Source organism: Tursiops truncatus, chromosome 10 (assembly GCF_011762595.2).
Source record: "Tursiops truncatus isolate mTurTru1 chromosome 10, mTurTru1.mat.Y, whole genome shotgun sequence".
Classification (NCBI taxonomy): Eukaryota; Metazoa; Chordata; class Mammalia; order Artiodactyla; family Delphinidae; genus Tursiops; species Tursiops truncatus.
In genome coordinates, this window is record NC_047043.1 from 6,327,674 (window position 1) to 6,616,031 (window position 288,358).

Below are 288,358 nucleotides of genomic sequence, written 5' to 3' on the forward strand. Positions count from 1 at the left end.
ACAGATCTTAGATGCTGCCCCCAAAACCTTTTCTTCTTTCGTCCATTTCCTTTCTTTTGTGCAAATGAAATTTGTTCTTCATGCCCACCTAAGTGACTCTGGATTTCCTATTATAAGCGTGGACTTGAGAGAGAGCTGTGGAAGAGGAGAATTTTCGAGGCTAGGAGCTGTAGTCAGGAAAACCAGGGAAGGATGGAAACCCTCAGATTTGTAGGAAAGGGGGAATGTGGTACAGCAGGTGGTTGGAAGGTCGAAGGCATTGTGTTGTTTTCTTCACGTATTTCTCGGATTTCACCCTTGATCTGGACACTACTGGACCCATCATATAATTTAGTTACTTGACCAGACCGATTTGGGGTGTCCAGCTTAGGGCCGGTGTGCGTCCAGTTTTGATGCTATTGGAACAGAGACTATTGGCAGAGAAGCGGGGACAAGCATTTCACAGAGCCTCTGAGTCACCAGTATGGAACCTATAAAAGTCACCTGTTAGAGCCAAGGCTATAACTAAACCAACAGCACCAATCCTTTTGGGTTTTTCAGCTACTTTTTGAAATCACTGACCTGGAAGTTTATAGACTTCGGGTGCACTGGCCTCACGCTTCAGCGGCTGCATTTACTTGGTCAAGGAGGGCCATTCTGAGGAACCGCTCAGCTACACAGAAGGACGCTTCTTCGTGAGGTGCTTATTTTCAGATCTTTCTTTTTCATGGAAAACTCCAAGTTTGAAAACAGAAGAGATTATTTTACTGTAGTTTTTTTTTGATCATAAAAAATGAATTTAGTCCTGTTAAGACCATTATATTGCTATAAAGATAAAGATGTAGATAAAACTAGATCTGTAGCAAGTAGGGGCCTAACTGTGAAAGCTATCCAAGACCTATTAACCTGTTCACATACATATAAACCCAGACACTGCCCAGCTTTTCTGCAAAGCATTCAGATTATACAATTCCTCATTAAGGAAGGTTCAGGAACACTTGAAATAAGCATGCATAAGAAAAATCTCCTGGTGAGATAGAACCATTTATGTCTCACTCATGAAACCAATTTAATCTTTCTAATAGTCTATTTCTCTTCACTTGTTTCTCTCTTGTGCTGGCCTGAATTCCTGTCTTCGCTTCTTTCTCTTTATGGATTTTTTTTCCACTTCTCTTTTTCTTGGTTCTCATTAATTAAACAAGAGCTGTTAGGTAGCTACAGAACGCATGAAGTTCAATGCTAGCTTCACAATTCATATTCCGAAGACAGAAACAATAGCAATTTTTATAGGTGAATATTGTAAAGTAAAATGCTAAATTGATGCATTACACGAAGAGTGAGACAGACCGTAAATTGTATTCTAAGAATTCTTTCTCATTTCTCTCTATCTCTATATCTATCTATATATGCAGCTATACACATATAATATGTTGATAAACCTATGCAGGATGATAGCATTCAATAGGTAAGACTACCCAAGAGTTTTTCCCACTTGATGGTACTAGAATAAGCCCTTTTCTAAGGTAATCTATTTCCCTTCACGCTATTTAAAAATAAAGCAAGGTACGTTTTTACATTATGCACGCGGAGGCAATATTCGGCTGGATGCTTAAGATTCAGAAGGGATTTCTGTGATCCGCCCTGTCATTGCAGCTCCTGCCCTCTCCCTGCAGTACAAGAAAACACTGTTATTTACCCTGGGACACAGGTGACTGAACTTATAAAAATCACTACAAGACAAGATGTATTGAGGCCTGGCGTGGAATGACAAATTCTGGTGAGGTTCACCAAGAAGAGACATATTGATTCTTAAATGATTAATAAGGAGAATATAATTGTATTTCATTAAGATGGATGGGATTTCATTTAGTCTGTCTTCTCCCTTTTCCACTTCAGATGCGAGAGGAAATCAAGTCATCATCAATGGCATCTCGTGTTAGCCTGCCATGGCAACAAGCCCATTGATTGAGTCAAGGAACTTTCAGATGCACTGGCTGGTCTTTAATGGGTTGCTGAAAGCACAGATAACACGGCCAAGGGAGCCGACTCAGTCAAAGAAAGAATGGAAATTCACAGTCGGATTTCTCAATGGTTCCTAACAGACTTAAGCCCCCTTGTATATCTCAGACTAGGGCACAAAATGATATCTCTGTCCTCCATTTGGGAGGGAGGAGAATTTGCCCTGTAGCATAATCAAGTCTCTGGATTAGCAGGGCATTCTGCACTAGGATTTTACTCTAGTAAATTACACTGATACAATATTAACAGTTAAGCTATTTTGTAAGTGCTGGACATTTTTTTTTTTTTTTTTGGCCTAATCTCAATTATTTTTCTTAACCTCCCTCAGTGCTGTGTACTATCACCATTTTACTGATGAGACGGTTGAGGTTCAGACTGACTTCCATCTAAAAAGGATCAGATTCAGGTTTGAACTCATTACACTCTGATCCTGTTTTTAAAGTAACTCTTAGTTTTCTTACATAGGACTTTTTGTTTATTGAGAAAACAAGCTAAGGGCAGCAACATAGTGGTTAATGGGTGTACTCTGAAGCCAGACTCTCAGGGACAAAGGCCAGCTCCACCCTTAATAGCTATATAAACTGGTGAGTTATTTAACCTACTAAGCCTCAGTTTCCTCATCTCTATAATGGGGTTGTCGTATGTAAAGTGCTGTGAATGCACTGTCTCAACAGTGTATAGTAAGTGTGCGAGATGTACAGACACATGCCTGGGTTTGAGTTCTGCCCTTTTGCAATAGCAGATACCCAAGAGGACAACAAGGTCCCCTGTGACAGCACATTCCACACCTAGCTTTCCCTGATGCAAAGCAAGTTCTGGGACCAAGTTCAACTTCAGTGTGCAGAGGAAATATATTCTGTCCATTACAGGCAGGTGTTGAAAATATTTGCCAAACAGTAATTTAAACTGTTGGATTGCTTAACTACTGCAGGACTTGTTTTTGTCTTCTGTGAAAGAAAATTTAAAAATAGTAACCATCACAGCGTGTTGTGACCGACGTGTGAGAACACCTCAGCATAGGTCCTTGGAGATGTAAAGTATTTCACAAATGTTAGCATCGCCATCATTATTGCTGTTGTTGTTAAGGCAGCACAGTAATAATAGTAATAGAAAAACAGAACGATTTACCTAACCCCAATTTCTATTTAATACAAGAATTACTACATGGAGCCTCTGTGGTTTCCAATTGTCAAAGAATTAGCACATAATAAAATACACTGACTGTAACACTGAACTGAATATATTAGAAAAATTTGGTGATGCAGAGGATATTTGGAATTCCTCATTTATCACTGTGTGTCACATAATAAAAAGTGTAGGGGCTTCCCTGGTGGCGCGGTGGTTGAGAGTCCGCCTGCCGATGCAGGGGTCACGGGTTCGTGCCCCGGTCTGGGAAGATCCCACATGCCGCGGAGCGGCTGGGTCCGTGAGCCATGGCCGCTGAGCCTGCGCGTCCGGAGCCTGTGCTCCGCAACGGGAGAGGCCACAACAGTGAGAGGCCCGCGTACCGAAAAAAAAAAAAAAAAAAAAAAAAGTTTAACTTGGAGATATTCAATAGGTATAATAAGCTGACTAGGCCAGCTTATATTGGAAACACACAGTTCTTCAGATTCTCCTAAAGAACAGGGTAATAATAAATATAGGAGTTTGTTTTAAAAGGAATCATTAAGCAGCATAAAAATAGTACTACTATTATTTTAAAGATATAATAAAAGCATTTAAAATGAGACAAAAAGAATAAGAAGGCTTTTTACTAAGAGGCAAACTGAGGCAGTGAGGAGAAATGATTCTAGTTAGAGTTGAAGCCAAGGAACCCTTTGCAGCTCTATGCTCTAATCCCTATGGTTCAGTGTTTCGATTGTTCCCACATCTAAAGGTAGAATCTGTTGGTCTACAGGAGTGCATGTGATTCTGAATTTTGCTTTATTTACAAATAACTTTGGAGAAACCAGTCCCTCTTCCTGAGCCCCTGGGATGGTAGAGCAGTAAGAAGCAGAGTAGTGGGGTGTTCTAAAACCAGGACTCTGAGGACCAGAGGAAGGTGTATCTGGTTAGACATGAGAGTTCTGCAGCATTCATAGTAGCTAAGCATCCCTGCTGGTGTCCTAAGGAACTCCTGAGTCCCTCACTGCACCAGCAACGGTGCTCCAACCTCCCGAGAGGGAGTGAGTGACACCGAGTGTCTCATCAGAGAATGAAAGATGTGTCCGTGTTCAAGCATCTGGCAAAACAAAGACAAAAGAAGGAGTTCACTATTAGCTTACTTCCTATGTTTGAAAGAGGCCTTCACTCATCAAGTGAGATGAAGCTGCTCATCAAGGGAAATTCGTACCATCTTGAATTGCAAACTGGGGTCTGGAATCACATGAGGAAGGAACAGGCACGCCATCCCCAGTTTAGAACCCATTTGGGCAGCAGAATGAGGGTTATCGCAAACTTCAGGGCAAATTTATATTGGGCAAAAGAGAGTGCACTTTCTAATAAAAATAAAATAAAGCTTAAATGGCACAGGAGTCTCCTTAGATTTCAAATGGTTCCCATAAAGTAACAGTTTGATGATTTAAATGGAAATGAATCAGAACATACAGATTAAATTTCCTTGAAAAACCAATTGGCTTTTGCATACTTTTTATTAAATTTTCATTTCCCATATCAAAGTAGGCTCCAGAAAAAAAATTAAAAAGGAAGGAAGGGTAATGGAAACATGTATTCAGCTCTGAGCACGATGTTGTTTCATAATATTTTCAGTAAATAAGAGACATTGAAAAACAATTAAGCTGGTAGGAGTGCTTGCTGTGCAATATGGATTGGGAACTTTGTCCTTGAAAACAAGAAGAATCTGGAACACTATAGCAAAAATAAAACAACACTGGTTAAAATATAAAATTTCATCTATAATATTTTTAAAACATAAATGACTCTCCTAATTAAAGAAACATACTTTCGGGCTTCCCTGGTGGCGCAGTGGTTGAGAGTCCGCCTGCCGATGCAGGGGACACGGGTTCGTGCCCCAGTCCAGGAGGATCCCACATGCCGCGGAGCGGCTGGGCCCGTGAGCCATGGCCGCTGAGCCTGCGCGTCCGGAGCCTGTGCTCCGCAACAGGAGAGGCCACAACAGTGAGAGGCCCGCGTACCGCAATTAAAAAAAAAAAAAAAAAAAGAAACATACTTTCAAGAGATTCCCATATATATGTGCATCTTTGAATGCTATCTGCATAATAAGTTGAGATATAATTTCAATTTGAAACCAGATTTTGAGGCATAAATGGGTATAATGCTTACTAGAGGAATTTTCCTGATAAATTAATAATCATCAAAGGACCTTAAAAAAGAGAAGTTTATGAAAAGAAATAGAGGTGGGCTAACATCATCAATATTAAGAAAATATCAACTTAATTAAGGAGTAAGGAGCACTGTCTATTATCTTGCTTTATCCTCACGAAGATCACATTGTGTTATTTATTATTATCTTTGTTTCACAGAAATGGAAACCTAGGTTTATAGACATAAAGCAATTTGCCCAAGTTTGTAATTTAGCAGGGAGCAAACTGTCTAATTCCCATTTCATGTTATGACCCATCCACCATGCTGCCCCTCTTTCTTGATTTAGTTGCTCTGTTTGGGTAGATTACAAGCTCTAGTAGTTTCTTCGGAAAGGGGGCATGCCAGGTAAGTTATTGAGCTTCCATGCATGAAACTAACTTTTATTTGCCCTACACATGATGGATAGTTTTCCTGGGTACAGAATTCTAGGTTGGAAACTATTCTGCTTCAGAGTTTTGAAAGTGTGGTGTTTTGTTGTTTTCTAGTTTCTATATTGCCATCAAGACAATTGCAAGGCTATTCTGATTTCTGAATCTTTTCTGGGTGACTTTATTTTTTCCTCCTGGGAAGTTTTTGGTATTTTGTTTTACCCCATTACTACCACAATTTCATGGCAATCCACCAATTGTTTGTTCTTTTATATTCTTTGTCTTGGAGCCCTTGTAAACTTTTTTAACTAGAAACTTTGTGCCATTCACTTCTGGAAAACATTATTTAATTGCTATGCTGATAATTTTCTCCTTCCATTTTTTTCTGTTCTATATATTTGGAAGCTTTAGTTTTTGAGTTATTGGATTTCCTGAGCTGGTTCTCTAATATTCTTATCTTTTATTCTCCTATTTTTCCACCTTTTGTCTTTCTTTTATACTTTGTAGAAATTAACTCTCTTATAACTCTTTTATTGGATTTTTTTATTTTGACTAATTTTGTATGGACATGTAAAATTTGTGGGGCTCTTTAAAAATTTTTTTCCTTGTTGTCCCTTTTAAATAGTATTCTGTTCTGGTTTCCTACTTGCCATATGTGTATATATATATTTTTGTTTGTTTGTTTGTTTTGTTTGTTTTTTTGAATCTCTCTGGCAGCATTAACAATAGCTTTCAGGGAGAAGAATTTGTTCTGCTGTGCTGAGAGGGGTAGAGAATTCTAACAAAAGTTTGGCAGGAGAGTAGTATTTGGGGCTGGAATTGCTCTATAAGCAGCACTGAGTCATTTCTTCTTATTTTAGAACAATCTCTACCCTCATTTTCAGAGGTACTTGGTACCAAAACCCCATGAAACATTTGGATATTCTGTGTTGTAAATGTTATTAGTACTTGGCTTTCCTCTTTGCTGGCTTAAGATTCAGCTAAGTCAAATTACTCATCACCTCATCATCTGCTTTCCAGCTTCCATTTTTTCCCCTCTTGGTTCCCTCCTATTCTTCCTGTCCTTTCAAAAAATAATTCCTTGACTATAATTTTAGTGAGTTTTCATGAGGGAGCAAGATTAAATGTGCAAGTTCAATCACTCACCTTTAAGTGTAAGCCTGTGAATATGTCTTATTTCTTCTTACAGTTAAAATAATTCTTAAAGACAGAGAGAATGTCCCCTTTTTTTGTATCAATGTATCTGTCACAGCTTGAAACATAGAGACATGTACATAGTAAGTGCTCAATAAATGCTGAATGCATTAAGTGAAATTCTATAAATATTCAGAGTCTCAGTCTAAAATAGTTTGGCCAATGATAAAATTAAATTAATTAATTAAATGAGGTAAAATAAAGTTTCTCAAGATAATACATGTATCTCTTAAATACATGTTGTTTTGTATGAACAAAACACCTAGCATACTATTATACAAGAGGAAAATCCGATGAGGATGACAGATCATTGAAAATTCTCTATCCTCAAATAAATTGCCTCTTTCAAAACAATCAAGTTGTGTTTTTTTTTGCTTGTTTGTTTGTTTGGTTTGAGGTATTCGGGCCTCTTACTGTTGTGGCGTCTCCCGTTGCGGAGCACAGGCTCCGGACGCACAGGCTCAGCGGCCATGGCTCACGGGCCCAGCCGCTCCGCGGCCTGTGGGATCTTCCCAGACCGGGGCACGAACCCGTATCCCCTGCATCAGCAGGCGGACTCTCAACTACTGAGCCACCAGGGAAGCCCCCAAACAATCAAGTTTTTAAAATTAAATTAGTAATTACCAGGCTTTGTAACAGTTTAAATTAAAAAAAAGAATAGCCTTTAACATCCAATATTATACAATGAGATTCTTTATTTGTAGACCTCCCATGTGGATTAACATCTTGCATAGTAATTATCGATTTACACACTAGTTGCCCACTAATTTTTGAGCTTTTTAGATAAGCAACCAGCTCTGATTCATGTTTTTATTCCTATCACTTCATGTGCACCCATTTGCTGAAGGAAAAAATTGGTACATATGTGTCTTGTGATCACTAGTGTAATCCATTTCCATAGTACCTGGGTGATCTTTCACAGAGCTTAAGATATATTTAGTTCTGTAACAGAAACCACACAGAGAGGGACCCCAATATAGCACATTTAAGAGGACTGAATACATTTAAAAAGTCCCAATTCAAGAATAGTGTGGAGTAAGTTATGATAATCTTTCTATAATGACTTTCCTAGTTGCCTGGGATTAGGAAGGTCCACAATGATCAGCTCTCATGGTTTATTCTTGTTGCTGTTGAAATAAAAGTAGAACAAACAGCAAAGAAATTATTGATGTCATTTCAATGTCCTTGTGTTTTTACGACATCCTTCTAATCTATATAGAACAGTTGTACTATCTTTACATGTAAACTTTTAAAATACACAAAACTGTACTTTGAAATAAGCAATTTTTATCTCCTTAGAGATACTTTCATTGCTAAATCGATAAGTGAAAAAAGACAGGTAAGCACATAAGGTGTACCCTTAAAAAGACGTTCAGCCTAGTTTCTCTTTTCATTTTTTAAATATAGTTTTAGATGGAACTTATTTATTTTTATGTATGTTCACAAGATGCTTTAATGCTCAGTAAAACGATGACACTTTATCATTAGGATGCATCCAGTTTTCACTGAGAACAGTTAAAATCTTTAAAAACATATTATTCTTAAAATATAGGGCTTTCCCCTTTTATTATGTTTTTTAACAGCATTAGGAAAGTATAACATACAGGCTTCAAACAGGATAACTCTTTGATCTTAGAACCCCAAGACTGGCAAGAGTTAGAAACAAAATCCTTTTTTTGTTGTTGTTGTTTATCAGTTGCTGAAGATTTTCTAGATCACTTTTTCCCTTAGAAGTCTCACTATCTCCCCTGCCCCCGCAACCCCCCCACCGTCTTTATCACGAGTCTGGAATTACAAAGGTTTTTCCTTAACTGCAACTCAGTTTATTGAGGGTTATTAAATGCTAATCTGTGCTAACATTACAAAAACTGCAGAAAATTGTAAATCGGGAACTTCTTCTTGTAGAGTGCTGTCTTGCCCATTTCTATGTCCCCCAAACTGAGCACAGCACAGGACACAGAGGAAGTACTCACGTAAATATTTGTTAAATCAACAAATGAGTTTCTGACTTCAGGAGATTTGGAATCTAAGTAGGAAAACCAGCGAGGAATCCTCTAGAAAGTGAGTGCAGCCAAGAGGTACGGAATGTGCTGAGAAGACTTTCAGGAGACACAGACTCATGGCAGTCGAGTTAACCATTCCCAATCCCTTTGAGCATCAAAGGCACTTACAGAAAATATATTAGTTGAGGTATTTATCAAGCGTTCAAAGTCTACTCTTCAAAAAACAAGTAAACCACCTCCCCACCAAAACCTAGTATTTTATGTTAACTGCTTAAAGGTTATATTCAAAAGGCATCTCACTCAGAAACTGTTCTATGGGATGAAAAACACAAAACAAGACAAATCAATCAAATATGATATAGTCAGGGTCATCTCAGACACTGATCAAGCCCAACTTGACTCTAAACTCCTTAAAGGCAAAGATGGTGTCTATACTTCTTGTTCTTTTGTTCCAGCACACAGCCTGTCATCTGGTGGCCCCTCCATGATCTCAACTGAAATGAATGAATGAATGAAATCTTATTGTATGCATAATGCTGTGCTAGCTGTCCCAGTCCATTCAGGCTGCTGTCACAGAAAACCAGAAATTGGGTGGTTTATAAATGAAAGAAATTTATTTCTCACAATTCTGGAGGCTGGGAAGTCCATGGTCCAGGCACTGGCAGTTTCAGTGTCTGGTGAGGGCCCCCTTTCAGGTTCAGAGACAGCAGTCTTTTCCTTGTGTCATCACAGGGCAGAAGGGGCACAGGGTCTCTCTGGAGATCCTTTTGTAAGATCACTAGTCCCATTCATGAGGGCTCCACCCTCATGACCTAATCGCCTCCCAAAGACCCTCCCTCCTAATACCATTAGATAGGAGGTTAAGTTTCAACACATGAATTTGAGGGGGTACAAAAATATTCAGTCTATAGAACTAGGTGTTTATGTAGCTGTAAAGTATTTTTTACGATTAATTGTTCTTCTCTGAGAGTCCAAAATGAACTGAGGACCCACAGAAAACGGCGTGAAGTTGGACAGGGGAATATACAGCATTTAGGAGTTTTATAAACTCAATGCAAAATGACCCACAGAGTAAATAGTTACTAAAGCTTAAGCCTTCCCCCCACATCTCTTGTTCAAGTAATAATAAGCTATTTTCATAGCAGAGACAGAGATAAGTAATATGACCTGGTCCTCTTGTCGGGGTGTTATAATCCTATCCTTGGGCTGTTTTGTTCCAAACTCCCAGGCCAGAACTCTTTAGATGGGCCTTATTCTCAGGACCTTCTCCTCATGGGCACCAGGGCACACAGATGTTTTGCCATAATAAGGGATCGAATACTGTTCGACCAGCAAATGCATCCGCTGCTCTAACAGTAAAGGTGAAAAGTAGTGAGCATCTCACAGGGGCCCTGAAGAGCTAGGCACAGTGTATTTCCAGGACAAGAATCACAATCTGAAGTTGTCGATTACAATCCTTCTATGACCTGGACTACTCATGCCTTTAACGCTAAGTAACTTATGATTTGATGGCCATGTTTTAATTGCCTATAAAATTGTGCGGCTCCTTGTCTATGCCTCAGAGGGGCACAATGAAGAGTAATTATGTGCAAGCAAAGTTGCTGAATGGGCAGTGGAAATGGGAGTTTCAATTATTTTTTAACAACCTGTTTACCGATGCTCTGGTGTTGAGTATTTTTCGGGCTTATGACGTTCCTCATTGATGGCTTCAGGCAAGAAACCAACAGAAAATTGATGGAGAGGATCGACGATGCCCTGATACATGGGCAATATTCTCTTACTCAGGACTGTGATTACAACCTCTGAGCTTTTATGGAGTTTTTAAACACAGGTGCAGAGCTTTCTGCTTGTTTGAGCGAGGAAAGTACCCCATTTGGTTAAAAAAAAAAAAATACTGTTCTCATTGGAGGGAGAGTTCTTGGCTTGACATGGCCATGAGCCTTGCTCAAAAGGCACAGAAAATAACTATTAAGTCACAGCTTAGCCCGCTGAGCAGTCATGAGTCATGCAAATGGTTTGTCCATCAGCTAAGACAGGAGTGGGGTTTACCATGAAATAATGCAAATTATTCTGAACACTCAAGGAAAAAAACACTATTTTTTAAAAAGTTATTTAACACTCTAATAAAGAAAAAAAACACTATTTTTTTTTAAAAAATCGAAGACTGGTATATACATGCATCATTATTCCTAGAAATAATACACTTGATATTTGAAACGTGTATTTAGTTCCCGTCTATGAAATTTATAATACTTTACAAAGCCTCCTATATTTGTATTTGCTGCCCTAGTAAATTTGCCCGGTTATTTACAGGTATTTTAATTCTGTTTTCCAGATGGCAACATGGAGGACTTGAGTAAGCTTTTTGGGATCAGACTACACATGAAAGCTACTTGATTCCCAAATGAATGTTCACGTGAATAAATAAAACACACAAAACTAATGTTCTATTTTGGCAACATCCATAACAGTATTTTTCTCTTTGTCAGTAGTGAAATGCGTCAGTGGTCAAATCTGAGTTCATAGGAAACAGATGACTCTGTTTTTAGATAATATAAGTCCTTCCTCTTATTTTGGATTTTCTTTCCCCATCATGCATAACTTTGGGATATTTCGTGATGTCTTAGCAAAGCCTCTGCTTCGTTCTGATTTCGGGCGGGGGAGTTTTCTGCGCTGCCAGTGAGCCGGAAGTCTGAAATTAACCACATCACCCTGGTTCCAGACCTTTTCTCCAATGCTGGCTCTCCTACGTTTCTACTGTCAATCAAGAAGAAAACCATGACCCAGTTTGTTTCCTGGTCCTCTATTCCTTGAGGGTAAATGCATCCCTTAATCCTGCTTTGGAGCCCCCTCTCTCCGCACACACGCTTTCTCTTTTAGTCAATAATTCGTTTTATTGGTTACAATGCAACTACCTTATTTCAGGCTTTTCCACAGCCGAGCACAGCTGCTCGTGTTGGCTATTGATTCCATACGTTAGCTCAAAATTGTATAATAGTCTCTTCTAATAGTTGCCTTTGGCTTTTCCTCTCCCCACTCGGAAAAGTGCTCTCTGCTCCTGGCCTGGTGTGCCAGTAACTAGAAGTGGATCCTAATTATATCACCCATTCTTCACCAAGAAGCCCAAATAGCTGTCTCACGTTGGAATAGCTCACCATGCCTTTGGATTAAGTGGCTTCCTGCCACTCTGTGGAAAACACTTCAAGAGACCAATGCTAAATTTGTTGGTAGGAAGAAAATGTTGCAGGTATGGAAGGTTTAGCGACCTCCAACTACAAAAGAAATCTTACTAAATTAACGTGTGGGAATATGAGCTTATCTTCTCTCAGGTTATCCCCGTCTCCTCCCATTTTCTTCTCTCTTTCGACCTTGTTACTTCATTTATTACCGGGAGCTGCATTTTTAACTTGTGTTATGCATAGAATTTACACCCTCAAAGACAACTTGAATAGCACAGGGTAAGTTTCACCTTTGGAAGTTTTAGGGAAAGTAAAATTGCCGCACACAGCTGGAAAGCTTCAACAGTCCAGAGCTGAGGCTTTGCCTCAGAGTCTCTGGGCATCTGAGTGATCTAAAATCTCATAATCTGGGTCACAAAGAGCCTTAATGATGTTTCCTTTTAGTGCTCCAATAGCTTCTCATGTCATAGTGAGAAACAAAACAAAACAGCTCAATTCTTGCTCTTTGAACCAAGGATGCTGGAAGAGGAAGGCATGAAATCTACGGAGGTTCGGGAAGATCTGTTCCTCAGACTTGGAAACAAAGTTCTGATCTTTCATGACAACCTTTCAAGATTTATCTCAGTGAACAAAGCATATGCAACTCTTCTAGGCAGATCCCTGAGCACAAGTCCAACAGCTAAAAGAAGTGGAACAGAAATGGAATACAGTTTTGCAAGCAAATTTGGGAACATGGCAGACTTCCAAGAGTGGAGCAAAGTTTAAGCAACAAAGCCCCCAATCCCGGAACTCCTTTCAACGTCCTTCTGCCTCTCCCTTGGTATCTAACTCCAAGTCCTGTGGATATTCCTTTGCTATAAGCACCTTTCACATAGATGTCTGTTTCATCTCATATCTAGACTACTGAAAATTTTCCTACACATTCTCTGTTTCTAGTCTCATTCACCTTTCATTGATCTTACTGCTGAGTAGTCAGATTAATATTCTCAAGATATCCCATTGATTATGCCATTATTCTGCAAGGAAAACAAAGAAACAACTTTTTCCTTAGTGGCTATAGAAATTAGACTAGTATTGTGCATGTGTGCATGTGCGTGTGTGTGTGTGTGTGTGTGTGTGTGTGTGTATGGAGGTGGGTAGCCGGTTAAACAAATCACCCCGAAGAACCTGTGTCAAGTGCTCAATGTCTTTAAGTCTCAAATTTTACCTGAATCAGGCTAAGTGGGTCACAGTAGAAATCTCCAAATCTTTGGGGAATATCAATGCTCCCAGAAATAGTGCCTTGTTTATCCTGTAGCTGCATAGACTGCTCCCCTGCACTCTCCTCTCCTGCTCTGCACAAAATGCACAGACATAGCCTTGAAAACGAAACTCTCTCACTTGACTGCCAGAACTACACACATTGGCCCAGGGGACCTTTGGTCCACTCCACTGTTGCCATCGCTGTTCCCTTGACCACTCTACACAAACCTCCCCCCTGTCTGCTCATTAAGTCTCAGAATAGGAGGCTTGAGACATTGAACACTTGACACAGGCTGTTTGGGGTGATTTGTTTAACCGGCCTCTTATGTCCATCTCTCCCTCCCTCTCTCTCTCTCTCTCTCTCTCTCTCTCTCTCTCTCACACACACACACACACACACACACACACACGTACACTATACTAATTTCTATGGTCACTAATGAAAAAGTTGTTTGACTTTTTTTCAGAATAGTGATATGATGTCTGCTCATTTCATTTCTTCTACTTAAAAGATTTACTGTTACCCACCCATTTAAAAATAAATACTATCCTAATTACCAAATAGGATATTTTCTATCCTTTGACATTTGTTTTCTTGAGAATATTGACCAAACCGAAACGATGAACCAAACACTGTTAAGCGGACCAGCGTGCATGAGTTCCTGAGGCATCCGTGGACGCTCAGCCACTTGAATGCACCCAGAGTCTCAAAGGTTAACAGGGATTCGGTAATGAAAATGCACAAACTCTTCCTCATTTTAAGTCCCATGAACGGGTTCTTGCACTGCTGCCCCTCTGTGCTGCCAAAGCTCATTTTTACACTCCTAAGCACTCTTTCATTTTTCTTCGTCTCCTCTTTGGTCGTAAAGTGATCCATGAGCTCTATACTTGGCAGATGACGGATGTTTAATACAGATATCATGAAATATATTGAATAAAGGATAACTATGGTGATACTTGTAGGGATGCATTTTAAAGTTTATGGAATGTTTCCAATTTTGAGTGATCCACCTGCTTTTGAATGTGAAGTTAGAATTCTACCCACAAGGAAACTTTGCAGTTCAATGAAAAGGAAAGCTATTGTTGATGGGACCAGTATACACGAGTAGGTGGCTGTATGCGTGACAAATGTGTCAGGATTCTAGAAGCAGAAAAGCATCAAGGGCTCTTGTAAGATTTTTAGAAAAAGAAACCATCAGGATACATTTTCCTAAATAAGTGTTCAGTTAAAAAATGCTAATCTCGACCTTCCTAATCCATTATCCCCACTTCTAAAATACAATTTGCTTTGGTTTTATACAGGTTTTTCCATATGTCAGATAATTAAGGATCCTGCCTTTGCAATTTCAGAGAAATGTGAATTAAGCCTTTTATGAGACCATATGGGTACAGTTTGAGTCTACTGAGGAAGGAAATTGAACATGAAGCATTAACACCTTATCCTTGCTCTACCACACCTTCCAAGGGCTCGCATACGGAGAACACTTGTGATGGGGTGCCAGGTTTCTGTGCCGCTTTGTGTAGCCAGCTTACATTTAGGGCTCCTATTAACTTGAAAGAGAGCTCCAGGTGCATTCAAGCTCTGCTGAAGAAATGGAAATTTGGAAGTTTTGTTATTAGCTTAGGCCGTTTTCAACTCTCACGTGAATAAGAGATGGAGAAAAGTTACTAGAATCTATTTTTTCTTCTTATTTTTAATTAAAAAAATTTTTTTACAACTATTGTTTTTAGGAGTGATGTAAAACTGAACATAAAGGTAGGTGCTGAGACAAAGGTGTCAGGACTCTTCCTTTCTGTTTGGCAAAGTGACATGGGTCTCCCTCTTCTTCACCAAGGCAGGCTTCAATATGATGACTTTTAAAATACATGTTGATGTGGGTGTAAAACTTTAGGTATTTGGCCCTCAGGTAACAGGAATCCTTTGGCATTAAGGAGTAGAAAACTATTCTAACAAGCGAAAATGGAGAATTTGTTGGAACTCTACAGGAAGAGCTCACAGAATCCAAGGATAGGAGGTGGAACCAGAAACAGGGATGTTACAGGAACAACACAACTGCCAACACCTCTGATTTCTCAATGTGTGTTGGGCTCTTTTTGCTCCCTCCACGGGGGAGCTGTTTTCTTGAATGCATCTGCACACAGCATGCATGTCGCTGCTGTGGTACCAAGTTTACTAGGTCTCTTAGTTCAAGGGAGCAGAAAAAGACCACCTACTATTTCTTTGCCTCCAGTCCAACCTTATGCTCTGGGAGATAGAACTTGATTGGTCTAGTTCAAGGTTCAAGCCAAGTATGCAAGGATGGGAGAAGCAGGACCACATAGGACAAATCTGGCTACAGGAGCTTTTATTTTGCTTCCTTTCTTTTTTCTTTTAAAGGTTGCTGATGTCTGTTCCACGAGGCAACCAGTGTGGTCAAGACATTTGCATGTTGCCTAATCACAAATGCTGCGACAGGACCTGAAGACCACCGAGGTCCACGGAGGCACTAAGAAGGGGCTCCTCTCTCCTCCCGAAGGGCTTTCTTTTCTCTTATTTTTTATATATTCAAAAAAGATAGTATCCCTGTGTGCTGATATCTCTGCATTTCTAGCCTGCTAGTTTCCATTCATTTTTCAACTCCCGACACTCTTATCTCTCCCTTCTCTTTGTCAAGAGAAATAATACTGGACTTGAACAATGGTTCTCAAATGGGAGCCAGTGTCAGAATCCCCTGAAGGGCTGGTTAAAACCCATATTGCTGGTTCTCACACCCAGAGCTTCTGATTCAGTAGGTTTGGGCTAGGACCCGAGAACTTGCATTTCTAGCAAGTTCCCAGGCGATGCTTCTGCTGCTAGTCTGGGGACAGCACTTTGAGAACTGCTGGACTTTCCAGAGAGTGGAAAGGAGTTACTGCAATTCAATCCCCTCATTAAACCATCAAGGACTATACTTATTTCAGTCCATCACCAACAACTACTGGTTGGTAACATATTGTATTGTATTGTATTGTATTAAAGGCAGTAAGTCTATCTTATCTCCAGGAATAAGACATGTCTCCAGTCCTTGATGATCTAGCAAGAGAAATAGGACACAGCTACCTTTCCATGGTGGTATAGTTGGGCTACTCCTTTCACCGTCTTGGACAACATACTTTGTTAAATCAGTTATTTTTTTCACCTATAAGCAGGCATAACCATCGTATCTACTCGGAAGAGCTGTTGTGAGGATTCAAGGAGGCCATACGTACGTAAATTGGAAAGTGCTGTAAAATATTAAATGCTTGTTTTTCATGTGCTTGGAGCAACAGCTTTCGTAGCGTGTATGGCCCATGGATCTTCTCCCATGGACAGCTCGTAGCTCATCTCCCTGCCTCCCTGGCTGTTCGACCTTAGGGAATTTCTGACAATCCATTAGCATTGTCCAGAGTTGCTGCAGCCCTGAACTCTTACTATATTCACCCCTCGCCCCACTTCTCTAGACCTCTGAAGTCTTGCTCTGGCTTGAGCTGCTGAAGTTTTCTGCCATATGCTTATTCCATATCTTGTCTGGACTGCCGCTCTGCTTTCCTCTTTGAGCTTCTCTACACAGCAGCCAGAAAAATCCTTTTCTGGCACAAGGGAGGTCACAGGAGTCCTCTGCTCAAACCCATCCAATAGCCTTCCACTGCTGTTAGGTCTACAAGATCTCGCCTTGTTTCTCCAAACTTCATTCTTGACCACCCTTCTCCTTGCTCTGTGCCATCCCCGTGAATTTCCCTACTGTTGCTGGAACACAACAGTTATTTTCCTGACTCGGCTCTTTCCACTGCTTGGAAAATTCTTTCTCCATCTCTTGCCATAGCTGATTCATTCTCTGCCTTTGGGACTCAGTTCACTGGCATCTCCTTAGATGCTTCCTCTGTCATACCGTCATGTTTATTTCCTCTGGAGCCTCCTATCATCATTTTTATTTGCTTTCTCCCTTTGCTGACTTACGTTCTAGCTCCCCTGCTGGGCTTTAAGCACCCATGAAAGCAGCTATTCACTAATGAGTTCTTTCACTGTCCATGGCAGTCACTCAGTACGGAATGACGTGAGCAGAAGAGATGAAATGATGAGTATTCCTCTCAAGAAGGGACATCTAGATCGCTGTCAAGATGACCTCCTTGCTTCTGGTATTTTCTCTTCTTTAGGAAAACCAGCCGAAGAGGGTCAAATTTGCCATTTTTATCAAGTGCTGCTTTTATCATATTATTTTCTGTATAAAGAGCCTACTCAACTAATTCTCCCTCGACCCTGTCTTTCTTTTAAATATAGCATATTAAATCTAAACACCTACAGAAACTCCCACAGGTTTTTGGTGTGTGAGTTGAGGGTCAAGAGCTGACTTTGAGATTTTTAACTCTCTGTGCATGAGTTTGCATGTGAAAGTGGGTGATTATGCCATGGAGGCTATGAGAGACACGGTGGATTTAAAAAGCCCAATTGGTTTTTGGAGAGGTGACAATGGTTGTGACCTACTCTTCCTCTCCATGGCTGCTCCAGGGTTGAAAGTAGCAAATAATATCCATTTCAAGTTAAATAGACCCTTTGAGGGAGGCATCAACCTATTTTCATACTTGCCAAGGGTCTAAGCTCCATTATTGAAGGCAGTAACAGCAGGATGGATGAAGACTTGTACAACACGTACCATGGCAGCCTTCACTTATTGTAAAAGGTGAAGTCCATTTACACTCCTCATTTAGCTGAATAAGAATGAGTCATTTGCCTAATGGATAATTTTAACTCGATTTCCAATAAGTGGATTAAGTAATTGAAGCACTTCGGCACAAGGCAGAATATTTGTTATAGCATTTGGAAAAGAAACCAGAGCCAGATCTGTCAGCAATTTAAGATGGAAAATTCCTATTAGTCAACCTATCAATCAGGGTTCATTATTAAGCAACATTCTAATGGTTGGGCTGCAGCGCTGACACGACGCGGGCATTCGCAATGTTACACCAAGGTCGCAGGCTATCCTGATACAGGCCTCATGCTGTTAGTCCGCTTGGTTAAATAGAAGTTGATTTTATATTTAGCTGTACATGGAGGGTACAGATGAAACAAATCACTCCTATAAGTTCAACAAGATGAATAGGTGCTGTTGAAAGCTAGCAAGGAGCTGGATGCAAGATTAATATGCAGTCCCAAGTTCCACTTCCTACAACTTTTATCGATTGTGTGAAAAAATACTAAAATTCATGATTTCTTAGGTGGGTTAGATTGAAACTCTTGCATAGCTGTAGCAGATGTAATTTCTCTGAAATGTACCATTTGTCTACAGATACAGCTTTTCGTTCGGGACCACGTGCAATGAATTCCACGATGAGAGCAAAGTCTTTCTGATGGTGATTTCTGCCGCAAGTATACCAGGTTCCCAGGCTATAGCTTCTTTGAGCTCTTTGGTCTTTGCCAAACTGCCTTCTTGGGAGAATTTTCTAAATGTCCCCCACTGCTGTGGTCCAAATACCAGGACTTATTTGGTGTTTGTTTTTCCATTCCCACAGACCACAAAAGTGAATGTTCATGTATCTTAGCATTAAGATCTTTCTACTAACATCTGAATGGCATTCTAGCTAATTTGACACAGGGCTCCCCCCTCTTTCAGTAGGCTTGCGGGAAGAAAGAGGCCATTAAAGCCTGCCCTTAATTATTTCACTTTTATACTTTGGCCCTAGATTTTGGGTGAATGAAAGAGAGGATTGGATCAGGGTAGGTTCAGGGCACATAGTCCATTTCTGCTACTATTCAATAATTTTAGAAAATACATGGATACATTTCAACTAGTACACTTTGCTATTTTTCTTTCTCTCAAAATTTATTGTTGTAGTAAATACTTGAATTCAGTTATAATACTAAACTACTAATGTGGTGAGGGCTCATGGGTGAGGTCATTCTCCGCACTGTACTCTCTTCTATGTGTTGGACATGATGGCCAAACACAATCAGTGAGGATATTGGGAGATTGATTCTTCTCCCCTCATCTTTTTTATAATTTATGATATTTGAGTCACATGTATCAAAGCCTTCTCTATATCAGTAAATATACTGAGATATGATGAGCCCCTTGATTCTTCAGATGAATCAAGTTTTGCCACAAATTTGGGGTTTGATTCTCCTAAAATGTCTATGAAACTCGATCCTTAAACCATCCCTTTGGCACAGTTCAGCTAAGGTACAGACTTTTCCTGAAGTTTCAACTTTGTATAACAGTTTTATTGGAAGACCTGACTTCCAAAAAATATTGAGGTATGACAACTATAGGTACTATATATCCTATGGTCTAAGTTCACTAGTGACTTACTTCACATATGGTAGTATTCTTAAGCCTTCTAATTATACAGCACGTTTAGGTTTTCTCAGAGACCTAGATACCCATGCACATTTCAAAGCAAGTGATAATGAGTTCTGATAACGAGATGATACACTTTGAAATAAGAGGGAAAGAGACTTACTTAAAAAAATCAGTGGGTGGTACCTCAGCATCTCTTTTCCTCCTGCTCTTGGAGGGTGTTTAGTGCTTCTTTGAATGTCAGTCAGGGAAGGTATACGTATGAGAAACCGTCAGAGCTCCACAAGAGAAATGGCAGCAAAGACATTTAGCTACTTAGAGCAGTCTGGCGCTCTGAACATCAAGTTCCGAGCATGGCTGACCAGAACTGGGGGCTTATTTGCTCTCTGGAATAAATGGAGGGTGATGGAAGGGTACGCTGAATCTCCTCCAAAGACAGATACCTTCCTTTGGCCATGAGCAGTATGCCTTTGGAAGAGAGACATTTTCGGTAGCATTTTCCATCCCAATCTCTCTCCCCTCCTTTTCTGGTCTTCATACTGCAATTTAAAGAATGTCCCTTATGCTTTACCACTCTACTTTCCAAAAGCATTAAAGCTGATTTTCTCACTCATGTGTATTAAAAGTCTAAATATTTACTTTATTTGGTTGGGTTAATGGCCTCATAATTTCTTATTACTGAATATCATTATTTTAAAAATAATAATAGTGTAATAGTATTTCTTGTCATAAATTTTGAAACTTGAACGTGTGAACATGTTCTAACACATTCTCTTAAATGAGACCCTAAGTGAGGATGTAATTGTAGTTCAGCTGGCTGTCACTGAAAAACACTGCTTCCTCTTTACCCTCTACATTGAATTCTGCATTAAAATTAAATTACATTTGGGGAAGCTTTCCATTTGTCCACCTAGAGGTTTGAAAATCACCAGGTAGGGTACAAATCACTGAAAAGCTTGCTTATTTCCCATATTGTCTCCAGTGTGTATTACTGCAGAGTTCTAAATGCCTTGTTTAAATGGGCTACCATTTAAAAGGTTGAAAGACAAATTGTGTTGGTTTAGACATATATTTTGCTTCTATATTTCTAGAAGCAAAAAGGCACTCGTAGATACATAATAGGTGTGCTTTTGCTGTAGATACAAAACACAAATATAAAGGGCATGAGGTAAATCTTCCCCAGGAGAATTCTAATTTTCCCCCAATATATTCACGTACAAGGATCACATTGACTGCTGTCCAATGGCAGGGTCATCTTAATGTTGTTATTAAAAACACGTCACATCGTTAATCCACTAAGCTAAAATGACTGCTTTTAGTTGCTTATATATTTAAATGCTTATATTAAGGTTATGGCACAATGAATAAAATATTTTAGATGTATGTTAGTTACATGCAATATACCTGATTAATCCAGGACCTATCAGGACACTGAAAATATAAGCAAATATAAAGCATTCAATGGAAAATCTTGTGATGTATAAATTTTATGCTATGTCCAATTAAAGGGGAATCTATTACAAATGGAATTGTTTTATGTCCTTCTTCCCATGTTGCTTCCTTTTGCAATGCTTGGTATTAGAGGAACCATTGCAGAAAATGAAAAATAAATGTGGACACTTGTAAACCCAATGATGTTATTTTATAATTTCATGAGGATGGGTGTTGGCAAATCTGTCCTACTCTGTCTGACTCTGGGTTGGAGGACTGTGGTGCTAAGAATGCTAGTTTGAACCCCATTTAAAATTGCCTGATCGCGCACACACACACACACACACACACACACACAAAGAGAGTCCAGTGTAGAGAGATCAAACTTGAGCCCTTCTGCTACATAAAATTTAGCAGCCATTCAAAAAATAATTGCTTTATTTTAAAAGCTTGTTCTAACTAAACATTAGTCATACCCTCGCCCTTGACCTCTGCTTCCTGTGTTAAAAATCACCATCCTAAAAATCTTACTTTATGCATTTCATAATTACAAAAAGTTCCCTGAAGAATGCAATGTTTTATTGTATTGCTGTTTTTTGAAAAGGGAAGAATGTCTCCATATCTGTGTGTGTGTGTGTGTATTCATAAATTTATATGTGTGAGGGTACATGATTGTATTTCACAAAATTTTTGCAGTCATATTCCAAAAAGCACGAGGGAGATGAGAGAATATGGGTAATGCAGGGGAAAGAGGCTGGAGAAAGGAAAACAATAGGTACAGATTTCTACCAGTTCTCTCGGGCATCCAGAGCAGCTGCTTAATGATACATGTATCATTATATCCTGGAGTAGTTGCAGGGCAGAAACAGACTTGATTACACTACAGACAATTGTTTCACAATAATTCTGGGCTATTTTTCATCAGCTGTCTCCCCTCACAGCAAAACACGGGGTCATTTTTTTAAGGCACAAAACAAAACAAAACACCCTTCTACCACAAGAAGGTTGTCCGACAGCTAAAGGTTTTTAATAATTCATCATGCGAAACATTTTAGGCTCAATGCTAAATTTCTCAGCTATGACAACAAAGATGAGTGAAAAAAAAACAGAGCTTAACTTGATTTTAGAAAAACAATAGGTAAATTAAAAAAATTGCATGCTTACTTTTCATGATTGCATGTACATTTTTTTTTTTTTAATTACTTGGCTTTGTCTGACAGGCTTTGTCACTAGTAGGTGCAATCTTAAGGGTTTGTTTAGAGCAAATTGATTAAGAAGCTGATTTCTTTTTCAAAGATGCATGGAAAACCATCCCTGGTCATCATTTAAGTATTTTCACATATCAGCTGACTGCCATCATATCAAAGAACTTTTAAGTTTTATTTCTAAGGAAGATGGAGAATTTTTGTCAATATTTATGTCTTTCAAAGAGTAGCACTGGGTACCTCAGGACTTTATTTTTCCTTGAGATGATAAGAAGAATAATATCAATTGTTGTAAGGAGCTAGGTAGGTCTTAAGCAACTATTCAGACTACTAGGTATATATTAGCTTACTAATCCCCACAATCACTGTATGAGGTATGTACCCTCATAGAGGGACCTAAGTTGGGGACCTTTAATCAATTTTATGCATGACCCCCTTAGGTAGTCTGATGAGGCCCTTGAAGCCTTTCTCAAAATAATATGTTAAATGTATAAAACAAAATACATAGGATTACCAAGGAAATCAATTACATTGAAATAGTTAACAAAATATTTATAAATTATTTTATAGTTATATGTATGCTTCTTCATTAATGCATGCAATAAGAATATGGGGGAAGTCTAATAAATATAATTTCAAAGCAGTGATGAATGTAAGCAATATTTTATGATAATTTCAATAACTAATGGAATAGTCTCCCTCTGGTTTCTACTGGCGGCAAAGTCACAGTATTGCTAATACTATTGCCATTTGTTGCCTACTTTCATAATCGATGGGAATTCTAACTTTCGGTTAAAGAAGAGTGAAAATAAAAATGTAATTTTGTGAATGAACTTATATAAAATTAATTTTATCTTTTTTGAAAATCTGAATTCAAAATGTACTGCTTCTACCCTCTAAAATAAACTACCAAATGTGGCCCAGTTGGCAAAGTAGATGAGCCTTATCAATGGTTGCTGGAGAAGTGGAGAGGAGGGAGGAAAATCAACCAGAACAACTGGAAAATACAGCATGGTCTACAAGGACACATTTTCAGAAGCCATCATGAAGTCTCCTGCAAGATCTCAGTCTAATGAAAGATCATGTTCTGTCCTGATGGACAGCTGGGAATGGGCATGGTCAGGTCTAGTTATGAGGATACCAGAATTCAAATTAAAAACATGGCAGGGATGGATGTGGTGATGTGTTTCTTAGTTGTAATGATGGCAGAACTTCCTTTGATGTTGGATGCACCAACATCATTGGAGACACCCACTCCTTGTTCTTAAGAGCCCAGTCTACAAGGGGCAACAGACATGGAAACAGATTGGAATGGCATACACTGATGTCTGTTATTGTGAAAGGCACAGAGAGGTGCACTTAACATCAACAGGGCCATGAGGTATATACATATATTATTATATATACATAATTGAAAAAACAGCATTTCAAATGCATAAATGGGACCAACCATTTCAAGGTTTAACTGGGAAGTGGTGACTTCCATGTGGCTGTGAAAAAAAAATGCCTAGTAGGATTAGGGAGAACTAGGAGAGACTGAAATAGACACACCCATAGAAGTAGCCTGAGCTAGATTTTGAAGTGCTTTCTCATCATGCAAAGGCCTTTAGACATTCTTCTACAAAAAACAAAGACCTAAAAGAGATCTTTAAGCAGGAGAGTGAAATAATTAGATCTGCTTTATAGAAAGACTTGAGCAACTCTGAATTCAGGCACTTAGAAAAGTATGCCTCAGACATATTTCTTCCAATTTTTCAAGTCGAATTTGTTCTACTTTTCTTTGCCTGACGCCATCCTTTTTCTTTTCCTCCATTCAGGAAGCCAGCCACACACTGAATACCATGACAGAGGCAAAGTTCCTAGCAAGGCTCAGAGTAAGAAGGAGAGTCCTTGACCTGATTGAGAACAACGTGTTGGAAAGTAGGGAGAACTCTGAAGAAATCATCGTGTTTAATAGCCTATAGAACTATGTCCAAAGTCTTCAAAGCAGATTACTCTTTGACCTGCATATGACATATGTAATAACATCTTCCAGTATCTCCTTGAGTCTGTGTTTCTGGAATCTAGTCTGTGGGGTATCTGGATGACCACTCAGTACAGACAAAGTTCTTGATGAGACTTCTGCAGTAAGAGTGGTATGGATGCTTCATGTGATGGCTGGGAGAATTCTGAGTTGCCTAGAATGTTCATGGATTGGAGACCCTAGAGCACTTTAGGAGGGCATCACCTTTCACTTGACCGAGCCCTGACCAAGACATCAGGGAAAATGGTTTGGATGGGCAGCTTTAAGATGTGACCACATTCTTCTCAACTTGCAAGCATGAACGTTAAATCTCTACAGTCAAGGGGAAAAATAAACTTTATTAAAATATTCAGCAATAGGAAAGAAACCTCGTGAAGCTCCCTGACACATGTGGAGCTGAGGCTGGTCATGAGCCACTCTGAAGAAATCAGATCCCTCTTCTCTCATTTAATGGGTTTGATGAACCATCTTTAGCAAGTCTGCTTCCGTATCTCCTGATGTATTCTCATTTAGCATCCATGATGCTCACTGATACCTCTGAGCATCTCACAAGAGAAGGAAGATGTAGGATAGGTGCTTTGTGTTCTGTCTTTCTGTTCTTTGAAGTGGGGTCCCCACAGCACCAGCAATGAGGTGACTGCAGAGAAAATTCTCTCCCCAAGAGTTATAGCTTTTATAGCCTAACAGACTTGACACACCATACACACACACACACACACACACACACACACACACACACACGTAGACACGCAAGCACGCCTAGTAGGGTCGCCAGATTTAACGAATATATAAATACAGGGCACCTAGTCAGTTAGATTTGAACTTAAGATGAAGAGGAAATAATTTTTTATTTTAAGTGTGCCCCAAATGTTACATGGGCAGATTTCATGGATTTTGCAATAGGTAGGTGTGCCTATTTCACGCTGGGACTAATGTCTCAGCATTGTCTGGGAAAGGTGGTGAACCAGGAGACAGAAGGGGATTTTAAAATATGTTGGTGGGGGGCAGTGATCAATATTAGAAAAGATGGCTTTGTTTCCCAGTTCTGTCAGCCTATGACCTTTGGCAGGTGATTTAATCTTTCAAAGCCTCAGTTTCGTCATCTGTAAAATGGGGATAAGGACAGTAACAACAGCGAATGTTTTCTGAGCACTTAGTAAGTAGTAGGCATTATTCTAAAGGCTTTACATGTGTTGTCTTATTTTATCCTTACACCAGTGCCATGAGTAAGGTGGGTATAATTATTAGTATTACCCTCATTTTATATCTGGGAATCTAGGGCAGTGGGAGGCTAGGTAACTCATCTAAGAACAGAACTACTTACTAGGGGAGTTGGGATGGATTCAAGTTCAGGAAGAACGGTTAACTCTACAGTGCCGATAAATGAAGTGTGTATGGTGCCAATGCCAGTGGCAGGTGCCTAGTCAGAGCTTAATCCATGGTATTACCAACCTTATCGGAATAGCAGCTCTGCCTGGCCCCAGGAAATGCTATAAGACATGAGAAGATAACCCAAAAGGAAAATTAGAGATCCATTCCAGGAGAAGCAAGTGACCAAAATTTAAAACGCCATACGTGGGACTATACTCCCACCCCAGCATCTCTCATCAGCTAGGACAGAATGAAGCCAGAAATTTGGAGGTCTTGCTGGACTCCTTCTGACCTGAGAAGACCCTGAGTGATCATAGTCAGCTCTAGTCTGGATTTCGTCCACGGCAGTGAGACTAAAAGGCATGTACCATTGGCAGGACGTCAAGGGCCTGCCCTTCAGTGTTTTCAGTTTACATTTTTCTTCTTTGTTCATTTGTTTATTCAAAAGTATTTGTGGAGCTTCTTCTATGTTACCATGTTGAATGTTGAGTTGGTTTCTCAGAATACCAATAGAAACACAGCAGACCCCTGACCACAATCGCACAGTTTGTGGGGAGACAGATCTATCAAGATTGAATTTCAAGGCAAGGTGATACATGCAACAGCGGCAGAGGTGGCTCAGATTGCAGACCAAGCCTACTTAAGGTGGAGGAGAGGGTCGAGAGGAGAGGTATGAGAGCAGAAGAGGTTCCATAGAGGCAATGATGCTGGAGCTAGGACTTAAAGGGGAATGCTAGCAGCTGACATCTGCTGAATTCCTACTGTGTGCCAGGGACTACTGTAAGAGTTTTACCAGTGTTAACTCATTTGATATGAAAGACATTACTATTATTCTCATTTTACAGATGAGGAAAAACAGAACCAAGTTCAAGTAACTTGCCCCAAATTACACAACTATTATGCAGCTGAGCTAGGATTTGGTCCCAGGCTTCAGAATCTATGCCTTTCACCACTAGACTATTCTAGTTAAATAAAAGGCTTCCTGGTTAGAAATGAGGACTGGTACTACAGCCGAGGGCTAGCACATGAGCTAGCATATAGCTAGGTGTGAGGAGAGAGTTGGGGGTGTCTGGACATGAGCCTGGAGAGGTAGGCTGTGTAAGACGTTCTCTGCTGTGATGATTATTTGGATTTTAATCTGTAAACTGTGAGAAATCCCAGAAGTATCTGAAACAATGAATGAAAGAATCAGATCTCCATTTTAGAAAGATAGCTCTCTGAAATTGGAGGATACGCTGGTGGAGGGTTGTGTTGTAGGCAATTAGGGGATTTCTGCAGTGACCCAGTCCACACAGGGCAGGGTGGCTCCTGCCTGCCTGTGTAGTATTCCAGCAGTACACCTACCGCGCAAGGGGTCTTTCAGGAAGTGGATGTTACTTGAAAGGGATGTCAAGATGGATGGGAATGCATGTGTGTTTGTTGGCACTTGATCCAAGAATTCTACCTCCAGGTGCAATAAAGCAATTAATTGTAAGGCAAGATGATCCAAAAAATGCGTGTTATGGAGTTTTGTCCCAGTAAACTATAAACCCTATAATCCTTTCTAAATGTAACTGCAAATCTTCTTTGCTTTGCAATAAATATTTAATAATAGGGGATTGCCAAGGAAGGCTATATTTCAAAAAATCTTAATTGCTCTAAAGAAAGCATCTGCAGACACAGGTATTAACACACCTAATTGCTGCTAAAAAGCATTTATCAACTGATATGATCAAATAAAATGCAAGCAATAGCTTTTCTATCCTTTGGTTGGGAAGGGACAGAAGACTGACAGTTTTATTGCCTCTAATTCAGCTTTTTCATGTCTCCTACTCTTTTATTTCCAATTTATCTTTTATCAATAGGTAGCTGATGGAGTGCAACTCAAACCTCCATTTCATTAGTAGAGTGTATAATTTTCCTTTTTTTTCCTGTATTTTACTTTCAGATTTTCACTCTTCTCTATTGCACACGCATTCAGAGCTCACTTTTAAAGTCATAAGTAACCACTGATGCCTTGTCCTTAGTTCTATTTTCTGCTACTCAACTAATTTATTCAACAAATATGTATTTGTTGAGTACCTACTTTGGGCCAGGCACCAGTATAGTGCTTCAGTTAAGCACTATCTGTTGAGTGAGCCAAACAGATAAAGTCACTGCTGTCTGTAGACTTGGACTAGGGTGGAGAAACCTGATACTCAAGAGATCAAACATGGAAAAATACTGGAGCAAAGATCACACAGACAGACCATGTTAAAGGTTTTGGCTTTTATTCTAAGTCAAATGGAATCAAAATAGATGAAATAATCACTAAAACTAAAATTATTACCCTTTGATATTTCTCTTGATTTTACTCAACTAATTTAAAAAAATGAATGGTATGGAATTGATGACAGGTGCTTGAGAAGACATTGACAATGAACAGAAAGTCAAAAAAACCTCTCATTCTTGACTTAGCTTTTCTACCACCAATTCTAGTTTATTTAAAAATAGCTAGTGTTATTTTATTTGAAAGTAAATGTTATTGTTGGAACTTTCCCCCATCTATCCTCAATGAGAAATACCACACAAAAACTTAAATTTCATAAAAAAAAAAAACAAAAAAACAAAAAAAAAAAAACTTAAATTTCTGTTAACCCAGAAACAGCCACTAACTTGTTCACAGAAACAATCAATTTTTTTTCCAGAGAAACTATCATGATTCAAAGTTAATCTGTTCCAAGGAAAGGAACTGGAGTTGGTTACTGACATGCAATCATTCATTTCTTATTTTACCAACAGTAATTAAATTGCCCGGAACTGTTGTCATTTAACAGCCTATTAATTGACTAATGTGCCTCACTTGCATTCAGAGTATAGGTAAAATCCAGGGATTAAGCAAGAAGGAAAAAAGATTTTCAAACTCTGCCTGTCATCCTGCAAGGGGTACATTTACCTCATGTTGCAAAGTAATTGGTAAATGTGCAAGTGGCTTCTGGCTCAGAAGAGTGGGGCATGTCGATATGAAATTACAGGGCAACACGGAGCTCACAGCCTCCCTGAGAGCCAGGGGAGTTGGTCTCTGAACACCTTTCTCATGAGAAGAAGGACCCACCATCCTTTACCATCAACCGGATGCCTTATTCGTCTGTCTCTTCTTTTCTCATGAAAGATTTCGTTCACCCTTGCCAATTCACCAGGATGCTTTGGAAATGCATTATTTTGCATCCCTAGATGGGGTCATTCTTATTTTTCTAAAGCTCAGGTAGAACTTTTCCAGTTTTAGAAATTTAAACATAAATCGTTTATGGGAATCTTGTACCCTATTTTGAAGGTCTAGGCTGGGTGTATGTCAAAGCCCGAGGTTTCCTGAGATCTTTACATATTTGAATCTCCAGCATTCATGGGACAATGAAGGTGCCAAGAGAAGTTCGATGAATTGAATTGGGATAGGAAATAATTTCCTATAAATGAGGTCCAAAAGAAGTGACAAAATTGACATCCACAAGCATTATTAAAAGTTGCAGTTCTGAGATCTCAACATCTTAAATTGCTAGCAACCCAAAGGCAAGCATCTCTTTCACTCATAAAATTTTCTTCAAATGATCTTATTCCCAAACAACATTTCTATCAGATTACTCTCCAAGCACACTAAGAGTTCGTGTCTCCTTTGTGAAGCCAGAAAACTCCCCTTCTTGGACTTCAGGCAGCAAGTAACTTTTAAGATCACATCACCCTTGCCAGGAAACCTTTTGGGTAGGCTCGTTATAGTCAAGTAAGCATTTACCGTTCCTCCTATTTCAGTCGTGTGTTCTGCTGACCTTTCCTGAGGAATGTCTCCCCACAGGCAAATGCTGTTGCTGTTTAATGCCTCAGTCTACTCTCTGTAAAATGGAGATAATAATGTCTTCTAATTTACTGACACATAAGTAAGTTGGAAAATTACTTTGGCAGGAAACTGAAGGTATAAATGGGGTAGAATCAAGCAAGACGTCATTGTTCTTTCTACTTGGGATCCTTCATGACCCATTCTCTTTTGCTTCTCACTCATTGTAGATGACATTAAGTGGTCTCACTTTTATCTCCAATAGCACTGACGCCCAGAATATTTATTCTATGGTCTCCTGTTTCTGAACATTGGCATAAACAATGCAAATTTAAAATACTTATGTAATTATACAGCGTTTATAATGTATAAATAAAATACAAGGTATAAGATAAAGTTGTATGCTCTCAACCGAAAATTCAGAATTGGTTTGTTTACTCTTAGTTAATTGTCAGCCTCTAGTAGAAAGAGGCCTTCCTTTTAAGAGCATGGCTTGGGTGATACTGTAGGTATGAATTTGCATAACGTGAGATTATAAATGTATTTGTGCCCACTTAGGCTGATGTGTGACCTTTGGTAAGTCTGAACCTCAGTTTATCATCTGTGAAATGTCAGGGTTGGAACACGTGACCTCTAAGGAGTTCTTTTTCATGAGTCCATAAATTAAATACTGATTGTGTTAGTGGAATGGAGATTCAATTGGATTTGTGAATTTCTCTGAGATCAAGAAGAGCTCTGATCTAACTTTTCTGAAAAGGGTAAAATACATTTTGCCATTTTTTTGTGGATTCTAGGCAAAACATTCTAATATCCCTCACTTCCTCCAAACCAAACTAACCATAGGATTAACTTTCCCAGACTCTCCGTGTATGTATCCAACATGTTAACTTTTCTTTTTAAGGTTAAATTTGTGTGACAGGGTAATATTCCTAGTATATGTCTGTGAAAGGCTGGTAGAAGACAGAATAATGGCTAAATGGTCCGTCGTGGACCCTTTGAAAACATATTCTATCAGAAATCAAAACGATGATGTTTGAATATGTGTAGATTTCCTGTGACATGTCACTAGAGTTCTTAGTGACATCTTTCCCTTGAACAATACTTTTCAAGTACAGATCTTCAATCAACATCAATACTCCTATCTATAGTCTAATCTTTAATTAAAGAAAACTTTATTTACTACCTACTACTGTATATACAAGATGTTGTGTCAAAGCACTTCACATATTTTGTCTCTGCTCAAAGCTCAGAGTGGGCTGGGTCATTTCTCCGTGTTACTTCAAAGGTATCATGAAAGGTTCCAGTCACTAGATTTTGCTCTCCGAGGTATTGAATTCTAAGCCTTATTTGTGATTATGGAGTGAACAGCCTCATTTCATAATAAAGAGATGGCTGTCATCTGGGAAGGACTAAGGGACATTTCCTAATATGCTGGGTATTACACAGAATAGATTCATTCCTTTGCCAAAGGCCAAACAGCATTCAACACGGGAGAGTGTTGCCCGGCACAGCGCAATCCCAGTAAAAGCCATAAAGAAACGCATTCTGATATCCATGCTAATATCTGGACACTACTCTAAAAGTTGAATTCAAAGGACAGCACAGTGCATTTCAATAACAAATTGCTGATCTGAGAATCTTCTGGGAGAATCCATTGTGTATCATAAATTGATGGTTCAACTCACGCCTCTGCAGAAATCTGTAGACTGAATGGCCAGGCTGGTTGGCTTACAAATTGCAACATTATTTTTCCTAAATCCCCAACATTCATGATTTCATTTCAGTGAAACAGTAATTTAAACAATGACTAAATGTGTAAGAAAAAAATACATCGAAGCCATGGAACGATTTATTAATAATGGTAGGACATTTTCTGCAGTACTTTTAATGCATCACTTAGGACCGTATTGATTCAGTATCAAAGTTCTTGGAAACAAGCCTCTTACCAATATCTAAGATCCTGATGTTGTAATTGAACTAGAAAACGTAAGATTTCCACTGCTCCTGCTGAGAATTCTTCCCAATAAATGTATGTTTTCCACTGGGGCTAAAACCACTGCTACTTGTGTTTTTAATTTTTCCTCCTGTTTCTTTTTCTTATTATTCAGTTTTCTTTTTTCTCTCTTTTCCCAGAAAAACAGACATAGGAGACACTATTCCTCTAAGACAACTTGCACTTTAGGGGGCCATTTGAATGATAAACTTTGTTATAATTTATAGCCAGAAAATCGCCAGTGAGCAGTATGAAAGAACGGGGAAACGCATTAATGTTTAACTCTATTTGGTGGTTGAGTGAAAGTCTTAGCAGGAATGAGTTTTCACTATTTATCCCATTTTTTTTGCATGTCTTTCTGTAAAAGGTTTAAGAAATGTCTGTTTGCAGCTTCCTTGAGGAGCAGGATATCTACCTCTGAGCTTAATGAGTTCTTCATTAGGCATCAGCATCACAGCATCGTTTGCTGGGAGAACAAAGAACACTTAACTAGGATTATGGTTCTGATTCTCGGGCTCAGTAGATACACGGCCTTGGGTAAGATGTTTCATCTCGTTGGGCGTCTGAAAATGAAGGGACTGTGCAAGGTGATTTTTAAGGTCCCACCGCTGTGACATACCTTGGCTGGGTATTTTCAGAAGCTTGGGCAAAGTAACCAAGAGCTGCTTGAAGAAAACTGACTAGAACATTCAACATTAGGAGAAGTGAGCAATTTTCAGTGGAATAGAAGAATCGTTCCAATAAGAGGAGTGCTTAGGAAAAAGGGCTGGGAAGGAATCTGTCTCACTCTTGAGACTAGTTGGCTGTAGAACTAGTACCTCCTCATCAGGGTATTGGGACTACACATCCCAGTGTAGTGGATGCTGTGTTGTGCTACTCGGATTCCCCCTTCAGGACTGGGACGTTCATTCATTAAGAAACTGATGGTGTTGGCTTCTGATGTCTCATAGCCAAATCCTTCTCTTGGAATTATTTTTAGCTGAAGGGAGTTGCTTTAATCAAGGTTAGCCTCTCTCCCTGGGGATAGTCTGCTTCTAATGACTGTTCAGCGTAGGGAGGGTTCAAAGCCCTCCCAGCTCTCTTGCTTCAACTTGAGATGATTCTGAAGGACCACCCCAGCTCAGAGTGCGCCAGTTAGATGGTGCGACCTTGTGAGTTCTCTGCTGCAAATGCACCACAATTCACTTACTCTCTCTGCCAAATTTTGCTTCCCTCATTTCCTTTTGGATGGCGTACATGAGAACACTCCCCACTAAGCCTCCTACACCTAAATTTTCCTCTCAGAGTCTATTTTTGGGCAATCCATCCAAGATATCAAAAGATGGGAAATAAAAGCTTTAGTATTAAAGACTCATTGAGAAAGGGGTTGAGGTGAGAGACAGTGGGGTGACAAGCGAGGAAAGATAGGGCAAAGGAAAACTGGAAAATCACTGGATTCTACCAGTGTTGAGTTAGTGCAGATAAGATACTGGGATAAGGTACTTCCTCTGTCCAAGAGAGAAATAACCCACTGAGGCAGTTTTGGGGTCTACGTCGGAAGGTTTCTTCCATAGAAGTCAGTACGTGTTTTAGTGGAGGAGGCGTGAGACGAGAGGGATTGCCACTTTATTCTTCGCTGACAGTGCAGTCGTGGAACCAGCAGAGGGGCCCAGGGGTACTTCTGAAGAAGGGAGTCTGGAAGCACATGGCGTTTTGGAGGAAGAGTAAAATCCAAACCACCAGGGTACAGGCAAGAGCATTACAGAATCCCAGCAACAAGCATCACCTCCTGCCAAGAGTGCACTCAGGATTCCAAGGCAGAAAGTCATGGGTTCTGACAGAGATCTTCCACGAGAGAGAGAGGAGAGACAGAGAGAGAGAGAGAGAGAGAGGGAAGGAGAGGTGTGAGCAGAGACTAGTTATCCTGTGAATAGTGGGACAGAAGTGTTTCTTAAGGCAAAACTCAGGAGACATAATTAGACATTTCCTTTTCCAGTTTCCTTCTTGGGGAAGTTGCTGGAGGAGTTTGTTAAGAAAACAGATACTGGGCTTCCCTGGTGGCGCGGTGGTTGAGAATCTGCCTGCTAATGCAGGGGACACGGGTTCGAGTCCTGGTCTGGGAAGATCCCACATACCGCGGAACAACTAGGCCCGTGAGCCACAACTACTGAGCCTGTGCCTCTGGAGCCTGTGCTCCGCAACAAGAGAGGCCGCGATAGTGAGAGGCCCGCGCACCGCGATGAAGAGTGGTCCCCGCTTGCCACAACTAGAGAAAGCCCTCGCACAGAAACGAAGATCAACACAGCAAAAATAAATAAATTAATTAATAAACTCCTACCCCCAACATCTTCTTTAAAAAAAAAAAAAGAAAAAAAGAAAACAGATACTCAGGTAGCCAGCAACTTGGGAAGGGGAGTTGTACAGTGTTGCTTTGCGCTGTTCATTATTTCGTTAAACATACACTAATGACATCCACTAATAATAATTTAACTGATTATATCTTCTAAGTGTCTTCAAAGAAACATTGGCTCTTTTTTTTAGAATTGGGATTCACTTTCCTGTTTTTAAGATTTATTTTGTATTGAGGTAACACTGGTTTATAACATTATATGTATGTGTACATTATATTTCGACTTCTATATACACTATAGTGTGCTCGCCACCAAAAACTTTGTTACCATCCATCCACACAGCTGACTTCCTTTACCCATTTTGCTCTCCCCCCATCCCCTTCCCCTCTGGTAACCACTACTCATTTTTTTTTTTTATAGTAACACAGACACACACACACGCACACAAGATTTTCATCTTTCCTTCTCCTAATCATAGCACTAGATATTTTTCCTTCCAATTTATACCACTGCAGACACAAGAATGCTGGACCCCATATAGCATATCTATGTACTTGTGAGGAGTTTTAGGTACAGACTATGGAAACCAACTCTTATTAATATAAACAGAAAATAAATTTAAGATAACCCATAGAAATAATGGATTATTGGAGGTACATCAAGTGATCCCTAGAAATAATGAGTTATTGAAGAATTGGGTTCAGAAAATGGACAGGAATGCAGAGAGATTAGACACTTGGGACCACAGCTGAGGCCACCCTGCAGTTACACTCTGGTTGGGGTAAGCCTGCAAGCACTATGCCCTCATGGCTAGAAGCTGATGCTCCATGATTGGTCAGCACCTGTGCTGCTGGATGTTGCACCTGTGAATGGACTCACCTTGGGGGAGTTCCCTGCAAAGGGAACGGGGTTTCCATACTGGGCAGCCGATGTTCATCACAGTCAACCTACTTAGTAATCCAATCTCCAAATACATATTTCTTCTCACAATTATATCAAAACAATACCTCTCCCAATATAATGTCACTCCATGGGCAACTGAAAAGATCCCCTTCCCCTTCCCAAAGAGAGATCATTCAAATTCTCATTAGTATCTGCTTATGGCTCCAAGTTACGGCCTTCTGGGGCAAGGTCATTCCTTGCCTTAGCCTGCCATGATCCTGGTTAGATATTCTGAAGCCTATGGAACATGTTGTAAAGTTAGCCACAGCCAACGCTTTCTGTGTACAGCTGTGGGGAAGAGGAATGAAACAAAAAGGGAAATTGAGATATATAAAAGCACACATGCACAACAAAAAGAGAATTTGTGGATAAAAACTGCTGAACTTAACAGATTTCAGGCAATGAAGCATAGCTAGTATTTGGTCTTTTCCTTCTCCAAACCAATTTATACTCCCTTTGCCTCTACCTAGCACCTCATTTGATCAGGCTTCTTACCCAGTGTAGAAACCCAAATTTTGGTGACCCTCTCTATGTTCCAATATCTTTTGCTGCTGGGCAGGGTACTATGCTGAGACACATTTAAGACTCCTCTGATTCCATTTCCATGCACCTCTGCTCTGTACACAGGAATCCTAACTCTCCCTGGTCGTCAGTGTCAATAACAGAAAGAAGGCAACAATAAAACTACTATTACGTTTTAGCTGGTACTCCCATGAGTTTAAGGTGCCTGAGATGTCTGAGTAGCAGTCTTAGATTCTAACTTAATAAAAGCATTGTCTTGAATCAGTGGAAGAAGTTCTTGCCTTATCACTAAAACCCCTAAACCTGGAAGAGCTGAACTGAGAAATCCAAATGAAAAAAAAATTGTAAATGGGTAAATCTCCATGAGCGTGAACATCCACACTTCTATGCCTTGGATCCTGGAAACCTATATTCTACCTATGGAGAAATAGTACCACATATTGCTTTCTGTGTCAGCGTATATATTGCATTTTATAAGACCACATCCCAAACTGAGAAGGAGTTCTCTCCCTGCCGAGACTCTAAGTCCTATATAGAGCACACCACCATTCTATAAGGCCATCTGCAGCTGGTTGATGATGTGTTTTAAGACCCTGAATTCCATGGGCATCATCCCATTTCTTTGGTTCATTCTTTAACTGTAAAGTGAGTTTCTGCATGGAATTCTGTGTTCCATGATTGTGTACAAGGGCTCAGCACATTCATGGGCAATGTTATTTGCAGGGGGAAGACAAATTTAATTCCACAATGCCTACATTCCTGTAAGGACAAGTTATTACCCCCTTCATGAGAGAATGGGATCAAATAAAATCAATGTGCTACTGATGCCCTTGAGGTGTGATTAAAAAAGAGGGAGTTCTGGCTTTAATATGATTGTTGCTAATTGCACATTGGGTAACCATCTTGGTCAGGTTTATAATCCACATCACTGAGCCTATGCCTAGCCTCTAACAATGCCATGACGTCCCATTGTTCATGAGATAAACACTGGAGTGGTCAAGGAAGGAAGTTAACAAGGTGCTCATAGGGTAGCTTATCTTGCCCGCATGTTTATTAAAAGTCCCTTTACTTTAGGGGACTTTCTGTGATTACTTACAGGAGGTACAAATATTTTCAAACTCTGTGTCCATTCTGAGAGGTCCACTCACATATCATTACTCTTAGGTCCTTGGTGCAAATTCTCCCGTCTTGTTCTAGAACACCTGGTGAAAACATCAGTTATTGCCAATGCGTCAATTCAGAACCTTACCCCAGATAATCTCTCTCTGCAGGTAAAGTGGATGAGATGTAACCATTAAGGTTCTACTCAATATATGTCCTTCTCCACAGTCCTCTTGGACCACTTCTGAATGTGACCAAAATGCTACAGAAGAGAAGAGGAAGAGCTTACTACTCTTTTGCCATTATTATGTGGTTTCGCAAGAATTTGTGTATAGGAAATTTGATTTCAAGTTCCTTTTTTTAAAAAACATTGTGTGTCATGGGCTTTCATATTATGAGAATATTGATAAGACTTTGACTGCCTTTGCAAGTGTCTTACCCCTCATGGTTTGCTGAGGTTGTTTCCTACAGTCGATGCCCTGGGTACGTGAATGTAAGCAACAGAACACGACTATACTAAGCTAACCTGAAAACTAACTTGCTGGGACATTATTTAGTAGCTCACAGAAACAAGCAGAGGCCCATTAAAATGAGCAGAAACCAAGGAAAGCTTAGTGGTAGAAACAAAAGTGTTCTACCAAAGAAACGACCTTATAAGGGGGCTACCGTTGGCACTTACTCCACTGCTAGTTCTGGAGATTCCAGTTACCACCCACGCAAGTGTACCAGCACTTTCCCCACTACATGCTGATACGACTCATGGATTCTAATTCTCACTGCATCTGAGTATATTATATTCAAGCAAAGCTTTTGTTGGAAGCGTCCAATTGTTCTGTTCTATGTCATACACCTGCACCTTAACTCTCAGAGGTGAAGAAATGGAGTGTTTGGTCTCCTTTTTCATTTATATAAGAAAATATGATTTCCTTCCACAAATACTCTCACCATGGAGATTCCTCCAAAATAGGAATGAGTTTATAAGCTGGGAAGCCCAAAATGACAAAGGTCCACTACATGCACAAATGCCATTATAAAGGTAAGGGAGATTAGTTACATTACTTCCAAACTGACTGCAACAAGTGCTGCATTTTAGCAGTTAATCACTGAGTAGCTGGAGGTAATTTATTGTAACTTTGCTGCGAGTATGTCTACCTAATCATTGCAGTTAGGTACTCCCAGGTCCTGAATGTGCTCTGTGTTTTGCCACTGTCTACTTATATTAATTTGGCGAGTTTTTTAACCTTCCCGGACAGTATCAAGAGGGCTGGTGCCTGACAGTGCTGTCTGAATGTCTATCTTGATTAATCTTCCTCTTCTGACTCTGATTTGGGCTGGTTTATGGGCAAGTGTGGAAGGTTGTCTTCTTAACTCTGTACATGGTCCCCAGTGGGGTGAATGTAAGATCATTTTGTATGGGCTACTGACACCCTCACTTTAGAACCCCAAAATGAAGGTCTGTACCTCTAACATGTGGTTTTAACTTGACCTTCCATCATTCTTCCAAGACACAGGACTGCGGTGGAAACCTGCAGGTGGGGAGAGAGGGGATGATTTATTCAGTTGCTGGTCTGTCAAGATACGAGGGGAAGGAGGAAGCTCTGAAAGCAAATCCCTATAGTGGGAAACAGTAGGTGTCGTAAACATTCGATTTTACCAAGGGCTAAATGAGTGTTGTGGTTTTTTCCTTATTCTGAATTAAGTTTGTTCTGAAATAGAAATCCTTTTCTTTTTCCTTTCCCTTTCCTTCCATTCTCAGCTCTTGTCTAGGGACCCTATTTAGGATGAAAATAAATGGACCATTTCAGCATAAATGTCACTAACTCACTACAGGGTAGCTGTGAACGTGCATTTTGAAGGGTGGAGTCCTCTCTCAAAATACAGAGGACTAAACTATAAACCAAATAGACCTCTCAAAATCAATCAACAAAAGAGGCCTTCCAAAACTGGTCTCAGCCAAGCTTGAAACCTTATTTTCCTAAGTCGGTCCCAGGAACAGATACGTTTTCTCGGAAGATGAGCATCCTTCATGTCCAAATGATGCTCTCATTAGAAAACAGTTTATATGGGAAAAGCCAATAATTAGTTCCCCCCAAAAGTAAAATTTTAAAAAAGCAAACTGGAAATTGAAGTATGAGATGGAGCTGAATTAAGTGAGGTGCCGATTAATGTAACATATCTGTTATCTGCATTTTCAAGAGAGTTTAAAAAAATCCTTGGGTGCAATTAAAAAGAAAGCTTTGGGTAGAAGCATTCACGAACGAATAACATCAAATTATTTAACTGAGGAATTTTAAAGACAGTAGTAATGGTATAATCTGATTTTTATTTAAGATGGAAGGTTACACAAACATGAAAGCAAGGGGCCAAGATAATACTAATGGAAATATGCATAATGCTCTATAGTTTTCAAATATACATGATCACAGTCTATATTTAGTAATAGTTCTTGGAAACAATGACAGTTACACCAGATTTGCATTTATCCAGGCAGGAAATCTGGGGTGGACATAATCGAACTCTCAACTAGTCAATAGGTTACATTTAGAAATATATTCATTTAGAATCAACAGTCCTACCTGTAACTCTTAAGGAAAAAAAAAAAAAAGCTTGCAAATATACAGGAACCATTGAAGGCTTTCAGTATTGTGATAGTACAAACACGCAATCCAGGCTTTGAGAACCTGGCATTGATATTTACTTTCAAAAGTAGGAAAACATGGCATGAATTTCTTTATGAACAAGAGTTTGCTCTGCTACTAGTCCCAAACTTGGGACAAATCACCTTAATTTATAGGATTCCTAACATCGTTAACAGCTTCTATTGCTATACAAATCAGCCACAGTGGATTCTGCACCTCTCTTCAGGTCACAGACCCCACATGGAGAATGTAACACTCAAATGTGACATTACTCCCAGCATCATCTTCATTTGTAAATTAAACTTCCTCGCCCTCACAAATCAGAAATTGTAATTTCTTCACCAACACTATGTCTCTTTCCTCATTCCCTCAAATACACAAATACAGGGGATCCAAAATATTTTAAACTCAGTATTTTTAATGCTAGCATTGTTTCTTTATTAACAGAAAATCCACAGTATCTCCACTCTCTACAACTATACTGCCTTGCACATTTTTATTTCTCCTGTGGTTAAGCATTCCTTAGTGATAGTAAAATTCCTACTTCTGTTTTACTTTAAAATCAGTGAATACTTGAGCTAAAAAGAACCTGGAGTAATCAACTACCTCATCTTTCTGTACCCGGACATCCTTGACAGAGACACACAACCATAATACCATGTAACAACAGAGGCAGATATTGGAGTGACCTATCTATAAACCAAGAAACACCAAGGATTGATGGCCACTACCAGAAGCTAGGATAAGGCAGGGAAGGATTCCACCCAGAGTCTCAGAGGGAGCACAGCTCCGCTGACATCTTGATTTTGGATTTATAGCCTGTAGGGCTGTGAGTGAATAAATTTCTCTTGTTTTAGGTAGTTTGTTACAGCAGTCCTGGGAAACTAATACATCGTGCAATTCTCAGTTCAAGTTAGGTGCTCAATTAAAACTTGTTAAATGAATGTGTGAGTAAGTGAATGATGAATGAATGAGTGTAATTACACAATGTACCACAGTGGAGTTTATAAACACATGTATACCTGAATGAGTTCATGGATGAGGGGATGCTGAGCTACCTGTATAGGAGTAAAGCAGAGCTAAACTCAAGCCAGCTCTCAATTTGGTGGGTGGGTTAAAGTAAAAGTATTTTAACTTCCAGGGCAATCTCTCCTGACAATGAACAACAGTTTTTCAGGTACTTTCTCTATATTCAAATAAAACAAGTGGATTTTTAAACACTGGCTAAGAAAAATGTAATTATAAAATTAAATAATTTTTGGAATACCAAATAATATTCTCAATCTAATAAAAATAGAAATAAACATAAAATAAAGACAAATTTGTACTATTTCCTATTTGAGAAGATGAAAAACATCAGAGACACTTAACTGGCATCAGAGTGGCAAATGCTTTGTTATTATTATAATTTTACATTTGCCTGTGATAATTTATAAATGTTTCATCATATAAACCATTATGGAATTCTTTAGAATACTTATTTCCATTTTATAGGTAGTGCAACTAAGGCACTTTAATTTCTAAATTAGGAATTAAAAGTGTCGAAACTATGTCACATTTATCTTCTGACTTTAACCTTGGTACCACATTGAGAGACTTACTTGACAAAGAAGGATACTTCAGAATCATTGTATCTCCTTAAAGCACAATTTTAATTACTGGGTAAGCCTAATACATTTTTAGCACAAATAATTTCTGCTAGAGGAAGAAAAAATAAGATATGAAGATAAAAATATATTTGAAGAAATAAAAAGACAATTTATATTTTATGTACACATATATATATGAAGATGAGGATACAAAGATACTATATATAATATATTACATATATAAATATATTACACATATATTATATATTACACATATATATTATATATATAATATATATTATATATATAATATATATTACATATATAATATATATGTAATATATATAATATATATATAATATAATATATATATATACTTGCTTTAGAAAACAAGTTTCTGGAAAGGATGGCCTAGGTTTAAATGTATAACTCCTAAAATATACTGTCAGGGGTCAGGGGTGTTGAGCTTAATGAGTGCCACCTAGTAACGATAACCAGCATCCCAATGTTCATATTTTCTTATCTCTGTTCTCTTTGAACAACGAATGACTTATTGGCTATCAGTAAACACCTAGACACTTGAAGGTACAATATTATGTGTCTATTTTTCCATTGTTGCAATAAGCATAAGAAGCCTATTTCTTATAAATAAACTCTACAAATTTCCCGAGGGCAATAGAAACTCTACATCTTGTTTCCTTGCATGATGGCCTTTGAAAATAAGTTCCTCTATAAGGTAGTGTTACTTTGGCAATAGGTACAGGGACTAACTGAGCTTCTGGCACTGAAATTTCCTGAGAAATGGAAACCTCATGGATGTTTAGTTCGAGGTCACTGTCTGGGCTCTAAGAGAAGCTCATTCTTATTAATGTGCAAATAGAGGTACATTTTTGCTTGGAAACTATGAATTTTATATGGACGTAATAAGCAATCACCACTATTTCGTTACTGATAAAAAAAAAAAACCCCAAGCACCTGTTACACTCCTTGGAATGTTTAAAAACACCACCTACAGTAAGGAGCAGAGGGCAATATCTGATCAGATCGGTTTCCTTAAGGATGGTCCCCAAGGAAAGAACTTACCTTTAGTCTGTGTTCCCTGCCTAGAGTACCCTGTCTCTACTTGGCATCTCTCTCCTCTGCAAAATATCCTGACATTCTCAGCCCAAAGCAATCTCTCTCTTCTCACTGATACTTAAATCTTATGGAAAATCAGCAACATGTGTCCTACTATAACCCCTTGCTAGTCTTTTGATCTCATATGTAGCTTAACCTCACTCTGCCTATGCCTAGCCTTCCATAAGATGGAGGTATTAATGGTTGTCCTATCAACTAATTCTTTCATTCACTTATTCAGCCATGTTGTGATGATCAAATGCTCTAAGTGTTTTGGAAAAAATGCAAAATATTTTAGAAACATGAAGCAGTGGGTGAGTTCTCCCCAACTTCAACACTCTATTAGATGTAGCAGTGCAGCTGTTTATCTCTCTATATAGGTACATCAATAAAATTCTATTAATCTATCTAAATGTCTATCTATGCATATGTACTTATACATACGACTACCTTTTTTGGGGGGTGTGATCTCAATTTATTTTTAAATGGAAGAGAAAAAAAGGTGAGCATCATAGCTTTCGGTAAACGCGATTTTCATAAGCTAAACAATTACTTAAAAATGATAAGTTTACAAGTCTGAGAATTGTAGAGAATCAAATCTTTTTTCTCACATTTTAACATATTAGTATAACTTTAAAAAAATTTTAAATGTTATATTGGAGTATAGTTGATTTACAATGTTGTGTTAGTTTCAGGTATAGAGCAAAGTGATTCAGTTATACATATAGTGTTCTTTTTCAGATTCTTCTCCCATATAGTTTATTACAGAATATTGAGTAGCGTTCCCTATGCTATACACTAGGTCCTTGCTGATTATCTATTTTACATACAGCGGTGTGTAACATATGACTATATTGCTCTGTTTGCTGCACCTGCCCAGATCTCACAGATTATAAAGTTTCCATGGGCTGTGGCTTATATTTTTCTTATGTCCCTCAACATAGGTAGCACAGTTCTGGTTACAGAGCACACACTCAATAAAGTCCCATTTAAAGAATGTCATTTCTATGCCATCCAGGTCTTTCTTGAAAGCCACCTTTTTTGTGGTAGCTTCATGCAACTTGTTCTGTGACTGGTACCCTGCTGTGTTCAGAGTGACAGACCATCACGGTCACAGAACCCAAGGAATCTGAGGGCATAGTGGACTCCAACTGGTTTCAAATTTACCAGCTGCTTTGTCCTCATTTGTGTTTCACGTGTGGCAAAACTAATATCTTTTAAGTGTGCTGGGAGGCCATACAGGCTTAGGGAAAACATTCCCTACCGTGTTCCCTCTGCTGCCCTCTATGTGGAAGGCAAAGGCAGCAGTTTTACTATTGAAAGATGAGAATAACTTGCTCATTTGCTTGCCTGTGTGCAAGCACGGAGCAGTGTCCTTCCTTTGCACTGGAGGCCACTCCGCCATGGTGCTGGGCTCAGAGCAGAGGGGGTTAAAAGCTTTGGTTTTCCCTCATTCACCACTTAGAAGTACACAACGCAAGTCAACCATCATTTAATTTATTTTGCTTTGTTAGATGGTGGTGTTAATTAATTTTGCTTTGTGGCCTCACTTGCCTCTTGGTAACATCATTCTTTTTAATAGCAATGGAGCCTTGCATATGTCAAGCGGCCTACCCCCATCACAACGGGCTGCAACATAAAAACACATTAGAGTTTGGAGGCACCAAATGTAACTACTTTAGGAAAAAAATGTAATAGCTGCAATTATGTTTGTGCCTGCCTGTGAGCCGCCCTCCTCCTTTTTTTTTCTTTCTCTTTCCCAGTGTCCTTAATGGATTTTTGTTGTACAAAAATATCAGCATCTTTGTCAGACACTCAGTGGCCTCTGCCGTGGGGACAGTCAGCTGCTTATATCTGGGCTGACCCACTTGTTGCACTGCTGCACTCGCTGAGGCTTTCTGGGCTCAGACTTTCTGATTTGCGTCTACCTGATGAACCTGCTTCTTGAACCATTTTGTATGGTCTCCATCATTTCAAAGTTAGTTTTTTCTTTATTTGATTAAAACCTGCTTGTATCCCCAAACCACACGCCCACAGCCTAAGGTCAATATCAGGTTCATCAAAGGGACCCTAACAGGCTCTTGTGTTCCTAGCAAGTTATGAGTCCTCAGTTTGTCACTGAGAAGAGAAAGAGAAAGAATCATTGCTTCATATCTTAATCTCCCAAGGTTTCAAGCCATTCCCTAGCTTCACACAATCGGGCCTGGCTTTGTATTCCAGGGGGTCTCTAAAAGCTGAAAAGATTAAATTAGTAAAGGGAGTTATGTGCTCCTGGGCTATTGACTTGGTACCTTCAGAGTGACGGCTGTTATGGACTTCCTATTGGGTGTGGGTGAATTAGAAGAGTAGCTGTGATAACAAAGAAAGTGGAAGAAGCCTTGTTTTCCATTTTCAGGCATGAAATTAGGTAAATGAGGACGCACGAAATAAAGTTCGTGTGTGTGTGTGTGTGTGTGTGTGTGTGTGTGTGTGTGTGTGTGTGTATGTGTGTGAATTCAGTGCCTTTGATCTTGTATAAGGGTCTTGGCTTTAAGAGGTCATCTCTGGATTCCACAGACATACAGTATCATCAAGTGTTAACATAGGAGGCCACCTGTAAGACCTCAAGTCTATGAAAGCTATTTAAGTACGTGGAAACCGAGGTTGAGAAAGGAGAATCCTACAGGCTGACACAGCCATTGTGGGAAGACATAGCAGACAGACTGCAGAGAGTATGAATAGCTTTCGAGACAGACAGACCTAGGGAGCATTTACAGGATAGCTGAGTGACCTTGAGTAAGGTTCTCTGATGATCAGAGTCTGTATTTGCAAACCGAATCCCTTGCTTTGCGGGGCCCTTCTGAGGGTCAGAAATAATTCCTGGAAAAAGAAATACGGCAGTCAGTGTCCAAAATTTATCTAAATAATACCTGTGTAATCTCAGGTGCATTTAGTTTTGAAATGGAAATAAACATCAAACTCAAGTAGCAGTTTTAAAAATAACAAAAGTCTATTGCTACCAGTATTTTAAAGGAATTTCAAATATGCCTGATAAGAAATTTACATTTGGGGATATGTTTCTATGTATCAATACTTTGGATGAATTGCCCGAAGTCCCTTAAGATTCGCAAGGAAAATGGTTGAGAATTAGAACAAAATAAAGGACATGTAAAAGTGGTGAAAAAAAAGGCTTATGGAGGCTAGAAAGCCTTTTTTGCTGCTCTTGGCAGAAGGAACAAAGTGTAAGGAAAATCTTCAGTGCTAAGAAAAATGCAGACATGTATTAATGGTGATTAAAAATTGGTAAACATTACCAGCTTCTTCATAAATTCCTCTCCTAAAAATGTTATGTTTAATGGCTTTGGGTTCAAAAGGAAAAAAAAGAAATAATAAATCCTAAAGTAAGTTAAGGTAGGTATCATAACTCTAGGTTGTTCATTCATTCATTTACTGTGTATGTGTGAGTGTACGTGTGTATGTGTGTGTGTGTGTATATATATGTCTTATTGTGTGCCAGAATACTGGGAATGTAGGTTTGGTGACCAGGACAAACTTAGCCACTGCCTCTGGTTCTTCTAGCGTACCGGGAATGCCTTGATAAGTTTCATGAAAGGACTTAATGCATTTGGTGCCTACGTCCCTTGGGAATTTGGTAGAAATGGCCAAGGATGGAGGATACACCTGGGGGAGTGTATGGGTCAAGACTGACCCATAAGAAAGTTCAAGGCATGTTGGAGCAGTGGAATAGCAAGCTGATTGGATATGGAGGAGGTCTGTGCCCACGGGGGCTAAAAAGGGGCTAAAGTTATGAAGGTGGACGAATCTACTTAGGGTCTATTTGAGGTTCTTGCCTTTCATGTGAAGGGATTTTTGTGCTATTCTATACGTCATGGGAAGGTGGAAGCTGTTAAACACCTTGAGCAGTGGAATGAGATGATCAATGCAGCAATTTAGGAAGAATGATCTCGAGTCAGATGAAGTGTATGGTGGAGGGAAAACTGTTAGAGATAGTGAGATGCGGGGTGGGAGGTAGTAAGATGCAGGGTGGTTGTGTTAGGAAAATGTGTAGAAGATGCAGGGAGTCTCTCTGAAAGACTAGGCTGTTTGGGGAGCATAATAATAACAACTAGCAAGTAGTTGAGAGGCCGTCGGCTACAGTAGATAAGATGCTGGTCTTCATAATTAGACCGAAGTGAAGTCAAATCCCTGCTCTACCCTTTGCTTACTCTCTGAGGCCCCTTGACCCTCCCTGCCATCCGTGCCTGTGCATCCTTAGGGAAGGGATGGATGGATATTCTCAGTTGCGTCTTGTACTCAGCACAGTGCCCGTCACTGTGGGCAGCAAACCAGTGCTGGCTGTTACTATTTTACAGGTCTTCACCCTGTTCAAACTGTCACTTGTATCTTTTCATTTCATCATTAGGATATCCTTTTATTTTTTTCCTGACTTTTGAAAAAAGAAACTGAAGCAAAGAAGGGTTAAGTAGTTGCCAATGGGTAGGTGGGTGGAGGAGGGATGAATTGGGACTTTGGGATGGACACTATTATTTATAGAATGGATGGAAACTATTATTTATAGAATGGATAAACCAGGTTCTACTGTACAGCACAGGGAACTAACTATAGTCAACATCCTGTGATAAACCATAATGGAAAAGAATATAAACAAGAATGTATATATATGTATAACTGAATCACTCTGCTGTATACCCGAAAGTAATACAACATTGTAAATCAACTATATTGGAATAATAAAAAAAAGCGTTAACTAATTCATACAAATTCCTACACTTAGTAAGTACCAATATCCAGATTTAAACCTGGGTCTCCACAATTTTCCAGGACCCAACATTGCCTCTCTGTTTCAGACAAAAAACAACCAAAATAAGGTTTAAGGGTATCACTCAAAAGATAAAGAGAAAAATAACAAATCAAGGAAAAAACAAGTAAAATCCTGGTTTCATTGATAGTAGAAAAGAGTATCAAGGTAAAGGGAGTGCCAGAAGTGAATAATTTATGATGTTAGCATTCCGTACACAATCTAATCGCCCCGCCTGCCTGTCAGAACAAGCCTTGGAAGTGACTGATTTCATCCTGTCATCACTGGACTAGAGAGTCCTCAGTGACTCCCCACCACGTTAGGACAAAAGCCCAATCACCTTAACGTGCCTTTTGAAGTCTTCACCTTGGTCCTGGAGCACATTTATAACTATCTTCCAATCCATTCCTTGGAACATGGTTTGTACTGGACCATTTATTTCACCACTGAGATCTCCCCCAAATACATCTATATGCTTCCCCGTGGTGGTCTCTTTGCTGCTCTGAGTACACGGGAGCCTGTGACGTAGGTAAGGGAGGGCTATGGAACCTGGTTTCCGGGTTCTCACTTGGGCTCCGCACCACCTGGCTGTGGGACTGGAGCGAAGAAACCTAACCACCATGGACCTCTGTTTCCCCATCTATAGAATGAATGTAGAAACAATGTAACCTCTGAGTGTCATTTTGAGGATGAAAAGATAATTCATAGACAGCACTTGGAAGCATTCCAGTGTAGAGGGTCAACAAACATTTGCTTCTATTATTATCTTTGGTCTTCTTTCAAAGTCTAAGACAAAAATCCCTTCATTTGAAAGGATATCCTTGACAGCTCATCAACTTACCTGCACTTCTAAATTCCTCAAATTTCCCATAAGTTATTTGGCATTTATGTCTTGTGTGGTTATCTAGTGAAGGCAGTGTGTGTGTGTGTGTGTGTGTGTGTGTGTGTGTGTATGTGTGCATATTTTCTTGGATTGTAAACTACTTGAGAGTGGAATGTTTTCAAATCATTTTCTTCAATTCGTAGTGTATATACACTAAGTATATGTAGTTCTTTCCAGACAGTAGGCTCTCAATGAGTATTTACTGTTTGGGACACAAAAAAGGGTTCTGATGCATGGTCCCAGCAATATTACAAATGATTTCATCAGACAGAAGCAAAAGTAATAGGAAACTAACCCGGCCAATCTGAGGGAGGATATTCTTTAGTCAGTTAAAGGAGCATTTTCAGTTTGGCTCATGTTGACATGAATCTGTCATGTGAATGGCAGCACCGGGTCACATGAAGAGCAGGCTGGGTGGAGCAGGACAGACACTGCATTTGTGTGACAATCGCCTTGTCCTGAATACACTTTTGAAGTCACCTACTGCATATCTTTCTCTACTCATCTTTTTAATATCCTAAAGAAATCTATTCTTACTGATCAATTGGAATTAAAGAAGAGCACAGACATTTCAAATTAAATATCTTAATTAAATGCACATCTGAGAACCTTAATTTAATGTATTACCTAAAGCTCATGTGCTCAAGACATCTTAATTTATGCTGAGTGCAACTGTACCTCGTTCTTTCACTTCAGGCAGTAAATGGTGCAGGTGGCCTCTTATACTCCTTAATTGAGAGCAAAATTTCTATTATAAAACAATACTACACATGCAAACAGCCTCTATTTATTTTCAAGTATAAACTGTTTATTGTAGGCAGGTCATTAAGTCTTAATGACTTATTTTTTTAATATTTGAGGCACTCAAGCCAAGCGTTCATAAACAAACAGAAGAAGAGTACGCATTACGATTTTAGATTCTGGGATAATTAATAATGACTTAGTTTAATTGAGGTTAAAGTAACCTTAAGACTTCAGTAAAAGTTTTAAAAATCATGTTTTCTCTGAGAAAGAAAAAGTCTTTTACTGCCAGCCAGAAATATGGATAATAGAAACATATATCATAGGAAAACACATGCTAAATTCCATATTTTCTATTTTTTCTAAAGTTAGCTTTCTAGTAGCGCGCTAATTTTAAGAAGCTAAAAGAAAAAACCCTCTTCACATATAATTTTTTTAAATGCAGGAAGTTTGCTTCCTATTGGCTAAAACAAGACTTCTTCACCTCAAGCACATCGAGTAGCTTTTCCTTTAATGAGTGTGCATTTCCTTCCTTCCTTCCTTCCTTATTTCCTTACTTCCTACCTAGAGAATCATTAATTTTAGAAATAATTCAGTAAATTATATCGATATAATTTCTACTGCTTTGGCTCTAGGAAATTTTACTTTATTATTGCATGTAGTTAAATGAAATAGAGCTGGCTACCAAGGGAATTAAAGATTATGCCCAAGTATAATACAAGAAGTTGGATGATTTGGAAGAACATCTTGAAAACCAATCATGCCACCTTCATTAAGACAGTAAAACATTCTTTGGTGTCTTAATTTAGAGCAGCAGGAAACAAATAACAAGTGGAAAAATCCTCGGGTGTTTTCATAGAAAATGTGTTAAAATAACAAAACACCCTCAAGATTTAAAAAATATTTTAGATGCATGAGTTTTCACCTAATGAATGCCATATCTATCTGAGTTCACTGCAGATGTATGTTGTACTTGGTATAAAATGATATAGCATGCATAAGGTTTGAGAACTTGAAGGTATAGGGTAAAAGCGATACAGAATAACAATGTTTAAATCAAAACAAAGAACTGTTTTCCCTTATTTTAAATCTTATCTCTTTTTCTTCCAATGTCATGCCATACAAGTCATTTAGATTAGACTGGCTTACCTGATTTATATGCAGCTGTTGTGTTTATGGGAGACGGGGAATTTTTTTCCCAGCGTTACAATGAGCCTGTAAAAAGGATTATATTCTACTGGCAAGCTAAGAATGATGTTTAAACATGGCTTTCTCAGCATTTATCTCCGAGTGATCAAATTTGAGTGTCTCCTAGGAGTGAAATATTTGATTATGAAACTTTTGGTTTGCACTTCAAATGTCACTGCATAAACATTTCTCCCAGCCTACGTGAATAGCTAAATTGCCTCCAAAAGGTGCATGGTGACCCTGAAGATAATACTTATTACTAGAAGCCAAAATATCCCATGACGCAGAAACCCGGAAATGTCAACAGTGAATGGGGTGGGGTCATTGTGTGTCTCTCACTGACTACGCTGGGCTAGTTTCTGATGCCTATCTTTGAAGTCCCTTATTCAGTTTTACTTTCTGGAATATTTGTCACTCTTGCACCCCTCTATTCTATTTCCCTCAGGAAGAGTACAGACCAATGCTATCCAAAACAGAAAGCTAATACTCCTTGGAAATGACTGATGAATTGTATCTTAATAGGCCAGAAATAATCAGTGGGGCATGAAACATGCTGGGCTTTCTGGCAATGCCAATGCTAAAACAATCCTAGAGCAGCAGTCAGAATGAGGAATGCAGCCAAACTGACCAAGTTCTCTTTAGTGATCAGTTAAGTGATATTAGTCTCCATTTCTCAAATAAAAATCATTACCTATCATTTACCAACTCCCATCGCGGACAAGGTTGTTATTTTGTCTAGTGCAAAGCATCACACATTAAAAAAGAAAAAAAACCCTCTGCCACGAATGATGAATGTTTCCTGCATAAAAGAAGATACAGTTGTCTCCAGAAATGCTAAGATGTTTTCCGCGTAAGAGGGTTTGCTGGACTAATTTGTGGAATGATGAGGTCATTGGTCTTGGGCTTTTGCTCACTTTTTATTTCTCTTTTTTAATCTCATTCTCTTCATTTTCTTTATTACTAAGAGGGAGGCAAACGCACAAAAACCTGTTATCTATTATCCTTGTTCCAAATTTTGCTGGTTCTCAGTCCCTAGGGTTCAAAGTCAATATGTTTGGTAATGACTTTTTACAAAGAAAAAGGAAAAGGAACGGAGATTGGATTTCAAGTGTTATGATAAATGCATATCTGAACTTTCAGCTGAGTTTGGCTTAAAGAACTCAGCATCAATTGTGTAGGAAGGCATATCTTCTAAGAAACCGAAATCTGATAGAACACTAAATAAAACAGCATAATTTCTCCCTCTCTCCTTTCTCTCTCCCTCCCTCCCACCCTCTCGGTTCTCTCTGTTCTCTCTGCACACACACACACATACACACACACAGAGATGCTCATTCCTAATTCTGGTAAAAAGTCAGGGAGTCTCTGACTCACGTTGCAAACAGAACACCGTCAATAATGGACTTTGCTATCAGCTTGAACAGCCAGAGTTTATATTGCTCACATCTTTTTTCCCCATTCAGTTGACTTACCAATTGGCTTCAAATTAGCTTTATTGCTTGCATTTTGTTGGCTTTTCAGGGTGAAAATATATGAAGATGGGTGTTCTCTGTTAAAAAATATATGCCGTAATGTTTTGGAAACCCCACTGGAAAAAGAAATTCTAAATGCAAATTTAGAAACACACAATCCCAATATGACTTTCTTTTGTGTTTCACATAAACCCTGCGTAATATGGGGAGTAAACTGGTAGTACTTTTTAAAAAAGAAAAATAAAACAGAAGCTTTATAGAAGTGCCAATTTCACCAGTTCTTATTTGTAAATAAGTTAGCTTTTTGGCTTACATTGGAAAACTTAGGAGATATTGTTGTATTTTGAAATTAAAATGTTGATCTTCTTTTTCTCCCAAGAATTTTCCCCAGATATTTTATTCTTTCTTTTCTGAAGGACTGTGTGAAAAAAAACCTTCATGTGTGTATGTGTGCGTATGTGTATATGTGTGTGTGTGTGTGTGTGTGTGTGTGTGTGTGTGTGTGTGTGTGTATATGTAGTTATGTGCATCTGTGGGTTTTTTCCATTTGGAAACCAAGCTTCCTGATAGGTGGAACTGGCTTGGGTATAGCATCTTTAGTGCCTAAGCAAACCTGAAAAGTTCAGGATCACAGTGGAAATTCCCATAATGGTTGTGTTACATTTTTGACTCTCAAATCCAAAAAGCACAGTGCTTTCCAGGATCCTGTAGTTACAGGGACCCATGGAGTGGCTGGCCTAGCTCTTGAGGGGCATAATCCCTAGCAACCTGGTTGCCTGCTGCTTCCAGTGCTTTGGGAAATTCTTGAAGCATCTCACAACAGTTGAGATCTCTGGGGTTGTGAACTGGGGAGCAGAGGAAAGAGCGTGAGGAATGGCTGGCTTTCCAATGCTGGTTTTATTGCTCCAACAGGCTGGGCATTCCATGCTAGAGCAGAGGGTCTTTCCCCCAAAGCTGACACCTGACGGGGCTCTGCCTGTAAACTACACCATGCTTCCCACGCAGATGCTCAGCATCACAAGCTCTGAGAGTTCACAACATCTGTTCATCAGATCGTCCCACGCATCGGGTCGTTTCTGCTTTGATGGCAATATTTGGAGACCATCTAGGCACAGCTGGATGTGTGCCCTGACAAAGTAGTTCAGATCAGAGTAAAAAAAAAATCGTCTTAAACTTCTAGACGTATTTGAAAAGGGAAAGCAAAACACCATCTCAGCCAGGCATTCGCCAGATGTCTCTGCTCCAATCTGAAGGCAAACTAGAGCAGAGCTATGACACTAAAGGCCCTTAAGCTCCTGCTGTAGATTTGTTATTAATTAAAAATTCAGCAAGGGAAATCTCAGGTTCTTTAAAGGAATGCTTTGTCTATTTCCCCATATGAGGATGAACTCATAAATTCTATTTTATGATACTCATATCGATGGTTTGGGAGAACGAATTAATTGTTGGGGGAACAAAGCAGGTGAGTGAACATAGAAAAAAAGTCTTACCCAAAGAACAATTAAATGAGATAGGTCATATGATCAGGGCTGAATATACTCCTGATGATTCTCTGGGTTCCTTTCTTTCCGTATAAGGGGACGCAGAGAAAGTGCAACTTTCTCAAGGATTATTATTTAAGTCTACAAGTGGATTGAAAAGCTTAAAGTATGGAAATCAAAATTTGAATGATTATTAGGGAATTAAGAGTTCCTTCAGATAGCACTTATCATAATTGGAATTGCCTCCCGGTTCTAGTACCTGAAATTCTGGTAATATTCTTTTTTTTCCTTAATTCGGTTCAGGGATTTAAGGGACATTTTTCAATACTAGACATTTTTTTGTGTGATATAATGAAGGGAATTGAAAGACTCAAAACAACAATAAAATAAATCATTAATATTTACAATACAGTCACTACTACAGTTAAATGATGTTTCCCATTATTCATAAAGCTTCAGGATTATAACATGTTTTCCTTTGTCCAAGTTCGGTCCCCTTTTCAGTTTTGGTAAACTTTTTTACCGACTTAACCATGATAACTTAAACCCCAGGATGTCAAGTTACAGTTTTTCAGTATAAACAAGCTTTCTTTGGCGCCAGCTTAATTTTAGAAACCTAGCCTGTCCATGTCATAAAACCAAGGCAATCCATGCTTTCTCATATCACGCTTACAAAGTTGCATTAAAAATAGAATTTTACAAGTCAAATATCATATGATATCACTTATAATGTGAAATGTAAAATATGATACAAATGAACTTATTTAAACAGAAATAGACCCACAGACATAGAGAACAAATTTATGGTTACCAAAGGGGAAAGGGGGATAAATTGGGAATTTGGGATTAACAGTACACACTACTCTATGTAAAACAGATAAACAACAAGGACCTACTGTACAGCACAGGGAACTATATTCAATGTCTTGTAATAACCTGTAATGGAAGAAAATCTGAAAAGAATATATATATATATACACATTATATATATATATAACTGAATCACTTTGCTGTATACCTGAAACATTGTAAATCAACTATACTCCAATATAAAAAAATAGAATTTTACACACTGATGTCTTTACGAGGTATATGTGAATACTAATCTGTCTCTACTTGCAAATAGAGAAACTCAGAGTAATGAATGTACAACAGGATTCATGTAGAGGCTAATTCTTTCTATACATACTTATACATATCTGCTTTAGAGAAAGGAAACATATAAAAGAAGGTACAAGGTATGACATTATGTCACACGTTCTCACACTGAGAATGAGAGAGAGAGAGAGATCCTAGCATCAACATTAGAAATGGGCACCCAAGTAGCCATGGGGATAACAAGGGAGAAAGGGCAGGATTCAGTAACAAGTTGTACCAGGACCTGAAGGAGAAAAAAAGTGTTTACACATTCCAGCCTCTGAGAACGGAATAAAGCTGATACCACAGATAGAAAAGGCATATTTGGCAAAAGTGATGAATTGTGTTTTGAACTTTGGACCTGAAAGATGGGTAGTAAGAAGGAAAATTTCTTTTCCAGTAGCTTTGGTAGTAATTCCAAACAAAATGCCACTACTAACAGATAGAAATGTTGTACAGTCATTTATCAGAGAGTTGTCAAAATATGTAACATAGTCTCACCTTCATTGGTCCAGAATTCAGCTAACATATGTTGAAAATATCTCTTTCACCCCTATGTCCCAGTCTCACAGTTTCCTTCTCCTTAGGCAAATACTGTTAGGAATTTTGTTTTAATGTGTGCTTCTAGACATGACCGATACATATAGAAATAGTTACGTTGTCCCCTTTTTCACACTAATTGTAGCATGCTATAATCACAATTTTGTAGCTGGCTTTGTTCATTTCTACTTCTCTCTCTCTCTCTTACCCGCTCTCTTCCCTCACCTCTATATGTTTGTGGGTATGTGGTATATACTTTGCAGGCTACTCATAATCTTTTCTAGGTTAAGATATTATATTACCTCATCTCTAATGGAGAAATTTTAAAATTCCAGCATCAGTACAGAAAGTACATTTAATCCTCATCCACCACATACTGACTCTCTAATTACTCCATCTTGAATGATTACCCATAGGCTCAAGCAGAAAACACAGGACAGTGGTTGAGAATCTGGGCTCTAGAGCAGGTGAGCCGCAGTGGGGTGGCCTTGGAAGCATGCTGCTCAGACCCTCTCCCACAGAACCTCCTGCAAGGCATGCACGTAGCTGACAGGCCCCAGCTACAGTGCTTTTGGCATCTGCAGCCCATTTAAGCTCAGGCTATGCTTTCCCTGGGCAGCTCTCAGCCAATGACTAAGCACGGCAGCACACTGGAACCTGGCCATTCCATGAACCACCTTTGTCTGGAGCTCTAGTGGCCTGAATGTGACCTTCTCTCAATTATATCATAGTCTGAGATTCTTTCACAGGTATCAGGATGGTACCACTTTCTGAAGACTCTCCCCAGCTACTCCTGCTTCCTCTCTCTTTACCTTTCATAAGCGTCACCCCAAATAAATCTCTCACACTTTTGCTTTATATTGACATCTGCTTCCTAAAGGACCCAGATTGGCACATATGGTTTACATCAGGCTCTTACATGTCCTAGTTTTGTGACCATGATTTACCTAATTTCTCTCTTCCCTCACTAGTCCTTTTTAATTATTATAGAAGTAAAACATGCAAAATAATCAAATAATCAATCAAAAATCCTTGCCCATTTTGCCGGAGAACCTCCTCAATTAATTTCTTTAAAAAAGAATAATAAGAGGGCTTCCCTGGTGGCGCAGTGGTTGAGAGTCCGCCTGCCAATGCAGGGGATGCGGGTTCGTGCCCTGGTCCGGGAGGATCCCACGTGCCACGGGGCGGCTGGGCCGTGAGCCATGGCCACTGAGCCTGCGCGTCTGGAGCCTGTGCTCTGCAACGGGAGAGGCCACAACAATGAGAGGCCCGCGAACCGCAAAAAAAAAAAATAATAATAGTAAGAGATAAAATTCTGAGTTCTTATACTTTGGAAAAAAGTCTTTATTTTAATATTGCATTTGATTGTTAATTCACCTGGCTGTGGAGTTATGAAAAAAAAAATTCATTTTATTTTCCTAAAACTTTGAAGGCATTACTTTCCAGTAATTAGAGTCACTGGTCATTGGTCACTGTTGAAAAATCGAATGACAATGTGAAACCTAGTCCTCTGTAGGTAAATTATATTTACTTTTTAAAAGTTTTAAGAATTTTAAATATATATACTCTTGGTGTTTGAATATTTCACTGGAATATTTCAAGGCATAGACCTGTTTTGATTTATCCTGCTGGGTACTCAGAGAACTTTTTTTCTCTTAAGACTGATTCATAGCTGTCTTCAGATCTGGGAAATTTTCTTCTATTATTTCTTTGATTATTTCTATCACCTCAATGTCTATCTACTCTCTTTCTGGTAACTATTTTATAGGAATATTGAACTTCTTGACTGATAAATTTATGTCCATTTCTCTCACATTTTCACAGAATTATTTTTTAATTATTTCATGTCTTGCATATATCCTCAACTTCCTCTATTGACCTTTTTGCATATATATTTCTAACTTTTAAGAATTCTACCTAATTTTCCTTCTTTTTTTCACTGTAAGCTTTTGGGGCTTTATACATGTAATGATCTATCTTAATGTGTGATAGTGTGTTAGATGAGATAGTGAATATGTCTGGGCTGAAGTACTCTTTATTATTATTAATTGGGCCCATGTTTTCCTATCACTTTTGTTAAACTTCTTTCTTGGTTAATCTTTAAAATTCATAGCCTGTCAGAGTCTATTTAAAATTGAATATTCAACTCTTTTCCAGGCTGTACTAGAAGTACTCATTTAACTTGGATTTCATTTTCTGCTTAAGTTTACACTTCCTTCCCCCACCCCTGTAATTCCTGTGCATACAAATCTACTTACATTGTAATAACCTAAGATAAGGTTTCCTCAAAACACTTCATCCACTCAGTGCTTATTTTTCCATGAATGATTAATGATGACAATTTGTACAGAATCTTTTACTGAAAATCACACTAAATAATAACATTGCCAGTAAAACCCCATATCTCATTACAGTGGAGAGCAATACTTACAATAAATGCTGATACTTTAACCAGTTGTAAATCTTTAAAGTTGCATCTCTGAAGAAATGGAATAGTTAAAAGAAAGTATTGTAATAGATATGGGTGTGGACTACTATATTCTTATTCACAGTGGCAGTGTTAAGTAGTCATTAAAAGTTTTCTTTCTAGAGCCAGCAGACTGGGTTCAGATCCCAATTCAATGATATGCTCTTGGGAAAACTATTTAACTTTTCAGACCCTGTTTTCTCATAGTGTTGGCACAAGGACTTAAAAAATATGATGCATATGCAGCATCTAGTATAGACTCAGCATATTGTAAGATTTCAAAAATATTAGTTTTTATGATACACGAATCAACTGGCAATCTCTCAGAGGAAAATTATTGTATCTATTTCCTCCCAAAAGTGATCGCATATTTTTAGTTCTTGTTACCTCATTGCATTTTGTTTTTACCTCTAGAATAGCTCTTACTACACTCAAATTGTGTGTATAAAGTTATTTTTTGTGCTTCCCCAACTATGCTTTTAGATCCAGGAAGCCAGAAGTTGTCACTTTTATCCCCCAGTCTGACTAGTAGGAACACTGCATATTGTACCCATCAATGAACAAATGATAGCGGCACAGCACGATGGGGATATAGTTTGATCCCTAAGAAAAACAGGATCTCAAATTATATATATATATATATATATATATATATATATATATATAGTTTGATCTCTAAGAAAAATATGTTCTCAAATTATAAATTCATTTAAATGTTTAGGAGGTAGAATCTGTCTAACTTTCTATGAGGAAAAGGATACTTGTAAGTAACAAAGAAGCACTTCAAGAATAAGTAGGAAACTACTAGAGCTAATCAATGAATTTGGTAAAGTAGCAGGATACAAATTAATGCACAGAAATCTCTTGCATTCCTATACACTAATGATGAACAATCTGAAAGAGAAATTAAGGAAACACTCCCATTTACCATTGCAACAAAAAGAATAGAATACCTAGGAATAAACCTACCTAAGGAGACAAAAGACCTGTATGCAGAAAACTATAAGACACTGATGAAATAAATTAAAGATGATACAAACAGATGGAGAGATATACCATGTTCTTGGATTGGAAGAATCAACATTGTGAAGATGACTATACTACACAAAGCAATCTACACATTCAATGCAATCCCTATCAAATTACCAATGGCATTTTTCACTGAACTAGAACAAAAAAATTCACAATTTGTATGGAAACACAAAAGACCGGAGGAATCAGACTCCCTGACTTCAGACTATATTACAAACCTACAGTAATCAAGACAGTATGGTACTGGCACAAAAACAGAACTATAGATCAATGGAACAGGATAGAAAGCCCAGAGATAAACCCACACACATATGGTCACCTTATCTTTGATAAAGGAGGCAAGAATATATAATGGAGAAAAGACAACCTCTTCAATAAGTGGTGCTGGGAAAACTGGACAGCTACATGTAAAAGAATGAAATTAGAACACTCCCTAACACCACACAAAAAAATAAACTCAAAATGTATTTACGCCCTAAATGTAAGGCCAGACACTGTAAAACTCTTAGAGGAAAACATAGGCAGAACACTCTATGACATAAATCACAGCAAGATCCTTTTGACCCACCTCCTAGAGAAATGGAAATAAAAACAAAAATAAACAAATGGGACCTAATGAAACTTAAAAGCTTTTGCACAGCAAAGGGAACCATAAACAAGATGAAAAGACAACCCTCAGAATGAGAGAAAATATTTGCAAATGAAGCAACTGACAAAGGATTTATCTCCAAAATATATAAGCAGCTCATGCAGCTCAATATCAAAAAAACAAACAACCCAATCCAAAAATGGGCAGAAGACCTAAACAGACATTTCTCCAAAGAAGATATACAGATTGCCAACAAACACATGAAAGCATGCTCAACATCACTAATCATTAGAGAAATGCAAATCAAAACTACAATGAAATATCATCTCACACTGGTCAGAATGGCCATCATCAAAAAATCTAGAAACAATAAATGCTGGAGAGGGTGTGCAGAAAAGGGAACCCTCTTGCACTGTTGGTGGAATGTAAATTGATACAGCCACTATGAAGAACAGTATGGAGGTTCCTTAAAAAAGTAAAAATAGAACTACCATATGACCCAGCAATCCCACTACTGGGCATATACCTTGAGAAAACCATAATTCAAAAAGAGTCATGTACCATGATGTTCATTGCAGCGCTATTTACAATAGCCAGGACACGGAAGCAACCTAAATGTCCATCGACAGATGAACGGATAAGGAAGATGTGGCACATACAAACAATGGAATATTACTCAACCATAAAGAGAAATGAAATTGAGTTATTTGCAGTGAGGTGGATGTACCTAGAGGCTGTCATATAGAGTGAAGTAAGTCAGACAGAGAAAAACAAATACCGTATGCTAACACATGTATATGGAATCTAAAAGAAGAAAAGAAAAGGTTCTGAAGAACCTAGGGGCAGGACAGGAATAAAGACGCAGATGTAGAGAATGGACTTGAAGACATGGGGAGGGGGAAGGGGGAGCTGGGACGAGGTGAGAGAGTAGCATGGACATCTATACACTCCAAAATATAAAACAGATGGCTGGTGGGAAGCACACACATGGCACAGGCAGATCAGCTCGGTGCTTTGTGTCCACGTAGCACATAGAGGGGTGGGATAGGGAGGGTGGGAGGGAGACGCAAGAGGGAGGAGAAGTGGGAATATATGTATATGTATAGCTGGTACACTTTGTTATACAGCAGAAACTAACACACCATTATAAAACAATTATACGCCAATAAAGATGTTAAAAATATATAAAATAAATAAATAAAAACTACTTAAGGCTACCGCCTTTTCTGTGTAGAGGAAAAAAAATAAAAAAAGAGTAAGTAGGCTCTAATCATGAGTGACAAAATCAAAAGGAAAGATGCTCTCAGTGGACTGAGTACATGGGGTTGAGCCTGTCAAGGGTGTGAACACTCTTAGTTGGTAAACGGTATGTGCGCTAAGATTAATTTCTCTGAACATAAGAAAGGGAGTCATGCATAGAGTAAAGGGAAAGAGGTTAGGGAATGGTGTGCACAGGGAAGAGAAATTGAAGACCTTGCCCTTAACAGTAATTACTCCTGGAAGCTACTCTATCAGATGGTGAGACTCCTTCATGAAATAAGTATATCTTCACTCGGGAAATGGATCCATCCAACTGGCGCTTTCTGAAATGGAGCAGGTACACAGTGGCCACTAATAGTTCCCTTCCAACCCTGTGGCTAAGATTCTGAGCTGCCACAGGAAGTGCAAGCTCATCAGGTAAATCCAGTGGAGTCTTGGGTCGGACTTGCTAGTGTAACAGAAAGGAGGCTTAGGTCGGACAGTATATGAATGAAAGGTCTACAGACCTGCATGATTATAGATCTACACCTTCCTTGTCATGGGCTTGGTCCTTTTCTAGATCCATGAGAATCAGTTACCCCTATCTCTGGTCTTTAATATGTTTCAGATCCAAGATGCCCACTCTACTGCCATTCTGATGCTCTTCATCAAAAGAAAGGAAATGGAAAATTTAAAAGTGCAACCTAAATCCAACAATTTTAACATATCTTAATGGGTTTGGCAGAGGAGAAAGGTAAAACTCTGGACTAAATAGTTTAAAAAGTTTTGCATTTGTTTGAAGGCTCTCACAATAAGAGAAGATGAAAATTAACCTTTACTATGTGATTCTATCAATACTTTCCAAGTTTTAGTCTTTTGCTATTCTAAGTTCACTCTGATGCCGCTCTTGTTTACTAATTTGGCCAACAGTTAGAGTTCCTTGAGATTTAGAAATAGCCATATCTCAACTGATTCCCACTTCCTGCATCCAGGGTGGAATTGGCAAAGTTGCTGCTGCTCTTGGTGTGTGGAGCCTGAGGATGTCTCTGTGGGAGGCCAGGGAGGGTGTGAAGCTACAGGACTGGGACCTGAACTCAGCTGGAATGGCAAGGGAAGGAGCCTATTAGTGGATCACAAAGCTCTTTCCTTCCTTCTTGGCAGTTGTTGCTTGGAGCCAGCAGGTGTTTAATGCTGTTAAATTTATGAGTAGTGAAAGCTGTTGGATTTTCTAACATCTGGGTAACATAAATTATCAGAATGTTTTTTTTGCCCCATCATTGTTGGAAAGTGATTTTGAAATCTGTGGAAAGCCATTAAGTAACCTTTACTGGAATGTGTTTACTTCTGAGCATTTACCTCTGTGTCTGCAGGCTGTCCCTAGATGAGCTGACAGACCCTGGCTGAGCAGGAAGTGAGAGGGTCAGGAAAAGCTGAGCTGGGACAGTTTTCTCTTGAGATCCCTAGTAAGATGCAGAGTGCTTTTTTTGTTGTTGTTTTTGCTTCTTAAATTTTTATTGGAATACAGTTGATATACAATGTTGTGTTAGTTTCAGGTGTACAGCAAAGTGAATTAGTTATACATATACATATAGTGATGAAAGGGAAAAAGCTACAATCAAGAATACTCTACCCAGCAAGGTTCTCATTCAGATTTGACAGAGAAATCAAAAGCTTTACAGAGTGCTTTTCATTTATGTAGTTATAGTTTTCGTTTTGTATTTTTCTTGCTCAGAATTACCAATGAGCTAAGTACACATCCAATGGAATCAATGTGTCAATTACTTTCATTTTAAACTAAGTGTGATATTGAGAGTTGCTCCTTTATCCCCCTTTTCTTTATTCCTTCATCACAGTAAATAATACGTTTCTGACTTGTCAAGAGAATTTAAAAAGTAAAATAAAATAGGGGAAAAGGAATCGGCCTTTTCTTTACAGTAACAGTTTATCCATATAACATTATCCATCTATGTTGCTGTTACCCACCAGGTCTTCTGAATGCAAATGGGCATTTCTTAAATGTTTACCCACTGTTGATTTTAAGTGGGACTATCCATAAGAAGTTCACACTAGTATTCCCATGTTGTGAAGGGGACCTTTTGCGCGTGAAGTGTTTTGAGAGATTATTTTCCTACCCATATTTTACTTTCTAAAAGAAATTGCAGTAGTATATGTAATAATGGCTTAAAATACTGCTGTTTTTCATGTTTCACATTTCGATTTCATACTTATGACTGGATCTAATGGATTTTTAAAAAAAACAACAGAAAATATGGTAGCATATTTTCACATGATATACTGGAAAAAATAATGGATTTGGGAGAAGAGCTACTGGTACAAACCCAGTCTCCAGTGATTTCTTACTCTGTGACTGTGGGTAAATTACATCAAAATCCAGAATCACAGCTTTTCTTCTGTAGAGTAGGATTCGCAGTTGACACTGTAGATGACAGCCGAGAATGTACTGCATTCTGGCCCTATGGGTGAAGAGTAATACAGTTTGGGGACTTGATGTAAGGTGAGGGGAGAATCTGATTGCCAAAAAAGTTAGCCTTTCTCTTTCAGGGCGATAATTTTTCTGTAATGGGTATGTGACCTAATTCTTGTCAATGAGATACAATAAAACATTTTCTGTAAGTTTCTAAGAGAGTTCCAGTTCTTAAGAGAAAGTTACCAGCCAAGCTCTCTTCTCATTTGTATATAAATCTGGAAGCATGCTGCCCCAGGTGCTAACCTAGCCTTCTTGTGACCTTTGAAGGAAGACAGCCAGAAGACAAAGCTGAAATTAATCAAGATCAGACCTGAGTGTATCATAGAGAAAAGGAGATGGAGCCTTGATCAGGTCTCCCCTGAACTCCACTCCCACTTATAGCTCCATGAGCCAAATAAAATTAAGTATTGTTTACATGATAGTTTTAGGTGGGTTTATATTACTTGTAGCCAAAACCACCACAACTGATACAGGAACAATTCCATCTACCAATCAGGATTATTTAGAGGGCTAAATAAAGAATCCATGTGGAATAACCTTGTGGATTTTAAGTGCAACATTAAAAATGGTTTCCCTCTTTCACTTGTAGCTTCACCATCTCTTCCCAAAGGACACTGGAATCAAGAAGTTGTGATATTTAAGGAAATAAATTGATTGACAGACTAAGTTTCACTTTTATGTAGATAAGAGTATTAAAACACGTTATTGAGTTGTAAAATAGATTAATGTTTTAAGACTATTATTTATACTGTTATATGATATGTAATATATTATTATATGCTAATAGTAACATACCATACACTATCATGTATATATCATAAAATACACAGCCTTAGGACTATTGATCTATTGTATATATGCATATTTATATTATATATATGTGTGTATGTGTGTGGGTGTGTATATATGTCTTAAGGCATTACAGAGTAATGTCAAAAAATCCAATAAAATAGATACACCTGGGCTACTGTATATTATACTTTGTGGTTTCCAAGAAAGAATGCAATTTTTCCAAAAGTGTGTTTAAGTAATATTTTACCTTATTTTGAAACTTCAGTTCTTCCGGATTTTCCGTATCAACTACTTGGGAAAATGCGCTCTTTAAAAAATGTGTGTTTTTAGCACAACACTTGCTCAAATATGTAGAGATGTTTGCTCTGAACTGTACTCGCTTATGTGAATATTTTAGGATGTTTTCGTAAGAGGAAAACAAAACCCAAGGCTTTCAGATAGGATCTATAATAATGCTTCACAACTGAAGACAGTTTTCTTGGGGTTTTTTGCTCCTTTTAAAAAAGAAGAACAATAATGTGCCAGAGACCCCAAAGGGAAATATATTGTTAATGGAAAAAATTGCCTTCATTCACTCTTTCTATTTAAGGGAGCTCTTGCTGCCAGGTTATAATGAAAACATAAAGGTCTAATACAAAACTGATCGGGGGGAGGGAGGAAGGGGAAAGGAGCCCAGAAAATGCAGCCTCTAATCCAGATGTTAGCATTAGTGGGGGAGCTTTTGTGAAAGACAGCCAGCAATTTTTAACCTTTTCATCATCTCTGAGGTCCTCACTGCATGATCAAATGTAAACCAAAACCTTATTTTTCAAATTTCAGGATTTTTTTACATAATTTATTTGAACTGTATTTCTGATAAGAAAATCTCAAGTACAAACACGTTATTTATGAAGTTGATCTGATAGATCTAAAATTCTGGAAAAAGATAGAAACAAGTAACACCTAAAAACTATTTTGTTCAAATAGGAAAATCTCCTAAAACTCTGTCTTTTTATTATATCTTATTGAAATAAATGTTTTCTTGACTTGATAAAATTAAGCTAGGGATAAATCTTTAGAGTGTTTGAAAAAGGCTCATGTACAACTTAGGACATGATGGTTTCCTGATCCATTTGTGATGCGGAAGGGAGGGGCTTTTAAAAGGAAGAAAAAATTAACCTCAGAGAGAAATCCAGACAGACTTAATAACAAAATAAAATAATGCTTAGTGACAAATGCTAAGAGAACACACATCTCAAAAGAAGAAGTGAATAATCTTTTGAACCATCTGTCTTGGTCTTTTTCATAACCTTTGGGAATGCATTTTGGGGAAAGCAGTCATAAAACTACAGAGGATTGTAAATTCTTCTTATAATAACTGCCTTGCATAGTCTGTAATTCCATGTCTTTCTGGAAGGTTACGAAGCACGATGTGCATGTTTGCCCTTCCACACATGCCCGGTAAGGAGACAGTACCATCAGAAATATTGTTTATCCTCTGCTATTGATGGCCGCCATGCTTTCCTCAAACTTGGTGGTGTTTATATTGGCATTTTACCACATAATTTGTGACACGGCTTTGTTAATCCTAAATTCTTGATTGAAATTCCACATAAAGTAATATTACAAAATAGTCCTGAGTTTGTGATTTTCACAAATATATTAATGTGAAATTACCAAATCAAAATCTTTTTGGATTATGATATGGTTACGCGGTATATGTTGGTTTTAGAAATTTTGTCTCTGTTAGGATTCCCCATGAAATAGACTCTGAGCCGAGGCTTAGAGAGCAAGTAGTTGACTTGGGAACTGCAGGAAACCTCAGTAGGTAGGGGTCGATGAGGAGGGATGCAGAAAAGAGAACGCACTCAGTAAAGGACGTGGTGGGCGACTGGAGGTTATTTGGAGAGGAAACTCTGGAAATCGGTGTAAAACACATTCCTGAGAGTTACCTTACCCGAGGGCCGTGGGGTCGTACACCGACTGCTGCCAGTTCTTAGCTAAGGCTGCATTCGGAGGGCGCTGACTCCTGCCGGGCCAGCCTGCCGCGCATGCGCAGAGATGCACCAAGAAGAAGGCCGCGGCAGAGGTGATTAAGGTCATCTAGAGCTTATCAAACTAACATTAAAAATTTTAAAGTATATGGCAAAATCCAAATAAATGAGCAATGTACAGAAAATTAACAAGAGCTACTAATCTAAAAGCAGGATCACCAGTAATAATAATGAGTTCACATTTATTGCCTATATAATATATAGATAAAGGGATAGGGGATTTTTGTTTTCTTTACATTTTTCTGTATTTCTATATCTTAAAAACTTCACTGCGTATTCTTTTGGCATAAAAGTCACTTTAAATATTATGAAACTATCACACTAATTTTTATACACTATTTATTCGATTATTAGATTAGCTTCTTATAGCAAATATCTATAACATTGGTTCAGTTTAGACCATGAGAATATTGGAAGTATTCTCATGTTCCTGTTTTACAAAAAACTAAACGAAATAGCAAGCCACAGACGTACAAGTTCACCAAAGAATTGAATGGATAGAAGCTTCTTAAGGAATGAATCTATATGAGACAGAATTTCTTTCTATTTGAATCATTTATATATTGTATATATTTTGATTTTAAAATTCTATAACAATCACAGCTATCATACATTTGTTTTTGATTTGGATTTTGGATTTCTTTTGCACTGAAAATAAAGAAAATATTTAACCTATAGTTAGAAAATATACACAATCTGACTACAGAGAAAGAAGATTTCAATCTGCCATCATCATATTTTAGTGGTCTATGATATATTACATTTCAAAAGAAAGGTAATAAGAGAAATACTTAAGCTGTCTAGATTGAACGGTGAGAATACAGAATCTGTAATACCAGTCAGTAATATAATGTTTCATCATGTGTGGTAATCACAAGGAATTTGAACAAAGCATTGATGTTTAAGTTATATTCAGAAAATTCCTTTTTATTATCTGTTACCAATTTATAGAAAAATATAAAAACTTATGAAGCTAAGATTTTTGCCCACCTTATTTTCCTAAAACTAAAAATGTAAATCTTGTACAGTTCAAAAATTAATATCAGTTTCTATTACTACCACAATCTATACGTTTTTAGTAGCTTCAACAAAATACCAGATAAACTCTAAAACTAACATGTGTTTCACATAATTTATTTATTATCTAAATCACTACTACTAAAGCAAAGATAAATAAAATGTGTTCATTTCATTTTACATTTACAAAATAAATGGTTAAGAATTACTCAAAAGCAAAGGTAACAAAAGCAAAAATCAAAATGGTATGATATTGGCATAAAAACAGACACATAGATGATCAATGGAACAAAAGAGAGAGCCAAGAAATAAACCCAGAAATATATAGTCAATTATTGTATGACAAATGAACCAAGAATATATAGTGGGGAAAGGACAGTCTCTTCAATTAATGATGTTGGGAAAACTGGACAGTCATATGCAAAAGAATGAAACTGGACCACCATCTTACACCACACACAAAAATCAACTCAAAATGGGCTAAAGACTTGAACATAAGACCTGAAACCTTAAAACTCCTAGTGGAAAAGCAGTAAGCTCCTTGGACTTCAGTCTTGGCGATAATTTCTTTGGATTTGATACCAAAAGTGATAGCAACAAAAGCAAATATATATAAGTGGGACTACATCAAACTAAAAGGATTCTGCACAGCAAAGGAAACATCAACAAAATGAAAAGCCAATCTACTGAATGTGAGAAAACAGTTGCAAATCATATATCTGATAAGGGGTTAATATCCAAAACATATAAAGAACACATAAAACTCAATAGCAAAAACCCAAACAATCTGAAAAATGGGCAGAAGATCTGAATAGAGTTTTCCAAAAAAGATGTACAAATGGCTAATGGGTACATGAAAAGTTGCTCAACATCACTTATCATCAGAGAAATGCAAATCAAATCCACAATATCACCTCACACCTCTCATATTATAAAAAAGACAAGAGTGTTTGGCCAGGATGTGGAGAAAAGGGAACCGTGGTTCATGGTTGGTGGGAATTCAAATCAGTGCAGCTTCCACTATGGAAAACAGTATGGAGGTCCCTCAAAAAATTAAAAATAGAGCTACTATATGATCTAGCAATTTCACTTCTGTACATTTATCTGAAGAAAATGAAAATACTAACTTGAAAAGACATATGCACCCTATGTTCACTGCAGCACTGTTTAGAATACCCAAGATATGGAAATATGGAAACAACCTAAGCCTCCATAGATGGATGAATGGATAAAGCAAATGAGCTATATATTGTATATATAATTATATATATAACACATTTTATATATATATATATAATGGAATATTATTCAGCCATAAAAAGAAGGAAATCTTGCCACTTGAAACAACATGGATGGACCCTGAGGGCATTATGCCAAGTGAGGTAAGTCAGACAGAGAAAGACAAATACCATATGATCTCACACGTATGAGGAATCTGGGGGAAAAAAATGAACTCATAGACACAGAGAACAGATTGGTGGTTGCCAGAGGTGGCGGTGGAGGCTTAGGGAAGTGGGTAAAGGGGGTCAAAAGATACAAGCTTCCAGTTATAAAGTAAATAAGTCAGGTGAATGTAAGGTATAGCATGGTGGCTATCATTAATAATACTGTATCACATGTTTGAAAGCTTTTAAGAGAGTAGATCTTAAAAGTTCTCATCACAAGAAAAAAATTTTGTAACTGTATGTTGATGGATGTTAACTGGACTTATTGTAGTGATTGGAGATCTTATATAATATACACAAATATCATACCATTATGTTGTACATCTGAAGTTAATATGTTATGCCATTTATACTTCAGTAAAAAAGGAAAGATTTAAAGAGGAAAAAAAAAAACTTCTAAAAACATCTAGGCAAGAAAAGGAACATTTCTTAAGCAGTGGTTCTTGCCCCTGGTTATACACGAAAATCATTGGGTGACCCTTTAAAAAGTATTAGGGTTTGGGCTCCATCCTCATAGACCCTGATTTAATTATTTTAGGATGGAGCCTAGGCATTCCATTTTAAAAAATCTCCCCCAGTGATTTGAATGTGCAGCCAGGGTTGAGAACCACTACCCAAAGAAAGAAAAACCATAAACTTCCATAGACTTCTCCTCCAGAGAGCTGAAGAGCAGCAGAGGAAGACTGGCGGCCAAAGGATGAGGGTGGGGGGAGGAAAAGAATGATGTACTTATTCAAGAGGTCATTTGTAGGAAAGACCAGTATTCTCCTAAAAGCCAGTGCTCAGAAAGTGTTGCAATACAGTTTAGGGATACAATCCATCCAACCTAGGGATAGATTATGATAAAGAATTCAAGAATAAGAGTGTCAACATAAAAAGAGATGATAGAAAGCAATAGAAATGAGTTAAACCTAAAATAAAGTCTTGAGAACTGCCATTAATGTGGTTACAAAACAAACAAAAAATTCAAAAATAAGTCTCCAAAGAAAAATTAATACAGTGAAATAATAATAATTTAGATCTAAATCCCAGATTACATCAATCAAAATTTTGAAGTGGGAAGAGACAGTAGGACAGTAAAAGTCTGCAAGATTTCTTGTTTTCCACAGATAATTAATAGATAATTACACTCTTGACCTTGATAGAGATAAAAATATTTCAAGATGCTTTTAATAACAAAAGGATAATCACTAATAGAAAAAAATGTAATTATAACTTCCAAGCCACTAGAGAAATACAAGCTGAGCAAATAAAACTGATGAAGATATAGCAGAAAAAAAAAAGAATTACCTGTTGTTTTCCACAACATATTATACTGAATGCATTTTTTCCTGGGACTACTAGGGTTTCTGTCAATAATTTGGAAAGAAATAAAAATCATACTAACAGGATGCTGGTTATTAATAGCATGAAATAAGAGTTTAATCATTATACTGGCTCCTTCAAAATATTTTAGATAAGGTGACGCACTGTTAATGCCCATTTAAAAATAGCTGATTAAAGAGTTAAATACTAATTTGTATCCCTATAAATTTTTTTGTATAGTTTTTGAGATTCTGTTGTCCATGATCAAAGATGACAGTTAAGTCAACTATCCTTGGGGAAGCTGACTTCTATAATGTGACATATAAAGTTAAAACATATTTAAAAGTACTGATTTAAATTTTAATTTAAAGGGTAAAATCTAGAACTGATGAAGACCCGGAAAATGGATTCTGTATACATATATATGGAGAGAGACAATGTAAAATTCAATTTCTGGTACTTCTGAAATAAATTTTAAAATAAAGCCTATGTTTCGATTACCTTGTGACTAAAACTACTAGTTGCTACACTGATATCTGTTCTCTGATTTTCTCTGCTAAGAGGATCCTCAATTTTTTTCTGAGTAAATAGTCACCCAGTAGAAGGATGACATTTCGCAAGGTGTGCTCTTGTCGTTACATTTTAGCCAATGACATGTAAGGAGATACACTGTGTGCAGCTTTAGAAAGTATCTTTAAAGTAGGAAGATACGAAAGATGGCAGAAGAGTAAGACGCGGAGATCACCTTCCTCTCCACAGATACACCAGAAATACATCTACGCGTGGAACAACTCCTACAGAACACCTACTGAACGCTGGCAGAAGACCTCAGACCTCCCAAAAGGCAAGGAACCCCCCACGTACCTGGTTCGGGCAAAAGAAAAAACTAAACAGAGACAAAAGGATAGGGACGGGTCCTGCACCAGCGGGAGAGAGCTGTGAAGGAGGAAAAGTGTCCACACACTAGGAAGCCCCTTCGCGGGTGGAGACTTCGGGAGGCGGAGTGGGGGAGCTTGGGAACCGCGGAGGAGAGCACAGCAACAGGGGTGCGGAGGGCAAAGCGGAGAGATTCCAGCGCAGAGGATCGGGCCGACCGGCACTCACCAGCCGAGAGGCTTGTCTGCTCGCCCGCCGGCGCGGGCGGGACTGGGAGCTGAGGCTCCGGCTTTTGTCGGAGCGCTGGGAGAGGACTGAGGTTGGCGGCGTGAACACAGCCTGCAGGGCGTTGGTGCGCCGCGGCTGGCCGGGAGAGAGTCCGGGGAGGGGTCTGGACCTGCCGAAGAGGCAAGAGACTTTTACGTCCCTCTTTGTTTCCTGGTGCACGAGGAGAGGGGATTAAGAACGCTGCTTGAGAGAGCTCCAGGGACGGGCGCGAGCCGCGGCTAAGAGTGCGGAGCCCAGAGACGGACATGGGACGCTAAGGCCGCTGCTGCCGCCGCCAGGAGGCCTGTGTGCGAACACAGGTCACTAGCCACACGCCCTTCCGGGGAGCCTGTGCAGCCCGCCACTGCCAGGGTCCCGGGATCCAGGGACGGCTCCCCGGGAGAGCGCACGGCGCGCCTCAGGCTGCAGCGTCACGCCGGCCTCTGCCGCTGCAGGCCCGCCCCGCACTCCGTGACCCTCCCTACCCCCCGGCCTGGGTGAGCCAGAGCCTCCGAATCAGCGGCTCCTTTAACCTCGTCCTGTCTGAGCAAAGAACAGACGCCCTCCGGCGACCTACACGCACAGGCGGGGCCAAATCCAAAGCTGAGCCCCTGGGAACTGTCAGAACAAAGAAGAGAAAGGGAAATCTCTCCCAGCAGCCTCAGAAGCAGCGGATTACAGCTCCACAATCAACTTGATATACCCTGCATCTGTGGAATACCTGAATAGACAACGAATCATCCCAAATTAAGGAGCCCTGTGGATGAAAGGCTCTTGGTGCTGCAGCCAGGACTCAGTGCTGTGCCTCTGAGGTGGGAGAGCCAACTTCAGGACACTGGTCCACAAGAGGCCTCCCAGCTGCACATAATATCAAACAGCACAAATCTCCGAGAGATCTCCATCTCAACGCCAGCACCCAGCTTCACTCAACGACCAGCAACCTACAGTGCTGGACATCCTATGCCAAACAACTAGCAAGACAGGAACACAACCCCACCCATTAGCAGAGAGGCTGCCCAAAATCATAGTAAGTCTACAGACACCCCAAAACACGCCACCAGACGTGGACCTGCCCACCAGAAAGACAAGATCCAGCCTCATACACCAGAACACAGGCACTAGTACCCTCCACCAGGAAGCCTACACAACCCACTGAACCAACCTTAGCCACTGGGGACAGACACAAAAAACAACAGGAACTACGAACCTTCAGCCTGCAAAAAAGGAGACCCCAAACACAGTAAGATAAGCAAAATGAAAAGACAGAAAAACACACAGCAGATGAAGGAGCAAGATAAAAACCCACCAGACCTAACAAATGAAGAGGAAATAGGCAGTCTACCTGAAAAAGAATTCAGAATAATGATAGTAAGGTTGATCCGAAATCTTGGAGATAGAATGGACAATAGAATGGACAAATTGCAAGAATCAGTTAACAAGGACCTAGAAGAACTAAAGATGAAGCAAGCAACGATGAACAACACAATAAATGAAATTAAAAGTACTCTAGATGGGATCAATAGCAGAATAACTGAGGCAGAAGAACGGATAAGTGACCTGGAAGATAAAATAGTGGAAATAACTACTGCAGAGCAGAATAAAGAAAAAAGAAGGAAAAGAACTGAGGACAGTCTCAGAGACCTCTGGGACAACATTAAACGCACCAACATTCGAATTATAGGGGTTCCAGAAGAAGAAGAGAAAAAGAAAGGGACTGAGAAAATATTTGAAGAGATTATAGTTGAAAACTTCCCTAATATGGGAAAAGAAATCGTTAATCAAGTCCAGGAAGCACAGAGAGTCCCATACAGGATAAATCCAAGGAGAAATACGCCAAGACACATATTAATCAAATTGTCAAAAATTAAATACAAAGAAAACATATTAAAAGCAGCAAGGGAAAAACAACAAATAACACACAAGGGAATCCCCATAAGGTTAACAGCTGATCTTTCAGCAGAAACTCTGCAAGCCAGAAGGGAGTGGCAGGACATATTGAAAGTGTTGAAGGAGAAAAACCTGCAACCAAGATTACTCTACCCAGCAAGGATCTCATTCAGATTTGATGGAGAAATTAAAACCTTTACAGACAAGCAAAAGCTGAGAGAGTTCAGCACCACCAAACCAGCTCTACAACAACTGCTAAAGGAACTTCTCTAGGCAAGAAACACAAAAGAAGGAAAGGACCTACAATAACGAACCCAAAACAATTAAGAAAATGGGAATAGGAACACACATATCGATAATTACCTTAAATGTAAATGGACTAAATGCTCCCACCAAAAGACACAGATTGGCTGAATGGATACAAAAACAAGACCCATATATTTGCTGTCTACAAGAGACCCACTTCAGACCTAGAGACACATACAGACTGAAAGTAAGGGGATGGAAAAAGGTATTTCATGCAAATGGAAACCAAAAGAAAGCTGGAGTAGCAATTCTCATATCAGACAAAATAGACTTTAAAACAAAGACTATTAGAAGAGACAAAGAAGGACACTACATAATGATCAAGGGATCGATCCAAGAGGAAGATATAACAATTGTAAATATTTATGCACCCAACATAGGTGCACCTCAATACATAAGGCAAATACTGACAACCATAAAAGGGGAAATCGACAGTAACACATTCATAGTAGGGGACTTTAACACCCCACTTTCACCAATGGACAGATCATCCAAAATGAAAATAAATAAGGAAACACAAGCTTTAAATGATACATTAAACGAGATGGAGTTAATTGATATTTATAGGACATTCCATCCAAAAACAACAGAATACACATTTTTCTCAAGTGCTCATGGAACATTCTCCAGGATAGATCATATCTTGGGTCACAAATCAAGCCTTGGTAAATTTAAGAAAATTGAAATTGTATCAAGTATCTTTTCTGACCACAACGCCATGAGACTAGATATCAATTACAGGAAAAGATCTGTAAAAAATACAAACACATGGAGGCTAAACAATACACTACTTAATAATGAAGTGATCACTGAAGAAATCAAAGAGGAAATCAAAAAATACCTAGAAACAAATGACAATGGAGACACAACGACCCAAAACCTGTGGGATGCAGCAAAAGCAGTTCTAAGGGGGAAGTTTATAGCAATACAAGCCCACCTTAAGAAGCAGGAAACATCTCGAATAAACAACCTAACCTTGCACCTCAAGCAATTAGAGAAAGAAGAACAAGAAAACCCCAAAGCTAGCAGAAGGAAAGAAATCATAAAAATCAGATCAGAAATAAATGAAAAAGAAATGAAGGAAACAATAGCAAAGGTCAATAAAACTAAAAGCTGGTTCTTTGAGAAGATAAACAAAATAGATAAACCACTAGCCAGACTCATTAAGAAAAAAAGGGAGAAGACTCAAATCAATAGAATTAGAAATGAAAAAGGAGAGGTAACAACTGACACTGCAGAAATAAAAGAGATCATGAGAGATTACTACAAGCAACTCTATGCCAATAAAATGGACAATCTGGAAGAAATGGACAAATTCTTAGAAATGCACAACCTGCCAAGACTGAATCAGGAAGAAATAGAAAATATGAACAGACCAATCACAAGCACTGAAATTGAAACTGTGATTAAAAATCTTCCAACAAAGAAAAGCCCAGGACCAGATGGCTTCACAGGCGAATTCTATCAAACATTTAGAGAAGAGCTAACACCTATCCTTCTCAAACTCTTCCAAAATATAGCAGAGGGAGGAACACTCCCAAACTCCTTCTACGAGGCCACCATCACCTTGATACCAAAACCAGACAAGGATGTCACAAAGAAAGAAAACTACAGGCCAATATCACTGATGAACATAGATGCAAAAATCCTCAACAAAATACTAGCAAATAGAATCCAACAGCACATTAAAAGGATCATACACCATGATCAAGCGGGGTTTATTCCAGGAATGCAAGGATTTTTCAATATACGCAAATCTATCAATGTGATAAACCATATTAACAAACTGAAGGAGAAAAACCATATGATCATCTCAATAGATGCAGAGAAAGCTTTCGACAAAATTCAACACCCATTTATGATAAAAACCCTGCAGAAAGTAGGCATAGAGGGAACTTTCCTCAACATAATAAAGGCCATATATGACAAGCCCACAGCAAACATCATCCTCAATGGTGAAAAACTGAAAGCATTTCCACTAAGATCAGGAACAAGACAAGGTTGCCCACTCTCACCACTCTTATTCAACATAGTTTTGGAAGTTTTAGCCACAGCAATCAGAGAAGAAAAGGAAATAAAAGGAATCCAAATCGGAAAAGAAGAAGTAAAGCTGTCACTGTTTGCAGATGACATGATCCTATACATAGAGAACCCTAAAGATGCTACCAGAAAACTACTAGAGCTAATCAATGAATTTGGTAAAGTGGCAGGATACAAAATTAATGCACAGAAATCTCTGGCATTCCTATATACTAATGATGAAAAATCTGAAAGTGAAATCAAGAAAACACTCCCATTTACCATTGCAACAAAAAGAATAAAATATCTAGGAATAAACCTACCTAAGGAGACAAAAGATCTGTATGCAGAAAATTATAAGACACTGATGAAAGAAATTAAAGATGATACAAATAGATGGAGACATATACCATGTTCTTGGATTGGAAGAATCAACATTGTGAAAATGACTCTGCTACCCAAAGCAATCTATAGATTCAATGCAATCCCTATCAAACTACCACTGGCATTTTTCACAGAACTAGAACAAAAAATTTTGCAATTTGTATGGAAACACAAAAGACCCCGAATAGCCAAAGCAATCTTGAGAACGAAAGAAGGAACTGGAGGAATCAGGCTCCCAGACTTCAGACTATACTACAAAGCTACAGTTATCAAAACGGTATGGTACTGGCACAAAAACAGAAAGATAGATCAATGGAACAGGATAGAAAGCCCAGAGATAAACCCACGCACATATGGTCACCTTATCTTTGACAAAGGAGGCAGAAATGTACCGTGGAGAAAGGACAGCCTATTCAATAAGTGGTGCTGGGAAAACTGGACAGCTACATGTAAAAGTATGAAGTTAGATCACTCCCTAACACCATACACAAAAATAAGCTCTAAATGGATTAAAGACCTAAATGTAAGGCCAGAAACTATCAAACTCTTAGAGGAAAACATAGGCAGAACACTCTATGACATAAATCACAGCAAGATTCTTTCTGACCCACCTCCTAGAGTAATGGAAATAAAAACAAGAGTAAACAAATGGGACCTAATGAAACTTAAAAGCTTTTGCGCAGCAAAGGAAACCATAAAGAAGACCAAAAGACAACCCTCAGAATGGGAGAAAATATTTGCAAATGAAGCAACTGACAAAGGATTGATCTCCAAAATTTATAAGCAGCTCATGCAGCTTAATAACAAAAAAACAAACAACCCAATCCAAAAATGGGCAGAAGACCTAAATAGACATTTCTCCAAAGAAGATATACAGACTGCCAACAAACACATGAAAGAATGCTCAACATCACTAATCATGAGAGAAATGCAAATCAAAACTACAATGAGATATCATCTCACACCAGTCAGAATGGCTATCATCAAAAAATCTAGAAACAATAAATGCTGGAGAGGGTGTGGAGAAAAGGGAACCCTCTTACACTGTTGGTGGGAATGTAAATTGATACAGCCACTGTGGAGAACAGTATGGAGGTTCCTTAAAAAGCTACAAATAGAACTACCATATGACCCAGCAATCCCACTACTGGGCATATACCCTGAGAAAACCATAATTCAAAAAGAGTCATGTACCAAAATGTTCATTGCAGCTCTATTTACAATAGCCCAGAGATGGAAACAACCTAAGTGTCCATCGTCGGATGAATGGATAAAGAAGATGTGGCACATATATACAATGGAATATTACTCAGCCATAAAAAGAGACGAAATTGAGCTATTTGTAATGAGGTGGATAGACCTAGAGTCTGTCATACAGAGTGAAGTAAGTCAGAAAGAGAGAGACAAATACCGTATGCTAACACATATATATGGAATTTAAAAAAAAAAAAATGTCATGAAAAACCTAGGGGTGAAACAGGAATAAAGACACAGACTTACTAGAGAATGGACTTGAGGCTATGGGGAGGGGGAAGTGTAAACGGTGACAAAGCGATAAAGAGGCATGGACATATATACACTACCAAACGTAAGGTAGATAGGTAGTGGGAAGCAGCCGCATAGCACAGGGAGATCAGCTCGGTGCTTTGTGACCGCCTGGAGGGGTGGGATAGGGAGGGTGGGAGGGAGGGAGACGCAAGCGGGAAGAGATATGGGAATATATGTATATATATAACTGATTCATTTTGTTGTGAAGCTGAAACTAACATACCATTGTAAAGCAATTATACTCCAATAAAGATGTTAAAAGAAAAAAAAAAAAAAAAAAAAAAAAAGTAGGAAGATACATTCTTTGAACTCTCCTCATTCTTCCTAAGGGCTTGGTTAAAAAGATGTGACGCCCGGAGTCCAAGTAAACATCTTGGACTGTGAAGTGGAAGCCTCATGCTCAGGGGGGCAGAGACACAGGATAAACAGGCTTGCATTTTTGCAGGTCTTAGTGCCATCGTATTAGTCCTAGGCTGTCGACTGGCAGACATTTTTTCTATGAGAGAGAAACAAACTTCTTTCTTGTTTAAGATACTGGTTTTGTTTGATTTTCATTTGATGTAACCAAACCTAACCCTAAGTGACACACAGCTCCAGTGCTGTTCTGTCACTTCTTATCAGAAATTTTAAAGAAAAACTACTTTGACAGAAGAGCAACCACAATAGAAGATTTCACAAGGTCAAGATTTGGAGAAGTTACAAAATCATCTTTCATAAAGTAGATGTTATTTTTTATGGCATGGGAACAGCATTCTTGTCTAAAAAAGCTCCTGGTCAGAGATCATTTCTATGATTCATCTATGTAAATACCATGCATCTTATACTCTGCTTTAATTTTCACTCTACCCATCCATACTAGGATTCTTCTCTTTTTTGCAAATTTTCTTGGCCACATGATACCAATAGTGAGACTGAAAATTTTCCACAGTTTGATAGCCATCATCAGAAGCTTTTGGACTTGTAAACATTTCTTCAAACACATTTTGCAAATTGTCATCTTTTGAAATCCAATATACAAAGGCTACTTTTGAATATGAAATAATTATACAGTCATACGTGTATTTATTCTTGCCAATAAAGTTTAAAAGTATGACCATTTTCGCCACGAAATATGTTCTCCTCATTGATCTTTAGTCCTTCCTCTCCTAAATAAGAATTTGCCCACAAACCCTGTTTTTTATCTTTCTTGATGAGAAGCTCCTCATGCAATAGAAATATTCTTTCAGAAGAATTGAATAATCCAGTTGCCACTGCAGTTCTCTACCGTCTTGTTGTCTTATTGTCAAAATCAAAAACTACCAAATTTCTGACATCACAGTTATATCTGCTAGATAATAAATCTTACTTCAGTTTGAGTTGGAATTAAATGAAATTGCCAAGATCATCTTCCGCTTTAAACGCCAGCTGGTTGTTACTGTCCCCTACAGACAAGGCTCAAAGGCTTCTAGTCTGGAAAGATGCAGAAGGGTCTTCTTACAGTCAGCACCACTACAGTGGGAAAGTTGATCAAGAACAGGCTTGCCCTCTGCTCTCTTCCCCAGCGCATCTGGCAATATTTAGGTAATGGCTGTAGCAACCTTTTTTTTCTTTTTCTTTTGGCTCTGCATTCTGGTGTGCCTTTCTTATTAGCACTCTGATCCCCGCTTGGGGGATTTTCCATGGAGTGTACAGGTAGAGGAAGGTCATCCCTCGCATCTGCTTGTCTCTGTCTGTAGCCTTCCTTCTGCCAGACCTGCTGCTCCTCAAAGTGCTGGATGTAGGTCACTCTCCATGGATGATGTCACACAACCCCAGTCAACGACTGGTCCAGACCACAGAGGAGCCAGAACACGATGGCCCAGCCCTCCCCATCATTTCCTTGTTCTCATCTCTAGCAGCGAGGCGCCTGCAGAATTCCTTCAGAATCACTCTATTTTCTAAAGAGTCACCCATGCAATTTGAAACTGTTGAGGATTTTTAACAAACATCTGATCCAGAGGCCTTTAAACTGGGCTCTGAGGAACCATAGACGTTGTTACAGGGCCAGTGGAGGGAGAGGGAAAAGCTGAGTTCCTGGCCTCTGACGCCACTCCCTCCCTAAACTTCACTTCTAACTCTCATATTCTCATAAGCTTTTAGCAGAACAAAATGCTCCCTGGCCAACGAAACAGGTTGCAAACCACTAATTTGGTTCATATCACTGTCACAAAGGGAATTTAATGAAGTGGCATTTTTTCCAAGTTCACGTAACTCAATTGTGGCAGAAGTAAGGCTAGAGCTATCTGGTTGAGTAATACTTTTACTCTACCATTTGGACCCTTCTAAACAATGTATATATGCTCTAACTTAGCACCCACTGTGACTTAACCCAAAGCAAGAGAAAAAAACCTGATGAGAATTTCAGGCAGACTATGATGTTTTTGGTGAGAGAAGGATTTTGAGAGTACTGGGGTCTCTTGAGTCATACCCATTATTTATGAACAGTCCTGCTTTGATCATGTCAAGATGGTAATAAGCAGGCTGATTTTTCTCTCTACTTGTAAAACAATGAAGATAAGTACGGATATTGAAACACAAAACTAATACATTCTTGATACTTCTCTGTACAACGCATTTTACCAAACTTTGTATTTGATTGGATCAAATAATTCAGATATAGGCAGCGTGATCTTTAAATCAATACTTCAAATATATGTGTATATGTTTTAAAAGCAAATTACAATTTCTAAGTTAATTTATCCCATTGGGATCCTGATGCTTGAGTTTTCCAGTCATGTGACAGTATTCGTCCATGCTTTGTAACTCTGTCCCAGAGAAATTTTGGGTAAGCATTACTGGTCAGATATTGCATTAGCTGACAAGAGAACACAACTCTATTGGATTTGTAATATTTAAGAAGACATGTGTGAAGGGAGGGAGGGGGATTAGCACAATTGGTTTCAAGTTGAATTTTCAAAAAATTGGTAAAATTTTCATGTAAGTAACCTAAAATATTAGTATGAAATTTAAATCAAATAAACTAAGTATCGTTCTGTGGTATAGTTGTATCACAGTTTATTTAAACACTCACTCATCTGGGTAGTTTCCAATTTGGGGCTGTCACAAATAAAGCTGCTATAAACATCCATGTACAAGTTTCTGTATGAAAATAAGTTTTTTATTTCTCTGGGATAAATGCCCAGGAGTGCCATTGCTAGCTGTACGGTAAGACTTTTTGTAGTTTTGAAAAAACTACCAAACTACTTTTCAGAGTAACTGTACCATTCTACCAGTGACTGTACCATATCATTCCACCAGTTATGTATACTCATAATGTATGCTTATACTCATGAGTACTCGTGATGTATACTTATACTCATAATGTGTAATGTATATTCAGTGATGTATACTTGTCATGTATACTTATGTACACTCACCAGTTATGTGTACTCATAGATAGAAATCTCGTTTCTCTGCATACTCACCAGCATTTGATGTTATCACAGTTTTTTATTTGAAACATTCCAGCAGGTGTATACTGTTAAATATATTACAATTTGTCTTTTTATTTTCTTAGCAGGGTGTTTTGCAGAGTAAAAGTTTGTAAATTTGACAAAGTCCAGTTTATCACTTTGTTTCCTTTTATGTGTTGTGATTCCTTTAGCTCTTCTTTAAGGGTTGATCTACTGGTGTTAATTCCATTACTTTTCTTTCTACTGAGAATGTCTTCTGTTTGCCTGCATTTCTGAAGGACAGTTCTTTTCTTTCAGCACTTGAAAGATGATTTGATGCTTCTTTCTGGCTTCTGTAGTTTCAGATGAGAAATTCACTGTTGTGTGAACTAATGTTTCCTTATAAGTTAATGCGCCATTTCTCTCTGGCTGTTTCTTATTTTTTTCTTTCTTTTTAGTTTTCAGTTTAAGTAGTTAAAGTAGTTAATTATGTTGAGTCTTGGTATGACTTTTAAAAATTTATCTTATTCGGGGTACATTCAGCTTGAGTCTCTAGGATTATGTTTTTCACTAAATTTGGGAAGTTTCAGCTACTGTATCTTTCTTTTTAAAATTTATTTATTTACTTTAACATCATTATTGGAGTAAAATTCCTTTACAATGGTGTGTTAGTTTCTGCTTTATAGCAAAGTGAATCAGTTATACATATACATATGTTCCAATATCTCTTCCCTCTTGCGTCTCCCTCCCTCCCACCCTCCCTATCCCACCCCTCTAGGTGGTCACAAAGCACCGAGCTGATCTCCCTGTGCTATGCGGCTGCTTCCCACTAGTATATATGTCCATGCCTCTCTCTTGCTTTGTCACAGCTTCCCCTTCCCCCTCCCCATATCCTCAAGTCCATTCTCTAGTAGGTCTGTGTCTTTATTCCTGTCTTACCCCTAGGTTCTTCGTGACATTTTTTTCCCCTTAAATTCCATATATATGTGTTAGCATACGGTATTTGTCTTTCTCATTCGGACTTACTTCACTCTGTATGACAGACTCTAGGTCTATCCACCTCATTACAGATAGCTCAATTTCGTTTCTTTTTATGGCTGAGTAATATTCCATTGTATCTATGTGCCACATCTTCTTTACCCAGTCATCCGATGATGGACACTTAGGTTGTTTTCATGTCCTGGCTATTGTAAATAGAGCTGCAATGAACATTTTGGTACATGACTCTTTTTGATTTATGGTTTTCTCAGGGTATATGCCCAGCAGTGGGATTGCTGGGTCGTATGGTAGCTCTATTTTTAGTTTTTTAAGGAACCTCCATACTGTTCTCCATAGTGGCTGTACCAATTCACATTCCCACCAGCAGTGCAAGAGTGTTCCCTTTTCTCCACACCCTCTCCAGCATTTATTGTTTGTAGATTTTTTGATGATGGCCACTCTGGTGTGAGATGATATCTCACTGTAGTTTTGATTTGCATTCTCTAATGAATAATGATGTTGAGCATTCTTTTATGTGTTTGTCGGCAATCTGTATATCTTATTTGGAGAAATGTCATTTTAGGTCTACTGCCCATTTTTGGATTGGGTTGGTTTTTTTTTTTTTGATATTGAGCTGCATGAGCTGCTTGTAAATTTTGGAGATTAATCCTTTGTCAGTTGTTTCATTTGCAAATATTTTCTCCCATTCTGAGGGTTGTCTTTTCGTCTTGTTTATAGTTTCCTTTGCTGTGCAAAAGCTTTTAAGTTTCATTAGGTCTCATTTGTTTATTTATGTTTTTATTTCCATTTCTCTAGGAGGTGGGTCAAAAAGGATCTTTCTGTGATTTATGTCATAGAGTGTTCTGCCTATGTCTTTCTCTAAGAGTTTTATAGTGTCTGGCCTTATATGTAGGTCATTAATCCATTTTGAGTTTATTTTTGTGGATGGTATTAGGGAGTGTTCTAATTTCATACTTTTACATGTACCTGTCCAGTTTTCCCAGCACCACGTATTGAAGAGGCTGTCTTTTCTCCACTGTATATTCTTGCCTCCTTTATCAAAGATAAGGTGACCATATGTTCATGGGTTTATCTCTGGGCTTTCTATCCTGTTCCATTGATCTATATTTCTGTTTTTGTGCAGTACCATACTGTCTTGATTACTGTAGCTTTGTAGTATAGTCTGAAGTCAGGGAACCTGATTCCTCCAGCTCTGTTTTTCTTTATCAAGATTGCTTTGGTTATTTGGGGTCTTTTTTGTTTCCATAAAAATTGTGAAATTTTTTGTTCTAGATCTGTGAAAAATGCCATTGGCAGTTTGATAGGGATTGCATTGAATCTGTAGATTGCTTTGGGTGGTAGAGTCATTTTCACAGTGTTGATTCTTCCAATCCAAGAACATGGTATATCTCTCCATCTGTTTGTATCATCTTTAATTTCTTTCATCAGTGTCTTATAATTTTCTGCATACAGGTCTTTTGTCTCCTTAGGAAGGTTTATTCGTAGATATTTTATTCTTTTTCTTGCAATGGTAAATGGGAGTGTTCCCTTAATTTCTCTTTCAGATTTTTCATCATTAGTATATAGAAATGCCAGAGATTTCTGTGCATTAATTTTGTATCCTGCTACTTTACCAAATTCATTGATTAGCTCTAGTAGTTTTCTGGTAGCATCTTTAGGATTCCCTATGTAGAGTATCATGTCATCTGCAAACAGTGACAGCTTTACTTCTTCTTTTCCGATTTGGATTCCTTTTATTTCTTTTTCTTCTCTGATTGCTGTGGCTAAAAATTCCAAAATTATGTTGAATAATAGTGGTGAGAGTGGGCAACCTTGTCTTGTTCCTGATCTTAGTGGAAATGGTTTCAGTTCTTCACCATTGAGGAGGATGTTGGCTGTGGGTTTGTCATATATGGCCTTTATTATGTTGAGGAAAGTTCCCTCTATGCCTACTTTCTGGAGGGTTTTTGTCATAAATGGGTGTTGAATTTTGTCGAAAGCTTTCTCTGCATCTATTGAGATGATCATATGGTTTTTCTCCTTCAATTTGTTAATATGTATCACATTGATTGATTTGTGTATATTGAAGAATCCTTGCATTCCTGGGATAAACCCCACTTGATCATGGTGTATGATCCTTTTAATGTGCTGTTGGATTCTGTTTGCTAGTATTTTGTTGAGGATTTTTGCATCTATGTTCATCAGTGATATTGGCCTGTAGTTTTCTTTCTTTGTGACATCCTTGTCTGGTTTTGGTATCAGGGTGATGGTGGCCTCGTAGAATGAGTTTGGGAGTGTTCCTCCCTCTGCTATATTTTGGAAGAGTTTGAGAAGGATAGGGGTTAGCTCTTCTCTAAATGTTTGATAGAATTCGCCTTTGAAGCCATCTGGTCCTGGGCTTTTGTTTGTTGGAAGATTTTTAATCACAGTTTCAATTTCAGTGATTGTGATTGGTCTGTTCGTATTTCATATTTCTTCCTGGTTCAGTCTTGGAAGGTTGTGCATTTCTAGGAATTTGTCCATTTCTTCCAGGTTGTCCATTTTATTGGCATAGAGTTGCTTGTAGTAATCTCTCATGATCCTTTGTAGTTCTGCAGTGTCAGTTGTTACTTCTCCTTTTTCATTTCTAATTGTATTGAGTCATTTCCCTTTTTTTCCTTGATGAGTCTGGCTAATGGTTTATCAACTTTGTTTATCTTCTCAAATAACCAGCTTTTAGTTTTATTGATCTTTGCTACCGTTTCCTTCATTTCTTTTTCATTTATTTCTGATCTGATCTTTATGATTTCTTTCCTTCTGCTAACTGGGGTTTTTTGGTCCTTCTTTCTCTAATTGCTTTAGGTGTAAGGTTAGGTTGTTTATTTGAGATTTTTCTTGTTTCTTGAGGTAGGATTGTATTGCTATAAACTTCCCTCTTAGAACTGCTTTTGCTGAATCCCATAGGTTTTGGGTCATCGTGTTTTCCTTTTCATTTGTTTCTAGGTATTTTTTGATTTCCTCTTTGATTTTTTCAGTGATTTCTTGGTTATTTAGTAGTGTGTTGTTTAGCCTCCATGTGTTTGTGTTTTTTACAGTTTTTTTCCTTTTATTGATAGCTAGTCTCATAGCATTGTGGTCAGAAGAGAAACTTGATATGATTTCAGTTCTTAAATTTACCAAGGCTTGCTTTGTGAACCAAGATATGATTTATCCTGGAGAATGTTCCATGAGCACTTGAGAAGAAAGTGTATTCTGTTGTTTTTGGATGGAATGTCCTATAAATATCAATTAAGTCCATCTTGGGTAATGTATCATTTAAAGCCTGTGTTTCCTTATTTATTTTCGTTTTGGTTGATCTATCCATTGGTGAAAGTGGGGTGTTAAAGTCCCCTGCTGTTATTGTGTTACTGTCAATATCCCCTTTTATGGCTGTTAGCATTTGCCTTATGTATTGAGATGCTCCTATGTTGGGTGCATAAATATTTACAGTTGCTATATCTTCTTCTTGGATCAATCTCTTGATCATTATGTAGTGTCCTTCTTTGTCTCTTGTAATAGTCTTTATTTGAAGTCTATTTTGTCTGATATGAAAATTGCTACTCCAGCTTTCTTTTGATTTCCATTTGCATGGAATATCTTTTTCCATCCACTCACTTTCAGTCTGTATGTGTCCCTAGTCTGAAGTGGGTCTCTTGTAGACAGCATATATACGGGTCTTGTTTTTGTATCTATTCAGCCAGTTTATGTCTTTTGGTTGGAGCATTTAATGCATTTACATTTAAGGTATTTATCAATATGTATGTTCCTATTACCATTTTCTTAATTGTTTTGTGTTTGTTATTGTAGGTCTTTTCCTTCTCTTGTGTTTCCTGCCTAGAGAAGTTCCTTTAGCATTTGTTATAAAGCTGGCCTGGTGGTGCTGAACTCTCCTAGCTTTTGCTTGTCTGTAAAGGTTTCAATTTCTCCATCAAATCTGAATGAGATCCTTGCTGGGTAGAGTAATCTTGGATGCAGGTTTTTCTCCTTCATCACTTTAAATATGTCCTGCCACTCCCTTCTGGCTTGCAGAGTTTCTGGTGAAAGATCAGCTGTTAACCTTATGGGGATTCCCTTGTGTGTTATTTGTTGTTTTTCCGTTGCTGCTTTTAATATTTTTTCTTTGTATTAATTTTTGATAGTTTGATTAATATGTGTCTTAGTGTGTTTCTCCTTGGATTTATCCTGTATGGGACTCTCTGTGCTTCCTGGACTTGATTAACTATTTCCTTTCTCATATTAGGGAAGTTTTCAACTATAATCTCTTCAAATATTTTCTCAGTCCCTTTCTTTTTCTCTTCTTCTTCTGGGACCCCTATAATTCGAATGTTGGTGCATTTAATGTTGTCCCAGAGGTCTCTGAGACTGTCCTCAATTCTTTTCATTCTTTTTTCTTTATTCTGCCCTGCAGTTGTTATTTCTGCTATTTTATCTTCCAGGTCACTTATCCATTCTTCTGCCTCAGTTATTCTGCTATTGATCCCTTCTAGAGAATTTCTAATTTCATTTATTGTGTTGTTCATCACTGTTTGTTTGCTTTTTAGTTCTTCTAGGTCCTTGTTAAACGTTTCTTGTATTTTCTCCATTCTATTTCCAAGATTTTGCATCATGTTTACTATCATTATTCTGAATTCTTTTTCAGGTAGACTGCCTATTTCCTCTTCATTTGTTAGGTCTGGTCGGTTTTTGCCCTGCTCCTTCATCTGCTGTGTGTTTTTCTGTCTTCTCATTTTGCTTAACTTACTGTGATTGGGGTCTCCTTTTTGCAGGCTGCAAGTTTGTAGTTCCTGTTGTTTTTAGTGTCTGTCCCCAGTGGCTAAGGTTGGTTCAGTGGGTTGTGGTTGTGTAGGCTTCCTGGTGGAGAGGACTAGTGCCTGTGTTCTGGTGGATGAGGCTGGATCTTGTCTTTCTGGTGGGCAGGTCTAGGTCTGGTGGTGTGTTTGGGGTGTCTGTGGCCTTATTATGATTTTCGGCAGCCCATCTGTTAATGGATGGGGTTGTGTTCCTGTCTTGCTAGTTGTTTGGCATATGGTGTCCAGCACTGTAGCTTGCTGGTCATTGAGTGAGGCTGGGTCTTGGTGTTGAGATGGAGATCTCTGGGAGATTTTTGCCATTTGATATTACGTGGAGCTGGGAGGTCTCTTGTGGACCAGTGTCCTGAAGTTGGCTCTCCCACCTCAGAGGCATAGCCCTAACGCCTGGCTGGAGCACCAAGAGCCTTTCATCCACACGGCTCAGAATAAAAGGGAGAAACAAATAGAAAGAAAGAAATAAAATAGATAAAATAAAATAAAATAAAGTAAAATAAAATAAAGTTATTAAAATAAAAAATAATTATTAAGAAAAAATTAAAAAAAAACAAAGGACAGACAGAACACTAGGACAAATGGTAAAAGCAAAGCTATACAGACAAAATCACACACAGAAGCATACACATACACACTCACAAAAAGAGAAAAAGGGGCAAATATATATATATATATCGTTGCTCCCAAAGTCTACCTCCTCAATTTGGGATGATTCATTGTCTATTCAGGTATTCCACAGATGCAGGGTACATGAAGTTGATTGTGGAGATTTAATCTGCTGCTCCTGAGGCTGCTGGGAGAGGTTTCCCTTTCTCTTCTTTGTTCTCACAGCTCCCGGGGTTCAGCTTTGGATTTGGCCCCGCCTCTGCGTGTAGGTTGCTGGAGGGCGTCATCTCTACTCTACTACTGAGCCTACCCAGAAAGTTATTATTGCAATTATTCTATTTTCCAGTTATATAATTTCTATTTGGTTCATTTTTATAGCTTCCATTTCTTTACTAATGTTTTCTTTTTTTCATGTTTTCAAGAGAATTTGTAATTGTTGAAGTCTCTAGACGAGAGATGCTTTAAAATACTATCAGATAATTCCAACAACTGATTCATCTCAGTGTTGGCTGGTTGTCTTGTCTTTTCTCACTGAAGTGTTTTTTAAACAATTCTTGGTATAACGAGTGACTTTTCTGCATGTATCCTCAATGTTTTGCATATAATATTAGGAGACTCTTCATCCTTTTTAGATCTTCTTTTTCAGTCATCAGTAACTCTGAGCAGGTTTCACATGTAAGTCCTGGATTATTTTTATGAGCTGTAGTTCTGATGACAACTTAGTTTTTAGAGACTTTGCAATGCTATTCTGGTCAGTTTTATTGTTATGCTTTTCTGGGGTTCTTGATTGATCCTTGCAAGTACCACCTGCCTTTCACGTTGCCACTGTGTGGGAGGTTCAGGAAACAGTGGACCTTAGTCACTGCTGCTGTGGCAGATGCTGTCACCACTGCCCTGGGTGGGGCAGGAGCTCTGGGGGCGCTGACAGTGGCAGATCAGGCCTGCTACTGCCCAAGGTGTGGGGCTGACCTCACCGATGCTTCTCCTGAGACTCCACTGGGAAGAGAGAGGACGGATTCCTGCATAGGCTCTTCTGGTCCTGGTGCTGGGCAGGGGTGGACCTCCCTGTTAGGTCTTTGCTGGACTGCTCATTTGCCAGTCCTTTGGCCAGAAATAGTAGGCTTTACTTTTTTTTTTTTTTTTTTTAATGCCTTTTGGCAGTTCTAGGTTGCGGGCCTCTCCTCAATCCAGTCTTGCATATATGGGAGGGCAAAAGAAAATCCAGGAACTCAATTTGGCATCTTTCCTCCTGTCTTGAGATTCCTAGCCAGTCCAGCTTCTTTGTTCTGTCTTTTACAGTCATTTTAAGTTCACCTGTTCAATTATTTCTGGTGTATAAGGATGTATTTACAGGGGAGGCACAGGGAAAAATGAGCCAGGAACATCTTGTCCCACCATATATTTTCCAAATATTTTATCTATCATTTTTTCTTTCTTTTTTTTTCTTTCAGTAAGAGGGCTGGGCAAAACACCTAGACTACCTTCTTACTGAAATTGGATCTCTATATGGTACATTTAAACTGTTAACATGCTATGTAGAGATGTTTATTATTGGAGTACTAGTTATTAGTGATCTTTTTAAGTCTTTCTCCTAATTCATTCTCTACTGCTGCCCTCAGTTCATTTACTCCTATTTTCTTAATACCCACCCAAAGAACACACTAATTCTGCCTTTGAGCTTTTCTCATAGTTCCATGCCAATCACAGCTGCCCCTTGCACCCCCTCTCCATGCCCTTCCTTTCCACAAGTTCATTTCCTGGTTGACTGCTAAAGCTAAAAGTGTTTTCATTATCTCAGGGGGTTCTATTTTAACACAAGTTAGGATACATTCATCCAAAATGATAACTATGGTATTTCAGTGACCTGAAAAACAATTGGGAACATTTCAAAAGATAAACCAAGGGGTATAGATGATCTTATTTGCAAAACAGAAATAGAGACACAGACATAGAGAACAAACGTATGGACACCAAGGAGGGTGGTGGGATGAATTGGGAGATTGGGATTGACATATATACACTATTGATACTATGTATAAAATAGGTAACTAATGAAAATCTACTGTATAGCTCAGGGAGTACTACTCAGTGCTCTGTGGTGACCTAAATGGGAAGGAAATACAAAAAAAGAGGGGATATCTGTATACGTATAGCTGATTCATTCTGCTGTAGACTAGAAACTAACACAACATTGTAAAGCAACTATACCCCAATAAAAATTAAAAAGAGAAGGTAAACCAAGGGACAAATGAAATCACAGGTTAAAAGCACCACATAATTGTTATTAAGGCAATATGAGCGGATTCAACTTCACCTTTGCTTTTCTTTAATTCAATATTTGAGTGATCAGAGCCGGAGGGACCATTACAGACTATTATGCCAAATATTAAAGGTAATCTTTCAAAACTACCTGCCTTTGTCAGCTTTCCCTTATTGTATCAGAGGGGTTTCTGGATTAAATAATAGCAAATAATTTCAGATAAAATGTTTCTGCAACAGTTAATCATAAGAACTACTTCTTTACTACGTGATGCATTGGTCATTTGGAAAAAGAAAATTCTTGACTAATAGGTTGTTATGAAACTTTTATCTGCTTACTATTGATTACAAATATTACGAATATCCCAAACCGTTTTGTTTTAATTTTAAGAAACTCAATTTCTAATAATGGTGTCTTGTAACAGTCATGTATCAACCACTCTAATGTCTACATCAAGCTGTATTGTATTTTATTATATTAACTTCTCTCTACCACAACATCTGTTGGCTGGATGGATGGATCCTAGTCAGTAAACTTAGCTTTATTTTATCATAGATTTGATGCTTGAAATACTCAAGGAAAAGAATACTCTGAATTATCAATATTTCTTTGAGTTTTTACTTATGTCCAAGTTTTGTTTTCCTCAATATGTGTCAGAAGACTACTTTATTCTGATCTTCAGTTTTCCAGTCAACAGTAACTTGTGGATTTAAAACAATTGCTTAGACAAATTGAAGGCATAGGAGAGGACTTTAACAGCTTCTTAGAGTAAGTGGGGCATTAATAATTTAAATTCTTTGAGCCCTAAGCTGAGAGACATATGCGTTCTCTAACATGAAGAACACTGGACATGGCACCATTGCAAGTTTGTTTATTCTTTAAATTAATCAATAAGCAGTTGTCTTTGAATGACACTCTGCATCAGGTAATGTGAAGAACTATACATATTTTGGTGAATAAAATACACAGGGTCCTTACTCTCAGGGAGTTTAAAATGTATGAAAGCAGTAACGAAGAAGTGAATAAATAAGTGGATAACTGTAAATTGTAGTAAGTATAATGATGAAAACCAGTAAAAAGGAGTGATAGACAATATCTGACCGATAGTGAGGAGTGGAGAAAGGGAGGCTGAATTTAAATGGGAACTTTCCAGGACACCACTGGTCAGCAGAGTGGTGATGATGAGAACGAGCTAGGCGCGTTGGTCGGAAGGAATCCTTGCCATCGCGAAGTCCTCTAGTTTAGTCACAACTGTAGTCCTAGAGATAAGTATCTAGTGATATTTTTGCCTGTGAACTTGGATGAGTTTTACTTTTCATTTATTTTATAGCTGGGAGTTTGGACCTCTTATAACCCCCTTCGCCTATTTCACTCATCCCTGCCCCTCACTCTCCTCCCCTCTGGAAACCACCAGTTTGTTCTCTGTGAGTCTGTTTCTGTTTTGTTTGTTTGTTTTATTTTGTTTTTTAGATCCCACATACAAGTGAAATCGTACAGTATTTCACTCTGTGTCTGACTTATTTCACTTAGCATAATACCCTCTAGGTCCATCCATGTTGTCACAAATGGCAAGATGTCATTCTTTTTATGGCCGAGTAATATTCCATTGTATATACGTATCATCTTGATCCATTCATCTATCGATGGACATTTAGGGTGCTTTCATATCTTGGTTATTGTAAATAGTGCTGCAATGAACATAGGGATACGTATATCTTTTGAACTGGTGTTTTCATTTTCTTTGGATAAACACCCAGAAGCAGAATTGCTGGGTCATATGGGAGTTCTATTTTTAGTTCTCTAAGGAACCATTATACTGTTTTCCATAAGAGCTGCACCAATTTGCATTCCCACCAACAGTGCATGAGGGTTCCCTTTTCTATACATCCTCACCAATACTTGTTCTTTCTTGTCTGGGTGAGTTTTTATGCAAACTTAATCTCCATTATTTATTCACATTATGGGATGGTAGTTAAGATGGTAAAAGAATCCCTGTTTCCCAAGACCCATCTCTACTCAGGCTACTCATAGTTTGTTGAATGAGTTAGTGATTAACATGTATTGCATAAAACAGATTTGAAAACTATTATCTTAAATTATCCCATAAAACAACCCTCTTTTCTATGTCTCAAGAAACATATAATTACGTCAAATGCAGGATGGAGTCGCAGACCACCTGGTAGGCTCAGGAGTGAAAGCCTCCCTGAAGGTCCCCAATTTGAGTAAAACTGAAAAAAAGCAACTTCAGGTCTTCCCCTGAGCTGGGCAAGTGCTGGCCCCACCCCCGTATCAGTATTCTAAAGGGCATCTCTGCTTAGTTACTTCTTCCCATTTTTCCCTTCCCTAACTGGTGAGGAGTGGGAAAGATGAGAGAAAACTGGAAACGCTACAGAGAAAATTCCTCTGTCTTGTCTGTGTTTGTTTTTAAGGATCTAAGAAGAGTTGTTTATTTTCAGTCTGTTCAGTTTTTCACTTGTTGTGAGGATGGGAGTGACAACCTCCAAACTCTTTACACGTCGGAGTGAAACTGGAATTTTCAACGAACTTTTGAGAAAGTGTATCAGGAGCTAGCACTCTGTATAATGTGTCTACCCGGGCGTGACCTTGAGAGATAGTAAGCAGGATCATCTTGCCAATTTCTCTTTTCTGAAATATGGAATGCTTAATAGAAATTCTAGGAGTCTATGTGTAGTACATAAACTAAACAAAAGTAACTCAATATATGAATAATCAGTAGTTTTCAGGAGCTCTATTCTGTCAAATTATTGACTATTCTGTCAAAAATGCTGCCTGTGCTTCTTCACACCTCTACTGTTGCAGTTGGTAGCTGTCTTCTGAAAGGAATGGATCCCACCAAAGAGGTCTCAGAGTTCAAAGAACAAAAAGGAAAGTTTAGTTATACTGCCCTTCAGCAGTGACACTGACTGCGTTTCTTCTACCACTTCCCTAAATATAAACTCCAGATTGAAAATACAATTGATCCCTCAGCACCCTTTAATTTACTTTTCTTTGTTTTATATTCCCTGGCTTTTGGCAGCCTGACTCTGATTCTTTTGCAGGTTTGACCTGAGGTATTCATTGTCATTCTGTTTCTGATGCTTGGGAATTATTCTTCACACCTGGTGGTGGCACTTGTCTGGATTGCTGGCCCTGTCACCAATGACCATGATCCAAATCTGGTGATGACCAAAGTCTGCTGAACCTTTCTAACAAGACTATAAAGTCAAAAGTCTGCAATTACCTTTACAATTTATCCTTTCATAATATGACTATTGAATTCACAAATGACCAAAAGACTTACATTATGGATGACAGAATACAAACGCAAAATTGTAACAGGAAAGAAGAACCATAAAGATAAGATGAAATGTAACTGACATATATATGACATTCCATGTTTTGTTTATTTTGGATTTTTAAATATGATGCGTATAGGGTAGGGCAGAAATGGTGTAATATTAAAAATTATTAATTCATTAGTAAATTCAACTTAATCCAGCACATAACTACTGAAAAGACTATTTGGATAATAATAATAATAATGGAAGTACAGTGTATTGCCCAAAGAAGAACACAGCCTCTGTGTATAAAATGAACAGTGATAAAGTAGAATATCCCCAGAGGAATGTACACCACATGTTGATGTACCTGAAAAGCATATTACTTGATGAACAAAAACACAAACAAAAATATGTTTTACCATGGAGAAAAGAAATATTTTGAGGAATGGCAGCAGCAATCTTCATGCCCTTTGAAAGACCCTCATATGGAAGATAATATATGCCTGTTGCCTTTTGCTTGAGGGTACAACTTGGAAACACTTATGGAAATCATAAGGAAGAATTCAGGACAGTCCAGACTGGAGTGGATGGTCACACAGGAACTGAACTCCCACCCCTGATGATTCTCAAGATGAGGAAAGCTATCTGTTTCACAATGGCTGCACAATCATACGAGATAACATCTAACTTGTTACCGAATAAGGCGCTATGATTTTAATGACGCAACAAGACTGAAGTCTTCACTGGTATTTGCCATCAAGGGTTGTTTAAGGAGAAGCTGAAATTCTGTGACCTTAAGCTTTAAGGGAAAACAAAAGAAGTGCAATATCTATCCAGTACCTAGGTGTCAAGCACCTGAAAACTTGCTTCAAATGTCAGATCTTATTTTTTTCTCACATAATCTTTTACGTTATGTGTCATTCTGGTCCCTTGTTTTAGATCTAAATAAACTGAAGCTTAGCAAGGCTGTGTTACTCGTCCAAAGTCTTATATTTGACAAGTGGAACTGCTGAGTCATCTGACTTCAAAGCCTATGCATTTATGAATCATAATCATGGTTATTCCCCTTCCTTTTGGGTTATATTTTTTAATGATGAGGAGGAAAGGAAAACCCTTGTCCCCTGCAGCTCTGATGTGACCTTATGGAATGGGCTTTTCACAGATACAACAAAATACTACAGGACATTTGTAGGGAAGTCTTCGCTGGTATTTGCCATCAGAAAGGATATTGGCTGGACTCTTTCAGAAAGATAAATTCAGAACGATACGTGGCTGGACCCTTTCACTTTGGTATTGATATTCCTAGAGGTAAAGTTTGGTTTGGCACTTCTAGGGAGCCAGTAACATTACTGTTCCTATTTTAAGTTATTACATTTATTAGCCTAAATTTTAGCTTTGCTTGTTGGGATCTGTTAAAAAGACTGTAGCGTTAAACTCCTAATGCCTGATTGTTTTCAATTTGTAAAGAGAGACATCATTTTGGTTATTTCACAATGGATACATTTGCTACACCCTACGTCAAACGTTATGCCTGCTTTAATGATTACGCCTTTGATTATTAGCACATTATGCCTGTACTGGGTACCTGGTGACAGAATTGCAGATTGAAGACATGAGGGGCATGGAATAGTTGGGCTGAAAGCTCAAGTTCTGTCTGCCAACTATCCTCCTCAAACTTTAGGAGTCATTTCCACTATGTCCCTCCAGTTTTATTTGTACTCATGTTTCTGTTTTCAACATTAACTAAATATGAAAGCATACTGAGGTACCAATACTTACTGATTAAGAACACAGAATCTGCAGCCAGACTGCCTGGGTTCAAATCCTGGCTTTAGATTTTTAATCCCTCTAAGTCTTGGTCACCTCATTTGTGAAAGAGGGAAAATAATACCTCTCTCAAAGAGTAAATAAATTAGCACATAACAGGAAGGTCTTTTGCACGTGGTAATAATCCAATAAATACCATACTATCATCTCTATTTTATTGTAATTATTCAAAGTGAGATACGATTACATATGCCGGACCTTGTGCTTTCCGATAGGTTTTCTTTTCTTTGTTTCTTTTCTTCTCACTTCCTTTCCTCTAATTCGTCATTCTTTCCTTCCTTCTTTTTATTTTTTTCAGTCACAAATATAGAGTTTTGAGTGAATCCACTATTGAGGCAAGCCCTCACAACTTCTAACTTAGCAGCCTAGCTGTGAACTCTGCTTCTCTTGAGTTTTGTGGGGTATCATAGTATTTTGGGGGAAATATGGAATGTTTATCTATTTACCATATGCCGACGCATGAGGCTCACCTCAACAGAATTGATATAAGCTATTCCCAATTGTTATGTTATAGCAACATCAATCTATTAAAAAGGCAACTATATTGGGATCAGAGGAGTCCCAAGATAAAACATGATCTTCACATCAGCATCTGTTTTCTAATTAGGATTACTTAGTGGCAATTTTCACCCAATAATTTAGTTAAATTTCATTCCTAAAGTATAAATATCCTTTGAAGGCACGTGGGTGAAGTTAAATCAGTAACTGCATTATTGTAAATTACTTCATAATTATATAATGATAAACATAATAAGGTTATATGATATCCATTTTCTATATCAGTTCATACCTCAGACAACGTAAGCATAAGATTACATTCTTACATTGTTTTCGAGCAAAGCTTTGTTTTCTATAAAAGGCATTTCATCATTTTAAAGCAATATAATTTCAGCATAGCATTCCTTTCAGCATAGCAATCTAGATTTTCACACAGTGTAAACTGAGGATATCTGAGTCATACTTTGCCTCTTTAAATGTTCTCAAAGAATTTTATATGAAAAAAGATTTAATGAATTCTAAGAAAAAAAAAACTGTATTCTGTTCTATGTTTTTAAGCCTATTAGAGAATACTGGGAGATGGTGAGATGCTAAGATATTTCAAATCAGTCATCCTCCCATCTCTCCCATAGTCCTGAATAACCATCAGCTTAGAATATTCTCTTTATCTACTGACCTCTCTTCCTCCCATAAGCTATTTATCATGTACTTACATATGTTTACCATGTGCACTATAATGTTTGCAGTTGTCTGATTTAAAATATTCTGCCCCATTTTCAGTAAAAGTGGCCCGATTTTTGGTTGAGAAAACATGGCCACTGTACATATACCTACTAATTAACGTATCACTCATCTCTCAGCTAGAGGCACGGATATGTCCTTGGTATGAGCCTGTTCTCTGCTTATCTCGTTCCTCTTGGGGAAAGACACTGGAGGTCATGTGTACAGAGGAAAAAAGGGTGTGTTTCAGGCACAGGCAAACCTGCCCTTGAATGTATTTTCAGCATTTATTAGGATTTTTTTCCCCCAGCCAAGTCATTTAGCCTCTTCTCACATGAAATAGAGGTAATACTCCTTCCTCTCCCCAAAATAGTATTTAAGTGAGACTATAAGTTTATGACTAGCCTTGGTCCTTGACACTTAGTGGGTGCTCAATATACACTAAGAATTACTATGAATAACAATAATCATTATAAATTCATTATATAAATGAAACTATCTTCTTGTTCACTATCACACTGTTTATCTCAACAGGTCTCATCTAGAAATATTGGTCATTATTTCTGTGAGATGAAGCTATGCTTCATGATACGTGTGTGACCTTAAAATAGTATTTCTCAACCATGTGTGACCCTCAACCATGTGTGACCCTCAACCATGTGTGACCCCCCCCCATCAGTTCCTTCCTCAAATTCCCCGAGCCAGAATCTTCAGCGGTGGCTGTGTTTGTAAACCCGCCACGGGAATTCTGAAGTGAAACCTGGCTAACAACCACCAACCCAAACATCCGGATGGGGTTTAGGAAATCTTATGCCTGAAAGCAATGTGCCCTCCTTCAGGGTAATGAGCAGGGATCTTCAAGGAAAGTTGCCGTGTCAGATATTGGAAACCTGCATAACCCAGGTAGGACCATTTCCAAATGGTGGAGACATGTCAGTTTTATGCAAGTGACAACTAGGAACAATGGACAGCACTAAGCCACTATATCCTCCTGCTGTTGGAAGTGGGAATTTTTCCTTGACTGGTGGACTCAGCAGAACTCAGCCACCCAGAGCTATCTGTCTTAAGTCCTACCCTTTCCCTCTTCCTGAGCCACCATCTGGGAGAACGCCCACCTTTACCGAAGCCCTCAACTCCTCAGAGATGGTTTCCTTAGCATCACGGGATCACCCAAAGCGTTCTCCGGAGTGTGTGTCACTGTCAAACGTTACCACCTAGTGAATTGTTGATTAGCAGGCCTTTCCTGTCACCCTAGATCCCAAAGAGGGAGAAGTGGAAGAGGGTACTATAAGGGCGGTCGTGATGTTTGGGTTTCATTCACAGTCGATTGGCATTTGGCTCTAGAACCAGGTATAGAATCACGAGCTCTGGGTATTTGGCCCATTACACATTCCACCCCCCTGTATAAAGTGTTCTTTAGACTTTTTATGGATTGGTTTTCTGCCATCCAAACAGATATTTGGATATTAAGTCTCCCATCCTGTCCCACTTCCGAGATCCTATGGCTGCCTTGCAATATCTTTTTAACTGTAATAATCCATTAAGAAAGGCACATAGAACATTTACAATGTATACCAGCAAGGAAATCTGGTGTCAGTACTTTAGTACCTTCTATATTCTGTGGGGAGCAATGCAGAATACATTACTAAGAAGAGGAAAGACATGCTTCAGAATTAAGGCTGAATGAATTTATTCATTCATTTATTCATTTATGCCCACTCAACAAATATTTATTGAGAGCCTTCGTCTGAGCGAGCTTCCATCTGGAATTTTATCAAGGAAAAAGACAGACAGGGTTTCTCTTCTCACACAGGTTTCATTTTAGTGAGGGAACGTGGTAAATAAGTAAATAGAGAAAAAAATATCAGGCTAAATTCATCCTGCAAAAAAGCTTCGATTTTTAAACAAAAACCTTTTTGTATCCAAATGTAGAAAGGAGTCATAAGAATATGTTGTGAAAGCTAGTTTTTAAAGTTTGTCAGCATGTGAAGGTTATTCATCCTTTGTATTTTTATAGAAAACTCACTTAACCCTGAGTATGAAAAGGAAAGAAAAAGTCAAAAACGTTAGGATAGTTGGTATTAAACAAACTCTGGTTGAAGAGCCTCCTTTGATGGTTTCCTGACGTCGGGGTCACCCGGGTCAGGAATCAGACACCTTTCCTCTCGTTCCCTGACTGCTCTCTTTACCCATTTCATCACATGCACTTACTTGGGTCACCTGAATAGTTGCCATCCTCCTTTGTTCTTTTTTTCTGAGGGCGTTATTTGTCCCTAGTGACTCAAGAGAAGTCAGTTATTTTTGACAATGGCTACAGAGAGAAAAGCAGAGATGAGGGAAATATTCAACACTTGGAAATCCTTAGATTCCAAGCACTGGGTTTGCTGCCCCCATAGACTTCTAGGAACTGTGGTCAGTTAAAACATATATTTCATTTTATATTTTAATGAGAAAAATGGGTCACATAAATGAGTGCCAAAGCAGTTCTTGAAGGAAATTGCTTTGATATGGTCTAGCCGAAATCTGTGAGAGTCGTATCATATACTTGCTGATCATATTAATGGGGTTTTAGGAGCAGTTAAAGACTACGTGTTCGTCTAGTTCAGCCAAAATTCCTTTTCTGTTCATCTGAGCCAAACATGGGTAAGTCAGTTTTTAAATCTTTGCAACTGATTTAAAAACTACATAGATACCTGTGTATTTAAGAGACAAAATCTGTTTTTAGAACTTGCAGGAGTTTTTAATATAAAGTAAATAGACTGTTTTAACAAACAACCTAATATTTAGACACTTTTAAAGATACTAGTACAAGCTGTATTATCTATATTTTGAGTACAACTTGTGATAATTATCTGCAGTCAACAAGACATGTCGAAAGATGGAAACAGGGCAACATGCAGTACTTGTCCATGACCTGTAGTACTGTAATTACCTGATATCACCCTGTGTAGATTTGTTTTTTCCTAGTAGTGAAAGGTGTCTCAATAGAGCATCGCCGGACTCTTACGGATGTAGGCCAGCCATAATCGAGCACTAATCAGACCACAGGCTAGTAAGAGAGGCCAGCAAGCTCAAGTGGAGAAACGGAGGACGAGGATTCTGTATACAGTAACCCCTCAGTGCCCTCCTGAGGATATGAAGGGTGTGAGTGAGGCGGTCCCTAGATTCCTCTCATATCACAGCTTTTGTGCTTTTTTGTGTATGTGTGTTTATTCAGTGTGCAGCCCGACGGACAGTGACCTCCTTGAGAGAAGAGGGCACAACTGATTCATCTTTTAATCATCTGTATGCAGGACATACAGTGCCTGAAAAAAAATGCTTGTCAAACTAAGATGATGAAATGTGTGAGTTATGACAAATATGACATTATTATTTACAAAGAAGTCTCTTTTCTGTAAGGATGGGCACTGGTATATCATGCTGGAGTCTTTTGGTTTTATTTTCTAGTCTGGGTACATATTAACACGTGTTTGTTCAAACACGTTAGCACTTCCACATTGAAAGGCTCTCTGGGAAGGGAAATCAAATATATTTGCCTATGTGCAGGCTCACCTAGTAGACATTCTACCATAAATGCAGAGTGCTGTACTATTATGTATCGGGGCAACTACCAGTTTAGAATATGGAGTTTCCATTTTGATTTTTGGTGGTACTCCTTGTGGTACCCATGAAATTCTGTAAATTGGTAAGCATTACCTATAGAAAATTCATATATTGGGAAAGTATACTGGAGGAGAACAAATAATGTTTGACCTTTATCCATATATGAATGCTGTCATCTCATTTTCTATAGAAAGAAAAGTATGACATTCGATAATAGTTTTGTCTTCTCCAGGAAGTCTTCCCTGATAGCCTGCCCGCTGCTCCCACCCACAGACATATCTCTACCACACACTCCTGGCTGGTTTGTTTGTCCCTTTTCTACACTCTTCAGACATACACAGCATATTGTGTGGAACTTCATCATACTGTTTACCGCACACTGTCTGTGGTTATCTATTCATACGTATGTCTCCCGATTGACCATAAACACCACAAGGGAAGAGATCAGAGCTCATTCACGTTTGAATCCTTAGTATGGATCACAGTGCTTGGCTCCTAGTAAGCGCTCAAGAGATGTGAGTTGCATTGAATTGACATGACTTCCACTTGGGTTTAACAGTAGAATACTCATTACTTATCCAACTTACTCAGGGGACAATTCTCTGGCCTCATTTTCCTTTGCATCCTGGCCGTGATTTGGGCTACTGTCAATCAACAAGGAACACAGAAAAGCAAACTGGTGAGTGAAACTAACTGGGCCTAAAATACCCTCATTAGCAGGGTCCAGGCAATTGGGCCAGTTAATTGTATCCTATGGTTATCACGGAAATCTGGTTACGACTTTGATGTTAATTGATCTTGCCAAATACTTCCTTTTGTTTGAAAGATATTTGTAATATAACAAATATAAAAATAACATTTAGTGAACATTTACAATTTTCCAAATACCTAGATGACGTTATTAAAGTTGTTTAATATATATATATAGATAGATAGATTTGTCCAATTTTAAGGTACTTTGATTTACATTTTAAAACATATGACAGAAATGAGAAAATTATCTGCATAATTCAAGGTAAAATTTTTTTAACACTAGATTTCTCTACCAAGATTTTTTTGTTGCTGTTAATTCATCCTTATATCCTCATTGCTGGTACACAGTGCATATTCAGAAGTAGATAAGTATAATTTATTAAGAGCTTCCTGTATGTTAAAGCCATACTATAATGTGCTACCTTACATTAAATCTCACAATATTAAACCCTTCTCAAAAATCCTCACAATAATCCTTTGAGATAGGTGGGTGTATTACTTGAGTCTTAAGAAGGTTAAGTAACTAACTGAAGTTCAAATAAAGAACATGAGCTATCTTTTTAACCACCACTATCCATAAATATTTGTTAATATTTTGTTTAATGCATTTTGATCAAACAAATGGCTATTTTAAATAATGCTTTAAGAGAAATGCAAATCAAAATTACAATCAGGTATCACCTCACACCGGTCAGAATGGCCATCATAAAAAATCTACAAACAATAAATGCTGGAGAGGGTGTGCAGAAAAGGGAACCCTCTTGCACTGTTGGTGGGAATGTAAATTGATACAGCCACTATGGAGAACAGTATGGAGGTTCCTTAAAAAACTACAAATAGAATTACCATATGACCTAGCAATCCCACTACTGGGCATATACCCTGAAAAAACCATAATTCAAAAAGAGTCATGTACCACAATGTTCATTGCAGCACTATTTACAATAGCCAGGACACAGAAGCAACCTAAGTGTCCATTGACAGATGAATGGATAAAGAAGATGTGGCACATATATAAAATGGAATATTACTCAGCCATAAAAAGAAACGAAATTGAGTTATTTGTAGTGAGGTGCATGGACCTAGAGTCTGTCATACAGAGTGAAGTAAGTCAGAAAGAGAAAAACAAATACTGTATGCTAACCATATATATGGAATCTAAAAAAAAATGGTTCTGAAGAACCTAGGGGCAGGACAGGAATAGGGACGCAGATGTAGAGAATGGACTTGAGGACATGGGGAGGGGGAAGGGTAAGCTGGGACAAAGTGAGAGAGTGGCATGGACATATATACACTACCAAATGTAAAATAGATAGCTAGTGGGAAGCAGCCGCATAGCACAGGGAGATCAGCTCGGTGCTTTGTGACCACCTAGAGGGGTGGGATAAGGAGGGTGGGAGGGAGATGCAAGAGGGAGGGGATATGAGGATATATGTATATGTATAGCTGATTCACTTTGTTATACAGCAGAAACTAACACACCATTGTAAAGCAATTATACTCCAATAAAGATGTTAAAAAAAACCATAATGCCATATAGCCATTAAAAACTGCAATATAGAAAGGAAAAAAAATAATGCTTTAACTTTTTCTTACTCCCTAAGTATTTTTGTTGATAATTTGGGAAAATATAAGAAAAAAAGCCCACAGGAAGAAAAGAGAGAAAGAGATGGTGGGACAGAGAGGGGAGAGAGAGACAGAGAGAGAGACAGAGAGAGAGAGAGAGAGAGAGAGAGAGAGAGAGAGAATGGTATGATAATTAGAAGCAATAAATCTTGCCTGTGGTCAAATTGATTACAAAATTTTTAAGTACCTGAATTTAGAAAAATGAATGGCATACTTTATTAGTGATTATTTGCAGGCAAACTGGGTAATTTGGCATCTTTATTTTTCCAGATGTTTATTTGACATAAAAATATGTTCTGAACATTCTTTAATGACTCTTTCCTTTTGGAAGTATTTGGTGATAATTATATTTATTATCACTGAGCAGGTCTACTTACCACTTGTTAGCATTTGGGGCAAGTTTGCCTACACAACTATATGGAGAACAAAATATTCTCATGGCCTTTCTCTCAGCTATCTAGAAAGTCTGAATGGAAAGGAAATCGCCTGTAGCAGAAGTAGGAGAGAAACATTCCTAAAAATAATAGACACTCAAAAAATATGTGTTGAGTGAAAGTGTAAGCAAGTGAATTAAGTTGACTCTAGTTGGGAAGTGGCGGCTCTTGTCATATTGGGACTAGCACTACACATGGACAAGTGGTCCTTTCATTGTCCTTGAGCTATATAGCTCCATGAACTTGGGCAAGACGCTGATACCCATTTGCCTCATGGGTAAAACAGTGTCAATAATATCTTCTATGCCTATCCCATTGTTTTGGTTTTTTTTTTTTTTTTGCAGTACTCGGGCCTCTCACTGCCGTGGCCTCTCCCGTTGCGGAGCACAGGCTCCGGACGCGCAGGCTCAGCGGCCATGGCTCACGGGCCCAGCCGCTCTGCGGCATGTGGGATCTTCCCGGACCGGGGCACGAACCCGTGTCCACTGCATCGGCAGGCGGACTCCCAGCCACTGCGCCACCAGGGAAGCCCTATCCCATTGTTTCTTTTAGGGCTACCTAGACTAATAAACATAAATAAAATTTATGAAAATAGTTATGGACTAGATAGTTAGCTTATACTTAATTAGTATGTAGATAAGATAAAAATAGCATAGGAGACTAGGTAGTTATTAATTGCTAATAAATGAGGTATTAATTAGGATAATATTGTATCTCTTCTAAAAGTATAGTTTGGTATATAGAAAGCTCTTAGGGCTTAACATTTCTTTAACTGATAGCAAGCCTTCAGAATGTTAACTATTTAAGTATGTCTAGAGTGGCTTTCCTTTTCTTCATGATATTGCCTTGTTTATCCCTCTGATTTATCCTCTCGTCCCACTTAAGCAGGCTATGCACTTTAATGCCATCTTGTTTATGGGAACTAATAAAAGAAAATTCTTTGCAGTGGGAGATTTGCTTTATTTAAATGCAAATTAAAACTATATTCCTTCAGTTATAGGCCAAAGATTTCCAACTCATGCTGTTTAACAATTTCAGGCAAAAGTAAGAATGCTTTTCCTTCCTATAATTTAATGATTTAGTTCTTGTAAAATGGTGCAACTAATTGACCTGTGTGACATTTGTGTTATCTTATGTATGTTTTATGCTGCATTTTAAAAGAAGGTAACATTTATATAAGAAATGGAAAAAAACCCTAAATTCCTGGACTAGTAAAGATATTGACTAATTTAAACTACCAGGAGACAGGAATATCTTTCTGTTTTACTGTTCAACTATTATAACTGAAAGGATATAATTATTCTTCTGCCCTTTTAATTGTATCTAGAGAAGAGTTAGTAATACTTATCTTGAAAGGGAATTCAAAGAACCAATGCAATACCTTTCCAAATGGATTTAAGTTTTAGAGAAAAAAAGGGACCCTGGTCAGTCTCTGGAACTGAATGTAGCCAGTTTCCCTTTTTTGAAACTCACATTGGCTATCATCAGATTTCAAGAAAAGAGCCAAGAAATCAAAGGAGGCAAAAGAATAGAAGAAATGATACCTTGCCCAGAAGATAATGAGATTTTAGAAAGAATATGGGTTGTGTGTACCTGGGCAATGTGGTTAAAGAAAGTGATATGGGCCAAGAATTAAATGAGAAGTGTCAAAACTGTAATTTTTTTTCTCGTTCCCATCTTGGGATTCAAAATAGAATATGGTCCTCAGACAGAGAGAATTGTACTTCTACTCTCTCAGAGCTTCCCTACGAGAATCGTGATCATCCCTACTTTGAGAGTAGAGAACTTTTTATTTACGAAAGAAACAACTCACATTCTTTCATATATTTGAGAATGCATTCTTCTCTCCAGTCATATCCTTAAATGATTGCTTGTAACAGATTTGGGGGCCTATGGGAAAATATCTCTTGGTACTGTCAGAGAGAAATCACACCAACAGTATGATAGCTCAGCTACTCAGCAAGTTTGTTTAATTTATATCCTGTTCTTACAGGGATGGAAGCTTTTATTGTTGTGACTTATGTAACAATAGATAGGGATTGAATAAAATGGATTATTCCCACGTGTGCAATGTGAATGAGATTTTTAAGGTTACATATATAAATTGGAATAAAACTTGGAAGAACACCCTCTCAGAATCAAATTTCACAGAAGAGTGACATAAAATAGTGTTCCCTACATTGTATTCAACTTCAGTTTTTGCTAAGAGGGCAATTTTATAGAGAGCTGATCATGCAATAGAGAAATCAAGGTACTGTGATTACAAACAGAAATAACTTGTGAAAATGTTAAAAATACGGAACAAATTCAGTAAAATAATAGTCTTAATTTGCCTGGCTCCCGCCCCAATCAACATCTTTTCTTAACTTTTCCACTTTTTAGTTTTATATGATATACATACAATGTATAATATAGCAGGCATTTCTTTTTGTGTTTTTTTCCCACAAAAATATTACAGTTGAGAAATTTGATTTTTTAAAAAACTCCATGTCACCTAACTCTGTATCTTAAAAAGGTAACAAAAATGCCTTTCCTAATAATTACATCACAAAATGTAAACAGTTAATGAGGTCCTATTCCAATTATTCTGAGAATAAATATCTTGAACAAGAATGAGTAATATTTCCGAAGCGTTTTCCATTCTAATGTTTAAAGGAGCTTATGCTTGTTTTGAACATTAATGCATTGATTATTAATTGAGGAAAATGTCCTTTTTTCTGATATAGTCGTTGACAATAGATAAAGAAGAAAACAAATGCCTCAGGAAGATCGTTAAGGCCAAAGGAGGGAAAAAAAGAACTAAGATTTGTTTTAAAACCATGGTTTTGCTAGGCACTTTATATATACTCTTTGATAAAACTCACATTCAACCTTGTGAGTAATGTGTTACCACCCCCTACACACACACAACACCACTAATTTTCCTGATGAGAAAACTAAGAGTCAGATAGATTAAAAAACGTGCTCAATGTTCATGAGGCAGGACTGAGAACAAGATCTGACTTCAAAGCCCAAGATCTCTATGCAGTAAGCTGTTGGAGAGTTAGGATAAAATGATGTTGAATGTTACATTATAGGAAGCATGTTAGTTTTCATTTTCACATTAATGTAATAGTTCTGTAATCCTTGGTAAGAGGATATACAGAACCCAAAATACTGTCCTGAGTTTTTAGAGTGTAGGTTTGAATTTTTCAGTATATGAGTGACAATTGCATATTTGGCATGTTCTAATTAAGAAAGCATTTCTGAACAGACTTTTCCATTTTTTTATCCTTTGGGTAAGTTGATAATTTAGTAGAACTTGCCTGTTTGGACACTGCTACTATATGCATGGCACAGCCATTTCTTGCTGCCGTGACTCCTTTTATTACACTGCACGACTGAAATTTTAGTGAGGGAGAAACAAAGAAAGAAACATTTCCCTAAATTAGATTAACCTTTGCACCTTTGGCAGCTCAGGTTAAGCCCAAAACTGCCCTGAAGATGAAGTGGGATCTGGGGCACAAGGACTTTCCTTCTACAGGTTATGTTAGGAAATTATATGCAAGTAGAATGACAGCCAGTGAGAAAAACGTAAGCACGGGCATAAGGAATCACCTTTCACTGAATCTAAAGTGTTTAAGCCAGTCTGTATGAGGTTAAAGAGATACAGGAGCTGCCTGTAAGACTCAGATGAGCTATAATAAAAGCAAAACCATATATATAGAAAACAGTAATTATTAATGCGCTCAGTATCCATACCTATAGTTGCAAAAAAATTAGATTTGCAGAAGTAATTGCTAGGTGTCCATTACTCTCTGGAAAAGGAAGAGTAATAACGGAAAACTAAAAAAATGTTAATTCAAGAACCTTCCTGTAGACATTTAAAATATAATCAACTCGGGCTTCCCTGGTGGCGCAGTGGTTGAGAGTCCACCTGCCAATGCAGGGGACACGGGTTCGTGCCCCGGTCCGGGAGGATCCCACATGCCGCGGAGCGGCTGGGCCCGTGAGCCATGGCCGCTGAGCCTGTGTGTCCGGAGCCTGTGCTCCGCAACGGGAGAGGCTGCAATAGTGAGAGGCCTGCGTACCACAAAAAAAAAAAAAAAAAAAAAAAAAACAACTCAGATTAGACTACATCATACTAGAAATTTATGTTTGGAAAGTGTGGGAGCACACAGGTGGCAACAAAGAACTGCCATTATCATTATTTTATTTTACTTTAAAGCTTAGAATTTCCTTCATATCTTTCTAAAGTGATGGAAAAGAATGTATAAGTGTTTCTAAATAAGCACTATGATATATATATACATATACAATATGTTGTATTATATATAATGTAATTATATATCACATATATCATATATGTGTATGTTATATGTATACACATATGACATTTGCATGTATATCATACATGTTATGAAATATGATTTATTATGTGTATATATGTTAAAATGTATCGTGTATCTATGTATATAAAATACGTAGTTAAATGTAAACTCAGTCACAATCATGTTTTATATCTTATACCACTGGCTAATACTTCATTTTGGTATAAACATCAGGTTATATAAGAGGCATAAAGACACCCTGGAATGTAGTAAACATGAACTAGTTAACAGCAAAATACGAAAAAAGCAAATGAACAGAAAAAAAGTAGGTGACAAGAAGGAATACTTATGCCATTTTACCACTTATGAGTCGTAATTATTTAACACAATATGTGTCCAGTAAGGATGCTCTTAATTCATGTTTGAATTAATGAATTCAATATACATGGTGAATTAATTTTCAGAATTTGCAATTAATATACCATAAGTGTTCATATATTTTGAAATTCACTCTATGTGATAATACTTATTCTATTGAGACATTTGTGAACTGGCTTAATAGAATGTATACATTCCTAATTTAACCAAAAGCAGTTTCCAATTGCCTGTTTATGAAAAATAATTTGGGATGTTATTTATTTAAATGAAAAATATGAAATTATAAGTGCCTTGATTCCTTTTTAATTATTTCAAAGGAAGGGAGGAAAAGAATGCAGGGAAAATGTGGATCTTTTTATAGCTTAGCTAAGCATTATAGTATTGCAAATCCTTTTTCCATGATTTTCTCAAATTTTGCAGTTACAGAATTGTTCTTGGTAGTCATACAGAAATGATTAAAAGAGTAGAAAAGAGGATCAATATGAAAAGATTAAAGAGACTGTCATTTTGCAGCCTAAAGAAGAGAGAGAAGGCTGAAAGACTTCAAATATATGGGGTTTTAAACGTCGGATGGTGATTAGCTGCTATTAATTTATGTCTGCAAAGGAGAAGAGAAAATATGTAAAACTGTATCATGAAGAATTTAGATTAGACACCAAGAAAATATCTGAGTATAAAACTGAAAAGGATTTCATTTTTATAAAGGATACTATTTGCTTGGGGATTGGAAAATTATGTTCTTATGAGTATATAATTTCCTGGCCAAGATGTATGGTCCTGATATTTTCCTATGAAACTTTATAAAACATATGTTCATTACACAAAACTTGAAAGCACAGAAAAAACATAAATCAAAAAATCACCTTTACTGTCATACCTCTAAGATAATTCATGTTAACATCATATGTTTATTATTTCTTCAAATATTTTGTCAAATTTATATATTTGTGTGTTTTAATAAAAATGAATAAAAAGTTTTAAAAAGATGACAAAAAGAATAAAAAAGAATAAAAATCATTTCTATTGTAGCATATATTACCTTTCTCATTTAACACTATATTGTAAGAATTTTCTGACATCATCTAATGCTTTCGAAACTATCATAACATTCCATTATATAAACATGCTATGATTTATTTAATCGATTTATTCTTAAACCTTTAGGTTATTCTATTTTGTAATGATTAAATTAAGTGTTCCTGATGTCATTTGCATATATTTTGAACACACTTCTGATTATTTCCTTAACCTGTCCTTCTACAAGTAGAATTACTTAAGCAGAGGGTATGAACAATTTTAAGGCTTTTCACAAATCTTGACAAATTGTTCTGCAGAAAAGATATACCTTGTTAACAACACAGTTTTGAAGTAACTAGTGACTAAAGATGAAAGTAATTGTGTTTTATCATGCTTAGTCTTTGTACTATGGAACCGTGACAGACTTTAAAATTTTTCCTTTGGAATTGTTTTTTTCCACTTAGAGAAAAGAATACACATCTGAAAGGACCTTAAAACCTGACATCAGCTGAGGCGTACTAAACCGTATCAATAAGATCAGGTCATTCTCAAGAAAAGCATGTTTCAAATAAAAAGGAAATGTCAGCCTTGAGCGTTTTTATTAACCACCTTCCCATCTTGCCTTCAGATTCAGCTTTGGCTGACCACTTCCTCTCTCTGGTTTATTTGTATTAGAAATAAGTGGATTCATTAACTGTGCCACTTGGTGGGTAAGCCAGGCCTGCAAGTGTCCAATAACAGCTAATCGTTGTATTTTTCATGGGGTGACTGATGTTTACTCTGTTGATGGCCCCAGGAGCTGATGTAATCTGAGATAGGTCTTGGTTTACTTCTTGTTTTACTGATAATGCTGACCCATTTGAAACCAGCGAGAAAGAAAAATAAACATTCTGGAATATAGCACTTGTAACCCTTCCTTTGGTGGCTATTTTGGAATCTCTTCAAAGGCTTTTTTCCCCCACTAGTTTGTTTTATTTCTTAGATTCCACATATAACTGATATCATACTATAAATGGAGATGAACCTTTAAAAATTGTGAATCACTATGTTGTAAACCTGTAAAGGCTTTTTTTAACCCACTCTTTTTTCAACAAAAAACCCTTATCTTGTCTCCCCTCTCCCAATTAAACCCAAAGGAGTCAACATTCAACCAAATAAAAAAGCAAATTAAAAATCTAAAAGACTCAAATTATGACAGACAGTTTTTATCTGGCATGGGTAGGCCACTTGCTAACGACATATATTAATAACTGACCCTGTCAACAGCAAATTAAGTATTTTTTGTAGAATGTTAAGTTAGATTTTTCTATACTGACTTGTTTGTTCCATTCTTTTAGATGTGTTGAAATGATTTTCTTGTTGATCAAAGGAAATAAATATCAAGTGAGATAAGCATTTTTTACAATTACTAATAACATATTTAATGGAAATTTATTATTGTGCCACACACCTTATTAAGCTATTTTTTACATTAGCTCACTTCATCTACAAGCAAATATTCATATTTGACACGTGAAGGAAGTGAGATATAAAGAGGTTAGATGATTCCCCAAGGGCAGAGAGCTAGCAGCTGGGGGCTGTGGACACAGCTCCATGCCTGCCGGAGTCTGGAGTCCATGTTCTTAACTATTACACTGTGCTGCCTCTGGTTTTTATAATGCCAAATATGCATAATACTGATCTGAAACAAATATACTGGAATTGGTACATTCAAATGAGTAATGTCCATTCAGCTAAATTGGACGTGTGTCAGTTGTCTTCATATATACAAAACATAACTCAGAAATGAGCTTATTTGTTAAATTGCATGGAACAGTTCCCTTGAAGGGCCCATTTCACCACCATGCACAACATTTTTTGCTATTCCAATTTTGGAATTATCTTTATTTGTAACTGAGTCAGGAGCAAATAAACCTTATTATTTCATCAGTCATACCTTTTAAATTATATGTATATAAAATTTATTTATACATACGATTTACATATATCAATAACTTCAAGACCCCCAAATTAGTTACTATATTGCCTCATATATGTGTGTTTTCAAAAATTTTATTTTATCTCAAAGAATGACCATCATCTTGTCTGGTGAGTTCTGAAAGGAATTTCAATAGAATTTCAGCAATTAAGACACTTAGAAAAGGCATAGCCCTAAACATCTACTTTTAGGGACTCTTCTTCATGTTAAATATGAGTATTAATAAATTTCTTACAAAGTACATTTTACTTGTATATATTACATTTATCTCCTATACACGTATGTTTTTAAAATTGTGTTGCATGCCCTTAAAAAGCACAATGTGTTCAGAAGACTAACAATTATATGCCCGAACAAAACTTACTAGTTAAAACCTCTAGCCCATAAGAGATGAAAAAAAGAGGCACTCCAATGGCGCCACACTGGTCAGTAGCCTAGTCACTATTGGGACTGGCACATCTTCCACTTCTGGTTTATTTGCCTTCAGTCATTTTGGCAGCTGCACTAACAACAGCCTGAAAACTGAATCCATACTTCATAAGAAGGTAATTGGAAGAGAAGAGGGCTTTTGAGGGCATTTTAAAAAAATAAATGGAATAAAGATGCTGCTAAAAGCTATCTTCCTAGATTCACAAGGCTGACAGGAAAACAAAGTTCCAACTTGAGATCAGCGTGGATTAGCAACATGGTTTGCTGTATCATGGAAGGCAGCGGGGTTGGCACACAACCCAGTGTGTTCAGACTACTGGCACTGTTACAACTGCGGCCAGATCTGCAGTCCAGATAAGAACCCGGGGTCTTGGGAGAAGAATCCATTTTAACTATTGCAATCATTTTCCTGGAATACAGTCCAAAATAGCAGGGAACATTTGGAAACAGTTCTTGCTAGTTGTATTTAGTTCAAAAGCTCAGAATATGGGAGCGCTAACATCAAGCACACCCAAACAGAAATAAAAGGTTACCCAGGCTGGTCTAGAATAAGAGATAGTGTTTACTTGGTGTGGATATATATGAAGTGATATAATGAGAAAGATGTTTATGATGATATCAAAACTGTGTGTGGTATGAGTCTGATATTAATTCCATCTCACTAATGAAACAGGAAATCCTGAGATAGGTGTGACAAAGAGAATTACTACTGTTTCTTGTCCAATATTAATTTCTTTTCTTGAATTAAACATTGCTCACCCTCTTCTGTACATTCCAAATTGTTCCTTTCCTGTGTCAGCTTGTATTTTAGGATCAGAAGTGGTTTATAAATGAGACCCTACAGGCACAGTCCTTGTGGCCTATGAGCCTTTTAGGGATGCATGTTTTGGTTGGAACTTGGGTTATAATAATGATAGTAATAATAACAACAACGTGCATGGAATGTTTACTTTGTACCAGGTATGACGTGAGGGCTTTACATCCATTAACTCCCCTGATACTTACACCAACCTTTGGGTTGGGTACTTTAATTATCACCATTTTATGTATGTTGAACCTGAGGTATAGAGAGGTAAGGTAACTAGCCCAATGTTAGTTAGATAGGGAGTGGCAGAGCTGGGCTGCTAACCCGGGGAGCCTGAGAGAGGTGCTCCTCCCTGCACGTCCTTTGACACGTGTTCTATAACACAGCCTCTGGGGAAGAACCTTCAAGTTTTCTGCAGCAGAAAACCCCAACGTCTGCTCAAACTGTGGCCCTCTACTCAAACACCCAGTTAGAGGGAAGAGCCAAGGTCTGGAAGCACAGGGAAATCTGATTCAGTGGAGGAACTGGAAGCTGGTAGGTGTGGATGAAAACCAGATACGAGGCCAAGGTGGCATGAGAAAGAAGCCAACCAGTTCGAGCCTTACAGTCCAGGTCCAGGTTTGGGTTGACCTTGGAACATGGGAAGCCAATAAAAAGCATTCAACCAATTAGCAGGTTTTAAAAGTTCACTCTGGAAGCAATTAGAAAATTTACCTGAAGTGGAGGGGGCTGAATAGATGCCAGGAGACCCTTGAGGCAGCTTCAGTAGCCCAGGCAGCGATGAGGGGTCTTAGATTAAGGGGTTGGTGGTGCAAGACTGTATTATGAATCCCAAGCAGCCCCAACTCTCCCTCTGGCCCAAACTCAGAAGCCAGCTAGCGCTGGTTGTTGGTGTGTCGACGCCCTGAATATGATACCTTGGCTTATGGGTGATATTTTTCTATTCCAATTTTGAATGCAACATTTTATTTGTTTTAGGTAAAATTCATGGCTATCATTCTTGAACATGATTTAGGCCATTTGAAATGTACAAGAAAGAAAAAAAAACACATGTTAAATTTGGCATGGTGTATAATGCAAATAACAGAATTAGTAATTTGCTGTCTTGGATTCCTCCTTCTATAACAAAAAAGAAAGTCTGGCCTGAAATAACAATGAAAAAGTTAAACCAACATGAAATCATTAGGCTGTTTGCTTTTCTTGAGTTCAATCTGATATATGGCTTCAATATTTTCACAAGGATTAGGATCATTTTCTATATAAATCTGTATTTTTGCATCATTAAATTTCAGGTAGTTGAAAAGCTCTAGTAAAACATGAAATGATTTTGACTTGATACATTTCCTGTTAGTATTTAATTTGCAAGTTTAATAAGATCTGTACAAGGAGCTCTAATTATAAGTCCAATTTTTCTTAACGGCAAAAATACTAGCTTGTCAAAACTTTATGTATTCAAAATGCACAGCCTGATTATAAATTATGAGAAATTTAAGTGTGGGTTTCACTTACTACTTAATATAAGTAGCCTCAGCCCATGTTCTGACCTAACAGCTGGCCAGATTTCACTTCAGTTATACTTAAACACTTGTTGAAAGAAAGTTTATTGAGATTTCCATTAGGAATGACTGCTACTGGGAAACATAATTTATTAGACCGTTTCTTACAGGAATAAAGCAAGCCAGATTGATCCAGGATTCAAAAGAGTATTGTTTGTATCCTAGATAAACCAGTAAAATGTTTCTAAATGTGTTTATATTTACACTTCCAATAAGGATTGTTGGGAAGCTCAAAGGTATGCTCTTTAAAACCGAGATTGCTAAAACTGCTATTTCTAAGACATCTTTTGTTTATAAATGATACAAAAATTGTGCCCCAAAGACCAGCTAACTAAAATTACTATATTTGTGTTAATAGAAGTGACTCAAGTGAAAGCCCTGGACGAAAGAAACAGAGGCAGAGAGTGTTATGGTCTCAAATTCTACATACGACTTTGGAAGAACCACTCATCTTTGTCAGCTGAGTTCTCTGAAAGCCATATGTTTATTTTTGGCCTGTAGGGAACTTAGTGCCACTCATTGTTTGTACAAAGTTACTTCAGTGACTGATTATTATTAATTACCCTCCTGAAAGAATTTCAAGTCAGACAGAACTGGAGTTTAGAAATTGACGTGTGTCTCAGCCCTTCCCACTTGAATAGGGAGATCCTGATAATGGCCCTTGTTCATTCCAGGCAAGACCCACACAGTCCCTCTGGGCTTTCTCATGGAACCCTTGTTGGGTGGAAACATTTTACCGACCTGAGGGACATTTACCTAGAAACTTGTCTATCAGTACAGTGACTGATGAGTTATTGTATAAACAGCCACATGTTTCCACATTAAAGATGGTGTTGTTCATAATAACGGCAGGTCAATGGGTATAAACTAGAATTGTCCTGGGAAAACTAGGAAATGATCGAGAACCGCGAAAACTTACAAAGTCTTAAGATCACCCCAAAATGGTATACAGAAAGGATGACATAACTAAGATTTAAACAGTATAAGAGATTACTTTGACTCTTTATTCAAAATAGGGTTTCTCTTATTTCAGATACAATTTGAATAAACTTTCCCGTTGCTTTATCTGATTCCCAGGGCCTGGTGATTGTGAGTTGCAAATCTGTAGAATGGGGTGGATTCCTTAATAAGAAGCAACAATTGACAATCCACCAGGGAAACAAACAAACTACGGCCCCGCCCCCCCCCCCCCCCCCCCCCCACCGCAAGTTAATTGGCACGAGTATTAAAACAAAAATGTAGTAGTTGTGGGTTATTTCATAAATGAAAACTTAGTAAGCCTCAAAAACGTCACATAAAGTGTCCATTTGTGCGGCACTACCTCAAAGCAGTCACTCCATTACCTAGCTTTATATCAAAATAGTCTGACCTGGGTGAGCCTTCTTTTCTATTTGAACAATTTAAATCAATCCATAAGTATTTATTGAGTTTTGAACACCGTTCTATGTAATTTTCCAAGTATCCTTGGCACAATTCCCTTAGTTTTAATGTCACTTGATAAAAGAGTTAGATCCAGTTTAAATCTGTGGTTTGCTATACTCAGGAAAACTTCTAAAGAGTGTCAAATACCCACCCACCCCTTCCCGAGACTTTTCTATACTTTTTACATATATTTTAAAAGATGTAACAGATCATCTATGAATTCTTAAAATTCATAGATAGAATAAATGAGGAAATAGGTAAGTGAATTCTAGATTCTTCTATAACAGTTGGATAATGATCAATTCTCTAACTCTTTTTGGGAGAAGATGATTAGGCTTCAGTTTGCAGTGTGGTTGCACCATGTAAAGGAGGGAGCTCATGACATAACTTAGTCCTGAGGATACAGGACAAAATTCTTAAAGAGCAAAACCAGATCCTACATACAAGAGGAAGAAGTAACCGAAAAACGATGAGACATTTTTGTCTGTTAGGAATGGAGAGAAAGGGAGATAGACACACACAAAAACACACATTCTTACTAAACACACATAGATCATCTTAGAATTCCAGCATACGAGAGAGAAGTAATGGTATGCACCAATTTGTCCTCTTTTTGGATTTTAATCATGGTATTCAGGAATTACGTCAAAGCTTCTGGTGATAGAATAAAAGAGCTATTAGATATTGATAAGTAAAAAGGGAGGTCTTGAGAGAGTGTGATGGAAGTGGGGCTCTGTATGCATTTTGTTTTTTCTTTGTGTCTGTGACAAAGTCCAGGGAAGAGGCCAATGAGGAAATGCAGCCCGGCTGTCTGCAGAGGGAGTAGGGAGAGTGTAGTGTTAGGAGCTGAGCATTTTGAGGCTTAGGTCCAGCACGAGGTTACCATGGGCCTGGTAAGAGATTTGAGGACTACATACTCATCTGTGCCCAGTTAATTAAATAAAAGCTCCCTACAACATCCCAAAGATTAAAGCTAGTCTTCGTCTCCAGATCAGGGAACCAGGACATGGGAAAAAAGAACTCCAAATTAAAAAGGCCAACAGGCGTTTTGATAAATATCTAGACATTGAACAAGAATCCCTTAGAAGGCGTGTTCTCTTGACAGAGCAAAACAAATTTGCAAGCATCTTTTTGAAATTATAGGAAAGGAAAACTTTTGGTGAATAAAAATGTGTCTCATTGTAGCCTTAATACTAACTTAATAGATATATCACTGGTAGCATTTATTACTTCATTTTCATAAATTTATGTATTTAATAATATATACGGCTTCTCACAGGTTCATGACTATCTAAATCTTCCAACTGTCTATTTCCTAATTCTTTTTTTCCTCCTTAAGTTTCCAAAAATGTGTTTCTTTTACATAGGTTGGAGTGGAAGCAACAGCAGTTTGCAGAACTTCTTTGATTATGTAAGGCAGCATTGCTGGTTTGCCTAAGATCATAGAAATGATTGTTTTAAGTTGACTTGTCATTTGAGAGAACACTCTCTTGCTCTTGCTTAGATGACTGGACAGCAAAAACTGGATACAGGTCATTTTATCTTTTTTTGAAGCTACCCTGTTTTGACATAGATTTGGAATATTAGTGAGAATATGTGGAATCATACATGTTTATTGTCTAAATACGCATACTCATGTTCATCTGTTGGGTGTCTGTATTAGTCTGCTACGGCTGCTGTAACAAAGTACTAGAGACCAGGTGGATGAAACAACAGAAATTTCTTTCCTCCTAGTCCTGGAGACAGACAGTCAAGATCAAGGTGTGCAAAGGGCTGGCTTGCAAATGGCTGTCTTTTCACTGTGTCCACACGTGGTCTTTCCTCTGTATGTATCTGTGTCCTAATTGCTGTTTTATAAGGACACTAGTCATGTTGGATTAGGGTCCACTGCAAATTGCCTCATTTAACCTTAATTGCTTCTTTAAAGATCTTATCTCCAAATATAGTCACATTCTGAGGTATTGGACATTAGGACTTCAATTTATAAATCTGAGAGGACATAATTTAGCTTATAAGAGTGTACATAGAACACTTTGAATGTTAATCTCACAATTAGTATCAATTTGGGGTTATTTGGCAGACGACAACCTAGCCTTTTCATAATTATATATCCTTGCACTATTTTACCAAAGGTTTCTTTCTCAGACCAACTTTGCAGAAATAAAATACAAGCAGATTCCTCTCCTTCGTGACATGCTACCAGGAACAGAACCACTGTGGATGACTAATCCTGATGGTACCTGAGGTTAAGACACTGGTGCCCTGCACAGCACATTAGCATCGATGACAACCACTTAACACGTAATCTATCCTCACACTGCAGGGCTCTGAGCCGTGCACACCAGGAAAACAGAGTCGTGGGGTCCCTGTTGTGTTATTTACCCCTGCTTTGAGCTGTTAAGTCCACCACAGCCATTTAGTAAATTATCAGTTTTCCTATTGGCCCTAAATCGTGCCTAATTAAAAATCTGACCTCCACAAGCCAGTCCTCTTCCTAAAGAGACAGAACATAAACAGGAAAAATCAGCTAATTGCTACAAAAACCGCTTTTGTGGCACTGTAATTGGACCTCAGTGAAACAAATGAACCCACTGGGGATTCCTTAATGAATGTTTAACTGCGAACGGTAGTCGGGCACTTAAGCAGCTAGGCTGATGGTCCCTAATGAAATCAAATAAAATCAAATAAAAGAATCTGGCATTTTTACTAACCAGATTTCTTGGCACTATGACATGAAGGATAATATATTTCCGAGTAAATAAATATAGGAAAAGTTATAAATGGAGTGGTGAAAACTGACTTGAAACTGCTCAGATTACACTTAGGAAAATAAAACCCATGGAAAAAACCTCAACAGAGTGACACATGCTGTTTAATTTCACACATGGATTTCCCTGTCATGGAAGTCACTTGAGAGAACTACTGAATTTGAGTTGGACTACTTTCTTATTGAAACTTATGAAAAGTGCAATTTCTTTTCTTTACCTTCCTTTAAAAAATTTTTTTTAGGTCAAAGAATATTTTTAAATTGACAAACGTTAACATCACAGTTTACAGTGCTGTCCACATGCTCCCTCAGGGAGTCAATGACAATTCTAATTTGGGATTCCCATGCCTAATAGACGACAAATGAACTCTAATGACAGTGAAATAGCTCTATAATTTACAGTTACTTTCCGATTCTATGAATATTAAAGGGAACCTTCATAAATCGTTATTATTATAAAGCGTTTAATGATGTGTACCCACCAGGTGTGGCTAGGACTGCTAATACTAATAGTTGTGTGCTTCCCACCTTCCTTGGCAACCTGTTATTTTTAGCCCCCTTTGCATCTAGGTAGGTAGGGGTCATACGATGACTTCTAAGCCATGGACTTTGAGAAGGAGGTCCTCTAGACCTGGCCCATAATCATCCCCAAGACCTCCCATGTGAGCTTGGTCTCTCACTGCTCCTTGGTGGATGGGTGTAGAAGGGTAAACAGAGGATCTCAAATCTCTAAACTTGCAATATTACAGCACCGGCATTATCTGGGAACCCATTAGAAATGAAAATCCTCAGACCCCAGCCCAAACCTACTGAATCAGAAACCCAGGGAGGTGGTCTGATGATCCGCTTTAGCCAGCCCTGCAGGTGATTCTGATGCACTTTAGAGTTTAAGCAGCATGGCTCTTGGAGATAGTAGTTGGAAGGACTGAGCGAGTGTACAAGTGAGAAAACAATCCTTTCCCACCCTAAGCAAGACATAATTAAACTATGCTAAATGCTGAACATTTGGGGTTGGCTATTATAGAAGTTAGCATATGTGCCCTCACTAATTTACAAGTAAAGAAATCTTTTGCATAAAATGTGCACCCTGTTAGTTTCAGCCTCCTTTGCATCTAGGCAGGGGGTCACGTGGAAACTCCTAACCAATGGAATGTGGGAAGAAATGACCTATGCTACGTCTAGGTCTGGCCCATAAAACATCCCTGAGATCTTCTACGTGGGCTTTATCTTCACTGTTGCTGATTGGATGGATGTAGAAGACGATGCAATACTGGGAGATAAGTATTTTTAGTACCTACATCTTGAAAATGAAGAAGCTGATGTCCAAGTTGAGTCATTTAGCTGAAATTACATTACTGCTTTGTTCTAGATCAGACGGTAAACCCACATATATAATATAGAGTTGGTGTCCTCATGAAAGATTTTATCATTGAATTTTCAACATGTGACTTTATATATTTTTTCTTTATAAATATCAATTTTTTCCTTTACACATTTACTTCATTAAATATTTAGTAGTAATAAAGCCCTTTATATATAATTTTGGATGCTTCCACACCATTATTTCTACTCTTTCATGTCAACAATAAAATTTTATTGACACTTGCTGTTTGCTAAACACTATCCAGAAAATAACTCTTTCCACATCTAGCTATAAACCACATTTATTTTACTGAAGTTAAGTAGGCTCTGAATGATCTGAAGAGAGCTTTGTCCCAGTAATAACTTGGGAAAATATTTTACAAATGCTTATATGATTTTGCAAATAGTATTTAAAGTTGGGTGTTATGGAAAAAATCTAGGATAAGTCAACAGACGTGTGTGTGTGTGTGTGTGTGTGTGTTCTGGTTGTGCCACAACCTAACTGTGCAAACTTTAACAAGTCATTTTGGAACCTAGCTCTCAACATCCTTAAATGAAAAATTAGGGATTGTGCTAATTGAACCCTAAAATCTCTTCCACCCCTATAATTCTAATGCAAAAATCCTAAATTGAGAATCCAGGTAGGATCAGTGAGATTGCGTTCAGTGGTTCAGTGTCTCCCCCTCTCTTTGGAAAAGAAAACAAAACTATTCTGTTACTTTGGGATGCTGAGAATGATATAAAAGACCTTGGTCAAGTCCAGAATAGTAATCCTGAGGTCTTTGCTGTTACAAATTGCATTACATGGAGACAGTAAATGTTCCAATTGTTTTAAACATGGTCAGCCATTCAGTATCATTGAATGGCCTCATGATGTGAAGGATGACCACTTGGAATTATGCAACGTGGCAAAATCCTGCAAACGAGATCATTTAGCATCATTATGATTAAACCCTAAGTCACAAGTTCAAGCTGCAGCTCTCCCAAAAGGGGCAAATTGCTTAAACATCTTCCAAATAAGTGTATTAATAATACACCTCACTTGTTGAGTATATTGTCACATACTTGTTGTTGGGCTCATATGAGGTAGTGTAGGCTGTTTATTAACTGTAATATCGTACTTGTACATTTGTGCCTAAGACATTTTCATTTTCCCTTCAAAATCTTAAATTCAGGTTAAAAAAAAAGAAGTCTGCAATGGCAGTAGACTCTGATTCAGATTAATTATAGAGATCTACTGGAATTGGTAACCCAAGTTACTAAATTAATTTAAAACCCACAGTTTATTATTTTCTGAGTGTGTCTAGTACTTGAAATAACTGCTAGCAAGTTGTTTTCAAGTAGAGATCCTTTGGGACTACTTAAATAAATAGTTAGGATTCATTTGAAATTAGCAGCCCTCATTTGTATACAAACAAAATAATGTGTTAAAGCCTTTAAAAACTGTTCAGTGGTATGAATTTAAATTCTGGGCCCTAAGGAACAGTATGTACACCTGTAATTCATGAAGCCTAGCTGTTTACCTGTAGCTCGGAGCCTCAAACTCATTTTTAGTCCAGGAAAATGTATCTTCCAGGGTTTTAGAACCCAAAGCACTTTATCTCAGTTTCTTGGTGTCTTGGTTTTCAGTTTCAGACTTTTTTCCTGATTTGCTATCATCGTATGTAAGGTAAGGGTGGAGTCTGGGGGCTTTGACAAAAGAAGAGCAAGCGAGACCTCAATACAGAGGAGATGTAAGCGGAAGCAGCTGACCTTCCCACCCACACACGCCCCATCCTCCCGTCCAGCCCTCACACCTCCCACCTCTCACTGACTTTGTAAATTTCTGAGCTCCTAATCTTCATCATATCCCACATTCTTGGGGGTTGAGAATTTGTGGTTGAAATTGGGATTTAAAATAGAATCTGGCTAGCAGCTCTTTCATCCATTCAATTAATTCATATTTATCAAATTTAGATTATTGCTGTTAGTAGTGCAGTGCTATTTAAGGTGCTTTCACTGAATTCGAAAGTGACAGCTACTGAGGAATGTTTAATGAATTGTGCTAAGGACTACAGTAGGAATAATCATAGATTACCACGGTAACAAATAAGGACTTCTTAATTTGATAAAGGGAAATTCAAAAATATTGCCTGGAGGAGGTTATGGTAAGACCTAAGCAAAGATTTGAAAGACATTTAAGAGTTATTTGGGTAAATGTAACGGTGGACAGAGGTTTTTCCAGTATATTCAGAATCTCAGAGGCAAGAGAAATTATGCCTGCATGTATTCAGTGAGGCTAGAGCCCCTCCTGTTTTTACGTAAAAAGCATGGTAAAGACAGAGAAAAGCTTTCGTTTTTGGACGCGCGTACCACTTCTTGAGATGGGTAGAAAATTATTGCCCAACCCACTCCATTTTTGCATGTGGTAATAGAGAAATATTGTTAGAAACCTTTAAAAGGAGTAGTTCTTAAGGTGGCAAGATTATCCCCTGGGAGTTTTAATCTCTGTAATTGAAATATTGACCAAATGAGTATTTCGAGATAACAGGAGTTCTGGTCTCAGTATGTGAAGGTGATTGCAGGTTATTTGTCATTTGTTTCTTCAGCCACTGACTCAGAGTCCCAGGGTCCCTGATAGTGGTTTCAAAAGGTCTCAGGCTAATCCACAATGTTGAACTAAAACCTGATACTTTTACTAGGAATTATTCACAGCGATCATACCTCTAGTGGAAGATCTGTGAAAGATTCAATCAACCACCATGAATCTGCAATAAACCCAAGGAAAACACACATGTGGAATGTATGGCACATAATGTGTTTATATATTGATAGTTTTTTTTTGTCATGCAAGGATACATCTTGGAAAGAAAAAAATTTAGAGTAATGAAAACTGTAGAAAAGGGATCAGCATTTTAAAGTCTCAAAGAACAAGCAAATGTGAAAAGGATTCACTGTACCAACCAGAAAAAAATTTTGAAGTTTTCTTCAAAATGTCTTTAAAAAAATACCTGGAGCAGACAGTGCTAGAGACAGAACAGAGTAAGTTATAAAGAGAGGTGGCATGGGCTCACACAGGAAGAGCCATATGGACATATGGAAAGGGAGCCAGAATTGCAATGGTAGAACCAAGATATGCATTGGAAGTGGCAGAGAAAAGAAATGACTAGAGAAAAACAAATACTATTAGATACAAATCTAAGAAAATCTCCTTAATGAAAAAAAAAAGGGCAAATATTAAAGTGATGAGGCCAACTATATCAGTTTTGCAAGACACACACTCACCTAAAAATAGGAAATAAAGATCAACAGGGCTAAAAATGTCAGGTGAAAATTGAAAGATTCACCATGTTTATTTACATACATTGGGCAGATATTATGTCAAACAAATGTTGAATTATAAGATTAAAGAGCAAATTCTGAAGTTTTTAATTTAGGAAAAAGAAAACAAACAAAAAAGCTCCCATCCTGTAAAAAGCAACAAACAGACTGGAATTATAATTCTTTTGTACAACTATGAATGCTAAAAAATAATAAATTATTTCAGAAGTTTGAGGAAAAGAGACAATGCCCTAACAATTTTAAGTCCAGAAATGATTTATTTCATGGTTTTAAAAATGTCATAAAGAAATACTTCAGCACACAGGGAGCTAGAAACTATTCCACATACATATTATTTTGAAAATAAAAAATGTAATTTGAACAAAGATATCAGCTAATCAAGAAATAAAGATAATTTAGATTCTCAGAAATTCTAGAGTTTCCTCTTAAAGGACCAATGGAAAGCAACTAGGTAATTAAAACTTAACTCTAATAATTTTAAGTGGGAGTGTCCAAAATAAATCTCAAGAAGAAGATACATAATTATTAAATAAGTCATTCACAGAAATTCATATACTGTTAACAAAGATAAGGTAGAGGAAAGATAAGATTGAAATATGCTAAATTTAATTTCTTTAATAACATTAAGGGAAAAATCACAAATTTAAACAGTATAAAGCAAAGAATATTAGAAAATACAAGAAGTTATAGGAGACTATCACATATCTACTTGAGCCTTCAAGAAATCAAGTAAACAAGGAAATAAAGTACTTTGGAATATCACAATAGATATATATATACTTATATTCAAATCTATCTACCTATGTCTATCTTCTATCTAGCTACTTTTAGCTATAACTCATTTTGTTTAGTAATTAACATCATGTCCTGTAGCAAGTATTTGTTAAATAAATAAATAAATAAATATTTTATCTACTAGGAAATAACCATTTTAAAAGACAATACTATACTAAAGGAGAAATAAAAATCTCTGTAAATTCTGAAAGAAGAAAATTTATGAGCTATAATGGCTGATAGTAATTCATCAAAATTATAATCACTATTTATAAACAAAAAATTTAAAAATGCTATCTATGAAAGCTAATGAGATAAGACCAAAACTACCTTCACAGAGAAACTTAGAGTTTTATTATTTAAATGTAATGAGAAAATTAGAAAAAGAACCACAAAACCAGCTATGAGCTAATAAAAGTAACAAATATAAAAAATACTAATTAAAGAAATGGAAAACAGAAATAGGTAGAGCTAACATACATAAGAGAAAATGCTTTCAAATAAATTGTAGAAATGAACTCTCTTCTTAATGCCTTTACAAAGAAGGGAATAAACAATTTCAAAATAAGAAACAAAAACCCATTTGTTTACATGTCTTTTCATATGAATGAATCTTTCTATTGGGTGTATAATTATAAATGGGATTTCTGAGTATGGGTATGAATAAAACAGGCAAATTATAATGACTGAAGTCAGTATAGTGTTCATCTACGAAGAAGAGGGAGAGAGTAATGGTTAGCACTGGCATGAAGGGACCTGATAAGGTGCAGATAGTATTCTATTCTGTGACCTAGTGGGAACTTCATGCTTATGTTCACTTTTGACGATTCTTTGAGGCATGCATTTGCTATTTGTGCTTTTGTTCATATGTACATTATACTTCAATTCAAAATTATAAGAAAAATAAAAGAAAGTATACCAGATATAGAATATAGAAAAAATTTTAAGAATATTATATTTATTATTATGTTAGTATATTTGAAATCTTAGTAGCACAGATACTTAAGAAAATATGACAGTAAAACTGACACTAAAAGTTGAATATCTTAACATATAAAACAATGAATAAAGTATCACAAATAATTTTATCCATAATCTTGTCAGAATAATAAACTATGCATTGTTAAATATTTTAGAGAATTATAAGAAATTGAATGCTGCCTAATTCATAGCTACATAAGCCTGACACATATTGCAAAGATAAAGTCAATGTTCCAGAATGATTATAGAAGTAAACATGCTAATAAAATACTGCCAAATCAGTTATACAGTACTCAGAAAGCACAATAAACTGAGGTGTAAAATTTTTATTCATACAACTATCATTTTAATGTAAAGGCAAAATAGTATTTTCACACTAATAGGAATTTAGAAACTTTACCACCCACAGATCTCTGAGGGTTTACTAGAATATATTCTCAGGAAGAAGGAAAGCAATCCAGGAGAAAAATAAGAAGATAGAAGATGCAATAGTGAATAATAATTAGTGGAATACCTACTTTTAAAATTATCTATTTTTTAATGATAATCTAGAACTATAATTTCTGATTTGGGACAAGAAGACAAGGAAATGAGAAAAGAAAAAAATAAGAAAAGGACAGTAAAAGCATGCTGAAATTTTTAATTTTGGGAATGATGTAGATACTAACTCAAGGTATTGGAAGATAAAAGTTTAAACACTTATATATAACCCTGAAAAAAAAGATACACCATATATGTTTCAAACCAATATGGAAAAATTGAAATCAGACAAAATCAATCAAGCCAGAGTGGGTGAGAATGAGAGGTGAGAGGAGGAGGGAAGAGAAACCAAAATAACTCAAATATCTAAAAGAATAGTAATCACAATGAATGTATACAGATAAAACTCAGCAATTAAAATATAGAGACATAGACGGAAGTGAAAATACTCTTGTAAGAGCTATAACTAAAACAAAGTGACACAATATGAAATAAAGGTATGAGAAAGCTGTATCGGTGAAATAAAAAATCAAAGGAACATTGGTACAGCAATATTAAAGTGACAAAATCAGAACTTTTTAAAAAATCGAAAGAAACTGGAGTATGCTAAAAATGTTCTCTAAAAGGTATCCAGGACTTAATCCCTGAATCCTGTGAATGTTATTTTATATAGTGAAATAGACTTTGCAGTGTGATTAAGTTAATGATCTTGAGATGGGGAGATTATCCTAGATTAACCAGGTGAGCCATAAATGCCATCAGGAACGTATTTATAAGAGACATGTAGAGGGGATTTTAACACAGACAGAAAAGGAGGAGGCAAGGGGGAAATAGAAGCAGAGATTGGAGTGATTCAGCCACAAGCCAAGGACTACTGGCAGCCACCAGAAGCTGCAAGGAAAGTATTCTCTTCTAGAGCCCCTGAAGGGAGTGTGGCCCTGTCAACACCTTGATTTGACCCAGTGATACTGATTTTGGACTTCTGAGCTCCAGAACTGTGAGAGAATAAATTGTTGTCTTAAGCCACCAAATGTGTGCTAATTTGTTACAGTAGCTACAGGAAAACAATACAGAAACCAATGAAAATCTTTCTTCTCATAAAAGGAAAAATGTGGCCCCAAACTACATCAATACAGGAATTAAAATAAATCAAACAACATAGCCTCAAAACTATATAAAGTAAAAATTAACAAAAATACAGGAGAAAATTGCAAAGGTCATAATCAAAATGATAAATTTTAGTACTTCTCTTTCAGAAAGTCAAGTGAACTTAAATGAGATATACTTTAAAAATTCAATTATCATGTTGAAAAAGCCTGTTCTAATAGATCTATGTAGACTCTTATATCCAGAAAAAAAATCATCCTTTTCAACTACACATGGAGTCATTTACAAAAATTGTCATGTGACTGGCCACAAAGGAAGTGTCAATCAGACTTATATTATGTAGATCCCCCTTCTGGTCATAATACAATTCATTCAGAAACTAATTTCAAAAAGGTAGTTGAAATATAACCCTATATTTTAAAACTAAAAACATCATTCTAAAGAATTTATACAATTAAGAATAAAACTTGCATACATTATAGAATTTTTCAGACTGAATGACAGGAAAAGCATATAACTCAAAACTTGTGGGAGACAAGCAAAAAAGCACTTATATGAGAATTTGTGTCCTTAATGCATTTAATTAAAAAAACAAAGAAAGACAACATTATTATGCTAGCATCTATACCAAGAAACCGTAAAAAGAGCACAAATTAATAAATTAATTCAAATAAGTTGAAATAATATTAAAGTAAAATAATAATTAAAGAAGAAACATAAAACATATACTAAAACTTATCAAGAACACAAAAGATAAATCTTTGAAAGAACTTAAAACAGACAAATTGGGAACACTGATCAAGGAAAACATGGTTGAAATAAATATATTAAGATGAAAATAAAATTAGCTATAATTACAATTGAGAGTGAAAATATATATAATACTATGGAGAACTTAATGCCATTGTATTTGAAAGCAAAAATTAAATGACGATTTTCTAGAAAAATAAAATGTCTCAAAATGATAAAAGAAGAAAAACTGAATATCCAAGTATATTTAAGGAATGAAAATGACTATTGAAAAATACCCTACCCATAAACTCTTAAAAGTGACCAGATGATTTTACAGAGGAACTGTACAATGTTTTCAAGCCACAGACAATCCCTAATTCAGACTATTTGAGAATATAGACTAAATAAATAAATCTATATGCCTCATTTTATAAGATCAATGGAAATTCTAGAGGTGATTTCAAATAATAAAATGTGAGCTAATAGAAATTATACCAGGAAAGTTAAAATGGTTCAACTTACAACCACAGCAATGGTTAAAAAGACAGCAAACCAACAGTAATAGTTGCAGTAGATGGAGAAAATAAATAAAAAGCATAAAATGCAATACCTGTTCATAAAAATATCCTCCCAATAAAGTGAAACAGAGAGAGACCTTTCATCATCTGAATAAAATGTATTCAGTAAACATCAGTAGGTATCATTTTTCTTAATGACAGAATTTGAGAAATATCTATATTAAAGGCAAGCACAATACGAATCCCTCCTATCATTGATCATTCTACTAGAGATCTTAGCCAGTGAAACTAAAAAAGAAAAAAAGAAATAAAAGTATAATGAATGGAAAGGAAAATGAAAAATTGTTATTTTTGACAGACATTTCTACGTAGGGAACCCCCCCACACACAAATCAATGATAAGTATAGAATCTGTATGAGTTCATCAAGATGCTAGATATAAGCTCAACCTACAAAAATCAACAGCATTAAGAAAGTGTAATAAATGGAAGTGGTTTTGTTACCTCACTGGTTTTTTGGATACTAATGGGATTACCAAACAGTGCCAACATAGAACACTCCTTAATTGTTTTTGTTGTTATTGTTATTTTGGGGGATCTGGAAAACAGTCAAAAATTCACTCTTAAAGGACAGAACTGAGGAAATTTAAATGAATTTATTTTTTAAGTGATTGATTTATGAAATTCGACTTCATTCTTAAGAGTTATGTTTGGAAAGATAACAATAAGTGCCACTAAAATTTCATCGCATTTTCCTTCCTTACTAGAACTCAATAATTGTTTGTAACTATAACGTTCATTTCACGCAGCTGGAGAAAAGTTTACATTGTGGTCAGCTGAATACCATGACTGCCTTCAGAGCAGTAAATAGCAGTTCATTTTTGGATGCCTCTTTGATCTATTTTAGAGGCTGAACTAATGACATACAGATCTGGCCTTTCCGCCTTAGCAATGGTCCTTCAAATATCTCTGATTTTCTGTGATTAAAATCATCAAAGACTATTGTCTGCAATATTTTAAAGTGCAGAAATATCAACTCATGGAAAATCAAGTGCATTTAATGTGGTGTGTTCTTAAAATGCCCTAGTAATGACTTTCAAAGATACTTTCCTGATGTATAACTTTTGTTATCAGTAAACAATGACTACACAGTGAAAATACCGAGATGATTATATGCTGTCCAAATAAGCAGATGTTGTTCTATAGTTATCGAGGGCTCTTTTCACGGTCATATTAATTTATAAGATAAAATGTAAGATTAGTTTTAGCAGTTTTCACTTATAAGTACATGGTCTTTATAAAATCTTTGTGACTATCTCAAGTTGTACAACATAGATTTTATGCAAGATAGGCAAAATATCTAAATGAAACTTACTGGCACATCATTTATAATTTAAAAATTATAATTATGAACTATTTTCTAACAACAATACTAGATAATAAAACTCTTTTAAATAAATAGTTTTATTGTTAGTAACTCAATCAGAAAAGATAGTATGGGGAAAGCAAGAGCCTTGTCTCTTTGTAATTGCTGTTTCCCATCTCACACTCAGTCTCTCAGGGTTCCAAGGGAACTCTGCAAAATTCTAGAACCCTAAGTGGGAAGCCATTGATCTTAATGACTAATGATTATAAGTTTAATCTCTCTCTCTCTCTCTCTCTCTCTGGGTGTGTGTGTGTTTTTCTAGGTAGATAGGGAGACAGATAATAGACAGAGGTATGTTTCACAGAATTTTTGAAAAATCCTGTCCATTGTACTATATTCCATATTTACACACACACACACACACACACACACACACACACACATTATTTCAGATTTGACTCTTGTGTATGATTTTTCTCTTACTATAACACATTACCACAAACTTAGAAACTTATAATCACAGACACATTTATCACCTCAGGAGTCTAGGCATGGTTTAGAGGAGTCTACTGCAAGGCTTCAATCAAAGTGCTGGCCAGGGCTGAGTTCTCATCTCACAGCTTGACTGGGGAAAGGGTTTGCTTCCACTCTCACTCAGGCTGATGTAAGAGGAATTTATTTCCTTGTGACTATAAGTCTGAGGGACCTCGCCTCTTGCTGGCCGGAAGCTTGAAACTTCCCTTAGTGATTAGTGTCAAGCATTGGCTTCTTGACACGTGAGCCTCCTAACACTGGCCACTAACTTCTTCAAATCCAGCAAGAGAAACAGTCTCAAGAACCAATCTGCTAGCAAGATGGAGTCTTATAAGGCAATCATAGGAGGGACATCCTATCACCTTTGCTGTATTTTATTTTTACATGTCACAGGTCCTGCCTACATTTAAGGGGGTGAGGGATTACACAAAGGAACGGACACCAGAAGGTGGGATCATGAGGCCCTCCTTAGAGTCTGTCCACCAAATTGTTTGAAATAAGAAAATGAAATACTTGTTTCCATTTGAACCTGGCTGTCTAGGTGTTAGTCAGCAAACAACTCTAGTACTTCACGTCCAAATTGAGCAAAGCATGTAACGTCATTCTCAAAGAGATGGGTACATATATTTTTTATCGCAGAATGAATTGGCAAGTCATACATCAATGAATGAGAATGTATAATCCTATTACACAGAAAAAAAATCATTGGAGTAAACAAGCCAATGTACTATGGTTCATATATATATGCCTAGTTCATAAGGAAGTTTGATAGCAGTTTCTCTGTAAGTAAATAATTGATATGGAACTCATTTTCTAAATATAAATTATACATAGCATCTTTATTTTTTTATTTTGTATTTAAGTTTTTAAATACTTTATCCTAATAGCTATCTTAGAGTTTACTAAAATATTTTGAGCTGCATCCTGAACAATATTTTTATGCAAATTATTTCATAATTTATCTATAGCCTACTTTTTAACATTTATTTTTATTGAGACATAATTGACATGCGCATTTTGTAAGCTTGATGTGTACAAAGTGTTGGTTTGCTCTATTTATATATTGCACTATAATTACCACTGTAATGGTAACTCACACCTCTATGATGTCATTACCTTTTTCGTGGTGGGAACAATTAAGATCTAGTCTCTTAGCAACTTTGAAGTTTATAGTATAAACTTGTTTGTACAATATAGACTTGTCTATAATCACTATGCTGTGCATTAGATCTCCAGGACTTATTTATCTAATGGTTGCAAGTTTGTATCCTTAAACAGCATTTCCCCAATTTCCCCACCTCCTAGCCCCTGGCAGCCATCATTCTACTCTCTGTTTTTGCAGGTTAGGCTTTTTTAGGTTCCACATATAAGTGATACCATAAAGTATTTGTCTTTCACTGACTTACCTCACTAAGCATAAGCCTTCAAGGTCCACCCATGTTGATAAAAATGGCAGGATTTCCTTCTTTCTCATGGCTTGATAATACTTCATTATATATGTACATCATGTCTTCTTCATCCATTCATCTGTTGATGGGCACAGGTTGTTTTCCTATCTTGGCTCTTGCGAATAATGCTGCAATAAACATGGGACTGCTTATATCTCTTCAATATCCTGTTTTCATTTCCTTTGGATATATATCCAGAAGTGGAATTGCTGGATAACAATTCTTAAGAAGTTTAGCCTTCTTAACATTGTATTCCTTCACCCACATTTCTTGATATACAAGTATAAAATCCTGAAAGTACTATATTTATACTTGCCTTTAACTTTGTTTAACTATAGTATCTTAGGATATTTCAAAATGACACATATATATGAATAATTTGCTTACTATGTTATCAATCATGTATACAACAAACTATCTATATAATAGAATTTTCCAGACTATGGAATAACTACTAACTACAACAATATTTTGGGTTTCCTGTTTCATGTGCATGTTTTCAACCACTTCCCCGATACATAAAGACCCTTTCTCTTTGATAACCTCTTTGCAACCATTCAGCGAATGTAGCCATAGAGTCTTCCTGGTGAGGTTTAGTCTATAAGCCTAAAATAAGGTAATGTCTAGTTTTCAAGAAGTAGTCTAAAATAGAAACAAATTTTTTTACTTTAAAAGTAGCCATAATTTTTATTATTCTAAAAGAAATTTAAATGCAAAATAGATTAATAATAGTTAGGCTTTATATTAAAGATGAGACATAAAATTTTTAAAAAATATGTTTACAGATAAATAGTCTTAGCCTAATCCTTTATTAATTCCAAAATTGCTTAGACTGCATCTTTCAAAAATCATCCTTTAACTTCACCTTAGCAGCAAACATCTTTTGGAATTGTTACTGACTCTAGGATTTCAGGTCAAATAGGTTTCTACATTTTCCATGAGAGATAACATGTTTAACATGCTTTGACTCTGAGAGCTAATGAAAGGGATGGTACTAGGTGACTTTCCAGAGTTATCAGTTACAATATCAATGGACTATTCTTTGGGCCCCTTGCCTTCCCGTGCTATGTTCCTAACTGGCTTAGAAACAAAAAACAAAAGGTATGTCTGTGTGAGTTGAAGAAACAAGAGGAGTGCTATCTCTATGGGTTAATCATCTTATCTTACATATGTTATAAACATAGATGATTTCTTAATTAATTTACTGTCTAAAAAACACACTTGTTTTTGTTGTATGACAAAAAACCAAATTTTATACAAAAATAAACAAAAAATATATATACAAATTATATACAAAAAATATACAAATTATACAATACATAATATTGTATAAATATACGAAATATACAATTATCGCATAATTTTTTTAAACAGAGAAAAATTAACCCACATCCCACCTCCAGTTATAACTAATCTGTTTTGCTGTGTAGCCATAATAAAGCGTCTTTATTATTGTCTGCTGACATTATTTATCCTTTCTCTCAAGAAAATAAATGGTGCATTTATTTTCTTGAGAGAAATTAACCCAATATGAGTGTGCTGGTTTTCCTGTTTTTCTTGTCAACCCAAGATATTTTACATATTAAAATATTTCAAAAAGTATTTAGTATTGTTTTTATTTGCATTTCTACTTTTGCAAGTAAGGATGAACATACTCTCCTGTTTGTTATTTCCTTTTGTGGCAATATCATTTAATGTAATTTGACGGATTTTGTTTGATATTGAATTAAAAATTGATTTATTAGAACTTTAAAAAATACGTTGACCTTCAGCTTAATATATAAATAAATATTCAGCTATTGTTTCTTGAGAAACATTTTCTCTTTTCTTTCTCTTTTCTCCTTCTGAATTTCCCATGACACATATATCTGACTATCTGATATTATCCAAGCAGGCCCCTGAGTTATTCTGGTTTTTTTTCTTCTTTTTTTCACTCTGGGTAATGTTTATTTTTCTATCTTAAGTTCACTTACTCTTTTCTTTGTCATATCCATTTCGTTAAGTTAATCCAGTAAATTTTTTCAGAATTTTATTTCTTATTACTAATATTTTCATTTGGTTCTTTATTGTTGCTTCTATTTCTCTGCTGAGACCTCTTACTACTGAGATTTGCATGCATGGAAGACATGTTTTATTTTACATCTTTGAGGATACTTTTTTTTTCTTTCATTGAATGAAAGAGTCTTTAAATTCTATAGTGCTTTACAATTTTCAAAAGTTTCACACACATGATTTCATATAATCCTATAACCCTTTTTTGCCCCTCCCCCCTTACCCTTACCCTTGTATTGCCCCTCTCCCCTTCCCCTTTGTTCTCCATATAAGTCTGCTTCTTTTTTGTTGCATTCACTAGTTTGTTGTATTTTTTTAGATTCCACATATAAGTGGAATTTGTCTTTCTCTCTCTGATTTATTTCACTTAGCATAATGCCCTCCAAGTTCATCCATGTTGCTGCTAATGGCAAAATTTCATTCATTTTTATGGCTAAGTAATATTCCGTTATATATGTATATATATGTGTGTGTGTGTGTGTGTGTGTGTGTGTCTGTCACATCTTCTTTATTCATTCATCTGTTGATGGACACTTAGGTTGCTTCCATACCTTGGCAATTGTAAATAATGCTGCTATGAACACTGGGGTGTATCTTTTCAACTTACTGTTTTCATTTCTTTTGGATACATACCCAGAAGTGGAATTGCTGAGTCATATGGTAGTTCTATTTTTAGTTTTTTGAGAAACATCCATACTGGTTTTTAGTAGCTGCTTTTAAGTTTTTGTTGCAACATCTGGTTTATCTTGGGTTGGACTCAAATGATTTTCTTATCTCTTTGGAATGTATTCTATTTTCTTAGTTCTTCACATGTTGGGTAATTTTTTTTTAAATATCTTTATTGGAGTATAATTACTTTACAATGTTGTATTAGTTTCTGCTGTACAACAAAGTGAATCAGCTGTATGTATACATATATCCCTGTATCCCCTCCCTCTTGAGTCTCACTCCCACCCTCCCTATCCCACCCCTCTAGGTCGTCACAAAGCACCGAGCTGATCTCCCTGTGCTATGCGGCGGCTTCCCACTACCTATCTAGTTTACATTTGGTAGTGTATATATGTCCATGCTACTCTCTCACTTTGTGGTAATTTTGAATTGTATCATACACATTAATGCTAAATTAAGAGAATACTGGATTCTGTTATTTTTCTGTGATAAGTATTTTTTTCCTTTTGTCTTAGCAAATACTTTTTTGTTTTTTATTGGAGTATTGTTGATTTACAATGTTGTGTTAATTTCTGCTGTACAGTGAAGTGATTAAGTTATACATACGTATATATTCTTTTTGTATTCTTTTCCATTATGGTTTATCACAGGATATTGAATATAGTTCCCTGTGCTCTACAGTAGGACCTTGTTTTTTATCCATTCCATATATAATAGTAGCAAGTAGCTTTTATGTCTGAGATTAAACTGCTTTAGCAATCCTTCCTCCGACTCTTTTCCTATTAGGATTCCTCACGCTCTTCAGCATTCACGTTTCTTGGCTTCTCTTTTCTTGTTTATCAGACCAGGAAGAATAGAATATTCACATGTATGCTCTTGCCTTTGCTGTGTGTTCTCTGTTCCTAGCCTCAAGGAAAAACTGCAAAGAGAGAAACTAAGCTCCACATCAGTGCACCTCCAAGCAAGTTTCCACTCCACCAAAATCTGCCTGCTTATGTTAAGTATTCAGGATAGCAACCTTCAGAACAGGAACACAGATCATAGTTCAAACATTTTTTTCTTTGTTTAAAGTGCTGTGATTCTGTTCTATGCGTGCATAGTTCAGATATGAGTCAGCAATGTGAGTAAGACAGAGTCTGGGGATTCTGGCTCCAGCTCTTTCCCTTCTGGTGTTTCCCCCACACTCTTCAATGTTCATAGTATCCAGGTTTCATTGTTCTGCTTCCCCGGCCAGAAGGATTTTGGGATTTCCCATGTGCATTCCCTGCCACTGCTGTTTGCCCAAAGGACTAGCATAGCTCCTCAAAGATGGTAATTATTTGTACCACCTTCTGCCTTCCTCCTCCTGGTAAGCATAGGTTTTCTGCCAGAATATATCTGCTCTCTTCACTGTCTGTTAGTCCAGGTTTTATAGTTATTGTCTGCAAGGGGGTTGGGGGAGGTTCATGCAGTAGGGTCTAAGTCCCACATGCCCGGATGTGAAAAAATTCTAGTGGATTTCAATGGATTCTACTTACTATTCTTCTGAATTCTGTTTTTTGGGTTTTTTTGCTGTTATTTCTTTGATAATTTTCTTTCTCCATTTTTAAATTCTCTATTTCTGGACTTATTATGCAGATACTGGCCTTTCCCATGGCTTATCTTTTCTCTCAAAATGTCTTTTATTAGTCTTTTGCATTATATTCTGGGGATTTTCTCAATTTTATTTTGCAATCCTTGAATTCAATTTTTAAAATTTTGACACTTATTATTTTATTTTCAAAAACATCTTGTCTTTTATTGTTTCTTTTTGATAGTGTCCTACTTTTATTTATGAATGAAACATCCTCTTGACTCTCCCTGATCATACTAATTAGTGATTTAAAACTTTATTTTTCTGACTTGTTTAATTTTTGTTAGTTTTTCTATTTATTTTGGTCCTTCTCTTTCTTGCTACGGGACAAGTTCCTTGATTTTCCGTTCATGTTTTAAATTGAGGCAGTAAGAGAGCTGATTTGGGATCTCTGTAAACATGGGCAGCATTTCGCCAGTGGCTGGCTTTTACTTAGTGAGTAGATGGGGAACGGGTGGTAAAGATGTCCACCACCCACACTAACTGCGACAGTTCTGTTTAGTTTGTTCAACAGCTTCAGAGAAGAGTCTTCTAATTTCTTGTCTGAGAGTAAATTCCATTCTTGTGTTCTGTACACCAGGGTAGGTGAATGGGTGAGGGCTGTTGTAGGATAGGGGGGGTCAGTTTTTCTTACATAGACCTTTAATTACCTTCTTGTTTCCACTCTTATTTCTCACACTTGCTCACAGGTTCTTTCTACTGGTTTTAAGACTGGAGATTCCCAGTATTCTTGCCATGTGATATCTTCTGACGCAGACTTCTTTATGTTGTGACTTCTATTTCATTCATACTGTACTCATATCTTACAAATTTGATGGGATTTCTTTTATGTTTGCAGCCACCATTCTGATTGATTTTTCTATTTATTTATACAGTTTTTATTCCCTAAACTATTATTTTCAAAGTTATTTATTTCGTTCTTCCTACTGCCTTTCCTTTTCCTCCCTCCCTCTCTCTTCAGTCTCTTTTCTGTCTCTGATTTCTCTCTTCTCTCTCTATCCCCCCTTCCTTCCTTTCTCCCTTCTTCCTTCCTTATTTTTTTGTGACAACAAGGAGAGGCAAACTCCATTCTCAATTGGCTCTTTTGAACCTTACTATTTGGGGATGTTAAGTAATATATTTATTCCTTCAACTTTTTCTTCTATCTATAAACTGCTGAATATAGCTTCAATTAAACATAATAATTCACATTAAAAAGGTTGTAAGTCTGCTTTAATTAAAAACTTGTGATTATAAATATTTAAATATTCAATTTTAATAGTATTTATTATACTTATAAAAGTTGTTTATGATTATTTTAGAAAATACAAAAAATCGACAATGCCATATAATCACTAAGTCTTATCACTTAAAGACTAATAGTGTGCACATAAATGAAGTGGTATAACAGTGCACAAGTGCTTTAGAAACTTTAACATAGAAATAAATATATAACATAGAAATAAATAAATTTATTTTGTAAATTTAATCAATGTGCAATATAATTTAAATTTAATCAATGTGCAATATAATTACAGGATCTAACATGATAGGTTTATTTACAGATTCAGCAGAATAAACATTGCCCTGCTAAGAGGTATATCAGAGAGCAAAAAGAGAGGGAGCCCACTGGAATTCGTGGGACCATTTCTCTATTAATTATCTCTCTGGAGGGTTTTCCTCATCCTTTTTCCTTTCTAGAAGATAACTTTTTTTTTTTACAAGCACATAATGTGTATATATCTGAAAATACATAGGACTCAAACCTTTAAGAAAATTTGAGGATGCTGTTAGCATTCTTCTCATATAAAGGGGAAAATCTAATTTTGAAAGTGTACACAGAGAAAACTTTTGGATTTGTAAGTTATTACAAAAGTCTATAATTTTTGCTGAAGGAAAATCTTTAATCACAGATATTTAATCTCAGTGCATGTCTAATCAATTGGCAAAGTAACTAAAAGTACTGTATCTCAATTTTGTTAAGTTCATGATTTTGTTAATCTTGGGGTTGTTACTAGAATAAGATAATGATTAAAATTACCACTCTGTAAAGTAGGCACTACATTGTTATTTTAATAGGAACTTGCTGAGGTCAGAGCTGGGTCTAAAGGTAGGAGCTACAACTCTATAGGATCATATGAGATGCAATTAAAAATTCATTTCTTACCTTGCTATTTAATTTTTCATATGTGTAAACTTTATCTCTTTAATCGGACCAAAGATGTCCTAATTGATAAATTAATTCTCACCTAGATTAGAAATATTTGTGTTATCCGTTAACTTCTTCCTAGCCTGCACCCTTAGATTTAATCAGCATAGTTACCAAACTGCCCATTTCCATGGTAGCTCTTCTTATTCAAGTCTCCTAACTCTTTTCTCTAACTTCTTTTTTGTTTTTTTTGCTGCAATTCATCCTTCTCCTGTCCTGAGAATATGGACTTGATCATGTTGAGTATGCCTAACCTTCTCCTTTTCTGAGAATATGGATTTGATCATGTTGAGTATGCCAACCCTTCTCCCAAAGCTACATGGTTTCAACGCCTACATCAAAAGTTCTTACCATAACAATCAATTCTGCTTATCTTCAGGTTTTAGGCTATCTTCTCATATGTACTCATTTTGTCTTTCTCTGCTTCACCCACACCAAGCAAAACATCATTGCCTAGGCGAATATTATGAAATAAACCTTTGGGATTTTCTCACAATGTTTCCTCTATCTGGAATGATCTTCCTTGTCTAGGTTAAATCCCACCAACACTTCTAGGCTCAATTAAAATTCAAACTTCATCAATCTTCCCTACAGTTGTAAATTAGTCCATATCTTGATTGTATTAACATACATATTATATACTACAATATATAGGTAGCAATGCACACATCTGTTTGCCAGCAGTAGATTGTCAGATCGTTTGGATAAGAGATCAGTTGTTAAATATTTGTATTTCTTACAAATTCTGCCACATTATCTTGCTAATGCATCAATTACATTGGCTACTGCTGTTTAAAACTATAAACATCTTGGCCTTGGACTTCTTAATTTGAGACTATGAGTTAAATAAGTATGAGAAGTAGAAATAATTGATAGAGTTTGCTTTCTTTTGTGACATTAGATCTAAACTTTAAGAGAATATGTGGTGCTGTGAGCATTACAACACAGTGACAGAGAGATGTCTCTCATCAATTAGACCATCTGCTACTATATCACATAGAAGGCAAGTGCAATTAACTGGGGAGATATTTAATTTATGCAATTAACCGGGGAGATATTTATTTATGTGAAATTAAATGGGGAGATATTTATTTATGTGAAAATATTTATATTTAATTTATTCACTTTTTTATTAATGCATCATTTGCGTATGTATTAAAATTCAACATACTAAGTGTACATTTTGATGAATTTTGGTAAGTTGTACAACAACTTAACTGCCACCACAATTAGGAATAGAACAGTTCCCTCACCCTACAGTTTCCCTCTGTTCCTTTGCACTTGATCCCCCTTTTCCACTCTTGATCCCAGGTGAGGACTTACCTTCTTTCTCATGTATAGTTTTGCCTTTCCTAGAACTTCATATCAATGTATTGATAATTATGTAGTATGTGATGTTTTATGTTTGACTTCTTTCACATAGAATCATGTTTGTGAAATTCAATCATGCTTTACATATGTTAATATCATATTACTTTTTATTTTGGAATAGTATTTCCTTTTATTCTATTGCTGTGGTGTATTATATTAATTATTAGTGTTAATTATTATTAACACTACTATAATAATTAATAATTAGTATCAATTAATAATAATTTTATTAATAAAAATAATTAATTAATAATTAGTAATAATTAATATTACTATTAATTATTAGTGTTAATCCAACTTTGCCTTCCTGGAATAACTCTTACTTGGTCAAGGTATATTGTCATTTTTATATGTTGCTGGATTTCATTTGTTAATATCTTGATATTTTTGCATCTATGGTCATGGAAGAAACTGATTTGTTTTCCTTGTGGGGGACATCTTTTTCTGTTTTTGCTATTAGGATGTTACTGGCTACATAGATTGTGTTAGGAAGTGTTCCCTCTGCTTGTGTTTTCTCAGAGATTATAGAGAATTGCTGTCATTTCTTCCTTAAATGTTTGGTAGAATTTTCCACTGAAACCATCAGGGCCTGGTGCTTTCTTTTAGAGAGTTATTAATTACTGATTCAATTTTTTTAATGTGTATGCTCCTATTTAGATAATCTATTTCACTTTGTTTGTGACTTCGTAGTTTTTGTCTTTCAAGGTACTGGTCCATCTCACCTAACTTAACAAATATTGAGATGAGTTGTTCATATTATTCCTTTATTATTCTTTTATGTCTCTGGGATCAGCAGTGTTGGACCTTATTTCACTTCTCATATTGGTAATTTGTGTCTTTTTTTCTCTTTTTCTTGGTTTGCCTGGCTAGAGGTTTATCCAATTTATCAATCCTTTCAAAGAACCAGCTTTTATTTTTATTGCTATTCTCTATTGTTTTTTGTTTTCAATTTAATTGCTCTTCTTCCTCTTATTCTCTAAGGGAGAAGCTTAGGTTATTGATTTCAGGTCTTTTCTCTTTCTAACGAATACATGCAATACTATAAATTTCCCTCTATGAACTGCTATTTTTGCATCCCATACGTTATAAGATGTATTTTTATTTACTTCAAAAAAATTTTTTTTTTTGTAGTACGCAGGCCTCTCACTGTTGTGGCCTCTCCCGTTGCAGAGCACAGGCTCCGGACGCGCAGGCTCAGCGGCCACGGCTCACGGGCCCAGCCGCTCCGCGGCATGTGGCATCTTCCCGGACTGGGGCACGAACCTGTGTTCCCTGCATCGGCAGGCGGACTCTCAACCACTGCACCACCAGGGAAGCCCCTACTTCAAAATATTTTAAAATTTCTCCTGCAATTTCTTCTTTGGCTCGTGTGTTATTTACAAGGGTGTTGTCCAATCTCCAAATATTTAGGGATTTTCCAATTATCATTCTGTTGCCGATTTTTACTTTAACTCCTTTGTGGCCTGAAAATATACTCTGCATGATTTCTGTTTGTTGAATTTTGCTAAAGTGTGTTTTATCACTCAGGATGCTTAATTTGGCGAATGTTCCATGCAAACTTGAGAGGAATATGTATTCTGCTGTTACAATGTTCATTCTATAAATGTCATTTAGGTTACATTGATTGGTAGTGCTATTCAGGTCAACCATCCTTACTGATTTTCTGCCTGCTTAATTTCTCAGTTGCTAAAAGGGGGGTCTCCAAATATAATAGTTGATGTTTCTATTTCTTTTTTCTGTCCCATCAGCCTCTCCCTCACATATTTTGATGTTCTGCTGCTAGGTGCATACACATTAAAGATAATTGAATTATTTTGGGGGGAACTGACATCTTTATCATTATGGATCTATTTATCCCTCACAATTTTTCTTGCTCTGGAATTTGTTTTGTATGAAATAAATATTCCTCTTTAGTTTTTTTTTTTCTTTCAGTTAGTGTTAGCATAGTATATTTCTCTCATTTCCTTTTCTTTGAATCTGTCATTTTATTTGAAATGGTTTTTTTTTGTCTGTCTGTTTTGGTGTACAGCATATAGTTCAGTCCTTATTTTTCTTCTATTCATTGTGACTATCTCTGTCTTTAAATTGATACATTTAGATCACTCACATGTAAAGTTGATATAGTTAAATTAATATCTACCATATTTGTAACTCTTTTATATTTGTTGCTTTTGTTTTTTCTTCCTTCCTTTTTACTATACTTTCTGTGGTTTTAATTGATCATTTTATATGATTGTTTTATCTTCTCTCAGCATATCATTATACTTCTTAAAAAATTTCTTTCAGTGGCCGCCTTATAGTTTGTAAAATCTAATTGTAACTTCAAAAAACACTCTACTTCTTCAGTTGTAGTAAAGATACCTTGTAACACAATGTTCCCATTCATCCCTCTTTCCCTGTATGATATTTGTGTCATTCGTTTTATACCCGTCCTTTACATCCACCGGGAGCTCAACTGTGCTGGGAGAAAGCTGAGCTGCCAGATGTTGGAGTAGCCAATTAAAGCAACAAGCTCAAGATAAATGAGTTAAGCCTTTAATAACTTACTTGAGATGGTATAAGCAAGAGGCTACAACTGGAGATAGCTCTGACATCCCCTGTTCCGTTTTTCTCCATGGAACTGCGAACAGTGGACGGTCAGGTGGACTAGCACAGATGTGGGTTCATCTCCTGTCAAGGGAATGTGATGAAAAAACAGCCATTCTGAGTTACTGCCTAAGCATTTCACAGTGTGACAGCCCTGCTCACACCCAGAGCCTGGACATTTAGATAAGGACCTGAGCTTAGGATTCCTGCCACAAGGTCTTGCTTTGCTTTTCCTGAGTCACCTTTCGAAAATAACTGCTTATACTTACAGAACCACCTATGAAAAGTTAGTGACCTCTGCCCCAACCACCTTATAAGTAACAGGTGCTTGCTACCCTGAGCTATGTCTCTTGCTTGCTTGTGACCTGGGATAGAGGACTGCCCTTCCCCTGGCTCACTGTACACCCACGCCCCTTTTCTGGGATGTCTAAGTGATAAATCTTGTGACTTTACTTCCTTTGTGTGAGTGTATAAAAACTGCACCTTCAATCAAAACTGCTCTGAGGTTTACTCTTCCCCAGAGTGGGAGCTCAGATGCTGAGGGACCAACCTGCTGACCCCTTTGGGGGGGTATACCTCCTTAGTCTGCAGGTCATAATCTGCATATTCTTAATGTAACACATGAGCTATGCCGCCCCCCCCCCCCCCACAAAAAAAAAAAGAGAGCCTTGAACAAAGGTCTCTGGCAGTATGGATCCTGGGGTCAGGGTCAAGGGTAGGAGTGGAAAAGTACTGGGTCAGAGGCGTGAAAAGTAGTAAAAGGTTTCCCCTTCCTTCCTCTCCCATAAGGAGGCCTCCATAAAGGTGCCTGTAGAAGATCTTTGTCCAAGGCCTCTGAGAGAAAGACCTAGGAACGAAAGCACCGGGGCTAGGAAAGCAAATATGCAAAAGTATGACTGGGGAGAGGGGCCTGAGTCCTTGGCTGCAACTCCCTTAAGAGTCTGTGGCACACCGGCTGTGCACCAAGTCTGGTGTGGGGCGGGGAGGGCAACTTTCCCCTGCCTGGGCTGCCAGGGGAGCCTCTGTGATTTACCATGGTCAGGGCCGAAACACAGGTTTTCAACCTCACCTGATACCCATTTGCTGTAATCCCTCAATATATTGTAGTGTTATTACTTGAACAGTGATCTTTTATATCAAGAATAAAAAATATTTTATTCTAGCGTCATTTATTCATTCTCCAATGCTTCCTTTCTTTATGGAGCTCTTAGTTTTTGACCTATATCATTTTCCTTCTCCCTGAATCACTAATTTTCACTTTTCTTGCAGGACAGTTCTCCTGCTGCTGAATTCCTCCAGGTTTTATTTATCTGAGAAAGACTTTATGTCTCCTTCATTTTGAAGGATAATTTTGCTGGATATAGAAATCTAGATTTATGTGTTGTTGTTTTTTTTCCTTTTAACATCTTAAGTATTTCACTCCACTCTCTTCTTGCTTGCATGGCTTCTGAGAAGTGTGTTGTATTTTTGTTGTTGTTGCTGCTGCTGTTGGTGTTGACTTGTTCCTCTATAGGTAAGGTGTTTCATCCCCAACCCTAGGTTTCTTTCACAATTTTCTCTTTGCCTTTTTTTCTTTATAATTTGAATATGGTATGTCTAGATGTGGTTTTGGGTATTTAGTCTGTTGGTTGCTTGCCGACCTTCCTGGATCTGTGCTTTGGCGTCTGTTGGAAATTTTGGACAATTCTTGGCCATTATGACTTCACATATTTCTTCTGGTCTCCTATCTTTCCTCTGTTTCTAGAATTCAAATTATACATATATTACATCTTTTGAAATTTTCCCATATTTTTTTCTGTTATATTCTGTTTTTTTCTTTTTCCATTTTATTTCTTCTTTGCATTTCAGTTTGTAAAATTTCTACTGACCTATGTTCAAGCTCACTGGTTCTTTCCTCAGCCATGTGCAGTCTGCAGAGCTCACTGAAGACATCCTTCTTCCTTCATAGTGGTTTCATTTCTAGCGCTGCCTTTCGATTCTCATAGGTTTTTACTGCTTCTGACTACATTACCCATCTGTTTATGCTTGTTGTCCACTTTTCCATTAGCAACCTTAATATACTAATCATAGTTCTTTTAAATTCCTTCTCTGATAATTCAAAATGTCTATCAAAACAGGGTTTGGTTCTGATGCTTGCCTTGTCTCTTCAGCATGTTTTTTTCTTATGTTTAACATGCCTGGTAATCTTAATTTAAAGTCACAAATAATTCATCAAGTAATAGGAACTGAGGAAAATAGGGCTTGAGTGTGAGGTTTTATGTTAATCTGGCTGGGAGTTGGGCTGTGTTTAATGAATGCTTCAGAGTCTGCTAGTATCCTGTTGTCTTTCCCGCTACCTTGAAAAAGCTGTAAGTACTCCCAACTCAGACCAGAGCTGTCTTATAGCTCTTCCCATTGCAATGCCTTGTTATTATACCAAAGCCCTGTTGGTGTGGTGGCAAGGCGTTGCAGAGAGAGGGCATTCTATAACCTGATGACCAAACCTCAGTCTTTTAGGGGGCCTGTGTCCCTGGGCTGTGACCATCACTCATTCCTCCCTTAGCCATTCTTCCCTTAGGTGAGACAAGAAGGAGGGAGGAAACTGGAATCACAAAGTGCCTTTCCTCCGTGTGGAATATGGTCCAGGTAAGGACATGTTCCCTGGCAAGTAGAGCTTTGTTATGGAGAACACTCTGGGCATAGTTCACAAAGTTTACTTTTCCTCCTCCTGCCAAAGCTGATTTTCTTGGCTCTTAATGTGAGAATTTGGTGGAGTTCTTTGAGGTCAAAACCACAAAAGAGTTTAGGACTCCCCGTAAAACTGCAGCCACCAGGAATTTCTCACTCTCAAGTGAATCCAAACTCAGTCCCTAATGATTCATAAAAATTACCATAAAACTGTTCCAACCTGTTTGTAACTCCAGTGATTTCTCTCCCAGGTAAGCTTATCTTGGCTGTGATGCTCCCGCTTCACCTGTCTTTCTTGATTTGGGAATGGCAGTTTTCCCTGTTTGTTTAGTTCTGGGATGGATCTAAGAAAAGTTGGTGATTTTTAGTTATTCCAGGCTTTTCTTGTTGTAAGGACAGGAATAGTGCCTTCCAAGCTTTTTATATGTTAGCACTGAAACCAGAAATACCAGTCATGCGTTTTGACTCCTCCAATCCTGAAACTCCAATTATTTGCATGTACACCATTTACTATTGTTCCAGAGCACTTGGGGAAACTATATTTTCATCTCACTTTTATGAATATGTTTTTATTTCACTTTCATCTTTATATTTTTATTTCACATTTTTTTACATCATTTTGGATATTTTCTCTTGACCTATTTGTATGTTCACTGAATCTTTCCTTTGCCCTGTCCAGCCTATTGGCAAACCTGTAAGAGAGATTCTTTCATTTTTAATATTTATTTTTATTTCTCGCATTCCCATTTGACTCTCTTGTTATATGTTTCAGCTCCATGTGAAATTTCCTGTCTTGTTATAGGCATTCTTATATTTTTGGTTTCATGTGAAAGTTACCTGAAATTAAGTGCACTGTCAAAAAGGATAATTAAGTTTGTTGAGTGCATACTATTTGTAACTTATTTCTTCTTAAAAGTAGTATAATTAAAGGTCATGTTTTAATTATTAATTTACAAGTAAAACTTAAAAAAAACTAAATAATAATTATAAAGAGAATCAACATTAGACAAATTGTAGAAGTGGGTAGAAGATATTTCATAAAGCCTTTGGATGGACAAAAACTATTTATGTATGTACTCTAACATTTTTTCAGGAAAACTGGTCATTTCTGTTCAGTAGAGACAGATTTTTATAGTCAAAGGAATGGTGAAAATTTTCTGCCTTTGAGGCAATTGTAAAAATGTTTTAATGTGCCTCAGCTGGAAATTTCTATGTCTTGCCAAATTAGATAATCACTTTCTCCCTGCAAAAGTGTCTTTTATCTTGGAAATGGTTTGAGAATACAGTATATTTTAAAACTATGCTAAACGTTTAAAACATTTTACTGTTTGGCATGAAAATGCTGATTTTTAAAATCTCTGCCTTAGCTACCAATGTGAGAATTCCTATAAATGAAGTAAAGTAAAACAGAAACAAAACAAAACAAAACCAAAAAACCAAAAAAATACCCAGCACTATAGCTTGTGGGAGGGACCTATCAAGAAAACATACTTTAACTTGTAGTAGGGAATGGTTGGTTGATTATACCTCATTCCTGAATACCTTTAAAGCAAGTTTTATTTCCCCTCCTCCTCTGGTGGAATAAAAAAACATTTTAAAAAGTATTTCTAGAATACTATCTACTGAAGATTCAACTTAATTAGAGTTTAATTATGATTTATTTTCTATTTAACCAAATAATAGTAAACTCACTACTAAGTGTCAAATGGACCTATATGTGGTTGCATCTTTTTCCAGATGCTTGTCTGATTTATTCTAAAATTAATTACCTAATATTTTAAAAGGTTAATAATGAAAACCTGTAATTTTTGGGGGGTACTCTCATAATCTAATAATGGATATCTAAAAAGCTTTCTAAAATTGTATCCTGACGACTACACACTTATTAGAATGGCCCAAATCCAAAACACTGACGACACCAAATGCTGGCTAGGATGTAGAGCAACAGGAACTCTCATGCATTGCTGGTGGGAGTGCAAAATGGTACAGCCGCTTTGGCAGAGAGTTTGGTACTTTCTTACAAAACTAAACATATTCTTACCATACACAATTCAGCAACCATGCTCCTTGGTATTTGCTCAAAGGCGCTGAAAATATATTCACACAAAAAGATGCACACAGATGTTTACAGAAGCTTAATTCATAATTCCAAAACCTGGAAGCAACCAAGATATCCTTCAGTAGTAGGATGGATAAATAAACTGTGGTGCATCCAAATAATGGAATATTCTTCAGTGCTAAAAAGAAATGAGCTGTCAAGTGATAAAGAGACATGGAGGAAACTTAAATGTGTATTGCTAAGATAAAGAAACTAATCTGAAAAAAGTACATACTGTATGATTCCACCCATATGACATTCTGTAAAAGGCAAAACTATGGCAACAGTAAGAGGACTGATGGTTGCCAGGCCTTGGGGTGGGGAAAAGATGAATAGGTGGAACACAGAGGATTTCTAGGGCACTGAAAATACTCTGTATGATACCATAATGATGGATGTATGTTATTACACATTTGTCCAAACTCATAGAATGTACAACAGTAAATTTGTACTATAAAGTGATGCATAGAGTTTGAGTGATTGGGGCGTGTCAATGTAGGTTCATCGATTGTAACTAATGGGGGGCAGTAGATGCAGGTTGTGTCTGTGTGTGTGTTGGGGGGGTGTATGGGAAATCTCTAACTTCTGCTCAATATTGCTGTGAACATAAAACTACTCTAAAAAATAAAGTTTAAAAAAAAGATTGTATCTTACTCCTTTTTCAGTGGCACATCCAGTGTATTTGAGGGTGGTCATTTCCATTCGGTAGAGAAAGAGTTTCATAGTTAAAAAAAATTCTGACTTCAATAAGGTAAATCACTATATTGCCAGAGTTTTAACAGTGTCTCTAATGAGGCAGGGCATAAATTTCATGAGTTTTGGGGAGTCTGGTCTAAGGTGGGCTTTTCAATGTGGAGGCCTGATATGATCAGGTGAGGTTTATGACATAATAATTTAAAGTGGTGGACATAGAGACATGAGGATCCTGAGGGGAGAGAATAAAGCCATTCTTCAGAGTAAGCAGTGCCTTTTTTTCTCTTTAAGAATATTTTCTTTTATCCATACCAGAAGAGAAGATGCAAATAAAGATCCTAGTTATAAGTTAAATTAAGAACGTTCATCAATCATATTTTAAACAAATGAAATCTACTGAGATTTTAAAAAACCAATCAGTGAGCTAAAGCTGTAATTTACATTTTGCTTTCTTTTTTGCATACCACATATACATCTTTATCATGCTCTTAAGGACATCATAATCATAAAACATTTCATCAAAACATTTACAAAAGTAATGAGATACCTATTCACGGCTCTTAATGAAAGAGACTAAATACCTCTCTGCTCATGGAGGTCTCTACCTTGGACTTTTATTTAATCGCAACAAATCCATTATCTTGAATACCCAACTAGCTAAATTTTTAATATTTTATTTATTAGCTTTATTTTTCTGGATAGAGAAGGAAAGCAAAGAACCCTAAATGGGCAAAAATAACATAGCTTCTTAGCCTTTAGAGGGAAATTCTTTACTGTGATACCACTCTAAATGTGCTTCTGATAACCCTCTTTCACAAACAGGAAGTCCGTATGCAATATAAGCATATTTATTTATAGCTTTAATTATAACATTCATATTAGTAGCATAAAAGGGAAACTTCAACCCTTACTTTTAAGGAATTTATTTTAGGCTTCTGCTATTAATAAGGAATGGGGATGCTGATAGCTTAAATTTTTTTATATTAAAAGGCTCATTTGCAAAAAGCAAAGTAAATGGAAGAAAAATCATTTATTCAAGGACTGCTAATCCAGCTGATTTGCTTCTGGGCTTAACTGGATTTACCTAGAATTGATATTTGGTGTCAGCATGTGTTATATCATCAACACAAACAATAGTTACCCAACGTAAAAGAGGCTATGAGGAAAAGTAAACTCCAAGATTAAAAAACCTCAAACCAAAGACAAAAATATTAATTTATTTGACTCAATCTTAGTATAAACACTGTTTAGTCATGTATGTTTTAGACTTACTATACCAGCTTATTGCTATATTTCTACATTTCTACCCTTTACATTTATCTTATACACAGAGGCAGTAAAGGAAACTAGAGTCCAATAAAATGGCTTTGAAAATAGTTACACGTGTCTTCTTCTGCTTGGCAGGTAGCCACATAGACTACTGTCTCCAAAGGCAGGTTTGCAACATCTGAATTCCAAAGGCAGAACATATCATCCGTCACTAGGGCTTTTCCATTTGTGTGTAGAAAAATGAACTTATCCTTTAAAACTAAGCAACAAAAGCCATGTCTGGGGAAGAATTTGCACACTATTTATGTATATTTTATTCCACTTACCTTTGAGAAGTTAATATTGGGTGTCTTCAAGTGAATATCAGGAATATTTTATTTCTAAAAATGTAAAAGAGATTAAAGAGAACATTTAAATGCCTAAAGAAGACATTTTTTCAATATAAATGTTGGTGAATATATGTATTATGTATATGCCAATCTGGAATATAAATATATTTTATATATAAATGCATACCAATATCACATAAAATTGCAGCATAGTCAATATTTTTAGTTGCATAACTCGCATTCAGACATCCTTCACTACCCTCTCCATCTTGTTGAAAATGTACACCCTCGTTTATACTGGCACCTCTAAGTTTCTTTTCTTGTTCAACTTTTCCTTTTTCCATTACAGATCTCACCTAATAGGCTAGATAATGTATTTGTTGATTATGTCTGTTGATTACTATTTCTTCCTGCTCTAATGTAAGCTTTATGAGAGCAAGGTTTTTTTAATTCAGTGATACATGCCATTTGTCTATAACAGCATAGCATATATAGAGTATATGCATAATGAATGAATGAATATGTTACAAATATTATGTGTGTACATATTTATGTGTGTTAGTGTATGTGGGGATAGATGGATAAATAGATAGATAGACAGATAGATAGCTAGATAGATAGATAAATAGATGTGTTTTCAGACTTTCACATTATACTTTTCACACCTTATCTCTAATTTTTCTTCTTTTGGAGTTTAAGCCATCCTTCACTTCTCTGTCATTTAAATAGACTATGGAATGCATAATATTTAGACGTTTAATTCAAAAGGTCCAACTTAGCTGCCTAATATTCTGACCTCAGAGTTCTAAGATATATGCTCCAAACATGCTTGAAAAAAATAGCCTTTTTCATTTTCTCAACTTACGAATACTATCATAGTGCCCGGAACTTGGCTAATATTTCTCTCAAATGAAATGAAAAACTACTCGTAAGTTGAATGAAACAATCTGAGTTACAAACAAATCTTCCAATGAAATAGTCACCTGAGTTCAAGGGTATCATCTGAGCCATGGTGGTTTAAGTGCAACCATTACCACGCCATAGCAAAATAGAAAATTATTCTGCATAATCATGTGGTAAGTTGGTGGATTTAAGATCTAGAAGGCTCATACCTGAATACTTCCATCACCAATGGCAAACCAGTTGGGCTGCCACAACTTATTAAGCCACTCAGGTGAATTTGACAGTTTGTGAAAAAAATATTTAAAATTTTTACTGTAATATTCAGGTGTCTGCTCAAAGTGTCCCTCCTCAGTGATATCTAAATAGTACCCTCTTCTCATTTTTACTGCCTATTATAAGTTATATTTATTTTACTTCTTTGATTATTGTCTGTCTTCCTTACTAGAATAGAAGCTCTATAAAGGCAAGAACTTTGTAGGTTTTGTCCATCCCTGTCTCGCCAGTGTTAGGAAAAATATGCCTTACAGAGTGTAGGTGCTCAAGTAATAGTTGTTAAATCAATAAATGAGAGAAAATAAGTAGCACAAGGAGGGAGTGTCCTTTTAAAGGGCATTTGGTTGCCTCCAAAGTCCCTTTTCACCCTTCAGCCCCCCCTCCAAGGAAGGTTCTGAAAAGCCTTAGTACCGAGCATTTAAAATAATAGATACTTTTTTCTGAAAAGCATTTTTATCTTTCCTGTAAATATCTCTACAATGTGAGTTAGAATTCTATTGTCACATTTATGACGTCACATTAGAGAATTCAATACCTTCATAATTGCATGCTTATTTCTCAGAAATTACCTGATTTTTAAGTTACTTTGTTTTTGAAACACTAGGTTGAGTGCTAATCTGAAAACTCAAGATGTATATACGTATGTTACTTGAGAAAATGGAATTATACGGATGACTGCAAAAGATGCAGGCCTTTGATGGTAGAATAGAAAAGAACAACATTTCAATTTCAGACACGTTCAGTTCAAGGCATCTTTTAGGAATTCAAGTAGATATGAAGAGTATACAGTTGAATATAAAAGCCTGGAGTGAGAGGAGAGGTCTTAGCTGAATATATAAATTTTGTAGTCATTATCATATAAATATTTAAAGCCATAAGAAAGGAGGTGAATGTAGACAGAAAGAAGAGGTCTGAAATTGAGCTGAGATTCTCTGATGCTAAGCAATTGTGATGATGGAATTTACCAGGTAAGGACTATAAGGCAATGGGATCAGAGAAGTAGAAGGAAAAAATAACCAGGCAGCTGCGGTGCCCTAGTCATCAAATAAAGTAAAAAGATATCTGAAATGCTGGGATTGAAATGCTGGAATCGAAATATACTGGTTCTCAAGGTTTTAAAAATTATTTTTCTTTCTATTTTTTTCGTTGTAAAACTAACAGGCACATGACAGAAATATTAGACAGGAGAAGAGAACTTAATTCATATTCAAGTTCGGTAAAGCATGAGTAAAGATTTGTTGGAAAACCTAAAAGCCGGTATTAGCCAAGTCCTTTCAGTCTTTTTCTCTTTATGCATATCTTTAAATACTGAACGAATTATGTATAGATTTTTACCAAACTTATTCATTTTACATTAAATCATGAACATTTAAAACATTACTGTCAATTGACTACTATTTTAAACTTTTTTATTAGATATAATTGACATATAACACTTTATTCATTTCAGGTATAGACTATTTCTTTAAATAAAAAAATAACCATTCATAAGGGATTAAACTGTATTTCTTAATCTAGTATTGGTGGATTTTCAGATTTTATCTTTCAGCCAAAGTGACTGTTTTGTGTCTCTCCTCCCCAGGGGTACAGGGTCCAACCATTTCCTAAAAGGCAATGGGCTCCCGCCTGTGTCTAAGAGCTCCCTTCCATGGCCTCCAGAGTCTGACTGATTTCCTTCTACCCCTCCCCTAGTGGCTTAAGGCACCTGCTTTGTAGGAACTATCCAGAGAAGTGGGCAGGGCTTATACCTGTATCCCCAGCGATGCCAATCACTTTCTTCACTACCCAGTCCTCATGTTTCTCCTGAGCATCTTGTAGAGGCCCTTGGGAAAAAATCTTGCAAGTAAGTGCAAACTCTCCTTGTGCCTAGGGCCCTTAGCTATTCCAAAGTAACACACTAGCCCACTCTTGGCCTTTAAGGATTCACTAAATGTTTTGCTTATTTCTTTTGCACTCACTTCTGTAATGGTCCCCTCTTTCTCTCATGTTCCAACTGAGGTGAGACAGTTCGTGTGTCCTATCTCTCCTTGGATGGGTTTATGCATCTTTGAGCTTGGTTTACTTGGTTGCCTTGAGGAATCAGCTCTTTAATGAATTCAAGAAAAGTTATGATATTGTAAATAATCTAGCCTTTTCTCCTTATTAGGTTTGAAGCAATTTTCTTTGCAGCTTTCCACTCCTAGACAGAAATGGAATAGTACCTAAATCATTCATTTGGCGAATATTTTCCAAGCTCTACTAACAACAAAGCCATTATACCAAACCATGTTGTGGGCACCTAAAGATGTATAAATCATGGTGGAAGCGTAATATTCTTTTCACGCTCAATGCAGTAGTGTGGAGGCATCCCTGCTTGTTTACGCCACTGGCAAACTTGCTTTCCCATCTGAGGTTCAGCTTCTGGACGCCAAGCCTCATTCCTAAGAATGGCTTATAAGTCTAGAGATTCCTGGTTGCTTCTTAGTCTGTATCAGTAACCACTACCATATTACAATTTTGCCTACTGAAGGCGCTCAAGGCTTCCTCTTTGCTCTTTATTTCTTCCCTCAGCTGGCCAGGTAAGAGTCAGAGGGCCTGGAGCAAACTGAAATAAAACCCCTGCAAGGTGCTGGTACATAGGATGTAATTCTTCTGAGGACGGTACCTCTCAGCTATTGTTTTTTTTTTCACAAGCTTAATTAGCTCCTTCATATTTAAAATGAGAGAGCTGAACTAAAGAACCTTCAGAGTTCTAGCCAAATGACCTGTGACTCTTTAATTTTGCTGTCTTCAGCAAGGAAGATGAATTATGATTTAGAGTTGGAAAAGAACATAGAAATATATACTCTGAAGTTATTGCTGAAAAAATGAGAAAACTGAGACAAAAGAAAGTTAAATGATTTGCCCAAGGCCACACAGATATAAAATGAAAACCAAAAACAAAGAAGAACAAGGTTCAAGTTACTATTCCTTGACCACAATGAAGGCACAAGAGAGTGGATACCGAGAATGGATACAGGCACAGATGAAAGGAACTGTGTTCGAATCCTGGGTCTACTGCTTACTTACCTGTAAAACCTAAGCAAAGTGAGTCAACCTTTCTAACCTTCTATTTATTCTTTTAGGAAATAGAGACAATAATAACAGTATGTGTTTCCTATAGTTGAAGTAGGCATCAAATGACATTATTGCTGAAAGCTCTTGACCAAGTGTTTTCAATAAATATGCAAGGACCTTTCAAACAGTAAAATGGTCTTTATGGTATTACTGTATGGACTGCAAATGCATGAGAAAAGGGAGAAACTGTCAAATCAGAATTGGCAGTGTTTTGAACAGAACTACGTTGCATTGTCTCATAGGTCTGGCCTAGTTAATTTTGCAGGAAGGGATTTCTGGTGATTTCTTTTTTCTTCTCAACACTTTGCTGTACTCTAAATTTTTTCTTTGAGCATGTGTTGTTTCAACAAAAATAAAGTCTAAAGAAAAAAATTATATACAGGAAGGTCAGGAGTAGGTTGCAAATTTGGTTTATGTCATTATTCAGAATGGGCAGTTTTTAAAAATGTTTAATTAACGAATTAACATATCTGTTTGCAAGTGTGTGGGAGGTGGTGGTATTCTAATAACACTGCACTCCTTTAGATGAGAGTACAGATGGGGGTGTGTGTGTGTTTGGGGAATAAAAAACGGAGAAACAAATTTGGATCCAAGCTGCAGGAGAGTAACTGCAGTAGAACTCATATTTTTTCTCCAAAGATTAGCTGTGGTAGCGAGCACTGCCAGCTTGAGTTTCTAAAATTTATTTTCTAGCCAGTGCTATTATTTTTATTCCTGTTTATTGACCAAGAACTGCTTCATTTACTGAACTGACCGCGTTGCTGAGCAGTTGGCCTGCCCTGTGGTTTCTGCTGCACGGGGCCCTGTTTGTAATGCCCACTGCTGTCCCATAGATGGCAGCATTTCCCAAACAACGCCAGCACCAAGCCTGGGGCCCTTCCTGCTCTCCTCCCAAAGAGAAAACAGCTCCATAATCTGTTGACAGGATTAAGGACCCCTGCTGTTTTACAGGAAGTAAATAAATCCTTATGGTATTCTGGGAATCTCAGGAGTATAGAGAGTGGTAAGGAATTGTTTATTCTATGGTAGAGGTATCAAATGAATATTTACAGCATTTAAAACAATTACCTCAGATTGATGTGGACTCTGGTGTTAAAAACCCAGCCTGTTTGCATTATCTAGTTTAGAATATTTCTTAACCTCTTGCTCAGTAGGTTTACTTTCTGAGTACAGAATTTCGTGCTAGTACAGTTTTTAGAGTTGATAGTGAACGCTAAAGCTGGAAGACAGTGACGTTTTCTTTCTAATTCTGATGAAGCATTTAGAAATTAAAATATATCTCCTGTGTATGCAAATCATTGTATAAAACCTACACCACATGATATTATGAACTACAGGAACACAATAAGCAAAATAAAATATACAATAATAGAAGATAAATAGTATCACTCACTGTGGGTATGTTTAAGTACAAGGTTATCTTTTACTTCAAAATTCACCGAAATTCTCAATTTTAGATATTATTTAAGGTAGACATAAAAAAGGACTCGTCATAAATCTAGAATATTGATGCTGCATTAAATGCTTTTAGTTAGTATTCTTAAATACGTCTCTTACGTAATTCAAAAATGACACAGAGCAATCATCTAAATCCATCAGTGAGATATACTCAGGGATTGATTCAATGTTCCTATTCAGGTTTTCCACTGCCCTAGGGTGAGTCTTTTTTTTTGTTTTTTTAACTCCAAATTTTTTCTGCAACTTCCTTTATTCTATATGTTCCAAGAAGCTGATGATTTTTTATTTTTAACATCTTTATTGGAGTATAATTGCTTCACTATGGTGTGTTAGTTTCTGCTGTATAACAAAGTGAATCAGCTATACATACACATATATCCCCATATCCCCTCCCTCTTGCGTCTCCCCCCCCCCCCCCATCCCACCCCTCTAGATGGTCACAAAGCACCAAGCTGATCTCCGTGTGCTATGCAGCTGCTTCCCACTAGCTATCTGTTTTATGTTTGGTAGTGTATATACGTCCACGCCACTCTCTGGCTTCGTCCCAGTTTACCCTTCCCCCTCCCAGTGTCTCAAGTCCATTCTCTACGTCTGCATCCCTATTCCTGTCCTGCCCCTAGGTTCTTCAGAACCATTTTTGGTTTTTTTAGATTCCATATATATGTGTTAGCATACGGTATTTGTTTTTCTCTGTCTGACTTACTTCACTTAGTATGACAGTCTCTAGGTCCATCCACCTCACTACAAATAATTCAGTTGTTTCTTGTTACGGCTGAGTAATATTCCATTGTATATATATGCCACATCTTCTTTATCCATTCATCTGTTGATGGACACTTAGGTTGCTTCCATGTCCTGGCTATTGTAAATAGACCTGCAATGAACACTGTGGTACATGACTCTTTTTAAATTGTGGTTTTCTCAGGGTATATGCCCAGTAGTGGGATTGTTGGGTCATATGGTAGTTCTGTTGTTTTTAAGGAACTTCCATACTGTTCTCTATAGTGGCTGTATCAATTTATATTTCCAACAACAGTGCAAGAGGGTTCCCTTTTCTCCACACCGTCTCCAGCATTTATTGTTTCTAGATTTTTTGACGATGGCCATCCTGACTGCTGTGAGGTGATACCTCATTGTAGTTTTGATTTGCATTTCTCTAATGATTAGTGATGTTGAGCATCCTTTCATGTGTTTGTTGGCAATCTGTACGTCTTCTTTGGAGAAATGTCTATTTAGGTCTGCCCATTTTTGGATTGGGTTGTTTGGTTTTTTTTGATATTGAAATACATGAGCTGCTTGTATATTTTGGAGATTAATCCTTTGTCAGTTGCTTCATTTGCAAATATTTTCTCCCATTCTGAGGGTTGTCTTTTTGTCTTCTTTATGGTTTCCTTAGCTGTGCAAAAGCTTTTAAGTTTCATTAGGTCCCATTTGTTTATTTTTGTTTTTATTTCCATTTCTCTGGAAGTTGGGTCAAAAAGGATCTTGTTATGATTTATGTCATAGAGTGTTCTGCTTATGTTTTCCTCTAAGAGTTTTACAGTGTCTGGGCTTACATTTAGGTCTTTAATCTATTTTGAATTATTTTGTGTATGGAGTTAGGGAGTGTTCTAATTTCATTCTTTTACATGTAGCTGTTCAGTTTTCCCAGCACCACTTTTTTTTTTTTTTTCCTTGTGGTACACGGGCCTCTCACTGATGTGGCCTCTCCCGTTGCGGAGCACAGCCTCCGGACGCGCAGGCTCAGCGGCCATGGCTCACGGGCCCAGCCACTCCGCGGCATGTGGGACCTTCCTGGACTGGGTCACGAACCCGCGTCCCCTGCATCGGCAGGCGGACTCTCAACCACTGCGCCACCAGGGAAGCCCTCCCAGCACCACTTATTGATGAGGCTGTCTTTCCTCCATTATATATTATTGCCTCCTTTATCAAAGATAAGGTGACCATATGTGTGTGGGTTTATCTCTGGGCTTTCTATCCTGTTCCATTGATCTATATTTCTGTTTTTGTGCCAGTACCATACTGTCTTGATTACTGTAGCTTTGTAGTATAGTCTGAAGTCAGGGAGCCTGATTCCTCCAGCTCCATTTTTATTTCTCAGGATTGCTTTGGCTATTCGGGGTCTTTTGTATTTCCATACAAATTGTGAAATTTTTTGTTCTAGTTCTGTGAAAACTGCCATTTGTAGTTTGATAGGGATTGCATTGAATCTGTAGATTGCTTTGGGTAGTATAGTCATTTTCACAAAGTTGATTTTTCGAATCCAAGAACATGGTGTACCTCTCCATCTGTATCATCTTTAATTTATTTCATCAGTGTCTTATAGTTTTCTGCATACAGGTCTTTTGTCTCCTTAGGTAGGTTTATTCCTAGGTATTTTATTCTTTTTCTTGCAATGGTAAATGGGAGTGTTCCCTTAATTTCTCTTCCAGATTTTTCATCATTAGTGTACAGGAATGCAAGAGATTTCTGTGCATTAATTTTGTATCCTGCTACTTTACCAAATTCATTGATTAGCTCTAGTAGTTTTCTGGTAGCACCTTTAGGATTCTCTATGTATAGTATCATGTCATCTGCAAACAGTGACAGCTTTACTTCTTTTCCCATTTGGATTCCTTTTATTTCTTTTTCTTCTCTGATTGCTGTGGCTAAAACTTCCAAAACTATGTTGAATAATAGTGGTGAGAGTGGGTAGCCTTGTCTTGTTCCTGATCTTAGTGTAAATGGTTTCAGTTTTTCACCATTGAGAACGATGTTGGCTGCGGGTTTGACATATATGGCCTTTATTATGTTGGGGTAAGTTCCCTCTATGCCCACTTTCTGGAGAGTTTTTTATCACAAATGGGTGTTGAACTTTGTCGAAAGCTTTTTCTGCATCTATTGAGATGATCATATGTTTTTTTCTCCTTCAATTTGTTAATATGGTTTATCACATTGATTGATTTGCATATAATGAAGAATTCTTGCATTCCTGGGATAAACTCCACTTGATCCTGGTGTATGATCTTTTTAATGTGCTGTTGTATTCTGTTTGCTAGTATTTTGTTGAGGATTTTTGCACCTATGTTCATCAGTGATATTGGCCTGTAGTTTTCTTTCTTTGTGACATTTTTGTCTGGTTTTGGTATCAGGGTGATGGTGGCCTCGTAGAATGAGTTTGGGAGTGTTCCTCTCTCTGCTATATTTTGGAAGAGTTTGAGAAGGATAGGTGTTAGCTCTTCTCTAAATGTTTGATATAATTTGCCTGTGAAGCCATCTGGTCCTGGGCTTTTGTTTGTTGGAAGATTTTTAATCACAATTTCAATTTCAGTGATTGTGATTGGTCTGTTCGTATTTTATATTTCTTCCTGGTTCAGTCTCGGAAAGTTGTGCATTTCTAGGAATTTGTCCATTTCTTCCAGTTGTCCATTTTATTGGCATAGAGTTGCTTGTAGTAATCTCTCACGATCCTTTGTATTTATGCAGTGTCAGTTGTTACTTCTCCTTTATCATTTCTAATTGTATTGAGTCTTCTCCCTTTTTTTCCTTGATGAGTCTGGCTAATGGTTTATCAACTTTGTTTATCTTCTCAAAGAACCAGCTTTTAGTTTTATTGATCTTTGCTATCGTTTCCTTCATTTCTTTTTCATTTATTTCTGATCTTATCTTTATGATTTCTTTCTTTCTGCTAACTGGGGTTTTTTGGTCCTTCTTTCTCTAATTGCTTTAGGTGTAAGGTTAGGTTGTTTATTTGAGATGTTTCTTGTTTCTTGAGGTAGGGTTGTATTGGTATAAACTTTCCGCTTAGAACTGCTTTTGCTGCATCCCATAGGTTTTGAGCCAACGTGTTTTTATTGTCATTTATTTCTAGTTATTTTTTGATTTCCTCTCTGATTTCTTCAGTGATCTCTTGGTTATTTAGTAGTGTATTGTTTAGCCTCCATGTGTTTGTATTTTTCACAGATTTTTTCCTGTAATTGATATCTAATCTCATAGCATTGTGGTTGGAAAAGATACTTGATATGATTTCAATTTTCTTCAATTTAGCAAGGCTTGATTTGTGACCCAAGATATGATCTATCTTGGAGAATGTTCCATGAGCACTTGAGAAGAAAGTGTATTCTGTTGTTTTTGGATGGAATGTCCTATAAATATCAATTAAGTCCATCTTGTTTAATGTGTCATTTAAAGCTTGTGTTTCCTTATTTATTTTCATTTTGGATGATATGTCCATTAGTGAAAGTGGGGTGTTAAAGTCCCCTACAATGATTGTGTTACTGTCTATTTCCCCTTTTATGGCTGTTACCATTTGCCTTATGTACTGAGGTGCTCCTATGTTGAATGCATAAATATTTACAATTGTTATATCTTCTTCTTGGATCGATCCCTTGATCATTATGTAGTATCCTTCTTTGTCTCTTGTAACATTCCTTATTTTAAAGTCTATTTTGTCTGATACGAGAATTGCTATTTCAGCTTTCTTTTGATTTCCATTTGCATGGAGTATCTTTTTCCATGCCCTCACTTTCAGTCTGTATATGTCCCTAGGCCTTAAGTGGGTCTCTTGTAGACAGCATATATACAGGTCTTGTTTTTGTATCCATTCAGCCAGTCTATGTTTTTGGTTGGAGCATTTAATCCATTTACTTTGAAGGGAATTATTGATATGTATGTTCCTATTACCATTTTCTTAATTGTTTTGGGTTTGTTATTGTAAGTATTTTTCTCTCTTGTGTTTCCTGCCTAGAGAAGTTCCTTTAGCATTTGTTGTAAAGCTGGTTTGGTGGTGCTGAATTCTCTTAGCTGTTGCTTGTCTGTAAAGGTTTTAACTTCTCTATCAAATCTGAATGAGATCCTTGCTGGGTAGAGTAATCTTGGTTGTCGGTTTTTCCCTTTCATCACATTAAATATGTCCTGCCACACCCTTGTCACTTGCATAATTTCTGCTGAGAAATCAGCTGTTAGCCTTATGGGGATTCCCTTGTATGTTATTTGTTGCTTTTCCGTTGCTGCTTTTAATATTTTTTCTTTGTATTAATTTTTGATAGTTTGATTAATATGTATCTTGGCATTTTCCTCCTTGGATTTATCCTGTATGGGACTTGCTGTGTTTCCTGGACTTGATTGACTCTTTCCTTTCCCATATTAGGGAAATTTTCAACTATAATCTCTTCAAGTATTTTTTCAGTCACTTTCTTTTTCTCTTCTTCTTCTAGGACCCATATAATTCGAATGGTGGTGTGCCTAATGTTGTCCCAGAGGTCTCTGAGACTGTCCTCAATTCTTTTCATTCTTTTTTCTTTATTCTGCTCTGCGATAGTTATTTCCACTATTTTATCTTCCAGGTCACTTATCTGTCTTTCTGCCTCAGTTATTCTGCTATTGATTCCTTCTAAAGAAGTTTTAGTTTCATTCATTGTGTTGTTCATCATTGTTTGTTTGCTCTTTAGTTCTTCTAGGTCCTTATTATACGTTTCTTGTATTTTTTCCATTCTATTATGTCATGTGATTGTGTAGTTTCACAAGGCCAGTGAAGCTATCAATAACCAGTCAATGTTTACGACAAGTCCAGATGTTGCCCATCATGTGTATCAAGCTTGACAGGATTCATTTAGCAGCCAAGTGTAGTGAGAGCATTGTACACTCCTGTAGCATTGGGAACATAATTCAATAATATGCAGTAACAGTGATAAGAAGGTGATGAAAACCTGAGCAGTAATCAGTAGTTGCTTTTTTTTTTTGGTTAATGATAAATAATTTTGATGCTTTAAATACTGCTTGAGGAAATTATAGAAAACAATCAAATGCCAGTCTAAAACAAAACTCTTTACAATGCATTTTTTTGTTATTGTGGTAAGAACACATAACATGAAATCTACCCTCTTAACAAAATTTTTAAGTGTACAGGGCAGTATTGTTAGTATAGGCACAATGTTGTACAGCAAATCTCTAGAACTTTTCATCTTGCTTAACTGAAAGTTTACACCCCTTGAATAGCAACTTCTCACTGCCCTGGCCCCCAGCCCCTGGCAACCATCATTCTATTTTCTGCTTCTGTGAGTTTGACTATTTTGGATAACTCAAACAAGTGGAATCGTGCAAAATTTGTTCTTCTGTGACTGGCTTATTTTACTTAGCATAATATCCTCAAGATTCATGCATATTGTCACATATTGCAGGATTTCCTTCTTTTATAAGGCGAACACTTTGTTGTATACGTATACTGCATTTTGTTATCCATTCATCTGTTGATGGACATTGAGTTTTTTCCCACATCTTGGCTATTTTGAATAATGCTACAATGAACATGTGAGTGAAAATATGTATTTGAGATCTTGATTTCAATTCTTTTGCTTAAAAACCCTAAAGTGGAATTGCTAGATCATATAGTAGCTCTATTTTTTAATTTTTTTTTTTTGCTGTACATGGGCCTCTCACTGTTGTGGCCTCTCCCGCTGCGGAGCACAGGCTCCTGACGTGCAGGCCCAGCGGCCATGGCTCACGGGCCCAGCCACTCCGTGGCATGTGGGATCCTCCCGGACCAGGGCACGAACCCGCATCCCCCACATCGGCAGGCAGACCCCCAACCACTGCGCCACCAGGGAAGCCCTGTATTTTTTAATTTTTTGAGGAACCTCCATACTGCTTTCCATGGTGGCTGCACCATTTTACATTTCCACCAACAGTGTTCATGGATTTCAGTTTTTCTACAACCTCAACAATATTTGTTTTTGTTTGCTTGTTTGTTTTTTGTTATTTTTATAAAGACCATCCTAGCATCCTAGCAGGTATGAAGTGATATCTCATTGTGGTTTTGATTGCTTTTTTTCTCATGATTAATGATTGTGAGCATCTTTTTATATACCTTTTCATATACCTGTTGGCAATTTGTATATCTTCTTTGGAGAAGTTTCTGTTCAAGTTCTTTGAGCATATTTAGTTATGCATTTGTTTTGTTTTGTTTTTTGCCATTGAATTTTAGGAGTACCTTCTATATTTTGGACATTAACCTCTTTTCACAGATATTGTTTGCAAATATTTTCTCCTATTCACTCTGCTTATTGTTTTGTTTGCTGCACAGAAGTTTTCTAGTTTGATGTAGTCCCACTTGTTTATAGTTGTTTTTATTGCCTGTGCTTTTGATGTTGAATTTAAGAAATCATTGCCAAGGCCAATGTCATGAAGCTTTTCCCTTATGTTTTCTTCCAAGAGTTTTACAGTTTCAGGTATATGTTTAAGACTTTAATCCATTTCAGTTGATTTTTGTGTATATAGTGCAGTTTTTAAAGTCTCCATTTTGTTTTAAATTCTAGTGATCAATCCTATGTATGCAACAGATCTATACACACTCTCCTTTTTTTTTTTTTTTTTTGCGGTACGTGAGCCTCTCACTGCTGTGGTCTCTCCCGTTGTGGAGCACAGGCTCCGCGGCATGTGAGATCTTCCCAAACTGGGGCACGAACCCGTGTCCCCTGCATCGGCAGGCGGACTCTCAACCACTGTGCCACCAGGGAAGCCCACACACTCTCCTTTTTAAATTATCTCTCTTGACTTTTGAAATATATAGAATTAAAGATTTGCTTCAATAGCTATAAATAATTGTGACTTTTTAAAGCAGTCATCAGTATTTTGAATTGTCTCTTAGAAATCATGTGATGACATATAAATATGTGATAAGGACCAATATTTTTGAAGGAGTAGTATATTTTTCCAAAAGTAGGAAACAAAAGATTTGTCTAAAGGTTAGAAAGACATCAAAGATACACTTTTCAGGTATCATGTAATTTTTACAGCAAACCAAATTAAAATGTAAGAATAACACAGACCATTAACAAACATTTAATTGAATGTGATTTAGGTTTTCACCTTTTTATAAGTCTTTGTGTAAATGTACTAAAAATTAGAAGACAAATTCCTTTTTTAAATCTGAAAATAAGGTCGCCATAGCCAACGTCTATACTTCCATTATCCTGTCTTAGTTAGACATTTTTACTGCTGGGCCAAGCCCAGCGTTCTTTCCTGACATGGGCTTGTTACTCTTTTCTACAGCAGGCTTCCAGGTCAGCCTGTTGGCTTAGAGATATTGCTTATCCTGTCCTCATTTCCAGAATAAATTAGACACTTGGACTGCTTCATTATTTCAGGTACCTAGGTAGATTTCCCCTTTGGTAGTAAACACAACCTGACATCTTATTTCTTCCTATTTAACATCTCTGGCATCTCTCCCTTCCTTTCAGTTCCCACTGTCCCCAACTCATCATCTCACATTAGGTTACACTTCATAACTAACTGGGCTCTGTTCATGGTGTCGTGGCCATTTAATGTCTCCCAGAAATTCTTCCTAAAAATCTCATCTTAGGAGCCATCAGTGGCCAATACTATTAAACCCCTCTGCCTGATTTTCAAGACGTAATCTAACCATGCCTTATTTATCCAATCTGATTCTCCACTCCTTTCCAATATGAGCTCTGTGGATCTCATATAGTTAGCACAAAGATTAAATAAAACCTGGTGTGCAAAACGTAAGCTATTACTTGCCACCTTACAAGCACCCAAACAACAATGATGGCTATTTTTGTTACTTGATGTTTTTGTTATTGTTGCAACTCCAGCATGGGATCCCTGGCTTTACTGCCAACTAGTGACAATGTGAATGTTAATAATTTTAATGTATTATAAGACATGTCTCAGCCATTGTGAGAATAAGCTTAGGGAATAGTAATTTCAAAAATATTTAGCTCTATTGTCTTTGAAGAAAGTGTTTGCTCTCTTTTTTGTTTTACCATCATTCTCCACTAAATGAAAATCAGAATACTTACATCATAGGGATAATGCAGGAATGTAATTAATTTTGATTTTTAAAACATTTTGACAACGCAAAGTACAATAACTGAGTATTAACTATTTTAATAAAAGCTTAACTCATATAAAGATATCATAGTACTCGTCAACACAGCATGATTTGAAACTGAGACTTGTGGTCTCCTAACTGAGACTGTCCTGAGCTCTGGAATGAGACTGACTGGTGTTCAACTCCAAGCTCTGCACTTGCATTGGGGCAACTTACCTGTTATGCTCTGTATCAGTTTCCTCACCTATAAAGTTGGGGAATAAGCTTTCTTCTGTAGGTTTGTTTTAGGGCACGCCTGTATGTATTAATGTTCAATGAGTAACAATGCATAAAACAATATTTTGAAGTCAAGTCAACATGTGGAGTCAACATGACTTATTTTTTTTTTTACCCATTTTTTTTTTTTTTTTTTTTTCAGTATGGGGGCCTCTCACTGCTGTGGCCTCTCCCATTGCGGAGCATAGGCCCCGGACACGCAAGCCCAGCGGCCATGGCTCACGGGCCCAGCCGCTCCGCGGCATGTGGGATCCTCCCAGACCGGGGCACGAACCCGCATCCCCTGCATCAGCAGGCGGACTCTCAACCACTGCGCCACCAGGGAAGCCCAACATGACTTATTGATCACATGGACTTCGCCATCATGAGTTAGGCTCTGACTGAGGCACAGTGAGAGGATTTGAAATTTATTCAAAAAAATGTGTATTGAATATTATGCGTCTACTATGCCTCAGGTCTTCTTCTAGACACCCTGGTAGACTGAACAAAACTCAACTCCCTCAGAGCTCATAGTCCAGTGGTTGCAAAAAATGTGTAAAAAATGCATAAACAATGTTACAATTTACTTTAAGAGTCAAGTTACGAAAACTTGAAACTTAAAAAAAAATAGCAAAGAACAGAAAATTTAAATAAAGGTCTAAGGTAGCAATTACAAAGATGTCCTAAGGGAGTAGATGATGAATTGCCAAGTGTATGTTATAAACATGTGTCCTAGATGTTTTTAAGTCAGGGAAATCACTTTATATATGCTATATAAATAATAAATATGTTTATGAGAAGTTTTCCCGAAACTAACTTCACTCCAAATTCATGTGCTGAACGACCATGGGCTATGCTATGTCATCATGCACAAAAAAAGGATGGCTGCCTGGAGTACAGGGTCAGCAATGAGTCTTTTTTGGACACCTAATAAACATCGATGATGTACACTGCTTTATTGTGATAGACAATTTAAATACACACACACACAGACACACACACACACACACACACACAATTTCCAAAGATTTAGGAAGTATGATTTCCAGACTTTGAAATCAAGCTGAAGGTCTATAAGGTAAGATAAAACCCAATCCTTAATGCAGTATTGGTCTCTTGCTGCACTTCAAAACCAAGTAATCAAAACAAAGGAATATATATGTATGTGTATATATATATATATATATATATATATATATAATATATATATATATATATATGCTAGAACTCTTGTGATGAAAATGGCACTTGAAAAAGGTTATATTTTTCCACTGAAGTTGAAGATTAATAAAATGGTGTCAAAAAAAACAAAAACAAAAACCCAATCCTTCAGTTGTTCCACTTACTTTTGTATAGAGGACTCACATCTGAGAGCACGCAGAGGCCAATGTTGCTTTGCTGACATCCGCAGGCAGGGCTTCTTCTTGTCACTAAGTGAATGCTTATGATCAGGAAGGAGGATTTTTTTTCTGGGTGTCTTTTGTGGAGTTTCCTATCTTACTTTTCATCTATAATGAAATAGCATTTAAAAGAAGGCGGCGTGTGAGATGAAATCAGAACAGAGTCTTTATTTCCCATGAATAGAGAGCAGCTATGCCAGTTACCTTTTGCCTTTTATTTTGTTTTGACACCATTGTCAAAACGTTTAACTCTTCCTTTCCCAGAACCTGTCATTTGTGGAAAGAGACTGGTGACCTGCAAAGGAATTCAACAGATGTTATTGAACACAGATCTGATGAAGCGAGCTCGGTGTTATTATGAGATAAGAAAATCACGCAGAAATAAACAACTTGACAGTTTACTTCCTTCTTACGGGGTAGCTCAGACGCAAACCACATGAGTTAGGCCTATCAACTTAGAAGTAGGAAACATGACAAATCGCTGTTTTTCTAAACCTGAAACCAAAGAGATTGTACACTTCCTGAAGAATTACACACTTGAGTGGTTCTAGGTAACCTCTGGATCTTCAGAACCCATTTGAGGGCTTCGAAGGCTGTTAAAACAGAGCTTGGCAAGTGTTTATTGGGTCAAGGCATATAGTTCAAAGGAAACAGAACCAACCTGGTGTGCTCATCCAACAGTGTCAAATGACTAGATCAAGCCAAGCCAGAATACTCAGAAGGGGAAAGTGTGTTAGGGAAATGCTCTGTGACTAACAGGATATAGATGATGATTGCCATGGGGTAAAAGAGCAAGTGTCTTAAAATTGGATAATGGGGACCCACGTAATAATTAATTGTCCTTCTTTCTCTTAAATTCATGAGCATAAGACAAGGAGTAGTTGGCAATTGGGTCGAGAAGAGTACATCACAAAGAATATTGAGTGCAAATGCTTCACTTCTGTGTTTAGGTGAGTTCAGGAAAAAAAAAAAAAAAAAAAATGAAGGTGATTCCCTCAGTGGAGATTGAGGGAGGGAAGAGAACCAGGGACGCTCTATCAGGAAGGAAACATAAAGGACCAAGAGGAGAAAACCTAGAAAATTCCTACTCCTTCAGACATCACTGAGTGTGACAGAACATTCCAAAGGTCACTGGCAGAGAGCCTGTTGAGCTGGCGTATGTCCTCTATTAGCTTCCGATTGTCAGAAGTGTGACAAGGGTGAAAAGGGAAAGAGTAGGCAATGCCCATTTTGGAGAAAGAGTGGGAGGTAAGGAAAATGATTTGGCCGCCAGGCTCAGCAAATGCAGTATTTCATGACATGAGCTACCTGGGAATGTGGCATCAGATTGGGCTGGCACAAATGTTTAGTTATATCCTTGGCCTTTCCATGTTTACCACCTACTGTTTTCACTCTCATATCCTTAATGTCTTTGCTATCACATAGTTGCTGCGTGTTTTCTGTTTACTGCCCTTTCCTTTATGTGCTTCTGATTCCAAATGCTTTATTTAGTGCAGGATATCTCAATCTCGAGCCTATTGACATTTTGGGCCAGAAGACATTTTGTCATGCAATACTCTTCTGTAAATTGCAGGATGTTACCAGCATTCCTGCCCTCTACCCATTAGATGCCTCACACAGTGCTGACAATTAAAAATGTCTCCAGAGAGAGACTGCCAAACCCCAGGGGGGTGGTCACTGTTCTAGTTTGTGCTTATTATGCTGTTTATGCCAAAAACAAATGTGCTTCCCTAGAAATATTTTCCAAGTGGTTATGAGTGAGAAGAAAGTCTAACTTGCCTATTTATTCATCATTAGTTAATTGCTCTGAATTGGTACTTGGTGTCACATTTCAAAGCCTGTAAATTTTTTGTCTCAGTGTTTTGATGAATGCATTCATCTTTTTTTGGAAGTCAAATTATTTATCTATATCTATCTACCTACCTATCTTACTTCTTTTAAAAATTCTGATCTAATTGGACACGAACATAAAGAGTTTATCCTCTTTTTTTTTTAAATAAATTTTATTTATTTATTTATGGCTGTGTTGGGTCTTCATTACTATGCGTGGGCTTTCTCTAGCTGTGGCGAGCGGAGGCTACTCTTCATTGTGGTGCGCGGGCTTCTCATTGTGGTGGCTTCTCTTGTTGCGGAGCATGGGCTCTAAGAGCGCGGGCTTCAGCAGTTGTGGCTTGCGGGCTCTAGAGAGCAGGCTCAGTAGTTGTGGTGCACAGGCCTATCTGCTCCGCGGCATGTGGGATCTTCCCGGACCAGGGCTCGAACCTGTGTCCCCTGCATTGGCAGGTGGACTCCCAGCCAATGCGCTGCCAGGGAAGCCCAAGTTTACCTTTTTTTGAAGAGTTGTTGTTGAAAGGAAGAGGAGGGGAAAAGGAGAAAGAGCTCAGAGTTGTTTCCTCTAAAACGTGGACCTCTTATTGCCATGTGTGTACTTGCTGCATTTGCTGGAGTGAAGTGTGTTTTCAGCCAGTCTCAGTGTAGCACAGTTGATGGCTCAGGTTCTTTCAGGTCAGTTTTCTCATATGTGGCAAAAGCCTCTCAGTTTACAGATGACTTCACCAATAGATATCAAATGCCTATCGGCACAAGATCATTCCCTTGGCAGTTAACAATGTCTTATTTCAAAGTTGTGGTTTGAATGTCCATTTAATGTTCTTGGTCAGAGTATTAATAACTAACATAGAACCTACTCTATAATTGATGAGCTAGTACAAGCTCTATTGTAAAATTGTATCATTCTTGCTTCCACAGTATTGTGGATGAAACACGAATGCTTAAAATGCTCTGGAATGCAGTTTTAAGTCTTTCATTTGAATATCATTATGTCTAATCCCCAGGAATGTCCAAATTCTAAATCAAAGGATAAACCTCTAGTCTGAAGACTGAATTTGAGAGTTGGTTAACATGCTAGTTTCTTCGTTCTGTCTCCTACTCTTTGGGTGATGTTCAATGAGCTAGGTTCAGGAAATTAAGATTTCTTCTAGCCTTGTCCTTCCTTCTTTCTTTCTGTCTATCCTTCCTTCCTTTTGTTCATTCCACTGACATACAGGGAACTGTGGAGGAACTACTGTGACCAGACATCATACCAGGCACATGGAACAGAGACAGGAAAAAGTTCAACAGTGCCCTGACCAAATGAAGGATCCAGTCAAGTGAAGGAGCTATGGAAAGATGAAAGGGAGAGTATGGGGTAATGAAAGACCACATGGGAGAAACATCTGCTTCAGGCTCCATGAACTCTCTCTCTCTCTCTCTCTCCCAACCCTTAGCCCCTTCTTATTCTAGGGAGCTTTAGGGCTTATATGCAAAAATAATTAACAGAAGATAAATATGTCAAACAGGAATTAAGATATTTCTAGATTATTCTGCAAAGTTGAGAATTCATTTCTGCATGGAAAATTGGTTATACATGTTTTTACTGCTCTTTTTTTTTTTTTTTAACATTTTCTAATATTTTGACAAGCGACTTCTTGGAACTTTGCTTTGTCTGCAAAAACAATATAATATAGAGATTCTTGAAAGAACATTGTTTTCCCACCTTTTCAAGCAAATGATGCATTATTTCCCACTTTATTCTTGCTACAATGCACACAAATGCACACAGATTATTGATTGATATCTGTGAAATATCCTGAAAAGTCCTAATATTGATTTACATCCTCTCTTGAAGAAATAATTACTATTGATTAATCTGAGGCATTTAGCTTGAAAATAATTGAACCCAATTCACAACAAAAATAAGTAAACTGTGCTGCTTAAAATTTTTTAATAGTGACTGCCTTTTTCTTTTATTTCTATGTCTAGATGAGTGTTGACCTTGGATAGAATCCATTAGCAAATTCAAATTAAACAAAGCCAAAATATTGATGTGGGTAGGCTTGAAAGCAATTGAAACTTCCAAAAATAATGCTGGAAAAATTGGCATAATAGGGAAAATCATTAAATATGACATATTCTTCAAAACTGATTTGAAAATGGTATTTCAATTTGTGACATAAGTAATATAGTAAATAATGATAAATAAGTACTATGATTTATGCAAATCTGATATGTGATTATCTGAATTATTTAAGGAAATGTAAGGGCTCTCATCTTTTAAAGAAGAAAACATTCATTCTGTTCCCTTCACAGCTATTTTAAATGATCACATATTCAGTTTGAAAAACATTTCTTTGTAGATGTCAGAGATGTTAAAAATGGCAAACAAGAATTATATATTTCTAGTTATTTTCTGCTTAAAATTTATTTTTGCATAAAGAAAAATAAGTATAATTCTATTTATAATATACAGATTTTAGAAACAACCTAAATGCCCAATAATAGAATATGATTAAATAGAATATCATTTATTAAATGGGATAGTAGGGAAAATACTCATAATAAAATGTTGAGCAAGAAAACAATATACAAAATCCATCTCATATAGCTAAAACAAATTGTTTAAAAATGGCTGATTGCTTTTTCATAATGCAATATAGTAATATTGTCACAGTTCAGTGACTATTTATCATACAGAAAATTTTCTACTTGCAAAACACCATGTGCTGAACTCTGTGGAGAATATAGAAATGAATAATTCTCTCATTTGTTTCTTGTTTTTGCGGTGGTGTTATGTACATTTCATCGAGGTTGTACTGGGTGGAACTTAATAAAAGAGTACTCCTGGCTACGGCCCAGTGAGTGTGTACCCTTCACTGCTAAGTTTGGTGCAAAGATAGCTTGTAAGTTATGTTAGCTGCTTCACCATATCATTCATTGTAAATCACAGCCAAATAAGACTCAGTCCTGCTCTCTATTTTGCTGGACATAAACAACATTTTGTAATTGCTTTCAGTTCTTTCACCACAGCAAGTTTGAGAAAGCATGTAGAACAAAGCTCTAGACCTGAAGAACGCACACAGTGCTCCTTTCAAAAGGGGTTTCAAAGTCAGTAGGCCCCAAAAAGGTGATTTTCTCACAATAAACTGGGAAACAGAGTAAAGGCAGGTTGATCCATTTTTTCCTATGTGGCAAGCACACATTCTTAATGTGAATGGACTTGTACTCTGAAGTGCAATAAAAATTAGATAATGAGAGACTGATAAGTTAATAGACAACGCCTAGATACAATTATTATTATTAAAGGAAAAAAGATGTAGATATTACTCCAATGTAAATGTTTTCAATTAACAGCATTGTCTCTTATTGTACCCACTTTTAATTAATTCATATCTTACATTTCTTCAAGTATGTCTTTAATACTTTTGAAGCATATTTTTGTCAGTATTAGAGTTATTATCTTTAAAAATTAATTTTTTATTGTTAAGAAAATGAATTAGGCTTAATTTTGTTTTATTATACAAGGTATAAATCCATCTCCATTTGAGGCCATGTGAATAATATACACATAGAAAGCATTAGGGTACTTTCCAGATAAGTAATAAAATTAAATAAGAAATTCTGAATAATAAAACACCTAGAAGAAAATTTTGGAAATACTTATCTAATCTTGCATAGAGATCATAAAAGTAAGTAGAGAACTCCAAATAAAATTTTCAGTATATCTGGTTATGTGTAACAGACTTCCAAATGCAATAAATATATAAATGAAATTGTGAAGAAAGCCAAAAAATGAAGAAAGTATTTTCAAGTCAGAAAAAAGCAAAACATTTGTGCAAAATAATAGGAATAGGCTAAATCTAATCAAGTGGGCAAAGAACACACACACTTCATGAATAAAATAAGCGAATTGACAATAAGCCTGAAAAAGTAAACACTAGTACCACAATATCTGTAAATTAATATAATTAGGATAACTACAGAGGCTTGTAAAATGTAGCAGCACCTTGTGCTGTGAAAGTGAAAATAAATACGAATTATTTTATGCTTTCTTTCCTGGAAGAAATTTATATTGAAAGTTTAAAGGAATGTACAACATTTGATCCAGTAGTTTCAATTCTAGACTATATGTCAAATACATGTTAAAACACAGAAAAATTTTCCAGTATAACTTTATTTAGAATATACTGAAATTAAAAATAGTCTAAATGCCCAACAGTAGAACATGATTAAATGAAACATTATATATTAAATAGGATAGTAGGAAAATGCTCAGGATAAAATGTTAAATAAAAAATAACTTTTTTAATAGATGAACTGCTTAAAGTTGGTTATATTTGATGATTATATTTTCATGGTAAAGTTAAGAATGAGTTTTAATTTTCTCTTTGCTCTATTTGATATTTTTCTCCTTCTCTAAATAAATTTTAATTAGTTTAATAATCAGCTATTAATAATCAATGTTACTTCAAGAGAGGGAAAGAAGGAATTACAACAAAGGTTTAGTGTTTCAAAGATTGGATTCACGTGTAATTTCAGCCTTGCTTAATCCACATGTTTCTAAGTACGGCAAATCATAACTATCAAAGTCATTGCATATTCACCACAACAGAGTCGTTAAAGCATTTAAAGTTGATAAGGCAGCTGTGTTGACATGAGACTCCTTATACCGTAATGGTCAGAATAGCTGGAGTCGATCTTATCAACCATCTACACGTAAAGGAGCCTCGCAGTCATACCTTCATTGACATGCTGTATTGTACAGAAACCCTTGTGATTTGTTGCTATGGTACCTGGGAGATCCTTGGAGGTTCCAGTTCCACACTCTAGCTTGTTTGGGCATGTTTCAGGCATTCGCAAACGAAAGAATGGAGTTTCCGTGTACACCCGCGTGGTTTTCCGGAGTCCTTCCTCCAGCTGTATAGGTAGCAAAGAAATCAACAAATGATCCCCCTTTAAACACAGTCATATGTTTATGCTGCATAGATACCAGAATCCAGTTTTTTATAGGCAGAAAGTTTAGGGATGCTAAACACCAAGGAAAAAGCCATTTAAAGGAAAAGAAAAGGGGCTTCCCTGGTGGCGCGGTGGTTGAGAATCTGCCTGCTAATTCAGGGGACACGGGTTCGAGCCCTGGTCTGGGAGGATCCCACATGCCACGGAGCGACTGGGCCCGTGAGCCACAACTACTGAGCCTGCGCATCTGGAGCCTGTGCTGTGCAACGAGAGGCCGCGATAGTGAGAGGCCCGCACACGGCGATGAAGAGTGGCCCCCGCTTGCCGCAACTAGAGAAAGCCCTCGCACAGAAACGAACACCCAACACAGCCAAAAATTAATTAATTAATTAATTTTTTAAAAAAAGAAAAGAAAAAAGACGAAAGGAAGTGAAAAGAAACACAACTGCTGTCACCACCTCCTGCATTTCCATCCTCCTACGATAGAGGTTTCTCTGGCATTTGGCCTCAGTCTTAGTGATTACAGGAATCAGGAAGGGGAGGGGAGAGAGGAATAGGTTTTCACTGTAAAACTGTAATAAAGACTAGTTCCAGAATTCAAAGGATGGATTTCTATTCTCCTGATTAAAGATGAGAGAGATCCTTGGGTTCTCATTCTCACTTGGGAAAAGCCATTTACTTTTCTGTGCCTTGTATTTCTCTATCTGAGAAGAAGAGCTAAAATATTTGTCATCTATCAAGTCTAGGATTGCCTCTAAAAATCTATTACATTTATAAACATTTCACCTGTTTTGAACAAACAAGCAAGACCTTTCATTGGTCTTCTCTGGGTTTGCCAGTTTCTTATCCTTTTATAGTTTTTATCACTAGATCAATGGATCACAAAAATTATCAGTTTTCCGAAGATTGCTGGAAATCTTTTACATGGACTCCAGCGTATGGCAAATACTACGACAATAGACGGAAGAGGACCTACAAATGATGGTAATGGAGTAATCGGGAGAGTTGGAAGGAATGACAGAGACATTAAATTATTAAATTTACTGAAAGTGTGATACTGATTGTTCTTTGTACTACATTGATACTGTATTAATTCATTGTCATTCTCTCTCTGTCTCCATCTCTCTCTCTCTCCACCTTCCACACTCTCCCCTATGGAACAGTTGTGGTTTTTTAAAAATATTACTATTGCAAAGTTTCTGTGAAAATTACTTGATAGTGCTGGAAGACTAATACGACAACATGAATTGTTGTTGATTATCCAATACTCCAGTTTTAAAGTCCTTCAGAAACAAAATGTTAACAGCCTTAACCTTTACTTGACTCTCAACCCACACTAATTGACCACACCTTGGATTTGGGTCACAGGGCAAATGTGTTTCCACTGCATTATGGTAAAGTCAGAAATTCTCAACTCTGACCGTAAACTGTTAATCCCACTAACTTTTTCACCTCCCCACATTCACTTTAGCTTTCTCTGTCATCCCTTCCAACTCTCCCAGTTACTCCATTACCATCATTTGTAGGTCCTCTTTGGAAATAACTCTTATTTTTTTCCCCCACTTAATCTGGATAACTGATATTCCCTATTAATTATCTCAGTGTTCACTCAATCTCCTTACTGCCTTTAAATTTGCCTGGAGAACAAAGGTGCAAGCTATAGGTCAGCAGCTGAGAATTTTAGGAGATCAAAATCTTCAGGACATATGTGGAAGCTGAGTGTGAAGAGGGACCAGATGAACGGGTTCAAGATTGAGGCTGGGGCTAGACAGAAACGGCCAGAACCATATTCTTTTGGTTGCCTGCCTTTGGAGTGGCGGAAGTTGGGTGGTTAAAGGTATTAGGCTCAGTCCAATATCCAATGAAGAAGAAAACCCATTACTCAGCACATTGGTTTCCCCATGGTTTCAAGCTCCCTAAATTTAGGCACGCCATCAGGCATTTTTCTTTTCTTTTCTTTTCTTTTCCCATCCTGTTATACACATTTATTTACCCCTGTCGAATATTTCCTAGCGGAGCTCTTTAAAGCACATCCTGGTTCACTAAAGCTCCTGCTTTATTCTTTCCAGACACCATTGCCTCTTACATCAATGAAAAGATAAAAGCCTCAAGACAGAAACCATGATTACATTCCCCTCAATAAAATACTAAATAGCTTCTTCCAATCCCTGTCTGTCTCTGAAGAAGAAAGGTTTCTATGGGTCCCTGGTCTCACTCTCACCCTGCGTTTTTTGGAAGATGTTGCTTCTCCACTCCTGCATACGCCCACAGTGTTTCCCTTTCTAAGGGAAATTTTCTAACTGTGGATAAAGGGTGGGTTTACTTTTGCTCATACCTGGTATCTCCAGAGCCTAGCACAGAGGAGGGGTTCAGCAAATAACTGTTAACCAGTCATTGGGTGTCTTCTAGGACTTGGTCTGCAAGATACAGTGTTTGAAGACCCCATACTGACTTTGGACTTTCCTCTTCCCTCTTCAAAAAGATTTGAGTCCCCTGACCCCTGCACAAGGGCCTTTTTCCTAATCTGGGGAGGATAAGAAGAAATATTGGTTCAACCTGCTCATGTTCTCTTTTAAAATATTTTTTGTCTCACACCTGGATAGTACCTTGAAAACTTAAAAGTCAAGAAGTCATCATCTTTATTCTAGGTTCTGCTGTAACCACTTCCCTCAGGGGGAACTATGAATTTTTATCAAATCTGGGGGTAGGATATATGGGAATTCTCTGCACTATCTTTGTAACTTTTCTGTGAACCTAAAACTATTCTAAAATTAAACAGATTTTTTAAAAATAATAGGATACTATGAAAAATTTTATAAAAACTATAATTTAGAGGAAATGGACAAATTTCTGAAAAAACAGAAATTACAAAGGCTGATTGCTAATTATTCAAATTTTCAAAAAATTGCAGCACTTCTACTTCTGAAGTTATTAAAGCTTAAAACTGCATTTAGACTTTTGGGGCAATCGTATTTTCATGTACATGAACATATTAATAATATAAAAATAAATATAGCCATAATAACAACATAAAAATACATTTATTGAGATGGAAGTATCTATTTAACTTTTTAAAATATTTTCTCATGAATTGTACATGATTATATATTTTTCACAACATAATTTTAAACCTTAACTTATTTATTTACAGACACATGGATCCATTGTTAAACAGATTGTCCATTTTAAAAAATAATTTTAATACATTTGTAAGAAGTGTAATTTTCCATCAATGACTTTTTGTTACCTTAGTAGTGGAACTATATATAGGGTGTGGTCATTTCAGACTTGTGATGTGTACCAACTTGTTTTCCTGAGTTCCTCCCCATCTCTGTTTCCACTGGCAGAATGTGAGTGAGTAGGATTCTAATCCCTAGAAACTGTCAATACTGCCTTACATTAAAAAAATGTTTTTTTACACATATGATTAAGTTAATGATCTTGAGATGGGAAGAGTATCCTGCATTATCCATGTGGGTCCTAAACGTAATCACAAGCATTGTTCTAAGAAGGAGAAGTAGGGATATTTGACCTCTCGGCCCTGTGACCAAAGAGGCAGAAATTGGAGTGATGTGGCCACAAACCAAGGAATATGGCAGCCAACAAAAGCTGGAAGAGGCAAGAATGGATTCTCCCCTAGACTCTCAGGAGGGAGTGTGGCCCCGCTGACAACTTGACTTTAGCCTACTGAAACTGATTTGGACATCTGTTCTCCAGAACTGTAATAAAATAGATTTCTGTTTTTTAAGGCACTAAGCTTGTGGTAATTTGTTACAAGGAGAGTGGGAGACTAACACTGAGCTCTTATCACCATAGCCAGTCTATACACTGTACATATTTTCACATTCTGAAGGCAAACATATCTTAATTATTTTGCCTTTATTTGATTGCTAGATTGCAAGAAAAATAGAATTTTATTGTATTTTTATTATGAATTTTCTCTTCAAGTTATCTTACCATTTTTTACTCAATTAGATTATTAGTATCTTATTTATTTTAACTTATGGTATATTGAAACCATTAATACTTTAACAAGTTTGTCTCAACTAAATTCCCCAATTTGAAATTTAATTTTATTTATCCAATTTTTATCCATATATAAGTTTTAACTAAATTATTTTGTGGTCTAATCTCTTTCTTCTTTACTGTGAAGTTTTCCACTTCTCTTTTGCTTAGAAAGAGTCACCTTATCATTTGCTTATATTCCCTTCTTTTTTTATGTTTTACAGTTTTACAGTAATCTTTTTTTTTTTTTGCGGTATGTGGGCCTCTCACTGTTGTGGCCTCTCCCGTTGCGGAGCACAGGCTCCGGATGCGCAGGCTCAATGGCCATGGCTCACGGACCCAGCCGCTCCACGGCATGTGGGATCTTCCCGGACCGGGGCACGAACCCGTGTCCCCGGCATCGGCAGGCGGACTCTCAACCACTGCACCACCAGGGAAGCCCTACAGTAATCTTTTTATTCCATATATAATTTAAGCTAGTGTAAGATATGAGTTGAGGATCTGATTTTATTTTACTTTTCCAAATATATTACCAATTGTCCCAGCACCACTTAACCCTTTTTTTATTCTCTCATTTACTTGTGTGACTATCTTTATCAAATACTATTTTATATCTATCAGGTTTTATTAATTATTTTCTTCTACTACTCATTTAAAATTTTTTTGTAGTATATTTATTGGCAAAAACAAGCCTCCCCTTATTACTTTTTTTTTCCCCAAAGTTCTTGAGTCTTCCTACCTAGACGAAATCTTTTATTTGCAGATCAACTTAAATTCTCAAGTTCTCAAATATATATATATATATATTTAAAGTTTATTTGGAATGATATCAAACTTATCAATAGATTTATGAGAAATCGACATCTTAGTCTTTAGCCTCCCCATTCAGGAACATGATTTGTCTCTCAATTTACTCAAAATTTCTTCTGCATCTGTTTATAATATGGATATGTAGATGCACTAGGCCCAGGGAAGGCCAAAAAGTGAAGATGTGATTAAAATAAGCAGGTTTAAAAAATATAAATAAATAAAATACGCAGGTTTGAGACTGTCTGATTTGGGATGCCTAACTGAAGCACAGTGAGATGAGAAAAACTGGGTAAAGATAAAGGTCCCTAAATAAATATGAGGTGTTGATTAAGCCTCAAAACTGAATTGTGTAAGGAAATACCTGATTTTCCAGAGACTTGTGGTCACTAATATTAGAAGCATCTCTCAGCAACACTATATACATTTATTAAGATAAGTAAGTAAATAAAAACACATCTAATTCATATGGACAAGGAAAAAAAAAGAATGGCTGGATGGCTTCTCACATCAAAGTCTGTGGACACATCAGTGTATTTGGGAGAATTGCAAAAGGGTGACTTATTTTTAGTTTCCAGATGCTAGATTAAAGCAAGTTTAGCTCTTATTGGTGAAACAAAACCCTATTTATAACCATGAACTAACTACATGGTATATCTGGTGATCCTGTTACTTCTTTTGAATGGCGAGAGGAAGGCAGGGCAGTTATCAAGAGGTGATGTCACTAGAAAACAGTAAGTCAAATTTGTGAATTCTCTGAAAGTTGAATGGGAAAAGAACAAAATGATTTTGCAACAATGTTTATACAATTTCTTCAAAAATATTCAAATAGCTAAAATACCATGTTCCTCTCCTAGCAGGGGAAGTATGAATGAACAGGGAGGTCTGGGAAGAGACAATTACAGTAAACACATCTGAAATGAATGCCTAAATGATGAGGCAGGGTTGCACTTTATTTTTTTCTTTCACTCTCAAAGGAAGGAGAGCTGAGGCTCAGTTAAAGTTGGCAGAGCCTCTGCACCTTGTGGACCATTAAGCCATCGCCCAGCTTACAAAGCCCTTCTACCCAAGCTGTGCCCAGGAGTGCCGTGCTTATTGTTTCTTTCCACTTAATGATGGAGGTACCTGGTCCATGCAGTGAAGCAATATAATGGATAATAAAGCTCCCCGAGAGTTCTGATACAAGTACAGGGCAACAAGTCATGTGAGCTAATGAAAACCTGGGTGGGCTTCAGGAAGAAAAAACCCTTGAAAGCAGGTCTCAAAGGTAATGTGGAGTTATGCTCTGTGATGTGTGTTCTTCAGGGAAGTGATTCCCAAGGATGTAGGAACACACGACTGACTTTCAATGAGAGACAAGACTATTGCATTACTTACACTGCATGAAGGTACCAGGAAGTGGCTTAATCCATCAAGGGATATGTTTTTATGATTGCTTCATTGGTTCAGGTAGAAATATTCAGATATTCAGAAACACAGAATATTATTCAACCCCCCAGAAACTGAGAGGGTGGATGAACCTCCCTAATTTATAACAGGGAGTGGGTTCAGACTTTGGAGATTAAAAGATAGAGCAGAGTTGGAGGTTGTGTTTATTAGAATACAAAATTGACATTAAGCATGAAGTTTCCATTCCTACTGTCACTCAGAGACAACATGAGAAGCAGTCTTACTCTTCAATACTAAGCCAAGACTGACTCAAACCCTTAATTCCAAAGTCTATGTCCAAGGTTTCTCAAGGAATTCACTGGGTCTCCTCTGCTGCTTGGATACCTAACTGTGAAATTATGGTCTGGGTGCTGTAGCCCATCCACCCAGCATGAAACAAAGCCCTACTTATTTTCAAAGGTACACCTAAGATTCTCTCATTCTCTCTCTCTCATCTCTATCTCTATATTTCTCTGTCTCTGTCTCCTCTTTTTCTCTCAAACACACACATAATCCCCCCCCACACACACGTACACCCGAGTGCCCACACATTCCTGACTTACGGATTTATGGGGAGTATTAGCAGATGATCACACAGAACAGAACTCCACAGGAAACAACCTCAAAGTGTTTTTTTCTGAGCTCCACCCCCCATCCTGATTCTGAGGACTCCTATTTTGGCCCTTCTCCCACTCAGCACCCAGTGCCCTGTAACTTTCTAGCTCATGTCCACCCTCCATTTCTCTATAGCTCTGGATTGGCCTTGCTGAATGTCCACCCTCTACGGCTCTTGCAGCCCAAAGGTACAGCCAAATCATCAGGTGCCATTAGACAACACGTTTTTCCGTTTAGCATTCACACTTTCACGTGTTGGTTAGACCTACCTACCTAGTGGTCACTCTGTGCCAGACACTATTCTAAATACGGGGGAATATAGTGATCAAGAGGTAATCTGTCTTCGTCATGATTTTAGAATGTGTTGGGAAAAACAGGAGAAACAATTACAAAATTATAAATAATTTTCACAAGGTTTGTTTTCTTGGGGAAAAAACCCCAACCAACCCCAAAACCCCTTAGTTCACCCAGTGAGTGTAGAAAGCCTTGCACATGGGGACATGTAAACTGAGACCTGGGGTGAAGCAGTCTCCCAGGTGTCCTGCAGGGAGGAGGGCTTTCCACATAGAGGGAAGAGCAGAGGCAATGGCAAAAAACAAGTGCAAAGATTGGACAGAGAACACCGTGAGGGGCAGAGTTTGACGTGGAACACGAAGCTGCCGGCAGGATAGTGGAAAATATTGAGCCTCATGGTTACATAATGAGATATGCATCGAGAGGCAGCGCTCTGCTGGTCACACGAGGGAAGGCTGAGGGCAGGGTTAGGATGAGGAGGGATGAGGTGAGAGGAAGGGACACAATGAGGGGTTGATTCCAGTGATTCAAACCAGAAACAGAAAGGGTGGCGCCAAGGTTGAGGGAATAGGGATGAGATGGGGGATATATAAAACATTTTTAGGAGACCATTTTTTAAAATTCATTAAACACAAAGTCAAGGGGAAGAAACTAGGAAAACCCTTAGATTCCTGACTAGGGTGACAGAATTGAGAGGGGTCCTGGACACTCATTTAGGAAGTGTGAGAATGGGATTAGATCGAGATGCTGGGAAGGAAATAACTGTGGTTTTGCAAATGTGAGATTGAAGTGTCGGTGCAGATGACCAGAGACCAGTTGACATTTGTTCCTTCTGAAGATTCAGAGTTTAATGAATTCATCCAAGGTTACATAATCAGTTAATTGTGGGGCTCAGACCCTGCTCTGTGAATCTGTGATTGATGCACTGTTACTGAGTCACGTGGGTATGACTTCTAGCTTATCTGCATCTGTCTACAGGTGCGATGGATGTGCCCATTCACACTGTTGTATCAAGTTCCCCTTCGAGGCTGGGGAATGACTAGCCCAATTGTGGGTTCAGATATCGGGGATGAAGCAGGCTGGAGCTAACTGGTCCTTGACGAAAGTGAACCTGTGACTTTGGCTTCAAAAGCCCCATTTCTAACTAGCTGGACTTGGAGACCACTGACAGCTGTGGTCATAATATATGGGAAAGAGGGTGATTTATTCAAAGGAAGAAACTCACCTGGATTCTGAATGTCAATCAATTTTCAAGAGATGCAGACACAGCCAGCAGGCCACTCCCTGGAGTTCCTTTGTCTTCTGAAGCTGAAAAACACAATATTTCAAAGAAGACTAAAAATCAGAAGAAAGATTATCAATGTAAACCTAGATTCTAGTCTAGAATATTTACATTAATTCTCAAGGCATATGTACAACTGACCAAACTGGGAGAGATGATGACAAGTTGACAGGCTGAATAGTAAGATTTCCAGCTGCAATCTGATGCCCTCCTGGTTCTTTATGTGCCTGACTCGTCATTCTTGTTGATCCTTGGAGCACCAAACCAAGAATCAGATTCCAGGATTTCCATGTGGCCAGTGGTCAGTGTTTGTCTCTGACCTAAGAACTACTAATCCACTCTACTTCCTTGAGTCTCCTCATGGGACAAAATTTTATACACTTGGACAAAAGGGCATTACCCTTTGTACTTTTCTGTTTTATTTTTATTAAGGAAAATAAGATGACCTATTTTAAAGGCCAATTTAAGTATAGCTTTTTATGAGCCTTTCAAATGCACGAGACTTTCCTCAACTCCAAAATCCTGAGAGTTGGCGTTAATATTAGATTTTTTGCCAATTTATTTCACCCTGCCTCCCCCTGTTAGAGTACAAGCTCCATGAAACCAGAAAATGGGTTTTATACACTTTTACATATACTGCAGTACTCAGCTCACTGTTTTACATGTAATAAACAACAACATTTGCTGACTTAAAGCATATTCAATTCCACTAGAAGTAGGGGGAAGAGGCATGGGGTAATTATTCCTTTAGCTTTAGTTATCTCATTTGCAATATAGAAATAATTCCCACTTCTGCAAGGCTAGACGAGAAACACAAAACAAATATATATGAAAGCACTTTGTGCAACACAGTGGACCACATGGATGTAAATAATTATATAATTGTATAGCTTTTCTAGTGGTATCATCATACAGAAAGTGAAGTACAAAAGGAACTTCACTTCATCCTTAGTTCTTAATTCATTTATTTTTATGAATTTTAAAACCTCGAGCGATTTCTAAAGTGCTTTCAAGAATCACAGAACTCTACTTGACAGAATAATAAATCAAGTCAGAAGACTGTGTGGCCAATTACTTAAGAAGCAGACTATTCCAGTGTACCATAATGAGAAAAACATGGACGAAAATATGGTTTCTTTATTCCTTCAAAACCAACGTTGATAAATGCTCTTGTTTTGTTAATAATCTTTTTTTAAATTAAATGCGAGCTTCCCCAGATGTCTGGGGAAGCGACTATGTATATATTTTTTCGCTCTATTTTTTCTGATCTACTTAAGCACTCTTTCAATGTCTAATCTCTGTTGGGCTCAACATTCTTTCTATGTAGTTCTTACAATTCTCTTTCTAAAGTTTGTAGAATTACAGGCAGACCTTGTTTTACTGCCCTCTGCTTTATTGAGCTTTGCAGATACTGTGTTTTTTTACAGATTGAAGGTTTACGGCGACCCTGTGCAGAGCAAGTCTATTGGCCTCAGTTTTCCAGAAGCATTTGCTCACTTTGCATCTGTTTCACCTTTCGGTAATTCGTGCAATATTTCAAACTTTTTCATTATTATTATATTTGTTTTATGGTGATCAGTGATCTTTAATGTTACTGCTATGACTCTCTGAAGGCTCAGAAAATGGTTAGCACTTTTTAGCCACAAAGTATTAATTAAGGTGTGTACATTGTTTTCTAAGACATAATAGTATTGAACACCTAATGGACTACAGTAGAGTGTAAACATAACTTTTATGTGCACTGAGAAACCAAAAAATTTGTGACTCGCTTTATTGTGATACTCACTTTATTGCAGTGGTCTGAAACCGAACCGGCAATATCTCTGAGGTATGCCTGTATTTTCATTTGATTTTTAAATAGTATTTCATTTAAAAAGAATATGTAATTAATTCTAAATTTTATAATCCATTATGTTTAATTACTCTTTAAAAAGAGTGTTCCAGTTTTCTATTGCTGTATAACCAATCATCTAAAAATGTAGTGGCCGGCCTAAAACAGCAAAAATCATTCTTATCTATCATGATCTCTGTAAGTCAGAAGTTTCAGAAGTGATATTAGAAGGGACAAGCCAGAGCAGCTGTGGCTGGAACAGAGGTGATGGAGGTGGGATTGGGATGGCTGGAGACTGTCTGAGCATCTTTCTGTCTCTTTACATAGTCTCAGAACCCATCCATATGGTCTCCACATGGGCTATATTTGGCTTCCCCAATAGCATGGTAGCCTCAGGGCTGTCAAACTGCTTACTTGGCCAGTAAAGACTTCAAGAGCAAGCATGCCAGGAAGCAGGAAGTTGTGTCTTGGTTCCTCAGCATTGCAAGTCACAGAGCATCACTTCTGCTGTACTCTGTTGATTGAAACAGTGACAAAACCCTGCCCAGTTTCACGAAGTGGAGGCAGAGGCCACATTTCTCTGTAAGGAATTTCAAAGAATTTGCAGATATGTTTTTAAACTGACATAATGAAAACAATATGGCTGTTATCCCATGCACTTGCCTAAGTAATGAAAATCTTACTTCCCATAAATTCAAATATTTAACAGTTATTGAGTGTTTACTATGTGTCAGGCACTGAGATAAGTGCTGTTGGTAAAAAAGATGAAGACATAGTTTCAGCCCTAAATGTGTTTGCCTTCTAATAAAAAAGAAAGGTGTAAACTGGTTAATTACAATGCTTGATAAATACGTGCACTGTGACAGCACAGAGAGGGGACAGGGAGAGAAGATGGCGTGTGCCTTCTGAAAGCAGTAACCTTGAACTGAGTTCTAAACAATGAGCGCTGGTTGATTATTTATTCCAGGGAGTGGGGTCAGAACGCAAAGCCACAAAGGCAAGAAACGGTGATGCAAGTGTGTGTGTGTGTGTGTGTGTGTGTGTGTGTGTGTGTGTGTGGACACAAGTAGTGAGTGTTTCTGAAACATATGTTTGTGCCAGGGAGTGGCTGGAGATGAAGCTGGAGAGAAAGAGAGGGGTTACATCATGCAGGACCTCATGGACCAAGGTAACTGGCTAGCGCTTCTCCTGTAGATCCTGGGGAAACTTGGAAGGATTTTAGGCAAAAGAGTGATATAATACCATTTATTCAGGCAGCTGTGGAGAGGGCAGAGTTAACAACAGCAACCAAAAGAACCTATTAGAAAAATGTTGCAATACTTTGGTGACAAATACTGGGGTAAATAGTAGTAGCAATGAAGAGGATAATACTAGTATTAAACACAAAATCAGGTCTACAGAACTTGATGAGAGATTAGACGAGGGACCTGAAAGAAAAGGAACTGGGAAGTTTGCTAGTGTGGGGAACAGGGTAAAGAGTGCTGTCACTAACACAGAAGAGGAAGGGGTTCTAGGAAAGATGTTTTGCTCACATGGAATTTAATGGGCCTTCGAGGCAGATATGATGACAATTATAATTATTAATAATAATGACTGGAACTTGGGCTTTGTTTATACATCACTCTTCTTAGCAGTTTTAAACTATTGTGACACTTACTTAGCAACCCTTCAGATCATGGCCAGGCATACATCCCCAAGATTTTTGCCAAGAATACACCTACGGATTCCCAATCTGAAGTTTAAATGCATAGCTTAATTAACGGTACATCAATAGCCCTGATGAAAGACACTGAACAATAGGATAACATCATCAGATACAAATAAAGATAAGGTCCTTCTGATGGCTGTCATTGCTATTTTTCTCACATTAGGAAAATAATAGCTTCTTATCGTATGAAAACCTTTGTGCTCATGTATATCCTGTCTTAGGGTGCAGTTTACCGTTTTATATCCCTAAGTCTTTGGGAGTTCAAGGACTTATTTTTTATTTATGAATGTGTGTGAACTAAATAAAACCTGTTTGGGTTCTCTTACTTGAAAGTCTGAAGAGAGATATTTTTCTACTAATGATGTAAGTAAAGGTCACTTAACAAATCTTATTTGATGTTAAAAACCATAACTTGATTAAATGTTATTTATTTAATCACTTCAAAAGCATCACAGATTATTGATCAAAAACATGGATAATAGAACCATTTTAATTTTGCCAGTAAATAAATGAGAAGACCTATGATAGTCCTTAGGAAATGCTATTTTACCATCCTTTTTTAATCATATCTATGAATTTAAAATATATGTTTAAAATAACAGTTCATGGTTGGCTCCTGCTTTTATACAATCTGATATTTTTTGCCTTTAATTGGAATGCCTAGATCGTATATATTTAACATAATTTTGATATATGCATGGCTTAAGTTTACCATCTTACTACTTACTTTTTTTTTTTTTTTTTTTTTGCTGTACGTGGGCCTCTCACTGCTGCGGCCCCTCCCGCTGCGGAGCACAGGCTCCGGACGCGCAGGCTCAGCGGCCATGGCTCACGGGCCCAGCCGCTCCGCAGCATGTGGGATCTTCCTGGACCGAGGCACGAACCCATGTCCCCTGCATCGGCAGGCGGACTCTCAACCACTGCGCCACCAGGGAAGCCCCTTACTACTTACTTTTTGGTATTCTTTCTTTCTTTTCTTCTTTTGCAATATTAGAATATCTTTATGGTTCTATTTTTATCTCCACTGTGGTTTGCTTGCTATACGTCTTTATTTTATTTTTTCACAATTGCTCTGGAGTTTAAAATATACATTTTAACTTATCAGAGGCTGCTATCAAATACTAATAAGAGCAAACACTGTTATAGTTTAAGAATCCTACAACAGTGTCCTTTCATTTTCCCTGGCATCATTTTTGTTATGATTATATATTTTACTTCTAATATGTTTTAAACTTCAGTGTACATGGCTACTATTTTTCTTGCTACTATATTTTTTAGACAATAATATTTTAAAAAGAGTAAAAGTAACTAAACATTGGCTTTTATATTTACCCATAATTTTACAATTTCTAGATATCTTCATTCCTTTCTGCAGATCCAGCTGTCTATTTGATATTATTTTCCTTCTAGCAAAACAACATATTTTAATCTTTCTTGTACTTCAGGACTGCTGATAATAAATTCTTTCAGCTTTGGTTTGTCCAAAAAAGTATAGACATTATTTTTTGCAAGATATTTTTGAAGGGTATAGAATTCTAGGTGATAATTTTCTTCAAGTACTTTATAGATGTCTCTCCATGGTCTTCTCGTTTGCAGTTTCTGTCAAGAAGTCTCGTGTCATTTTTATCTTTCTTTCTCAGCATATAATGAATCTTTCTCTCTGGCTGACTTCAAGCTTTTAACTTGGGTTGTCAGCAGTTTGTGTAATAGGTGTAGCTACCTCTGTTTTCCTTTGTATTCACCATTCCTGTGTTTCCCTAAGCTCTTTGGTTCTGTGATGCATTCTTTTTCATTGCATTTGGTTAAATCTTAAAAAGTATTTTTTAGTTGCAGTCCTTAAGTTTATAATATACCTTTTAAAATAACCTGAGTCTACCTTCAAATACAATTATGTTGTTTTAGGTATAGTACAGGTACCTTATTATTTCCGTTTAATCCTTCTCTGGCTGCTTCTTTTTGTATAAATACAAGCTTCTGACCTACCTCACTTTTTCTATGACTGAAGAGCTTTTCTTAACATTCCTTGTAATGCAAGTCTGCTGGAAATGAATTTCTTCACTTTTGGTTTGTCTAAGAAAATCTTTATTTCTTTTTGAGTTTTTAAGGTTAAACTTCATTATCTGTGTAATTCTAGACTGGCAACTATTTTCTTGAACAATTTGAAGATTCCATCCACTCTCTTCTTGCTTACATGGTTTCTCTTGAGAAATCAGCTATATTCTTAGTCTTGTTTCTCTACAGGTAAAGCTGTTTTTTCACTCCTCTGGTTTTCTTCAAAATTTTCTCTGTCTTTGATTTTCTTTCATTTAAATATGATACATCTTGGTGTTTTCTTGGCTTCCAGGATTTGTGGTTTGGTGTCTGTCTTAATTTAGGGTATCTTTCAGTCATTAGTACATCAAATATTTCTTCTCTCCCATTCACTCTTTCTTCTCCTTCTGTTTTTCTAATTATGTGTATTTTATACTGTTTGATATTGTTCCACAGTTCTGAGGTGTTCTGTTCTTTCTTCTTTCTTTCTCTTCTTTGTGTTTAAGTTTGGGAATTTTTTTGACTCATTTTCAGTTTCCCTGATTTCCTCCCCCTAGCTGTGTCAAATCCTCCGATGAGCCATCCAAGGCCTTCTTCATGCCTGTTACTGTGCTTTTTATTTCTAGTGTTACCTTTGAATTTTTTTTTTGTTTGTTTAATAATGTCCATCTTGCCGCTGACATTACCCATTTGGTCTTTCATGTGGTCTACTTGTTCCATTAGGCCCCTTAATATGTTGACCGTAGTTATTTTAACTTCTTTGTCTGATAATTCCAACATCTGTGTCATATTTGAGTGCAGTTCTGATGATTGCTCTGTCTCTTCAGACCACTTTTTCCTTGCCTCTCGTATGCCTTGGAATATTTTGTTGGAAGTCACTTATGTTGTATGATAGGTTCTGAGGTCAGAAGCCCTCAGTGTGAGTATTTATGTTAATCTAGCTAGCAGTTGGGCTGTGTTTAATGTTTGTATTGTAATTACCTGTGGCTTCAAACTCCTCTGGCATCCTCGTTTTTGTCTCTTTTCTTGGCTTTGGGACTTCTTATTAAACTGTTCCTTACAGAGAGTCTGTCTTGCAGCCCTGTCAGCTGTAATCCACTGTTGTTATTATGCTGGAGTCTTGGCGTGGTGGTAGCGTGTGGGAAAGGAAAAAAGTTCCCTCATCTTCTGATTAAGTTTTAGTCTTTCAGTGGGACTGCGTCTCAGAGGTATGGCTTTCACAAGTGTTTCTGTCCCTCCTCTAGGTTATAGCTTTTTTCCCCTCCCTCTGCTCCCTACTCCCTTCCTTGGCTGCAACAGTCCCAATCCACTTCCTTGAAGTTCAGTTGCTTGTTAACTAGCTTTGTTTTTTTTTAATTAAAAAAATATTTCCCCCCCTTAGATGAGATAGGAAGGTGCTGTGGGCTAGAGTGGGGAGGAATTCTCTTCTCCCAGGTGGGACAAGAACTAGGCATTGCCATCTAGTGAATTAGTTTCATGGAGAATAAGATTTTACTATGCAGAAGGTTCTGGCAGGGATTCACAATGGCTACTTTTCTCTTCCCCTTGCCAGGACCATGAGAGTAAGAAACTGATCTTACTCCATGATCATCTTACTCATGATCACCAGAGTAAGAAACTGGTGGAGTTCCTGAAGTGAGAGCCCAGGAAAGGATGGAGACCCCCTGTGATTACAGCCTCAGGAGGTTTTCATTTTCATGCTAGTCCACACTCATCCTCTAGTAAATTATCAAGTTTACTAGTTGTGATGGTTAATTTTACGTGTCAACTTGTCTAGGTACCCAGTAGTTCGGTCAAACGCTAGTGTAAATGTTGCTGTGAATATAATTTTTAAATGTGACTAACATTTAAATCAGTACACTTTTAGGAAAGTAGATCATCCTCCATAATATGGGTGGGTCACATGCAACTAGTGGAAGACCTTCAGAGAGAAGACTGAGGTTCCGTGAAGACGAAGAGAGTCTGTCTCTAGATACCTTTGGACTCAAGATTGCAACATTAACTCCTACCAGAATGTCAGCTCGCCAGCCTGCCCTGCAGATTTTGGACTTGCCAGTCCTGCAACTGTGTGAGCCAGTCCTTAGGAGATATAGATATAGATGATATAGATATAGATACAAATATAGATGATATAGATATAGATACAGATATAGGTACAGATATAAATATAGATGATATAGATACAGATATAGATATAGATGATATAGATATAGATATAGATATTTCCTATTGTTTGTTACTCTGCAGAACGCTTACTAATACAATGCTATTTACCTTTTCTGCAGGATGCTTTTTCATATTAATAGAGTCACTTAAAAATCCTTATGATAGTTCCCACCTCTGAATCTAGTTTGGTTGATGTTTTCATCTTTTGTCAATGGGTCTTTCTTTTATTCTCACTTTTTTTGGTGCCTTGTAATTTTTGATTGAATGCCAGACATTTTGGTAGAAGAGCAGCGCAGAGACTAAAGCATATTTATGCCTGGAAATAGGTATGACTCTTCCCCCATAAGACCATTATTGTATAGGATGGAGTCAATAGGGTCAGCTGTTGGGCTGAGTTGGGGTTCTGCTGTTCTTGTTACTTTCAGTGCACCACAGGCTCAAATACTTCCTGGGGAGCACTGCCACTGCCTTGTGCTTACTGTAAGAGCTGGAGTGCCAAAGAGCTTTTCTAAAAATTCCTCCCCTACATGTAGCTTTCAGTAGGCCCTACACATTCCTAAGTGTAGGTTCCCTAAGAGAATCCTAAGAAGGGTTCTCTTGTCTCTCCACAAATGGTAAATTACTGTTATTTGTTACTCAGTGAAAGCCTCACGGTGGGGCAGGGGTGGTTCTCAGTTTTCCTAAACAAGCCCAAGTTGTAGGTATGCGTTTGTGGCTGAACGTCAAGAATGATGCTTTCTCAGCATTCCCTCTTGTATTATTGTATCAGTGGACCCTGGGCAAGAGGTTTCCTGCCTCTTACTAAGAGATTGATGGCTTTTGCCAAGTGACACTGTAAGTGAGAATGACATGTAGGTATGGCTCTCTGCCTCTTAAGTGGGGGTGGAACTGTCATAAGCAAAAACAAAATAAAAAGTTTTCAGCTTATTGCCAGTTGTGAAATTCTGAAAATTCTCTGTTTTAGGAGAAGATGAGATGATATATGACATAACAGAAATAAACAATTCTCCCCCAAATGGCCAATCAACTAACTAAACTAATTAAAAAATGCCAAATCACTTTGATATGTAGTACTGAGTCTGGACTTGTAAGATATCAAGATATGACTTTATTCTGGCCTTGTCAGTATTTTATTTTATTTATTTTTAAAATTTATTTTATTTTGGGCTGCGTTGGGTCTTCCTTGCTGTGCACGGGCTTTCTCTAGTTGTGGTAAGCGGGGGCTACTCTTCGTTGTGGTGCATGGGCTTCTCATTGCAGTGGCTTCTCTTGTTGCAGAGCATGGGCTCTAGGTGCACGGGCTTCAGTAGTTGTGGCTTGCGGCCTCAGTATTCGTGGCTCGTGGGCTCTAGAGCACAGGCTCAGTAGCTGTGGCTCATGGGCTTAGCTGCTTCGTGGCATGTGGGATCTTCTTGGACCAGGGATCGAACCCGTGTCCCCTGCATTGGCAGGTGGATTCTCAACCACTGCAGCACCAGGAAAGCCCCTGTCAGTATTTTAGAATCTTGTTTATCCCCTTGTTCAAAGTTCCTTTATTCTTCAATGTACTGAGTTTCTACGGGAACATTAAATGTGATACAAAAACTTGGCATGATGCTAGACCCAAAACAATGGTGTTTTACCAGGTGGGAGGTGCTGGATTCTTGGTTTTGATGGCTTGTTTATTTTATTTGGATTCCATCATTTTATATAAGCCTTCTTCCATACCGACCTCTGATTATCCGTATTCCTTCTTCCCTCCATACACACAGTTTTACAATGTTACTTCAAATGCTCTAAAATAAAGCTACTGTGCTAATGAGAATTACTTCTTGAAGGAATTGAATGGCAATTACAAATTATAGACATTCTTATGCATTTTCAGATTTTCATTATTCAAGTTTGATTATTATATCCATGTACAATTCCGAACCTTTGCTCTTGTGCTGCTGCCACTGCTTATCCCTTTTGGTCACTGAGTTATATTGTACTTTATCAGAGAATAATTTGAGACAAAGAATAAAAGGTAAATTTACATTGTTACTACTTTCCAAATAGTTCTTAGCATGCTACCTTGGAAGACTATTTAAATTAAAATTCTAATTTTGATGGAAAATATTGAAACAACTGACAAATATTAGTATTTTTACACTTATCTATGCATTTTTTCAATAACTGTATTCTCATGTTTTCTTATTAAAGTAGATAACTGACAACAACTGCTAACTAAAGGAGATAACCAATAACCCACAGTAACAACTGATAAAGATAACAACGGATAGCTGGTACTAGGCTTATAGTATGGGATAATAGTTTCATTACTCAATAAGCAATATTAGATCTTAACAGTTCCGCAATATGATTTAACTAGAAGGACAGTGGACTTCAGTGTCAGGCTATCTTGGTTTCCACCTAGCTCTGCCACTTTCTGTATGCTTCACTGGGAAATTCCTTTTCATTTCTGGTTCTCAGTTTCCTTACTTTTAAAATTTTATTATAACCTGTGTACATCAAAGGACACTTGAGGAGAACAAATGCGCTAATGTGCTTGTACCTAATGCAATTAAAAATTAATGCCATTATTAATGTCTTGCATAGGTTAACGTTACACGTTTGAAGACACTGACATGCAAGAATTCAAAGGATTTAAAGAAGAGTCTATTATGGATTCAATACAACTTCATGATAAAATTCACAAACTCAGAATTTCAATCAGTCTCATTTGAGGGATTGGTCCTTTCTCAATTCCAACACACATTTTCCCTGTTTAAAGCTTCTTTTCAATATTTTAATATTTTACACAATATCAATTGTTTTTCCACATCAATTGGCAAAAACAGAGTTCACTGTTATTTGACTGTGCCATCCAGGCAATAAATAGATTCATTCTACTTGTGTGGGCTTGTGGATTTGAAAATAAAGGAGCTTTTCTAAGAAACCAAGAGATAAAATTTTGAATTGCCAATCTTCCAGCTTTTAAAAATTTTAATCCAGGAAATAATTTCCATGTGAATATATACTCTTCCAATTATAACACCGCCCCCTAAAAGCTTTTTGTGTATCCACACATTCCTCTAATGAACCACACAACAGTTCCATTCTTTAAAAGATCTGCAGAGAGGGCCAACTCATTAGTAGGAGGAAAACTAATTTGGGTAAAAATTAAAATTTCCCATAAGAGTCTGATCAGAAGTCAAAATAACTTTGAAGACATTTGATGATTTTTGCCCTGATGCTTATACATTTTTTGAACAGGAGTACAGTTAAAAGAAAACAGTGGTGATCATAAATATAAACCCAGGGTCAGAAATGTCATGGTCGGTTAAAACATTCTTCCCAAAATTTGAGAGGAAATATTTCTCTGGGACTTTGGTGAACATGAACGCTTGGAATTAGGCCTTCTGCCTAATGTGAACTCATTCGCTTTGAATATTTACTGATATTCTTAATAAAAAGAGATCCACTGATTCTGACTTTCAATCCTCTTTCCTCATCTGGTGGTCATTTAAGATCTGATAGATACAAAAGCTTTTCCTGAGAGGCATAGTCTAGCATGAATAAAAGCCAATATTAATGTGATTAAAAGAGTATGAGTTCTTTCTTTTGTTAAAATGAACTTGTAATTCTCTGTAGACATGATGTATGTGGTAGTGGAAAGAATATAAAGTATAGTGTGAATGTCTGTCACTACAGCCTGTAAATCCACTCACTGTGGCGAACCATCCCAAGGCTTCATCCGGAGATCAGGGCTTTCTAACCAGTCATTTCTCCTTGAGGTTTGCTTCCAAACAAAATATGTTCTGTTTAAGAAGTTCTTTTAAAGGGTAAAGGTGGTTTAAGGGTCAGAAAAGATGGGAGTATCTATGTCTCAACTCTGCCATTGTATTAAGGAGAATGACCAATTCCTCCTGTTCTATTGTGTGTTTATTTGAGTATAATCTGCCTTGTACATCTCCATGGTGTTTCTTACTTTATAGACAGTAGAAAATATTTTACATAAAATACTTATGTTTTTTTCTGCCTTTTCTAAATAATTTCTTTACTGTGCTGCTGAGAAGCTCCGTAACAGCCTTTGAGCTCTTAGATTTTTAGAGCCAGATGGAAAAGAAAACTTAGAGCCATCATGGATATTTTCCCACCTAGCCTTAATTGTCATCATCAGAGCTTGTAGGATACATGATCTCATATGTTGGCAATAGAGATAAAATTATAAAACTGGCCAATCCTACTCTCTTGTTAAGTGTTATAAATTCTCAATCGTAGCATTACTAAAGATAATTTCAATGCAGCTTCCTTCTTACCCCTCCATAGACATGACAGTTGTTTCTTGCGAGCGAATTTTTCTTTTATGTGAATATTTATTTATAAAGCAAATTGCGTGTGATCGACCATTATTTACTGTAGCATAGATACTAAACCATAGTCTTGAAATTTGATCTAAGTTCAAAATCCAGCGTTTGCCAAATTACTTAGCTATTGTGAGCTATAATTTTCTCGTATGTTGTGTAATGATTAAAGGGGATACTGTATAGGACAGCACTTAATAAAATGTCTAGCTAGCACAGAGTAATTTATCAATAAATGTACATATACGCACAGGTGATTTAAACACACGATGCATATATGCACGTGTGCACACACGTGCGTATGCGTAAGCTAACAGTGGTGTTAGGTTTGCGATTAGGATTGTTGAGGTGCTGCTCACAGCACTGCAGGAGTCAGTGTTTGAGTCATGGTGAAGAGACTCAATAGTTGGTGGAGAAGTGAAGAAATCATTTGTTGCGTCTCTGAATACCTTCTCCATTTTTAACCATTTGAAGATCCTCATAATAGAACCATGATTCCTTCTTTTATATTTTGTGTGACTAATAGGACTATATATAGCTCAGTATCTCTTTATGATAAATTGGTTAAATGAATAAATGTTATTTGTTGGCAAATAAAAATGCTATTTCATTAGGACTATGTCAGCTAAATAATTTTTTTAAAGAAACTACTATTAAACAGGTAATGTTTACAGCAGAAACTAACACGCCATTGTAAAGCACTTATACTCCAATAAAGATTTTTTTTCAAAAAAAGGTAATGGAAAAATGAGCTGTATATGAATGTGTTCATTTGTTTATACAGGGAGGAAAAAATTGAATGACAGTTGAGAATGGATTTTTTTTTGATTTAAGAAACTCTCATTTACCCTCACTAATTATGATTTATTTTACATCATTTTATGATGTAAAAGTCTAAACAGACTTCACATTTCTTTTTAAATTTTTCATGAACATGGTCAAAGGAAATTTGGCTAAAAATATCTACATACCGAGAATGGTACAGAAACACCAAATCCATGATTATAATTGATTTTAAAATGTTGAAAACCAGTTAAGTATGAAAGACTGGCTATAAGACACATCGTGTGATAGGTACTCCAGCTATTCTTCCCATTGAAAGGCATTTTTATATGTTCAAACGAAATTGGGAGAAAATTTGATCCAAATAAGAAAATACTAATTGCTATTTGTAAGTTTGCACTCTCAAAAAATTATCTTAAGAATTTGCTTGGTAATTTTTTTGTGTTAGAGCATTATAATGACACTACATTTTTGAAAATTGTTTCATGATGTATGAACTATTTTCTTTGCAAAGGTTTTTATGTTGTCTTCTTTCATATGTGGTTCTTGGGCATGAGAAAACTATACTTGTACATTCATATTGGTTTTAATACATATTTCCTCCAAAAAAATATTGTACCAAATTCCCTGACACAACCAGTGTTTGATAATGTCTATATTCTTTTGGACATAATAAAAACTTGTACTACTCAGGTAATTGGACTGTTATATCCATATGTATTTATCTATATATCTAAGATGTCTATACAAATATACTACAGGGATACTGATTCAATTTATGAGTCTAAAAATGTTAGTGACATAACTGTAAATTAACTATAGTTCAATTAAAAATTTTAAAATAAAAACAACATTACAGTCAAAAAATAAAATAAAATGATAGGGATAAATGTTAAGTATGATGTATAAAAATCCACAATTACATTTAAAAAGTTATTTCTGCAAGAAATAGATCTTACTAATTCATGTTCTTCAACCTCAAAGATTTTAAGACACTTATGTTTAGACCACTTTCTATATGAGCTTCAAGAGAAAATGAAATTTCTCAGCATATAAATTCCAGGAGGGAGACTGACTAAAAGTTTTCCACATAATTTTATGTGGCCATTGTACAAAGTTTCACATGGAACCAAAATGTAATCACTCATAGTTAGAACTACAATTTGTATTTACACTGTCTGCCAAGTGTTAATTTACAATATGTAAGTTAAAAAAAAATTCTCCTTTTAAAGACCCATATTATCAGTTCATGCGTTGGCATGGCAATACACAGAGGATGGCCACATGTTTAGAAAAAGGGACAAAAATGTGGAAAATTCTTTCCAATACAAACCCATGTGTGGACACACACTCGCATTCAGCATCATGTACGGCAAGACCCCAAGTCGCTACTGCTCATTAGAATCTTATGGTGTACATTTAGTTCTTATAGATTTGGCTACTGCTATTTGAGGACTGGAGCTGCCCAGAGGAGCACAGTCATATCTGGATTAAAAAGCACACACACAACACTGTTAACATCTTCCACAGATTCACTCAGAAGATGAATATATTCCACCAGCATGTTGTGAGCATAACATGGCAGAAGTCTGCCTTGGCCAGGTATATTCATCTGATTACATGACAGTACCTGGAGTGGTGCAAAATTTTCGGACAACTGTAGGCAAATGAATTATCTGATGGTCCCTGGACCCAACATTAGCACAGTAAACCACGATGGGAAGGACTTCTACACAGGCATCGTGAGTGGCAGCCATTTTGCAGCTGAAGTTGAATTCATAGACTATGGCATTGCTCTGCAGCTGTGAGGCAACAGCCCTTGCACTCAATTGCCAAAACTCAGCTGTTAAGGACCTGTATGATCAGGCAGGTTTGGGGCTTTTGTTCGTTTGTTTGGCAAGTTGCCATTTTGTTTTCCTGTAGAAAGTATGTATCAAATAAGAAAACTAGTTTATATCAGTTTGGCATTTTGGAAGCGAATTCACTCTTCCAGTCCTTTAGGGTGACATTCGGTGCGTGGGAGCAACTCTGTGTTTGTATGGCTGTATAAATTATTTGTTTAGGACACTAAATGATATCCTTTTGGCACATTTCCTCATGGGCCTAATTTACATTCAGGGAATATCTTACATAATGAGAGAATATAGCCAATGTGAGTTAATGCTCACAAAATTTGTTGTGATTGATGTATCACTGTTTTCTTAGACAAAATGATGGTCAGGGATCGAACAATGGAAATGAAGCGAGAAGCACCTTAAATCATAGTTTGCATCCATAAATAACTAGCGTATTGAACCAAGGGACCTGATTTGATTTAGTCATCGTCTGTTAAAATTTTCAGGCTTAAAATGGGGTAAATGCTGCTTAAATAGTCTAATAGAAGATCACTGGATATCTTGTTCCATCACACCATAAGAAGCTGATTAGTTAATGGAAAAAGTCACTTAAGACAGGAAATCTTGGAAAATGAAAACATACATACATTAAGCTTCACAGTTGAACCTAAAGCATATAAATACACATTTTGTTTTCACTCATCTTTCAATATGATCTTTCTCTGAGTATCAGTCGGTTAATTAAAGTTTCTCATATTTTCCTGTGGCCTTTTGACCAAAAACCACACTCATGTTGTGTCCTTCATAATTCCCAGTTTTTGTCTAAATTGGAGCAATGGAGAGCATGAAGACTCTTGTATAGTAATTGTACAATAATTTGAGTGCAAAGTCTTTCTTGGATTTTATGATGCTTTTCCTAATTTTTAAATAATGCTTTGCCCAAACCCATTGTGCCATTTTTAGTAACTCTCAATCTTGCATTTTTAAAACATTTAACTTACTTTTTATAAAACAAAAAGCTTGTTTTGACACTCTTGTTCTATTGTTTTACATAGTATGCAATTAAATAACTACAATACCAAGTACATCTGACAACAGGCTTAAGAGAAAATATAACTGACACTTGATAAGTGAATAACCACACCTGTGGGAGCAGACAAGTACATCCATACTATAGAGTGGTCCAGCTGAAAATATCCAGCTGTATGTATTGCAGAAGGTGTGGATAGTTTCAATGAATCAGCCAGGGGAAGCACTTTTACAGATCTGACCTACTAGACAACCTGTCTCTGACTTTGTTCTTCATGGTCACAAGATGGTTGTTGTATCTCCAAATGTTGCATCTCTCTTCCAGTTAGTAAGAAAAAGTAAGTGGCAAAGATACAAGTGCAGCACTTCTATTAGAAACAAAATTTTCAGAGAAATCATTAACAGTGTTCTGATTATTTCTCATGTACAAGAAATTGTGTCACATAGGTACCCCTAGTTGCAACAGAGGCTAGAGGTTAGTCATTCAGCTGACCACACTGATGGCCAGTGAAAAGAAAAAAAAAAAATTCAGGATTCTGTTGGTAAGAAAAAAGTGAAGCTTATATGGGTAAGGAGACTAGTGGTATCTTGGTGCTTCTGTCAGATAGCAGCTCAAATAGCTCAAAGGCCACTTCCTCGGGGAAGCCTTCCCAGACTTTCTATCTCAAGTTCCCTGTTACAGGTTCTCACAGTCCCAGATACATTTGCTTCAAGTAATTTTACTTTTGTGTTTATGTTAATTTGATAACTATTTTCTCTTTTATAGAACTGTCATGGCAGGAGTTTGTTTCTATTTTTGCTCACGAATTTATACCTAGCAGCTAACAAACTGCCTGACATATAATAAGTAGTTGATATGTTTATTAAAAGAACAAATGAATAAATAATTAGTTTAAAAGATATCCAAGGAAGAAAGTCATTTAATGTTGCTTTGTAGTCTATTTCAGTATTTAAACACTTTCAAAATTAGGTCTTTTTTTTCCCTACAAATGATTTTTTTTTCCTCATTGAAAGCCATTTTTACTCTTCATTTTTATGAAATGAGAGTATCCTCATCATAGCAATTTCATTTATTTTCTCTAGAATGAATCTAGAGTAAGGTATATAATATTATATTATCCAGGAAAAATATGCATTTTTTTTTCTTCAGAAATTCCTTTTGCACAGTTGCTGCTTTGTTCAGTCATAAATATAAACACTAATGTGAGAAGGAACCTCAAGCCTCATTTAGTTCAACCCCCTCACTTTGGAGGTAAAGAAACCGAGGCCCAAAGAGGTTAACTGAATTTCTCCAATGACATATAACAAGATACTGGCACAGGCAAAATATAGCCCTGGTTTTCCAATTAATTTCCTGTTTTGTATGCTATTATTTTATACTACATGGCTTTAGAGATCCAAACAAGATATAATAATGAACAAAGGCCTCATCACCACGTGTGTCCAAAACAATTATCTACTGTCCTTGGTTGTTTCGTCTATATTGGAATTGGCCAAAGCTGAATTTGCTTTCATGTTTATAAGTGGGAAATCAATATTTGAAGATGTATTAATTAGGGTCATTTTTATATTTTAAATCCTTAAAAAGAATCTTTCTGTTTTATTATCTCTAAATTGCATTATATCCTTGCTAGTTTGTCAGTGAGAGTTTGTGCTTTTGAATTTCATAAATATGGGCATAAAATACTGAATGAATTTGAAAGGGCTGTCATAACAAAGTACCAAAGAGCAGGCAGCTTAAACCACAGAAATGGATTCTCTCACAGTTCTGGAGGCTAGAAGTCCAAGATCAAAGTGTCGATAGGGCTGCTTTGTGCTGAGGCCTCTCTCTGCATGTGAGGCTGCACTCACATGGTCTTTCCTGAGTGTGCGTCTCTCACCTAACCTCCTCTTCTCCTAAGTATACCAGTCAGATTAGATTACAGTCCACCTTAACGGCCTATTTTAAGTTAATAACCTCTTAAAAGGCCAATCTCCAGATACAGTCATATTCTGAAGGGGTCGTCGGGGTTAAGACTTCAGCATAACAATTCTGGGGGACACAATTCAGCCCATAACAAATACCCTTCAGGCAATTCCTACTAGAAGTCTGCAGAAGGAACCAAGATTCTAAGATAGTACATTTTTGTTCTTTACTGAAACTTTAGCCTGATACTGAAGTTATAAAATGATACTGTTACAAGCATATTGATTAATTAAGGCGGGCCTTGATTAATCAATATGCTTGTAACAGTATCATTTTATAACTTCAATATCAGGCTTATACTGTTAATGAAAAACTGGAAAAATTCTGTTGTAGGTTGAAATACAATTACTGATTTGCTATGACTTCCCAACTGGTTTCTAAAGACACAAACTACTCAACTGATGTGCAATTTAGCTATTCTTAACAACCAAAACTAGTACTGAGATATACCTAGACCCAAATATCACGCCATCTAGCTTCGGGGCCTTAGAAGTGTTCTTAATCTCTCTAAGCTGCCTCATCTATAAAATAGAGTGCCTACCTCAAGAATTACTAGGTGGCTTAAATGAAATCAAGGTACACAATATATGGATGGGTATGATTATATTTTCAATATCATTTTTCACATCTAATTTTGTCAATTTATTAGTGCACCAGACTTTTATTTGCAAATTCCGTGTGCCAAGAAGTTTTAAAATTTGAATCCTTAATGATTTGTGTAACTCTCAATTTAACTTGATACATTATGTGTTACAGAGAATGTACTTCAGATGGTAGCCAGCCCAACAGATTAATAGATTAATTTTACTCTCAGTTAAAAGGACAAAATTAAATTTGAATTATTTCTTATGAGACTGGACAGTGGAGTGGAAGGAAGTTCTTCGTTCCTGATGCCATCTCGAACGGCTTGTCTGGAGAGCATGGCATTATCCCAGAGCCCCTGGAAATGGCTAAGGGACTGAAAAATTGTCAATGTGTTGCTTAATTACCTGCACCTGTCTACATAAGACCATCTTATGTGGTGATTATGGATCTGGTGCAAACCATCCTGAGTGGAGCTTTACTGTGCTTCAATTTCCCTTCATATCTCAATCCAGTCCCAGGGCTACCTTTTCGCTTATGAGCACCCCCATTCAACACAAAATAAATTGGTTCCACTCAAGATGATTAGAAATGGTGGGAAATATAATTCCCCCTTATTCTTGGCAACAGTGTGTGTATGCATGTGTGAGTCTAAACCAGCAGAAAATACGCAGGAGAAAGAAGAAAATATTTGTTTTCTTTAACGAAGTTGAGGCTCCCTCAGCTAGCTGGCCAGACACTGATTTCAAATACCACACTGACACTTCTCTCTGACCCTGCTCTTGTGGCGCTTGAGGGACAAGCTCGGAAGGGTATCTGGGGGAAGGCTTGGGGCTCCTCTCTTGGCAATTACTCTGCGCTTTCAACTGCAGGAAAGAACAAGCACACTCAGAATCTCATGAGCCGTGTGACAAAGGAGGATGGTTCCAGGAAAGTTGAAGCTTCTGCTTCCTAGCTTCCTCATGCCGTGCCATCTGCCTCTTCTGAGAGCTCCTGTCTCCCACTGTGTGCAGCTGAGTTTCCAGCACTCCTGGCAGCGTAATGACTGAGACAAAGATATTTCCTCCAGTTGCCAATGGCACTCCTCTCCTGAAACGGTCCCAGAAACCTCATCCAAGGCTCCCTCCTCTCCATCCTTTGGTCTCTGTGAACAAAATGGAGGGTTTCATCGCACCTCTCATGAATGATCATCTTCGTTTCAAGGCCATGTGGATCCAAATAGAAAATGATATTTTTATTTTCAAATGTAAAGTTTTTGGAAGATCTCATCTATTGGAGCATGTAACTATTCGTGTAGCCAGAAGAGGAGATCACTACCCAGAAAAAGAGCCAGACTGCTGTGTCTGGATACTTAAAAAGACATTTGGAGGGGGAGAGCATCTGCAAATGTTGGTGAAAATGGGTTTGGAACTTCTCGTTTGATCAGGAAATAGGTGGACTATAAAATGTCTGATGCATGATGCTGCCTGCAGCAAACCCACATTCTGAGACCCAGTCATCTTATTACTCTAGGAAGCACCAATAGGAAAAGGAAGAAGGCTTGAAAGACCATACACTTTCCAACTGCAATTGATGTGCAATTTTGAGTTAACCAAAAGTTGTCATTTGCTTGCTTTTGCAAAATGACTCGTCATTTATATTTCGTATCTTGAGCCAGAGATCTTTTTTTTACCAGTGTTCAAAAACACATACTGATATTAAGAGATACAGGTTTGCTTATGACTTGTTTTGTTTTCTATAGTTGTTTTTGAGTCTCCAAAGGGCAGGGGCCGTGCGTTATACTTTTTTGCACATCAGATATTTTCTTGCTCATAAGAGACATCCAACATGTATGTTATTCAATGATGGGAATGATGAGAACACATCATCAATAACAGAAGCTTAGATCTGGAACGGATATTTTATCATTTGCTTTTTGTTTTGTTTTATTTTTGTGTTATCTACTTTAAGACCCATATGTTACAAATGAGAAGACTTAAAGTGGTTAGTTTCAAGATCTAGGATATAAATTAGATCTCCTGATTTTTACACTAAAATCAAATGGTGATAAAATATGACAACAACAACTGCAACAACAAACCTTATAATAAAACAGTGGAGCAAGCTTCTGGTTGGGGAGTGGAGTGGCAATGTGGTTTAGTGGTCAGGTTTCGGCTATCCACTCAAAATCTCAAGTCTGTTTTCTCATCTCAGCCGTGTGTCGACCTGAGTGGCAAAAGGACTCTATATGGAGTCAGCCGCCTGTGGATAGTAGCCACACACCACAAAATCGACATGAAGAGTAAGGACAGGGGCTTCCCTGGTGGCGCAGTGGTTGAGAGTCCGCCTGCTGATGCAGGGCACATGGGTTCGTGCCCCGGTCTGGGAAGATCCCACATGCCGCGGAGCGGCTGGACCCGTGAGCCATGGCCGCTGAGCCTGCGCGTCCCGAGCCTGTGCTCCACAACGGGAGAGGCCACAACAGTGAGAGGCCCACGTACCGCAAAAAAAAAAAAAAAAAAAGAGTAAGGACAGAGGCTTTTCCTGGGGAAATCTACGTCAAACCCTAGCTGACCAAAATGAGCTTTTTTTCCCTTTATATTTACAGAGAAGCCAGCAAAAATATAACTCCCATCCTAATATGCCTGTTGACTACATTACTAATTCCACCAAGTTCTCAGGATTGAGGAACAGTGTAGGGAGATCCCTTCTGCACGTTTGTCTTGATGGAAAATGACACAATTTTCACAGACAAAAGGTGGGCTAATTATATTATAGAGATTTAAAAAAATCTTGTGGACCCTTTCTCTAAAAAAAAAAATCGTAGTGCAAAATTCAGAAACGCCTGTCTGTTTACTAAGCCTCGATCTGTGTGATTACACAAAGAAACCCTCCCTCCATGGCGCCTCTATCGTAGTTCCTTCATTTGTAAGCACAGCCTGGTCTGTATTAGGGACTTTTGGCTAGATCCAGGAATTTTTAATCTTAAATTTATTTCTAAAGAGATTGGGGTTTTGGGAACAGAAAAGCCTTGATCATTAAAAGATTTCTGCGGCATTGCATGAGGGCAGCCTCGTTACGGTCCTGGATGAATTTGGAGCTAAAAAACAGAACCAGACTTTTGGTTCATCACTGACACCTTGAATCTGTAGTTGACATTCGTGTTGGTAGGACTGGAACAGATAAATGGCAGAGATGAAACACTTTCTATATCCCTTACAAAAGAAATAAATAATATTCATAGGTGTGTCTTCATCTCTTTCTTTTTCCTTACTACATTTGAAAGTTAGGTCAAGAGAGATAAATATTAAAAATCAATACATAAATGCAATTAGCTAATAAAACTTAAGAAAAAGAGAATAAGGACATTTATTAAAATCAAATTAAATGAATAACATAAATGAAAAAGATAAAAATCAAACAGAAATAATTCAAAAGTCCTTTGAGATCTGTACACTGAAAACTATAGGACACTAATCAAAGGTATTAAAGAAGACACAAATAAATAGAAAGGTGTCCCATGTACATGGGTTGGAAAAATTAATATTGTTAAAATGTTCATACTACCCAAAGTGATCTACATATCCAGTACAATCCTTATAAAAGCTTCAATCACACTTTTCACAGAAAAAGAAAAAAAAATACTAAAATTAGTACTGTAGCTTGAAAGATCCAAGACAGCCAAAATAATTTTGAGAAAGAACAAATCTGAAGGCATCACATGTCTTTATTTCAAGCTATACTAAAAGCTATAGTAATCAAAACAATCTGGTAGTGGCATAAAAACAGACACATAGACCAATGGAAGAGAACACAGAGCCCAGAAGTAAACTCACATATGTAGTCAACTTATCCTTGATAAGGTCACCAAGAGTAAACAATGGGAAAAGGATGGTCTCTTTAATAAATGGTGGTGGAAAAACTGGATATCCATATGCAAAAGAATGAAACTGGATGCTTATCTTACATCATACACAAAAATTAACTTGAAAAGGTTTAAAGACTTAATGTGATACCTGAAATAATAAAACTCCTAGGAGAAAACATAGGGAAAAACTCCTTCACATTGGTCTTAGCAATGATTTTTTGGATATGACCCTGTGCTCTTAAAGAGTTTGTTAAATCCAACTGAGCTCTCTTTTGCCCTAGGTTTTCCACTCTGTCTTTCAGCAGCCAGGAACACCACTTTCCTTTCAAGAAGTCTACTTTTCAAATATACCTAGCTGTATAATATTATCTAACCACATTTTCTCACATGTGAATTCAGAACATTTTCACTTAATGATTCTTAGGTCTTATTCATATGTCAATCATGATACCATTAAGTAAAATGATAGAAGAAGTGGAGATAGTTGACTGTAATTCTATTATCCCTATATTCAAACTAGGGATACATTGCATCACCTTTTTTATGTTAATTATGAATTCCTTTTTTGATCTTGTTTTGTAGGAAAAGTGTTGACTTAAAATGCTTAGGATTGGTGGCCATGTGATAGTTTTCAAATGTTAACCTTTAATTTCTATCACTTATAGAAATGTAATAATGCAGAAACTAGTTTGTGACATGCCATAGTCTCGCTCTCTTTTTTTTTTTTTTTTTTTTTTTGCGGTACGCGGGCCTCTCATTGTTGTGGCCTCTCCCATTGCGGAGCACAGGCTCCAGACGCGCAGGCTCAGCGGCCATGGCTCATGGGCCCAGCCGCTCCGCGGCATGTGGGATCTTCCCGGACCAGGACACGAACCCGTGTCCCCTGCATCAGCAGGCAGACTCTCAACCACTGCGCCACCAGGGAAGCCCCCATACTATACTCTCTTTAAAGAGGTAGAAGAAATAAATGCATTAGTGAGCTCAGGAATGCTAGCAGAGAGACTCATCCAGCATTTCATTTTCTTTAAAATATCGAGCTACACGTCACCATATGGAGATAGAGATAAGTTTGACTATTTAAAGGAATAATTCCGAAGAAATATTACATTACAAAGGCAAACAGATTGAAAAAGCCGAGGTTGCTCAGTATGTATTGATAATATTAGATTTTATCTCTGCATTCAGAGTAATAAGATTCAAGTTTCCAGGAAGGGAATGATAAATTATATACCATTTTATTTGTTTATTATTCAAACAAGTTGGTGATTTATGTTACTTTCAGGGAAATAGGAGTAAGAAAAAATTTTCTAAGGGGAAGAAACATAGTATATAGGACTTTTAACATGTAAACTTCTGAAAGTCAAAGCTTGAATATAAACTAGAAATATATATACAAGAGTTGGTCTCACCTGTAAAGAAAAAGTGCAAAGTTACTGTGTCTCATGTATGTGATCAGTTTGTTTTAACACAGAGTTTTCTACAACAATATAGTTTCTTCACGATCAACATGATGGCCTGAACCTTCTAACTATAACCTACAACATACCCAGGTATTATCTCATGTGCGTTTGCTTGAGAGAAAAATCTCATATAATTTGACCTCCATTTAGGGGAGTACTAGTCCTTTTTCCTCACAATGCATTTCCATTTATGTCTAAACATTTACATCTGTAAATAATTAATAATCTAAGAACTTTTGCCCTTCTTTTACTCTACCTCAAGCTACCCTTGCCATAATTTTCCTTGAATAAAATTTTTAGGAATAGAGACAGTTTCCTTGAAAGAATAGAGAGGCAATAAAAGGAAAGAGAATGTAAGAGAAAGACTGTAGTTTTGAGAAAACATTAGAGGAACTCATGTGGAAAGATATATACAGGTAGAGTCATCAACCAAAGCTAGATAAGCTAGGAAAAAAAATATTGGTACAGCCGGTGACATAAAATATTAACTCTCTATACAAAATGGCTGTATATAATAAAAAGTGGCATCAAAATAACCAAACATTGTTCTAACAAGATCTAATGAGAAAACAAATGGAGACTATCTTCTGGCTACAATGGAGTAGCGTGTATTAGATCAAATATCCCACAGAAAACAACTTAAAAGCTGGCAGCTTTAAGGCAACAGAAAGCAAAGAAGGCAGACAGGACTTGAGAGGTCAAAACATAGAGGGAAGGAAAATGTGATTACGTGAACCCAAAATTCTCTGCCAAGTGTTCTCCTCAAGGCATTAGGTGATTCCTAATTTTGAGCATCTCAAATTCCATGAATAAAGCAGCTACTGAGAGGCTAAGAAATTAAATTCAGGGTTTACCAAGGAAAACCTTACATTTTTAGCTGGGAATCCTGAAGGACTACCCTTTAAGAATAAAGGCAAACCACAAACAGACCAGCCCTCTAAGGTACCTAAAGCCTGACTCAGTTCATCTCAATTCCTTGTTGGATCAGATGACCTGCTCCCACAGTAACTGTTTTCTACAAGAAAAGTTAATCCCATCTGGAGGAGGTAAATATTATTTGGAGGCTCTAAAATTTTTCCTATAGAATGCCATTACTTGGTGATTTCAAAGGAGCAAAATCTAAGACTGAAAAATGATTTTCAACAAACAAAATGGAAGTTAGATTACAATGGAATAACATTTTTAAGATAAAGGGGAAAATACGTACCAACAAGCAGTTTTATCATATTGAAAATAGTCTTCAAAAATGAAATATAAATGCTTAAAGAAGTAAAAACTGAGGTTATTCGTCACCAGAAAAACCACACTTCATGAAATAATAAAGGGAGTTCTACAGATGGAGGGAGAATCATCTCAGATGAACACATGCAAATAGCGGAGGGATAAAATACACCAGAGGATGAACAGTGATAAATTAAGAGACTGTTGACTATATAAAACAATGATCATAAGACTGGTTTATGTTCTTCTTGTAATATTTTTGTCAGTACTTGGTATCAAGGTAACACCAGCTTCACTATTTAAAAATGCATATAATGTATGCATTTTCATGATTCAATTGAGATCATGTATTTCAAGGAACTTATAGGTGTTACAAAAAGCAGATGCACAAAAAAAGTTGTGGTGTAGTGGAAAGGATTTGAAACCTCTTGCATTTGAGTCTTAGCTGTCCAATTCAGTACCTACACAACTTCAAAACAGAGGCTAAGTCTCTTTGAGTCTCAGTTTCTACATGCTTAGAATGAGGATAAGTATAATTTCCTCATTAAATGTTCCCATGAAGGTTAAATATTTAAATGTTTCTGTAAAATGATTATTAGCTCAATGACTAGCCACTAATATATTCAGTAGTCAACAAATGTGAGTTTATTTTTTCTTTATCCATCTTTTATTCCTTTGTTCTCTCCTTTTCTCTCTCTGAATGTCTCAGGTTGGGTTTTCTGGAGGCAGATGCTGAGTAGGAGTTTGGAATGTCTTTGTTAGAGATCATTGCTTGTGGAAGGAAGTGGGATGGGAAACAGGACTGGGAAAAGGGAGAAACTGAACAGAGATGCAGGTCCAAAAAAAGCTTAAGCCAACCCTGGAGATCTCTGGAATATATTGGGTTTTGGCCAAAACGTTCGTTCGGGTTTTCCATCAGTTTTTATGGAAAACCCGAACGAGCGTTTTGGCCAACCCAATTTTATATATGTGTGTGCGTGCATATGTATATATGGCATCCAACTTAACCTATATTGGACTTAAGGGGCTGGGCCTTCATAATTCTGCCTGGATCCATGATTGAACGTAGGCTGTCCTAGTCTTAGGAAATATGGGACCTGGGCAAGTTTGCTCTCTGTAGTGGAGGCAAATTCTGGAAGACCAGACAGCTGGGGCAACAAATCTCCCTTCAAAGGATTCAGATGGCAAGTCTCAATGTCCACCACATTATCACTCTTTTATCCCTCCCTCTTTTCCTTCTTCCTTTTCCATTTCCTCCCTTTCTCTCCTCCTTCGTATACCAAAAGAAGCCATCAATTTGAACCTTCTTATAATTCAATATGAGGGCTATGCAGGAGGATTTTATCATAGTGAACACCTCCATTTGAACTGGATTCAAAATTTGCTCACCTAAAAATATATAGAGTAGAAAAAAATAGAATTATTCACTCCAAAGAGTAAAATTACTTTGACCTTAGAATGCGATTTATCACCTTTCCTAGGACATGTGGCTCTAATCTTAATCATTAGTTGTTGATTTTAAAGATAGAAACCAAGATAGAGCCACTTACATATATTTATTTAATAAAATATTAACATTGATATTAATACATTCTATTGTGCATAAAATTAGTGCTAGGCTAGAATTTTCCAGATGTGTTTAATCTTTATAACAGCCATTAGAAAAAATGTAAATTATTTAAAATGCATATAATTACTTTGTCCTGTTTTACATAACTAAAATTTGAAAAATTGTTTAGTTATAATGCTTTGAAAATATTGAAGTATAATGTGTTAGGAATATGGAAAATTAAAACTTTTGCTAGTTCTTCGTAGTCTTTTAGACCATAAATATTCGAATACATTATACTTTTAATAGGGAGAATTCTGTGTCTAGATTGTTTTCTGATGGTAATTATCGTTGCTACTCATGGGTGAAGTGTGATAGTCCTGCTTCTCTTATCCCTTTTCACATGATTCAGCCTTGGCATAAACTTCTCTAAATTTATCCTTTTTGATTGTAGGAAGAGACAAGGAAGGCAGAGAGTGAATTTAAAAAGAGGAAAAAGAGAGTGAAAAGAAAGCACTACAGAATTTGGCATCCACTCCAAACAGGAGCCCTGAATTTATCCTTTACAAAAATGAGCAAGGAATCAATTTCCCTTGTATTTTCTTCCCCCAAATCCTGAGTTCTTATAAATCTTTAAGTGAACGCTTAGGAAAATCCCTTGGGTGAAAATAGATTTGTTCAGGCTAGTTGGAAAACTGATTATGACATAAATATAAGCAGTCTATTAGCAGATTAGATTCTTGCACCATAAAATTATTTGCATCCAAACTGACAAGCTTGTGCTGGAAGAGTGTGATGCACCTGTTTCCTGGCTGTTCTTCATATGCTTGTCTGAGAGCTAAGATTAAGCATGTGTAGAATATTGTGTGTAATGACATCAAACATACCTAGACTGTGATGTCAGCCTGAGACATTTACTCTAAAACAATAGCGTGATTACTGTTTCTGTCCACTTCTACAACTTATTGAGAACTTATAGGTGTTTTTTTAATGCTTTGATATTTTCATATAAGGAAATGAGGAAAAAATTTTTGGATTCATTATTTTCTTTGACATGGAGAAATTTCATTAAGCAATATGTGAACTGTATATAACCATAGCCTTAAAAAGGTAATTGGTGGCTTCCAATTTATTACCATAGTAATAAGATGGGATCTCTTTATAGAACGTATACCATTGAAGAAATACGTAAACATTTGTTTTACTTTTGCAAACCATTCCTTGAGATTTTAAATCATAGTAGACTTCTTAGTACCTGCCTGAATTAGCCATGGAGTCAGCAAAGCAATTTTGAAAAATGAACAGTATGCTTTTTAATTGATATATTTATTTATGTATCATCATAAAAGAGGAAATGTACCCTTTTTTTTTCTAAATTCAGGGGTAGCTATATAAACTGCTTTTCTTTATCTTCAGAAAAAAATAAAATCATCAACTATTACATGTTTTCTGGAAGCATCTGGAAAGCTTTATTCATTCATTAGATATATATTTAGTGAGAGTTATTATAATCCAGACACTATTCTCAGGAGTGGTAATACACTGATGAACAGACAGATAAAGCCCCATCCTCATGGAGATTACAATCCAGAGGGGAAGACAAAGAAATAAAAAAGCAAACAAAAACAAGCAAATAAACAAATTAGTGTAACACATAGTTTAGGCAATGGTGAATGTTGTATCAGTTTGATTTTAGTCAAAGAAGAGTGCCAAAAGAACATCATCTAAAACAAAACCTTAGTGATTATGTATTTTAAGAATTTAGTGTAATACATTCAACATGAAAGTTTTGAATAATGTAAGAAATTCTGTGTATCTGAGCAATGAAATCATCACAGGGCAAACACCAATAAAGAAGAAATTATAATGCCATGGGTAATTATTTTCTTTATATCTATAACATGACTTCTGAAAATAATTCCAACCCTTTCAATTATGGAAGACAGTCAGAAACGTTCTCCCCAGAAACATATTTGAGTATGACACTCATGAAAATGATCATATAAGTCATTGTATCTCACAGTCAAATTGCAATTTTGATGAAAGATCAGACTGCAGAAGTGAGTTTCATTTAACTGGAGCCACGGTGGCTCATTTGCCCAGAAACAGCCATATTATGCAATGGTGTGCCAAGGGAATTAATAACTGATGGATGATCAGACCTGCTCAAAGTGGTGGTAATAATTTGCTACTTGAACCACCACATTTTGGCAAATAAAAAGCCTTTGCTGGTGCCAAATCTGTAATTACTTTACTTAACGGTGATGACATGTGTGCCTGTTCTGTAAGATCCCATACTAATGCTTCTGGTGTTGGCTAAAAACCACCCAGTACTTGAGATAATAACCTCATTTCTGCATCTGTCTCTCTGCAGGATGGGGTTTTTAATTCCTTTTTTCCTTTTCATTTTGTTTCAGGTTTTTGAAGTTAAAAGGAGGCTTTAAACCTTGCCATTTTTTTTCAGAGGGTTTTGTTTGAACAACTTCACAATCTCTTAAACACAATTATTTAAAAATTGCTTGCATATCCACATGATTATCTTAGATAATTGTCTTGAAGTGACAGTTTTTTTCTATATAAATATTAATTTTTTTATATGTCTATTTCTGTGAGCAAGTGTTATGCTGATAGAAACCAGGGCCAGATTCCCCCCAGTAACTTCATCACTTCCTGGTAGTAAGTCTCAATTTCAGGCCTCTAGTTTAGGGCAACCAATCAACAGTGGTGCCCTAGTGGGCTAAGTGAAAAGTACCCTCATTAGAGTCTGAATGTCTAAATTACAGCTATCAAGTGATGGAGGCCAAGGAGAGAATAAATCCAAATGTATGGAATCTCAAATGGAATGTTTCTACTAAGGAAGGGAAATGTTCTGGCAAATTTCTCTAAAAAACATGAGAAAATATTTTCTGATTGGTGAAAAGTTTTCATTCTAAAAGGTTTTTCTTAGCTATTTTTTTTAAATCAGAGTAAAAATACTTTATTGGATCTTAATATAGCAACTGCAGTTTCATTTGGCTAGTGTTGTTTAGTATATACATTTTTTCAATACTTTCATTTTAAACCAATCTGTGTCTTTATATTTAAAGTGTGTTGCCTTTAGTTAAGCAGTTTTCTTAGAGTTGGTTGTGCATTTTTACTAATTCTGACAATCTTTGCCTTTTAAAAAGGATGTTTAGGCCATTTATGTTTAATTCAATTATCAATATGATTTAGGTTTAAATCTAATATTTGCTTTTTTTTTTCTTCTTTTTTTGGAGTTGTTCTAGCTGCTTTTTGTTCCTCAGTTAGGTTTTTACTGTCTTATTTTCAAATAATTGAGTATTGTTTTATGATTCATTTTATCTCCATTATTGAATAAATACCACTACTTATGTCTGTGTGCTTGCTCTGATATTTCAATATGCATCTTCGACTTATCACAATCTATCTTTAAATAGCATTATACCACTTCACATATAGTATAAGAACACACAACTGTAGACTTCTATTCCTCTTGCCTTTTGTTCTTTGTGCTTTATTGCTGTGAAATTTAAATCTACATGTTATAAACTTTAATCATTCTTTCAGTAGTGAATTATTGTTTAAAGAGAGTAAACATTGAGAAATATATAATTTATATTTATTCAAATATTTACCATTCTCTGCACTCTTTATTTTTTTAGATCTAGATTTCCACCTGATCATGTTCTTTCTCTTGGAAGAAATTTCTTCAGCATTTACTGTAGTATAGGTATGTTACTGGTTAACGTTCTTAGTTTTGTATGTGTGTCAATGATTCTTTATTTCACTTTTATTTTTGAATGCTATTTTCTCTGAGTATAAACTTCTGGGTAAACAAGTGTTGTGGTTATGGATTTGTTTTTTCCACTATTGGTGCTTTAAAGATATCACTCCACTGTTTTATCTTTGCATAGTATCTCATGAGAAAGTCTGATGTCATTCTGATGTTTGTTCCTCTATATAATGGGCCTTTTTCTCTTTATAATTGTTTTTCAGAGTTTGGTTATGATATCTTTTCATGTGGCTTTCTTTAGGTTCTTCCTTTCATAGCTCCTTCAGCTTCTTTAATATATTGGTTTAAAGCTTTTATAAAATTTGAAAATTTTTATTTCTTCAATTTTTAATTTTTTTGTCCCCTACCGTCTCCATTCCATCATAATAGGACTTCAGTGACATGATTTTATTTTTTTAATGTATTTATATTTTTGGCCACATCGTGTGGCTTGCGGGATCTTAGTTCCCCGACCAGGTATCGAACCTGTGCTCCCTGCAGTGGAAGTGAGGAGTCCTAACCACTGGACCACCAGGAAATTTCCATCATTTTGGATAGTTTCTATTACAGTGTCTTTAACTACATTGTTATTTTCTTTTGCACTGTATAATCTGCTGTTAGTCTCACATATGCATTTTTTAATTTCAGATAGTATCTTTCAATATCCTGAACTTTCATGTGGGTTTTCATCTTCTATCTCCTCATATAATCATGTATTTCTAGAACTTCTTGGCTTTATGGCACATATTTATAATTGTGTTATTGTCTTTGTCTTCTCATTCAAACATCTGTCATTTCTAAGTGTATTTATATTAATTTTTCTCCTGCTATGGAAGCATACTTTCCTGCTTCTTTGAATGCTGGTGAGTTTTTAATTGGATGCCAGGCGTTATGACTATTATGTGGTTTCAAGCTTGATTTTGTTGCAGTCCTTTAAATACTGTTGAAGTTTATTCTTGCATATAGTTAAATTACTTGGAATCAGTTAGATTTTTCTGAGATTTTTCTGTTAAGATATTTTAGTGTGGTCCAGGGCAGCCTTAAGTCTAGAACTGATTCAGTTCTAATATATATATATATATTTTTCTTTTTTTTTGCGGTACGCGGGCCTCTCACTGTTGTGGCCTCTCCCGTTGTGGAGCACAGGCTCCGGATGTGCAGGCTCAGCAGCCATGGCTCACGGCCCTAGCCGCTCCGTGGCATGTGGGATCTTCCCGGACCGGGGCATGAACCCGTGTCCCCTGCATCGGCAGGCGGACTCTCAACCACTGCGCCACCAGGGAAGCCCCAGTTCTAATATTAAAGTGAACACACATAGAGAACACTATCTGATGCTCCTTGTACTTAATTATCTCTACATTCTACCTTGTAGAAACACCAAATTAATCACAATTTCTGTGAATGGACAGTGGTAGAGACTGTTGAACACAACCCTGCTTTGCCATGCTATATTTTAATTGTATTTTTATTATTTGTTTTTAGATATCACAGGGTTAAAACTTCATTCAACTATGAAGATGATATTTTGCTAGGAGTTTCAGAATTTAGACAAGGGCAAAATAAAGCATTGTGGCTCCTCCCCCCAGAACTGTAGGGCACGCTTTCTTCCATCTTTTTAAGGCAATGCTAACATGCTCTCTGAGAAACAGAGGAAATCCTGATGGACTTTTACGACATCCTTGTCTTTGATAACCTCCTTTCTGGTTCACTGTGAACTAAATGAAGATAAAATATCCCAGATGGAGCTGCTGGAACAGGAGAGGTATCTGTAAAGCTCTTAAGGCATGTGAATGACCCTATGGTAAATCCCTTTAAGCTTTTCCCCAGATTCTTCTTTCTTCCTTTTATACACTCCCTTTAATCTTATTAGATCTAATTCTAACACTCACAACATGCTCCATACACTTGTTATATCACTGAAGCAAAGAAGTGTTTCCTGCATTTGAACTATTCAGGGAATCACTATGGTTTATTCGTACGTTTGCTCTGCTTTATTTTGTTTTGTCTTACAGCCTCAAGGCTTAAGCCTCAGGGCTTTCTCTACAGTTAAATGCCTTCCTTTATACTCCAATGTCCAACTGCTTTAGGACCCAACTTGCAATTTAGGATGAGGACTGACAAAGGTTTTTACCCATGTAGGATATTCAGTGGGGAACTAAGTCAAAGAATAATATCTTTTAACTATCCCTGTAGACTTTTGGCAGTGACTGATTTCACAAGTGAAGTATCAGTTTAAGTGTGCCTCTTCTCTCATCTGTGTAGACTCCCAGCCATGTCATCTGTGTTTTACTTCCAGTTTTATGTATTTTTTAAGGGAATCATGAAAAACTCCTCACCCTCTTTTTGGCAAAGAGCTCTAAGCGTCTCTGAACAAAGGAGCAAAGAAACTACACTTGATGTCTTTATTGACATGCACGCACATGCTAAACCTTGACCTACAATGCGTTTATACTCACTTGTGAAAAAAGCGAGTCACCTGTGTCTGCAATTGTCACATGTAAGTTATCTCTCCAGCTTTGTCTCCCCATCTGGCTTAGTATGTAATGGAAAAAACATATTTTAAATGGCTTAGCTAGAAGTTTTATCTATTACAAGTTATCACTTTGTTATTGTTTGTGTTGCTGGGAATTTTACCATGGGTGTAAGACAGAAACTTCTGTGAGATAGGATGCACCTAAGTTTGAGATTTTATGTTGCCTTGTGCCTCAGTATTAAGATCAGCTGAGCACTATTGGCAAAGGTCACTTACAAGGAAGATAATAATTTATTATAGATTTGTAGATTCACAGCAAATGATAGCTTGCTAGAAATATTTAAGGACCAGTGATTGCATGATGGTAGACTTTTAGGAGTATTTATATAAAACTTAACAAAACAATCTCAAAGAATAAAGCTAACGCTGGTAACTAACTCTCTGCAGAAAATAGCTTTGAGTGAGAACTTCTGCTCTTGCTTTGGCTCTTCAAACCCTTTCCAAAACATTATGCCTTTGAATTCAAATGATACAATGTAGTATTGTTTAATTTTGATTTCCCTAAATTTTGTGACAGTTTTGATAATGTGACAGCGTTGAATAGAGTTTGAGAAGGGAATTAATTTTGACTTAGGAAAAACTCTGTACTCTACTATTCAACTAAAATCAGTAGCTAGTGTTGATAAATAAAATAATAAATATTAAACACATAGAAATAAACATAAAAAGTAAAACAAAATATTTACAAATGAAGTTCATTCATCCATTTATGTAATACCCAGTATTTTCCAGGCACTATTATAGGCTCTAAGGGTACAGAGTTGAACAAAGAGACATTTTCTGCCCTCGTGAAGTTAATGTCCTAGTTAAAGAAATGAAACACTAAAAAAACTGGTATATACATATATACATGATGGCGGGTAGTGACAAGTGATAAAGAAAGCAGTATACAGGGGATGAAGGCTCCAAGAGGAGGCAGGCTGGGCTATTTCAGGTGGATTAGGGAAGGCTACCTAAGGAGGTGAAATTCCAGTGGTGATTCAAAAAAGAGAGTGAGAAAGCCACCTTAATATACAGGGGAAGAGCTTCCCATACAGAGGCACCAGCAAGTGAAGATGCCCCAGGAAGAGGATGTGCCTGGGATGGTGTGAGCGCCAGCAAGAAGGGCAGTGAGACCAGTGCAACATGAACCACGGAGCTGGGATGAGAGAAGAGAGAGGAGAGGAAGCCAGGGCAGCTCACGAAGGGCCTTGTAGTCCACAGACAAGACTTTTAGATTCATCGTTAAGTGTAGAGTTGAGAGTAGAAAAGTAAGGAGCCTTATTTGATTTTAAAAGCATATGACTGTTAGTTGGAAAATAGACTTGTGCTTGGGAGACAGGAGTAGAAACAGGAAGACCTACTAGGAAGCTATTGCTCTTAGAGTCCAGATGTGGATGACCCTGAAGACATTTAACAGTATAACCCTACGTTACTATAGTGCATATTTTACTAAGACTCAGAGTCTGGGGTCCTAACCTATATGCGTTAAGTTGGGGTAACAGAAAAATATGATCTTTTTGTTGAGTACATGAACTTCTTAGTATGTATGTGTATTTACATCATGAAATAGCTGTTATGTCTGAGCTAAATGCTAAGCTGACAGTGTAAATGCCTTTTAAAACACACACATTAATTATTTCTGCTGTGAAATATATGAATATTCAGTGGGATACAAAAAGGAACATAAATGGTCTCATGTCAGGTTAGGTCAAGTTTTACCACCAAATGAATAATAAGAGAGAATACTTTGGATTTCCAGAGATTTCTGGGCTCTAAAATTTCAGATCTGTCACAGATGGACCTGTATAATAATGGTTACACCTATTTATACAAAGTCACTGTAAATACTGTTCATACATCACCAACAGTGTACAACTGTAAGATAGGCTTTCTTCAGAAAAGATTATCTGAATACATGTTCCAATTAACCAAAAGATAAATCAAAATTAAGAAAATAAATGAATATATCTATAAAAAGGAACTTGCAGTTCCTCCCTTATTCATGTTGACCCTAATGGGCAACAGAATATGCCACCCCAAAATATGCTACTATGGTATATTTTGAGCTCTAGGCACTTGAAAAACACAGCAAATGCAGGGAGAGCCTTTCTCTGAACTCCCCTTATCTGGCTAAAGATAGATTCCCCCCCCCCCCCAATTCAATTGTCATAGATCCCTTCCCCAGGAGCTTCATCAACCAGGGAAGACTGACTTTTGTCATAAGAGAGAAGGCTAGACATCCACACCACACCCACTTTGTCACAAACTGTCACACCTCCCACCTATTCTTCTAAGGGCCCATTCATCTCTCCTAAAAATCATCCACTCTGCACTAAGAGGACTACATTCCCTATTAAGATGGTATTTAAGCCTGAATTTTAAGCCACCTCAAGAAGTAACTCATTCTTCCCTGGGTATTTTCCATGTATATATGAGGTATACATGTGAATAAACTCCTGGTTCTTTTTCTCTTGTTAATCTGTCTTTTAGTACAGTGATCTCAGCTAAGAACTCAGCAGGGTAAAAGGAAAATTACTTTTTCTTCCCTACCAATCCAAACCTAGGAATTCAGTTAGATCAGTTGTCCGTTTGTTCTGAAGCCCAGAGGCAAAACTTAGTTTATCAGACATTTCCTTTCCTAGTACCAGGATTTGGGGTTCTTAGGCCATATCCTCCTTTCCGCAATTCAGACTACATCCCTTGCGTGTTTGGTAGCCAATCCACGAAGGATTTCAGAAAGTGGATGAAGCCATGGGTTTCGGTCAACGTGGGAGGGGTATTTTGCAGTATAAAGGCTTTCTGGAAATCCCTTCAGTTGTACATTTGGTAGGTTCTTATTCTGTGGGCGTGGCAGGGGAGGGAGTAGTCTGGGCTCATCTCTGAAAGGTCTGTCCAGCAGAGAGCACCTGGCAGGGAGCCTGGCTGGCTGATTCCTCCCGCCCCCACTCTAACAGCCAAGGTTGCCTAAGGAGCTACACATACGTTCAGGGCTGAGAAGGTGCCACTCGTCTTCAGAGGAACAAAGACCAAGACGGGTCTTGGCTTCTGAGGGCAGAAGCCCTAGAGTTAGTGGGTAGGAATGCACAGTCTGTTTATGTAAAACTATGCCTACCTACCAGTCAATTTTGCTAACAAAATTTGACCCAACCAAAGTAAACCAACCAAACCAAATGAAAGTTCTGCTTTGAACACTTAAAATGTAAATACAGTTTTTAGTTGGATTTTTAAACTGACACTTGGTCACCTCAGTATCCCGCACTCAGAAGCAGCTTAAATTCGTACAGTTCACCCCCTGTGGTTTTCATTCCATGACTTACCAGTTTCAAATCAATAGTCTACATGATCAATGCTCATTTTAAAGCATATACCTCAGCATTGTATATCTTATTTCATAGACGATTCAAACTTTCCTCATGGAAATACACTTATATAAACATAATTGTATGATTACTTTAAAATACCGTCTTTAAAGATCTACCCTTTCCAAATAACTCCATAAGCACTCTCTTTTTGGAATGAAATATGGCTAGTCTTTACCAAACTATTTCTGCATCTATGTACCTGTAGGTGTGGTTAGTACTGCTCATCTACTTCACAGTTTTTTTCTGACTTGTTAGAACTTGGAACTTCTCCAAACGTCATCTCTCTCTCTCTCTTTTTTTTTTTGAATGCTTTTAATTACGAGAACTTTAATAAGGCATCTGAAGTCTTTCAAATTGGTTTCCCCACCTATATAAAAAAATGCCATGGGTGTGGAAAGTAATTTACTGACAACACAGTCATCATCCAGAACAGAAACATTTATATTCCAATTCCATGTTGCACCGCTTTTTCTCTGTTGGCTGTAGACCAAAACTGTAGTAGTGCTATGTTAATCTTTTAGTATCACCATGGGGAATTTCTTCTAGAAACACATTTCTCTGAGATTAAGGAGTAGGAAGATCAAATTCTCTTAGAAGAAGGGAGGGAATAGTAAAATATATGCACTGTTCACTAATCTATAAAAAAAGGATACTTTGGGTGCAACTGTGAAATTATCTGACATTTTACATGCAAAAAGAGCAAAGGACTATAGACAGGGAAAAGGAAAAAGATGAGAAAAGGAACCTATTACTCAAGTTAAAATGCTGTTTTTATATTCATTCTCTAGCCCACAGTGAGGCAAGGATTTAGGACTTGCATGTTTTTGTTCATCCACTTGCTTCAGATTCATCCAGAGAACTTACGCAGCCCAACACCTTCTTTGGATGACTCATGACAGTTAATGTAGATGGAACTCCATTAGCTAGGCACAAATATACCCATAATACATCACTAATGAGGAACTAGCTTTTTGTAGTCAATATTGACTTCCTAAGTTTACTTCATGGTTGCTTGAGATGTGATAGTTTGCGGTGATCATTTCACATATATACTCTTCTCATATGATTCAAAGCGCTTCCTATTTTGTAACAGAACTAACAGAGTATTTATCCAAACTTTCCATGACATGCATTACAAGAAATTTTTCTAAGTTTAAAAAAAATTTCTCACTGTTAAAGTTACTGCCTGTGTTGGTTTGCCAGAGCTGCTGTAATGATTACCACAGACTGGTGGCTTAAAAAACAGAAATTTATTTTCTCACAGTTCTGGAGGCTGGAAGTCAGAGACTAAGATGTTGGCAGGGTTGGTTTCTTTTGAGGCCTCTCTCCTTAGCTTGCAGACAGCAGTCTTCTCCCTGTGTCTTCACATGGTCTTCTCTCTTTTTGTGTTGGTGTCCTAATCTCTTCTTATAAGAACACCAGTTTGTAAAAAGTGCAAGAGTTTGAATAGAGTATGAACAGGCAGCATGAATAGAGCAGCACACAGGTGCTCACTCTATCTTTTTGCCCACATCAGACATACTGTCACAGAGTGAGAATTGGATTTACTAAAGTTGCCATTTATAACCTAAGGAAACAGACTCAGAAAGGACAAAAATTTTGTTGTTACAATTAACAATGCAATAACTCAAAACCAAAATCTAAATCCAAGTCCTTTTCTTTCTCTTATGTTCTCTGCATTGAATTAATTCCAGATTCTTCATTTCTTTAATGCTTTGACTCCTTGATTATCAAAATCCTTGTGTAGTGAACATCTATTGTTTTATTCTTACCTAGCTTCCTTTCTTCTTCGCCAGGCTTGAGAAATTTCCCCTCCCTACCTGGCAAGGAGGTGTTCTGTCAATCCAGGGGCCCTGTCATCCTCACCACACAGATGGGCGCATTACCCAGGATTCTTGGTTAAAAGACTCTTGAGGGGATTGGCACTGATGCTGGAGAGACAGGTGTCCTTCTTTTGGAGATTATGGCCATTGAGGGGCTTGTGAGCTTTGGAATTATAAAAAAGAGATTCCGATTGAAAAAGAGGACAGGAGAGCTGAAAGAGCTAGAGAGAGGTAAGGAAAGGAGGGAGAAAGAGAGAGAGAGGGAGAGAGAGAGAGAGAGAGAGAGAAGGAAGGAAATAAACACCTGGCTATGCTATTTGAGCTTCGATCCAGCATGGAAGCTTCCGTATTCTTTAGTTAGTAAACCAGTGCATTCCCTTTTTTTTTTTTTTTCTTTTTTCTTGAGGTAGAGTTTGAGTTAATTTTCTGCCACTCACAAAAGAAAAAGAACTATCACTCTGTGAAAAATTCCACTCTGGATTAAGAGAGTCAATTTCAAACCACAATCTGTAAGGTCAGGAACATGCTTCATGGAAGTAGTTAACTTCTTCCAATGCTGAATCCCAGTCCTTGAATGTATAAATAGTTCCACAGGGAAAGGGAAGCTGATAACTTACAGAGTACATTTAGGACGGAGCCACCGAGATGACTGTCTACACGTACACCGTAGAGTGCTTCTTTCATTATACAATTTGAGAACTTAAAATTTATCAGTTGTCCACTTTCTTTGAGGATTATTATTTTAGGTCTGTCCTCATTAGGGTTATTGTGGAAAAACCTGACTTCAATCAACATAATACTTTCTTAGACTAGAAAAGAGATCAGGCTTATTTCTCCACTATATGGCACTTTTAAAGCATATTTAAGGAGATTACAGCCTTTGGCCCTTGTGCCCTCAGTGATGTGTTAGACATATATTTGGAGGGATATAATAGACCCCACCTTCCCCATACCCAACTCCAACCAAATTTCCAGAATTAGGAGTTATTGTGTACATGGAATAAAGGTCACTATAGGTTCCTATGGCTTACTATAAATCCACATTTCTGGGCTTGTTCTCAAGATATAAATTGGGTATGTTAAAAGCCACGTACCTGGCTATATGGTAGAAGATGAGAGATTAAACTTCAGGGCCGAGGTTTATTTTGGATAGTTGGAGGGCTTAACATCCATCTCACGGTCTGAAAGGAAACCACTTGCAGAGGACAAAATCTGCAGCGAGGAAATCTGCGAATGGTTTAGCTGTGACTTATCAAAGCGTGTTTTCCTCTCTGGCTAAGGGAAACTACATACAAGGTTTCATATTCACGAAATGAGTTGGTTCTTGATAAACTTTTTTTAGTTATAGATTCAAAATTCCTTCTTTTAGCATTTACTGTGTTGATTACAGTGAGTCTGGTTCTTTTTTCCATGGTTTCCCTATGATCTGCCTATTTTAACTCCAGTTTTATGGAAGTGTATTTAGAAGCTTCTCTGACTGATCCAAGAGATCCTATCAAAAGTGTACAAGACATAAACTGTTGAACCTAAATCCAGATTAACTTATCTAAAAAAGGGTCATTTTGTTTTGGTTATGATAAATCCTATTCAGTATTATTTTTGAAAAACAATCAGAAAATGTTTTGAAGCATATGAAATATGTTAGTGATGGTATAGTACTCAAAACAGAGTACCACGTGTGTGTGTGTATTTTATCTTTGAAGAATGTAGGGTAATATATGTCAGTTCAGCAGTACAACTAGTTTGTTATTATCTCAGTTGTGAACACAAATCATACCCACAGCAGCAGACGGCTTCTCAAACCACTGATGTATAATTACCCTAAGCATGTGAGGTGACAGAAGGTGACATGCAAGGAATGTCTATAGGAACAGCATTCATAAATAAAAAGAAAGATAAATGAAATTTCTCTCCCTTCATACTTTTGAGCTTTAGGGTTAAGTGTTCTTTTTCCCCTTGACTGATATGTAGATGCTTTGAGGGAAGCTACTGAAATAAGAAAATAATCCAAAGTCAAATGAAAAAAAAATGGTAAGAAAATGAAGAATGCCCAGAGTGCCAAATGATACATTTATTCACAAAGAAAGTGGTCACCTCGTAGAAGACTATTATTAGATAAAAGACTGTTTAGAGTTGAAAGACGGAGGATTGAAAAATCTGATCAACTTCTTTCTTTAGGTGAAATAAGCAATAATTTTACTGTAAATTTAACAAATTTTCTTAGTGATTATTTAACAACTATGAAACCCTAGTTTTTCCATTTGAAAAATTAGCTGATTTCTAGCACATTTGCTTAATAGAAGATCATACAATCAACAGGATGATTTTTATTCCTTCACATCGCTCCCTAAGGAAGGCACTTACCCTAAGAACTATATTGCCTGCTGACAAGTAACTGTTGCACTTACTTTGATAGTGCCCAATACATTGCTTTGCCTCATTTGCATCTATCTACTAAATAGTTTAATTAATTTTGCATTGTGCTGACTGACTAGTTTTAATTAGCAGTTAAATCAGTTCAGTTAACAAAAAAATGTAGGTGTTTACGTGAATGCAAATACAATGAGTTCTCAGGGCTCAATTCAAAAACTGGTTCCATGCCACTGATGCTGGATTTCTTTAGGCTTTGCTTTAAAATAAAAAATGCATTCTATAGCTATAGTTTCTCCCTCAATAAATTATGAATGTTTATTGTTCACTATCTGGGGCTCCCTTTTTTCTGTAGTAAGGAAGGTCACGTGCCCAGACTAAAGGTGAAAGCACTCGGGGAGGTGGCCGCTGGGCTTCAGTGAAGATACTGCTAATACCTGAGTTCTGGAAATGGCTCTTACAGCTCTGGCTGCATTTGGGATTTCCCTCGTAAGTTGTCCTGGGGCAACCACAATGGAGGGGTACCATTAACTTCTCCAGAGATGGTTAGATGGTGACACAACAGAAAACATAACCCTGGTGTGGCTCCTTGGTAACGAAAAAAAAGAGACGATTCAATTTTTAAATCTGTTTCATTTCTAAAAGCAGTAAATTCTTCATCCACCGATTTGTCATCTATATAAAGAAAACAGTCAACCAGAAAAAATTGTGTTTTTTTTAAATCTTATCAACCAATTATTTCTAATTTCTAAAAACATACTTTTACAATTCCTGGACTTTTTGATCCATTTTAGAAGTGGTCTGCTTTAAAAAAAAAAAGTTTCTGCAAAAAGAAAAGGCTTCATTTATTTGATTTGAGATTCAGGCTATCTCTACAATTTCAGAAAAACCAGAACAGCAGGTTCTTTTAGCTATATAGTATAGTAAAGGGAAATGGAAAGCAGATCTAGTATGTCGGCAACTTAAAAACTGTACACTAAGAATATGAATAGGAAAATCCTAAAATATATCTTTTCTTCAAAGGTAAACTTCAGAGCTTTCATTGTTTGGATGATGACTTTAGTTCTTCCAATCACTTTATGTATGTTAAGTCACTTGTACACTGTTTAAGAGGTATTTCAGTAGCAACATATTTCTCAGTAATCTCCAACCATAAGCTTCTTCCAGTCTCTTTAGTGTCAGTATGAACATCAGGAGAGTTGGACTTTCTTGTCAGGTTTTAAGAATCTCATCTAAGGAGAAGGTGGTGCCCAAGAAAGAGTCATATATTTATTTGAACAAAAACCCGTTTCTGGATCCAACAATCCTACTGTTGGACATATATCAAAAAAAGATGAAAACTCTAATTTGAAAAAAATACATGCACCCTAATGTTCATAGCAGCACTATTTACAATAGCCAAGACATGGAAGCAACCATCGGCAGATGAATGGATAAAAAAGATGTGGTACATATATATAATACAATGGAATATTACTCAGTCACACAAAAGAATGAAATAATGTCATTCGCAGCAGTAAGAATGGACCTAGAGAATATCATACTAAGTGATGTAAGTCAGACAGAAAAAGACAAATATCATATGATATCACTTATACATGGAATCTAAAAAAATGATACAAATGAGCTTAGTTACAAAACAGAAATAGACTCACAGACATAGAAAACAAACTTATGGTTACCAAAGAGGGAAGCAGGAGAGTGATGGGATAAATTAGGAGTCTGGGATTAACAGGTATACACTACCATATATAAGATAGATATAACCTACAGTATAGCACAGGGAGCTATATTCAATATCTTGAATGGAAAAAATCTGAAAAAGTATATATAATGGAAAAAATCTGAAAATGGAAAAAAATGGAAATGGAAAATATAATGGAAAAAAATCTGAAAAAGTATATATATATAACTGAATCACTTTTCTGTTCAACTGAAACTAACACAACATTGTAAGTCAACTATACTTCAATTAAAAAAAAAACTTTTCTATCCTCTATATGTTAATATCTTTTACAACATAAATTGACAAATTCAGCATTACACAGTACCATTGGGTTAGTTGCTCTTGCTAAAGAATAATTTCAGAACAATTAATAAGTGTCAGGAACACGGTCAAGCTTGGGATTAACTGTAGTAAGGAACACATAGGACCTGGAAATGGGCAGTAATGAATTCCACTAATGATCTGATGATGAATACTTAAGGATCTGGTTGCGAGCCCAGGAAACCTTGAAAAACAGTTTCATATACACAGCCACCAGAGAGAAAGGGATACATCAATACATGTTGTAGTGTAGAGAAAATTCTGTTTGGCAATGAATTATCATAATGAAAACGAAAGCAAAAATACTATTATCATGTCTCACTTGACAAGTAGTGTACTCTTCAAAAGGAAATTAAGCAGAAACTAACACACCATTGTAAAGCAATTATATTCAAATAAAGATGTTAAAAAAACAAACAACAAAACAAAATAAAGTGACTTTTATGTCAATAGGGATGCATAAATATATAAGGATCTATCTATATATCTTTTTCCAATTAATTTTAATTAAAACTTTCCTAGAACATCCTCATCACCCCAAAAAGAAACCCTGAATTTATTTGTAGTCGTTCTCCATCCCCACCCATTTCTATCCTCAACTCCAGGCAACCACCAATCTAATTTCTGTGTCTACACATTTGCCTGTTCTGGTATTTCATGTACATGGAAACATATATGTGGTCTTTTGTTCACCTAGCATAATGTTTTCAAGATTCATCCATGTTGTAGCACGTACCATTATTTCATTCTTTTTTATTGCTGAGTACTATTCTATTGTAGAGATATACCATATTTGTTCATCCATTCATCGATTGATGTTTAGGTTGTTTCTACTTTGGGGCTATTAAGAATAATACTGCTATGAGCATTTTTGTACAAGTTTTTGCATGGAAATATATTTTCATTTTGTTTGGGTATTCCAAGAGCAGAATTTCTGATTCATATGGAAACTCTACATTTCCCATTTTGAGGAACTACCAAACTGATTTCCAAAGTGGCTGAACAATTTTAGGTTCCCACTAACAATGTAGGAAGGTTCCAATTTCTCCACATCCTCTCACCAACACTTACTTTTTTCTGGGTTTTTATTACAACCATGTTAATGAGTGTGAAGTGGTATCTCATTGTGGTTTTGATTTGCATTTCCCTGTTGATTACTGATGTCGAACACCTTTTATGTACCTTTTGGGCATTTCTATAACTTCTTTTGAGAAATATCTATTCCAGCCATTTGCCCATTTCTTACGTGGGCTATTTTTCTTACTATTATTGAGTTGTAAGAGTTCTTAGTATATTCTTGACAAAAGTCTTCGTCATTTACGTGATTTACAAATACATTTTCTTATTGTGTGAGTCATCTTTTTACATTTGTGGTAGTGTCATTTGAAGCACAAAAGTTTTTAATTTGGATGAAGTACCATTTATCTATTTTTTTTTGGTCACTTGTGTTTTTGGTATCATATCTAAGAAATCACGATCTAATGTGTCATAAAGATTTAGTGATTTGTTGAAAAAAGTGTTTTTTTCTCCCACTGAACTGCATTGGCACTGCGTTGAAAATCAACTGGTCATAAATATGAGAGTTTATTTCTGGACTCTCAATTCTATTCCATCCATCTATATGTTTATTCTTAAGGAAGTATTACACTGGCTTGCTTAGTGTAACTTTGTAGGAAGTTTTGAAATTGGGAAATATGAGCTTACCTACTTCCTTTATCTATTTCAAGATTTTTTGGTCCTCTTGGGTCCCTTGAATTTCTGTATGAATTTTAGGATAAGCTTGTCAATTTCTGCAAAAAAAGTCAGCTGTAATTTTTATGATGACTGCATTGAATCTGTAGCTCAATTTGAGAACTGTCATCTTCATATAGCCCAGTGTCATATCTTACATAGTTTGTTATGTTATGTAAGTACAATATCAAAACCAGGAAGTTGACACTGGTAATACATGTGCACATAGCTCTATGACATTTTATTCCATAGATTTGTATAACTATCACCACAATGAAGATACTGAAATATTTCATTACCACAAATATCTCCCTTGTTCTGTCAATTTGTATTTATCTCTTTTTTAGTAAATTTGGCCTTCTTGCCATGTGTTTAAGGGCTACTTAATATTTGTTATTTTTGTGAGTTCTCTTTTCAGGTCTATTGAGTTGGGTTTTTTGTTTGTTTGTTCTAGATTTCCAAGAATTTTCTTTATTTACTAGAAGGATTAGAACTCTATCAATATTTTTGCAAATATTTCCCATCTTACATTTAATTCTGAAATGATTTATAGTTTACCTTCCTTTTTTACTTTACCATGTCAAAGCATTTAAAAATGTAGTTGGACCTTTTGTACATTCAGGTAATGAAAGAATTCACTTATGTCTTCTTCTAATACCTGTATTGTTTCATTTTCTACATTTTAAATTTTGATTCATTTGGAGATTATCCTGTTCAGGCAGTGAGATAAGATTCTAATTTTATTCTGCCTTCCCCAAATGATTACCTACTTTTCCCAGCACCAATTATTTATTTAAAATATTTATTTATTTATTTTTGGCTGCGCTGGGTCTTCATTGCTGCACGCGGGCTTTCTCTAGTTGCGGCGAGCTGGGGCTACTCTTCGTTGCAGTGCGCAGGCTTCTCACTGCGGTGGCTTCTTTTGTTGTGGAGCACGGGCTCTAGGAGCAGAGGCTCAGCATTTGTGGCACACAGGCTTAGCTGCTCTGCAGCATGTGGGATCTTCCCAGACCAGGGCTCGAACCTGTGCCCCTACATTGGCAGGTGGAATCTTAACCACTGAGCCACCAGGGAAGTCCCCCAACACCAATTATTAAAAATTTCATCTGTACCCCACTAATTTGAGCTCCTTCTTCTATTGAATGTTGCATTGATCTGTGTGCATGGGTCTATTCCTGGAGTTTCTATTCAGTCTCACTGGTCTCTCTGCCTCCTCCTGCATTAGTAGCACACGATTGTTGAGGATTCTTGGTTCTTGAGCACCTGGTAAGGCTGGTCTATTCAAAGTGCTTCATTTTCAGGATTTTTCCTGCTAATCTTGCCTGTTTCCTTCCCATTTGGTCTTTATCGGTATATTTATTGGAGACACATTGCTCTTCTAAGTTAGTCTAAAGAGACTTAACACCTTTATGATATTGAGTCTTTCTGTTTAAGAACATTCTATTTGTACAATTTATTTATGGGTCTTTCAGTAGAGTTTGAGGGTTTTTCTTTACATAGATTTGACAGATTCCTTATAAAGTTTATTCCTAGATATTTCATCCCTTTCATTGCCTGTTTTTTAATCTCATTCTCTGTGGATGTGTGTGTGTACATACATGTATATTTAAACTAGCTGTTTGTATAATAAAATGCTGTTGATCTATATATAATATTTCTGTGTAGTTCTTTATTTAATTTTGGAAATTCTCTTGCTATTTACAGTAAGTTTTCAGTTGATTCTGTTGGGTTTTTCAGATCAAAGAGATCATTTGTGAATAGAGGCTGTTTTATCTTCTCCTTTATAATTTATATATCACTAATTCTGTTCTCTTGTATAATGCTGTTGGCTAATACTTTCAGTACACTATTTATTACATAATATCAGTGATAATAAATATCATTGTCCAATTCCTGCCTTTAGCAGAAATGGCTATTTCCTGTTAAGTATGATGCTGGCTTTTGACTGAGATAGTTATAGTTATATTTTATACAGATAAGAGACTTTCCTTTTGTTTCTATTTTATTGACTTAAAAAAAAATCAAGCAAGGAATGTTGTATGCACTTTCAGCATCTGCTTTGATGGAGTTCTGCTGAAGCTGATCTTAAGGATGGTATGTATGAGCAAGTCATTTATTAAGGAAATGCTCCCAGGAGAGACTGGTAAGGGAGTGGGGAAAGCAGGGCAGAGAAAGGGGACAAAGCAAACCAAGTGTAATTGCAGGGAAGAGCCCTGCAGAGGGTAGGCTTCAGCTGTTTCTTGCAGGGTAACTCTGGAATGTAAATGACATCTCAGAGTTGTCCCAATCTGAGCAGGAAACTGACTTTCACACCCCAAACTTTACAATCACTGGTGAATAGCCATAGGGATCATGGTTGGGAGAGGGGAGTAAAAAGAACTCACAGGACTTTCAGTTTTCTGTGTATCTGTTCAAAATGACTCAGCAGCCCAAGGACAGCAGTGTGAAGATCAACACCATTTCTTAGCTGTTGAAAACGCCCCTAGGGGTGAGTAGGGTGCTCAGAAATGGTAAAAAGAAATCTGAAGGGATATGAGCAGAACACAGACATTGTGCCCTACAGCATCTATGGAGTTGATTATAATTATTATTCTTAGATCTTTTGATACATTATATTAATAAACTCTCTAAAAATTGAGTACTCTTTCATAACTAGAATGAACTTGTATCACAGTAAAAGCTGGTCCTTGTGATTTTTGGTGGGGGAAAGGAGGTAGGTTTGTAAACTTTCTCTGTTATCTTCTAGAGGAAATTGGCCTGTTTAAACTTTCTAAGTCTTCTGAAGTCAGTTTTGTAAACTGCATTTTCCTCAAAAAATATCCATTTCATCTATGGCTCCAATTTAATTTCCATGAAGTTATATGATACAGCCTGTGTTTCCAAGGTTTTGCCACCCTTGGTCAACTCTGTCCTCCCACCTATTCCTCATCAATGTACCTTTCTGCAGTGTTGTTTTTTTTTGTTTTTTTCCCCCTAGTTATTGCTCCATGTTCTATTTCAGTCTAGTTCATGGCAGTCCCCATCAGGGGAGCCTGATCCTTCTGGGTACGAATTTTTACTTTGATTTGTGGAATCTGAGCCTGCCATGCCCCCTCTGCACACATCCTCCTCTTCTCTGTACCAACTCCTTTTCTCCTTTTGTGTGTGCGTGTGTGTGTCTGTGTGTGTGTGTGTGTGCGCAGGTTTTGTTGATCTCAGGACCTTTGAGCCACATATGCAGACAATTTAGAGTTTGCAGATATCTTTTTTTCTGTTTCACCGTGATTTTATTTTGAGTGAATGACTTGCTATTATTGTTCTTTTTCTCTACCTTGCTTTATATGGTTTTTAGAAAAAAAAATTGGGAAGATCTAGACTCGAGCTGCCATTCTGTTCCTACCCAATCTTTGGATTTCCTGCAGCATTTTTTTAACCTCAATGTGTCATCATCTTTTTTCTCAAATCTGGTCCTTTCTGTAGTATGTTATTAGTAATCCCGTCACCAATTTGCTACCTGCATAAGCTATAGAAATCTGATCCATTCTTAGGATACTGAAGTAGAGGACTTGTTTAGGCTATTTTCTCAACAAAACTTGTCCAATCTTCTTTCTGCCCCTTATCTCACTGTACCCGCACCTGTTCTGAAAGCTTTTCGAACCCCCCCACTCTTTGTACATGCTTTTACCTTTCTCTCACTCTCTGCTATTCAGTATGAAACGCATATTCAGACCTCTGGGAATCTCCTGCTGATCCACCACCAACACCAACAAAATGAGCCGTTCCTTTATCAGAGGAGACAGCTGTTCCAATGCTTACAGTACTTACTATACCTTAATGCAATCCTTGTCTTAACTCGAAGCTGTCCCTGGTGTGCTGTGAGCTCTTTGATGGCACATCATAGGTCAACAGTTGGTCTTTGTTGAACTGGTATGAAATTAATTTGACTTAACTGATAATGATGGTAAAAAAATGACTTCTCTCTCTGGTTCCCCATCCAGAATGTAGGCTCTATGAAGGCTGCGAGTCAGGTAGTTTGGTTAATTTATACCAAGAGACTTGCATATCTCTTGTAGCACACAGTAAGTCCCGTATGTATGTCTGACTCTAGTTCTATTCTTTCGGTGAAAGATGGAGAAACAGTGTGTCACTGAGGGTAAAGGACATAGACAATAAACCTATGTTAGCTAGGGACAAATTTAGAATTATAATTCCTATCCCTTAAATTCCAGAAAGTAAGCACATCTACTTCCTGCTTTCTTCTCCATTTTTGCCAGCCAAGAGCAAGGCTAGAATAAATATAGTGAATGATTAAAGGCAAAAGGAAAGAGAAAGGGGAAAGGAGAGCTTTTGATGTGGATCCCTATCTCAGAAACCTGCCGTGTATCAAAGTAGACAGCAGAGCTTTCATCCCATTCTCACACTTCTCTCAGGTTTCTACTTAGTTCATGCTTTTAGTAGAAAGGTGTTTGCAGTTCTTGACATTTTGCAGACATGCCAAAAAGATTAATTACAATAATTTCTTCTGCAGCTGGGATTACTGATATCTAAAATGTTTCTGTATTATCTTGTGCATTCCAACTCGTGCCACTCAAACTGGAATATAAAGAGCCAATTTATGAGATGACCGCCAATAATGAAGGACACATAGAGGAGTATGAATTTGCATCTGTAACAGAGACTCTGGATAAGTTCTATCTTTAGGAGCTAAGAAGATGAATGAGTAAAAGTATGATAGATACAAATAGCAGGGTTCATTACACAATAAGAGGATATTATCAGATATGTGATGAAGATAAATTCGACTGCATGTCAGGGGTATCATGTTATTGCCTCTAATCTATCATCTTGTTAATGGTATTTCCATGGAAACATTAAAAGAAATTAAACTACTAAAACCTGAAAACAGATTTGACAGCTACATGTAACGAAAGAAAAATATCAAGATTTTGCTGAAATATGTGCCATATTTTAGTAAGTCATGTTAATTACTAGTGTTTAATCTGTACATTTAGATGGATAAACTGACCCCATCAATAAAGATATTATTTTTACAAATAATAATTGTATGCATGTATATTAATTCACTGAGAAATTGTAACTTAGGGTTTTCCTGTTCTAGTAAGAGCAATTCAGTTCAGCAAAAAGAAAGTGGGATTGCTGGGTTGTATGGTAGTTCCATTTTTAGTTTTTTAAGGAACCTCCATACTGTTCTCCATAGTGGCTGTAGCAATTTACATTCCCACCAACAGTGCAAGAGGGTTCGCTTTTCTCCACACCCTCTCCAGCACTTATTGTTTGTAGATGTTTTGATGATGGCCATTCTGACTGGTGTGAGGTGATACCTCATTGTAGTTTTGATTTACATTTCTCTAATGATTAGTGATGTTGAGCATCCTTTCATGTGTTTGTTGGCAATCTGCTTATCTTCTTTGGAGAAATGTCTATTTAGGTCAGACACGGGGAGGGGGAAGGGTAAGCTAGGACGAAGTGAGAGAGTAGCATGGACATATATACACTACCAAATGTGAAATAGATAGCTAGTGGGAAGCTGCTGCATAGCACAGGGAGATCAGCTCGGTGCTTTGTGTCTAGCTAGAGGGGTGGGATAGGGAGGGTGGGTGGGAGACACAAGAGGGAGGAGATATGGGGATATATGTATACGTATAACTGATTCACTTTGTTATAAAGCAGAAACTAACACACCATTATAAAGCAATTATTCTCCAATAAAGATGTTAAAAAATAAAAATAAAAAAAGAAAGGCTCTGTATTTTACAAATTTGTATAAAAGAATTAGCACTAATTGCTTATTTTAAACAGGCTTTAATAATGAGAGGTTTTCCTGAATGTTGTATTTTTAATTGCGTTCCCTATTTTCATTGGCAAGTACTTTTATTTTTAAACCATCTAAATTGTTGTAGAAAATGACATAAATAAGAATAATATTCTTATTAATGAACCTAATAGTTAAAATCATAACAACAAACCTGAATGTATGCTACTTATAATTTGTCTACTTATAACTAGTATTCTAAGAATTTTATGCATATAATTTCATTTAATACGCTCAACAAGCCAAGGGGATAAATACTATTGTTATCTCATGTTGCAGTAAGAAAAATGAGGCATTAAAAAAATTGTTCAGAGTCACAGAGGACGGTCTACTTTTGAAGTTCTTACTTCTATTCACTACACCACCTCCCTATATGGGACCTCCAAAAAGATCTTTTATCTGAATGACGGAGCTTGGTAAAAGAGCATTGATTATTCTGATAAATACGACAATGACACTTTTGAAATAAATATAATTTTATCGCAGCTTCCAAAGAAACCAAGCACAAGCTTCTTTCATGATAATTCAATGCACATGAGGTGAACAACATCTCCTTAAATAATACCATCAAACCGTGCTCACTAGGATCACAGGGAAGGACCTGGAGGGAAAGGAAGCCATGGTGGTGGTGACAGTGACTAGTGTGGCTTCTATTCTTTCTTAGACGGAGAGCAGTGTCTCCAAGAGCTTACAAAGATGTATGTTTACTGTGGAAAATGCTAGCGCTGATGACAGTTAAAATCAGGGCCCCCAAAAAACAAACATGAAAGGTCCTGGAATTCTTAATGGCCATGAGAGAAGTTATAGAGTTGAGAGAAATGTTTGCCATGGAAATTTGAGGTCTTAAAGATGATCTAAAACAGTCTCCTCATTTTTTAGGTGAAAATCAAAGATTCAAGGGAAGTGATGTTACTTACTCAATCACACAGATTTTTTTTTTTTTAATCACACAGATTTTTAATGACGAAGACCAATTAGAACCTAAATCTTTTTTATTAACTATAAATAAATGAGAATACTTGTTTAAAAAGATAAACATCACTCAGTGATTACTGCAGAGAAGTATACTCAGTAAATGTCCTCTCTGGCCTTCTAGATTACAGCCCAGGGCCCACCATTTCAATCTGTGATTGATGTTAATAAGCAACGAGTAAGCAATTTTCTATTGAATGCATTTTCTGTGTAAAGTGTGACAATATCAAATTCTCATGCCACACTCAATACTATGTAAACCCTCAATAACATAATTTGACATTACTTCTTTGGTCAAAGGGCTTCTTTTATGTTGGATTCCTCTTTCCATATAACCAATCCTCAAAAACAAGTTTGGGCACTAGTCATTTAGCATTTGCCTGCAGGAGGCAGTCCTTAACAAATATTCATGGTACGCTACCTCGGATGAGGATTCTCGTTGGTGACCTGGACACCTTGCTGTACCACAGCTGCACCCCTTTCGCAGAAGACCACCTGAGAGCGCTTTCTGGGAGCAACTTTGCATTGTGCGTTAAACAAAACGTGCCATCTACTGCTGCAGTGTGCGAAACAAAGGGCCTCTTGGAAATTAAGCCTGGGATCCACAACCAAGAGGTGCGGGTTCTAACATCACAATGCTGTCTTGTCGTCCAGGGCCTGGGCTGTATCACATGAAGGACCTGCCGAGCATCACTTAGAGTGATCCAGGAAGTTGGAAAGAAAAACACAATCTACTCCTCTGGCCAACAGAGCTTTTAATAGGCCAGCCTTTCATTAAGTGAATTCCTAAATGTTGACCAAATTCTTTTAGACAGAGGCAGCTAATGGCCGAGGGTGCATGTGATGCACTTGCTGGTACGTGGACTCTGATTAAAAAAAAAGAAAAGAAAAGAAAAGAGAAGAAAAGATCTCCTTCAGGCTGCTTTCCCAGAGCGCTCACATGTCGGGAGTGGGGCTGGGCAGGAACTTTTCTCCAGTGGTTTCTTTCATGTCCCAAGAAGGGTGGTCATGTGTTTTAGTTTAGCTGATACATTCCAATAAAATGATTTTCAAAGAGACAGGACAAATAATAGGCGTTTTACATATGGTGGCTGTGCATGTCACATGGAGCTAATTTTCTCATACACAATATATTTGTTATTCCACAAGCTGGTTATAATTCATTTAAGGTTCCTTTTTATTTAATTTTACCTAATAAACTAATGAAATGGCCCGGTGAAGTCTTTATGGTCAATAGAATTTGGGTGAGTGACTTAGACTACGTTTCCTTTAGGATATTAAAGATATATCCTTACCCTCCCAACTTTTTTCCTCTCACAAAGCTCAGGCAAAAGAAAGCATCTCAAGTCTGGATAGCATTATTATACTAAAAGAAATAATTCTTGATGTCAAGATTTTAAAAGAAAAAATCAGCTTTAATTTATTTTTCTTGTGTACAAATATAATTATTAGCAAATGGTTTTCTTTAACTCATGGTGCCAATGGCAGTTATCAGCTGCCATTTGTCTACTCTAAAACACTTAAAGAACTTGCATTAGAAAGTAGAAGTCACTAGCAAGGAAGATTAATTGGGAACTTAAAGAATGACCTGCCCAGCATCAATAGAAGGGTCATAATGCATCAACTGTCCATTACGTAGAAATTGTCTTTATGCAAAAGAGCTAAATAATTTAGCTGTTTTGTTGTTTTCCAGTTGCTAATCAAACAAAATCTAAAGGTGGATTTTTCGAACATTTTCATCAGATCCATAACACTGTACCTTATAATGCAGAGTAGTTTTCACCTCTTATATACTCCTAAGAGGTGACTCAGCCCACCTCCCTGTGAATGATGTGACCAAATGTCAAATGAAGAAACCGGGCATTCTTCCTGATGCAAACAAATATGTTTGAGGGATATGATACAATTATTAACCAGCGGTGGTACAACTCAAAGACGTGCTAATGGGCAAAGAGGGCTTCTCAGCATCACAGAAAATGCAGCCCAATTAGTCAGGGTCCAAATGCACGATGTCAGCATTGCTGAAGGCTACAGAGAGAGGCAGAGCGGTGAGGGTATCACAGTCTGAGGCGCTCTGTCTCTCTGGAAGGTTGAGGCTTACATCCTTAGTCAAGCAAAGGAGCAACCAGGTCTACTGAAACACTGACTCATCTGCGACTTATTAAGATTCCTAAGTTTGGGGTAAAGCATTTCCTAGAGGGAGACATTCAATGATTACCTATTCTATACTACTTGTATAATATGATTTGCTGAGTACAGTGTACTTATTATCTACCAGTTTTCAGAGAACTGTGTAAATAGTAAGCTCAATAAACCATACAAAGTCTAATCTAGAGAAAGCTCAGGATAAAACAAAAGTGAGAAAGTGACTAATTTCTTTCATCCCTGTCCTGTTGGCGGCAGGTCCTCCCTTACGCTCTCTTTCTCTTTCAGTTTTTAGGATCAATAGGACTTCTTAGGTAAACACAATGAAATTTTAAGAATGTAGTACTCTGTTCAAGAGACAGATTCGAGAATGACTGCTGCCCACTAACTCTGTGATTTTTAGACAGGTCCTATCTATTGTCATTTCTTCACCTGCAAGATGGAGTTTGGGCTAAATGAAGTTTAATGTCACTTCGTGCTCTGAATTTCTTCAATTCTTCTATTATGTTACCATAAGCTGTGGAATCATGACAAATCATAGTTTCTTTCAATTTTACATCTATTCTGCAGAAGTCAATGGGGAAGAGTGAATCAGGGTGGTGGGTGCGTGGGTGCGGTTATTACACTGGAAGTCACCTTCCCTGTCAGGTGAACGGAGCCCTGGATACAAATCACTGTTATGTCACCAGGTACCCATGCTTGCCAAAAACTTTCACTGAACGACACAATCACTTTTATTGATAGTATTTATTGAAACACTTGTTTTTTATCTTACGTTAGTGACAGTGATGAATATGAGGTATTATTAGTTAATTTAATGTTATTTGGGAAGCTTTGCCATTTTGTCCAGTATCTTTCCCAACTGTCATTCTTTAGCAATACCTAGGGAAGCCATTTAATTCGTGCATTTGCTACTATGTGAAGACTAAAGCTACCTCAATAACGGATTTAAAATATCAGTCCTGTTCACCATGATCAAAAATCATAGAACGAACAGAGCGTTCAAACTGGTCTTTCCAGCTCAATTTGGGCACATCTTTTTCTGTGTAATTCTAACAACATAAGCACGAAAATCCTGTTTTTAATAGACAAAAGTGAGAGGGCTTTTTCTAATGAAATAGAGTGATTATTAAGCATATCAGACAACTGAAATCTAGGAAAATATCTTAAAAATACCCACATACCACAACAGAATAAGATGATGTCTTTAGAATTTAGATACCTAAACTCTAGTATTGGGTTTTTCATTTATTGCTATATAACCTGGAATAAAAAATTTGAATTCTTAGTTTATTGATTAGCAGTGAATATCAAATGGGAGAATTTACATGAAAGTACTTTGAAAATTAACACCCACTGTACAAAGGAAGGCACTGTATTGTGATATAAATGGATATTCATGATAATGATAAAATTATGCTGAAAAGGATACTTATTAATTAGGAAAAAAATTTATCCCCAAGGGTATTTTATTCATCGTATCTTTATCCATTTAGGCTACTAAAGAGAGAAACAGAGCAGTTTTTACACTGTGTTCCCTTTGCAAGACTGTACTCATAATGCCTTCCTTAAACTATTGTTGGAATCACAGGTGGACCCAGACCATCTATTTAGATTTGGTCAAACCCACCGTCTTTAAGGGGAAGTAACTCAAGGAGAATGGCCTCTTAAGGGTGGGTTTATAGCAAAGCCTTTCTGGCAAAGGATGGTTAATGCATTTAGTCTGATCCAAGTGCAGTCAATTTGTTCATTTTTAAACAAGAATCTGCTACCTTGTGATGGCATCTGGCATAATCAATTTTTCATAATAAATTGACATGTCTTTGATACATGCAGTTTTTAACATATTGCTTGTGTTATTTTATACAGTACAATTGGTTCGTTATTATAATTTTTCTTAACCTCTGCGGAGACTTCTTTCTTAGAGAAAACAATTCTGGTACAAAACAAATTTTATTTTCTGGCAAAACTGGGGGAAAATTTAAGTTTGGTAGTGTTGCAAAATTGGGAAAGATTTTGTGGTTATACTTTGAGGTTTAATGTAAGACTTTAGAAAGAAGTGAAACAGTTTTCATGGCTGAAAAATATAATGTACCGCATGAGTAAAATTGATGTTCTATTGTGAAGATTAATTTTGGGGGGAAAGAAAAAAAATGTTTCGGCCAATTTTAGGAAAAGATATAGCCACTGGTGAAGATGTAAAAATAAATATGCCACAGCTGTGAAGAGATATTGTTATTTCACGATGAGGAGAATTGGGGCAGAATTACACATTGGTAAAATTGCTCCATATTGTGTGGAGATTAAGTTGGAGAAATTCTACTTTGTTCTATCACTAACTAGTGAACCACATCTTTCAATGTGCCAGACTACCTCTGTGGAATAAGTTTTTCACTTCTTGGAAGTTACCTGAATTCTTTTAGACCAGATAGTGTGCATAGTTGTTAAGCTTCGTTAAAATTGTTACCAGTGCTATATACACAGTTAATATTCAAGAAATGCTTTATTAGACTAATAAAAATGCATTAAATAGTTTTCCATTGCTTCAACAAGGTCAGATTTGGCCTGAACAAATCTACCTAGTACTTATTAGGAGGGGCTAAGCTCTGAGTCCACTGTCTCCATCACATTTTCTATGTTGATTTCACCTAATACTATGCAAACAAGAGCCCAGAGGTGGGACTGTTGTCCTTCATTTTCACCCTAGAGACCACTGGGAAGCCTAATGGTTACAACATGACAGGACTACTGTGGGCAACTGTGAGGTCCTATAAACACCTTTACATTTAGAAGTCTAGAAGGCATCCCATAAATGAATACGTCCAGTTCTATTCAAGAGTGTGTGGCTTGTTATCCAGCAGACTCAAGTAGGCTTTGAGTAAGGTGGTATAGTATTATGTTTATTTTCCCTTTAGAATCTGTATTTCATTGAGAAATTGCTTAGCCTAAAAGTTATCTATAATGTTCTATAAGGATTAAATGAAATGTATCAAAATATAATTGAAAATTATAACATTTTAAAATATAGCTGTTATGATTATAAAGATTCTTGGTCACTTGTAAGAATTAACCACAATACTATAATAATCCTCTAAATTTATGAGTCAGCTAAAGTTGAAGGAAGTGTCAGTTTAGGGAGGTATTTAATTTTAACTGGCTGGGATTTTCCTAAAATACTTTGAGTAGGGGAGACAATCTATTTTATTCTTAATCTATTTTGATAAAAAATATAATATAAACAAACTATAAAATGAAAATAATTTGCTATTTATCCTCATTTAATTCAGATTAATAAATCTAAGTATATAGGGATTCATCACTTTCTTCCATTTTCCCAAAATTCTTTAAGGCATTCTAAACAGTATTTTAGGCAATTGTGGGTAATTGAAGAAATATTAAGTAAATCAATCAGGTCCCAACTATCCTTTACAGACTGGCATGACCTAGATTAGCTATACGAATACATCAGATTGATAATAATTATAACTTTTTATCCACTTTGTCACAAGCAATCACAGCCTCTTAAAATTTGTCCTTATTTCTTTACAGAATATCTATATAAATAAATACCTTTTTTGCTTTATCAAAACAGGTACTCTTTCTAAAGAAAGCAGTATGAAAGCAGTATAAAACCTTACCTTAACTGAGTTGAACACACACATAGTATGTAAATCTGCATCTAAGAATTTAGCTACAATCTTCTCAAAATATTTTGTTACTCACATACAGCTTATTTCTAGAGAACATCGTGTTAGCCATAAGTATTCTGTCATAGTGTACATTTGAATACAGCAATCTATTTTAAATAAGTATCTTTTACAAGAGAAAAGTAAAGTAAAAAGATATTCAAGTCAGTAATTTTATCTACATTTTGATTATGCTTGTTTTTATACCTCGCCTGTGGGGCAGGATCCTTGGTTAACTAGAAGGTCAAGATGTTCAATTCCACCTAACCTTGAATGGCTGCTTTTTTTTTTAAGATGTTATTTTTTTTTTTTAGAGCAGCTTTGTGTTCACAGAGCAATGAAAGGGAGGCAGAGATCTCCCATGTACCTTGTACCTCCACACATACTCAGCATCCTCCACCAGCAACATCCCCACAAGAGTGGTGCATGTCTTACAATGCAAGAGCCTACAGTGAATCTTAATTATCACCCAGTCTATAGTTGACCTTAGGGTTCACCCTTGAAGTTGTACATTCTATGAGTCTGGACAAATATATAGTGCCATGCACCCATCATTACATTACCACACTGAGTACCTACAGAGTATTTTCACTGCCCTAAAAAACCTCTGTGCTCTGCCTAGTCGTCTCTCCTCCTGCCGCCCAAGCCCTGTTCACTAATGATCTTTTTACTGTCTCCATGGTCTTGTGTTTTCCAGAATGTCATATGGTTGGAATCATATAGTATGTAGCCTTTTCAGATTTTCTTTCACTTAGTAAAATGCATTTAGGTTGACTCCATATCTTTTCATGGCTTGATAGCTCATTTCTTTTTAGCACTGTATAATATTCCATTGCATGTACCACCGCTTATTTATTCAGTAACCTACTGAAGGCCATATGGTTGCTTCCAGGTTTTGGCAATTATGCATAAAGTTGCTATAGACATCTGCATGCAGGATTTGTGTCAGTATAAGTTTTCAACTCCTTTGGGTAAATACCAAGGAGTGTGATTGCTGGACTGCATAGTAAGACTATGTTTAGCTTTGTAAGAAAGCACCGTCCTCCCAAGGGGCCGCACCATTTTGAGGGGAAGGAGAGTTCCTGCTGCTCCACTTCCTCACCAGCATTTGATACTATCAGCGTTCTGGATTTGGGCCATTCTAAGAGTGTAGTGTTTTCTGATTGCTGCTTTAATTTCTGTTGCCCTGATGACATATGATGTGGAACACCTTTTCATATAAGCATATGGTATCTGTTCAGGTCTTTGGCCCATTTTTCAATCAGGTTGGTTGTTTTCATAATGTTGAGTTTTGAATGACTGCTTTTTAAAATCATTCTTGCCATGTTTACATTGCATTCGGGGGATTTAGGAAAAATCTTTACCCATATGCATTTTGGGAAATTCAAAGCCCTAGGCATATGTCTGTTTGTTCGTTGTCTGACATGAACGAAGGACTTACGCAGTTTTTGCATGTCTAAAGTAGAATGAGGTTTTCTGTCTTCACTTTCTTTGATCCACAGATGCAAATTCATCAAGGAAAGGACATTATTGGGGAAGAGAGATGTAGGAAATCCTTGTGTACTCATGTCTGAATTTAGCCTATCTTTCACAGAAAGTCTCATAATTTCTGCATTTACTACAGAACCTCACAGTGCATAAAAGGCCCCCTACAGAAAGAAGGTAATCTTGCCAAGACAATACAAGGCTATAAGGAAATGTGCCAGTCTTTTTGTGCCAAGATACCTGAAGTGTGCTTACCTCCTACAGGATACAGCGTAGAACCCTAACAGGTTTCAGGCATCAACACTGGCTCAGTTATTTTCTAAGTTACCATTTCATAATATAGGGAAAAGAGCAATCAGGTCCATGTGAGTTTCAATCATAATGAACATGCTTGACAGTCGCGTATTGTCAGGTATATTTTTTTTCCTGAAGGGGCATCAAGCATATTATGTGTCCCTGGTTCCAAGGCTGGATCCATCCCAGGTAAATGGAAAAGTGGATCCGTTTACACTTGTGAACTCCCACTTACCATCTCTCCTAGCCCTTTATCTCCTCAGAACCTTTCTCCCTTCAGATACTTAATGAAATCAGTGCCTCCTGACAATTCTAGTTGTCTGGACATGCTGGAAAGGATGTCACATTCTGGGTCTATAATTCCCAACTGCCAATAAATTCAGCCCCAGAGCCGGTATTGCAGAAAGGAATTTGGGACACCTATGAAGCCAGCCCAATCCTTATCTAGGTGTAAAGCAATAGCAAGTTAATTAGCACAATGGCTGTCAAACACTCCCCCAAAATTCTCTAACTCAGGATGCTCAGCTCAATCACTGGCCTCAATTAACTTGTTCTGTATCAGCCATGGAGGCCTCAAAACACCAGTTACGAAGTGTCCTATCTGCAGTGCAGTAATCAGCATTGCATCGGACCCTTCCAGTCTCCGCTGAGGATCTCTAGCTCCTAAGGAGTTACTTAGCATCCCTTTGAGTCTCAATATGTGCATGAATGCAGCACATTTAGGAAAAAAGATAACATAGATTTACACATTGGTGACTTTGAAATAAAACTGGAGTAAATATACAACAAAAATAAACTTAAAAATTCAATTTCTTTATAAATGTTCATGAATCCCAGATATTTTCAGAAAATCATTTTCAGGGACAAGGAAATGTTTTTAATTATATCTTTAATTTCCTTTTAATTTATCCAAGCAATATGTGCACATTTGAAAATAAAAAGCCCTGCTAACAGCTTCTATTTCTATTTCTCTCCCCCAAGAGATAACTGCTGTTATCAATTTGGCATATATACTCTTAGTCTTTTAGCATAACGTGTCACAAATAAGATCAAACCATTTTCACTGTTTTTTTCTTTCAACCTAAGATCTGTACAGAACATTCAACATGAAACCTTTATGCACTCAGTATTTTCAAAATAAAGCTAGTAGTCTACATGTATAGTGATGATATCTCTGAGTCTTTCAAATGGCATACTTAAAGTAGAGAAGTAAAAGAAAAGGGCAGTCGAGGCTAGTTATTAAGTTGGCACAGTTTACATTCTTAATAACTTTGAGAGGTTAGGCAGTGTCAGATTTTAACGGAATATCTAGCAACCCCTCAGTGTCTGTTTCCTTCTCTATTTGCATAAGCAACTGACAGCTCATTAAGAGCTCATTAGGAAACAGCGAAGACCCTGTGATCAGGGGAAACAAAAAATAAAAAGGAGCAGTGCTGAGAAGGAAATCTTCATTTGTGAGTGTCCTCAATATTTCACAAGAATTTGAAATACATCTGTGATATCTAATGGTGAAGGCAGTAAGCTATTTATATACTTATAAAACACAAAAGGATAATAATATTCCCGTTTGTTATATCTTAGTCTTCTTGCCTTAATACGAAAAGATGATATAGGTGATAGAATTCGTAACTATAATTTTATCATGAATAAAAAATTCCACATTCCCAAAATGAGTGTTTCTTTCCTTCCTTTCTTTTCCCCCCATTTTATCTATGTCTCTATCATCTATCTATCCTTAAATTCTAGCTGGTTATATCTTAGAGAAATCAAATAATTTTATTGTTTAAGAATAGTCTATATGTGGAAAAAAACTGACTATGCTTCTTCCTGGTAAAACATGTTCAGAATATAAATTTGTTCTTTTTTACTTGCTAATACTCTCTGGGCCCCAACAAAGTAGACAAAAATCTGATCTCCTCTGAATAAATGTTTGCCTGATACTTCTAAATCTCCAGATACCAAAAACCTATTGCAAAATGAAAGGCAAATGCACACGAGTGTGCTTGCTATTCTTTTGCCTTTGTATTGCATTTTGTAAAACGCATGAATGCAAAGTACTTTTAAACACTCAGGAATCAATACAAAGGAAGCAGTGGGAACACATTTAGTCCTGTTTTATTCCATTTCAGGGCTGCCAAGTTTTGCTTGACCAGATGTTGCCGAGTTTCAAAGTCAGATCTGTTCATCCCCTGGTTGTCAGCTAAAGGGTGTTTCACTAATAAACATTAAGACCTTCTATTATTATTTCTTTTTGCATATTCATATTTTATGAAATAGTTCCATTTTAGAGAGAAAGAGAGAGAGAGAGAAGGAACTAATCTTTTTTATGTGGTCCATCCTCTTCGCCATCTATGTTGCTTTATTGCCTTTTGGAAGAAAAAAAAGTGAGCGCTGCAGTCTATATTTAAGGCCATTCTTTATTGGGGTATGTCTGAATGCCCAATTTGATCTCAATGGCATGTCCTTTGTAATATAAAATAAAACATGGTGCTCAAGAAAAGTAACGACATATACATCCAGGCCCTTTCATAGCAGTTGGTAAAGCTTAAGCCTCGCCTCTCTGTGTGGCTGTTCCCCCTTCTCTTTTTCTTTCAGTCTGACAAGCAGCCATTGTCCCCTCGGTGAGATCTGCAATATTACTTTGACCCCAGCCCATCAATCTGCCTCAATTGGATAATGATCTGTAATCACTTTCTTTCAGGGGAGTCTATAAATTTGCCAAGGTCCCGTTCTTTTCTGAAGGACTCCTTATGTTCACTCCCATTTGTGCAAATGCACCCTCTTTTACAGGCTAAATAGCCATGCCCATGTCCATTCTGTGAAGAGGCACCGGGCGGGTCTCTGTTGATTTTCCATGCTCTCCTCTCTTAAAAAGGACTAAGTCTGACATGCCGGGACGCAGTGGGGGGCGACCAAGCCAGGCCACATCACAGGCAGCCGCTTGCTTTTCTCATTAAGGCTGACCCATCATTAGGTCACTTTGTGCCATCCTGGTAATCAATGAGCTTAATGTTTAGTGGAAAAAAAAAAAAGATATAAGGAAAGGAGCTTGGAGGTGGAAGGGGAAAGGGAAATGGTAGAAAGAACAGAGAAATCCCCCACTTCTAAGTCACAGTCATATAATTTGCTAGCAAAATGTAAAAAAAACCCCTCAAATATCATTATTTGATATCTCACATAACCCCTTCCAGTTCTGCTTGTTTTCCACAAATCATAAAATTTCTTAGACCCTACTTTTCCCCAGTGGCCTCCAGTCTTCTCAATAAGGACAAAAGTCTCTGTAATTGAGGCTACGCCTACATTTGCTGGGAAACCATGTGGTAAAGACAAAAGTGGTCAAAGTTCACGAGCATTTGGGTGATTTTCGAGTGTTTGGAAGATCTGGTCCAATATTATATGCATCCAAATAGATTTGTGACCATAGCCAAATGGAACAAAGGAACAACCAAAAAGAAGACACCCAGAAGAAAATAATTTAAACTGCTCCTACATTAAGGGGGATGATAAGAGGCTTTTGGGTTATCTTATTTCCAACACAAAGAGAAAGAGTGTTGCTATGCACAGGGAAAGGCATGAGAATAAACACATTTCAATCACAAGGATGAATGAACAGAGCTTGACAAGCTGTAAGGTTCTGCCCTTTAGACGACATGTATTGGTGGTAACAATGATTTTCAAGAAGATGGAACTTCTTTCCAAATCTCTGTGTCTAAATAGTTTATAGTAAACCAATGATGCATTTGTTATTAGGTTTGGGGAGAATAGTTTAGGAAAACAATAAAGAACATCACAAGACTTTCCAAGGGACACCAGATTAAAAAACAAACAATTTAAAAAATATGGATTTTGCATCACCCTATAGGAAAAAAAAATGTATTTTGTCACATTCCTGCACTTATTTTGCCTTTACAAACATGTAAAGATTGATTTATAACATATATACACAGAAAGTACATTAAACATAAATGTAGGTTGTAGTGAATAATTATAAAACAAACACTCATCTAACCATCACACTGGTTAAGGCATGGACATTTGTGATTGAAATACTAGAGGCAGGGTTTAAAGAGAAAAACTAACTCTTTCCAGCCAGTGGGGGCCTATCATGAATCATAGATTACATGAGGCCTGATGAAACCTTAGAGGTCACAGAGTCCACATGACCTTGTCAGGAAAGAGGAGTCTAACGCCAAAAGTGGTTACATGGCTAATGTAGGGTGTCATGGCCAGCAGGGGCTGATCCAAGGCTGCATCCCTGGCTGTCCAACTACTTTGCCAATGTTTATTCCATCTCATCAAGGGCCTCTGATGCGGAAATCTATAAAATGTTTTGGTGACACAAAATCCTTGTTTGTGTGCTTATAAATAAGTCTCTGTGCTTAAGTGTTGCCATCAAATACTGAAGGAAAACCAACTCATTCAGTATCGCCATTGAGTTCATTCTACCAGTGGAATCACACACCCTGGGAAAAAAATTACTTTAAATACGGAGGAAAAATATTTGTTTTGTTTATAAAATGGTCATGCATAAAACGGTCTAACAATTCCAAGTACTGAAGCCAGAGACATACTTAAGAAATTTCACTGTTACCAATTGCCAGTGAATAGTGTTGTGTTGCTCCAGCTACAGGCCATTATTATTCAAATTATAAAACGGGTCATGAATGTCTAATTGCAATTCAGCTTTTTTCCACTGTGATTCTCTAGCTAAAAGGTAATTAAGGAGTTATGAGAACTATAAAATACGCCACATATAACAGTACACACATTTTGTACAACTATTTTTTCCCCAAAAAAGTAAACTATTTCTCAGGCTTTGTTGTTCATTGGCTGGAAAAGTACAGGGTTAGTAAAAGTTAAAAAAAAAAAAATTCCCAAAAAATTATTGACAAAGGAACTATTGACTTAGAAAATGATCAGAAATTTTGTAGTCCCCTGGGTACAAGACTAATATTTTTCTTTATCTTGTTGGTAAAGATGATCACTATTTTCACCAAAGCTTCCTTAGGTACAAATAACAATGATCTCCATCATTTTATAGAAGAGGAAACTGAGGCTCAGAGAGATTGTTCCTTGTACAAGGTCATTTAGCTGGTAAATATCTGGATTAGAATTTGAACCTAGGTCAACCTGACTCAAAGGCATATATATTTTCTACTATCTGCTGTACCTCTCCTTATTAAATTTAATTCAATATTAACTTGTTTCAAATATACAAGATAAATATATATCCAAAATTAAAAATTATTGTATGTTTTCTTTATTCAGTTATAGACACTATGGAAACAAAGATGATACAAGGGAACCTTTGTCTGAAAAATAACTTCCTGGTTTTCTCTTTTTCACCTAACAAAGCTTCATCAGAGGCTCTCTAATATTTTAAGCATATCTATTATTCTAAATAGTTGTTAATTTATTACTTAGTTTCTCATAATCTCTTCCACAAAACTCTTTAGTAAACTGAAAAGTATGTGATTAGAGGCCATGCTTTGTATTTCTTGTTCATCCCTCTGAAAGGTAGATTTCAACCCCAGTCATATTTTGTTACGTATGTAACTCCATGTTTTTACGCTTTTTTAAACCTCAAACAATTGGCTAGATGCCCTGCATAGCAGACTGCTATAAATGTTTATATTTTATCTGCAAACTCTTTCATCATGGTTCTATCTGTTCAAATATCTCTTCCAATCTTTCTATTGCTCTCCAGAGTTACTCTAGACAATTGTTGGGTCTGATCATTTCTTGAACCTTGAAATGGTTTTCTTTTCTATCAAGAAGCAAAGTTCCCTCCTTTTCCAATTTAAGCTAACACAGAACAATTCAAAAAATTTCTTGCTTTATGCATACTTGCCTTATCTTTTTTAAAAGCACTTCTACACAATTATGTCATTTGTTCTCACCTTTCTCTTTTGGCCATTTGCATATTCTTTTGCTTGTTTGTTTCAGCGTCCAATGTGGTTTTTATGGAACATCCTGTGTAACACAGCTTTCAGTAATCACTTTGAGTTTTCCAAATTATAGCAGCTTAACTGTACTGAAGGGCTGGTTTGTTTTTATTTTTATTTTTTTGTTGTTGGGGGGTTTTCTTCTTGATACATTCAGAGAGAATATTGGCACTGAATGAAATTAGAGATGATCTCATCCCCCCACACCAATCATTTTGTTCCCATAAAAAAATCAAGAAAACAAACAACCCAATCAAAAAATGAGCAGAATATCTAAAAAGACATTTCTCCAAAGACGACATACACATGGCCAAAAAGCACATGGAAAGATGCTCAACATCACTAATTATTAAAGAAATGCAAATCAATACTACAGTGAGGTATTACCTCACACCAGTCAGAATGGCCAACATCTAAAAGTCTACAAATAATAAATGCTGGAGAGGGTGTGGAGAAAAGGGAACCCTCCCGCACTGTTTGTGGGAACGTAAATTGGTACAGCCACTATGGAGAACAATATGAAGTTTCCTTTAAAAAAGTAAAAACAGAGCTACCTGCAATCCCTGCAATCCTGCAATCCCACTCCTGGGCATATATTCGGAGAAAAACATAATTCGAAAAGATACATGCACCCCAATGTTCACAGCAGCACTATTTACAATAGCCAAGACATGGGAGCATCCAGAGACAGAGCAATGGAGAAAGAAGATGTGGTACATATATACAATGGAATACTACTCAGCCATTAAAAAGAATGAGAGAACGTCATTTGAAGCAACATAGATGGACCTAGAGATTATCATACTAAGTGAACTAAGCCAGAGAGAGCCAAATATCGTATGATTTTGCTTATATGTGAAATCTAAAAACAATGATACAAATGAACTTATCTACAAAACAGAAATAGACTCACAGACATAGAAAACAAACTTATGCTTACCAAAAGTGGGGAGGATGCATTAGGAGTTTGGGATTAAAATTACTATTTATAAAATAGATATCCAACAAGGACCTACTGTATAGTACAGGGAACTATACTCAGTATCTGTAGTAACTGATAATGGAGGAGAATATAAAAAAAGAATGTATATATTTGTATATATGTGTATAACTGAATCACTTTGCTGTGCCCCTGAAACTAACATTGTAAATGAACTATATTTCAATAAAAATTGAAAGAAAAGAATATGAGGCAAAGAGAGGTTGAATGATGTGCTCATTATTAGTGTGCTAGCTCTGAATTCCTTCCTCCCAGCCCAGGAACCCTTCCGTGTCATATTAACAGAGTGCTCTCTATTAAGCACTATTATTTTTGACTATTAGATTCCTTGGCTAGTTTTTTAAACTTGTGCTTTTTAAAATTTCATAAATAATATATCTCTTATCTTCCTCCTATAAAATGTTGAACATGATCATCTCCTTTGCCACTTCCTTCAATGTGTTCAGGTCTATTTTTGGGTCCCCAGGTAACTCTTCTTTCCAGGAAACTTCCTGTTAATTAATCTTGGTTCCAAAGAGTGAATACAAAGTCACGAAAACAAAGACCACAGCTTCTAACAACAGAGCAGTCGAGAACTTATTTTCACTTAGCAAATGAGTAAACTGAAACAGAGTGAAGCTCTGTTGATACATCCTCCCAAGATGATTTTTAAGCAGGGGTAAAATAATCAGACAGCTGTCGAGGGAAGCAAAGCTTTGCCTCGCTCACCTGGCCCTGGTTAGCCCCTTTCAGCGATGCCTTGGATTTTTGTTTGATGGTTCATTTTTTGGTTTATTTTAATTGACTGGAATTGGCCTGAAAAATAAATGATCCATTAGCTGCAGCAGCAACAAAAGGGCAGAATTAGGTGAGTCCAGTGATTTGGATCTAGAGGTCTAGGTTTGAATTTTAGTTTTATCCTTTATTACCTAGGTGAACTTCAGCAAGCTGATGTCACTCCCTGAATTTCAATCACACCAGCCCATAAGCAGGGGTAATACTATCAATTTCACTGGCTGTAGTCTGGATAAGTAAAATACTGTAAATGGAAGCATTTACCCTGATATCTGGCATAGCATTGCCATGTGATAAATTTTGACTGTGATTAATACACTTCCCTGAAGTGGCTTAAATATAGCATTATTGTACATACAAGTAGCATGTAAGAATATGATGTGGTTGTTCATAAGATAATTCTTGGTCTTTCCCTGAGCCACTGAACCCTGCTCATTTTTGCTTTGAAAGCCTGAAAAAATCTATAGCTGAGTGTTTACTTCTAGACTCATTGCTTATTAAGAGTGCTATTATGCCCTAGCACCTGGTGTATAATAAAGTTTTACACATATTTGTTGAATGAATTAATAAATTCATACAGATTTATCCTATTTATATGTAGTTATATAAAAGCTTCCTTTACTTTGCTATATGAAAGACTAAAGTTCTTCCTTCTACCTGTTCAAAGAACCTTATTCTTGAATCCATAATTTAGAAGCAGTTCTCGTCATCTGAAATAATCTCAGCAAATTCCCTTCCCCATTCATTTGTAAATGTTGGCAAATGGTAAAATATGAATGTTACAGTGGGATCATATACTGGAATGGGACGAGAAGAAATAAAAAGAGAAAGAGAACAGATCCCAAGTTACGTTGCAGTTTTCTCACTTGAAAAAAAAAAAAATAGGTGCTACTTCCAAGATGCAGGATGGCAAGAACTATCAAAGATATTGAGGAAGGTGCCTTGGTTTGGGGGCTAGCCTTTGGACACTTTCCTTTTAAAAGATGGACTTTTGCATTAAATAGTTTAACATACATTTAAAGTTGAGGTGCTATTTATTTGGATCCCTTAAGAATTATTAATTTTAATATATTGAGAAACTTTGGGGTGGTTTGTAGGGGAAGAAGTGGATGTATATGAAATGTTCAGAGCCCAGAAATAAACCCACATACCTACAGTCAATCTTCAACAAAAGAGGCAAGAACATACAACGGAGAAAAGACAGTCTCTTCAGCAAGTGGTGTTGGCAAAGCTGGACAGCTGTATGTAAATTAATGAAGGTAGAACACACCCTCACACCAAACACAAAAATAAACTCAAAATGGCTTAAAGACTTAAATATAAGACATGACACCATAAAACTCCTAGAAGAAAACACAGGCAAAAAATTCTCTGACATAAATCGCACCAATGATTTTCAGGCCTGTCTCCCAAGGCAATAGAAGTAAAAGCAAAAATAAATGGGACCTAATCAAACTTGTAAGTTTTTGTACAGCAAAGGAAACCATCAACTAAATGAAAAGGCAACCTATGGACTGGGAGAAAATATTTGCAAATGATGCAACCGACAAGGGCTTAATTTCCAAAATATACAAATAGCTCATACAACTCAATAACAAAAAAACAAACAACCCAATCAAAAAGGGGCCGAAGACCTAAATAGTCATTTCTCCAAAGAAGACATACAGATGGCCAACAGGCGTAGTAAAAGATGCTCAATAGCTCTAATTGTTAGAGAAATGCAAAGCAAAACTACAATGAGTATCACCTCACAGTAATCAGAATGACCATCATTAAAAAGTCTACAAATAATAATAAATGCTAGAGAGGCTGTGAAGAAAAGGGAACCCTCCTACACTGTTGGTAGGAATATAAACTGGTACAGCCACTATGGAAAACAGTATGAAGTTTCCTTAAAAAACTAAAAATAGAGATACCACATGAGCCTGCAATCCTACTCCTGGGCATATATCTGAAGAAAACCATAATTTGAAAAGATTCATGCACCCCAATGCTCATAGCAGCACTATTTACAACAGCCAAGACATGGAAGCAACCCAAATGTCCATTGACAGGTGAATGGATAAAGAAGATGTGGTATATATACACACAAACACACACACACACACACACACACACACACACACACACAATGGAATACAACTCAGCCATAGAGAATGAAATCATGCTATTTGCAGGAACATGGATGGACCTAGAAATTACCATACTAAGTGAAGTAATCAGAAAGAGAAAGACAAATATAATATGATATCACTCACATGTGGAATCTAAAATATGACATAAATGAACTTATCCACGAAACAGAAACAGACTCACAGACATAGAGAACAGACTTTTGGTTGCCAAGGGGGAGGGGCGTGGAGGAGGGATGGATTGGGAATTTGGGGTTAGCAGACACAAACTACTATATATAAAACAGATAAACAACAAGGTCCTACTGTATAGCACATGGAACTATATTCAATATCTTGTAATAAACTATAATAGAAAAGATTATGAAAAAGAAAAAAATATATATATATATATAACTGAATCACTTTGCTGTATACCAGAAACTAACACAACATTGTAAATCAACTGTACTTCAGTTAAAAAAAAAAGTTCAGATTCTGCTAAAATATATTATCAGCAGCTATTGCTGTAGTTATAAAACTATTAAGATTCTGCTGGGATTGTATTAACATGATGCATTTTCACATAGAGGCCTCTTTCCTTCTTCCTTCCTTCCTGCCGTCCTTTTGTTCTTTCAATACTCTCACTTTGCTGTTAAAGAAGAACAATTCAGGTTCACTTGATTCAAAACAGAGCTCTTGGAAATTCAATTCTAGCTAGTGGTCAATGTTCTAGAGAAATATGCATTTTCTCTGTGTGTCTCATATTCATTCTTTTAAGTGATTAATGCCTCAAACCTTGTTTGTTTCACTTTGTAAAAATTTCACTATTAAAATTTCTATTTAAAAGTTAATTTCTGTTTAAAATTTATTACATACATAATGGCACTGGGGAAAGATCTCAGGGGAAGATGAGTGGGAAAAGTACTTTCAATCTTTCAATCCTTTCTTCATGGCAGAAGATGAGGTAGCACCTGCCAAGGGGTAGTTTCTAAACTTTTTACTCCTCCTTCATAGAGTTCTAGCAGTTCATCAGTGTCAAAGGCATATTGGAGGGACCTCCATATTAAAACGCCTGGGAAGGACCCATGTTCTGCTTTTCAGTATCTACACTAAATACTGCTTCAAGATGGGCAGAACTGTCTAAGAATAAAAAATAAAGACCTGTATCTGAGAAAAAGACAGAAAACAATCTCATATGGAGTTTGATATGGAGGAAGACACAAGGGAAGGTTAGATGTCCCTTCCTTTTTTAAGATTACTGCAAAACAGACAGAAATGGATCCTTCCATGATGGTATTATAACACATAAGTTGATATATCGAGCAGAATAAAGATACCATCCAATCATTTGAAAAGGCAGCCAAGAACTCGGGTTGCATAAGAAAACTAGCACTTGAAAACTAGCACTTCACTTGGGAAAGCAAAAATGGGGCTTATTTTGAACTCTGCAGTAGAATTATTGCTTTTACAAGGTTCCTCTTGAATAATCTATACAAGATTTCTCAGGAAACAACTAAGTCTGAAAGAAGTTAGAAAAAAAGCAAACTCCCCCCAAAACATGAGAAGAGGTAGTAATAAAGGCATGATAAATGTAGTAATAATATTATTAATGGTATTATTTACCTTTAATTGCAATAATATTAAAGGTAAATAATAAACCTGAGAAAATCAGATAATAAAGAGAAAAATAAATCAGTGAAATAAAAGAACAACAAAAACAATACAGCAGAGACTGGACAAATCAAAAACTTCTTTGAAAGGGTTAGTAAGAGAAGTGGATCCCTCCATGATGTTTAAGAAAAATAGAAAAGAAGATGCAAATAAACAAAGAATGACAAGGGGAAAATGGTTATAGACATAACAGAAATTTAACATAAAAGAGTATTATAAAACATAAGAAAATATAAGTAATTTCATAAACTTGAAAGAGTAAAAATACCAAAATTGATGCCCCCCTCCAAAGGAAAAGGAAAACTAGAATAGGCCAGTGAACATGAAAGAACTAAAACGCCACCCCTCTTCAAAAGCACCCCACCTATATTATTCTACTCATATTTTACACTAAAGTTTTTTCTCAATTAAAAAAAAAACCTTTTATTTTGAAATAATTTTAGACTTTTGGAAGAGTTGCAAAAAGAGTTCAGAGCTTCTATGTGCTCTTCACCCAGCTCCCCATAATGTTAGCGCTTTACATAACCATGATACAACGATCAAAACAGAGAAATGTACATGAGGTATCCCAGGTTTGCACCAAATTCCTTTTTTTTCCCAGAATTCAATCCAAGCTACCATATCCCATTCATTTATTTAGTTGCCCTGTTTCCTCAGTCTCGTCCAATCTGTGATTGTTCTGAGTATTTTCTTGTCTCTCATGACCTTTGACACTTTTGAAGAGGACTGGTCAGATATTTTGTAAAATTTCCCTCATTTTCGGCTTGTCTGATGTATGTTTCCTGTGATTGAACTGATACTAAGGATTTGAGGTAAGAATACCATACAGTGCTATACCCTTCTCATCGCATTATATTAGGCGTAGAACTTGATCTCCTTATATATTATCATTGATGGTGGTAACCTTGGTCACTTGGTTAAGCTGGTATCAGCAAGTTTCTTCTCCGACAAGTTACAACTTTTTGCTCTCTATACTCCATTTGTTTATTTGTCGACTTAGCACACCAATATTTACCCATGCACATTTATTTTATTCTTTGGGTTATAATCCAACACTAAATATTTATTTTGTTGGTCAAATTGCTCCATCTTCTTTCCTCAACATTTTGTATGAAACTTTATTATTATTATTTTTTTATTATTGAATTTTCAGTTATATAAATTTTGGAAGCTTTAGATTTTTCTCTGATCAGTACTTTAATTATTTCCCATAGGTTCTGATATACAGTTTTCATTATGGTTAGTGTTATGAATTCTGCAATATTGATTTAATTAACCCCTTTCTCCCAAAATTTACTTGATACCTTTTTTTTAAAAAAAAATCTAAGGTAAAGGCTTTTTATTTTATTATTAATTTTTTATTTAGTTACTTTGAACAGATAATTATATTTGAATCATTTATACTTTATGAAATGTATTGAGATTTTCTTTGTGACATTATACACAGTCAACTGTGAATGTTCCATGTGCAATTGAAAGCAGGCATGTTATAAATTATTGGGATGTACACAATAAGCTACAAGGACATATTGTACAACCCAGATAATATAGCCAATATTTTATAATAACTATAAATGGAATATAATCTGTAAAAATTGTGAATCACTATATTGTACACCGGTAACTTACATAACATTGTACATCAACTATACTTCAATAAAAATAAATAAGTTATTGGGACGTAAAGTTTGGTATACTCATAAATACCTTATTGGTCACACTAAGTTGTTTATATCCTTACTTATTTGTTTTCTTTGGATTAATCAAAACCAGAAAACAGTGTGTTAAACATGCTATTGTAAGTGGATTTCTCTGTGATCTTTCTTAATTTCTTCTTTAGGAACATATTATTTGCACAGATTTTATAATTTTTATGTTTTTATTGCAAGTTAATGAATTTGATTATATTAAAGGATTTCAGCTCAACAAAGCACACCATGTACAAAGGCAACAGGAAAAAATGACAGGTTTGAGAAAGGTATTGGCAATATTTAAAATCAACAAAGAACAAATATTTAGATTAGATAAGAGATTCTTGTAAAACAACAGAAAAAGAAAGAGAAGCTTAATGGGAAAATGGGCACAATATATGTAAACAGGGAAAAGAAGAAACCTAAAAAGCAAATAAGCATATGAAGATATACACAAATACATTTGCCATTCGATATATGCGTATTAAAACAGTGAGATCCCCTTAAAGCTCTCAGGATGAGAACAATTGGAAAGTGGATAATGTCAAATATTAGAAGGAATGTGAGGGTAATGAGACCCTCATACCCTCATGCATCGCTGGTGAGAGGGTGGACTGATCATCACTCTGCATAGCGTTCAGTGACACACAAGAAATTAAACTCAAGCATAGTGTAGCTGAGAATATATACCAGTGAGATTCTCAAACAGGTTCATAAAGGAAATAAATGCACAAACTCACCACAGTACTTACTATTGCTTGTGGTGGTGTTGAGTGTAAAAAGGAAGAAACATACTGAGTGTGATTTAATACACATCAAACACAACGGAATGGTTGCATGTGGGAAGGAAAGCAGAACAGCAGAATGAAAATAAGAGGTAAAAATGATTCAAACAAGAAAGAAAGGGCTTTGCATGGTCAAATGGTGGTGGGTAGCCATGAATGGATGGATGGAATTAACTCAACTGTGCACCTGGGGTACATATATATCAGCCAATGGAAAGACCCACAGGAAAGTCTGGAATGAGTCAATACTTCCCTCCAGAACGCTACCTAATGTCCTTGGGGCTTGCATTCAATAAAGGTAAATATGGTTAAAGAGGAGAAAAATTTGATTTCCAAGAACTGCTGTTTAGATGCTTTGGTTCATCTAAGGCCAGACCTGAAATACGACTAAGTTCAGGTCTCCATAACCTAAAGGAACTCCATTTCAGACGTTGGCTCATAACTAACATAAATATATATTAATTTTATTTAGAATTTTAAACTATTTTCAGCAGCAGTAAAAGTAAAACTTTTAAAAAATGATTTACTCATAAGTTAATTTCCTTCCATGATACAGGACATTAATTGCAACATTTCATATTTACCCATGATGTAGCAATTTGAAAATACTAAAGCCAGGATGTGGCTCTTGGCTCAAACATAGGCATGGCAGAGGAAGATGAACAGCTCTTGCTTAGGCAAGCAAGGATATGAAGAAATTTTTGTACTAGGGGTTCAGATTTTTAACTGGTTTCTATGTTCATGGCAAATATATATAATTCATCAGTAATTATTTCATTGCATAAGCAATAACAATTATACCATTATTGTGAACTTTGGGGGGAAGTAAGACTTTAAGCAGAAAACAAAAATTATTTTTTAAATATTATATCATCTTTTTTAACTCAAAATTGAGAAATCGAGAAGAAAAAGCACTGAAGTTCTCACAACTAATGAGCCGATAAACGCAAAGTTGAAGTTGGGTCTTACATTAGTCACCCCTTGTTTCATAACAGATTATCACAAATGCAGGCGCTTAAAACAAAACATGTTTATTGTCTCACATATCCTATGGGTTACAAGTCCAAGCATAGCTTAACTGGGTCCTATAATTCTCCCAAATTAATTTTTACCAGCAGGTAATAATATACGGAGATCCAAGTTTCACTGAATTATGTTTTATGTTTCTGATGACAATTTTTTAAGGGGCCAGGTTATATGATTTTAGATGATTCTATAAATTTTAAGTACATTAGAAAGTACTTACAAAATTGGGTTTTTTAAAAATTTTTATTGGAGTATAGTTGATTTACAACATGTTAGTTTCAGGTGTACAGCAGTGTGAATCAGGTACTACCAAAGTTTTAAAGAATATTTTTGTATTAAGTATAATACACAGAAAAAAGTACAGAAATCACAGGATCCAGCTTGATAGATTTTTGGAAATCGAATACAACCATCTTATCACCACCTGATCAAATCTTTTGCCCGTATTTCCATTGGTGTCTCTTTTTGTTATTGACTTATAGAAGTTATTTATATATTCTGGATATGAACACAGCACACAAGTAAAAACTGGCAAATGCCTGGAAGGCAGAGTTGTAGCAAAGATTAGAGCATCCAGCTGCTACTAAAATAAATCACTATAAATTAGCTAATGGAAATGCAAACAGACAGTAAGAAGTATGGAAACCAGGGCCAACCTGGGTAGCAAAAATGTATTGACCTTTATGCTATCATTCTGTCCTTCATTTGACATAGCTTCCAACTATTAGTGTGAACTTATCTCAAATAAAATATTCTAAGAGATAGAATTTGGGGGCCTAACATTGGTCAAGTATTGCTCATCTCTTTTCCAATCACCCATGGGTCAGTACATTAAGAATACAGCTGCCATACGTCAGTCCCTATAAAAGAGAGGCATTTCTCAGAAAACCAGAATGTATCATGGCCTGCACAGATACCCTAAAATACATCTACTTAGCAATGGAGGGAGGCAGTGTTGTGTGGAAGAAAGAGAAGTGAAAATTTGCAGACAAAGAAACTTATGTCTGAGACTCAGCTTTGCCATTCATTGGCTTCAGTACTTTTGTTCAACTGAATGAAACTCTGTACATAAGACTTCTCATCTTTAAATACTGATCTCATAGGATTATTTGTGAATCAAATGGGATAATTCCCGCCAAAGGCTGATTGTAGAAACAGACACATATTAGTAAGAATACAGAAGATCATGAATAACAAACTTGATCTAAGTAACACATCTAGAACACTGTACCCAACAGAAAACAAAGTTTACATTTCAAGACCACATGGATCTCACCAAGACTGATCACATACAGTGTGGTAATGTACACTTCATGGCCTTTCTAATGACCAAAACCATTCACATATTTTTTTGACCACAGTGAAGGGAAGCTAGAAATCAATAACAGAACAATTTTTAGGAAATGTCCAGCAGTTTGGAAATGAAGCAAAATAGTTCAAGTAACCTATGTATCAAGGTATAAGCAACCACAAAACAAGAAAATATTTTAAACCGAGGGCCTCGTAAGAAACTTTAATATCAGTATATTTGTAAATTCAGAACACGTTAAAAAACTCCTAGATAAGAAGCCAGTTTCCAAAAGTAACATAATAAGAAAAAATGGAGAATCTAAATTATTCTACATCAATGAAAACAATTGAATCTATAGTTAAAGACCTTTCCACAAAGCAAAACCTAAGCTCAGATCACTTCAACAGTTAATTCTCAAAATATTCAAAACTGAAAATTTTCAAAGCATTTTAGGAGGTCAGCATAACCTCTATATGAAAACCAAAAAGGAGATTATAATGAAGAAAAATCTCTCTCATTATCATAGATACAAAAATCTTAAAATGTTAGAAAGTCAAATGCAAAGATACACAAAAATGGCAATACACCATGACCAATTTAGGCCTTTTTCTTTTTTCTAGGAAGACAAGTTTATCTTAACATTTGAAAACCCATGGCAATTTATCACATTAATAGGAAAAAGAAGAAAATGTACATGGTCATTACAACAGATGCAAAAAATTGATTAAATTCAACACTTTCACAATAACCATCTTGACAAGTAGGGATAGAAAAAAAATTCTGTCAACTGACAAATGTATTGACAACAAAACTGTACGGAGCATAATGTTTAGTAACGCAATACGGAAATATTTTGTGTCAGCTCAGGAACGTGACACAGATACCTACTATTATTACTTCCATTCACATTTTCACGGAGGTCCTACCTAACGTAGGAAACAAAATTGAAAGGAAACCAATTAGAAAAGAAGAAATAAAGATGACATGATTGTACACATATAATCCATAAATGAACTAGTAAAACTAATAAGGGGATTAAAAGAAGATCAGACAATAAAAGGTCAAAGTAGAGAATAATATTTCTATATACAGGTATAAAAAAATTAAAAAATGAACATTTTAAAATGTCATTTACCATGACATGAAAAATCATCATATAGTTATGCTAAAATAATAAATAAATGATGGAACTTTACACAGAACACTTCAAAACATTATTGAGAAAATTAAAGAAGACCTACAGGGTGGAAGAATATGACATTGCAGGGCTTTAGGTATTTGCATGTGCGGGTACAAGTTAAAATGTTTGTTCTAAAATTTATGAAGCAATAAAAGCATCAAGAATAACTAAGACAGTCTTGAATAAGAAGGAGAAAGCCAGAGGACTGCCAGGACCTAACACGAGTCCATGTTAAAATGTTACAGTAATAAAAATGTTGCATTGATGGAAAGACAAATAGACAGTGAAACAGAATAGAAGGTCCAGAGACAGACCCACACATACCCAGTCATGTGATTTACGATAAAGGCAGCAAAACTTCAGTGTGGTAGTAAAAGAACACTCCTCTTAGTTAATAATGCTGAGTCACTAGAGAGCACATGGAAAAATGATGCACCTTAATCCTTATCTCACAAATATACACTGTAGATTCTAGATCTTAATGTGATAGGCAAAGCAATACAAGTTCTAGTAGGAAAGATAAAAGACTGTCTTCATGATATTGGATTTAGCAAAGATTTCTCAAACAAGACATGGAAACTCCTAACTCTGAAGGGAAAATATGAGCCACTAGAGTACTTTAATGTTAAGAATTATTTTTCTCTCATAAACCACTATTAAGAGAGGAAAATGCAAGCTCTAGAGAGGGAGAATATATTTGAAGTGTTTATCCCCAATAAAGGACTCATACTCTGACTCTATAACAAACTCCTACATATCAATAGGAAAGAGACCCCACAGTCCAACAGAACGATGGCAAAATACTTGAAGGTGCAGTTTACCATAAAAACGATTTAAAAAACTGCCAAAAAATATTGTTTAAATCATCAGTTTAATAGCTTTGAAGGAAACACTTCAAAACACAACATAATACCACTGCACATATGTCACACTGGCTAAAATGAGCAATTAGATCATTGGTGCTGGTGAGGACTTCTGGAACTCTCAGGGACTGAAGACGGGAGTCTATATTGGCACAGCCATTCTGCAGAACACTTGCAGTGTCTACTAAAAGTGATATAGAGTACTGTATGATTCAGCAATTCCACTCCTAGATATTCATCTGATATATAATCAACCAGAGACATCTGTATAAAATCTCATGGCAGCAGGATTTTGATTAGCTCAAGATGAAACCTGCCCCAAAGTAGAACAGATAAATTGTTATATTATTATGGGATGGAATACTATCAGAGCATTGAGAAAGAGTTGATGATTGCTACATGCAACAACACGGATGGATCCCCCAAACAACAGATTGAGCAAAAGATGCTTTAAACAAAAAGTGCACATTATGAAATTTTCCATTTATATAAAGTTCAAAAAACAGGCAAAAGAAATTTTTGGTGTTAGAACTCAGGATAATGATTACCCTTATGGAAAATATTGAGCATAAGGAAAACTCTGGGTTTATTCTATTTCTTTATCTGGCTGCTGGCTTTATATTTCATCCGTCTATACAATTATGATTCATGTACATTTCCATACATTTGTTATATTTCAATTTTACATAAAGAATGAGTAAGAACTTATTTTGATGGTTCCCTAAGTGGTGATAAAATCATGGAACCCAATAGTGGAACTGGACTTGTGTGTATGTGTGCAGGCATACTGTTACCATCAGTTCTTTCCAAACTACAAAACACCAGCTTTTTTTTTTAATTGTCCCACAATAAATGTCTTCAAACACTGCAAGATAAAAAACTCATCAATTCTGGTCAATAACTGATCAAACAATCCTGATCCTGGAGTGTGTGTGTGTGTGTCTGTGTGTGTCTGTGTGTGCACATGGTGCTGGAGGTGAGCAGATTGTAGAATCAAGGGAGTAGGAGGAAGCGTATTAGGGTATCAGTTTGTCTCTATTATGCATAATAGTAATACTTAACTTCTGATCCATAAAAAGAGCATGAATTTAATAATCTCATATTTTTCATCCTAATTGTAGGTGTATGATTCAAAATGATCCAATTACTAAGGAATAAAATTGCTTCTTGAGTCATAATGGAAAGCAGGAATGGTTGAAGTCAGCTAACACATTTTATGCTTATCTTTAACTATGGTTCTTTGTTACCCATTGTTTTAAGAAGCTACTAATATTTTTGTTGCATCCTAAATAATATATATTTGAAAGAGCTAAACCAAAATTCTTTCCATATTTTTCTGTTGAAATACAAACCCAGGGTTATGTGTAGTTCTATTGATGAAAAAAAGAACAATTCAGTCTAATGTTAGTGAAGGCAAACTAATAAGTTGAAACAATTTGATTCTTTTACTTTTTATTCTGCTATTCCATTAGCCCATAAAATTTTAGGGGCTGTTCATTTATCAAAAATTTGAGTTACAAATTTATGGTAAGTGGTAACTATAACAATGGGGATATATTTTCAAAGTACTTTTGCATACCAATTGAAATAGCATCTGACTTATTGAAATTTAAGGAATTATCCTTATTTTTGCAGGAAAAGTACCAAGAAGAAATTGGAATACAGAGTAGGAGATCATTCCAGAAATCATACTCATGTAAACCAGACTTACCTGGGAAAAGAATTTAAAGCAAAGAGTCAGAACCTACATCATTTACCCAAAACAATGTATTTATTTTCAATCCACAATTTACGGTGATATATGTTACATCAAGCCATATATAGGGCTTTCAAATGCTGCATTACTAACAGGCAGCTTTACTAACCAAATGATCTATTTCAGAAGATTACAAAGGAAGTGCTAACTTTAAGGTATTGACTGTAAATACTCAGAGATTCATGAGAGTACTTGGAGTCATCTGCCCTATTGTATTTAGTTGCTTCTTTTCAAAGGTAAGTTGCTTGTTTCATTACTACAATTTCACATCCTGACAAAGCTCTACATTTGTCTGGAAGCTGTCAACTTCCTATCCAAAAGAACATTATGATGTTTTCTTTTACCACCTAAGGATTATTCTGTTAGACAATGTATTTACTCCTAAGTGGTCTGGGGTAACTGATTAGCTTGTTCTATGTCAGGAAAAGCACAGATGCAGGGCCAGTGGAGACTGGGGCTGAGACAAAGCCCTCTCTCCAGTCTCCAGGAGGCATGAGACGGGCAGTGCTGCTGTGCTAGTGGGACAAAACCCGCTTGTGGTGGGTGGTCCACTGGGACGTAATTGGAGATCTGCAATATGTCCACTACAAAAAACAAAAGGGCACAAAAGCTGCTCTGTAGGGAACTGGAGGAGAAGAATTTGTTTAAATAAAATTGCAAGTTTGTCAGAATGTGAAAGCCATTCTCAAATGTTCTGTGCATCGTCTAAGGGAATGCAGATTTGGAATCATTTACTCTCAGGCCAAGGCACTGATAAAAAGACAAGTTGAACTTAAACAGTATAATATAAAATAAAAGCACAGATATTGTTACTGCCAGCATGTTAGTGGCACGTAAGAAACTCTTCTATGAGTTACTTCAAAATGTAAATGTATACGACTGTGAAGTTTTGTTCTTATGCTGCACCCCCCACACAAAAATGAGATGGTAAAACTGTTATTAGCTATTTATTTATTTTATATTTCAATGACAGATCTAATTACTAAGTGTAGAAATACCTACTGGAGGGAGTATTTGTGGAATAAAATCATCAGTGGCACTCAGTCTAAAGTTTTATTAATAAAGTATAGCATGTCTATTGGTTATCCCTGGATTTTTTTTACAACAACATGGTGCTGTGGACATGGAAATTATTGTGGAGGCCCCTGGGCTCAAGCCTCTAAAGAAATTAAGTCATGGCTAAACCAAATTATGTCCTGAGAAAGTAAGAATGGAAATTGTGGCCCAGGGCAAAGCACTCCAAGTCATTAGGTTAATGGTGCTCACTGCCACCCAGCGATTCTTCACTGGGATATTAGGAAGAGCGTGAAGGACCACTGACAGCATTATGGACAAGAACAGAAGTTTCCTGAACACAAAACTATTTTTTTCCACCACAACAAGATCGATTCCTTAACTTAAAACCCTTTCCTCTGATGCTCTTTTCTTTCCTTTTTGTTTGAGAGTTTGCAGAGCATTTATAGTTTCATGGGAGATCAGGATCATTTCCCATTGAAGTCTGCAATGAAAAAAACAAACTAAAAGTAAAGAACAAATGGGAACAGGCAAAGGGGAACTTTTTAATATTCCCTCTCTATCTCTAATTTCTGTTGATACACCAAGTCTTGTTTTGAGAACTATATCTAAAGTAAAACATTCTCTATTTCCCTTTGAAGTAAGGTGGCCCTCCTTTAGGTAGTGAAAATTGGATGCTGTAAACTCATGCCAGCTAGGGGAGGGGGGTCACAGGAGTATTTGTTCTGGATGCAATTACGTGATCCGGTTGCTTTCCTCGTGTCAACATGTTGATCCACACAAGAAATAGTATAACCAGGAAAAACAAATAGCTCTGCAAACATCTATATGTCAAAGAGCTTATGAAAAGTCCATAGAGCAGAAAAGTTGCCATCTTTCAAATGTCCAGGAGACACCTGTTCAGAATAACCTTCTCTAGCCACAGGATGATCCCTTTTGTTGCACAAGAAGAACAAGCAGTACGGTCTCTTACTTAGGACTTGCATTGGCATTCTTCTTCCAGAACTGAATGTCCTGTAAGAAGAACAGAACTGCTGCCCTAAATTGTGAACAAAAACTGCCAATTGAGCTGGGGATTGCTAAGTGACTCGTCACCAGTCATTTGAAGGGCTAATTCTCCTCACATTTGATTTTGATCACATGATGAGGGGCTGCATTTTGTCTCCGAGTGGAGAAAAGAAATGCCTCCTTTAGCCCATCCCATTATACTGGGGGTATAGAATTACAGGCTCTCTTGGGTAAACATTTATTAAATGTTATGTATTAATTTTTATTATTAGGAAATACTAAATAAAATTACCACTTACCTAAGCCACTAATGATGCTTTTTTTCTGATTATAGGAAACCACTGAGGTATTAATAAACATGGAAAATAAAGGAAACTATAAGAATATATCTACACTTAAATAGATTTTAAAGTTCTAATAATTCAAATTTCAAATCCCAAACGAAGCGATGAGGGAAATAATTTAAAATTTATGGCTAAATTCAAAAGTGGTACAAGAACTTCATTTTGAGTAAGGACATGACAATAGGCTGTTTGCCAAATAATAGTATTCCAAATACCAAAACCTGCTCAGTATAAATTGATGTTAATTACAGATTTAGTTCATGGAATAGAAAAATGGCCTAGAAATTAACATGGCAATTTTTCTAGCCTCTATTCCACTTTTGTTCTTTTAGAACAGGAACACTAGATGTAGTCTCCTGCTTGTAGTTTTGGAATGTTAGTTTTAACTTTCCTTCTGTAACTCCATGTACAGTAATTTGCCTGAAATACACTTCATAGTTTGTATGTTAGGCAGCATTCTGTGATGAATAAGAATTACTTGCTTTCCTTAGAAGAACACTTCCCACAGAGGCCCATGTGCCACAGAAAGATAACGTTTTCCAGGGGCAGACTTTCAAAATGCAAAGCCCCAGGCAAAGTCGCCTTGGAGTCCCCTTGAGATCTTGGGGAGAGAGATAACACACATGAGGGAGGGATGCCCCCTCAGCCAGGCAAGATGCCAGCATGGACAAGGGGGAAACACAGCGTCTCCCATAGGTCTAATCACGGAGCTGCTGGAGCAGGAGGCTACAGACAAGCGTCGATATCGTGGGTCCAAAGCCATCAAGGTCATTGCTCTTTGGGTAAATACTATTGTGCCGTCCTGTCTTTGTGGCTTGGAGGCATGCACTCCTGTGAAAGCTGTGGAACGTGAAAACAAGGACTTGAAGCATCAGCCATCTCTGTCGCATCTCCTACTCTCCGTCTGAGAATGTCTGTGGAACAATGGAGAGCAGGAAGTCAAGCAGGACGCGCATTTTGATGTGGGCCTCTGCTGCTGATTACTGCCGTGAGGAGCCCTGCTCTCCTAGTCATGACTCACCAGTGTCCTCTGATTAAACCCAGACGTGGATTTAGTTACCACGACACGCATCAGCTTTGCTGTGCTTCCTCCTGGTCTCACTTCCTGCTTCGGAAATGAATTCCCACAGTCCACAGTCATTCTATCAGGCCCACAGTAAACTTGTAACTGACGAGAGAGAGGAGGGTTTGTGCTTTCCGATGCACATGGGCAGCTTGGACATGGAACTTGGAGCTCTTTCTCTTAAGACCAGTCTTGTCAGCACTCAGATTTGACAACTGCAGCCAACCAAGGATGATGATAAAAGGCACAGTGTATGAAGGGATTTCAGAAATAACGTCAGAGTCCACTTTGATTAAAATTTCCCCCCTCCCTTGCAGCCTTGGAATGTCTTAACTTTCAAAATTTTCAGACATTTATTTGTCTGTATAGTTCGAGTCTACCAGATTCACCATCTACGACTAGATCCCACTGTTCTGTGTGGTTCACAAGGCTGGAACCAAAACACACAAGGCGCACAATGAGTCCAGGTTACAGGATTGAATTACTTTATCTGTGACCAGGCCTCTCCATTTTACTTTAAAAGACTTCATTTTCTCTTTTAAAGGTGTGATTCTCAATAGAATGAAAGATTATCAATTAAAGAAAAACATCTGCTTTAGGGATACCTTCTCCCATAGAATCATAGCATTTCCAGTCAAAAGGCAAACTAGGCGTCACCTGTTTAATTTCCTTGCCATTGCTAAAATCTCTTCTAGAGTAGGTGATACTCTACAACTGCTCTAATGGTTGGAACGCTCTTTATTTTATAGAACTTAAACCTACTTCCTTATCATTTCTACTCATTGGTCTTAATTCTAGTGAAACAACGTGAGCAACAACACACCCTAACAAAAGGTTAAGATCTTACATAACATTCAGCTCCACTGTGACAAACTGAAGAAGGCACCAGTGGGATGCTCCCGCACGCCCTCCTGTTGGCTTCCTTCCCTAGAATGAGAATTCCTTCCCTAGAACGCACAGGGAGCTTGCAGTGACACCACAACCGTACGCCCCATCCCCACCAGGACTTAGTGTCGAGGGGAAGAGCACAAATTGAGCACAACTCATCTAGCTGCTGATCTCTAAAGATAGAACTTATTTTTTAAGATTACAGAACTTATTATAGGATTCACAAATCATAACACTTTAAGAGAATTTTAGGAATTTTTAGGTAAAACAGATGTGTATCGTTTTAATTACTCATCATTTTAATGTTGTTTTTCTATTGTGACAGATAGGATGCTGACTCAGGAGCTTTTAAATTTCTTCAGTCTGCTATCTTCTTTCCCCTTTGTCTTTTGGTTTGCAGCCAGGTAACCTGAGTTCAAATCCCAGCTTTGCCATTCAGTGATGTAACCACAAGTAAGTTAATTTATGTCTCTGAAATTTAATGTCATTATCAGTGAAGTGGAAAAATGCCTAACTTACAGCATTCATATGAGAATTTTAGAAGGTAAATACCAGACAGTGCTTAGTATCACATCTGCATTGCTAGATATTCATTCAGTTCATTCCTCTTTTAGTATAAGTGGAAATGTCCCCATCCAGGACAGTTTTTAATGAGTAGAAAGATATCCCTACATAATACATCTATACATCTCTGTTCAAGTTAATTCAATCCAACCAAAATCTACTGAGCGCCTAGTATGTGTCAGACATACTGATATAGTGATGATAATAACAAGAGCTAAGTTATTCTGAGTACTTAACTCTGCTTCAGGCACTGTGCTAAGAGTCATCTTATATACTTTGATTCTCACAATAACTATGAGTAGACAGGGACATTATTCACAATACTTAACAAGTACAATGGTCCTGCCAGTACACTATACTGGGAGCTCAGAGAAGCCCATTTTATGAAAGAGGAAATTAAGGATTTAAGATATTAAGTCAATTCATCTTGGATAGCAAGTGGCAAAGCTTTCAAGGCTGTTTCACAAGACTGTCATGTGTGTGTTACCTTTACTAATCAAGGTAAGTCCTTCTCATCACTATGGCTTTCAGCCCTTATCCTTCTCTTACTTTTGCATTTTGTTCTACAGCATGTTTACAGGTCAGTGTATGCTGAAAACTTTGGGTTAAATGTTCCAAACAACCAGTGTCTTGATCACAAATTTTCATTGCCTCCCCTGGTCATTGCCATTAAAGATTCAGGTATATGACATCTTTTAATGCCTGTTTCTATTGGGTGGAGTCCTGTAGTACCAGAAAGGAGCTTCAGCACTGGGCAGTAGGGGTCTCGGACCCACACCAGTAAGGCACTCATCCTTCTACAGAGGTCCCGCAGGTACCTTTAGAGTGTTCCTGGAGTTTTGTTTATTCTTCCTCTGCTCAGATTGTCTGTGTCTGAATGTTTTTTCCCCCAGGTCAGAGCTGGGGTCTGCAGAGTATAGGAGAAAGGCCCAGGATATGACTTAATTTTCACCACTTATGTCTGAGAACACAGGCACACAGGGCAGTCCATCATGGATCTTGGTGTTCCCAAACTATATTCATGGTCCATAAATCACCTTCACAAATTCACATTCCCATCCCAGGGATTAGCCTGGCATTGTTCACTGCAAATGAAAATGGCTTATTTATAGGGAGGAAAACAAGAGCGGAAGGATGGATTTTAGGGGGTTGGAAATAACATTAAAACATATGCTGAGAAAGATTTGACTTATATGATAAATGTTCAGGCAGATTTAGACATTTAGAATCATATGTTTATTTGTGTGTAAGAAATGAAGTGCAAAGGGTAACATTATTGCCCAATACCCCCAGATATAATCCATGTAGAATCGCATGTACATCAGAATACAATGAGACCTCTCAGATTCCTACAAATGACTGCAAACCCTGGGATCTATTACCTTGTTGACTTCAGTGAGGCTATCAATTCATAGTCCAGTAATAAGAAAAACATTCTGCTGTCTGATCAAATGATGCCAGTATGAATAGTTTGCCCTCCGTGAAATGTTACACGATCCTCAATCCTCACAGCAGTTACATGTTTGAGAGGCCATCAGAAGAATCAAAACATATTTAAGAGTTAAAATATGACAAGCATCATAAAACAATTTTAAAAGTCAGAGAACAAGAGTGTATGGAAAAGGGGGATGAAGCAATCTACAAATTGCTATTCTAATCTCACTGTCAAGTCAGTTTTATTTGTATTTTTTTTTGTTTATAGTTCCTTAGGGGTAGCTGCCTCTTACCAATCTGCTGACCGTTTCTTAATTAAGCTATCCTGATCATGAGCTAAAGAAACTCAGTAGAGACAAAATGAGAATGCCATCTTGAGCAATTAGACACTGAATCAAGAATGCAAGCTTATTGGGTGGCAGCATTATCACTGTCCGGTGTCTCTTGCTTACAGTGCATTGTGACAGAGTAAAATCTATTTCAGCTGTTACGTGGCGATGGCCATTATTTATGAAACATAAAAAGATACTGAAATACAAAAGTGCTTGACAAGACCAGGGTAAGATCAGATAAAAGAAATGAGAAAGAAACAGGCATCCTGGGATGGTAACTACTCTGCCGTGTACTGACAGGGAGGTTGTATATTTTTCGAATATACTGAAAGGAATGGTGCTTTTACTTAGGTTTTTATGGTTTACCACGAGATGCAATTTTCTGGCCTTATATGCAGTTGTAACAAAAGTCAGAGACGTTTTATGATAGCTGCCACAGTTCATAAATGATGGGATACACTAAAATATTTATAGAACTGTAAAATCTTGATTTCTCTCTGGTTTAGCAGATGGGGCCCTAAAACCAGTTCCCAGATTGTCACATTTCTTCACCCTCTGATGACAAAGAAGGCTGTTATCAGTTTTCTTCTCTGGAGAACAAGTTCACTAGTGTGCACAAGGTCAGACTTTCAGTCAATTATGTATATCTGGGTAATGCCAATTAAGAAAACTCTGAACAGAAATTATAATTACTCCATACATACTTCTTAGCATGTAGCATTAGGGTAGCATAGATAAGATACCCTCTGAAATACTTTTTACCCATTTCCTTGTTTTCATTTATCAGAAGATTCACTTCCAAAGCTGTATCACTCACAGAGATAAGTATCACACCAATATAAAGACTAATCTGTTTAGATGGCTGAGAGAATTTCTGTTATTATATGTTTGTGTGTGTGTGTGTTTCTTTTTGAAACTATGTTCTAAGATAAAATAATTAGTCTGTGAAAGGTCACCAAACTCAAGCACTCTTTACAATTAAAAGGAACTAATGTAAGTTGGACAGTGTTGAAAGTAAGAAATCCACATTGATTGATTGCTGATGGTATTTTTCTGATTTTAGGAAATCAATAAATCAAAGAAATATAAATGCTTATAAAAATGGGCTTACATGTCCTTTATTTAAGAAGCATTATTGGAAGGGTAACCCAAATCAAATTTTAGGCAAATAGATGAGATAGACAGGTAGACAGATAGATAGACAGATACATAGAAGACAGATAGATAGATAGATAGATAGATAGGCAGACTGTAGGCTAAAAACATACTTGCATAAGTGTTATTTGTAGTTAGAGTTTGCAGATTTTCTATTTTCTCTTGAGGAATGTTAGTGAAATTAAATAGATAATATTTCTAATTAGGGTCTGCACACTATTGGTGATTCTTTTATTTATAGCAAATAATGGTAAATCTCTTCTAATGTCTCCATTTCTGTAAAATATACCTCAAGAAGAAAAACATTTGAAATAAAAATCTTCATAGATGTCTTCAGAGACGAAAACAGTGAAAAAATTCATCTAACCCAATGATGTCCAGAATTAACAAGGATCATGAAAACTTTCAGATCTACTGAACCTAAATCTCAGGGTGGCCAGAGATGGATAAATCTGTAATACGGCACCAAACTCTCAGGGTGACGGAAATGGTTAACTAAGTTTGTGGACTACCTCATCTCTTTGATGCTTCATGAGGCTACAGCCTGAGCCATTAGTTAGGTGTAGGTGAGCTGAATATTTTATTTTTAATCTACATTTCCAGAATCTTCCTTAACACAATATTTCATAATGACCTTAATCTATATAACAATTTGACTTGGTGGTGTTATTTAATCATGGTTGAAAATAATTATATACCAAGATCTACCACTATATGCCAAGATATTAGACATTTCTCTAGAGATTTTCTGAAAGAATTTACTGGCAGGAAGGGGAAAATCCAAGAATTAAAAAAATAAAAGCACAGTTATCTTCCATCTAAAATCAACAGCATAAAAAGAACAATGGTAATAAAAAGATGAATACCACTCATACTTAGAAGAAACATTTTGAGAAAGCACTGGCTAACTCCTGAAAGGAAATGCTTATTTCCTTTTATCCAATGGAATTCTGCTTTAATTTGCTTTTGGAAAATATAAATACCTGCCAAACAACGAAAACTTCATGCAGTGAAGCAAAAATAAATGAATAAATGATAACTTCCAAAATATTTACTTGGTGTTAGTCAGTCCCTACAGGGGTCAGGCTAAAATTTCCATTAGCAGAGAGATGAGCTGAAAGGGTTTGAAGCTTTTGGTGTTTCAATGTGTAGGGTGTTTGTTAGAAAACCAGAGAGGTAAGTAATTATCCTAAATGATGTTGCATTGCTCAAAGGGTACAGATGTTGGTCTACTGTCTTTGGAAGAAGTCAATTTGGAAAAACTGTTTAGTCGATTCTAGAACAGATTTGCAAAATCATGTTCCTAAATGGAGATTAAAATAGTAAACTTGATAGCTGGGAACATTACGCATCCATGTGTATCTGTGTTTGTGTCTAAAGACTCAGTAAATTCATGGAGGATAAGTTGATGGTATGACCTGATTTCCCCCAAAGGTGCTATTGGGGAAATTAAGCCAGAAGTTCATATCATTGCTTCAGTTTTTTTCAGATTCCTTTCGTAACTCAAACGTATAGTATAGTGTTCAACTTCTCCTTTATGGTGGCTCTGGACACACCAGCGAAGGGTAATAGGATGAATTATAATCCCAGTTACATCACTGATCAGTCATGAAGCCTCAGGAAACACAGTTAACCTATCAACTTTCCTGACCTCAACTGCACAGTGGAAGAAAGTAGGTAAACTACCTGTTTGATGAGTGTCCCCATGGGGTTGATGAACTTGGCGTGCTTCAAGAGTAAAATGGGCTAGCATAGAAATATTAACAAACGCTGTATTATAGTACAGCTGAAGGGAAGCAGAATGCATTTTTGTTTGGGTGTACTCTTAACTGCTATCACATCTGCCATATTTTGTAGACGCTACCCTGGAAATATACCTGATCGGGAACACTCACCCATAACGAAATGCAAGATTACAGCCTATGATACTGAAGACAGAGAATAACAATTCCGTTTTTATAAGACAACATCTTCTTAGCAATTTAATGTCTTTAATAAAAAATATTCTTTGGATAAAGAAGATTTGGTACATATATACAATGGAATATTACTCAGCCATAAAAATGAATGAAATAATGCCATTTGCAGCTACATGGATGGGCCCAGAGATGATCATACTAAGTGAAGTAAGTCAGACACAGAAAGAGAAATATCATATATCACTTATATGTGGAATCTAAAATATGACACAAATGAATTTATCTGTGTAACAGAAACAGACTCACAGACATAGAGAACAGACTGTGGTTGCCAAGGTGGGGGAGTGTGGTAGGGTTAGAGGGGGAGTTTGGGGTGAGCAGATGTAAACTATGACATACAGGGTGAATAAAAAACAAGGGCCTACTGTAGAGCACAGGGAACTCTATTCAATAACCTGTGCTAAACCATAATGGAAAAGAATATGAAAAATACCTTATATATATTATATGTATGTATATAAACAGAATCACTTTGCTATACACCAGAAACTAACCAACACTGTAAATCAACTACATGTCAATTAAAAAAAATTCCTCATAAAAATGAAATCTGGCATTAGTTTTTCACTAGGGGAACACCGTCCTTCCCACAAATCACAGAAAGATGTTACACTTCTTTATTAAAAAATATTCTATATTTCTGTTCCTCTTTGCTCTGTAGAAATCAAAAGACTATATTTAATTTTCTGATTTATAAATTTTATAACTTATGTAATAATTTATTTCTTTCCCTTAGAAAGGAAAGAAAGTTCTTAAGGTCTCTGTTCTTCTTCCAGCCTAGGTAGGAGTACTGTGGTAAGCAGAATTCTGAGATAGCCCCCGAGATTCCCACCTGCTGGTGTACTTGCCCCATGAATTCCCTCCCCTTCAGCAAATATGATTATTAGGTTACCTTATATGAGCAAGCTGGTGGGATAGTCTCTCTCATGACACCATTATGTTATATAAGACTCAGTTAGTGAGGATGAGGGAGAATTTCCCCTGCTGGTCTTGAAGGAGCAAAGTGAGGGCCATGGGGCAGGGAATGGTAGGAGCTAAAAACGGCCTGAGGCTGATGACTGACAAGGAAGTAGGGGCTGCAGTCTTACAACTACAAATCTTCAAGCAATCTGAGTGGGCTTCAAAGAGGGCCCTGAGCCTCAGGTGAGATGGCAGCACCACTGGACACCTTGATTTCAACCTGAAGAGACCCTGGACCGAAGGCTACCTAACCTAGGCCCAAACTCAAGACCTGTGGAAACTGTGACGGGCTAAACATGCGTGTTTCAAGCCCCTCAGTGTACGGTAATCTATTATACAGCAAGGAGAAGGCTAACACCGGCACTAAGTATGTGCTGAGAGAGGTTACTTGTCTTTTACCAGATACCTTGAAATCACTATGGAAGGGGGTGGGGGTGAGGAGATGAAGTGATTTGTTGGAACTCCCAAAACAGAAGGAATCTGCTGCTAAGCATAAAGGCCAGAGCAGACAAAGAAAAGGAAGTACAACTTCATCTATTAAAACTGCATTTGAAGGAAAAAACTGTATGAGCTCAAGAAGATACTGGCCTCTGAAGTATACTAAAGAAATGCCATGATAAGCGACTTCCCTGGTGGTGCAGTGGTTAGGAATCCGCCTGCCAACGCAGGGCACATGGGTTCGATCCCTGGTCCGGGAAGATCCCAAATGCTGTGGAGCAGCTAAGCCCATGCACCACAACTACTGAGCCTGCACTCTAGAGCCCGGGACCCACTACTACTGAGCCTGCATGCCACAACTACTGAGCCCACACGCCACAACTACTGAAGCCCACATGCCTAGAGCCCATGCTCCACAACGAGAAGCCACTGCAAAGAGAAGCCCGCGCACCACAATGAAGAGTAGCCCCCGCTTGCCACAACTAGAGAAAGCCTGCATGCAGTAACAAAGAACCTTGGCAGCCATAAATAAATAAGTTAAAAAGAAAAAAAGAAATGCCATGTTAGTGTCATAACATACTGCAAAAATGAATGCCCTGGTATTCTGAAATAGATATATAGATATATATATATATATATATATATATAATAGTTTTATTATAAGTTACATAATATATAATGTATGTATTATATATTATAACATAATATATATGTATTACATATTATAATGTAATAGATAATAGTTAAATAGTTTTTATTGTATGTATATATATTAGACTAAGAATGATGGAGCTCAAAGCTGTAAAAACTACCAGTTATAATGAATCTACTACTTTCCCTGCCATTTGTGCAGTTTTTGACTATAGGCGTGTGTAATGTAGCAAAAATATACTTTTACTTGTTGCTCTTATTCTTAATAGTTGTATCACCAGCTTTCTTTTCCCAGTTACCATCTAGTTCTCAAAAGGAGTATTGTGAAACTCTTTCAGATGGTATATATTTATTGAATATGATAAGTCATAATTATTTCCATCTGGTGTTGAGACAGTTTCAAAATTTTCATTACCAAAAACAATACTGCAGTGAATGTCTTTTTCACGGACTATTTTAAGGTTTTTGGAATTTTCCTCATGATAAATTGTGGAAAGTGGGGTTATTATAACATTTGCCACATACCATAGAAGCTGTCCTAAGAGAAAGACTTTAAGATTTATTTGCCTATAAAACCACCTCAGCAGATATTTTTAGAGCCATGACCAGAAATAATAAATATCTTACTCTCCAAAAAGTTTAATTAATTGCTTTCAGGAAGTATGCCACTTCATCTAATTACACATAATCTAATTACACAGAAATAAATGTTAATGGACAATGCTACCGTATGCTTGTATCTCTGCATGGAAACAACAACGTTAGGTGTTAACTATTCTAACAAATGATTCGCAAGTCTAATAATGGAATTGTATTTAAGGGTGTTTAATAATAATAATAAAGGTAATAAAAACTTATAAATGCTTATATGTTCATGGGTACATTTATATATGTGTATGTATATGTACAGATAGATAGATAGACAGACAGATAGACAGATAGATAGATAAAATCCATGAGTGTTACTAAAAATGCCAGAGAATATAATTAGGAGAAAAGATTTTTTTAAAAGTGAATTCACCAAACCTGTTAAAGGTGATACAAATAAGATAGTTGAGTTTGGGGGTGAATTGGTCACAGGCCCTTCAAACATCTATAAAGCCTATGAATTATTTTTACTGCTTTGTTGAATTGATTACTGAATTTCAGGAACCAAACAAGTAAATATATGTATTTCTAGGAAGGGAGTATAAAATGTAGATTTCTGAGCATAGTTGTAAACATTTTGTCCTGTTTATAAGACTGCATCTGTCAGATTGCTTTTTTATCCACAAAATAATTTTGTTCATTGGTCTATAATAAAATATCCTTCTTTTTCTGGAAAGGGAATCAATTAGAATTTCCACTAGCTAGTGTGGATAAACTTTATAAGTTTGCGTCTACCATTCCAACGCTGCTTGTCAAATGAAGAGCCCAAACTTATAATTTCTAGGATATTGAGGATTTTGTAGTTCCTCTGTTACTTAGTTGATGGAATTAGTGTTCAGATTAGAGCTTTCTGGAATGACGCCATCTGTCACTGTGTTATGGACAGAGCTATCCTAATACTGAAGGTGGGCCAATGTTTCATGTTCTTGAATTATTTACCTGTTCATCATTAGGACTGAATTGAACACAAAGCACAGTCCTGGAGAGAAACAGGAGGAGAAAGAGAGGGAGAAAAAGGAGAGGAAGAATAATCGGGAAAGGAAGAAGTGGGGAAGGAGGAAGAGGAGAAGGAAAGAGGAGCATTTAGATTTGCACAGGCACCAAAACTGTGGAGAAGTTGATTGCTTTTAGAGATATATTTCTTTCCATCTAAGCCTAGCAGCATCATTTCTCAAGCCTATGAATCTAAAGTCGGAGAGGTTTCCTATCGTTTCCTCTTGACTCTCTCCAGCAAAGTACTTAAACACACAGTGACAAGAATAGTAGAAGTGAGCACACCACTTGTATCTGCTCTGCTGGCACAGATCGAATATTTGTATTTTGACCACAAGAGGACATGAAGATATTAGATATCATACTGACATGGGGTGGGGAATTCATTCTCTTCGCTCTTCTCACTCCAGTATATTTCCAGGGATTGATGGCAATTTCTACCCAGAAAGTTGTGACAGATAATGCTGATTGCTTATGATCTGAATTATATGTGCATGGTTCTGTAAAGCTAACCCCTACACCCCATTAGAACCACTCCTCACTCTCAGACTTTCTCAGGGAGCTGTGCATATCTGGTAAATCAACTTGATGATTATTCTACTCCAGAGGATATATAATGATTTACATTTATATGCCAGCAGTTTCTTTTTCATTGCCCCGGCAAGAGCTGGGAAATGACTTATAAGGATGCAAAAGTTCTGCCGCAAACGTTATACAGCTTCAGCATGTTTGCATTGCACAGTGTGATGGACTTGCTCTTGGATGCACTGATGCTCCCATACAGGTAGCACACAACACAAGGCTAGTGCCAACCTCTGTAATAATGAATGTGTTTGCGGTATATCTTTTCAGCAGGTCAATACTGAATACCATCCTTAGGGGAGGGGGACTGTTTAGCTTCTCATAATTAGTTTACTTGCCTCTGTTGAATCCCTAATGGACTCCTGTACCATAAAAACATTCCTTTCTGGAACAGCTGGCAGCTTCACTGTGTTTGCTCTCTTTTCTCAAACCTCCCCTCCCCATATTATTCTATCTCTCGGAAAAAAGTGAAAGAATACAAACATGAAAAATTAAAGTGATATAAGGGGCAAGAATATACAGTGGAGAAAAGACCACCTCTTCAATAAGTGGTGCTGGGAAAACTGGACAGCTACATGTAAAAGAATGAAATTAGAACACTCCCTAACATCATACACAAAAATAAACTCAAAATGGATTAAAAACCTAAATGTAAGGCTAGACACTATAAAACTCTTAGAGGAAAACATAGGCAGACAACTCTATGACATAAATCACAGCAAGATCGTTGTTGACCCCCCTCCCAGAGAAATGAAAATAAAAACAAAAATAAACAAATGGGACCTAATGAAACTTAAAAGCTTTTGCACAGCAAAGGAAACCATAAACAAGACAAAAAGACAACCCTCAGAATGGGAGAAAATATTTGCAAATGAAGCAACTGACAAAGGGTTAATCTCCAAAATGTACAAGCAGTTCATGCAGCTCAATATCAAAAAAAACAAACAACCCAATCCAAAAATGGGCAGAAGCCCTAAACAGACATTTCTCCAAAGAAGATCTACACATTGTCAACAAACACATGAAAGGATGCTCAACATCCCTAATCATTAGAGAAATGCAAATCAAAACTACAATGAGGTATCACCTCACACCAGTCAGAATGGCCATCATCAAAGAATCTACAAACACTAAATGCTGGAGAGGGTGTGGAGAAAAGGGAGCCCTCTTGCACTGCTGGTGGGAATGTGAATTGGTACAGCCACTATGGAGAACAGTATGGAGGTTCCTTAAAAAACTACAAATAGAACTACCATATGACACAGCAATCCCACTACTGGGCATATACCCTGAGAAAACCATAATTCAAAAAGAGTCATGTAAAAAAAAAAAAAAAAAAGATAAGTAAGGGCTTCCCTGGTGGCGCGGTGGTTGAGAGTCCACCTGCCGATGCAGGGGACACAGGTTCGTGTCCCGGTCCGGGAAGATCCAATATGCCGTGGAGCGGCTAGGCCTGTGAGCCACAGCTGCTGATCCTGTGTGTCCAGAGCCTGTGCTCCGCAACGAGAGAGGCCACAGCAGTGAGAGGCCCACGTACCGCCAAAAAAAGAGTCATGTACCACAATGTTCAGTGTAGCTCTATTTACAATAGCCAGGACATAGAAGCAACCTAGTGTCCATCGACAGATGAATGGATAAAGAAGATGTGGCACATATATATACAATGGAATATTACTCAGCCATAAAAAGAAACAAAATTGAGTTATTTGTAGTGAGGTGGATGGACCTAGAGTCTGTATACAGAGTGAAGTAAGTCAGAAAGAGAAAAACAAATACTGTATGCTAACACATATACATGGAATCTAAAAAAAAATGTGTTCTGAAGAACCTAGGGGCAGGACAGGAATAAAGACGCAGACGTAGAGAATGGACCTGAGGACACAGGGATGGGGAAGGGTAAGCTGGGACGAAATGAGAGAGTAGCATGTACATATATACACCACCAAATGAAGAACAGATAGCTAGTGGGAAGCAGCTGCATAGCACAGGGAGATCAGCTCAGTGCTTTGCAACCACCTAGATGGGTAGGATAGGGAGGGTGGGAGGGAGGGAGTTGCAAGAGGGAAGAGATATGGGGATATATGTATATGTATAGCTGATTCACTTTGTTATAAAGCAGAAACTAACACACCATTGTAAAGCAATTTTACCCCAATAAAAATAGGAAAAAAAATAAAGTGATATAGAAGAGAAAAGGTGTATCCCATTCTATTCCATTCATTTACACATTCCATAATCAGAATCAAATGAAAGATGCATCTCATGTTTTGCTGGACTTACATCACACATATGGTTATGAAAAAATAATTTTAACTTTGGATAATATTCAGCTTTGGGTATTATGCTTTTCTCAGAAAATAATCTCTGGAGGTCCTACTGCTCAACTTTCAAGGTGAATATGGTCACCACAATTCATGTCACTTCTCAAGATGATATGATTGTTATTATTTCTTATTAACCAAACAAGATAAGAATCATAGACAGGCATAGCTTTATACTCCTTAGGGTTGTAGTACTTTAAACTTCCCATGAACAATACAGTCAGATCTATAAAAAGTATCTGCACCAAAAAATAGGGCAATCCAGGTTGGAAATACATGTCATTTAACAAAGTGAAATTTCACATCATTGTAGGATTGAAGCTTTAGGTAGATATCAGAAAACTCTTAATGAAGACATTTAAAGTGGTTCTCAAAACTTTAGTCTGCCTAAGAATCACCTAGGATGCTTGTTAAAAAGCATACATTCACAGACATCACCGTAGAGAATCTGATTCAGTAGATACGGTAAAAAGTCCAGAATCCACATTTCAAAAAGTGCCCTGGGTAATTCTGATGAAGTAGTTGTAGATTTATATTCAAGAAAAACAGCTGTAGATCTTCTAAAGCAGAGATTTTTTTTCTTTAGGCTTATAAAATACATGTTGACCCTAACGTATGAATTGTAGTCAATTTCTCTGAAATCATTGGCCTAATTTACTTTTCAAACAGAATCAGGCAAAAATAATATGCTGTTCTGGGTGACCGCCATATCCCCATTAGGTCTTGGCAATTGCAATATTCCTTCCAATAATAGTTTTTGGAATATTTTTATGTGTCTTTTTTTTTTAGTAATCATTCATATTTTCCCTGGCTTTTGATATATGCTTTATATTTTAATAGATAAATATTTTTAGACTATGAGTGAACATTTAAAAAAACAGTAATAATATGCTTTTCTATTTAGTTTTATCTTATGACCCATGCATGGCTGTGAAGGGCACAATATGTGCACAAGTATCTGTTAGGCTTTTTATATATTCATTCATTCATTCTTTGTAGATTTCATGATTCCCAAAGTGGCCTATGTCCCAAGAAATGTTAAAATTTAATACCAGAAAATGGGAAGAAGAATCATAGAAATGCAAACCCCATTTACCAACAAGCTGTTAAAGAAATGACTTGATGTGTCCCTTTAAAGGGGATTAATAGGGTCTCATGGGAAAGCATCATTTCTTTATTCTCCTCCCAGCCTGGTGAGATAGGGTGCTACAAAATGGTTGCTTAGTAACTGGCCCAGTATGACCATTTTCCCTCTTCCCATATGCAGACATAGTTAATTGCCAGATTTTGAATTATTACAGTAATTTTCTGTCTCATTGACATTATTGGTATAAGAAATACAGAACTTCTGAAGTCAAATTTTCTGGTCTAGTACAACATACAGTAATAAAACTGTATTCTGGATATACGTAAACCACTCATTAAAAAATTAAAGTGTTGACTTGGTCAAGGTCTTTTAGATAGAAAATAGCTGAGCCCAGGAGACTTAAAACCAGATTTATCTTTTGCCAAAACCCATGGCATATTTCTCCACCCCAACCTGATCATACCTGAATTTTCTGTGACTATCTTTATCATTAATTTATTTTCTGATAACTAAAAATGAAAATGACATGGACATTCTCCGCCAAGTTTCCCAATATTGCAAATTATTAAAAGATGGTTAGAACTAAATTTAGAATAAAATTTCCCTTATTACTGACTTAAGGAACTGTAGGCAAGATGAGATTTTCTCAGGTGTTCTGCTCTTAGAAGAGTAAGAATGAACAAGTACCCCAGCAGTTGAATCTCTGACTCTAAATATATTTTGCATTTGTGACAGGTTTTAATCTATATTTGGGAAACTTTATCCATAATCCCATCAGACAAGACAGTCTGCAGTCTACTACTATACCAAAATCTTTCTTATTGCTTTTGATGTTTGTCCCATTGCTGTTTAATGTGCTTTCTACATTAAAGGATTTTTCATATATGCATTATTTCTTGATATTATTTCTTTCAGGTCTATTTATTTTGCTTTTCAAATAAGGTATTTTTTCCCTTGGTAGCCATATTTTAACTGCTGTCTTGTCCTATCTTTTGAATTCTGGAGTGTTCTTTCCACTGAAATTCGAGCCCAGTTAATTATTTATTCCCTATGTACTCAAGTAGAAGCTTTCTGTAGCTTCTACATAATTCTGAATATCCACTCCACACTTCTTTGCCTTAGAGTTTTCTCAAGAATATTTTTCTTAAACTTACTTACATTTTCAGTTTAAAAGTCTTTTGGTCTGGTCATTCTCTTCCTTGTTTTTGCTATTCTTTAGCCTTGCCAAGAATCAATAATTCTGGCATAATCCAAAAAACCAAATCCTGTTCTTTGATAACATCTTCATAATCAGTGGTTCATTTCCGCATCCTTTTCCGTTTTCTTTCCCAATTTACAACATTCCATTTGAAGTTGCTTTCATATATTTGGATTTTCTATCCCGGAATTCAAAGTGACTAGAGATAACATTCCAGGCTTTCTTTATAACTCACCCAATGCAAGAAGTGTTTTATTATGTTGAAGACGACTCCCTATCAGGACTGTCCCAGTGACTCAGTTTATTTCTGGATTAGCCATGTCATTGCACATAAACTCAGGTTCATATTTCTTATCAGGGAGTCTCCAAACACCATGAGTAATTGCTCGCCTGATAACATCATGTTCTAAGGTTGTTGCTTGTGTCATTACACATTAATGAACTGTTTCAAAAGATACTCAGATCTGCTTTATGGTCCAAGTGACGTTTTTCCTTCCAGCCCACTTCTATCCTTCCTGTGTCACATTCTTCTTATTCACTATCAGTATACCTGTTTTTTGAAAGTGCGGTCTTGTGCTGTTTTCTCAGTCCTCTCCAAGAGTTCTTAATTCTCTCTAATAATTCAAGATATAAAGAGACTTATGTCTCAACTCCATCCCCATGGGCAAGACTATTCCTTTACTTTTATCATACATATAACAGATGAGGAAGACAACGAAAGTATATTCCCTACTAGGGTAATTGGGCAATGCCAAGAATAGAGTTTTAGCTTTATGTCTCCTAAATATAAAGACATATTCTAATACTTTGTAACCCTATTTGAAGAATACTCTTAGAGGTTACCAATTCTGAGCAACTATTCAAAAAGGAGGTTCCTGGAAACTCTGCGTTTATGACAGCTGGACTAACCCCTGATAGTCCTGGCTTCTGTGCTGAAGTGTTAGAATTCACTACTGATCACCACATCAGTGACGTTTCAGTTCAGTGTCTTTCTATCAAGAGAACCATGGAAGCCCTTGCTCCACTTATCACTACCATTGGAAAAAGACCGAAAGAAAGGAAGGTTTTACTTGTGTTTAGGGACTGTGGGCATATCACAACAGGGAGTGCCTGTGGAAAGCCTCCAGTGGCCTTGTGACTGTCACAACTTGCATAATTGTATGAGGCCAAGGTCCTCCTGCATCCAGCATTCTAGAGAGAGGAGGTTTCCTTCAGCACTCCAAGAGACAAAGAGACATGAAGAGCTGCTTTAGACACGCTCTCAACTTTTACTCTGTGGTATAAATACAAGCCTTGAGATATTTTTATTCCATTGTTTCCAAAACTTCCCACCCAGGGGAGCCAGCCAGTGACAGGGGAATGTGGGTGGCAACAGCGTAAGGCTGTCATCTCCACACCATTTGAGCTACTTGACAGCACAGTTGTAGACCAGAGACAGCCTGGGTTCCTGGGTTCTGTTTTGCTTTTGACCAAAGGCTACAAATCTCAGGGCAGCACGTGTGTATGTGTGCGTAGGCATGCACATGTGTGCTCATGTGCACATATATGTAAGGAAAGAATTATTGATATTAGAGAGAATACCCCAGAGAAAACACGCCAGATTGTTTGCATAGCTGTTTGCCATAAAACAGCAGACGTTTTAATGAATATGTTTTGTTCTAGTGTTCCCTTTAGACTCTGAAGTTTTCAAACTAAATCCTTCTGGTGAGCAAAGGAATGAGCCTTTGTTATGAATGAATGTCAAAAGCCAAAGGTCTACGTGTGAAGACACCAACTCCAACGAAGGAGGCGGGGCACACTTGGCAAAGTAGATGGAAGGAAGAACTACAGTGGCAAAAGGATGAGGGAAGTTTCCTTGCTCTTCTCCAAGCACGATCCCTAAACCAGAAGCTATTCCTATTGGATTTTTTCAAGACAGACGCATTAGAAAGAGTGAGCACTGGGGAGAACGAGAGTGAGGGACAGGTTAAATGTTATCTTGCAGAAATATTCTTTTGTAGCATTTTATCAAAAAGATCTCTTTCAGCCTTTCTAATCATTCCATGTAGATAGCTGTCTATTTGTCAACTTCTTATGCTAGTGAAGTAAATAGTGATATAATTCAAAGACAGTGAGTCCATGCTTTTATTTTAAGTAAGATCAATTTCTATCAGGATGAAAGAGAAAACTTTATTAAATGTATACCATGGGATAAAATAGCAACATATTTCTCTCTCTTCTTTCCTCCCTTCCTGGAAAACCTGTGTGTGGGTCCCTACTGTGTACCACCTAAAGTCAAGGCTCTGACAACCACACAGTTGTCCTGGCCTCTGTTCTCAGTGCCCTCACACGCCGATCTCTTAACCTACTTCAGCTCTTCATGCCTTCAGACCCCGCAACACTTTCATTCTGTGTGTGGTTAGATCTCATCCTTAGACCTGACACTAGAGACAGTTATTTTGTCTTTGACCTTAGACTCCCTCCTTTCAAGCATGGCTCAAGCTCAACATCTATCATTCTGCTGTCCTGGTAAGGAGCTCACCTGCTCTACCTTAGGTCACGGTAACCATCAAATATGAAGCCTCACTTGGTTTGATCCTGTTATTGGTGTAGGACCTAAACAAAATTCTTCCCACAAAGCAGGTGCAAATTTACAACAAGGGCACTTAGGTTTTGCAACATTTTCTTAATCATATTTCACAGTTGTTACAATCAATTCACTAATTCATTCTTTCTTGGTAAACTTTGGTCTTCAAATATTTATATAGCCTGTTCCTCATATGTAACTTGATATTGTTTTCTATTGTTTCAGCATATGTCTTATCTCCCCAACTAAATTTTAAGCTTCCACAAGGTAAGAATTGCATCTTTTTGTATTTTTTTAAACATCCTCTACAGTAACTGATACTGTGGCATACGTCTATTACCAAAGAGCAAAATATCATTAATATAAAGCCATGATATTTAAATAGGCTTAAATGCAGTGTTAGGAAAATAATACATAACTGGCATATTCACACATTTTTAAAGCCTATTAAAAACATAAATCTAGAATATAGTCATTCATCGTATTCTCTGTAGAACACACTTAGGAAAGGGAAAATTCACAATAGGAATTGTGCAGTATTTAACAAATGGCATTGCTGTGTTGAATGCTGCCAATCCAATCCATTGCTCAACAAATGACTATAAGTAAGACAGTACTGAGGAGGAGAGTTAGAGAGGAAGTGGGCAATGAGGTGGAAGGAGTCGCAGCTGTTTCTTTTCATTCATTCATTGAATTCTCTGTAAATATTGGTACGGCTTGCAAAGCGGTAAATAGCATTTCTGTAAATTAAAATGACTGCTCATATCCTGGCAAGAATATCAGGGGTCTCAGTGTCAGGCAAAGAAGACTATGACATCATACACTCCATGAACTTTTTCCCTTTGGCTTTCCCCCAAAATTCTCCATAATATTTGAATATATATTTTCAAATGAGCCAACTCTTTTACCCAGAAGGTAGTCAGTGTTTGTTTTTGAATCATTTTTTTCTGCAGCTTTCATTTTGCCACACGAATTGGCACTTGTTTACACTTTTATTTTAAGGTTTTGTGGGGGGTTTTTTGCACGCAATATCCAAATAGACAGATGTCTTCTTGTGAAACTGAATGACACATCAGAGTGTTAATGCTGTCTTTCTCATATTTGCATATTTAATTACTTGCATCACATTTTTATTAGTATATTATCCAATGAGGAATTCTGACTAATTAATTTCACCTGGAATTGTATGTGGGTGTATGAAAAATTACACTTGGCCATTTGTAGAGACCAGCTGTGTATTAGAAATATCTGATCCCCAACTGCAGGATTTTAAAAAGTGAGAGAAAACAGCTGATTGTAAAAAACAGTCACTTTTCCTTGTGCCCTGCAGGTATTACTATTGGCAGATACCTTTTTATTACTCAGCCTATGTGCCGAACATTAACTGAGAGGTGTAGTCTGAGCATCATTCACTGGAACGACTTTACTTTCCCTCATTTTGGTTTTAATGTGTAGTCATGCTAACGTGACTGGGCTCCACCCCTACGCATGCACTCACTGCCTTGAATTCCAGCCTGAATCACACACAGCCAACTTCATTTGGACCACAAACTGTTTGGGCCTTGCTGACAGTAGAGACCAATACACAAAAAATGTGGGAGGGGGGGGATAGCGTGTTCAATGATAACCTTTAGGGTCAAAGGCGGCCTCTTAGAAATGCAACCCCATCCTTCGGCATGACTCTGACACACCCATGCACGCTCTCACTTTCACTCCCCGCCTGTGTCTTGCTCTGTATTTGTGGTTGGATTCTTTGTCTGCCCTGACAACAGATGGTGTTTTAATAAAGTCCAGTAGGAATATTACTGTGAGTAAACAAGGCAGTGCATGCCAATTCTATAATTGCTGGGTACTGATTCAGCCTCTTACCTGCTCCATCCAAATTGGGAGGAAATCAACTGTGCTTGCACCTACGGCAGCAGCCTGCTCGCCCGCAGCTGTGCTGTGCGTCTGCAGCCAGCCTCACCGTGGAAGGTAGATTGCAGCTCCTGTCATGCTTCTTGGCACCGGATCTGGAGAACGGCTGCCATCTGGCTTGTCATCAAACACGGTCATTCAATCTCTCAGAGATGAAATGGCTTTTTAAAAACTCTTGCTATTTTAAGAAAAACGAACACACATAAAATGTATTATCTTTCTCTGTACAGGCACAGTATATTCTAAAATAACAGCCTGAGCTTATTCGAGCCATAGCTTGCAGAGTGTTTGTTTTTTTTTTTCCTCACTGATTCCCAGGCTCAAAGGGATTTATAACCTAAACCTGTTATATGCTAATGGAAAATTTAAATTCATTGAATCTGGCCAAGAAGTGCATGCTCTCATTTGTTTCTCTCATGGGGGAAAGGGCAAAAAGTTAGGTTCACTACTTGAACTATTTTAGTTTTCCTTTTTAATTGTATGTAAATATATCCTTATTGCTTTTATATATTTATTCAAAAAAGGGGACAGGTGAAGCACAGGAAGGCGGTAGTCCAAACGTATGCTCTCTGTCCCTTCCCAATGGTCTCCTCAAGCTACCTGCTAACTAGAAGGCTCTAGGAAAATGAAAGTGGCTTTGGCAGCCAAAAAGAAACAAACTCAGTCCTTACTCATTTTGTAAGAAGGCCAGCAGCATGTGATGTTTATCCAAGGATCATATCTTAAGTGACATCCGGTTTCTTCAAATACTGCTATTTTCAACAGTGTTTTAAACACTCATGGTAGTGCCTACAATTATAATAACAAAACGCAAAATGAACTGTAGAAACCGCAGAATAGCACTGACAGTAGAGAGAGGTAAATGTCTGCTGGCTGACATACTCAGAGAAAAACCTCTTGTTTCCTGCTTTATCTGTTCAAGTAAATAAAATATATTAAACTGATATGACACTAGACTGTTAGCGTTTAGAACATTTTTTTTCAACTGAGGCTGCTAACTCCCCAGATTGACTGACTGATACATGAAATGTTTGCATTGCATCATTTTCCCTTCCACAGATTTTTAGATAGCATCGTCCTGTTTTTTACCTTTTTAAGAATAATTTGAAACATGCAGAAGCAGACAAAAGAGTCCACTCAAAGTCTTTTCCACATTGACTATTTCTAACAAGCATTCGTCTACAGTAAACACTGCCCTATTCATACCCCACTCACTTCCCTCTTTCTTATTTTATTTGAAGCAAATACAGACATTTAATTGTAAATATTTCACCATCTTTAAAAGCTGATGACTTTCTTGTCGCTTTTAATATTACTTCAAACTTAAAGAAAATTTGCAAGAGTAATACAAAGAACTCCTAGAGACTCAACCAAAATTTGCTAATGTTTTATGTTTGCTTTATTTCACATCATCTCTGTATATAGTTTCAAATAAATGCATACTTTTTCTGAATCATTTGTGGATGTATTAGTTTTCTATTGCTACCATAACACATTACCATAAAGTCAGTTCTTTAAAACAACAAAGATTTATTGCCTTATAGTTCTGGAGTTCCAAGGTACAGAATGGGTCTCCTGAAGGTAAAATCAGTGTGTCAGCAGGGTCTCCTTGAGGGTCTTGGGAGAATCTGGCCCTTGCCTTCTTTGGCTTCTACAGGCTGCCATAATTCTTTCAGCCTGTAGAGGCTGCCTGTACTCCATGGCTTGTGGTCCCCTCCCACCTTTAAAGCTAGTCATTGCGTTACTCTGAACTCTACATCTGCCCTTACCTCTCCTTCTCAGATTCTGATTCCCTTGCCTACTTCTTAAACTTATAAGAACCTTGTGATTACATTGGGCTCATTGTGATAATCCGGGACAATCTCCTTATCTCAAGATCCTTAACTCAATCACATGCACAGTGTCCTTTTTATCATGTAAGGAAACATATTCACAGGTGCTGGGATTCAGACATCATTTGGGGACCATTATTCTACCTAGTGAAGAGAATAAAACATATTATGTAAATAATAAATAAAAAATATTAGAGGTAGGGAGACAGTGTGCACCCTACCTCTAATATTTCAGTATGGACTTCCTAAGAATGAGGACTTTCTCTTATATAACCACAACAAAATTATCAAATAAGAAAATTGTCTAATCCACACTCTGTAATATAATTTCACAAATCGTCCCAGCAATGTTCTTTATCCAGTACCATGTGAAATCAAGATTCCACTTTAAATTTAATTGTCATGTGTCTTTGGTCTACATAATTGAAATCAGTTCCTTAGCCTTTCTTCTTTTCTGTCCTTTACCTGATATATTTTGGAGGCTACAGTCCTGTTATTTTATGAAATATCTCCATTTTTATTTAGTTTTTCAAAATTGGGTTCAGATTATGAATTTTTGACAGATGCGATGGTTAAATTTTATGTGTCCGCTTGGCTTGGCTATGGTACACAGTTGTTTGGTTAAACACTAATCTAGATGTTGCTATGAATGTATTTTGTAGATGTGATTGACATCTACACTCAGTTAACCTTAAATAAAGGCTATTACCCAAGATAATGTGATGGACTTATCTCATTACTCAAAGGCGTTAAGAGAAAAATTTTGGTTTACTGGGAAGAAGGAATTCTGCCTCAGAACTACTATGTAGAAATACTGCCTGAGTTTCCAGCTTGCCAGCCTATCCTGTAGATTTTGGACTTGCCATTCCCACAACTGCATGAACCAATTCCTTAAAATACATCTCTATAGGTAAATATATCCCATTGGTTCTGTTTTTCTGGAGATCTCAAACTCATACAGAAGGCATGACAGATGAGAGATCCGGTCTTCCCTAGAGCATCCTAACCAGAGACATATGATTTCAGTTTGACCCAGTTCTGCAGATCTTAACATTGATTACTTGGTTAAAGTGATATCTATCAGGTCTTTCTATTATGAAGTCATTATTTTTCACTTTGTAATGAATACATAATTTGTAGAATGATTCTTTAAGATTGTGTACATTTACAGCTCCTCATTAAATCCTCCCTCACCAGCTTTTGCATCCATTGATTGTTTACTACTCCATCATTTTTTCCATATTTATTAAACTTTTAACAAAGACCTTTCCCTTCTCCTCCATTAAATGATTTAGTCATCTATGTATTGATAAAAGTGTAAATATATGTATCCTTACTTAATTCCATGGTTATAATTAGTGGTGTTCTGTGGCCAGCTCACACTCATGAGAATTTTAAGCCACAAATCTGTATTCAGTGGCATAATGTTGGTGGCTTGAGATGACCCACGGTGTGAATATACACATTGTAGAAATCAGCAAATACTGCTAATCGGGGCTTTTTTTTTTTTCCTTTCTTTTTGGAGAGCCAGTTTACCAGCACACCACATGCTGTAGTAATACATTGCTATCAGTATTTATTGTGATGATCAAATTGTCTGAGATTTGACCAGTAGAAGCCTCATAAAGCTGTATTCTAACTGCTTTTCACATATGTCCGTCATTCTTTGAGCACTTCCTGGGTTTCTGTCTCGGTAAAATGTTCTAGAGTCATTGTATACGTTCCACACTCTAGCCATGAAATTATTTATTCCAAGGAAATATGTTTCCTTTTAGAGGAAAATCATGTTTAGAAGCCAAGATGGGTGCTGGGTCTTTGTCAGTAATACTGACATATACTTGTATCTATTCTTTTCTGTATTTGTATTAAAAACAGTGGATTTATTCTGATACCTCCAACTATAATCTAATGCCACAGGGCAGAGTTTAATCTTCCTTTCCATATTCACAACTTTCCACAATGAGAGACCTTGCTCCTATTATCCTCAATATATTTAACAATACCCCCAAGCTTAGAATATATACAATTATACAGAAGTTACAGAAATTAATTTCAGAATTGTCAACTCATCTCACTGTGAAAAACAATTCTAATGACCCAAATTTTAAATCGGTTTGAAGTTCTTCTTAGGGAAAGTTTATAACAAATAAAATACACACATTTTAAACTAAACACTTGATGAGTTTTGTAAAATTCATGAATTCATAGCCCACACCTCTGTAAAGATAGAGGATACTTGATCTCATAAGAACAATGCTTCCCTTTTCAATTAATTTCCACTTTCAGAGGCAATCAGTTTCCCACGTTTTTCACCATAAGTTGGTTTTGTCTGCTTTTGAACTTCGTGTGAATTCATCATAGCGTAGGTAGTATTTTACTTACTGCTTAAGGGAGCATAATATCTGTGAGAGTCATCTGTGTTGTTGTGATTATCAGTTAAGTTATTCCTCTTTATTGTTGACTAATAGTTCTTGTATGAACTATTGTACAACTATCTTGTATGCATACAACTATCTTGTATGCCGCAATTTGTTTATACATTTTCAGGTCATTTGGAATTTGAATTGTTTTCAGTTTTTGGTTACTATGGATGAAGCTGTCATGAAAATCCTCCTACAAGTCTTTTTGTCAGTGTATGTTTTCATTTATTTTGAAAAAATACCTAGGAGTAGAACTACTGGGTCATAGCGTTTCCATAAATTTAGCTTAGCTGAGAAAAATTTTTTCAAAGTAGTTGTACCATACTTTCTCTTCTGACCAACATAGTCAGAAGAGAATAACAGGGACTGGATTTACCTGCTAACTATGAACAACAAGCTAAACTGGGCAAAGTATGTGAAACAAGGGATTTAAACAATGGACAGCTGGCAATACAGGATGGTGATCCCAAAGAGAAAGAAAACGAGGAAAATGATCTCCATAATTTCATCAGTTTACTAACTAGAGGATAGATAACTAAAGACAACTCTAAGTACTGATGTATTAGGGAGGCAGCAGAAAAGTAGATCTGAGAGATTTAAGCATCAGCAGATTGAGCTGACAGACTCACTGAAACAAGGAGGAGGAGACCAGCATGCAAGATGAGGGACGGAGGGAGACGCAAGAGGGAGGGGATATGGGGATATATGAACACATGTAGCTGATTCGCTTTGTTATACAGCAGAAACTAACACACCATTGTAAAGCAATTATACTCCAATAAAGATGTTAAAAAAAAAGGTACATGAAAAGCTACTCAACGTCACTAATTATGAAGGAAAGGTAAATCAAAACCACAGTGACATATTATCTCACACCTGTTAGAATGGCTATTAGCAAAAAGACAGGAAAGAACAAGTGTTGGTGAAGATGTGGAGAAAAGGGAACCCTTTATGCGCTGTTGGAAGGAATGCAAATTGGTGCAGCCACTATGGAAAACAGCATGGAGCTTCTTCAAAAAAATTAAAAATACAACTACTCTGTGATCCAGCAATTCCACTTCTGGGTATCTAACCAAAGAAAATAAAAACACTAACTCGAAAAGATATATGCAGCTCTATGTTCACAGCTGCATTATTTACAATAGCCAAGACACAAACTAAGTGTTCATCGATGGATGAATAGATTTAAAAAAATGTGATATACGTGTGATATATTCCACATAATGGAATATATATGTACACACATATGTATATAATATGTATAATATATAATTCAGCCATAAAAATGAAGAAAATCTTCCTATTTGTGACAATGTGTATTAATTGGTGTTAGTTATTACACCATGGATACCTGTGTCTTAATTTGGAGAAGTACATTTAGAAACCAAGGTCTGGGTGCTAGGTATGTTCTCTGTTATTGGGATATCACTGTGTCCTGGTCCTCTCATTGGATTGGGCTGTGAAATAAAAGACATCTATATATTGGGTTGGCCAAAAAGTTTGTTCGAGTTTCTCCATAAGATGTTGAGAAAAACCTGAACAAACTTTATGGCCAGCCCAATATATACAACACACATACATGCACATAAATATTTATATATCCACATACATAAGTACTCATATCTATCTATCTATCTATTAAAACCCATGAGTCCACACTCTCCATTTCAACAACTTCCCATTTAATTTTTAACTCTTTATTTTGACAGTCAGAAATCTGGCTCTCATTATCCTTAATATATTTATTTGTTTGCTCAATCATAAAATACACAGAAAGTAGTTTCAGAAATGCAAATCTATGTCTCTGTGAAAAGAAAAACAAAATAATAAAATTCTTTTTGCCTTTAGCCTGAAGACATAGTCCAAATATTGTGCTGTAAAGTTACTTGGGGTAGTTCTTCCCCCGATCCCTTAACTGTAGTAATATTGTTCATTTGAAATACGGTTCAGCTCATTAGTGTCTGCTGGTATACAATTTTAGGATTTTCCCCACATCCTTGTGTCAATAACTATGAAGGATCCCACTTGCAAGGTAGTAAATTATCTTGCCGTCGTTTCATAGATGCTAGCAGAAGACAAAAGATTCTCGGTTCTCAAAAAAGGCATTCATTACTCACAGCACATCAAGAAGAATAAGTATCATAGTTGAGTTAATTCCCCTGGTACCCCAACTCTCAAGGAAGCAATGCAGAGGGACTCAAGTGAGTTTTGCATATGGTTTTGCATCACAAGTGAGGAACCCTGAGCTTAAGGAACTTGAAGATTTTTGTTTGCTTTTTTTTTCCCCTCACGGTCTACTAGCGAACTTACCTGCACTTTGCTCTGTTTTGCTTTCTGGCAAGTTTACACATGAGTACACCACTCCTTCAGCCACTCTGATTAATCTGATCAACAGAGGCTAGGAACAAATCCATTCAATTTGTCTCATGCAATATTTAATTAAGACTACAATCTACAGAACTCCAAACAGCACGTTGAGGGCAACCTGCAGCATTGGCTTTAGCCATTTCCTCTAGGGTTTCAGATTCAGTTAACTGAACAAATCCCACAAACCAGAAGAGTCTACCTTAGATAGCCAGGCGAATTTCTCTTTACATTTCTGCACTGACTTTTCCACTTGGCCCAAAGAATTAAACCAGGTTGAGAAAGATGTATTAGCAACTTCACAGACTCTACCTTGCACAAACAAGGAGGAATTCTGGGCCAATGCTATAATCCATAACAACTCTCACCTTTTGAGTAGAGGCTGACCTATATGTCTTGCAAGGACGTGATGACATCATTTAACACATCAACTAAATTCAAGGACAAATCTTGTATCATCTATTCTAATGGGATGACTTCAATTGGAAGGAAACTGCCCACAGAGTAAGCATAAATAATTAAGTCAGTAGTCACTCCAAGAAGTATTCCAGGCAATCAAGGGTAAGCTCATTTTGGAGGAAACACTCTAGATTTTAAATATATATATATATATATATATATATATATATATGTGTATGTGTGTGTTTGTATATATATATATATTCATATTCAGAAAATGCCCTTCAACTAAAACAAAAATTTCATCAGAAGCAGATCTTGAAATTTGTCAAGGACTTTCAGCTTTTTACATACAGTCATATAATTTTTTTTCTCTTTAGATGTATTAAAATGCTTGATGTATTACTGGATTTACTGATTATGAATCAACCTTCATTCCTAGAAATCTGTTTACAGGTAATACAATAATTGATATTATTGATTTAAATCTATGTCATTTTCATATGGGTCTTCTATTTGTCCCATCTATCTCTGTTGCTATTGTTTCTCTATTTCCTTTTTGCATTTAGTTTTTTAAGTTGTTACTCTTGATATTACAATATGCCTCCTTAACTCTCTCTCCTCTCTTTTTAGAATTCCACAACTGTCACACAAGTCTATTTATTTTTTTAATACTTTAAAATCTGTGTTTTCATATTGGGTTACCTTGTTTATGCATTTTTACATTCAGTGACCCCTTCTTTTGCTGTCTTTGATCTGTCGTTAATCCAATCCAGTCAATTTTCAGTATAGGTATTATAATTCCCAAGGTAGAATTTTCACCTTTATTGTTTTCAGTAATTTCTTTGTCTGCTGATCCTCATCTGCTCATCAATTAAGACCTTGAACATATTTATAATATCTGCCTTAACACTCTTACCTTCCACTTTTAACATCTATGTCATTTTGTGGTCTTTTTTATTTTTCCCTTTTTCTCTTGACTATGGATAAAATTTCACATTACTTCATTCTCTAGTAAATTTTATTTTATACTAGAAATTATAATAATGCAAGAAGTTTGGATTATGGTGTCTCCCTTTAAGGAGTATTGAGCTTTGTTTTGGTAGGCAATTCAGTTATGGAGCAATCATTTTGGACATGTCATGCTTTTGCTAATTTTCTTAGAGTGGGTTTATTTGCTTTTATTTACAAGCTGCATCTTACAGGCTAAGGCTCTTACTTCTTAGGCATTTCTTTCTTGAGTCTCCACTGGTTACCTATGATGTTTATTGAGATCTCTTTCAGGCTGTTCTAGAACTGCAGATTTTCTCAGCTCTGCATAATCTCTTACATCATTCTCAACCCTGTTACATGTGATCTCTTCTAGACCCTTTGGAATTTTGTGCTGTATATGTTCAGTCAAGCCCTCAGCTATTTGAATTACCATATGCAGATTTCTGGGAGCATCTCTGCATAAATCCTTTTTCTGATGATCTTAACCTCCAACTTACAGCCACCTCAGCAGCCCATGATTCTGATAACTACTCCTCAATGCAATAAGTTTGCCATTTCTTTGGCTCCTCTTCTGTGCTCTGTGCCAGGATAATTACCCAAAACAGAAACACAGGGTGACTGTGGATTTATTTTGGGTCTCAGATCACTATTTTACTCTCCTCTCACTAATCACAGACCTGACATGCCTATGTCCAATATATGAAAATAGATGCCTCTTTTACTAATTTTATCTAATTTTACTGTTGTTTTTAGTATGAGGGCAAGTCTAGTACAAGCTGCTCGATCATTGACAAAAGCAGGACTCAGATTGTTCTCTTTCAAAACCGGGTAGCAGGTGACAGAGTAACTAGCTTATTTTGACTAACTGATGTGAAATCTTAGGCAAGTTGCTTATTCCTTGCCTCAATTTTGCACTTGGAAGGAAGGATTTGATTGCATTATAGCTGATGCCACTTTCTAACTTGAAGAATTAGCATTCAACAATATTTATCAACCATATATTTGGTGTGTGGAGAGAAAATCAATAAAATTAGTGTGCTGCGGTACATTGAAAAGATTGCTTACTCTAGTTACAAAAATGTGAGCTGCTTTGGACAATCCTACTTTATAGTTTTAAACCAATCAATTACATGGAGATGGGCTGGTGGGTAAATACTCTTGGATTCAAAGGCATATCAGAATAACTGGGTGAATAGAAATTACTCCTCCTAATATAACATCTATCAGTTATGTTGGTACAGGAAGAGTTTAAGGTTTCTTAAAATATAAACTGTGCTCCCAAGGATGGTGTATGACAAGAACCACTCCTGATGCAAAAGAGTCAAGTGGCTACATACGGAGGATGCCTTAGGTTATTAGTGCTTAATTCTTTCATGGGAGGAAAGATTAAAAGATTTACAGAAATCGACAGTAAGCTTAAATGAAAAGCCAATTAAGAAAATAAGTGAGTGATCCAGAAAGGTTGCCCACTGGAATCACCAACATCTGAGCAGACTAATAATATGATCCATTTTCTCTGGTGCCTTCTTGAACTTTACTTCCTCTTTGAGTTGTATGTTACTGAGCATGAAATAACATATGCAAAACACCAATTACTCTCCCTGTCACAAAATAAGTACTCAATAAATGATGGCTTAATTAATGCTGATGATGGATGAGCTACTGAAGGAGAAAATAATACCTATTTTGAAAGAAAATTATGAAGTTATTTTTAAAATATTTGATAACTTTTGTTATTTTACAAACATTTTGAAGGTATTTAAGAAAATATCTCAAATTTATTGAGTTAGATATTTTTTCCAATTACTAACTGAAGAATAGCTAGGGGAGTTCTATTTCTATAATTCATGTCCTTCTTCCAATTAAGTTCCCTGAAAGTGTCTAAGAACAAATATTGAAGTCTCTACCTTAATATGGCATGAATAAATTGGGCAAAGCTTCATATTCCAAGACCATCGAAGAACTTTGTACATCACTATGTTGAACCATGATTAATGCAGTCAAGTTTTATATAAACTTCCCATATTTAAAAAGGAACTGTTCCATGTATAAGGGTCTGCAAAGCTGTATGCTTTACTAAGTTTGGCAAATATAATTAATAGGCCCCTCTTTGAATATCTGACTTAGTGACTA

At 36.9% G+C, this 288,358-nt stretch overlaps 2 long non-coding RNA genes across 4 annotated transcripts; one reads left to right on the forward strand and one right to left on the reverse strand.

Annotated features, from left to right (window-relative positions):
* Positions 1-7,860: 7,860 nt before the first annotated feature.
* On the reverse strand, positions 7,861-176,656 carry LOC141279686 (uncharacterized). 2 transcript variants are annotated; one of them, XR_012334327.1, is made up of 8 exons: positions 176,576-176,656; positions 168,039-168,162; positions 161,635-161,725; positions 161,377-161,538; positions 145,213-145,266; positions 138,121-138,243; positions 127,640-127,809; positions 7,861-8,011 (listed from the first exon to the last, which is right to left on the reverse strand). It is a non-coding gene; the product is annotated as an uncharacterized lncRNA (long non-coding RNA). The 2 variants fall into 2 exon arrangements; XR_012334328.1 differs by lacking the exon at positions 138,121-138,243.
* LOC141279685 (uncharacterized) lies at positions 131,576-160,983 on the forward strand. 2 transcript variants are annotated; one of them, XR_012334326.1, is made up of 2 exons: positions 131,576-131,750; positions 160,194-160,983. It is a non-coding gene; the product is annotated as an uncharacterized lncRNA (long non-coding RNA). The 2 variants fall into 2 exon arrangements; XR_012334325.1 differs by lacking the exon at positions 160,194-160,983 and adding an exon at positions 136,705-142,418.
* Positions 176,657-288,358: the final 111,702 nt, after the last annotated feature.